A 288,358-nucleotide genomic window follows, 5' to 3' on the forward strand; every position below is an offset into this window, starting at 1 on the left:
AGCAAGAGAACTGAAAAAAACCAATGCTGTGTCAGGTTTCAGAGTAACAGCTGTGTTAGTCTGTATCCACAAAAAGAACAGGAGTACTTGTGGCACCTTAGAGACTAACAAATTTATTAGAGCATAAGCTTTCGTGGGCTACAGCCCACTTCATCGGATGCATAGAACGGAACATATAGTGAGAAGATGTATATATATATATACATGCAGAGAAGGTGGAAGTTGCCATACAAACTGTAAGAGGCTAATTAATTAAGATGAGCTATTATCAGCAGGAGAAAAGGACTTTTGTAGTGATAATCAAGATGGCCCATTTAGACAGTTGACAAGACGGTGTGAGGATACTTAACATGGGGAAATAGATTCAATATGGGTAATGACCCAGCCACTCCCAGTCTCTATTCAAACCCAAGTTAATGGTATCTAGTTTGCATATTAATTCAAGCTCAGCAGTTTCCCTTTGGAGTCTGTTTTTGAAGCTTTTCTGTTGCACAATTGCCACCCTTAAGTCTTTTACTGACTGGCCAGAGAGGTTGAAGTGTTCTCCTACCAGTTTTTGAATGTTATGATTCCTGATGTCAGGATAATCAAATCATAACATTCAAAAACCGGTAGGAGAACACTTCAACCTCTCTGGCCACTCAGTAAAAGACTTAAGGGTGGCAATAGTGCAACAGAAAAGCTTGAAAAACAGACTCCAGCGAGAAACTGCTGAGCTTGAATTAATATGCAAACTAGATACCATTAACTTGGGTTTGAATAGAGACTGGGCGTGGCTGGGTCATTACCCATATTGAATCTATTTCTCCATGTTAAGTATCCTCACACCTTCTTGTCAACTGTCTAAATGGGTCATCTTGATTATCGCTACAAAAGTTTTTTTTCTCCTGTTGATAATAGCTCATCTTAATTAATTAGCCTCTTACAGTTTGTATGGCAACTTCCACCTTCTCTGTACGTATACATATATCTTCTTACTATATGTTCCATTCTACACATCCGATGAAGTGGGCTGTAGCCCATGAACGCTTATGCTCTAATATAGTTGTTAGTATCTAAGGTGCCACAAGTAATGCTGTATCAGCCCATCTTGAACTGGAATTACAGAACAATGAGTTTGAAGTTTCATAACATAAGTTATAACCTTCCAGCCCAACTAAACTGTTTTCACACTTTAGAAATAAATATTACTTTTGTCTCACTGGAAAAAATATGCCCCCCCACACACACAAACCCCAGAGATTAATGTAAAATTAAAGGCGTGAGTGGATATAAAGTCCTCGTACAATTTTGTGATGTTGGCTTTTTTAACTTTAAATATATCTATTGCTTGTGAAAAGTGCTTAACCAACAGCTCTGAGATTCTCTGTTTATACACAGAACAGGTAGAGTGGGGCTGAATGTTTTCAGCAAACAATTCACCAATTCTGCTAACCTGACCCACCTTACATCTCACAGAGGTAGATGAATTTAGACTCTGTTTCTCCTCATTGAGCTTCACAAGCAGATTGCAGACGTCTTAGACATATTTTTTGTTCCATTATGTAATTATGCAAAGGAGGGGTTGCAAATTTTTGTTTTTGTTTGTTTTACTCTAAAGATAGATCACAGACTGTTCACTTGGGGAGTCGAGCTGTGTAGTGGTTGGTCACATGGTATAATGATTTCTGGTGTTTACCTTTCATGCTTCTTCCTTTAAAATCTACAATCACACATGGTAGCTTAAAAATTCCTTTCCAAAGAGTATTAACGCTGGTAAAACTCAATCACATGAATATTTGCAATAAGTGAACAAAAAGGGATCTAGAGTTCTTGTGGAAACAGAACCACAGGAATTTAATTTTTAAATATGTGTGAATATTCATAACACAATTTTAGTACCGTTCATCTAGCACTGACTTAAAGTATTGACGCTGCAATGGAGCAAAGAGAAGAGATACCTGCTACTAATACAGTGTCCCATTAATGCAACTCAGTCCTAACATGGAGAGTCCTACCAGCATAATTCATTCTCCATGCCCAGTGTGAAGGAACGGCTGAGGCTGGTGACATCACCAGCTGTGATATCACCAGAGGGGACAGAGCCGAGGGGGAGGGGGAGGATTAAGGAGATGGTTGGAGATTGGATCTTGAGAGAAGATGATCTGGGAATTGTGACAGGGCAGTGATGGGGAATTGGAAGTCAGAGGGTCAGGCAGAAGGTCTAACTAGACTTGCCTAGAGAAGAAGGCTAACTGAGGCAGGGTTAGTAGAGCTCTGAGGAGGAAACTTGAAGAGGCTGAAGAGAGCTCAGCTTGGTGTTCCACACCCTGGAAGCTTCACACAGAAATACATTTGTTATTTAAATAACAAATCCAGGCTTTGGAGGGGAGAGATTCCTCAGAAAAAATGAGGGACTCCCACAGCCATCCTGGTAAATCAGCATCAAGGGTTTGTGACATCAGACGCAGGTCATGACATGATAATAAAATCGTAGTACTGGAAGGGACCTCATGAGGTCGTCTAGTCCAGTCCCCTGCACTCGTGGCAGGACTAAGTATTATCTGGACCATCCCTGGCAGGTGATAAGTATGTATATGTAATATATGTGTCTGTAAAGTATGTTTTCATAAATAATTCAGAAGCTCAAGGCTGACTTATATAGGGTAAGAGGAACCGTTTGTGTGTGTATAAAACTTACTTAGGGGGAAGATCCAGGGCTCGGAACACCAAGCTGAGATCTCTTCAGCCTGTTCATGTTTTCTCCTCATAGTTCTACTAACCCTGCCTAAGTTAGCCCTCTTCTGCAGGCAAGTCTAGTCTGACCATCTGATTTCTGGTTCCATCACAATTCCCAGATCTTCCTCTCTCAAGATCCACTCTCCAACCCCTCCCAGAGGCTCCATCCCCTCTGGTGGTACCACAGCTGGTGATGTCATCACTCTCATGATTTCTTTAATGCTTCCAGTTCCACGTTAGATCATATACTATATGTTCTTTGCATCATAAATAAGATACTTTATTTTCACTGCCTCTAAGACTAAGCCTGATATGTGCTACTAAGTTATTTAGACATTTGATTGCTGCTTCCTGAAGTGATGCTACATAATGGTTACCACATCCTAGATTGTAGCACCAGGCTTCCAGTTCCTGGGGACAAAAGACTAAAAGCTTTTAACTCTATATCTCAGAGAGACAAGGAGTGCATATTGGATGGTGGCCACAAAGGTACCAGATAAAGAGTTACCAAATATGTATGTGTATATATGTCAGCTGTTCACTGGGGAGAGCAGGCCATCACACCCAGGAAATCATTAACCTTTCTTCTGAGAATGCCAGAAAAGGTGTCACCATTAAAGTTGGTTGGAAAGCGGAGAAAAATGTTCACAAAAATGTTGTTGAATATTTTTGTGAAAATATTTTGATGAGCTTTTGTCACGATAATTATGATGTCTTTTGTGATCTCCAGGGGGGGATGTGTTCACAGAGATCGCTTCTCCAAAAAGACCACCAATTCATTTCGGATAAGATACAAAATGGCTATCAGAGTATAACAACTTCTGGTCATTCCACCAGATTTCTAGTGTAACATTAATTCAAAGGCTCTGTTATTTCCCTTAACCAGCAGTCCTGAGCTTTTGATTGATAACTGTGTAATACATTGACTTTTATCCTACTCTTCTTCTAATGGAGTAGTCTAAAGTTTCTGAATTTTCTGAAAGGTTTGGAAATTGCAGTAAAAAGCATCTCTCTTTCTCTCTCTTCTTTTGTGTTTCTGATTGAAGTGAATGCAGTAGATTTGATATGATTCTATAGCTTTATAGGAACAAATACATTTTAAAAATGGGAGTGGTTTTTATATTGGGAGCACTTTGCATTGCTTGATTCTAGCCCACTGTGCTGCTTTCAGGAAGTACCATTTTATTATGATTGTTCTTCGTCTTTTTCTCTACAGTCTATGCTATCACTTGAAAGAGTGCACTTCCCCCCAATTCTGCTTTGCTTTGCAAGCTTTTTATCTTTTCTACCTTGCTGGAGGCATTATTAGGGCAGTTCACCTTTGACCAGATGGGCAGACAAACATCTATCCTCTGGAGCCAGTACTAGCGCTGTTCAGTAGATCAGCTCTCAAATGGTACTGAACTGTGACCTCTTCTTCTGTTCAAAGACTAAATATATAAACTCGCATTTCCACTGGTGCCAAGCCTGGGAACCTGAGTTACTCCCTAATCCCAGGTCTCCCAGTCAGCAACACAATGGGTAGCTCTCCATGCCAGCCGGCTAGCTACAAAGAATGTCTTTATTGTCTCTTCCTCAACAAATTGCTTATTGTTCAGCCCACAGGCTGCTAGACCTTGTGAACTGTCCAAAATATTGCTTTGCTGCTAACTTCCTTTTTCTCCCTTGATTTTGTTTATAAATAAGATGTATTGGGGTTATTTATAAATAATAAATTTTAAAGGGTAACGGTCTCTTTTGTTGTTCTTTTGCAATATGTCTGTCTACCAGAAGCCAATAGCAATTGGTGGATATATACATGTCATGCATGTTTGAATTCTTCAGAGTGAAGGTGCTATAGAAATGCAACGTATTATTCTAATACAGTGCAGAACACTGCATTGGTTAAATTACTCTGGTTAAGAAAAATCAGGATGAATGTTTCTGAGTATTCCAGAGCAACAAAAAACACATGCACTTGCTTTCCATCAATTTTGTGCCACATCTGATATGGCTGGGCTGTTCGTGGCATAGAAACAGAGAGAGTAAAGCAAAGGTGGTTTTACACCACCTTTGGGAGAGAGATTCTGCACTCTGGGGCTGTCCCTGGAGTAAATTAAAACAGGCTGCTCTAGCTTCATTGCCCACAACCACCAGGAGAATTTCTGGTAGCAGCCAATAGCCAGAACCCACAATGTCAGAATCTGACCGTGTGTCTTTAGCAGGAGCTTCTGGAGGCATTGTTCCTGGAACAGACACAATCGGAGTGGAAGCACCAATGGAGTACAGCCACTTGTACATTCTTCAAACAGGTTTGTCATAGGCACCTCCACCCTGAGCCAGCTCTGCCGGTTGCTGTGGAAGTTTCTAGTGCTTCTGGTGGAACCTACCAGTTAGGGAGCAGAGTGAGCAGAATTGTTTCTTATCTTTGTGAAAGGGCACAGAAGCTTGATGGAAATACTCATGAAAGGTGGGGGCTTTGTGTCAGCTCAGCAGTGCTAATGGGTCACTTTAATGGCTTGTGTATTTCTACAACTGATCTTACTTTTTACACACTTTCATTACGATCTAAGAAAAAAAGTATCATGGTTTCTGGAGGAACGTGTCATCTAAGAAGCACACAAACCTGTTAAACACCAAAATCTTTGTTAACAGACTATTAAGTTTGAGAATGCAAGCACAAGAGTCAAGGCTTTCAAAAGCTAAAGTTTCCACATTAACTTGACACATTGCACATACAGCATGATATATGTATTGCATTATTTTTCAGTTATTATTTAGGCTGCTACATGCATGATTTAATATATATGTGGAGTCCATGGGTCAAATGCTGTCAGTTACACTAGTGTAAATCAAGAGTGACTGCATCAAAGTGGGTGAAGTGATAGTACTGTGGATTTACACCAGTGTAGCTCACAGCAGAATTTAATTCAATATGTGCAATGCCACTGAGGGAATTTCCTGACATTTGTGTGCTTAAATTCTTCACGTTTTTTCTTGCAATACTATCGTATCTTTCATTTAGTTTCTTTGTTGTTGTTTTCAAAGGAAAAAAGTGCCCACACTGACACCCAAGTGAAAGGCCATCGCCACTCAGATACCAAACCTTCCAGCCCTCAGTCCCAATGACACAAACAGCATTTCCTTATAGGTACAGAAAACCTCTTTCCCTCAACTACATTTAAGGCTGAGTGTTCTAAGATACAACAATATGTAATACTGAAACTCCAGCTGCATGTTGGCAAGTTGGCACTCCAACTACATGTTGAAGTGCACAAAGGTTGGGTAGATTAGTAGTTGAAAGGGCATCTCTGGCTTTGGCAATGAGCGTGTGGGTTTCTAAAGTTGGGCTTGTCGTAAGTGAAATGCTTGGGGATTTGGGGCTGCAGTGGGATGGGCAAGTTTAGCTGATAGGAAGGGATTTATGCACAGAGTTGCAATGTAGGACAAAAAACTTGAATATGTAGACACTGGGGACCACTACAGAGGCTGGTCAGATATAATGGGCTCCTTCAATTTTTGTGATAAATGGGAAAGAAGTAGTGCTTATCTAGATTGAGATAAAATCCCCAAAGTCTTACGTGTTAAGTTAATGATATCAGAATACCTTACTCAATATGGAAAATCATGTCCTTCACTTGCAGAGCTGGTATATTAATATGATGTTCTGTCACTTAAAATAATGTCATTATATCTTAACATACTTTTAAATTTAAAGTGACTTCTCTTCATGGATAACTTTGAAAAAAATAAACAAAACATTTTAAATATTTAAAAAACAAACACATATTTTTAGAAAGCTCATAAGAAGGATTTTGCCCCTCTCACTCCACCTGCACCTTCCAAAATATTCTCCAATCAAAATGTCTTGTTGGATTTTGTTCAAACATTTCAAAAAAAAAATCAGTCTAAGGTTGAGATGATCAGTCATGGGAAATTATAGCCTCAACGAAAATAAAGCAAATAATTACTGAAAAATGGGGAGTTGTATCGAATGCCCATCTCAGCCATGCTGGTAACTAATTCTGGGGGAAGAAACTATAATTATTTATGATTTGCTAAAGGGATCTTTGAAGATTATGAAAAATTTGAATATGATACATTATAGAGAGTTGTACACAGATAAATGGATAGAGATCTAGAGATAAATGTATTAAATATAGATGCTCACTAGCATGCACACCTAGCTAGCTAGATATACTTATAGATATAGATTTGCCAGGGTTGTTTGATCCGATAACGACTTTTATACAAGAAACTTCTCTTTTATATTCTGAAATGATCTCTCTAGAGACTGGTAGTGGTGATACAATAGGCTGGAGTTGCTGTTATTAAAAAGAAATTACTACTTTTTTGACTATGTTGCTTTTTTTTCCCAGTGGGATTCTGATTCCAGACATTCTACAGCCTGACATCCACTGGGAAAGTGATGACACCATTAATTATTTAAAGGTTTGAAAACCACACGAACTACTGTATATAACTAGATTGGATTGACTTTTTAACTCTTTTGATTAATAATGGATAGAGCCTTGAATATGTGAATTGGTCGAGTGCTAACCTGTTAACAAAAAAAGTATAAGGGATGAATGCTAACACTTCTCATAAGTTATTCTACTTAAGGCATTGGCCAAAGAAAACAAACAAATGGAACACTCTACCTCAGTTTTATACTTTCAATGCACCATCAATAATTGATGACTACCTAATGTCTCTATATATCTAGATACAGATATATATTTTGCTCATATGTCTTCCCAATATTCCCCATTTTCTACCCCTTCCTCAAAAAACAATGGGAACATAAATTCAATATCCTGTTTTGTTTTTTGACTTTCATTTTAATTTCACTAACTGTTTAGAAGTGAAAGTGATATTTGAGACTTCAGCAACAACGTACAAAGGGTTAGAACTTCCCCACTTTATAACATTTGTACTTTTTAGCTGGACAGGAGCAGCTATTTGTGGAGATTTAAAGAGATATAGCGCTTCATCCTTCCACCACTGTCTGATTTAACCATCAGACTGAAAAATACCTCCACCCCTTCTGAGCATTTTTCAAGACCAGGATAGGCATGGATTTTCTTAGCATAAGGATAGAGTGAACATCTGAATCAATGCCTCATTATTAAATAATGTTCTGCTGCACTCCAGCTACCTGATTCTGGTCAGTAATATTGGTGTAGATCCCGAGTAACTCCACTGACTTTGTTGGAACTCCTCTGGATTTACTGGTGACCGGGATGAGGATCAAGTCCTGGCTGTGCAAATGAAAGTGGGTTCATTTATTTGCAAAAATAAAATATTCAGTGAACTGTAATAATGAACACACACACCACACCTGATGCCAGTCTCATTAGTACCAGTGTAAGTCACTTCACTTACACTAGTGTAAAACAGGTGTACACAAATTCAGATCAGTCCCACTGCATGCCTTTTCTTCATACAAATGTTATATGAAATTCACAGACACATGGCCAGATTCTGTTCCCCTTACTCACCATGAGTAGCACTTTATTCCATTTGTGGTCCCAATGAAGAAAGTAGGACCAATCATGAAATAAATTGCTACTTAGAGTGAGTAAGAGGATCAGAATCTGGCCCATAATTGCAATACATATCCCTTTTTCAAAGCCAGATCCATAGTATAAATCAATGTAGCTCTATTGACTTCATTGCCACTATACTGATTTACACCAGATGAGCATCTGGCCCTGAGTGCTAAGTAAGATTTGAATCACAGCTTCACTTTTTTGGACTTTTTTCGAATACACCCTAATATCTAACCAGGGGCTTGAGATCAACATCTGATTTAGCTGGAATAGCAACTGTCTCAAGAATTGGTCTTTTCTACACCATCTTTCAGCAAAAAAAAAATCAGCATTTGTTTTCTTTTCCATCTGGGATTATGTGACAAAATGATCTCCTGCCTCTAATCAATTATTTTCCTACTATATCTTTTGCATTTTCCTGCAGAACCATTTGCAAGTACAACAGAAAGATCCTTTAGAGATAATCTGGTGATTATTACAAATTCAACCTCAGACGCTGCAGGCATTAAAAGATGAAAATTGCCTAAAGTCCACTGTTGTACAACAAATCTGTACCTCTGGACTCCTGTCCTGAGGTGAAAATGCAAACCGGAGAGATGTTTAGAATCATTTTGACAGTTCATAAAATTAAGCAGGGATTAGGGATTCTCTTTTAAAAAAAAAATGCCATGGGGCCCACGCAATGTTAACCACATCTCCCTGCAACAGGTATTACTGTAACACGCTAGTTGGAAGACAAGGAAAAAGGAATATCATGTAATTAAACCTGCCATGTATGGAATAGCTATGAAGCCAAATTAAAACTCTAAGTAGTATTCAGTACTTATATATATATATATGTAGGTTCTTATAGCCCTATCACCTTGGCCTTGTTGGACCTCTTGTATATTTTACTATGCTTCATATTATGCTTCCCGATCTTTTAAACACCTATGCGTATGCTTAGTTTTACATACTCTGTACTCCCCTTGACTTCAGCATGATTATTCGCACACATAACATGAGCATAATCATTTGCAGCATTGGGGTCATAATCAGTAATAACCGTATATTAAGGTATTCACTTAACAAGAAAAGCAAGAATAGGATATAATACAGTAGATATGTACAAATGCTCGTGGCAAGTAACAGTTATGAGCATGGCTGTAGTGAATTCATACTGAGATTCACGCAACTAATCATGGAAATATCTTGGTGGTGTGCAAACAGCTGTAGTAGTGTCAGCAGCCTTCTGAAATTACCCACCCATCAAAGAGTCCTTTCAATACAATACAGTGTGTTTTCACATCCTGTCATAAAATCATGTGTAATGGTTCTCTTGCATATTAAACAAGATCCCATTCCACCCCAGAAGTAGCTGCATTTTAATTACTGTGCGATCTAGTCTTAATATACTGCAGGTAGTTTAAAGAGTTAGGTTTCTACTATGCAAGATCATTAACACTGAGAAATTTCCATGTTTTATTAACATGTTTCAAAAAAAAAGAAAGAAAGTTTTCAAACAAAAAGTTTGGGGTTTTTTGGTTAAAAATGGCCTTTTTTAAGTGAAAACATTTTCATTTTTTTTCATTTTGAGCACTTATTTGTGACTTTTGAATCAATGTTATCAACATTTTATCAGTTTATTACTTTTTCGTTTGTTTGCTGGACACTGGGTTTTGGTAATGGCATTGATGATGATTAAGAAATGTCCTGAACATTTAAAAAAAATAAAATACGGCTCAATTTTGAATCTTCTGATATGAAAACAACTTCAGTATTTCAAATTTTTTCACAACATTTATTTTTCATTCCACTCTAACTCAGAGGACAGACGGAATGAACCTGGGGTGAAAGAGCAAAATCTTTCCTACCAAATGTTGATTTAAATAATTAAACAAATTTGCTTAGCTTTGGTTCGCACCCCATTTGTTGCCTACTTTCCATGAATACTATGGTAAATCAGTTTGCTGGCAGGCGTGCCTGCAGAAAGGACAAATTATGAAACAATACTGATGAATACATGTGGGATATGAATTTTGAATTCCTAATTGCCATTTGTTGCCCTGGAAACTATACCTGACCAGAAGACAACAATTCCATTATGCAGCAACTTCAAGTTTCAAAATCTGTTTTTGTTCCAGATTGGAACAAAAAAATCATTTTGTTCCATTTCAAACATTTTAACAAAAAAACATGTTATTGTGTCATAATGTCCATTTTTGGACCAAAACCTGAGGTTTTTTATTCAGGAAGGTCTGTGTCTGTCCTGATGGGTAGGGCATGGGCCTGGGATATGGGAGAACAAGTCCCTGCTCTGCCTGATTCACAGAAGAGCTCTTCATTCCAGATCACTCCGAATCAGCCAGAATAAGGGCATGAACCTAGGGTATGTCTACACTGCAGTAAAAGACCATGGCATGGTAGTAGCTGGCCAGAGTCAGCAGACTCGGGCCCACAGGCTAAAAATTGCAGTGTAGACATTCGGGCTTGGGCTCTGAAACCCCATGAAAGGGGGTGGGTCTCAGTGCCTGGGCTCCAGCCCAAGCCCAAATATCTACACAGCAATTTTTAGCCCCACAAGTCAATTGACCCAGGTGCTGAGACTTGGTGCCATGTTTTTTTATTTCAGTGTAGACGTAGTCTAATTCTCCCACATTCCAGGCTGGTGCCCCAGCCACCAGGTTCTAGATCATAAGGGTGTCAGTCTCTCTCTCTCCCTTTCATTTCACCCAAAATGTTCTGTCCAGCTCTACTGGAAACCTGATTCCGAGAATTATATACATCCTATCTGGACACAGAAACACACCCTGTGACCTATGTGTCTGATCTAAATGGCAGGTATTTCAAATGTTGAAATAATTGCAATGAACTGCTCATGCACAGGCCAAGAAGAACTAAAAGAAATTATATTTAAAAGAATTGTGAATACATGGCAGATATGGCTGGAGACATGGATCTCACCGTAAAGAAAGAAGGCTGGGAAGCTATGTAGGAACTACATGGCTAACCTTACAGGGAACGCTCCCTCGCTCAGAATTTAATTTCTGTTCTGCAGCCACCTGTCCTACGAGAGCCCAGTGGTTTCACATTAGAGTCTCAGGATGAAGTTGTTGTGGGTAGAAGAGGACAGGCTGTCTGGAGAGAGGAAGTAGGTGGACTTTTCCTCCCCTCCTTACCTTTTCCATCTTTGGGTTGGACTCCTGGAGCATAAAGCCCCTGATGTGTCATGCAATGTGTCATGTTGCAATGAGATAACACAATGCAAATAATATCACATTCTGCCACAACCTGATGACATCGCATATTCAGCTCAGTGCAGATCAAATCCATGAAGTTCAGGTTTAATCCAGTTGATATGAACTTGCTCAGTTTGGAGAGGTTTGTGTCTTTTGCAGAACAGTATACACATCACTAATTCTAATGTTTCATACAAGATCACATTCTGTATAGTAAGTTGGTTGTGTTATGCCAGGCTTTTTATAAAAAGCTATTGTGGGCTATTGTGTGTGTAATTTCTTATGGTCTCCCTATGTGTATAAAAAAGGTTTGAGCTATGTATTCTCCTGTTGGATTTTATTGTTGAGTTGGCAAATAAGGAGGAACAGCACCTTCTGTAAGTAGAATCATACTTCTGGCAAAGCAGTTGGCACATCAAGGCATCTTTAGCCAGGAATTACACTTATGTCAGGTTTATCTTCTAGTGCATGACTGAAAAGTTAACTATGAGGGTGACTGTGTGTGTGTATGTGAGTGTGTGGTCAGTAATGTATCAAACATTAATCCAGTTATCAAATCCTTCAGAGTGAGTATATTTGATTACATTTCCACAAACCATGCCTGCTTTGGAGGAATGATACTCTCTCATTTATTTTCAAATTAACATCTCTATTGGTTGTCCAGGCATGTTAATTTGCAAATCAGCATTTTGTTTGAAGCTTTTAAGCCAGTCCAGCTAAGCAGTGACTGCTATTACTGTGCAATTAGTGTCTAAAACATTTAAAATTAAATTTAAAAAAATCCAAAATATATGAAGAGTTTGTTCAGTAACATGGTCAAAAAATATTTTGCTGACTGTGTAGAAGACCTGGATTTAGGAAATTGCTAGTAGACTTCAGTCTGACTTGAGAGGGACAAAGGAGGTGTATATTGTGGGATTTTCAAACTTGAGGGAGAAGTTCTAAGTTGCACTGCTCTTCAGAAAATCCCTGCCCATTAATTCACAAAGTATATTACTTAGATGCTACAATACAATAGCATGTGACAGTTAGAGATGGGGCAAGGAAGTAGTGTATGGATTCAGGATTTGCATTAATTTAAACCAAGATTTATGAACAGGGATTTAAGGCTAAAATGGGGCTAGGTTTCAGGTTTGGAATCAATGGTGCCAAAGGCTTACAATCTTTTTTTGTGTGATTTCGGCCCAAAATTGAGGAAATGTCACAAGAAGTGAGGGATTTCGACCATTACTGAAAGTGTCTTAAAACTTCAGTGTTCTTATGGTATTTCCTCCATCGTGGGCTACATTTGTATAAACAAGGAATGTTCTCATGGGATTTAATCCTCCTGTGCAACAGAAAAATTTTTTTTTCAGCTTTTAGATCTGCTTTGGAAACAAAACTGAAAAGGAAAAAACTTTCGGAACTTGAAACTAACTCCCCACACTCACCTAGCAATTCTCTGGGTTTGGTCTATTTTACAGAAGATGCCAGTGAGAAAAGGTGGATTAGGGAAAGAAGACAAAAAGGGGAACAATCTGGAAGATTGATGTTAGATTGGAAACCCACTTAAAAGGGAAAGAACCAAATAAATACAAACACTGTTAAATTTTTAATAGGCTACTTACAATAGATCTCCTTACATTGGCTCTCTTATTTCAATCTTCCCACCCTGTCATATGTTCTGTTCTTTCAGTGGCACAGAAATGGTTTTATACTGATCTGCTGCTGTTGCTGAATGTCTGTCAAAGTCTGTCATTGGAGAGACAGTTTGGGGGAAGTAATAACTATATTGTAAACCTGAGGGTGAATGTAAAGGCCATGACCCTTCTGCATTCTCAGGACTTACAAGGGACCTTAACTAGAAGCCAGAGTCCCAATCCCTCAGCCCTCCTCCATGCAGGAGGAAGAAGAAGTTAGTTGATAGGGAAGCCACAAGCTGTGGCAGATGTATAGGTTTAGCCCCTCTCCATGCCACTGGGAATACTCCAGACTAATGTCCAGGCAGCCTCAACTGGATCAGTCTAAGCCCACTAACCATACTGGAACCTGCCAAAGTTTCAACCATTACAATTTAACATACACCAGCATGGGAAAAATCCTTTCCAGACTCCAAAACCATTATCATAGGAGATATACCATTCTAGTTTAAGGGAGGTTCTGAAACAGGGAGCCTATAATGGCCATCCTGACTGGGAAGCTAACTGTATCACCTCCACCCCAGATGGGAACCAATCATCTGGTCCTGCATCACCTACACCACTCAATGGCAGACCAGTTGGCAGGACAAGCCCTAGAGTCCATACCTAGATGCAGCATGTGATCCCCTCAACACCCCTTCCTCTCCATGCCATGAAGCATGAGAAAGGGGTAGTGGGGGAGAAGAGTGAAACCACCAGCCAGATGTAAAAGGGGTGGGGAAAAGAAAGGGCACATAGAACACTGCTGCTCTCAGCCAAGAATTATCCCTGCCTGGCCTCTACCTGAGGGTGTCTCTGACCCAAGTCCATGAAAGTCCCACTTGGCTACTGAGGTGAGCAATTACTCAAGTGGAACAGTAGCATTAGGAAAGTACTTAGGTGGTTTTTTTTAAAGTGCTCAGACTTAGCCTAATTCTGCTTCCTCTGAAGTCAATGGTAAACCTCACATTGACGCAGCTAGGAGCTGAGTTAGTCTGAACACTGTTGAGAATCCCATCCTCAATGTATTTCCATCTGTGCATTTTGTGCAGTTTCATAGCTGGAAACAAGGAGAGGTAGCACTATGTGATCAACTAGCTCTGCACAGACCACCATCCGTACTGCCAACGATAATTTGAGAACGGCTGCCCTATAGCTAGTGTAGGGAACACTGCAGGCAACACTGTGACCCCATCTATTGATCTAAGGCAAAACTAGTAAGTGATCACTGTATTATTATAAGCTCTTCATACTGAAATCCTGGATCCAAACCCATACCCTGCCCATCCCAGACATCTGCACTCTAGCTAATGCTTGCTGAGTGCAATGTGATGCATTTTTAGCAAAACAGCTATAAGTAGTGTACAATTAATTTCTTTAGGAGAGGGAAATGGTTCGTGCTGTGTCAGGGCTATAGTATACTGGTAATCACAGGCATGAAAGAAACCCATAGGACACCTGGCCTTTGTAGAAAAGAGGGCAATTATCAATCATTATTACTCAAACATTTGTCTCTTTAAATGCTGGTCACTTCCTTCTTTCCTCCATCACTATGAGTCTATGTTTTTTAGTGTCTCATATTCCCATTCACCATGTCATCTTCTCCCAAGTTATTTTGTGTTTGTTTTTCCCACTGTTCCCAATTTCCCATGCTCTGCTGGCTTGGGTTTGAGTGGCAGCTAGAAGTCTGTAAGCAGGTGTTGTGGAAGTGAAGCGTGCCATTCAGCCAGTACATTAGGTAAAGTAACGTTCCCTTGGGGACTGTAATGTTTGTAACTGCATCAGTCCCAACTGTTCCTCAGAGAAGAGGAAGGGGCCAGTCATGACCCGCTCTGACCAGATGTTTTGGAAACGTGCCCATTTTTAGCAGATATAATTGCTGTTAATTTATCAAAACTGTAATAGGTACTAATGAAGCGGACTCTTCGGTCACAACCTAGCAACAAAATATAAGAAAGGAAATTAGGGATATACTGTGTAGACTGTATTTAGATGCATTTAACTGTATGTTTAATACTAGTTTAAGACTATTTCCGGGATACCTTGCTCCATGTGAGTGATATGATCTGACTGATTTAGACATGAGCTTGGGGAAAAAATCATATTTCATGTACCCTATGCAAACAATGTTCAGTAACGTCTTTAGAGAAAGACTAAAGTAAAGGGGAGCGATACCTAAGGTGAAAGCCGAAGCTCCAGTGAAAACAACTCCAAGTCACAACTTCTGGGTCTTATTTAAAAACTCAGTAGTTCAGTATTAAAGTCTCAGGCTACATCTACACTATGAGAGAGGGGGTCTGATTCCCCTCTCCGTGTACAAATACTTGTGCTCTCTCTCATCACGCTGGCGTGAGTATAAATAGCAGTGTAGCCACAGTAGCACCAGTAGCAGCAGCAGAGACTGAGTCATGCCAAGTACAAACCTGTGTGAAATCAGTCAGTGTGTACTCGGCACGACTCACCCATGCCTCCACGGCTGCTACGTATGCTCCTGCGTCTATACTGCTGTTTATACTGGTGCTAGCTCAATGTATGGGCACAGGACCAAGAGAATCAAACCCCTGGCTCATAGTGCAGACATAACCTGCAAGGAGTGACTCCATGTTCAGCAAGCCAGAGGAAGCTGCATTCATATCCTTCTATTATTTTCTTTTCAAATTGCCTGAAACAGTAGTCAGGGGTGTCATTTCAGGGCAAAATTGTATCAGGATCCCCACTTCTTCCTCTCTGGTGAGGCCACAGCTGCTCATGGGGGGTGAGCTGACCAGTTTCCTACTGAAGGGGAGCAGGGAGGTAGTGGGCCAGTCCTATCCTGAGAAGTAGGGTGTGGCGGCAGGCCGGGTGTTTGTCTCTCACTAAAGGCTGTCTCGGGGCAGGGATCAGGACCTGGCTTGTTCTGAGCTCAGCTCTGGCACAGACTGCTGGTACTGCTTCCAGTCCTGTCAGAGAGGAAAGGGGATGTGGCAATTTGGACTCCTGGCCCAGCCCACCCCACAGTGGACCCCAGAGGCCCAGGGCAGACACCCACAGCACTGGCTGGCAAGGAGCTATTAAAAGTCTGGGGTGGGTTTTGGGAGCACAACAGCTTCCCCTGTCCCATAACTCACTTAAAGTGATGGGGGAAGGCTGCTAATATTTTATACATACACATATACACCTGAGATGCGTTCATTCCGCAAGTGCTCATTTTCATTATTCTTTTAAAGCATTGGGACCGGATTCTGCTGCTTAACTCCCCAACACTGTAAACCCAGAGGACGTCTACTGAGATTAACAGTGTGCCTGTGGATTCACACCCCTGGAACTGAGAGCAGAAACTGGTGATTGGGATTTGTATAGGCCGGGCAATCTGTATTTCTGAAGCATCTACTCAAGCTTTTCATTCATGGTTTGAGAATCAGTTTGCCCATCACCAAGAAACAAACACGAGGAGGCTGCATTTAAAATCAAAATGCTTTCTTTGTACCAACTTCGCCTGGCTGCCCTCATCACCCAACACGGATTTTTCTGCAGAAGAAAGATGCATCAATAAATAATAATAATGTAATGGTGTCTTTTAACAGCAATCTTCATTCAGCTGTGTGGTTTTAAGTTTGCTCTTTTTGACCAAATTAGGAAGAGGGTAAAGTTAGTTATTCCTATTTTTAAAATCCATTATTTGAAAGGGATGTTTCTTCTCTAACCATAGATTTTGGTATATACAGTGCCTAGCTGTGCATACAAGGCATCCCATATGGTTGAAGTAGGCTGGAGGGGTTGCTACTAACCATATTTAAAAAAGCAGATGTTACTAATCTTCTAAATATTACACAAAAATGATGTCATTTATGATTGACAACAGTTGTGGCTCATCAATCCCTTTCAATATTTTTTTCTCACAAAAGACAATGCAACACAAATGTCGAAGCAAATTTCTTTGAAAGAGAGCTTGCCTCTAAGAGCAGACCAGTTTGTGTTAGCATTGAATTGTTTAGCTGAAAGTCAGTCCCTGCAGGGGGACACATACATATGTTATATGTGAGAAACTAGCGAAGCTTTTCTATGAATAGTACAGTCAGAGAGACTTTTCAGGCTACATTTTGAGAGCCAGTTTTCAATCTGGCAAGCTGAATTTTGTGCCCAAAATTGATTACTACCCCAACAATACTGCAACCTCACACCTATTTTCTTTGCATGTACATTCAGGATATTGTGACACCAAACTGCCTGATTTGTGTATGGAAATTGATTTTTATGTACACAAAACTGATGTGCACCCAATCATAAGCTTACAACCGATTATGCTTGCAAAAGTAAGCAAATAAAGTATCCCGGGGCTGAAAATTTGGCCCTAAGTGAGCTACATATGACACACAGTGAAGTATCTGTCTTTAACAGATTCGTTTGACAACAATGTACTAGTTTGGTTTTATGTTTACAGCAATTGCACATTAGTAAGATTTTTTCATTGTCCTTACAGAGTGTATGCATCAGCTATAGTTCTCTGGTGTGTATGTACTGGGTTTCCTTGCTGGAGATCAATAAAATATACAGAAGAAACTGTGTGAACTATGGGTGATGTATGCCAATGACACTTCCTTTATTATTAAGTCTCAAGTTAACTCATCTTCCTTTCCTGCCACCTCAGCCATATTGTGTCCTTCACCCTGTCCCTTTACAAGTTCCTTCCACATCAGCTTTAAACTCCTTATCTTGACTTTCAAGGCTCTTCACAGCTCCGTCCCTCCCTACATCACAGCACTGGCATGCCCACTACTATCTTGTTCAGACACTGCTCTCTTCCAGTTCTGCCTCCACTTTACTAAGTTGTTTGAATTAATAACATTCTGCAGCACTTATCCCCATTGATTAATTTTCTTTGATCAGTTTTGAATATGTAGTCATTTCCATTATTTATGTCCCTGGTGTTTTTACATTTGGGGAAAAGGGTAAATAGGATCACAGAACACACCTCAGCTCTGTTCTTCATCATTCATCTTTCCACTCTACATTCCCCAATTATTTTTATGGAAGATCTTTCCCTCAACTCTCACTGGAGTTCTAACAATTTTTATTGGCCTCTCTAGATCTTTGTCTTCTGGAAGATACTAGGCCTGATCTAACTTCTATTAAAGTCAATGGGGGTTTGATCTTGAGGAGATCGAAATAAAATAGAAGACTTGTTTCTAATCTCACTTACACAAGAGTAACTTCATTAATTCCAGTGTAGTTATTCCTGATTTACACTATTTTGAGATCAGAATGAACCCCACTCAGTATTCAAGGGGAGAGCGTAACATTACTTTATGTATGCCATTCTATTTTCTGCATTATTCCTTAATATCTTCTTAATAGCAGCTAACATCTCACACCAATGTACAAGATAAAATGCTACTCTGACCTGTGGTTGCATTGCTAATCAGCATTTCTCTCTTGTACTTCACACACATTCTGTATTTATACACTGTTCACTACACGCCAAGTGCCAGTGTGGACTAAAGCCTTGAAAAGCAGGATAAGAATTGGAAGTGGGGGAAACTTGAATGATTGGCAGCAGGCACACATGGTTAAATGTCAACATTTTGGTATGTTGTTGAATGGTCAGACACGTCTATGAATTGCCATCCAACAAACCTATGAGACATACTATTGTGGAATATATGCCAACTCTGTTTCCGGAAAACTGCTTCTGTGCTTGATGCCAAGTACTGGTGGGTGTATACCTTTTTGTGCTGTCACTGCATTCAGCCTCCAGGGTGTTGCGTGAAAGGATCATTGGATGTTAATGAATAACAAAATGTGTCATTTCCCTTTAGAATTTGTCTATCTATCATATACAGTGAAAAAGACAGGTTTGTTTTTCTTTGCCCATATTTACATGTGTGTCAAAATGTGTACTGTTAAACCTGGCCACATGCTTATACAGTATGTTGTCTGATTAGTCTTTTTTAATTGTTATTGCACATGATCATACATCTAGCCTTATAAAGAAAAAATAAGATCCATAGAAAAATAATATAGCCCATGTAGGTATGTTTTTCATTAAGAACAATAATATTTAGCACTTAGAGCTTTCCATGGTCAATGGAGTCCTCAAACATGTTCTAATTAATTCATTTTCACAATATCGCTGTGAAGAAGGTAAATATTATTATCCCCATTTTACAGATGGGGAAACAGACTATTAGTTAAATGAGTTTCATGAGGCTGCCAATGAAGTGAGAGCCAGCATTAGAACTCAAGACTGCACCTGAGAGAGGAGGGTGAAATTTTTTGAATATATTGGCTTCTTTAAATATAGTTTAACTTTTACCATCGTCTCACCATTTTTTGTACACATTCATGCAAACCCAGTTGCCAGACCACCTGAAGCACCTAGCCAGAGCTCGATCTGGATGGTGCTCAATCTGCAAGGAGGCCATGCCTTTGGGATTTGCCATGATGATAATGATGATGCAAACCCAGTTTTGCCAGTTTTGTTCACAGAAAGAATTTGGGCCTGTAGCCGAGATTCACTGAATTCTGAAACAACATTCATTCTGGACAGAGTCAGAAGTAACTCAAAGTGTAGTTCATCAAATTAAAAAACAGAATCTATATCTTCGACAGAGATGACCAATTTCACAGTGCAACTATTCAGTACTCACAATTTCATGGGCTGAAATTTGGTCGCACAAAACTACTGCAGAACAGTTTCAAATAAACTAACAAATGGATGAAAAAGGCACCGTTCCTTGGGCAATTTGTGAACAGAATGAAGGGATATGCAATCTAGCTCTACGTGGGACCTTCCTGACTTGCAGTTCTGTGCTTTAGCCGCGGGTCCACAGTTCTCTCTCACTTCTAAATCAAGTGGAACTGGTCAGTGTACAGTATAGCAGTCTAAGTAAGGTCCCTAATGCTAGTGACAATGAAGTTTTTCAGCTGCATATAAAAATCCGTTCAATTTCTATATTTAGTAACAGCATTACAAATATAATACAGATGTACTGACTTGTAAAGAATCCCAAATACTGAATTAGCAGGTACAGCAGTTAGAAAATACACACTGAAAGTTAGTAATTTTTCTTGCTAACAACTTCCAAATTCTGAAGTACCGTGTGTGATCTAAATCTTATTACAGGTAAAGTGGTGTATGTTTATATATATATATATATATACACATACACACACACACTCACTCACTCAATGAAAACCCAAGCCACTGCAGATTCTTTAATTGTGTTTTTCAGCAAACTGATTTAAAGTTCCCTGGGGCACACTGCAGGATTGTGACATATCAGACCAGGTTAAGTCAAACTCAAAATGTTATGTGATATGACAAGATGTAAAGCGCATGATTAACGCATCCAGTGGGAAACTTGGCTTTATGAAAAACTGCATAACAGGGAAACTCTGGACTTTCTGAAATAAACATTGCGTTTAAAAGTTAAGAGAGAGTAAAGGTTACTTGACTAAACAGTTCAGGTTCAGTTTGACACCCAAATATTTCTGCTTTGAGTTGAAATGTCACAGTTCAAAGTGGAATAAATATTTGTTGCCAGTGTAACTATTAAAAAATCTCACTTCTGTTGCAATGGAGCAGAAATGGCTTGTGGCCTATTCAGACAGTAGTAATTGGGACAGAGAACTCAACGGTGCAAACACAGATCCAATATAAGGACAGTGTGTGTGTGTGTGTGTGTGTGTGTGTGCGCGCGCACACGCCCATGTGTATGTGTGTGCATTTTCTCTTTTCCTGAGAAATACAGAAAAACAATGGATTTTAAACTGACTTGCTGAAACTAAGCATAATTGGCAGACATAGATATGAGTTTTGTTCATGCAGTAACACTAAAAGAAAAGTGTACACTGTGTCCAAAACTTCACAATGAGAAGAAAGAAATTGTGATTACGATTTTAATTTGAGAATGGTAAATTATTTCCAGTCTTCACATATTTGGAAAGTTCATAAATTTTAATGCCAGAAGATTTTAAGTCTGCGAGGCTCCAATCTGACTTCCTCCATAAACAAAGGCCATTAAACTTCACTCAGTAATTCCTTTTATCGTGGGAATGTTTTCTCTCTGCTAGATAGGGGTGCAATTGTGAGCCACTTTACACACCTATAAATAACTCCTTTCCCTCCTGTGCAGGCTTCCCACATTGCTGATAGATGTGTGGTGGGGAGAACAGGTGGGGTGGGGAATGGAATGGTGAGAGGAATAGGCGGAGCCAAGACATTGGCCAACACAGCGGAGCTGGTGTGGAGTAGGAACATAAGACGTAGCAGGTATAATGCTAGCACAGTTTACTCCCCTCTTGGAGCAGTGTGGGAGCAGTGAGTGAGTGTGGGAGCAGTGAGCGAGTGAGTCACATTTTTGCCCCTTGTCCACTTCTGGGGCAGCCTAAATACACTCTATTCTTTATTCAGTGCTTGTGGTAACTCTACAATCTAGTCCAAAGTGGAGAGTATTAAGTGCACGGTCTCTAATCTTTCCTTTCTAAAAGTTGCACCTGCAGCTTTTATCCCAAGCTTCCAAAATCATGTTGATGTTTTGGGAGCTATTTTAATTTTTGCAAAGTAGATGAGAATACTTGTTTGCTTAAGTACAATAGAAAACATGAATACAGCAAGTAAGAAATATAAACAGAGATCAAAAATCCAGCAGATGATGTTGGATGCCACACATCATTTACTTCTGCACATTATTGATGACCTCATAAGTGGTAGAGCAAAGCCAAGCCACAAGTGAATTATGAAAGGTCATCTATAATGAGTGGAAACAAATGACGTGTTCAGAGATAGCCCATTGTATGCTCCGTTTATGCAACATCAGTTTTAGTTTTAATGGGTATTGATAGAAATATATTTTTAAGACAACACAAGTCTCCATCATGGCCCCAGGGATTCTGCCAGCTGGTGAAGGAAAGACAGAGATAGTGAAAAGAAAATCTGTTTCGCTACAACACAACCTTCCAACAATGAAGTGCTGATAGCAGGGGAAGAGGTACACATACGGAGAACCGAGGTTGAGATACTAAAAATGTCTAGTGATTTTGAACACCCAAGCTGAGGCATCTTCCAGGGGCCTGATTTCCACAAGGGGATGATCAACACTTTCTGAAATTGAGCTTCTTTTATCGTGTCTTTACTGGAGTGGGTGGGTAAGGTTTCATGGCCTGAGATCTGCAGGAGGTCAACTAGATGATCACGATTGTCCCTTCTGACTTTAAAGTCTATCAGTCTTCAATTGAGGCACCCAAAATCCATAGTCACTTTTTAATATCTTTACAGACATTTTAGAAGCAGAGTTGTTAAGACCTTTTAAAGAATCTGGTGTATTGAGTGCTAAGGCTCAGTTGTGCCATCTAGATTTAAGCATAATCCATGTGATCCAAAGCCCACTAATAAGAGTGTTTCATTCACTTCAGTGGGATTTGGCTCAATCCCATAAAGGGCAGAATCTGTGCAGGCTTCCCACAATTCTGCCAAAGCACTTAAATTCTGACCTGCAGCATCCTTACAATTTTTGGATAGAGACTGCCAATCACTGCATTATATAGCAGTGAAGTGTTTAGAAGTGAAAAAAGAAGATTTCTTCCTCCCCCCCCCCCGCCCCCATCCCATCAAAAATAAAATAAATCCAAATGTTGGCGCTACGGGGAACTTGTAGAAGAATCAAGAGCTTTTGAATGTTCAGACTGAACTACACTGCTGATTTGGAAAGTGCTGATTTGACAAGTTCTTTATGTGGATAGCACCATATCAATGTTAACACACAGAACTTATCACACGGAATATATCCACAGTGCTCTTGAATAAGAAATTTGTAAGCTATTAAAGATATGTATATAGAGAGAGAATTGAACTAATCTGCTTTAAGAGATTTGTATAGTTTGTTTTAAAGCACTGCAGAAAGGTACGTTGCATGACTGTGCTTTAGGGCCACCTAGCCAAAACAAAATAAATGTGCTTAGGCCCTCTGCAGACATGTACCATATATAACTAGACGGTCTTTCGATTCTAGAGGGGTAAGTTAAATATTTCCAAGTTTCTCTCAGAGACTGATCAGATGTAGAGGAAATAAAATCACTTTAAGAAAAACCCAGATAGAAGGAGACTTTGCTGCTCCCACTCAGGAACCTTGGTAGACTGCTGCCCAGTGGAGCAGCAGTCAGCAGCCAGAACGCATTGTGCTATGAGCTAAGAGACTGGGTTGGCAGTGGACTCAGGTTCCTAGCCCTGAGCTAGAGAAGCAGGGTGCATCACAGAGGTCACACATTCTGCCTTAGAAATGGAAAGCGGGGGGATGGGAGCTGGCTATTCCCCTGTGTTTGTCTGCCTTTTAGTGGCCTGCTAAGCAGGAGCGTTAAATCGAGTTTAGGAGGCAGGCATTTAGCAATAATCTGGAAGTGAGGCTATTCCCCTTTTGGCAAGGTCCTATAGAATTTAACACGGGTGAAACCAATAGGATTCTATTGAAATTTAATAAAATTTAATTTCGTAGATATTACTCAGAAGAAATCACAGATAGTGATAGAGTATGATCAGCCTCCCATAACATTTCTAAACCAATTTACTGAATTTTTAATAGAGCATTTTATCTTTGTTATAGATTGCTATGGGTTGGTTTAAAAATCCTGTAGAAAAGTTATCAGTCTCTGTCCAGTGCTGTTGGATTTTTCCACAAGAGGCAGTAGAAGCGAATGAGTGGTAAAAGAAACAGACTATCTCCATGGAAGACAAACTACTAATATAGCTGGGCTGCAATACTGAAGCTTTGCTTTCCACTGGTCTGATGCCCCTATCCCACAGTTTGCGAGGAAATGCTGACACTTTTAGTCAGTGTATTATATACCCGTCTCCTTTATTTTTCTTCATTTGTTATTTGCATTACAATAGCGTGCAAGATATGCTTAGCACTGCATAGACTTATACAGGGGAAGACACAGACACAGACCCAAAGAGCTTGCTACCTTAAAGGATAAAATCATGGAGCAGGTCCTCAAAGAATCAATCCTGAAGCACTTACATGAGAGGAAAGTGATCAGGAACAGTCAGCATGGATTCACCAAGGGAAGGTCATGCCTGACTAATCTAATCGCCTTTTATGATGAGATTACTGGTTCTGTGGATGAAGGGAAAGCAGTGGATGTATTGTTTCTTGACTTTAGCAAAGCTTTTGACACGGTCTCCCACAGTATTCTTGTCAGCAAGTTAAGGAAGTATGGGCTGGATGAATGCACTATAAGGTGGGTAGAAAGCTGGCTAGATTGTCGGGCTCAACGGGTAGTGATCAATGGCTCCATGTCTAGTTGGCAGCCGGTGTCAAGTGGAGTGCCCCAGGGGTCGGTCCTGGGGCCGGTTTTGTTCAATATCTTCATAAATGATCTGGAGGATGGTGTGGATTGCACTCTCAGCAAATTTGCGGATGATACTAAACTGGGAGGAGTGGTAGATACGCTGGAGGGGAGGGATAGGATACAGAAGGACCTAGACAAATTGGAGGATTGGGCCAAAAGAAATCTGATGAGGTTCAATAAGGATAAGTGCAGGGTCCTGCACTTAGGATGGAAGAATCCAATGCACCGCTACAGACTAGGGACCGAATGGCTAGGCAGCAGTTCTGCGGAAAAGGACCTAGGGGTGACAGTGGACGAGAAGCTGGATATGAGTCAACAGTGTGCCCTTGTTGCCAAGAAGGCCAATGGCATTTTGGGATGTATAAGTAGGGGCATAGCGAGCAGATCGAGGGACGTGATCGTTCCCCTCTATTCGACACTGGTGAGGCCTCATCTGGAGTACTGTGTCCAGTTTTGGGCCCCACACTACAAGAAGGATGTGGATAAATTGGAGAGAGTCCAGCGAAGGGCAACAAAAATGATTAGGGGTCTAGAGCACATGACTTATGAGGAGAGGCTGAGGGAGCTGGGATTGTTTAGTCTGCAGAAGAGAAGAATGAGGGGGGATTTGATAGCTGCTTTCAACTACCTGAAAGGGGGTTCCAAAGAGGATGGCTCTAGACTGTTCTCAATGGTAGCAGATGACAGAACGAGGAGTAATGGTCTCAAGTTGCAATGGGGGAGGTTTAGATTGGATATTAGGAAAAACTTTTTCACTAAGAGGGTGGTGAAACACTGGAATGCGTTACCTAGGGAGGTGGTAGAATCTCCTTCCTTAGAGGTTTTTAAGGTCAGGCTTGACAAAGCCCTGGCTGGGATGATTTAACTGGGAATTGGTCCTGCTTCGAGCAGGGGGTTGGACTAGATGACCTTCTGGGGTCCCTTCCAACCCTGATATTCTATGATTCTATGATTCTATGATAATTCTCCATAATTCTCTGTAACTTAAATAAACAATGAAATGCCTTTTATTAGCATACCTAAGTTGACTCTGGTGGAACTGGCAAGACGCACGTTTGTTTCAGATAGGCTACTGCTGGCGTGAATACATCGCTGTGTTCTGCTCTGCACTAACATGCAGTGGGAAAGTTTCACCGCAGGACTTTGACATCTGACTGTGTGACAAGAGCTTGCTTTTGCCCATTGATTCTTTTAAATGAATACGTAAAATTATTCCAACTAATGTGTGGGCCAAGGTTGTGCCAGCACGTAACTGAGAGCAGAGAGCACTTCAAATGTATTCCAGTTGGGATTAAGGAATAAACTTGTTCTGGAAGCTGATGGTCTCATCTCGTCATTCCTCCAGTTTTCATGGTTTTCTCTTATCCGTGGTCAACTAACTACTGCACTGTTGGGTGCACAATATAATTTGCTATAGTTTTATTTTCTGCTAGCTTTTAAAATGCACATATGGGTTATAAGGTATGGATTCATCTTATTTCATGAATTTGCTTTATTTATGGGGTGAAAATGAGAGACTACAGGGACTATTGGATACCTGGAAAGCAAGTTAAACAAAGTTCCAATAACTCTGAGCAGTTTTATCAGAAGACCGATTTTTTAATAAAGAGCTCAGATTAGCTATTATTCTGTGTAATCCAAGATAGAGGACTCAGGAATCCAGGCCACTCAGGTGAGCTAAAATCTACTTTTATTATTACTCCTTAAAAACAAGAAAGCAAAAAAGCAAAAAGCAGGTGAATTACAATTTAAAAAAATATTGACTAATATAGTAAAACATTTTTTAACACAACTGATGGTATGAGAAAATCAAAGTAAGCAGGATTTAGCATTTAAATTACCAGGGGCTGAAAAAAATTAACTGATTTGTTAATGTGTAAATGATTTCAAACTAAAGCTCTAGAGTCTAGACCTAAACACTGCCAACATTAGCCTCTCAGATATGACAGTGATGGGAGCCATATAGATAAGAAATATAAGACAGATAGAAATCCAAACTCAGATCTGGATTCAAAGGTTGCAAAATCTCCCTTCTTTATAGTTATTAAATCAAGACCAGACAGCCAAACCATCTCAAACTCCTAGTGTTTGAATTCCAAATCTGGATCTGAACTATTTAGCTTGAACCCATCATTGCTGAAGCTCAGACTTGCTCCCCTAAAGTCAATAGCCATATTTTACTTTCACATTTTGTGAGAGGTTCAAGATGCTTTAACGTGTGTCGGGCTTCCCAGTGCAACCAGCATTCAGTGAGATCTACTGTACTTTATAACACTATCTCAAAAAGGAAACAATGCTGAAATGTGTCTGGAAAAAAATAAATGAAACATACTAACTTTTTAAACTATCTATATTTAAAACCAGACATCTCCTACAGAGGGTTTTGACTGCTTGACATATCCTACTCTTTGTAATATATTTTCAGCTGAAAGGAAGATGGAAAAAAAATATTGATTTGTAGGTCCAAGTGTCTTCACTTATGCAAAGTGTGCTCCCTCTTGCACCTGTAGGAGAGGCCCTTGGGAAAGGACAACTATGTTACAACTTAAGTCAAACATGAATGTCCATAGCAAGATTATAGTAGTGACCTGAAACAATAGTGCCCTTGGCAAGTCAATTTTGAAATGATTTAGTTTTAAGTTTGGACTTAAACTTCTCTCAAGATATTAGCATGAATTAAACTCTGCCTATATTTAGAAAAACTTCTACATGTTTGCAACTTTAATATGTGATTCTTAAGGTCAACCATAACCTCTTCGGGACAGTACCTAGCAAACTGTAGGTGCTGACACAGTACAAATTGATTATATTAATCTTGAGCTATAAGCATAATCATTCTCAAGAGCTAACCAGCCCATTGTTAGGCCTACTCATTACTGGGATGGGAGACCTCAAGGCAACAACAACAACAATAACAAAACGATGCTGCAGGAAGTGATATTGTGGAATAGATGCCACTCTACTACCTGAATCAGTTTTGTACCAGCGTGGTGCGAGAAAGCCATGCACTGCTGCAGATGCTTTCTTTTGGGTTGGATGTAAAATTGAGGTCCTATGCACTTATTGGAAGAGTAGAAGTGGTAGACTCAGTGTCCTGGCTAAATTATGAGTTCAATTAAACATAGGTCAAAACAAACAAAAGCAACCCCTCCAAGCCTGTAGTGCTGCACAAAATACTCTTTATTATTGTGTGTGGAACTGTGGTGCAATATGGCTGTTCACTGTTTAAATATGCCTCCATTTCACTGGCGGCTGAACTGGTCCCTTGGACCGATTCTGCTTTATGCTACACCCTGCCATTCCAACTGAGTCAGCTTGCAGACTGAAGGCTTTCTTAGACTATGTATACACTATAGCATAATTTATGTCACTCAGGAAGGAGAATAAACCCACCACCCCCGAGCAACATAAGTGCCAGTACGGACAGAGCTATGTTGGCGGGAGAGCTTCTCCCACCGACATAGCTACTGCCTCTCATTGGGGCTGGAGTGGTTAAGCTGCTTAGAGGAGCTTAGAGGAGCTACACTAGAGAGTTTACAGTGGTGCAGCTGCCATTGTAATCTCTCTAGTGTATGCATGCCCTTAGTTGAGCAGCTTGAGTATGGGACTAAAATTGAGGAAGTCCTGCACTGTAACCCAGAGCTTGTTCATTGAATTAAACATCTAAGGCTACGTTAGACCTATGTAGCGTAGAACCAGCCTACCTGAGAAACTATCGCTGTTTTCATGGTACACTGCCACAGCTACAAGGAATAGAGATGCTGATGCTAGAGCACCATATAACAAAGAGGGAGTGGCTGTCAGGGCATTCTCCATAAGGGCCTTAGTGCTCTGGAATTACTTCCTTCTCAATCCAAAATAGCTTGGATTTATTGACTCTGAGGACAAGCTTCAGGGTTCTTTGTTTCACCTGGCCTTTGAAGAACAATAGAAGGATTTAAAGATGAATGGGGTATATTAGTATTTAATAATGAGCAGCCATTTGATAGGTGAGCTGATTAAACTGTATTTGGTTTGTAATTTTAAACAATTGGCAAGGTAATCAGAGCCTCTAAATGGGAAATTTGTATTGTTTATACATGGAAAATAAATACATATTTATTATAACTGTTATTTATTTGTATTGCAGTAATGCCTAGGAGCCCTGGACATGGACCAGGACCCCATTGTGCTAGGCGCTGTACAAAAACAGAACAAAAAGATGGTCTCTGCCAATGTTCTGTCTAATTTTTGACAGGCGGTGTGGGCAAAAAAATTCTTCTGTGCAAATTTTTGACAGGCCATGTGCACAAAAAAAATTTTCTGTGCAAATTGTTGTGCTTCTGTGCAAATTTTTGTGCACACGGTGTTTCGCCATGTGCGCAGGGTTTAGGATCTGTGTGCGCATGCACATGCGCACAATTTAGAGGGAACAGTGGTCTCTGCTCCAAAGAGCTTACAATCTAACTTTAAAAGAAGAGATAACAAGTGGATACAAACAGACAGTGAGCGGAGCACAGGGAAACAATGAGATACTAGTCAACATTACAAGCAGTGGCCTCAGGCCGTCAGCTGCCTAATCCAAATAGGTCAATCTGAGAATTATAGAAATATAAGGTTGCAAGGGACTTCAAGAAGCCATCAAGTCCAGCCCCCTGCACTGAAACAATTGGATATTAGGAAAAACTTTTTCACTAGGAGGGTGGTGAAGCACTGGAATACGTTACCTAGGGAGGCAGTGGAATCTCCTTCCTTTGAAGTTTTTAAGGTCAGGCTTGACAAAGCCCTGGCTGGAATGATTTAGTTGGGGATTGGTCCTGCTTTGAAGGGGGTTGGACTAGATGACCTCCTGAGGTCCCTTCCAATCCTGATATTCTATTCTATGATTCTATGAAACAAAACCAATTAAACCTAGACCATCCCTGACAGGTGTCTGTCTAAACTGCTCATAAAAACCTCCACAGATGGGGATTCCACAACATTCCTTGGAAGCCTATTCCAGAGTTTATCTACCCTAATCTGTAGAAAGGTTTTCCCAATATCTAACCTAAAACTCCCTTGTTGCAGATTAAGCCCATTACTTTTTATCTTACCTTCAGTGGACATTGAGAACAATTGATCACAGTCCTCTGTATAACAACCCTTAACTGTTATCAGGTCCCCCCTCAGTCTTCTTTTCTCAAGACTAAAGATGTCCAGCTTTTTCTAAATCTTTTGTCATTTTTGCTGCTCTCCTGTGGACTCTTTCCACATCTTGTCCACGTCTTTCCTAAAGTGTGGTGCTCAGAACTGGACACAATAGTCAGCTGAGGCCTCACCAGTGCTGAGTAGAGTGGCACAATTATCTCCCATGTCTTAAATATGACACTCATATTAGTACACCACAGAATTAGCCTTTTTTTGCAACTGCATCACATTATTGACACATATTCAATTTGTGACCCACCATAACAATCAGATCGCTTTCAGGAGTACTAACATGCAGCCAGTTTTTTCCCATTTTGTAGTTGTACATTTGATTTTTCCCTTCCAAAGTGAAGTACTTTGCACTTGTTTTGAATTTCATCGTGTTACTTTCAGACCAATTTTCCAATTTGCCAAGGTCATTTTGAAATCTAACCCTGTTGGCCAAAGTGCTAGAACCCCTCCTAGCTTGGTGTCATCTGCAATTTTTTTGTAAGCACATTCTCCACTCCACTCCATTAGCCAAATCATTAAATGAAAGTATTGAATAATAGTAGACCTAGGACTGACCCCTGTAGCACCCCACTAGATACATCTTCCCATTTTGACAGCAAACCATTGATAACTACTTTTGAACTTACTACTTTCAAATAGCTGTGCACCCACCTTATAGTAATTTCACCAAGATCACATTTCCCTAGTTTGCTTATGAGAATGTCATAAATGCTTGAGCCAAATCATTTAAAATTCAGCCACTAAGTTTGGGTGCCTCCACTTTTGAGTGACCAACTTGAGACTTGATACAAACTGCGCGTGATTTTCAGATGTGCTGAACACCCTCAATTTTACTTGCTGTTAATGGGAACCATATTGGCTCAAAACCTCTGCAAATCAGGTCCACTAGACTCCTTGTTAAGAAGACAGCTAACATCCCAGAATCCTTTTCTAATTGAGGGCATAGAAACATAGAAGAATCATAGAAGACTAGGGTTGGAAGAGGCCTCAGGAGGTCATCTAGTCCAACCCCCTGCTCAAAGCAGGACCCACCCCAAATAAATCATCCCAGCCAAGGCTTTGTCAAGCCGGGCCTTAAAAACCTCTAATGATGGAGATTCCATCACCTCTCTAGGTAACCCATTCCAGTGCTTCACCACCCTCCTAGTAAAATACTTTTACCTAATATCCAACCTCGACCTCCCCCACTGCAACTTGAGACCATTGCTCCTTGTTCTGTCATCTGCCACCACTGAGAACAGCCTAGCTCCATCCTCTTTGGAACCCCTCTTCAGGTAGTTGAAGGCTGCTATCAAAGCCCCCGCTCACTCTTCTCTTCTGCAGACTAAATAAACCCAGTTCCCTCAGCCTCTCTTCATAAGTCATGTGCCCCAGCCCCCTAATCATTTTCGTTGCCCTCCGTTGCAATCTCCAATTTGTCCACATCCTTTCTGTAGTGGGGGGCCCAAAACTGGATGCAATACTCCAGATGTGGCCTCGCCAGTGCCGAATAGAGGGGAATAATCACTTCCCTCAATCTGCTGGCAATGCTCCTACTAATGTAGTCCAGCTTCTTGTCCACTGTAATCCCCAGGTCCTTTTCTGAAAAACTGCTGCTTAGCCAATCAGTCCCCAGCCTGTAGCAGCGAATGGGATTCTTCTGTCCTAAGTACAGGACTCTGTGCTTGTCCTTGTTGAACTCATCAGATTTCTTTTGGCCCAATTCTCCAATTTGTCTAGATCACTCAGGACCCTATCCCTACCCTCCGGCATATCTACCTCTTCCCCTATTTTAGTGTCATCTGTGAAGTTGCTGAGGATGCAATCCATCTCATCATCCAGATCATTAATGAAGATGTTGAACAAAACCGGCCCGAGGACCGACCTCTGGGGAACGCTGCTTGATACTGACTGCCAACTAGACATGGAGCCGTTCATCACTAACCATTGAACCAGACTATCTAGCCAGTTTTCTATCCACCTTATAGTCCATTCATCCAATCCATACTTTTTTAACTTGCTGGCAAGAATACTGTGGGAGACCATAACAAAATCTTTGCTAAATTCAAGGTTTATCACATCCACCGCTTTCCCCATATCCACAGAGCCAGTTATCTCATCACAGAAGGCAATCAGGTTGGTCAAGCATGACTTGTCCTTGGTGAATCCATGTTAACTGTTCCTGATCACCTTCCTCTCTTCCAAGCGCTCCTCCAAAATGGATTCCTTGAGGACCTGCTCCATGATTTTTCCAGGGACTAAGGTGAGGCTGACTGTATTTCCCTGGATTCTCCTTCTTCCCTTTTTTAAAGATGGGCACTATATTTGTGTTTTTCCAATCGTTCGGGACCTCCCGCAAGTGCCACGAATTTTCAGAGATAACAGCTAATGTCTCCGCAGTCACATCAGCCAACTCTCCCAACACCCTTGGATGCATTAGATTCAGACCCATGGACTTGTGCTTGTCCAGCTTTTCTAAATAGTCCTTAACCTGTTCTTTCACCACTAAGGGCTTCTCACCTCCTCCCCATACTGTGCTGCTGCCCAGTGCAGCAGTCTGGGAGCTGACCTTGTCTGTGAACCCAAGGGAAAAAAAGCATTGAGTACTTCAGCTTTTTCCACATCATCTGTCACTAGGTTGCCTCCCCCATTCAGTAAGGGTCCCACACTTTCACTGACCTTCTTCTTGTTGCTAACATACCTGTAGAAACCCTTCTTGTAGCCCTTAACATCCCCTGCTAGCTGCAACTCCAACTGTACTTTGGCCTTCCTGGTTACACCCCTGCATGCTCAAGAAATATTTTTATACTCCTCCCTAGTCATCTGTCCAAGTTTCCACTTCTTGTAAGCTTCTTTTTTGTGTTTAAGCTCACCGAAGATTTCCCTGTTAAGCCAAGCTGTTCGCCTGCCATATTTATTATTCTTTCTGCACATCGGGATGGTTTGTTCCTGTGCCCTCAATAAGGCTTCTTTAAAATACAGCCAGCTCTCCTGGACTCCTTTTGTACTCATGTTAGCCTCCTAGGGGATCCTGCCCATCAGTTCCCTGAGGGAGTCAAAGTCTGCTTTTCTGAATTTCAGGGTCCATATTCTGCTGCTCTCCTTTCTTCCTTTTGTCAGGATCCTGAACTGGACCATTTCATGGTCACTGCTGCCCAGGTTGCCACCCACTTCTACTTCCCCTACTAATTCTTCCCTGTTTGTGAGAAGCGGGTAAAGAGGAGCATCAATATCTCTGACTCTCAGTTTCTCTGTATTTATAGTGGTGTTACTTAGTTTCTGAGACAACGTTTCTGAAAGAATTTTGTACATGTGAAGCACTCTGTAATTGTTAAATGGTACTTCACTTGAAAGTTTGGAAAATTACAGCATTAGAGCATGATTAAAGGGTACCATGAAATATTACAATCTACTATACTAGACTTATAGCTAATTTTCTTATATATTACAGCCACATCCTATCAGATTTGCAGCTTTCCAAAATATTTATTTATAGATTCTGAACCTTATTAGTGGGCTTGCATGTGTAGTTTTATTGAATTTGATGTTTGCTAATATAATGTAAGAACTTATTATGGTATCAAATTTTTAATGAAATTTGCAATTTTAAAAACTTAATCCATGTTGCCATTTCACTAGAGTCAGTAATAAGATACAAGCATAATATTTTATTGTTGATTTTACAGTGCTATCAGATTTCCATTGTATTTATTAATTTTCATTGTCACTAATATCTCACTCAGTTATCATGGTGTTTATTCCGAAACACAGAAGGGAAAAAATCTTTTTATCAGTTTACAGGGAATTTATAAGTGTGGAAATTCTGGAGTCAGCACAGCATCTCAGGGCAAAATCCTGCTGTTATGCAATATGGTCACATAGGAGGTGGGGAATAGACGGCGGCTGGACATTCTATGACACTAGAACCAGCCTTCTAGTGCAGAGCATGATGGTTCCAGACAGCCAATGAGGGAAGATGTTGGGATGCACCTAAATGCATGCACCCTCATATGTATCACATGCTTCACATTTGTGTGTGTGTAGGTAGCAGAGGGGCTGAGTCTGGCCCATATCCTTAACCATATACCATGCTACCTTGTGTTTGCAGTGCTCTTGTGGGCATGGTGTCTCAGACCTTCTTCCTAGTGCTCTGTTGATTTCACATGATCTTTGATAGTTTCTGTATTTTATATTTGTTTCATTCTAATTCAATGTGTGGTTTCAGCAGATCATCCTGAATGAAGGTTTTAGAGCGAAGTTTAGAAACTATCTGTAAATTAAATAGGAATAATATTTATAATCAACCTTCAATGAGCATTTTGTAACAATTTTGTAACATTTACACATTTACATTTTTAACCACAATGTCCTAGTAAATATTTTTAATTGTATTTTTATTCATTTATTTTTATTTTATAAAGTGATAGTGAAGCTTTAATGTAACAATTGAAGCTTAACAAATATATATATTTGTTATATATATATTTGTTATATTTGTTATATATCTATATATAGCTATAGATATGAATATACAATACAATAAAGATCTGAGAGTGTGTTTCAGTACAGAATCTGGATAGGAATCCTACAGCTTGAAAAGTAAGAGAATGAGTAACATCTTCATGAGATGATAACACTCTACTCAGAAGTTTTTTTTTAATTACCAAATCACTTCAAACAGTTTCAAAATGTAATGGAAACAATATGGTGTGACTCTTGATGTTAGCTTCTACAATTAGTGTGTTATTAATTAAACTCTCGAGTAATATAATAACTTGACTGTTGGAACCTCTCTTTGCATTTAAAATACATGCAGACTGTGGCTCCAATTATAAATAGACTATAACTCTAAAGGCTTAAAATGGCAAATTAAATTATTCAGAGACAAATTGTTAAATTTATGTTATATTCCTGAGAAATTATTTTAGTCTGTTTTTATTTTGTTTAATAGATTGTATGCAAAGTATTATCAAGCAATACATACATGTTCCAACACTATATCAATACTGCTTTATTGGTCACATTTCTATTACTACAGACCTGTTTTATACACACACACACATACACACACATTGTCAAGTGTCATTTCTCAAGCCTCTACCTAGGTGAGTCAGAACAAGTTGGACCAAGAGGAAGTGATAAATTACTGTCTTCCTGCTGTTCCTTAGGAATACCTTTAGGAAAGGAGTGCTGAAGAACTGTGATTAGTTATGGCACATTGCAAGGGAACTTAATCAAAAGGGGACCAATCCTGCTCCTATTGAAGTCAATAGCAAAATTCCTATAGACTTCAATGGGCTTTGGATCAGGGCCATGATTTGCAGAAGATGTCTGCAGCAATCCCAGCAGCCACTTTGTTCTCTAGTATGTGATAATGACCTATATGTCTTCTATATCTTCAGAGACACAGTGAGCCATCATGCACCTTCAATTAAATCAAATGACTTGGTTAAGCAAGTGCTATTTTTCTTATTGTTCAGTAAGGGGCTGATCCAAACTCTACTGAACTCAATGGATTTCAATGGGCTTTGGATCAGTTACTGAATTCACAGACATTACAATGCTAAGTAGTTGGGCAGTGCACTGGAATCTCTGAATCAAGGATCAGCCGCAGAAGAGGGGACTAGATTTAGCCCTTCATGAATAATGTATTGCCATATATGCAGCCTGAAGCACAGCTTGATTGTAATCCCTCAGTAAAGATGTTAAGGTTTATTTACAATCTTTTCTCTGTGAATCATGAAGCCATGTTGATACATATTCAGCCAGACATCAACTAAAAGTCTTGTCCACCAGTGTTCTAGCTGTTGATAGCCTAAGCTGGTGGTTTTCAACCTGTGGTCTGCAAATCCTTGTGGGGCCGCTGAGTATGTCTAAGGGATCCGCGAAAGGTTGTTGTTACCATGGAACAGTGGTTTTCAACCTGTGGTCCATGGACCCCTGGGAGTCCAGAGACTATGTTTAAGATTTCCAAAGGCTCCGCACCTCCATTCAAAATGTTGAGGGTTCCACAAACGAAAAAAGGTTCAAAACAACTGGCCTGAGTGAATCAGCAGTGACAGCACTGAATAAGCCCATCGCAGTCAGAGTCTGGCTCTTTCTCCTACCCTCTCAAAAGAAGTGAAAGATTTAACCCAAAAGCTGCTGCAGAACCAAAAATAAGTAATCAACACTTTTGTCAAAGCAACCTCTTCTCCCCCTTGAGGAGAAGAATAAACTAACGATAACTATTTATTAAGGTGTGTAGGGCCACAAGGGCACTGGCAGTAGCTCAAGCATTAAACCTGCTGAGGAGGAGGATATTAGTGTGTGTGAGATATTTCTTTTGTCTCTCTCTCAACAACAATTTGGTTAACAAACTGGCAAATACAAAATCAAGCAGCTATAAGTCCACTGTATACAGCTGTAGATATTCCTATTGCTGAGACATCTGCTGTGTTTGTTACATGTCCAGTGCTGGCTCTAGAGGTTTTGATGCCTGGGAAACATCTGGGAAATTTCTATCCCTCCAAGCCCATGGTTACTCAGTGACTAAACATTGTTCTGTCCCTAAAATATTGCTACCCCATGTGACTGCCTGTTCTAACTGCCCTATACCCGTCAATTCCTTTACTGCAGTGGGTTGGAGAGAAGTCTCACTGTAGAAAACGTCCACAGTGCAATTAAGGAGCATATTTGTTTTGCTCCTTTTTGCTCTTTTTTTGTCATGGATATGCCCTGGTGCTATTGCTTAAGTTATAAGTGGACAAAAATGGGTCTTTCAGAATATGATTTCTGTGGCACTTGCTGCCCCACCTCTTACTGCTTGCATGGGAAGGCAAGACCCTAAAAGCAGCAACCTCTTGTGGCTTGGATGTATAGAGGGGGAACAAGCCATAAAGAGGGCAAGCAGGAGAGTTCTGCACACTGTACAGCACAGAGCTGTGCTTCATGGAAACCCTCTTCAGATAAAGAAAGTGTCTGAGGATAATCCATGGAGGGGTGGGGAAAGGACTAGTGGGTATATACAGTGGTTGTATCCACTGGCAAAAACCTTGTTATACTGGGGTGTAGCAAACCACAGCAGCTACTACATCCCAGTTACCAGAGGTTGTGGTACTGGCTATGAAGGTGCTTTCCAACTATGCTTCACCCTGGATTTGGAGTAGAATCTTGGTAAGATTCTATCCCTCAAAACTCCATTTACTCAGACTTTATGCAGGAGATAAGAATTTGGCCCTTAGACCTTAACAGCTCCACCAGAAAGACTGAAGTATCTTCATCAAAGATGGGACTTTTCATGATAGAAACCATCCAATTATCTTGATCAAGACTGCATCTGATGTCTTGCAAATTTGGCAGCCCAGGCAAAGAATTTCCTCAACTATCCTTGCCATATTAACTATGAGAATACATTAAATCGTGTGTCAAGAAGGGAAGCAATTTGTGATTTTTACTTTAGGAACCTTGAAACCCTTTTGGTTTCAGTGGAGTCTATGGTTGGTACTGTTTCCTACCTACAAGATGATATGTAATTAATAGATAAGACTGATCTTTGAGTACTTGACACAGGAGGAAAGATGTTTAGCATGTTGTATTAAACTGTCAGCCTACTCACATGGTATTATTTTCTAGCCACTAATAGGGGATTAAGTATCATTATTATATACTTTGGGGGATGTTTATATTGCAGTAAGAATGTACATCCTTTGCTCTAAATAGAGAGATCACATGCAAATTATTCTTTTACTCAATAAAAATGTGTTTGAGCAATTTATTCCCTTTATAGTTGCAAAGACTTTGGGTATTTTTAGATAATGAAGAGAGAAATGTTAACTTTCTTTTTTTCTTCTGAAATCTGATACCCAGATTTTCCAAATTTTATGCACACACTGCATGCATGGATAGCTGGTTGGATGTCTAACTGGGGTCATTTCTGAAACTTCCACCATAACATGCAATAACACTGAGCATATGTATGTATGTTTGTAAATTATGCACATAGAATAATGTTAATTTCAATGGGCACTGGATCATCAGGCCCTAGAAGAACTGCCCAAATATTCATTAATTTTTTAGCATTTTTTGAGTTTCAACATTTTTGAATGCATAGGTTCCAAATGATTTTCTGAAGAACATTTAAAAATATTCAGAATGATTAGGCCATAACTAGATGGATCAACAATTCAGCAGGGAAAAGGGTTAGATTTAGTAAAGAAACATGAAAGCCGAGTCAAGAAGGTTACAGAAAAAATAACATAATGAAGATCTAGGCTAGAAGAAGATGTTATAAGCATAAAAATCACCTAATTAAGGGATAATCTCTCTTACTTTGTAGTATTGGAGGAATAAACGATTGCTGAGGTTGAGTAATCAACTAAGCTAAAATGGGGTCTTTAGGCAATCTCCAAACTGGTTTATCATGTGACAAAGCAATGGAGATGACTACAGTTATATATAAAATATAATATTAAACAGTTAATGGGCCAAATTCGCTGATGGTGTAAATTAACAAAACTCCATCGAGATCATTGCAATTATATCCACTGACTCCAGCAGATAATTTATCTCAGTAAATTTTCCTCCTTCATGAGGGAACTTATTGGGTTTTGCAAAGGTATAGTGCAGAATACTTTGAATGGGGGCAGCTTTTTTCATATGAATAGTTATTCGAGAGACTGGCCTATATGGGAATAGAGCGCTGGGACAGGACATAGAGGGTGAAATCCTGGCTCCATGAAATCAAGGGCAAAACTCCCATTGACTTCAGTGGGTCCAGGATTGGACCCATAGGATCTAAGGAGTCTTTGTTTAGGTCAAAATGTTGGAGCTTAGGTGCCTACAGTTTGGCTCCTAAATTCATATTTAGGCTTCTAAATAAAAGTAGCCTGCGTTCTCGTGATTGTCAAGTAGTCACAAAACCCATTGCAGTCAACAATAGCTCCAGCACCTTTGAAAGTCAGGCCATTCTTATTTCGGAGCCTAACTTTAGGCAGCCAGGTTTGAAAATTGTGGCTGTAACCTACAGGACTGTGATTGGCTGATTATTTGTACACCGATATACAGAATTGTGCTCTTACCAGGAACATATTTCTTTCTGTCAGTGAAAGATAGGCTTCTCTTTTTTTACCTTATTACAGCAGTTATTAATACAGTTTCGCCTGTACTGAGACACTTGATCCCCTCAACCTGGATTCTGAATAGAAGCTTTGCAGCTTCAGCTCATTTCCAGTTATATTTCAAAATGGTACCTGCATTTTAAAAAAATAATCTAGACTCTGTAGGTAAGTTCTCTTACTCATTGAGAACCTGAGACCCCTTAGTCACAGTGAGTAGTAGCTTGCTATCAGAGCAAGTAAGAGTGGCATTGGTCTCTGACCAATTAGAGAATAATCTATTGAGCTTAAGTGTCCCATTTAGACCCGGTGTTATTTTTTAAAATCACTGCACTGTTTACTGAGTACCGTTTGAGTCACGTGGCACAAAAATAACATTTTTTTTATAAAAGTGTTTTCATAAAGAATTCATAAAGATAGAAGTTTGGAGACTAAAATTCTCGGTTCATGAACCAAACACAGAGAGGAAAGGCACGACTTGTTTTTTTCCCTCTTACTTAGTGTATATTTACCTTAAACCTAACCCCAAGGTAGAAACAAAATTTTCTTGGAAAAAGTAAAGAAAATCTCTCTGTGAACTCCATTAACATTAGGCTTCCTTTAAGCAAGCACCACTTCATGTGCCAAACTGTGTGTGTAACTGATGCTGAATAAAGTCTATGTGAGCCTGAGCTGCGATCAGCAAATTCATTTAAGCACTCAGGCTAATACTAAACCCAGGCGTTAACAGAGGAAAATGTACTCCTAGAGACTCATTCCTTTGGAAAAACGAGTTATGCAAGTAAATGGTGTTTTGGTTATAGAACTTTTACATGGAAATTGGAGTACATAAGGGGAGTTTAATTAAACACTGACAATTCCCCTATCTACATATCTGCATGCTAGTGTATGCACATGAGTGGGGAGATGAAAAGTTTTGCACGATTTATCATTCAGAACTGTTGCACTCTAGTGGCAATAAGCACTATTTTTTATGTTCTGAAGTGATCACTGATGATTACTTTGTAGCATCAGGGCATTCTATGGAGACAATGGCCACTTCATGGACTGATGCAATATTATGAACATGGAATGACAATTACAACTCCATGGTTAAAGTTGCAACTAGGTTCCATTATAAGACCTTATTTAGCCCCCCATGTTTATTCCACACACACCTTGTAACTTTGACCAGATTATTATTTTGGCCTAAAAATTTCTGGGTTCACTCAGAAAGCACTGGAGAATTTTTCAGCAAATTTTGAAGAAAATTGGTTATTACTTCATACTGTTTTTGAGTTACAGATGGAAACCCCCTAAACAAACAAACAAATACATAAACAAAATACCCAATGTGGAAAACAAAACACAATTGCATCCCCGTCACTCAAACTGGCTTCTTACAGCAACTTCAAACTTTCCCCAAAACTGCACAGGGTAGAAAAAAGACATGGGACCTGTGGAGACACTTTATTACCCAGTGGAACTGCAGATTGCCTCAGTGCAAGGTCTGCTGGTGATACCATGAAACTCTTAAGCTCTACATCGAAGAAACAGGCAAGGAAGAGTCAGGGAAACTACAGAATTCCTAAACTGATCTAAAATTGCAGGTTAGGGAGAGATAAGCAGTGGGTGTGTCAGGGATCTCAAAGCCCCTACATAAGTGCCAATTACAAAAAATTGAAATCTTTGTTACCCTTAAATTAAGGTTGCAACAGACTGGCAATGTTTGCCTGGAACACCTCATTCTGTTAGCAGGTGTTAATCCTGTTGGGAAAGGGTTAAATGGGTTTTGCTAACTCACTCTGCTCGGAATTTTGTTTCCCTATCAAGTTATAAGGAGGATGGACATGGCTCTCTACAGAGACAGGATCCAAGGTGTGAGATGAACAGTCTTGAGGTAGGAAACCTAGGAGCAGCCAAGCCTAGGGAGAAGACTTGAGCTCTATGGGTATATATACACTGCAGTTAGACACCGGCAGCTGGCCTGTGTCAGCTGACTTGGGCTTGTGGGGGTTAGGCTGAGGAGCTGTTTAATTGCAGTGTAGATGTGTGGGCTCAGGCTGAAGCCCGAGCTCTGAGACCCTCCCACCTCCCACAGGACACAGTCCCAGAGCCTGGGCTGCAGCCCAAGCCCAAATGTCTATACTGGCCGGGGTGCTCGAGACCTTAGCCCGAGGCCTAGGAGCCCAAGTCAGCTGCAGTTTTTAATTGCAGTGTAGACATACCTTATGCCATCTTATTGTTAATGCCTTTGTTATTAAAGTCAATACTCAGGAAAGAAGTAAGTGTTGACTTACACAACGGGTAGGCTTTGTTTTAAACAGGTTGAGAAGGCACCTGCTCACAGTACATATAACAAGGAACAATGCAAATAAAAGGAAAATCTTCAAGCATTTTTAAATATGGAAACAAACTTTTTTAGAGAGTAACAATTGCCAGGGAAGTGGGGGGCGGGGAAGCAGCAAAGGATTTGGCAGTGAATCTAAAAAGTATTTCCAGCAGCCATAAAAATGTGCCTTTTTTTCATGCTATGTTACTTTAAATGATGTCACAAGCATAGGAGTCGAACACAGTGTACATGGTTATGGATATTGATCTGTGTGTGAGAATATGATTGAATCATTGAACTAAAGCCAATCCGTAGCCAACATGCTTTCACCATCTTGTATGAGTTCTTCCTGCTAAACTGTCCCTTGGGTTCCAGAGAAGTTAAGTTCCATATTTTCCAAAGTGGTCTTTCATTTTGGGTGCCAAATTTCAGACACCAACACAGGCACCCAAAATGAGAAGCCATTTTGGAAAATTTTAGACCTAAGTGATTTGCCGGAAGCTACACAGTATATGAATGTGGGATCAAGAATTGTAACTCGGGCATTCCTGGACCCCAGTTCTATGTTCAATCTGCTAGGCTATACTTTGGGTTAAATCCTGACTTTATTGAAGTCAATGACATCATTCCCATTGATGGCAAAGGAAACAAGATTTCACCCCATATCTGTAAGACAGATTCTTTGGTGGCTTGTTGAAATTGAATTTACACCTTACGCCTGTATTAACAGTATAACTTTATTACTAGAGTCACTGACAAAACCCTGGGCATGGAACCTTCAGTGATTAAGAAACTCCAACTCGTAGAGAATGCTGCAGCATATATCTTCAGCAACACAGGCTAATGCAAGCACATCAGACCTGTCCTCCACTCCCTACAATGACTTCTCATAGAGTATCAAGTCAAATTCAAGATGCTCCATGGTCTGGGCACAGGGTAGCTGAAAGGTTGACTAAAGAACCAAGATGAAGACTGTGGGTGACAGCTTTTCTCCTCTGGCACAATGGAACATTCTATAATCCGAGTAAAGCTTGTTTGTGCAGGAGACAGAGTTTTCTTGGGGGCTGGTCTTAGACTCTGGAATGAACTCCCACAAGAGCTAAGGACCATCACAAACCTCATCACCTTCCACTTTGAGTGCAAAGGCCATTTAGCCTTGTCTTTTCCAATTATAAACATACAACAACGTGTGTATATATATATGAAAAGTTGATTCAAAACAAAACTCTCCAATGCACACACTTCTCAATGGGGAGAGGATGAGAGTAGAAACATGTGACAGGTGTTAGTTAGATAGCTTAATGCACTCCTGGAAGGTGCTCGGATACTATGGTGATAGTGATGAGAGTGGTATAAGAACCTGCCATAGATTAGACCAGAGCAGAATATCCAAATGTGGATCCATGTATATGTGTGGAGTTAGGGCCCAATCTTGATCCCAGTGAGGTCAATTAAATTTTGAAATTTGATTAAACTGGCATCACAATTTGTCCCTTACCAAATAAAATTTTTCAGAGAAAATTCCCCTCTACAGAGTCTTGCCCAAAAGAATCTGTAAGAGCTGGATACAGCAGTCACACCCAGATGATTATCCAGGTATTGAATAGAGTAAGCATTCTCCTTTGTCTTGATGGAGAATTGCCAGGAAGCCAACTCTGTTGAACATCAGTTATAGTTGAATTTGTCTCGGTAGTTCCCTTTTTGTTGCAGAACAACTCGACAAATAAAGGGTTTAATACTCAAGGCCCTTTTGAACTAACCCATGCTCAGTGTTGAGGACAATGATTTCCATGCCATTGTGCTGTATGACTTTGGGGGCAGGGAGGACACAGGATCAAAGTGTGTGCTGAAAGCAAGAGACAAAGACCAAGAGTCAGAAAGGGAGCTGTTTTTATGGCTACAGGACTGAAATCTCTTAGCTGAGGATTCTATGTGTAGCCTTGCTGGTTTTGCCATAAATGTTCAAGATAAAAAGGATTTGTGTAGATACTGTGTATATAATACTACTTCCTTTCTCCCACGTTTTGTCTGCTTTGCCTAGATAGATCGCAACTCTGCAGGATTGTGCATGTGCTTAACCTGGCATACTGTAAGTCACCCCATTGAATTCAATGGGATGACTGACTCACAATGTCTGTAGTTAACCAGGTGCATGTGTCTTTGCAGGATTGTGGCCTTAGACCAGTGGTTCTTAACTTTTACTGCAGCCTGCACCCCCGCTTTGGTTCTCAAAATATGTTTTCACACTCCTTATCAAAAATCATTGAAGTAGGTCAGTTCTTTAAACCTAGATATATTTTTGTTTGTATATTACAGTAATCGTTAAAAAATGTATAATGTTAATAAATACATAGGTATGATGAAACAAAGTAGTTGTACTTACATGCCTGTGCTTAATTTGTGGTTTTGATGATTTACCTTCTAAAAAAATCTGGCATGTCTCACACCCCCAGAAAGGGCATCTCGGATGCTCAGGGTGTGTGTGCACCCCAGATTAAGAACCACTGCCTTAGACTATAAGCTCTTCAAGCAGGGACTGTCTCTTCTTACTATATATTTGAACAGTGCCTAGCACAGTGGGGTCCCTCTCTCAAGTGGGGTTTTTAGTTACTATTATAATAAACTTTATAATAGTAAAAAAGATTCTGAATCCAAGATGGCTATCCCAGCACACATGCGATTTGAACCAGTGACCCTTGCATTAGTATTATAATAAACTTTATAATAATAAGTAATAATAAAGATTCCGAATACAAGATAGTTAATAAAATAATAATAATAATAATAATAATTAAGCAATTAGACAAGGAAATAGCCTGAGTTTGTATCACTAACTTCCCTTCCAGTAGCTGACTTAATTTAAAGTACGCAACACTATCATTCAGCAATGAAGTGACTTCAGTATTTCTTCTACCTTATTCATGCTATTTTGGTAGTGCCTAAAAGCCTCCATCAGGATCAGGGGAGCCATGGTTCTAGGTGATGCAAGTTATACAGTTCTTAAAAGAACTAATTAACACTGCTGGTGGCAGAGGCACTAACCCCCGCAGTCAGCTGAAAAATTACTTTGTGAAAGAAAATATTACTTTTATTGGGAGTTTAAGGATAAATAAAAACAGCTGGAAGGAAAATATCTTTAAATATTGTGACAAGCTCCATGATGTTTCACTTAAAGTAAACATTGCTCTTGTTTCTTTTTAAGGACTCCAGTCTGTTGGGTTAAAGTCACCCTTTCTTTCATGTGGGACAAGTGAAGTTGAAAAGAGACTTTACTTAACACTGTGTATTGAAACTTCAGCTAACATGAGCTTAGATTCAGTATAGTTCCCAGAATCCTTCATGCTCTCTATGATAATTGGTCCCTTAACTTGTGCTTCCTTTCTCACTTTTATGTAGCCTTCTAATTAGCTCTCTTTTTGAACTATGAAAAAGCATTTGCTTTCTGTGGATGCAGAGTTTAGCAAATGCTCACAATAGCTCATTGTTGAATGAGATGCGTCTTCTTTATGGGGACTGGGTTTAGATTATTAACAGAAGATATTATAAACTTATCTGTGAATAGGGCTAGACTGTGCCTAGACCTTGTGTGGGTGGACAAGAAAAGAGGTCACAAGAAGCTTATTCCCCCCCTCACCTGCACCCCCACCCCCACACCTGACAACTCCTAACCAGGCAAGGACCAAGTTATAATTTAACTTCTTGGACTCTTCTGAGTGCAGGAACAGCTGTCTCCTAGCATCTAGGAACCACCTGAAAGAGGACAAAAGTGGAAGTAGCCATGACTCTGGCTCGTCTCTACATTGGTCATCAGAAATGAACAGGCAGGAGGAAGGGAAGCATGCCACAGCATAGACCTTCAGCCTGTACTGACCAGAGCTTTGGGAGAGATTGCTCCAGGGAGGAAGAGTGGTTCAATGTAGCTCTGAATTACCCCCCACTCCTAACACTGGTAAGATTTCATTGGGCTAAAATGATAGATTCCTGAGGTAGTTCAATGGAAATTTGCAATTATTGGCTGGTTTTTCTGGTCTTCAATGAACTACTCTCTTCAGCTTCCCCTTTTTGGACACACCAGGTTTGCTGAAGACCACCTGATGGTCTTGGAGCATGTTTATTGTTATGCCATTATGGAACGATACTGCTGGATCTTTAGCAAAGAAATCCTTTATCCAAAATGTTAATTAGTCATTGAAGTTAAACTATTCTTTAAAATGAGAAACAAAATACAAAGCATTTTAAACAATCTGATTTAGAATCCCTTCTAACCTCAATTTTTCAAGTTTCACTTTCTAGGGAATTGTGATGCCATCATTTCAACAATTCTTCAGTCACCAAAGTTTTTAGTATAAGAAGCAAATAGAAAATAAACCTTTCAGGTCTTGGTCATACATGTGGAAAAAAAGGCAAAATTTCTCCTCCCTCCCCCTCATTACAGTCATCCATTTTTACATGAAATCCTTTCAGAACACATACACTTTTCTTATAAAGTAAATACTTCTATTTAAATTTGCTGTAAAATCTCTGTAGAAAATAAAACCTTTTGTTTCTTTTAACAATCTCCAGTTACATTTTCAAAACCTTGCATTTCTATAGGTATTTTTATAGGATCTTGTAGGCATTTTTGAGGCCTGTAAAACTTGATCAGAGTGCCTTTCCTATTTTTAAATAGTATGGGTTTCTTACTGCTCAGAAAGTTTTTTTAAAGGGGTAACAACAACAATTTAAACACAGTTTTAGAGGGTCTAGCTTTCAAGTCCATTGAAGACAGGAAGAGATGTTAATAAATGTGATCTCCTCACTATCAAGTTGCTAAGGATCTATGATGAAAGATCGAGACAGAAATTCTGGCCCCACTGAACTCAATGTGATTGACTTCCTTGGAACCAGGATCTCATCCCCAATTTTTACTACAGTATCTGGATGCCTCATCAAGTGCTAGGTAAGAACCCAGTTTAATTCTATGGTTAGCTCACTAATTGATACATAAGCGTGTATTTAAAGCCTAATGTATACCCCGATTATTTGCACATGCAAATGAAAAGGGTGTGTCCAAGTTGTCCTCCCCTCCCTTTGCACAGCAGAGGGGAACAATTTCACTGCCCACAAGAAGCCCCAAAGAGGATTGGGAGGGATGGGGAAAGGGTAGTACCATGGCCCTGCTACCCACCCTCAATGGCCAGCTGAGCTGCAAGGGAGGTGAGGGGGAAGTAGGCTGCATCCCTGAAGGAGTATAGTGGATGCACTCCCTCTGCACATTGGGAAGCTCAGGGTGAATCAGTTTCCCCAGTCTTCAGCAAGAGTTTAGCCTGAAATGGGAGCTAAAAATGGGGCCTTTGTCATTTAAAATAGGGATGCAGCATATTTTATGAACCCACTATAGAGAGGAGTTAGAGTTATATAACACTTAGTAGCATGCTCGCCTCCTCTCTCAGCTGTCTAATCGGAGAGGTCAGAGCTTCCCCTTCACTCTGAACAATGCCTTGGAGCAGCAGTTAGGAATCTGTCACTCCACGGCCACATGCTGCTCTTTGGGAAAAAAAATTCTTCCAGGCTCTGGCATCAGAGCACTTGGGAGAAACGAGCAGGGGAGAAGGTAACCCAACCACCATCATTTTTGATAGGAATTGACTCATCAGATTTGTTCATCTGCCTGAAATGCCCATGTTTTCACTTCATTTGGTAGCCCTGATGCTAACCAAAGATACATGTTCAGAACACTATCCCTAAAATAATTTGGCAGCAAAATATAGTTTCATAATTGATTCTTCCGTGAGGATCAGGTAAATGGGTGTCTGTCTCTGCCACAATTGGTTTACGACTAGTGAGGCACTTTTAGAAGTTGGGTGAAGAAAAAAGAAAAAGAAAAAAAAAAGAAACAGGCCAAATCTAAATTAGTTTTAGGGCCACTGGATTCTTTTCAGAGAATTCCTTAAGACTGCAGTGGAGAAGTAAAATCTTGCTACGAAGTCCTGGATACAAAAGGCTTGGTTCTGCTCTTGGTTATAGTAAAAATGCTGCTCAGTGGAGTTATGCAAGTGTAAAAAAGATGGGAATTTGGGCCAGACAGGTCTGAACTGTGGACCGACCTGTCTTGTTATGTCAGTGACTGGCTGTAGAGAGGGGGACCAACTATAAAATTTGGATCCAGGTTGGGATTCCAACATTCATCCCATTCAAAACTTGGATCCTGAGTTTTGGTTCAGGCCTAAGTCTGATTTCAAAGAAATACTCAAAATGGTTGGACACACAATTTGCAGTAACAGTTAACATTAGAATCCCTTAGATTGCTACATCTGGTTTGTTTGCCTGCCAAAAATAAAGTGCACCAGGAACCCTCCTTATAAATTAACTGAATACGAGTCAAAATAGTCTCACTGGATTTATCACCGTCATCCCTGCAAGAAACCAAGAGAGAAGGGAAAACACTTTCTAATGGTCCAGTTGTGCCTTTAAGGCCCAGAGAATGGGGAACTGCCCAGTCAGAGGAGAAGCTTCAGTAGGAATTCCCCCCTAGGTTTCCTAGAATGCAGGGAGAATGGGCACACTGCTATTCCCTCCATGGGCTGCCGTTATTTCTGCCTCTGCAGGTCTGGCCAGCTCTGTCGGCTGGTTTGGGAGCCATGGTCCCACCTCTTCCTTCTTGCCCCCTTTGGAGTGGCCTGTATTCCAGGGGCACATAGATGCAGTAGTTCCTGTGCTGCAGGGAGTGCTGGGACTGCAGCCGTGCCCTATTACTCAGGTTGCTTCTTTTGATATCCTCTCCCCTCCACATCCCAGCAAGGCAGCTGGACACAATATGGCCCTAAATTAAGGGAAAGTGCCACTAGTACAACACATGTGAGGACAAGAAAGAGAAAATGTGATTCATAGTTACTGAACACTGTCAGGAAAGGGAGCATTGCAAAGCTCCCAGTCTGAAGCGCAGTGGGATCTATATACAACAAATAAGGCCAAATTTGTCTGAAGGTTGTCCTTAATTTGCCAACCCTTTCTGGAGCACTTGGTTCTAGTTAAGAAGACCATAACTCACTGTTAAAAATGATTTGCTATTGAAATATGATAAAATGGCTTGTTAATGCCAGGCGGAGCGGTCTGCTAATGTTAGTTAGTTATTTTATTTCAAGTCTGAAGTTTCTCACGGAAAAAAAGAGAGAGAAAGAGAGAGAGTGAGAGGGAGAGAGAGAAAAGGGGGGGGGGGGCTTTTTATGTGTTTGCCTTCACGGCTTTGGAGTGCTCACTAATTCCATCTGTCCACAACAGAGCCATCGGAACGGCGAGAAAAAGCATTTCCATATGTGCAAATTAGCATCCAGCCTCTCTTAATCTGTGCAGTGCTCCTCTGAAGTAGATGGCACGGATCGCTGCCAAACCCACTAATGGCATTCAAATAAAGGACTTTATTGGCTTTAACTGCCACTTTTTCTTTTTTTTTTTTAAATTTAGAATATGTCACCTTTTATTTTTTGTTCTGCTATTGTTAATTTGTATTTCTGCCAGTAAACAAAAGGAATCCACAGTGCAGCTTTCTAATGTGAACAGGTTCCCCTTAAGATCCACTATTTTACTTTCTCCAAAAAGATCTCCTTTAGATAATACACTGTAATCAACACCTAAAATGTGTAATTTCTACTGCAGCCAGATTGTCTTTCCCTAGAAACTTCTTCCCAATTCCTTTACCACTTGGATGGCACAGACAGGGCTGAGATGTGAGATATCTTGTTTGGGATCCTGCCCGCAGAGTGAGTTCACCATAAAAGGAATCTGTGTGTGAGAGAGAGACAGACAGAGAGAGTTTTGCTTCTCCATTTTTTCAAGCTCTGGCCATTAACAGCTGCAACTCTGAAGAGCTGGAATGCAATCCTGGTCACAGATCACTGTCCTACCTGACCACTGTGCTTCTAGCAAAGGGCATTTGGCATACATTTTGAATATTGAGCAGTTTTATTATTTTAAGAGGAAAATAAAAGAGGGAATTTAATACAGAGATATAGGGTGCACCATAATGAAGAGCCTTATAATGAAAGTATCCCTCATATTAGTACCAGATCAGGCTATATTTTCACTCTTCAGTGTTTCTTCTACTGCTGGCAAGGATTAGGTAACCACACCTGGTGCCTTGTGAGTTCAGATCTTGCTGTGAATACCACAGTTGCTAATCCTGACTTGACTGGTGGTGCCAGCAATAAAACCACAGTCTCTTGTGTGTAGCAGACTCCATATGTTAGCCCCCTAGTCTGCTAAGTCACCACGCCAGCCTAAATTTGAAACATTTCTAAAGTGTTATACAATGTTGTAATAATGTTTTTACAAAACAAAGGCTGAGTTACTGGAAGCCATATTCAACCAGTCAACATCTTATTGAAAGAAGAATCCTGATGGTTGCACTGGTGACACAGACACTATATATATGTATATGTGGCCACATTTGTGCCCTTTTTGCCTTCTGGGAACATCTATTAGATTAACCAGAAAGATTGCTCATATACATGTTCTGATTTTCAAGAGGCATGCTCAAAGACTGTTGGCAATGGATTTTTAAAGCTGTTTTCTTTGGAATATTTGCACTGTCAACCTGATGATTATTATTTATTAATAATAGCACCTTGACATGCCCAGTAAGGATGAGGGCACCAGTGTGCTAGGCACTGTACAAACATTGAATGGAAGAAACTAGAGAATAGAGGGCAGTCCCTGATACAAAGAGATTACAATAGAGATTACAAAGATAGATAAAGAACTAATAGGCAAAGTGTAAATTATGCTCAGATAATCAGGGAAAAGAAACAATTAATCTAATTTAAGAGATCAAACACTATAGAGCAGTTCAGCCAAAATTGGACTATTGAGTGTCAGCTACAGTAAATGATACTCAGATGCAGAAAACAAAGTAAAATTTGTCAAATTAAGTTGCTTGTTATAAATTGTCCATTCATTTCTCTTTGCATTTCTTATGGCAAAGACTCTTAACTACCTGATCTCCATGTGCAAATAATAATCATTATTAAATAATGCAAGCAGTGTAATTATTAAATAATTCACCAATATTAATCATTACCCCTATTGAGAATACATTATAAGAAGACTCTTAGAACTAGACCTGGTCTCGGATGGCAACATTCAAATACAGATCAGAAACATCTATTTGGAGTCAAGATTTTGGTTTTGGCCATTGTAGCCATAGAGATTCCAAACCTCCCTGTGATCCCCACCACACATACAGTTCAGGGATGCATGGATGAGGCTCCATGGTGCTTTAAAGTTATATAGATTTAAAAAAATCATAGATACTGTGACATTCCCCTCTGATGTTATCTGGACTGGTGATCTGCTAGGTCACTCAAATCCTTGACTCTGGGAGCCAGCCTTACTCTGCTCTGCTGTGAGAACCCCCACTCCTGGGCTGTTCACGCACAGCCTCTAGCATGTAAGCTGCTCCTTGGATTGTGCAACCGAATGACACTAGCCAATATCTCCAGTCCCAGACACAACCCTGGGAACCTCCATCTTGCAGTGCCTAGTTATGCCCACTGGACTCTGCAAGCTTATATGAGTTGGTCAATTTAACAAAGAAATTGATATCTACCAGGCTTGTTATCCCAACGGGAGTCTCTGACATGCTTCAAACCAAACACACTGCTTCAGGTAGAATAAACAAACAGATTTATTAACTACAAAGATAGATTTTAAGTGATTATAAGTCAAAGCACAACAAGTCAGATTTGGTCAAATGAAATAAAAGCAAAGCGCATTTTAAGCTGATCTTAACACTTTCAATGCCCTTACGAACTTAGATGCTTCTCACCACAGGCTGGCTGGTTGCTCTTCAGCCAGGCTTTCCCCTTTGATCAGTGCTTCAGTCACTTGCTGTGGTATCTGTAGATGTAGGTGGAAGAGAGAAGAAGAGCATGGCAAATGTCTCTACCTTTTATCATGTTCTTTCTTCCCTCTTGGCTTTGTCCCCCCCACCTTCAGAGTCAGGTGAGCATTACCTCTTCACAGTCCCAAACTGACCAAAGGAAGGGGGTGACTCACTCGAGAGTCCAACAGATCCTTTTGTTGCTTTGTTCCTGTGAGGCTGGGCTGGGTTTGTCCCATACTTGCTCTCATGAGGTGTGAACTGCCCCTCTGATCTTGGAGAGTTTTTGCCTGGGCTTATTTTAAGCCATGAGGATACATTTTCAGCCTCATAACTATATACATGAAATTATAACCCATAACATTACTATAGCATCACTATAACAACAATGCTCAGTGCATCATGAGCCTTTCAAAGACACCCAACATGACAAACTTTGCATTGGATACCACACAATCATAATACAAGGATGAACATGGGGGTATGCTGGGTGTTCCCCCCAGGTACAGAGCGTCACACATACATTAACTAAAGTATCCCCTGTGATGCAGGTGTTATGATTCCCATTTTACAGATGTTGAAAAGGTAGGCCAATACATAATAGTGTTTCTCACATTACATGCATTAAAATGAATGGGTTTGGGTTAAAATGCACAGGTCACTCCCCATGTCAATGGAATAACAAATTCAGATTTATTTTATCACTCATACTTAATTATTTATTTTCATTCATAAGGATCCCAAAGAGATATACAAGTTTAAAAGGTGCGTGTATTATACTAATGCGCCATATTATTGTACAATATATTTCTTTTAAAAATGTGAGTTAGAAATTATCTAAAGGCAGCAAACATTCTTTCTGAGAAATTTTCAAAAATTTTCATTACACAAATGTCAAATAAATTCAAAATATTTCAACCAGCTCTGATATGAAACCAATTTCCATGTTTATCATTTGCATTTGATGGTTAGGTGGCTGTGTTAACCTCACCAGGCAAGAGTCAGTGAAAGCGGACAGCATTGTAGTACCTGTATGACTCTCACATTTTCACATACAACTTTTTCTACAGGTTCTCTTCCCCAGCTTTATGAAAGCCTTCCCTCCTCACAAAGCACCCACAAAGCCTGATGGAAACAATTCCAAAGCCTCACTTTTGCTCTGATAGCAGAATTGCTTTGCACTGATAGAATCCTGCCCTAAATAAATCCTAATTACTGTGGTGTTGGCCTTTCTGCCAAATGAAGTTGATAGAAGTTTTCCAGAGCACAGACAGTTCTATAAAACACAACTGTGCATGCACTGGTAAAAGGAAAAGAAAGGACACTATGAACAGCATTTTAAATACACCTCTCTTTGATTTCAATGGAGTGTGGCTGATTTACCCCAGCTGAGGATTTGCAGTTGTTTTTAGTTTAGAAAAGATGCAATTTTATTCTAACAAGCAGTTTGTGAGGCCTACTTGATTGATTTAGGTAACTCCAGCTTTATCACAACTTAATGTGTTCACATCACTATTGTTAAAGTTGTTTTAGCACTTCTATTATTACCTTCTAGTTCTGACGTTTAGCAGTTTATAATAATAATATTGTTTTGTACTTTTAAAGCATCTTTTTTTTTCCTGAGGAACTCAATTATTGTGCTCACCTCAGAATAGAAGACGATATTATACTGAAAACGTTTTACCAATGGTCAGATTCTGATCTCAATTTAACACCAGGGCACATGCAGAGCAACTCCACTGACTACAAATTTACTCCAGATTTAAACTGATGTAAACCAAAACCCAAATCTGGCTAATGGACCCATAGTAGCACAAAGGTCATTGGGGCTGTGCCATGTTTCGGTGTCCCTGGAACAAGGAGGCCCCCTCGAGGGACAGACCCCTGGGCCCCATCAAGGGACAGAACCTCTGCCTCCCTGCACATCTTGAATGGCTGCCCCACCAAGACTCCAGGTCCCAAAGGGGCCTTCGTCGCCCATTAAAGAGGACTTGATTATCAGTTATCACTGTAGGCAGTCAGCACATATGCCGCAAGAGTGCCCTATGATGGAGTGTCACTTTGGCCAACAAGGTAAGACTTCAAACCTGCTAAAGAGGGAGGACACAGAAACCTTCCTGGTTCCCACCAGAATAGGACCACACCAGGTAGGAAGGTTAATGGACTTTGGCTGTGGCCAAATGATCCTATGCCAAGACTTGCTCCCATCAAAAGCCCTCAATCCCAAATGGATGGTCCAAATCTCCTGCATATGTGGGGAAAGATGTACTTACCTGACTGCATCTATTATTTTCCAAGTAGCTGACCAGGTGGGGAATCTCAGGGTGGGATTAGTGGAGCCCCTTCCCTGGTCTGAAATCCTGGGACATGACTGGAGTACCTCCCCATGCTCTTGAATACAAACTCTGTGCCCCATGCTCCTGATTCTCAAGGGCCAAGTCAGTCCTGGGCCTCTGCTATGGGTGCACCAACAGGGCCTGGAAAGAGTCTGTCCCAAGAGAGGACCCCCTGGAAGGGACATTCTGGAAGGGTCCCTATCAACCTCCTCCCATGAGTGAGACAGAGACTTTACCCGCCCTGGACTTCCATCCTCTAAATGATACCTTTGATCTCATTACTGGGACTTCAAGCGGCCAGGATTAGATTGGACTTTTGACTTGGTTGGATCACAGGTTTTATATCAATACGGTGGATCACTAGGGAGGTTTGTCCTAGAAATGAGAAAAATACATCCTGGTACACACACACTAGGGTCTCTAACTTCCCTCTTTGGCCAATGGACAATCCATTCCCAAGTGGGACCCCTTTAACTCCTACCTCAACTAGGTCTGGGAGCTGGGATCCTAAATCTTTTTCTCCTTCTTCTAGATGGATGAAGAAATCTTCCAGGGCTTTAGCAGATTTACCTGGTAGATGTGTTTTGGTCATCGCCGGTCTGGGCAGTAAACCTTGTAATCGATTTGCCCTCCCCTCTGAAGGACCTCAGACGGTCCCTGACATTTGACTAGGAGTTTGCTCTCTGAATTAGGGAGTGATAGGAGGAATCTGTTGCCTGGGTGGAATAACCTCATCCTAGCTAGCTCCCTTATTATACCTACAAGCCTTGCCTGGAATAAGTTGGCCTAGAATAGGTTGATCCAGGTGAAGCAAATGAAGAGCTCCAGCCTCTCCCTCATTTGCAGGGCATAGTGGAGGACATTTGATGAGTGGGTAGGCAGTGCAGAGGCACTGCCAAGCTGCCCAGCTCAATTACAGGTGGCTTAAACAGCCAGCTGAGGGTTCCCTTCCACAAGGGAATCTCAGGGTGTATCTTCATTGCAGTTCCTATCTTTCTGTTGTGGTCTGTGTGTCAGGGAAAGAAAATAGTATGGCCAGAGGCACTGTTTCTAGCAATTGTAGGTTAGCAGTATAGCCTATAGGGGGCTGTTATTGTCAGGACCAATTAGAGAAGCCCTGAGGTCACTCTGTCTTACACAAGGGGCTGAGTTGGCCCTTAACTGCACACAGGATTGGGAGATGGACAGGTGGCAGATGGCCATGCAAGTTCTTCTACTCAGGCATGCTGAAAATTCCAGGATCTGTAAGAATCTGGCCCATTGCTTCTACTTTATAATTTGGCAAAAGCTTTGATTTGAATTAAATCTTGGGTATTCTAATAGTTAATCTGGGAATATATTATTTCACCAAACTAATATGAAAAAAGAAAAGAACCCTGCATGTAAAGTTGTCTGAGTGCAAAAGAAGCTTACTAGCAATCCATTTTTTAGTACTTATCTATGTAAAAACAAATTAGAAAATAAAATTGTGAAAGTATATGTAAGCATCTATGATATGGGCTCATCCCTTTAATCATTATATTAAAAATACATACAGAAGCCAAGATGAATGCCACATTTTTTTCATTTCCTTGTAATGAAAGGATTTACAGAAAAGAAAGAGGTGATGCATTTGATAACTGGCCTCTGAGTGCAGGTCTGACCTACTACACATTGGCTGTGTCGCATTATTCACTGTGAGCTCTTCTGCTATTAAAATTGAAATCAGAGCAGAACTGAACTTCAAGTGCATCATTGCTTTACAATGACAAGAAAGAAAAAGATGCAAATAATCTCATTTTCTTTTGTGGCAAGTTGATAGCAGGTGATAATTCAATTAACTCCTTTTTTTTTTTTGGCAAGTCTTTGTAGGCTTGGTAAAATAGCTCAGTTATGACAGTCTCATTTCAGGCACAAGATAAAGCTTCAATCCAACCCACTGAAGTCAGTGGGAGCTTTGCCATTGATCTCAAGAGATTCAGGATCAGGGTGAAATCCTATCACTATACAAGTCTATGGCAAAACCCCCGTTGACTTTCATGGGGCCAGAATTTCAGGGCCAGATCCTGGAAACAGATAACCATGCAAATAATTCTACTAAATTCAGTAAGACTACTTATCTGAATAAAGTTATTCAAAATAAAATGTTTGCACGATTAGTAAACACTGTGTACCAAATCCTGGGTAGTATTGGGCCATACTGAAAGACTTAAATCAAACTAAGGGGGGGGTTGCTTAACAATTGATGGCATGAAGTGACCTAAATGCTGTTGCCTACCTGAAATCCTAATTGCTTTCAATTTGGCCAAACTAAACCACTCAGGATTTGGCCCCAAGAAAATCTGAAATAAAAATTTAACTGTTCTATAAGCAAGGCATTGGTGGTCAATTGTTTTCAGAATTAAACACAATGATTAACTATTAGAGGGGTAGCCGTGTTAGTCTGGATCTGTAAAAGTGGCAAAGAGTCCTGTGGCACCTTATAGACTAACAGATGTATTGGAGCATAAGCTTTCGTGGGTGAATACCCACTTCGTCAGATGCATGTTGTGGAAATTCCCAGAGGCAGGTATAAATATGTAAGCAAGAATCAGGCTAGGGATAACGAGGTTAGTTCAATCAGGGAGGATGAGGCCCTCTTCTAGCAGTTGAGGTGTGAACACCAAGGGAGGAGAAACTGCTTTTGTAGTTGGCTAGCCATTCATAGTCTTTGTTTAATCCTGAGCAGATGGTGTCAAATTTGCAAATGAACTGAAGCTCAGCAGTTTCTTTTTGAAGTTTGGTCCTGCAGTTTTTTTGCTGCAGGATGGTTACCTTTAAATCTGCTATTGTGTGCCCAGGGAGGTTGAAGTGTTCTCCTACAGGTTTTTGTATATTGCCATTCCTAATATCTGATTTGTGTCCATTTATCCTTTTATGTAGGGACTGTCCAGTTTGGCCGATGTATATAGCAAAGGGGCATTGCTGGCACATGATGGCGTATATTACATTGGTGGACATGCAGGTGAATGAACCGGTGATGGTGCGGCTGATCTGGTTAGGTCCTGTGATGGTGTCGCTGGTGTAGATATGTGGGCAGAGTTGGCATCGAGGTTTGTTGCATGGATTGGTTCCTGAGTTACAGTTACTATGGTGCGGTGTGTAGTTGCTGGTGAGAATATGCTTCAGGTTGGTAGGTTGTCTGTGGGCGAGGACTGGCCTGACTCTCAACGCCTGTGAAAGTGAGGGATCATTGTCCAGGATGGGTTGTAGATCACTGATGATGCGTTGGAGAGGTTTTAGCTGAGGACTGTATGTGATGGCCAGTGGAGTTCTGTTGGTTTCTTTCTTGGGCTTGTCTTGCAGCAGGAGGCTTCTGGGTACACGCCAATTACAAAAGCAGTTTCTCCTCCCTTGGTGTTCACACCTCAACTGCTAGAAGAGGGCCTCATCCTCCCTGATTGAACTAACCTCATTATCCCTAACCTGATTCTTGCTTGCATATTTATACCTGACTCTATAAATTTCCACTACATGCATCCGATGAAGTGGGTATTCACCTACGTAAGCTTATGCTCCAATATGTCTGTTAGTCTATAAGGTGCCACAGGACTCTTTGCCAATGATTAACTAGCTATGTTCAAAAAAATCTTTTGGATTAAATCTTTTGGATTATTCTGTTTCCTAATCCACACTCTGATTTAAATGTTAATATTAACATAGTCTAGGACAAAATAACATAATTGAGGTCTCTAACTGTGTTTACATTTTTTAAGACGGACGCAGTTGATTCTACTCAGGAGAAAAAGCAGAGTAATCTTAACTCTATCACTTCTGACTAGAGTGTAAGAATAAAATCAATTACTCATAAACACTTGTGATAAGATTAATTTAATTTTTTTCCTTAAACAAAGAGGGTAAATTAAAAGAATCAGCTTATTCGTTCCTACTCTGTAGTGACAAGATTAAAAATTAAATTTATACATATTTCATTTCTACATAATAAAGCCTTTTTGCAAAAAGAAAAAAAATACCACAGTTCATCTAATTAAATCAAAGAAAATTGCCTGCGGCAATGCTACAGTATTACAATTAGATGTCTGCCAAAAACCAGCCATTTGAATTCTTAAACACCACTCCAATCTTAAATACAAAACATGGTTTTCATCATTTTGTGTGATATCATTGAAATGTCAATTTCTCTCTCTCACTATTACGTTGATCTGGGATGCCTTACAGATTCATTACTTAATCTGTTCCATTTTATGGGGAAAGTAAACGCAGGACAGTTTTGTTTTATTCCCTGCAAACGCACACATGAATGTGAGAGTCCAACGCCATGGAAACGCAAATCAATTTATTAGGGATATTATTCTTCCCATGTCAAGAAATCAGGTTTCCATGTAATGCTCAAATAGCCCTTAGAATTAGACATGGTAAAGTACAGAGACTGAGGCACATGCAGTACTAATCATTGAAATCAGTGGAGCTACACTGATTTACAACAGCTGAGGATGTCAATATTTGCCAGTCATAGAAGACCTGCCTACGAAAGATCACCTGATGGATAGGGCACTGCAGTAGGATCCAGAGGCCCTGACTTCAGTACTCAACTCACCCACGCTCTGGGAGACTCTGGGCAAGTCAATGCACCTACCCTATGCCTCAGCTTCCCATCTGTTAAAGGAGAGAATAATCCTTCCCTGCCTCATAGGGGGATTGTGAGGCACGGAGGTATTAGTGTAGTGGAAGCTACATGAACAAATAGGCTGAAATACAGCTAAGACTGGTTAAATATGGTACTATATTGCAATACAGGTAATTCATTTAAGCAGCCTTAGCGGTAGCAGTGTTGAGTTACAAATCAGTACGGACTGGTAAATACAGAATGTACACTGAAAGAACTATGGTGGACTCATCCTATAGACTTTTAATTTCAAAAATACTAAAATTCCTAACACTTTGGAGAACAGAAATAGTGAAAAAATAGTTATATTTAAAGATAACACATAAGTGATGACAAATATTCTGTGCCAGGACATTCATAAATATGCATGATATTTTGGCTGTAGTTTTCACAACTGCACATATCTCCACATTAATCAACCTGTCTTTCCTCTCTTTCAAGTCATTATGCACTCCAGAACAAGTAGCTCTGCAGTTTTGATTGAGAAATCTCTGCTCAGCTTCCCCAGATCTCATGCATTTAAACCTTTAGAAGCTTTCAGTGACTCCTGGTCAAAGGTAAAAAATTATATCTAAATCTCCAGGGAAATTTTTCAACGACCATCTGATGATGTCACTTCAGCTGATCAGACTTAGAAGAAAATGCTCAAGTTCCAGTTTTATGCTTGCCCACACAAAAATCAGTGCCTTGCACAGGCTCAGCATCATGAGAGTTTTGCAATCCTCTTTGTACAAACACATATGTTTCCAAAGCTTTCACTAGATATGAGACAGATGTTCTGTGTTTTGTGCATTTATCTTCCACTCTCCCTCATACAATCAAAGTTGCTTTGCAGGAGGATGCTATGGAGAAATTAACATATCAGACCATCCAGCAAACTGATTTGGGTTGTTCTGGATTAGGAGCCATAGGCAGGTTGCCCACTACTCTGGTCAATTGAACAACTTGTTTGAAGGGCTCTGTCAGATACAATCCTCTTTGCTTCACTTTGTCCCCTGCTGCTTCTGTCTCACATGGGATTGCCTGCACAAAGAATGCCTGGGGGATCTATACTCATGTTTCAAAAGCAAACAGAACAGAATTGCTCTTTATGGGATACATACTCAACTATTGCAGTACAAAATATGTGTAGGAGCTGCTCTTAATGATATCCAAAGCCTGGCCTTTGTTCTCCAAAGTCAAATGTCTCTCCCACTGGAAAAGGGAGAGGAAACTCTCAAACAAAAAATAAATAGTTATTTCACAGCAAACTGGAACATTTCTGCACATTTCCCAATTGTATTATTGTGATCCCAAAGAGCAAATCAATTGAATTCAGTAAACTTAAATAACCAATGCCATTGAAAGAAAAGGTGGGTTGTAAATAGGGAATCTGTGCATATTCATCATTTGCTACTGCATATAATATAACAGGGAAAAGAATTTAAATGATATAGAAGAGGGCAAACACCACAAAAGCCATGACAATTAATGAACGTGAGCTAGGATCAAGCAAATTCATCAGAATAATTTATTTGTAATAGCTCATCATCAGTGCCTCAGTGTGGGTATGAGGGATTGCCAGCATTTTGGCCCCCTTATTATCAGTATCATTAAGATTTCAGGTTTCAGTCTCTAATAAGTATGTGTTTTATTTGAGAAGATGTGATCATGTCATCTTGTAGCACGCAAAATTTTGTACTGCATTTTGTTCCCATTCCCATTAGGACATGAATAGTTTGGTGGTAATAGAAATCAAAGGCTTTAATCCTTCAATGTGATGAGCTCTACTCTGGTACAGGATTCTGCTTGCATGGAGTTCACTGAAGAACTGGGGCCTAAAATTGTAAGTACACATGCAATAAATGGGGCTGTAAAGATGCCACAGTGAAATGTTACTTACAACTCATTGTGATGTCCTCAATAAAATATGTGTGAGGCAACTATATGGACCCACATTATCCTAGGAAGCTAGGACCCAGCTCTTCCTTTTGAACCTCTATCTTAAGCATTTATATGGGTCCTATTACCATCATATCCGAGCACCTTACAATCTTTCATGTATTTATGTTCACATCAGCCCTGTGAGGTAGGGAGGTGATATTATCCCCATTTTCAAGATGGGGAATCGAAGCACAGAGAGACTACGTGACTTGCCCAAGGTCACACAGCAAGTCCATGACAAAGCAGGGAATTGAACATTAGTGTCCAAAGACTGCAGCTACTGACCCAACCACTGAATCATTTGTCTGCATGCAGGCACTGGAATAGAGACAAATGGGGATGGAAAGGAAGGACTGAGCACTATTAACTTAAACAAAGGAAGCTGAAGTTTAAACTTGGGTCCTCAGTAAGGTTAATGAACAAGGGGTAAAATCCTGGCTCGGCAATGGTAGTTTTGCTATTGACTTCAGTGGGGCCAGGATTTCATTCAAGGATTTGTATTGTTCGAGATACAAAATGTGTTTTATTTGGAGCAGGATGAAGTTAGATAAGACCCCCACTGACATGTTAGATTTTGGCAAAATTCAAAAAACAAGAGTGGGCTGGAGTGAGTGAAAAAAAATGTTTTCTCCTGGTTACAATATAATAACACGGGCACATTTTATGGATTCATGTCAACTCACCCCCATGGCACTGATTCTGCTTAGTGCAAGGTTTCCTTCCAGAATCCAACAGCCAGACAGATCAGGTGAGCATGTTAACACAGACAGAAGGAACATATCTGGTTTCACATGCTGTTATATTCCTTACCCCCCTCTTCTTCTTCAGGCTCAGTGGCTTGCTAATAAACTTCTCTCTTGATCCAGAAACAAGATGCCTATTCTGGCAGTCAATTCAGCAAATAACTAGCATAATACTCCACCAACATCTCTTTACCTTGTCATACCAAACTCTGTCATCCTTTTGGGGCTGCCAAGAGACATGAAAAATCTACAGCAGTAGCCTATGAATAGAGAACAGCTAGTTTCTCTTAAGAAACGTACAACAGATTCTGGAATGGCCCATGGTAATATTATACACTTTCCCTATTTTTTGTCGATGTAGGTTTATATTATTATCGCAGGAGTCACCGGATGGTGCTGATACACGTAAGCTTATCAGTACTTGTTTTTTCAGGTGTGCAATCAAACTTTTAGTCTTTGAAGAAATGCACTGTTCTTAGTCTTTCTGTGCTGTGGTCCTTTGAGAGAACCCGCTGCAGATTGCAGAGTTTGCTCTGTGCCTTATTGTCTATATTTGGAGGCAATTGTTGAGACAGATTAACACTGGTGTGCAAGCTGATATTTTTCAAAGACGGGATTGCCTGGGTGCTCGTGTGTGTGTGTGTGTGTGTGTGTGTGTGTGTGTGTGTGTGTGTGTGTGTGTGTGTGTGTGTAAAGAAAGCAAGTTACATTTAAAATATATCCAGACTCTTATGTCAGAGACTTCTCCTCCTCTGGGCAGCTGACCTCCAAGGCCCTAGATTTTTGCTACCACTCAGAAGAGGGGCAAAACTATTGTCAGAAGAAAAGGCAACAATATAAAGCCAAAACTTTGAATACAGATACAGTCACATACCTGCTATTATCTTGGCTGTACTTACTGGTACACCAAAGACCTGAAATGTACCGAAGATCTTGTGCAGAATTCAAAATTAGGATATTCTATATCAGCATGTTATTCAAGTAGAAGATCACCAATGACCCTCTTCTCTGCACTCTGGATGAAATAATAACATATGCTGTAATTACTCTCAGCGACTAGAATGGCATCAAGGATAATTTGCCTTAGTTCAAAATCTGATGTATTATATTGCACTCAAATTACTATATGTTCTAGTCTGAAAATTATCCTCTCGTTTGTTGGGGTTACATATCTTCATGCAGCAGTGTTTGTGGAGTGAGGAAGTCATATCTGGTCTGCTAGAGCCTTTCAGGTAGAATTAACACACATCTCATTTGGCTTCCTTAATGCATACCCCAAACAAGTTAATGGAGACCTGTAACGTATGATACTGAAGACAGTGTCATGAAAAAGGTGTCTTTTTTTCTCCTCTCACATTCTGTCTCCTCAAGTCAATTTTTATTTGGGATACAAGGGCACCTACCATCTGCTATGATCCACAGGGCGTTATCATTCGGCAACTGTCCCCTTTGCCAGCTGCTGAAAGCACTGCTGAAGGATAGTTTTGGATCAGGATCGAACACACCTACCGAATCTGGAAACACTGCAAGTGACAAAGGCCTCTAGAATATTCTGGAGTTAGAATGGCACTTGGAAAGACTGGAAAGCAATAAAGTAAAAGTGAACCATAAAACTTAGCATGTAAATAGCACTTCTCATGTTCAGAACACCATGAATATTAACTAATTACTTCTCACATATGCCTTGTGAATGTGGGATTTTTATTTCCATTTTACAAATGGAGAAGACCACAGAGACTATGAAAGCTGTGATTAAATCTCAGAAGATCCTGATTCCCAGACCTGTTCTCTAACCTCTAAACCACATCTTTCTTGTTTAGGCCCTGCTTGAAGTCATTGGAACTACTCATTGCTTCACTTTAAGTGTCTGTTTGAGTACTTTTACTGAATAAGAGCCTAGCTACTGTGGGATTAGAGCCTAGCTACTGTAGGCTAAATCCCACAGTCCTTACTCAGGCTTCACATCATTTGTAATCAAATAGTAGGACTGCTGGATTTGGCCTTAATAAAATATGTCTTTTTTCTGCTCTCGGAAAATATTGAGTCAAAGAGCCCTTTACAGTTTATGAGTCTGATGGGCTAGCATATTATTCCAACCTTATGCTAGAGTAACTCCCCTGAAGTCAGATGAAATACACTTGCTTAAAAGGGGAGTAATGTTGCAGTGAATCAGACCTGTTGTTTCCCAGTCAAACCTCCAGGCACTCTTGCCTTTGAAAATATGCCCTCTCATGTTCTGATCAACTCTTCCACAGTCCTGAAAATGATGCTGATCTCCTTTTGCTAAGCAAACTATACCCTGATAAGTTTAAGAATCGGAGAGAGCCTGGTTGAGAAACATCAGAGGAAATCTTGATGGCTTCAGAACTCCTTGTTGGCTTTCCATCACTTCTTTTCCATTTGATCCTATTTGATTTGTAAGAAATAATATATTAACCTGTGTTAAATCATTATCCACAAGCTGAAATCTGGTCCTGAGACTCTGATATATAAGAATTTCTGATGTATGCGTAGTTGCCCATAATTTTTCATCTAGAGAGTACCTCCGCTAGACATGATTGCACGCTAAATGAACAGGGTTATTATTAGTTAGGTCTCCTGTGACTATCAAGCACAGGCTTTGAAGAAAAACATGTAATGGGGGGAAAAACCCAGAACAAAACAGTGTAGCCTCTGTCTTCCCACATCTCCGTTTTTACTCAACAGCCATCTGAAGTTTTCTTTGTCTCTGCACAGATAACTGGCCAGCTGGCTCTTATGCATAATGTATGCATTGCGGCAGGATCAGGGGTATTTGGTAAGCACATGTGTGATGACTTGTCTGTGATCAGGTCTCCTGCATGTTCATGCTACATTAGTTTGTGATCCCTCTGTATCTCAGTTGCCTCCTGGGTATTTCCCACAATACATAACACTTTGAGGAGGCCAGAGTTGTCAAAAAGACAATTTTGACATCTTCCATCTGGGTGGAAGTGTGATGACAAAAGTATATAAACTCTGTGTTATTTTGTGGCCTCTTAGAATGGACCTGAGACAAATTTGAACTAATACAGAAGGTTTCAAAGACAGGGACTTTGCCATACTAGCACTAAATTTGTTTAGCATATTATTCTGTCACTCAGGGCCCTACAGTGGTTGCCAATTAAACCTCACATCACATATAAAATTGCAGTGTTGACCTATAAGGCAATGCGTCATATAAGACTTGTCTATATTAAAGATCTTCCAGTTAATTACCTTGCTAGTTGCACCCTGAGGTCCTGTTCAGCCTGATCTCTGTTAACCCATTTTGATTTGAAAGCATTTGGAAATTGTGTGTTCAGTTGCAGTTCACTGATCATCTGGAACTTTATGCCTCCAAGTGCTTGCTAAGAGGACTATGCTCTTCTCTGCTGCAGGGTCCAATGAAAAGGGATGGAAAAGCCCTACATATAGCTGAAGTAGATGGGGAAAGGAGTAAATGGAGCATGTTTCCTCAGTATCCTTCAAGCCTAGAGGAGCCCCTTCCAGGTTAACTCCATTCTATATGGAATGAGGTGAGGGTGTGCGTCAGGGACAAGAGGTAGGTAGATCTGAAAGCAGTTACATGCTCTTCTCAGGCTGATCACAGATGCCATGGTTCTCTAGTGTGTGGAGCCTAGGCCCTCTGCCTATTCCACACACCAGAAATTCTATCAGGTAAACCACTTCTGCATGTATGATATGGCCCTAAATCTGTTCCCTCTCTTAATACTCATTTATTTTTTCTGACTTAACACCTACGGGTCTCATCATATCCAATTGCACAGAAGGCCCAGCAAAATCCATCAAGTTCACCTCACAGAGGCAGGACCTCTTCCCCAAGCATGCTTTTATGACTACCGTGGCAACCAGGGGTGATACTCATCACCATGGCAGTCCTCAAGTCACATGACACCAGCCATAAGCCTGCCCTTTCCTTGGGAAGATTTTGCTCCCCACACCAAAATTGGTGGGAGGCAGGGAATTCCATCTTTCCATCAGCCTCCCTCTAGCCCCAGGCAAATAATGTCCAGTTTAAAGTACCAGGCTGAATGACTGTTTATTATTTTTAAATCCCTCTTTATGTTATTAAACAATAACGTTAATAACAGAGAGCCCTCTTCCGAAAAGCTTACAATCTCAATGCTATTTTGTATTTATCAATATTTGTCTGGGACAACTGGCATCAGAGAACAAAAGATCAAAGTCTGTTAAAGTGAGCTGAGGAGGAACTCTCTGTCCCATTTTCCTGTGAATGCTCAAGACCCGGAGTTCACAAAAGCATTCTCATTAACTTCAGTGTGCCTACAGGACATACATACTGTGCATCCCTAGAGGCAAACAAGTGCTCTTCCACCTGTGTATATTTAGGCACTGAAGAAGAAAAACAACACAGGAGGAGAAGTGGACCTCTGAGTTTGTGGTCTGTCTCACTAAATAAAGAGAGGCAGCAGATGAACTCTTGTCAGATTATAAACAGGGCACCATATCCTTTCCTAAATACACAGCAGAGTTCCCCCTCCCACCCCCCCAGCACATGGGCGCGCACACACACACACACGATCTGAGAGCATTTTTGAAAATTTGGCCGGTATAAATGCTTGTCACACCCACAAGCTATAACTGAAAGGGGTGAAATGGAGAAAAAAATATCCATTTTGGCGTCATGATAAATTATCAGTTTCTTGGCTTCATGCCAGTGCAGCCAGCTTATAATAATAACTGGCTTTGGGCCAAAGCTTTCTAAAATGAGGGTGAGAGGGAAAGAGAGTTGCTTTTTCTTTCTCCAAAAATATTTGTTAATCATTTTGATATTAATCATAATCTATAGAGCCTAATTAAATAAAAGTGACTATTATAACTTTCCTCTTTACTGAAAACTAGAGATGGGAGTACATGGCAGCGTGTGGATTCAGAAACTGGATTTCAAACATCCTGAATCCTAGGAGGTGTTTAGATGTAGACTTTTGGTTAGGACCCAACCCTACTGAAAACTGAACATAAAGAAAGTTTGATGGTGGATGGCATGAAAATAAAACAGTGTGTGTTGGGCTCATAACCTGCTGCTGTGCTGAAAGGTGGAATTTCTCAAACTCAGACAGAGTTGTGGCCTAATACCGCTGAAATTGTTTAGCACAGAAAAATATACCACCTGTTCTGTAGACCCAATATTCTAAACTTTTAGAGGACTGGAATATTATAAAACAGGAACAACTAATATGAAGCTTGGTTATAGTTCATCTTGCTAATTTTATTTTGGATGTAGCCAAACTAGATTCTTCATGTCAAAGGTTGAAAGAGAAGTAAATTCCAGTAAACATAATAGGCATATAATAAGACCCCACTTTTGTTTCACTTCCCCTAACCTCTTCCTATTTGTCTGTCTTTTTCTAGAGTAAGTTCTTTGCAGCAAGGTGCATCTTTCTTGATTTTTTGGAAAGCCCATAGTGGGCACTACCATAAATGATAACAACGTTAACTGAAGTGGCATTCATATTCCATACCTTTGAATATTAGATGGAGCATAAATTAAAAAGAAGATTTATTGAATGGGCTACCATCATGTTGTGGGGAAATGCCAATTCTTCATCTTTCTCATAGCATGATGGATAATAATTGTTAGGAATGGGATGTGGGCAGTTGTGCCTCGTGGTTGGATCTGGAGTCAGTAGCCAGGAATAGGAGCCTAGTGACAGAACCCGAGTTAGCGGCCAGATGCCAGAGCCAGAAACCATGAATCAGACCCGAGGGTCAGTTTAATCACGGGATGATTTTGTCCCATTATGATTGCTAAGTAGCTAATTGGGACTTAAGGGACATATTGTGGAGACTTTATTCACCCCAGAGAATAACCCCTAGAGAGGTTCAGTTCAGTCTGAACAAGTGTCCAACGGTTTGGATGTTTATGTACTTGTGCCTAATCAACTTCTACCTTCCTTATTCTTGTCCAAAACCATATGCAATGTACCTGAACTTCTTTGGCCTGCAAAGCTGGGATGAAAATCTCTGAAGAACAGGCTTTCTTTTGAAATTTCTGGCACCTCTTGCTTTCAGGAATAGCCTCTCTCACAGTATTTTTGGCAATTCTGCTTTTGAGGCCGTGGTCTGTGAAGTCCTAAGCTGAGGATGATCTCACAGAAAGCACTCAGCATTTCACAGGTTTAGGCCTCTGGTCCTGGCCAAAGATCAGAAAGTGCAGACAGCTAAGAAAAGGAAAATGAACAATTCCTTTTCTGAAATTAGGTCGGTATGTAGTCAGCTGAGGGCATGTGTACAGTACAAACTTCTGATGATGCAAGTTACGTCAGCATAAAGCCGTTACAGTTAGTATATCTCTTTGCATGTGCATACTTGGCCCCTTGTGTCAGCGCAGCATGTACTCACCAGGAGCGCTTGTGTTGATGCACAGTGAGGTGCACCAGGGGAGGGTATCCCACTGTGCAACTCGCCACTATCCAGTGCATTGTCTTTTGGGATGTTTTGGTAAAGCATTGTGGGGAAAAAATGAGTCACGCAGGGGTGAATGGGAGCAAGGGGTCAAGTTCCCAGCATGCAATTTTCTCCACCCTATAATGCCATCCTTATCCCATATTTTTCACCCCTATTTTGAAAATCCCACAAACCCGCGCAAGAGTTTTCACTCTCAGAAGCATGGAGCCTGCACAGCTCTTCACTATTGTCATGAGAGGTACAAGCACAGTATTTGAAGAGCTGCAAGAAGAGCCTATTGATTTCCTGGAGGACAGATTGCTGAGTGACATAGAGAGAGCCAATTCAAGATTGGTGGCATTCACAGAACAGCTGTAAATGGTGGAGCACCTCTCCGGGCCCAAGCAATGAGCACTGACTGATGGAATCCTATTGTAGTGCAGGTTTGGGATGATGAACAGTGGCTGCAGAATTTTCAGATGCTCAAGGCCACATTCCTGGATCTGCGTGCTGAACTCACCCCAGCCCTCCTGTATAGGGACACCAGAACGAGAGCTGCACTGGCAGCGGAAAAGCAAAGGGCAATTGCACTGTGGAAACTTGCAATGCTGGATTGCTACCAGTCAGTGGGAAACCATTTTGGAGTTGGAAAATCCACTGTGGAGGCTATTGTCATGCAAGTGACGATTAGTCACCTCCTGCTACAGGACTGGGACTCTCAGCAATGTGCAGGTCACAATGGATGGATTTGCAGCATTGGAACTTGTTGTACATTTATGATTATTACAACGTTTGTCAATGGCCATATGAGCTGTGTCAAAGTGTACAATAACAAGTAAGTGGGTGTTTTCAGTACCGCCAGGCACACTGCATGATATGCTGGGAATTAATAGAGATGAATTATTTTCCAAACAATAGACTTTTACTGAGTAACAAAAACACTTAAAAATTCTGTGCAAGTTAAAAGCATACACATTAACCCTTAACAAATTTATGGAACAAAGCTTAAAGAAAGGGAAGGAACATTCATGTCTATTTTAGCTACACATACATCAACCACGGCTCTCACAGTGTATGTGAAACTGTGGTTGTCCTTGATGTCTCCTGGTATGGAGACATAGGTGAAGAAATGCAGTCCCTGATGCCACATGCAATGTTGGGGAGGAGGGGTGTGGAGGGAGTTGCTATACTGGAGTTCTCCGTGAATGGCAAAGGGAGGTGAGCCTGGGACTGTGGAACCTGTAGGTCCACAAGAGTTTGCAACATCTCTATTTGCTTGCAGAGAAGCCCTATTATGTCCTAATGCAGTGGTTCTCAAACTTTTGTACTGGTGACCCCTTTCACATAGCAAGCCTCTGAGTGTGACCCCCCCTTATAAATTAAAAACACTTTTTATATATTTAACACCATTATAAATGATGGAGGCAATGTGGGATTTAGGTGGAGGCTGACAGCTCGTGACCCCCCCATGTAATAACCTCGTGACCCCTGAGGGGTTCCGACCCCCAGTTTGAGAACCCCTGTCCTAATGCATCTCCATCTCCGACTCCTGGGCCTCTCTCTTGTCTGCTTTTTCCTTCTCCATACTATAAGCAGTATTCATCCTCCAGGCCCTCTGTTCATAGTCTGATGCAGCAAAGGCTTGAAGGATTTCATGGAACATGTCATCCTGAGTCGTCTACTTTCTCCTCTTTATCTGGCTCAGGCATTCCGTGGGGATGGAGGGGGAGACCCTACCGTGGCAACAGAAACAACACACAGAGGTACCATTGTCAGTATAATCACAATGGAAAGTGACTGTCAAGATTCAGAACTCCCTTCCCTTGCTTCCTTAAAGTTCTAAACAAGATCTGGTTATTGACACTTCTACTTGGGATTGCTTCTGCATGGTGACACTCACAGCATCAGCCACAGTGAGTATGGCCTGCCGGGGTGAAGGAAATGAGGAAGGAAGGTCGCATGAAACTATAAGCAGAAGGCAATGGCACTGAATACTGGCACCATTTTCCACAGGTGGTGGTGATTTTAGCTGATATCTCACTCCTGAAATTAACAAAGGCACAGAAAGTGCAGATGCGGCTGGCGTCCCAAAACTACCCAGGCCCATATGCTGCTAGTCTGTTTACTACAATGGTGCCTGCCAAAGTTATTGTCGACTTGTGTGAAAGTGACCTACCACAGTGGAAGAAATAAGGCTGCCATCCCTAGAAACCTTCAGGAGAGGATTGCAGAGTACCTCCATGAACATTTCATCAAGCTCTCACAGAAGAACTCAAGGAACATCCCTGTGTACATAAACAAATGGCTCTGCATGGGCCCCCTTGCCTGACTCCACATGGGAATGAAAAGCAGAGAACAATTCCACCTCTCTTTGTTGTACCGCTACCTCTTCTAGTATGACTCTGCTATAGACCACCAGACCAGGGGGATGAGGTGGATGAGGCTTTCTTCCGGCAACTAACAGAAGTTATTAGATCGCAGGCCCTGGTTCTCATGGGAGACTTTAATCACCCTGATATCTGCTGGGAGAGCAGTACAGCGGTGCACAGACAATCCAGGAAGTTTTTGGAAAGTGTAGGGGACAATTTCCTGGTGCAAGTGCTGGAGGAACCAACTAGGGGCAGAGCTCTTCTTGACCTGCTGCTCACAAACCAGGAAAAATTAGTAGGGGAAGCAAAAGCGGATGGGAACCTGGGAGGCAGTGACCATGAGATGGTTGAGTTCAGGATCCTGACACAAGGAAGGAAGGAGAGCAGCAGAATACGGACCCTGGACTTCAGAAAAGCAGACTTTGACTCCCTCAGGGAACTGATGGGCAGGATCCCCTGGGAGAATAACATGAGGGGGAAAGGAGTCCAGGATAGCTGGCTGTATTTTAAAGAATCCTTACTGATGTTACAGGAACAAACCATCCAGATCTGTAGAAAGAACAGTGAATATGGCAGGCGACCAGCTTCATTTAACAGTGAAACCCTTGCTGATCTTAAACACAAAAAGGAAGCTCACAAGAAGTGGAAGATTGGACAAATGGCCAGGGAGAAGTATAAAAATATTGCTCAGGCATGCAAGAGTGAAATCAGGAAGGCCAAATCACAGTTGGAGTTGCAGCTAGCAAGAGATGTTAAGAGTAACATAAGGGTTTCTTCAGGTATGTTAGCAACAAGAGGAAAATCAAGGAAAGTCTCCCACAGTATTCTTGCCAGCAAGTTAAAGAAGTATGGACTGGATGAATGGACTATAAGGTGGATAGAAAGCTGGCTAGATCGTCGGGCTCAACGGGTAGTCATCAATGGCTCCATCTCTAGTTGGCAGCTGGTATCAAGCGGAGTGCCCCAGGGGTCGGTCCCGGGGCTGGTTTTGTTCAATATCTTCATTAATGATCTGGAGGATGGCGTGGACTGCACCCTCAACAAGTATGCAGATGACACTAAACTGGGAGGAGTGGTAGATACGCTGGAGGGTAGGGATAGGATACAGAGGGACCTAGACAAATTAGAGGATTGGGCCAAAAAAATCTGATGAGGTTCAACAAGGACAACTGCAGAGTCCTGCACTTAGGACGGAAGAATCCCATGCACCGCTACAGACTAGGGACCGAATGGCTAGGCAGCAGTTCTGCAGAAAAGCCTAGAGACTACAGTGGACGAGAAGCTTGATATGAGTCAACAGTGTGCCCTTGTTGCCAAGAAGGCTAACGGCATTTTGGGCTGTATAAGTAGGGGCATTGGCAGCAGATCGAGGGACGTGATCATTCCCCTCTATTCGAGATTGGTGAGGCCTCATCTGGAGTACTGTGTCCAGTTTTGGTCCCCACACTACAAGCAGGATGTGGAAAAATTGGAAAGAGTCCGGCGGAGGGCAACGGAAAGGATTAAGGGGCTGGAGCACATGACTTCTGAGGAGAGGCTGAGGGAACTGGGATTGTTTAGGCTGTGAAAGAGAAGAATGAGGGGGGATTTGATAGCTGTTTTCAACTACCTGAAAGGGGTTCCAAAGAGGATGGATCTAGACTGTTCTCAGTGTTAGCAGATGACAGAACAAGGAGACATGGTCTCAAGTTGCAGTGTGGGAGGTTTAGGTTGGGATATTAGGAAAAACTTTTTCACTAGGAGGGTGGTGAAGCACTGGAATGCAATACCTAGGGAGGTGGTGGAATCTCCTTCCTTTGAAGTTTTTAAGGAATGATTTAGTTGGGGATTGGTCCTGCTTTGAGCAGGGGATTGGACTAGATGACCTCCTGAGGTCCCTTCCAACCCTGATATTCTATGATTCTATGAGTAAATTCATGAAAATTCAAAAGCTGTGTCCTGCTAAGTTGCGGGCATCATCACAGTAATGAGAAATAAATGTACACACTTACCAAGGTTCCTTCCCCTGTATCAGGCTCACCCATGCTTGACTGCTGGGACTGACTGGATTGTGTCTCAAACTGGTCCTGGTTCACAGCATAGCTGGATCCCCCCAATCACATGTCCCTCCTTCTCCTTCTTTTGCTTGCTCTTCATGCCAGGCCTGTGACTCAGCGCCTTGGCAGTATCCACAGTGGTGTGCGGGGTGGGGATGGTGTTGCCACAACGTATAGCATGCAGATCTGTGTAAAAGGAGCAGGTCTATGGCTTGGCTTGGATCTACTGTTGCCTCCCTGTCCTTCTGATATGCCTGCCGCAGTTCCTTTGCTTTCATGTGACATTACTGTAGATCTCTGTCATACCCCTTCTCCTGCATCCCCATACAATTTACTCATGTATATCCATGTTTCTATGGCTGGTCAGTAGCTGTGCGTGCACAACTTCTTCACCCCACAGGCCCAGGAGATCCAATATCTCCTGTCTACTCCAGGCAAGAGTGTGTCTGGAGCAGGTAGCCAACGTGGTCTGCTGGGCAGTTGAAGAGGGCAGTGGAAAGCTGCTAAGTGTGGTGTGCTTGCCAAACTGGACAATCAGGAAAAAGCATTTCAAAAATGTATGGGGCTTTAAGCAGGGAAGGGGGCTTCCAGTTTCTGTGACCCCTGGGCAGTGGAGTTCATAACTGTGATCAGAGCAGTCAGTGTTGGGCATTGTGGGACAGCAGCTATAGGACTGTTACAGTCAACACAGGCAATGTAGTATCTACATTTGGGCTGCATCAACCTGAATTCATCGATCATGGCTCAGCATCACTCAGCATAATGGAAAGTTTACATCAGTGGGAGACAAATTTAAGTGTAGACACATGCACAACTAGGTTGATGCAAAGCCACTTACATTAACCTAACTTTGTAGTGTAGACCAAGCCTGAGACTTCTGCTTTAATACTAAACTCTGCTTATCGTATTGTTACTTCATTTACCCAATCCCATTCTCCCCATTTGTCTGTTTCTTTCACCTCTTGGGTCCTGTAATCTCACTAAGGCAGACACTGTCTTCTTTATTTTTTGTTTGTTCAGTGCCTTGTTCAATGGAGCCCTGATTCTTTACTGGGTTCATAAAGCCACTGTACCTAATCATCATCCTCTACATTTTTTCACACTTTCCAAAAACATTTAGTTCCATTTTTGGCCAAATTTTGTGTTCATCCATCTCTACTATAAAAGAAAGAAAGTTTGTATTCCTCAGGCGTAAAGACAAAGAACCATGCAGTATCTCCATCAGCTGATAAACGGTGATCTTTAAAATGTGACCAAGTGCAAGTTTCACGCCAGATAGAATCTGAAATAATTTCCCTTGAAATCTCATTATTTCTGGAGAAGAATTTCTTTTATGTGAAAACTGTAAAAGGAAGTTAACATATTGGGGGTTTTTTGGTGGAGCCCACCCAGACAGTTTGGATTGATAGCTGAATTTCCATGCAATTTGGGATGTTCAGATCTGGATTTCCTGGACTTGACCATTCTACATTGGAGTTAATGGTAGCTGTGCCATTTATTTAAAATGAGCAGGATCAGGGCTTTAGTTTGGTCTATTATAAATATAAAAGCAAGCTGAAAAGTTTGGGTCGTTATCCAAACTTCTCCAAAATTTGGAGGTGTTCAGAGGTGGTAGGCTTGGTATAGCTTGTCTCCTTTTTGAGTAATAAAGATTTTTCATCATGAAGTGGGACTCCAGCAGCATACAGAATACTGGTATTGTATATGGAATATCTGAAGTTAAATGCAAATATATTCAATCCAATTCAATATCTTAAATATTAGATATGGGCATGGATCTGGTGAAAGTTCATTACAAAAATCCTCCCCATTATGTAGACCAATGGTTAGATTGTGGCGCAGTTTGCAGAGAAGTACAAGAGAGTAGGAGACATAAGTTGCCCCTTACTCACTTCTGCTGGCTACCTGGATCTGTACTGTGGGTAGCAGTTCAGGGAGGACAGATATCTCTCCTCCCAAACAAAAGTGGATGGGATTGTACCTTGGTTCCATCCCCTCCAAGGCACCAGCTAGCACAGCTTCTCTGGAGCACTGGACGAAGTACACTGACATAGGCCTCATGCAGTGTGCTTCTCCCACAGAGCAGGAGGAAACCTTGGGGTGCTTTGTGACTGACAGAGTCAGAGTATGCTTCCTGTATTGGTCTTGGGGCTGCACAAAAATGAGGTGTCCCTTCCTCCAGGTTTATGGCAAAGTCATGATTGAGCCCTAAGTTAAGAAAATAAATTTCTGAAGGAAAGCAACTGCTCAGCCTAGATGAGCGAGCTCTCCATGTAAAAATTGTGATTCCAGTGGTGCCTTGTGCTCATTATATAGTGTGAGATCACAAATAGCAGTTTTCACACTTGCCCATCTGCTGCCAACTGAATCTAAAGAGCTGGTGAATCATACACTTACAAGAAGGTGGGTCCCCCCCCCCACACCATTGGAATGTGTTTTGAAATTAAATCTGCACGGTACAAATAACAAGGTGGTGCCAGACAATGTGTATAATGCTACAGACACGAGGGTCAAGGGTCCTGGTCAGGGAGCATGGGCCTTAGTCACTGCATCAATGAAAGCTGATTCCTCCCTCCTCTTTATGGTGTTGCTTTCAATGTCTGGAGAGAACAATCAGAGAAGGATTTTTTAAGTTGGGGGCAGGGAGGTAAGTAATACAAATATGGTGAAAAATATTATTTTAGTGCTTACATATGGTACATTTCTCGCTCTCCAGCTACATACATATATTTTCCATTTGCTATTTGTAATTATGGCTTTGGCTTTACAATGTGTTCATCAGTGACATTGAGATCCTTTTGTTCTGCTGCATATTAAAATGGATCAGAAGAGAGATTCAAAAGGTCTTAGGTTCCCAAGAAGAAACATAATAGGGGTAATGCATGGCAAGAACAGTTTCTGCTTTCTTCAAAATAGGCATAAATAAGGGAGCCATGGCATTACATGTTGTATACAGTACGATACAAAGCGTAAGACTTCCTTATCCACTGCACATACTAGCTCTCAGCTCAGTTTGTGTTTTGAAAAATTCCCTGGATTTCAGATGTAAAATAGTTAGTGCTTGCAGAATCCTTTTGTGTACATTCTTTTTGCTGGGGGCTGTCTTAGTACAATCCATTGTGGTCATTTGAAAATATTTTTGTTTGTTTTTCATTTCCACTTTAAAAGTACATTTTCTGTGTCCATGGAACTAATCTACATGAAGCATAACTAACCCTGTTAGGCCTGTACAACGTATGATGGCTGTTTGACGCTGTCACTGTAGTACTGTTACTGTAGAAAAGAGACAGGACTATGCTGCAATGAATAGAAAGGGGATTCTTTATTTTGGCTGCTGGACACACACAGACCTTTCAGTTCTTCCTGGTTCTCTAGCTGTCAGGCTGATTAGAAGAGCCAATGCTCCCAAGTGTCACCATATAGGGTGTCCCTAATTCCTGGTCTGGACTATGCAGTTATGGAATTAACTTCTGCATACACTACAGTCAACTGACTTCAGCCATCCCATGGCTCAATCATCGCTTTGATGTACCGCCTCGCTCCCATAACTAACTCCTTCTGCTAATGGCAGGATGGCTCAGTGCTCACCTGGGATTTGGTTGAGTTCCCTGCTCCTCCATGGATTTCTTGTGTGACCTTGGGCAAAGCATTCACTGTCTCTGTGCCTCATATCCACATCTGTAAAATGGTGATAAACAGCACTTCCATATGTGCCAGGGGTGTGGTGAGGACAAAATACATTACAGACGGTGAGGTGCTCAGATCCTATGGTGAGGGAAGCCATATAACTCCCTGTGACAGATAGATAAAGGATCTTGCTGTGGGCTGACTTCTTTTCAGAGGGTTTTTTTAATTGGCATGACATAGTGGCAGACAATTCTCCCTTCCCTCTCTCTATTTGCTAATTTTGATGTGAGATTGGGAGAGATTTTGAAATAGTTAAAAAGAACAAAAAAGGGGAACCAAAGAGAGTAAGGGAAAGTTGGGATCAACTGATACTAGTTTGTCTACAGTCTGCTGCTCCTAAAAGTCCAGAACCAGCAAAGTACTTAAGCATGTGTCTATCATTGAACATGTGAGGCATCCCATTAAAGTCAGTAGGTCTCCTCAAATGCTTAAAGGTATGTGTGTGCTTAAGTGCTTTGCTGGATCAGGGCCATAGTTATCAGGAATGTTAGCAGTCTGCCTGCCAGTCATCAAAAGAGCAAGCATTCAGATACTGGACAGTGAAAAGTAAGGGCAAAGACACAGTTATTTCATTCCTCGCATTTGTGTCTTTTTGAATTATACTTACTTTGGGTATTTATGTTAAATTAATGTTGCTGGCTGTATACTGTGGACATTGTGGTTAAATAATTAGTGTTGTCTCAGTTGTTAGCTACTTGTTGCTATTCGCTCTCGTTTCGTAGTCTTTGTCATCTCCCCGGGAAATGCTGACATCTCTCTGCAGTGGGCATTATGGACCTTTTTATTTTAAAGGAGTCCCTCGCATGTAGTGTAGGCTGGTAGGCTAAATGGAAAGAAAACACAGCAACAGGCACTAAGACCTGCTCAGCCGGAGACAAACTTTAGCAATGCAAATCAAAACAAGGGGACATATGCAAAGACTCCCCTAGCCTGGGGACCAGCTCAGCCCAAAGAGCTAGGTTGGTTTGAAGCCAGCCAACCAGCCGGCCTGCCCACCCACCTACCAACCTACCTATCTTCTCCCTCACCTCTTTCCTTTGTCACTAGCATTCTCTCTTATAGCCCTTTCCAGAAACACCTGGGCAAGGGAAGGGATAGAAAAGTTGGAGTTTAACCGGGTACTAGGAATGAAGTAGTGCCTTTGAAGCATGCATGCACTTACACTTAAGTCATTGCATGTACACAAATGTGTAATTGATGTTTATACTGTTATACATATGTCTTCTGCTTTTATATAGAAAAAAATACCCATTGTGACTCTTTTGGTACAGGCACATTCACTCTCTTTCTTCTACAGAGACACTTTCTCTGCTGACTTATCTCTGGATCATTTGCCATTCTTGTGGTTCGGTTACATCACTCTGAGTCACACAGCCAACACCCTTTGTGTCGGGAGCACTGGCTACAACTTCCTTGAATGCTTATCTTTCATCATTCTGTGTACAGTATGTTTTTCTGAGCTCTTTTACGTACTTTTTAAAATAGAATTTCCCATTTGAGGAGCTGCAGAATCAGACTCATGGTTTGCAATCTTGGTAGATATGGTTGCTGTGCTGGTTGCAACCCCTTCAGTTTCAGGCAGCAATCTCCATTTTGGGCCTGATTTTCAGAAGAGCTCTGGCCAGAATGTTAAGTGCTCAGCACTCAAAGCAGCGGCCAGCTCTTTAAAAGAGCACAATGCCCAAAATGCAAAGCAAGTCTGAACATCTGGTCACTTATTTTTGTGAGTAAATGGGATCTGAGCTCTTCTAAAAATATGACCCCTTTTATAAGAGCTGAGCACTTCCGATAACCTTTCCCCTCATGCCAACTCTTGCTATGTAGGTTGTTTTGGTTTAAAACTGAAATATGGACCAAAGCCATACAAGATGGGCTACCTGGGGGGTCTCAACCGTCTTAGTGGCATGATACCAAAGAGGCACCTAAAGAAAGGTCATAGAAACAATGTAAGCTGAAAGAGACATTTCAGTGTTTGTTTAACCCTTTAACTGATGTGGATTTGCACAATACTCAGGATCTACTGTAGCAAAAAATTCATGTGGTTCAGTGGAGCTGAACTAAATGTGAAAGTGATTCACTGATTTTTAATGGGCAAAGTCAGAGTTCGAGAAGAGAAGGTAAATTCAGAAATGCAACATGCAGATTAACATATTAGCCTGGAATAAAAGAACTGACACTCTTACGGGACCTTTTTATTTACAGCTGGAAGCTGGTTATCTCTGTTTTGTTTTGTACAGTGCTTTGACAAAGTACAGTGTTATAAAACTGTGAAGTATTCTTATTATAATCACACATGCTTCCCAGAGAAAATGTTGCGAGGAATTTCTCCGTAATGACATTTTGGGAGATTAGTGACAGGGGATGAGTAGCGAGTGAAATCTTTACTAAGGGAAGGACTTGATTCAAACCAATATGGATTGCCCATTATAAGACCTGATTTTTCTCTAATTTACACTGGAACAAATCAGATGAAGTCTATAGAGTCACACCAGTATTAAACTAGCATAAGTGAAAGGAGAATCAGATCCATTATATTCATTTTGTAGATAGGCTATATTTCAGGGAGGAAATATGATCTTGCAGCTTAGCCCCCGGATTGAGGTTTTGGCTTTGTGTTCAGTTCCCAACTTTGCCTCCAGTCACTGAATCTCTTTGTGTCTTATACTCAGGGTTTGTTTGTATGTTCAACTGCTTTCTCTTACCCTTTGTCTGACTTGTCTATGCAGTCTGTAAACTCTTCAGGGCAAGGACTGTCTCTTACTAAGTGTTTTGACCCTGATGTTAGATAAGGCCTCTAGATGCTACTGGAATAAATAATAATGGGAATGAATTAAAGTTGGTGAAGAAGGTGGTTAGGGGAAAGATGGGGTGGGAGGAAGAATTTTTACTGGGGGGGGGGGACAGCACTTCTTGAACATAACCTTAGGGATCAGCTTTGCGTGGGTATCTTCATTCAGACCCAACCTCGTTTTATTTGCTTGTGCTTTTGCTATTTCACTTTGCAGAAAGAGATCTTTGTTTCCCTTGACTCTCTGACACTGCAGTGCCTTGCAACTGAAAGGAGCGTGAAGGGATAAACAAGTATGTCATGTTAGCAGCCGCTATTGGAACAAGCTTAAATGGAAAAAAGATTGAAACCTTTAAAAAAAAAAAAAAAAGAAGAGAACCATCAAAACTTTCATCACCACTTTAAACAGGCAATTTTAAAAGTGTTTGAATTTATCTTTATTTGGTTGAACATATGCTATTTGCTGCAGAAAAGAAAGTCCTTTTCATGTATCTTAAAAGCCTTTTCCCCCCTGAATATTATCTCTCTTACTTTTGTGAAACAATTACAATTTTTAAAGTGCAGTTTGCCTGTGGTTTTTTTTTTATGTCAGAAAACAATTATGCCTTGATGCTTCAGTCTGATGAATTCCCATGGTAAGTCTGTTTGAAAAGATTCCTTTCCCCCTTTCCTTCGAAAATATTGTAACAGAATTTTTAACAAATATCACCCTGAAACTGAATGTAGCCCATTGTAACACACAGGGAGAAAGTGAAACGCAGAAGCAAGCTAATATTCTCTGTCTTAAAACATTGTTTTGTTTGATGGAAAAACCCAAACAAATGGGCTTTAATCTTTTATTATTGTTATATTTAAATAAGACCTGTCAGAGTTCCCATAGACTTTTTTATATGACTGCTAATTATTATACTAAAAAGCCTTATTTCAGTGGCCATATAGACTCTATCAGGAATTACCTGAAGCACACAGTACCAGCTATGTCACTGCCAAAGCCAATATTAATTAACGGTGAAAATTTGGTGCTGACAGCTGAGACCTCAGGCCTAGGGCCTGCCCAAGCTCTGATCAATGCAGGACCCAAGAGATTGTGGCAAAGTTAGTTTTACACCACCATTATGTCCTTCTGATCCTGGGGCCAGCTGGAAGAGAGTTCAGCCTCTGATGCAAATTAAAGCAGCTTTGGTATATTATTTACACAGTGAAATGAAATTGCAGTTATTTATACCATACAATGAAACAAATATCTGTCATGGTGCAGTGCTATTTCCTGCTCTTCGTTTACAATTTTCAGGGCTTGTCTATGCACAAGTTGGCACTATTTTAACTTAAATCGGTTAAGTTAAACCAATGTAACTTTTGTGTGTGGATCTTCTGAAACTATGCATAGATATAAAACTGTCTATATTGGTTTAGCTTGTACCTGTAAATTTACCAACACTAGTTGGACTGATATATACCAGGTTTAAACTGGTACAAGAGTGTTTTCACATGAAGTTGCCCCAGTTTAACTAAATTGGTACTAAATCACACCATCAGTTAAGCCAGTACAGTTTTGTCTGTAGACGAGGTTTATCACCTCACCCCTCCATGGCTGCTCAGAAGGAAAGGAGGTGTATAAGATTGCTGCCTTTTCCGCCTGGCTGCTTAAAGGGAGGTCTGTATGTCCCCTCCTTACCCAAAACTTGGAAGGACGGGGAGGGATCACAGTATCTCTTTCCACTGGGCTGCTGCTCCCTTATGTGTACGCTAGAATCATAGCCATGAACTCCTCAAAGCTTCATATCGGACCAGTGCAGTTGCCTCTGGTTCTTAATATACAGGCTACGCATCACTGACCCAACATAAAACTCTTCTACTGTAAACAGCACTTAGATTGTTGAGTGAAAGATGATATAGAAAACTCACGAGAGAAAGGTTTCAGAGTGGTTGCCGTGTTAGTCTGTATCAGCAACAAAAAAACCTGAGGAGTACTTGTGATACCTTAGAGACTAACAAATTCCGAGACTCACTTCAACCTCCCTGGCCACTCAATTTCAGACCTAAAAGTCGCAATTCTCCAACAAAAAAACTTCGAAAACAGACTCCAGCGAGAAACTGCAGAATTTAAATTAATTTGCAAACTGTACACCATTAAATTAGGCTTGACTAAAGACTGGGAGTAGATGGGTCATTACGCAAAGTAAAAACTATTTCTCCATGCTAATTTTTTTCCTCCTACTGTTACTCACACCTTCTTGTCAACTGTTTGAAATGGGCCATCCTGATTGTCACTATAAAAGGTTTTTTTTCTTCTGCTGATAATAGCCCACCTTAATTAATTGGTCTGGTTACAGTTGGTATGGCAATACCCATTTTTTCATGTTCTCTGTGTATATCTATCTTCATACTGTATTTTCCACTGCATGCATCTGATGAAGTGGGTTTTAGCCCACGAAAGCTGATGCTCAAATAAATTTGTTAGTCTCTAAGGTGCCACAAGTACTCCTAATTTTTTCACAAGAGAAAGGTGATGCTGTAGAAGGTACATTTCTGCTACTACAGCATTCAGATTTTTAATGAAAGATATGACTCCAGATTCATAAGAAATTCAAAGAGAGTTTATGACAGGAAGCTTTTAGGAAGATAAAGGCCATTAATATAGATACACACTTAAAAATATAGTTAAATAAATCACAAATGTGAGATGTCAAATAACGATTATTTGAGCTACAATAGCTGATCACATGTATTCATTCTCCAGAATTGAAATATCAAAATAAGGCAGTGTGACTTTAAAAAGAGAAAGACATTAACACATTGCAGTTCCGATGAAACAGAGTAGAACAAATCTGATTGGATGCTGGTCAGTTTGTGCCTGATGCCTAATCGAGAGATTATTTTTTACCACAGTCCCCAGGGCACTGCTTTATCTTCAAAGCTTGAGCCAAGAAAATTCACATCTTTAACTTGTCTGCAGGCTGTTTTTTCTTTTTCTTTTTTCCTCTCCACTTCTCCATCCTGGCTCATTTGAACAATCCTATTTATCCCCAGTCAAGTGCATACATGCAAACCCCCGATGAAAGAAAGCAAATATGAAATAAAGAAATGGATCTCTTTAGATCTATACTAACATACTATTCTCAGTCTGGTTTCTTCTGCATCTTTGTCAATGTTTAGTGCATCCACCAGGTTTTAATAAACGTAGTTTTGATAAAGTTGGTTCATAAACAGGCTTGAGCCAGCAGGAATTTACGTAAGTGGCCACTAAATTGCACATAAAACGGCTTTTAGAGTTTCTGGGGGGGCTTTTCAAAGGCACAAAGAAGAATGAGGCACCCAATTACTACTGAAGGGTTGTAGAAGTTGGGCACTTAAGTCCCATTTGTGTCTTTGAAAATCTCCCCTTTCATAGATGATCAAATTTTCAAAAATGGAAAGTGGAGGCATTGATACAAAACTGTGCTCCCAAACATGCGTCTTCAGAGTGCACATAAGCAGCTAACGGAATGTGTAAAATCAACAGTAAGGCAGCTACCTACCCACTGAATGCGCAACTGCTGTCTGGTGGATGAAATGCATCCCTGTACAGAGGCATAGCACAAATCCTATGCACCACTTAAGTCCCATTTAAGCCATTTTCACAAGGTTGGCTTTCACCCTAATGTATGCAGACATAGATGCACTTTGGCACACATTGCATTTCTTGAAAATTTGGCACATTATGTGTTTGAAATTGTTTATGACCCTTTTTATCTCCCATAATTATTTTATTCCTCTGGAATGCGACTTGGCATGGAGTTTTGAATCGCCTCATTTTAGGGCATGCAGTGTTGGTTTACCTATAGCTTGTATGTGACTGTATCTTAATGGGAACAAGAAGAAGAGGTCAAAGTTGTTTAGTTTCCATGCTTCTTCATTTTTGAGAGGGTTTAAATAAAGACTGGCAGGTGTACTAATGTTGATAATTACCACCGTCAGCTTGGGAGAGAATCAATGAGCACCTAATGCCTAAACTGGTTCTAAAAACAGATCCTGCGAATTAAAAAGTCAAAGTCATTAATCAACCTATAGTATGATCTACATAAGACAAACTACATCCTCTCAGGAAGGAAAGCATGTTGTCTCTTGTTCATGTGTGTTATCTCTCAATTTATATCTCATGCAGATTTGTCTGGATCTCGGAAGCCCAGTCCAGTCTGTGGCTTGAAAATACATTTGAAGCTGTGAGCATACACTTGCTCAGACATACTGGTTTGCAGCTATGCTAAAAATTGTTGCCAGTGGTGTTGCAACTATGGGCTTTAATATATTGGGGTGGGGGGAATCCCTATCTGTATGGTACAAGGGAACCATATGTTATCAACCATTGGATAGGAAGTTACTGTTAGCAAGAGTTGTCATAGCAGAACTGTGCTGGGTTACTGTGTTGGCTTGTAGTGTGTTGACAGGTAACAAAAAAATAATAATAACCCTTTAGTTATGCAGCATTTTCTATCCAAGGATGTCAATATAATTTGCAATCATTAATTACACCTCAGGCTCCAAACATACCTTAATTAGGGGCAAATTTTTACACAGAGTCAATCAGAAGACTTCTGGAGTAAAGTACTGTCCAGTATGAGTAATGGTGGCAGAATCTGGCCCTTAATAAATAACAGAAGAGGCTAAGAATCTCCCCATGGTTTAGTTTAATAGATTCTAAGGCCAAAAAGGACCACTATGATCATCTATCCTAACCTCCTGTATTACACAGTCAATATCAGTTTGATGAAAATGTATGGGAAGCAGACTTGTCCGAAATCCTGAAGTCTTCCTTTATGAAACTAAAGTGTTCCCTAAATGCATTCCCTTGTAATTATTTTTTAATTTTACATTTATTGTTAATCATATTAGGCCAACATTTGCAAATATGTTTCTGATATTGTACTCAGCTTTGAGTTTTTCAAAGCTGGGCAAGGGATTTAAAATAGAAGAGAATTGAAAATCTGAAGCTTCTACCCATTCAACCATCAATCCAGGTGCTTATATGGCCCTCATCACCACAGGGCCTCCCCTCAACATTTTTTCCCTCCCCCGGCACCCATTTGACCTGGACTAGGTCATGGGGCAAGGCCATAGCAAAAATGCAGCACTTTATTCCAGGATCCAATGCTCTTTCAAAGATGATGGCTGCTGATCATTTCCAATCATCACTTTTTCAAAATACCACACAATGTTTTTCATTGATCACAATAAAAGGTGCTTCCTGGAAATAGACTTTGTTCTTTTGTCAGCATGTAGAATTTACAAGGTAATTACAATTTGCAAGTATTTTGAGTAGCTACAGAACTCATCCTTCAAAAACAGACTGGTAGCCCATCAGCCCTGAGCTGTCCTTTTGTTCTGTGTTTGTACAGTGCCCAGTACAATGGAGGCCTGGTCCATGACTAGGGCTTTTCGGCACTACAGTATTACTGTATTACTACCATAATCAGAATCATTTTGCCAAATTAGCCTCTAAATTGGAGCTGGTCAAATAAGGGATGGACTTTTTTACAAAAACAAACAAATATTGACTCTTTTACATTTTTAAAAAAAATTCAAAAAAATTTAAGCCTCTCCCACTGCAATCTGACGGTTAGTCTTCTATCTCACCAGTGCACATTATGATCTCTTGAAGATGCTAATTCCACCGTTGGAAGACAGGATTCTGGGCTAGATGGACCATTCGTCTGACCCAGTATGGTCGTACTTATGTTCTTATGCTCTTATATTTTCAAAAATAGAAAAACTGGCAATTATTGTTCCAAAAATCTAATCCCTTTCTCCAGTGAAATAATGGTATAAGCACTAAAATAAATAAAAATCTAACCATGTAGCCAATAACAAAGCCATGATTATAAAGCAGCACAGGTATACTAAGAATAATGGGTACAATTTCAGTGGCTTCCCTTTTGTAAACTCAATTTATGTCAACATTTTTACATTGCAGCTCAACTGTAAGCACAAAACCAAGTAGTTACAACTTTAGTTATCTCACTGACAAGCCAAACCAAGTAGTTATAGGTATAAATTGGAGCTAGATTAAATTTTTCTAGCTAAACTTTTTTTCAGAGAAAAATGCAGATTCAGTGATACTGAAACATTTTTCAAATACGTGTTGATTTTGCTGAATTGTTTCAGTCAATAGATAACCAAAAAATATGGAAAAAATAATTTCTTTATTTTTTTTTATTATTTTGATAACTCCCCCCCCCAATTTTTTGGAATGGCTGGCTAAGTAAAATCTGTTATTTGCACATCTCTAATATAAGTACACGCATTTTGACCCACAATTCATTATGGCTGTGTGCCTGCAACATTTTTGCACAAGGAATTGACTTGCAGATAGTAATCTGGGCATTTGCCCTTTAACTACAGGAAGCTAGTTCAGATTAGGTGGCTAGAGAGGCAACTATTAGATTTTCCCTTGCAATTCATTTTGTGGGTGCAAAAATATTGATTCAGATTTTATACTTGCAAATTGCACGTTCAAGCAGGGCACGAGTCCCTTTGGAAAAAAACTCCCCCTTAATCCTATTAGACAAGCTTGATTGCTTATTTGGACAAAGTAGCAAAATTACTGGATGAAGGGAAAGTGGCAGATGTAATATACTTGCATTTTAGTAAAGCATTTGATACTGAGTCTGACACAACCTTACTTGAAAACTTAATTGAAACTGGCATGGATAGGAACAGTGTTATGTGAATAGAAAACAAACATTAATGGGTAAATGGGTAAACAAGACAGCAAGCAAAGGGCAATGATAAACCACAAAATGTACTGATTTCGGGGTGGTGCCTACTGGGGCCCAGAGCGATCATGTTGGGTCTTATTCAACGTTTTCATTAGTGATCTGGAACAAGGAGTAAACAACATATTGACCAAATTAGTAGTTGATTCCAAATTGGGAGACAATGCAAATGACAGGACAGAGGAATCCAATGAGTAGATTATAAAGCATGAGCAGAAAGTAACAAAATAAATTTCCACTCACATTCCTTGTGCTCAACCATAGTAACTTGCATTTTTACAATACACAGATATTTTATAGGACTGGAAAACCGGGACCAGCAGTAATCCTGAGGAAGACCTTGGAGCAACAGTGGAATATTACAAATAGACATGAGCTTTATATCTAATATAGTGGTAGCAGCCAATATGAAGGGGCATCATGCCATGTCTCTGCAATCTTGACCAAAGTGGAACATTGTATTCAGTTTAGGATACATGATTTCCAGAAACAATGGAGAGAGTTTGGAACAACACACAAACAATAAAGGTCTGGGGCTATAGAGCAAGATTATGTTAAATATAGTTATTGGTAAACATTAAGAGCAAAGTAAGTACAAATCTGGATAATTAAGAACTAAGGGGAGGGATGCGATAACTGCACAAATATTTTAAAGCTGAAAACAAAATCGAAAAAGAAAATATTTATGGTGGGAAAAGGGGGATATAACTGAAAGCAACAGGCAGGAACTGAATAAGGAGAAGTTTAGGGTGAATATGTAGGAAAATATTCCTTGCATTGAGGAATAGAATGCTATGGAATAGTTGTCTTTAAAAAGCAGTAGAAGCTCTCTATGTAGGGACATTTAAATCTGGACTCAACCGAAACTAGGGCTCAGACCCTGAGCTGGTGTAAACTGGCATAGTTCAAGTGTCTACAGTGGCACTACGACAATTTAGGATCTGTGGAGACAGAAGACCTGGATGAACAAATATATTATCTTTTATACAGTGGACAAACTTGTATATCAGCAGGATAAACCTGAGACAGGGCAGAAGCGGCTGCAAAGCATGGCCATCCACTAGGGGCATTTTATTGCCGCAGAAGGGCCCAGGCTTCGTGGAGGTACCATTTACATCTCCTTGTACCAGCTTTCATGAATCTGGTGTAATATTACATTGCAAGGCGTGTCCAGGAAGTGTCCATACCATCTAGACTGTCAACAGACATGTTAGAAAAATTGTTATCCATAGGTGCTCTGTAAAGTCTAGTATTACTATGGTGATCAGGTATATTCAAGCAATGAATTACTCAAAGTATTGGAACACGAGAGAGTTACACAACAAGAGGGGTGTGTGTAGGGGGGGGGCGAGGGGGGGGAGCGGTTATCCTAAGACATTGATAACCTCTCAGTGGAGTAAAATGCTGAGGAAATTATTTTTTTAAGTATGTGATGGCCTTTTAAATGAATAAGAAGACTTTTTCAGTATTTGTTTTAGAGTGAATTGTGGTATGAAGCCAGAACCAGCAAAATAGAGCTAATTTAGCCACAGAGCTTCTGCAGGAGGTCCAAAAGGCCTGGTGCATCGATAGCCACAGTGACTCCTGGAACAGAGGAGTATAGCCACTGTAACACACACAGTGAATGGGTGCAGTGCACAATCCCACTTGCTTGCCAACAGTAGTGATAAATTTCAGTAACAAAGATTATTGTTATAGCAGGTGTTATGAAGCGGTACCGCCACACATACTCTTCTATGTTCTTTTTCTTAGCATGTGAGCAAATGTTCAGTCCTGTGAGGACATACTGTATGTTGCTAGTTTTGTTATGCTTCTAGGTAGAAAGATCCATGTGAGCAGCAGGAGAGTTTGTGTTATACTTTGGTCACTGATTGGAGTCAGTTCCTGGGGCAAAGTTTCTCTTTGGGAACTGGGCACTGATGTTGGGTTGAGGTTTCTAAGGGGGCATAGACTTGTATATTGTTTCTGACCTTTGGAAATTCATCAAGTTGGGTGGGCTCCTCATGCCACCTAAAGGGGTCAAACACAGTCAGGCCTTTAGTTTCAAAAGCATCCTTAACTGTATAGAACAATGTCAATATAATTCCTAGAAATAATACATTGCATTTATAGAGTTCTCCTTTCATCCTGAAGCGTCCTTGAGCGCTTTATGCACTCATCTGCCACTGAAATGGGGTGCCACCTCTGGGGTGGAAGCCAGCAGCCATTCGGCATCAGTGATACTACAGAATTTAAACAAGATAAATGCAGACAAGAGAGTCCATCTGTTAATTTGCCAGTCAATTTGTAGATACAAGTAGATCAACAGCAAGTTATGATACTCATGTATGCCAGATCCTCTCCAATGTTTCTAACAGAGCACAGGCAAGCATAAGGAAGTCATTTGTGTCAGCATTAGTTGTGTTGTCAGCCTGCCTCTGAGATCTCTTTGCATTTCTAGAGACCGGAATTCTCTCTGGGTATGATCAAATGCGTCGATCTGATGTTATCAATATATGCCTCCATCTATATAAGGACACGCAGGTAGGTGCTACAACCTTTTGCTCAGCTCCAGTCCGTGGCTTTTGCCAAAGATTTCAGCCAAAGCTCCTCACAAGAGGAGTGCCCAGAAACTTTTGGCACCAAAATAAAGATTAGGATCCATGACAGCCAAATTGTAGAAGCCTCCTGGAGTCTCTGTGGCCAAAACCATGGAAAATGAAATTTGCTCTGAATAGAGCCCTATAGATCAAACATTCGGAGTAGACTAAACATCTTTGACAATGAGTCTAAGATTTCATAGCAAAGCAATTTTGCTCAGTAATTTGTCCAGATCTAAATGCCCTTAGTTCTTCTAAGTTCATTTCTCATTAATTATTTTCTCTGGACAGTTCATTTGAACATAATAAGGCAACCAAGCTCCTGCTATAACAGGACCTTTGCAGTACAAGTGTATGTGTTATAATATCTTATTTTCCATCATGGAGATTTAATTAAATGCACTAAAATGATAGACTGTAACAGAGATTTTTCAATAATGTACATTAAAAGGGTCCTTATGTAATGACTTAGAACTATGGAGTCAAAAGATGATAGTGTGTTTCAGCATACACTATTCTGTGAAGGATTAGCCAGCCTTCTGGGAAGCCTACATAGTTCTCTGCTACCCCAAGTGCTTGTGAGTCATTATGGCCTTGTTTGGTTGTCTGATAAATTCTGTAAACTGGAGTACTGTATATCATACAGCAACACTGTATATCATTCCATTCTCTAATAGAAACATAAAACAATCATTGATTGCAAACAGGCTCTTTTAAAGATTCACTATGCTGTTTGGCATTTCCAAATGTTTTTTATGTTGGCAGGCTATTATAATAACTCATACAGGATCAAAATACATGTAACTTATTCCGAAGTATTCCACATGCTAATTAAATAAACAGAAGTGCACTTGTCCCTACTTCCCCCATCAAAAAAGAATATACTTATCCTCCAGAAGGGTATTTCTCCTCAGCTTCTCTTTTTTATGCATCATACCAAACCTTCCCTCCCAGCCCTCAACATTCATATTCCTGTTCACTGACTCTCATGTTACTGTCTCTGTCTCTTCATATATCTAAAATATTAAAGTGAAGCAAGGTAATGAGTCACTTTTTATCTCTCCAAGGAGGAGAGAGGAAGATGACACACACTCTACTGATCTTACGAAGAAAAGGAGATGGCTTTTTTTGGTTTTTATTTAATCTTTATCAAAACTGCATAGCCAGAGTCATTTCACAATGAAGAAAAAAGGCAGGTATAAGCCACAATAGCAGTACTACCAATGACAACACCTTTGTGGTTCAGTTCAGGGCACTTTTGTGCAGCCAAAAGATATTCGTGTCTCCAATATGTTCAATGTGTATTAATTTCAAGCAAAATACACTTTCACTTGATGACCATGTGTGTAAGTCCCATTAGCATCACTTATCCAGGGGAGAATAACCTGCTAAAGTTAATTGTGTCCTCACGTTTGAAGCCATAAGAACTATATGCCAATAGAATGTTTATGACCAGACTTATGTCTTGCTGTGGGCAGCAGACATTGCTAAAGAGTGAAATGCACAAAATGCAAATGAGGTTTGAGTCCTGATTGGACATTTAAGAAACGTGTTCTGTCTAGGTCTCTCTCTCGCTAGGCCCCCATCACTGTAGTATCTGTATGCCTTTTCAGACAGCTAAAGGAGGCGGCTCCCTCATTAGCAACAGGTGCCTGTGGTGTGTGCTCCCACAGTGCATTTACGAAGGAAAGTGCAAAGGGTGGAAGCAGAATGCAAGTGTAAGATGAGTTTGGCAGAAGAGACGGGGTAGGGCCATGGCCAAGAGAATGTTTCTGCTATGGAATTTTCAAAGAAGTTCAACTGGGTGCAAATGGTCTTTGAAGTGCAAGCAGTTTGCGCCCAAAATTGTGTCCATAACTGCTTGTGCCAGAGGAACAGCCAAAACCAGCTGCTCTGCATTGTCTCATTAAATCTGCCATTTTACACACAGCAGCCAGAGACAAATAGGCAGTCGCTTGGCAGCAGCTTGTGGCTGCTTGGCACCGCCGTAGAAGCATGCTCGTCGCTCAAACTGTGGCCAACCTGAGGCATGCAGAAAAGGAGAAAGGGAGGAGGAGAAGTTTCCCAGGCAGTGCAGAGCCATATCATTGCAACAGGATTTACAAGTTGCAGGTTAGCTTTCTCAGTATGCCATAAGAATAACTCCCTGCAAAGACAGAGGAGAGGCACACAAATTATCCTGAATCTGTGAGGAGTTACAAGGGGAATCGGAGAGTTCCATGCAAGAGAACTACACGATAGCGTGGGTGATTTAAGTCACCACTGGTTGGCAGTTTGGCAACAGGCACTTGTCACAGAACCATCCAGGGATGCTAGAGGGATTCCAGCCAGTCTGCCCCTGCTCAAGGATGTTGAGTGGCATTGTCAAAGGCATTATCATCAAGATCCCCAAACACAGGCAGCACCAAGTCTGGAGTAAGTTTGATAACAATTACACATTTCACATCTGTCCTGGGTCTGGGAAGCAGTGTGGCCTAGTGGATTAGGACTCAGGGGACATGAGTTCTATTTCCAGCTCTGACAACTGGCCTGCTGGGTGACCATGGGCAAGTCATTTCATCTCTCTGTGCCTCAGTTTACCCCACTTTAAAATGGGGATAATGATACTGACCTCTGTAAGGTGCTGGGCAACCTAAGGATGAAAAGTGCTATTTAAGAGCTAGGTGTTAGTATTATTTTTTACTGTACTTATGTTCCTCTTAGAGAGCCCTCCTGAGGGAATGAGGGAGCTTACTGTTCCCAGTAAGCGGTTCCATTCTATCAGTGGACAGGCTGTCTCATCTTAAACTCTGCATCACAGAGGCAGTGGCAGAGAATGCAGGGGCATGTTTTGATTCCTATATTATAAGGTGATCTGGCTTTTCAGTGCAAAGGACGGAGCTAGAGGGTGGCTGGCTACTGGATAATTGTGGGGTGCTCTTATAGCATTATTATTGGAATCTTCTTCCCTAATAGAAATATTTTTCTATGTTTAAGAAGACTGTCCTAATCCATTAACACCTCAGCTCATGACTCCTCCTCCAAATCCCCATGGTCCCATACAGGAAGTTATAATGAGGCAGACCATGTATTTCTCCTCCAAATAGATAGTGGGCTTTTTACTGCCCTGACATCTTCTCCCTTTTCCTGAGGACATTGTTAGTGATCGTAAGACTACTCAGCTTCTGTAGATCCTGGCCAGCATCCAGCTGCACAAGGTTGAGGATTGTGGGACATTTGCATGTGGACACCTCACACACATTTTCTTTCCCTGAGGCTTTCGCCTGGTCACCAGGTGTCATTATGACAAATGTTGCAGCCTCCAACACAACCACATGTGCCTCCTGTTGTGCAGTGATGCTGGTACAATAGGAATGGCAGTGCCTGGAAGTTAGCCAATGACGCTGTGAGTGATACACTCTGTGCTCTCTCCCTCACTGCACAGAGAAGCCGTATAGAACTATTTTCCCAAATCCATCCATTGGTCCCAAATAGCCTGGTCGGTTGACTTTCTCAGGGGAACCATCCTCTCACTGTGGTGGGAAAGGTGCACTGAAACTTGCTGTATGCTCAACCCTCTTTAGGTCCTTGTCAGGGTCCCTTCCCCACTCTGAACTCTGGGGTACAGATGTGGGGACCCGCATGCAAGACCCCCTAAGCTTATTTTTACCAGCTTAGGTTAAAAACTTTCCCAAGGCACAAATTCCACCTTGTCCTTGAACAGTATGCTGCCACCACCAAGTGATTTAGACAAAGACTCAGGGAAAGGACCACTTGGAGTTCCTGTTGCCCCAAAATATCCCCCCAAGCCCTTACAACCCCTTTCTTGGGAGGCTTGAGAATAATATCCTAACCAATTGATTACAACGTGGACACAGACCCAAATCCCTGGATCTTTGGACACTGAAAAAAAAAATCAATCAGTTCCTAAAAGAAGAATTTTATTAACAAAAAGAGAAAAGGTAAAAATCCCCTCTGTAAAATCAGGTTGGAAGATAACTTTACAGGGGAACAAAAGATGCACAAAACACAGAGGAACCCCCTCTAGCCTTAGTTTCAAAGTTACAACAAAACAGAGATAAACCTCCCTCCAGCAAAGGGAAAATTCACAAGTTGAGAAAACAAAGATAAACTAATATGCCTTGCCTGGCTGTACTTACAATTTCTGTAATACGAGAGACTGGTTCAGAATGGTTTGGAGGACATGGATTGATGTCCGGTCCCTCTTAGTCCCAAGAGCGAACGAACACAGAAACAAAGAACCCCAAAAAAAAGCCTCCTCCGGATTTGAAAGTATCTTTTGTCTCCTTTGGTCAGGTGCCAGCCAGGTTATTTGAGCTTCTTAACCCCTTACAGGTAAGGAGGAATTTTAGGCTACCCTTATGGTTATGACAGTCCTCTAGAACAAATCTCAGCATTATTTACCATTTCAGCTAATTATGAGCACTGAAGAGCCAAAACCTGCTGCTGGCTTCAGGAGAACGTAGTATTTTTTCTGAATTGAACAAAAAGAAAGGTAAAATGAGTCAGTTAACTCTCAGCTCTGCTTAAGGAAAACCCTTAAAAAATCTGCACCAGAATTAACAGGGCCTCACTGTGTAGAAGACCCATCTTGTATCCTAAAAACCATGGGAAGAAAATACTGTAGAAATCACTAGTGGCTCTGCTTATGTAGGACATGTTTATACAAGAAATTATGAAAAGTGCACAATACTGTCTGCATTCCAGAGCAGAGTAGCACATTGTACAATTAATGGGGAAAAAATAAACCCTCAAGGATGTAACTCTTGTTACTTGAGAGAAGCTAAAAAAGAATGGTTGGTTTAGTAAATGCCCTTAATTTTGTGCCATACCTTTGAATAAGATGAGGTTTTAGAACTTTTTCTTATTAGAAAGTATATTCAAAACATATTTTTCTTTAGATATTTATTTGTCTTTTCAGAGCTACACAAAGAGAAAGAACATGAAATACATTCAAGTCCAAACTGGAATCCACACTGTTAAGGAAAACTGGGGACACTCCAAGCTATTATGTGTTAAGAAGCAAAGTTTACTTTTTCCTATTGTTGTTATTTTTTAAAAGTTTATTGAAATTTTTTTAAAAAAAAATACAGAATAAATTCGTAGAACCAAACCCGTGGAATTTCAGAATATATTTCAGAATATATGCAGAAGCAATATATACTGAGCCTACCTCACAGCACTGGTCTGAAAACCATAATACTTTTACAAGTACAAAAAGTAAAAATGGCCACTTTTCAAACAGATGCCTCTCAGACAGTGTGTACGCCATACAATTGGTGGCTAGATTCCGAGTCACTCATGGAAAGGTATGTGTTTCCTACATTATACACAATGTGGTATAGGTAGAGAATTTGTGTTCAGGGTACTGTAACACAAACCTCTTCTCTGCTATTCCCTTCTCCTGGCATCAGGGTGGATGTAATTCTTCTCATGCATTATTGATAGGCCCCAAAGCCTGCCAAAATAGCCTGCTTTTTTTTGTGACAGACAAAGGAGGGTACACGGATGGCACCTCTCACTGCTCGGGGCTCTGCTTTCATTAAGAACATTTGCTGCCTGTTCTCCAAGGGCACCCTCTGTCAGAGACTGCCAGGCAATAAAAAAAAATATGGCTTTGAAGTCCAGTGAATAGAAACAAAATGAATTAGCGTTCAGGTGTTCGTGCAACCTGATTACGAAGGCCCAATTCAGTGGCGTCCTTCACACCTTTTCACTAGTCCCTGTATAATCTCGACACATCTTTTAGGCTCTCTGCCTTTCCAGCCCCCCTCCTCCTTTCCCATCCCTTTATTTCCTAATGCTTGCAGGTCCTCCAGGAAGACACAAGCACTTACAGTTGTTGGAGTGATTAAATATTTATAATCAGGGCAATGAGTGAGGTGTTGAATAATAAATGCTAAGGTTGAGGCGGCCTTAGATAATTTCTGCAGATTTCTTCATCCACAGCCTCTTTGATTCTAAGGCAAAATCCTTTTAATTAACAAAAACTTTTTTTTGTATAGCTGTGACAGTTGATAGTCCTTTATCACTGTTTTGTTTGTGAACCTTAACCTTGCCACCGTGCTAGACCTTTCATTAAAATCTTAGATAGACATGCATACAATTTACATTGGTTGTTGCTTCCTAGCATGTTGTTCATTCGTTTTGTTTTTGCCCACGTTACCTCAGACTCCCATACATCAGTCGTGTATTTAGTTGTGAAATTGAAGTCTGTATAATAAATGGTCAGTCTAGTTATTCAGAGACAGAGCTGTAATATATTGTACTGGGAATTGAGAGTGATCATTATATAAAGTTTCTTTATTGGGCTGTAACTGTAGAGAGTACGGTACTTCACAAAACAGATGGAGGACAGGATTCTCTGCAGGAGTAAATCTATTGACTTCAACAGAGTTTCACCAGCAGAGAAATCAGCCTTAAGTGTCAATCCCTCAGCTGAAGAGCTCACACAGTTCTACATTGAGATTTTATTATGAATCTTGCAATATTTCTTGTTTTTTCTTAAAACCCAAGCTATTGGAGTCATATGATTACTTGAGACTCACACCTTTCACATGTTTTAAAAAGCAAGTCTCTAGCCTTCACAGTGGTGGAGAAAATGTGACCCTCTAAAGGTTCAAAAGCTATAGGGCAAATAAAAGGATCCTCAAAGTTATTACTCTTTAAAAATCTCATGATTATTATGATTATTATTATTATTTGGCTTGGGCCTGATTGATGATTGTTGAATGCTTAATGTTGGCCCTACTGCTTGCAGTTTAACACAGATAGGGTAGGCCAAGGCTTAGGGAGACCATTGCTGAAGAAAAGGAGGACTTGTGGCACCTTATAGACTAACAAATTTATTGGAGCATAAGCTTTCGTGGGCTACAGCCCACTTCATCGATGAAGTGGGCTGTAGCACACAAAAGCTTATGCTCCAATAAATTTGTTGGACTCTAAAGTGCCACAAGTCCTCCTCTTCTTTTTGCGGATACAGACTAACACGGCTGCTACTCTGAAACCTGTCATTGGATGGGTTCAAGGAAGAAATATGTTGTACAGCAAGAGTTGCAAAAGGGAGAAAGAACATCTGGTGGCTAAGCCACGTGAAACATTCCAAGTGCAGAGGGCAGCGTAAAAGGAGGCACAAAGCCCACAGTGAGAGACAGTTCAGGATTCTTGAGTTCTATTCCAAGCTCTGCCACTCACTGGGCAAACCACTTAACCCCTCTGTAAAATTGGCACCCTAATATTTCCCCATAATTTAAGACTGTTTGGGGGCTTGATAAATTGTTGGTAATATATTTTGTGGTCCTCAGATGAAAAGGAATATGAAATTGAAATACATTATTATTTTAACTGGCACAGGAAAGCTCAGAAAGAAATGACATATTGGGACTATAGTGTTCTAACATAGTCTAGCTATGAGCTGATGAGGAATACCCTCACTGATGTATTTCATTATTTAACTTCTCAAATATAAATAAGGATCAAGGTAAATTAAGTTGTCCACTGCAGCTCAGCTCTTGAAATGCAAAAGGGAATAGGGGTTGACTTTATGTCAAAACAGCATCATGGTAGTGGAAAAATCATTTTCTCTTTAATTCATCCTGCTGTTCTAGTCATATTATCATTTGGCTCGGGTAACTTGTAATATCATGATGTCCAAAAGAGAGAGTGGAAGTTGGAATTGGAATGTATGAAGATGGAAAATGGTGGTGTCCCTGCAGACTGGAATGGTCAGTGAGCATCAGAATATTTACCCTGCATATCTTTGCAACTATGAACACCAGGACAGTGTACCTATAGCACATGGCAAGCTGAGACTTCTGATTTCCTGCTAAATTTTGTTTTATAGGAACCTTATCCTCCCACTTTGCTTGTCTGTTTTGTCCACCTGTTGTGACCTGTCTGACTCCAAAGCCTGAATACTGCAAACACTCAGACTGTAAACTCTCTGGGGCCTGCAATGTCTTGTTTGTTATCTCTACAGTGCCTATCCCAATAAGGCCCTGATCCTTCACTGCTATTCCTAACCACTACTGTATCTTTATTTATTATTGTTGTTGTTTGTTGTAGTACTATCTAAACTTCTCTGGTATTTGAGAAAATCACCTCAAAATCATTTATTTTAAAATCACTTAAACCCATAACTGTGTTTCCTTGTTATCTTCCACTCTCATCTCATAACTTTCTTCTCTGCCAAATCTGGTTACTTAACTCATGTCTGTGGGTTCAATTCTGGTTTGACAGTGGTGTAAATCCGTTGCTATGTCTTACTCCTGATATACACTGATTATGTGAGATCAAAATCAGGCACTGTATATGTAGACGAAGGACTTGATTCTCATTTACACTACTCATTTACACTTTCTCCTACTTTAGCAATATGAAGGGATCTTATAGTGGGTATAGTGTAATTATTCTACACTTTAATGCTCCTTTACATTGCTAGGATGATGTAAAAATCCCAAGTGTAAATGAGAATAAGGCCCAAATGGTGAAAGACACTGTGTTCATCCTCCCAGAATCACCTATTACTTCCACAAATCATTTCTGTTTCAGGGTAAATCAGATGCCTGTATTGAAAGTTCTCTCTGAAGTTTAGTTTACACTTAAAAGGTTTGCCAGCATAGTTATGTCTGATCCCCTAATTGGCAAAAACCCCAATGTAAAAACATGCTTTTGCTGGTATGGAGTATTTGGTTCAGGAAACTGGTATACATTATATCAGCAAAAAAACTTTTGTTCCAACATAAACTGTCTCTCCACTTATGGGGTTTGTGGACACAGTGATGTCAGCAACCCATTTCTAGTGCAGACAAGCTTAAAACATGGTCAACTGAAGCAAAGAAAATGCCATTGCTTGAGATTTCAAATCTCAATACAGGCACGTGGATTCTGTTATCTAGGCATATGAAGAAACTGAAAGCCTTAGAACAGAGGTAATGCACTGTTCCACCATATTGATAGACTAGCCTCCCTTGTCAGTTTCTTTACACATTTCCAGTGATGTTATACACTAGAAACCAGGACCTATGCCATATGCTGGGTGGCATCCTTGGTATTTTAAGAATGCAAAATATTTTAATGAGAAATGTAAGCTGGAGAGACAGTGTTGTGCAGCTGGCATCGCAATCCACTGGGACACCGAAGACCTCAGGTCTATTCCCACCTCAGCCACTGACTCACTGTATAACACCGGACAAGTAATGACACCTCTCCTTCCCTTTGTCTGTCTGTTTAAACTTGTCACAGTCTGGGGACAGGGACTGTCTCTTATTATGGGTTTGTACAGTGCCTAGCACAATGAAGTTCTGACATGAGATGGGGCTAATATAATACACAATTATAGATAACAATAATAATCATTCGGCAAACTGCCCAAAAAAGTCATTTGCCACCCTCCTGAAAGCATCTCTAATTCAATACTAATCGTTTGATTAATTAACAAATCATATTTTAAGAACAGAAAAATAACCCACTTGTATAAAAATCTTTGTTGGGGGAGTGCATGCAAAAACTACATAGCTTAACTATATACTTGCTTTTCGTACCTTTGCCCTAATAATATTAAATCACACTTTTTTTATCCTTGTTTTCCCTTTGTCCCACTTGTCTTTATATAAGCTTTCATGCACCCAGAAGACCGTAGCAATAGTCTATCCAGTACAACTATAGCAATGTATACAGCTCAGTGGTAAAAGGTTACTTAGAATTGCCTCCTAATTTTGTTTTCTCTCCCCACCAAGGGGGTAATTGCTAAACCACCAACAGCTAAACAGATTGATCACCAGTTGCCAAGCCTGCTGATAAGTTCCAGGCATGTCTTTCCCAGTAGGGGCCAGTACAGAGCATTGAATAGGGAATCTGGAAAGAGAAAATGAGTATAGTAAAACAGAAGAAACCAGGTAAATATGAAAAATGCTTCAGTGGAAGATTAATCCTTCCTGTAGTCCGCCGTTAAAGTAATAAAAGGTTTATGATTCATTTCTTACATTATAATGGAGGAGGCAATTAGTAATTACTGGATTTATAGTATTTGTTGTGTTAACTCAGCCAATAAAATATGCAGCAAAACTGATTTTTTTTTAGCACTACACTGCAAACTAATGTTCGTGAAGCATTAAAAATGCAATCTAGTGCACTGCACTCCTTGTGTTATTACAGAAAGAAAGATGGTCCTCCAGTGTACACGGACATTCAATATTAAGAACTCAAATATTTTCTTTGTTTTTTTTTCCATGCCATCTTTTTCCTGAGGAAAGGTTAAACAATCTAACTCTAGTAATAAGATTTAGCACAAAACCCACAGCTGCCTAATGTCTATTGTTAGAAGACTAAGTAAATTTCCCAATCAAACTTATGCCATCTAATCCCTGAATGCACAATCAAGTTTGGATATTTTCTCAGGGTGGGGGAATGGTTACATTCAAATAATCTTCACTGGCTAATGCCACTCACTTAGAATTATTTTTGTCTCTGAATTTTGTTCCACTAAAGTATTTAATTGAAGAATATTATTTACTTCATAACTGTTTTTTCTGCAATGGATCAGAACCCCATTATGGCATATTGTTTGAAGGCTACTAAAGGTTTACATTCCGGCAATGTTTCAAATTAAGTTCTGTGCTAAAATCTCTATTCACACAGAGTGAAAGTTTTGGCCTGAACTGGGTGCCACATTTCAGGAAAGATGAGGACAAATTGGAGAAAGTCCAGAGGAGAGCAACAAAAATGATTAAAGGTCTAGAAAACATGACCTACGAGGAAAGATTGGAAAAAAATGGATTTGCTTAGTTTGGAGAGGAGAAGGCCGAGGGGACATGAAAACAGTTTTCAAGTACATAAAAGGTTGTTAGAAGGAGGAAAAAATGTTCTCATTAACCTCTAAGGATAGAACAAGAAGCAATGGGCTTAAATTGAAGCAAGGGATGGTTAGGTTGGACATTAGGAAAAACTTCCTAACTGTCAGGGTAGTTAAGCTGAATATAAAGTCTAAGGGGTAGAGATCATCTCTTTATTGGTTTTTTTTTCACAGCACCTAGAATAATGGGGCCAAGGCCCCTCGTTGCTGCCATAATACAAATAGGTTTCAGAGTAGCAGCCGTGTTAGTCTGTATTCGCAAAAAGAAAAGGTGTACTTGTGGCACCTTAGAGACTAACAAATTTATTTGAGCATAAGCTTTCAGCTACAGCTCACTTCATTGGATGCATTCAGTGGAAAATACAGTGGGGAGATTCAGCAGTCTCTCGTTGGAGACAGGCCCAACAAAGAAAATAACAGAACGCCACTAGCCATCACCTTCAGCCCCCAACTAAAACCTCTCCAACGCATCATCAAGGATCTACAACCTATCCTGAAGGACGACCCATCACTCTCACAGATCTTGGGAGACAGGCCAGTCCTTGCTTACAGACAGCCCCCCAACCTGAAGCAAATACTCACCAGCAACCACACACCACACAACAGAACCACTAACCCAGGAACCTATCCTTGCAACAAAGCCCGTTGCCAACTGTGCCCACATATCTATTCAGGGGACACCATCATAGGGCCTAATCACATCAGCCACACTATCAGAGGCTCGTTCACCTGCGCATCTACCAATGTGATATATGCCATCATCTGCCAGCAATGTCCCTCTGCCATGTACATTGGTCAAACTGGACAGTCTCTAAGTAAAAGAATAAATGGACACAAATCAGACTTCAAGAATTATAACATTCAAAAACCAGTCGGAGAACACTTCAATTTCTCTGGTCACTCAATTAGAGACCTAAAAGTGACAATTCTTCAACAAAAAAACTTCAAAAACAGACTCCAACGAGAGACTGCTGAATTGGAATTAATTTGCAAACTGGATACAATTAACTGAGGCTTGAATAGAGATTGGGAGTGGGTGGGTCATTACACAAAGTAGAACTATTTCCCCATGTTTATTCCCCCTCCCACCCCCCACTGTTCCTCAGACATTCTTGTCAACTGGTGGAAGTGGCCCACCTTGATTATCACTACAAAAGGTTTTCTCCCCCCCCCCACCCCTGCTCTCCTGCTGGTATTAGCTCATCTTAAGTGATCACTCTCCTTCCAGTGTGTATGGTAACACCTATTGTTTCATGTTCTCTGTGTATATAAATCTCCCCACTGTATTTTCCACTGAATGCATCCGATGGAGTGAGCTGTAGCTCACGAAAGCTTATGCTCAGATAAATTTGTTAGTCTCTAAGGTGCCACAAGTACTCCTTTTCTTTTTGATAATACAAATAATAAATCATAAAAGCCCCATACAGAAGTTAGTACCATAAAAGATCTGTGCTGTATTGTAATAAGTATAGCTCGTCAGGAATCATTCAATAAAATGTTTTTTTTTTAGAGCTGTCGATTAATCGCAGTTAATCACAGTTTTAATTGCACTGTTAAACAATAGAATGCCAATTGAAATGTATTAAATATTTTGGATGTTTTTCTACATTTTCAAATATATTGATTTCAATTATTATACAGAATGCAAAGTGTACAGTAATCACTTTATTATTTTTATTACAAATATTTGCACTGTAAAATGATAAAAGAAATAATATTTTAAATTAACTTCATACAAGTACTGTAGTGCAATCTCTTTATGGTGAAAGTGCACTCAAAAATAAAACAATGTAAAACTTTAGAGCAGGGGTCGGCAACCCTCAGCACACGGCCATCAGGGTAATCCGCTGGCGGACCGCAAGACATTTTGTTTACATTGACCATCTGCAGACACGGCTCCTCACAGCTCCCCGTGGCTGTGGTTCACCGTTCCCAACCAATGGGAGCTGTGGGGGGGCCATGCCTGCGGACGGTCAACATAAACCAACTGTCTCTCAGCCTGCCAGCAGATTACCCTGGTGGGCCATATGTCGAAGGTTGCCAACCCCTGCTTGAGAGCCTACAAGTCCACTCAGTTCTACTTCTTGTTTAGCCAATCACTAAGACAAACACATTTGTTTACATTTACAGGAGATGATGCTGACCGGTTATTTACAATGTCACCTGACAGTGAGAACAGATGTTTGCATGGCACTTTTGTAGCCAACATTGCAAAGTATTTACGTGCCAGATATGCTAAACATTCATATGCCTGTTCATGCTTTGGCCACCATTCCAGAGGACATGCTTCTATGCTGATGACACTTGTTAAAAAAATAATGCGTTAATTAAATTTGTGGCTGAACTCCTTTGGGGGAGAATTGTAGGTGTCCTGGTCTGTGCTTTACCCACATTCTGCCATATATTTCATGTTATAGCAGTCTCGGATGGTGACCCAGCATGTTGTTCATTTTAAGAACCCTTTCACTGCAGATCTGACAAAACTCAAAGAAGGTAGTAATGTGAGATTTCTAAAGATAGCTACAGCACTTGACCCAAAGTTTAAGAATCTGAAGTGCCTTCCAAAAATCTGATGGGGACGGGGTGTGGAGCATGCTTTCAGAAGTCTTAAAAGAGCAACACTCAGATGCGGAAACTACAGAACCCGAACCACCAAAAAAGATAATCAACCTTCTGCTGGTGGCATCTGACTCAGATGATGAAACTGAACATGCAACGGTCTGCACTGCTTTGGATCATTATCAAGCAGAACCCATCATTAGCATGGACACATGTCCTCTGGAATGGTGATTTAAGCATGAAGGGATATATGAATCTTTAGTGCATCTGGCATGTAAATATCTTGCAACATTGGCTATAACAGTGTCATGTGAATGCCTGTTCTCACTTTCAGGTGACATTGTAAACAAGAAGTGGGCAGCATTATCTCCTGCAACTGTAAATAAACTTGTTTGTCTGAACGATTGGCTGAACAAGAAGTAGGATTGAGTGGACTTGTAGGTGCTAAAGTTTTACATTGCTTTATTTTTGAATGCAGTTATTTTTTATACATAATTCTACATTTGTACATTCAACTTTTCACAATAAAGAGATTGCACTCCAGTACTTGTATTAAGAGAATTGAAAAATACTATTTCCTTTATTTTTACAGTGCAAATATTTATAATAAAAAGAAGTATAAAGTGAGCACTGTACACTTTGTATTCTGTGTTGTAATTGAAATCAATAATTTTGAAAATGTGGAAAACATCCAGAATATTTATATAAATAGTATTCTATTACTGTTTAACAGTGCGATTAATTGTGATTGATTTTTTAATTGCTTGACAGCCCTAGTTTTTTTTTCCATCAGAAAAAGCCAGTTTATTGAAACTGAAACTTTGCTTGCAGAAGAGTCAATTTCCACATTGTTTATTTGATTTTTTTTAAAAAATTTGTCCTGATTCAAGATGAGAAACTTTTTGCAGGATAGGAAAACTGTTTCCTTCCCAGCTCTAGTAAAAAGAATACTTACGAAAGGCTTTGTATTAGTCTTATTCCTAAATATGTCTAGTTCATGATAGTTTATAAAAATAGAAGTGAATAAATAATATTGTATTCTCAACATAACATCTTGCACCCACATGTTAATGGGAATGATAGCTATAGGAAGAAATAAATCACTCTCTCCACATTTGCAAAGTTTGATGGAAAAGACTGAGATGGTATGGTCTGAAGTGTATAGTACACAAAATGTGTAATAAACAGTATTGGGAAAACTAGATGCTTGTGCAGCAGCTACTTTTCTAACTTCAATAACTTGGCCATTTAATTGCTTTTCTTGTTTTGTTTTGTTTACTGAATGTGGCAAAATGGTCCACTCAGTATTATGTACTTGCCATCTTCAGCGTTTCATTTTGAAGAAGTAAGCTGTTTTTTCCCCCACATGTTGAGATAGGATCAGTTTAATATCTTGATTGTTGGCACTGTTCTTGAATGCTGGTGAGTCAGGTAGATGGGAATGTTCCCTCTGAGTCAGTACTGAGCCAGCACACTGTTTGAGGACACGCTTTTGCTTCAGATGGAATCTTTTAGATCAGACAACACCCAGCACCCTGAAAACTTGTGGTCACTAGAGATCTTATTGAAAGAGTGGAGATATTACGGTAGGTATCCTCAGCAAATTCCAATGACAATAATAATTGTCTTAGGTCAGATGTGCCTAAACCCTCCAAATAATTCAATTAGAAAAATATTCTTTATTTCCTGTTATTAAAATATCATTACTAATTGTTTATTGGTATAAGCTGTACAATAGCTGCTATAATGCACATCAGAGGTGACTGTATTTCAGTGGTGTGTGAAGTGATTCCTGATCCTGCCATGATCACTTAAATCAAGGATTTCACATGACAGTAATTATATAGTCATGACAGTGCCTTTCCATTGACTTCAACAGGCTTTGGACCAACCCATGATTGGTAAAACATTTGTGGATCTATCATATAAATATAAGTTTATTATTATTAAATGTAGTCTCCTGTCATTAGGCTAATGAATGAATGGTTTGTTGTGGTGGTGGTGGGCTTTTTTTGCTAATTGATAAACAATTCCTAAAAGTGTATGTACATTGAGGTAGGGACCAACTTATTATGTGTTTGTTCAATGCATGGCACAATGGGGTTCTCTCCTGGCCCATAACTCGGGCTATGAGGTATGACTGCAATACAAATATAATAAATAATAATTATTCTCCACTATCATACATGAAAATAAGATTTGTAGTTTTCAATAAAACAATTCTTATACTGGCTAAGAGTACATGGTTGTTGCATTACATATGGTAGATTGATATATATGTATTCGGAATTACTTTAATACATTCCATGCTTGTGTGCTTTAACTCTAGGTATAACAACCCTCATATATGTCTTTTCCCCCTGATTTGCATATTTATTTGATAGTTTACGATGAACTCATGGCTATTGGAAAGCAAATAACAGAAACAAAATCAGTGCAATGAAGGGGACAGTGTCACTATTTTGAATGATACAGAAATCTCAAACAGATTCAAGGCAGCATGTCAGAAAGCAATGATAATATTAGGTCAAGCAAACATTCATTTTAGTACTGAATCTAAAATCTAAATATGTGGTCCCTGTTACATGAAGTTTGAATGTAACTTTGCATGAAAAATACACTCGGCATCTGAACTGAGAACTTGTGTATCAGGATAGACCTCAGTGCAAAACTGAGGGTTAGGGAGTTTTCTACCCACTAACTTTAGCAGTGTGGCCAGGTAATGTAATAATTAATTGAGCCTGGATATTTCATCAGTCTTTGATTACAGAGTGGTGCTGAGTGGAACATTTCACACAGAAAGTGAGCAAAACAATGTTGCAAGCTAGGGAGGGGAGGCTGGAATCATTTTTCACCTAGTGTAATTTTTGTGAACTTTGCAATAAGAAAAAAAACAAGGTTTTTTGTTTGTTTGTTTTTGTTTCTTTTGTTTGCTTTTTACTAAACAATGAAAATTGCATTGCAGAAGAGAAGGGGCGTATAGTACATTGAAGTGGGGAGAACAGACAGCATATCTGACTTCTGAATGTTTCCTATATTAAGTATTTAATGTTTGAAGATGTGGGCCCAGTTGCACTGCTCCATGAAGTAGAGAGGTACAGGAGAACTCTCAGGGAACCAGTTTTCAGGGCAGATTTGTGGCATCCTGAGCCTTAGGTTAGAGAAGCCTGGAGACTGCTCCAAATTTTGCCAAATGACTATGGTCCCTAAAGACTGGAGGCCAGCTGAGCATATCTGGAGCACATTATAATATGGCCCTGTGCCAGGGCCAACTGTGTGGGGGAGCGTGTGTTGTGCAGGAGCCACCAATACCAGTTCTTCACCAGATGGAAATTTCCCTATGCTATAGAGATTCTTAGAAGGACAGATCCAGCTCATAAAATGGCCCAGCTGAGATCTGGTCAAGAGAGTGTGGTAGACAGTAAGTATTAGTGCTATTTCTATGGCAATATTCAATCTGGGTGAAATTCACCTCAAAGAACCCCAACATCTTTTGATCTTCTAAGGACGATCTGTTGGAAGGGAGTTTTGCCACTGATTTCAATGGGACCAGGAGCTGGTCTTTAATGCAGACCTTAAGGAGCCTGGAGAGCCTTAGATAGACACGCCATCCAGGGGTGCATTTCCTCATTGCTGAATAAGACAACCTTGGCAAGGGGAGTAAAGGTGTGGAAATATCAAGAAAAAATGGCAAACATCATTTATCGGATACGTTAGATTGTACAAACTATGTGCGTATATAGCATACACATGTGGTGAAATGTGTGCATGCCCATATATATATATATATATATATAAAGATTTCTATTTAACAGGATATAAACAGCTAAGTTTCTCCTTTTAATCAGGAGTGCCCTGAATGTGTGAAATGTGGGGAGGAAATATAAGATGAAAGGAACCCGAACATGACAAAGGATAAGGCTACAGAAAGAGCAGCAGATAAAAAAGATAAGTGTTAAAGACGAAATTAAAAGACAACATGAGATCCACTTGGAATTCCAAGAAACAAGAAGCAAGAAACATGATCATATATGTCTGTAGTAACATCTTCATCTCCCATTGGCACTTTTTCTGAGAACCAGGGTGTTCCCTGTGTCCTGGCCAAAATCCAGCTTGGGTAATTATATTCTACCTATATAAAATTCCCACTGTGGTTTCAACTGGACAACATTCTCTACTTTAGTTTGCATCCTAACCTGCTCTGTAGTATTGCTATGCATGCTGCATTTCCACAGGGGGTCATGAATTGTTTGTATGTTATGTTATAAAGCACCTGGGACCCTTCTGCCCCAAATGTACAATCTACTTTATGTTATTATCAGTATTATCAAGTTATCAAGGGTCGAGTTACAATGTTTTAAATAGGATCTCAGGCAAATCACAGTGCAATAGTAGTACTCAGATGGAACTGAATGCTTAAACAAGCAATTGAGCAAGCTAGTGTGGCTACAGCTGGGAAAAGGAAAGCAAAGGGCCAGATCCTCAGCTGATGTAAATTGGTATAGCTCTCATGGCCACTTGCTTTGTTTTCCCCAACTGTACCCATACTTGCTGGCAGATAGTGTAGCATGTAAGATGGCACAGCTCAAGTGACTTCAATGGAGGCTTGCCAATTTACACAGCTGAAAATCTAGCTCAAAATGCAGAAATTATGGAGAGAGGCAAGCAGAGAATGCCACTCATCTCAATGCTCAAAGTTTTCCCCACCCAGACATGAATAACAACAACAACAAAGAGGAGCAGGTAGGAGGGGGCAGATGTGGTGTGTTTTGACAGCAGTTTCAGACTTGAAGGAGGCTGAGAGGCCAGAGACTAAGAGAAAACAAAGTCAAAGGGAAGAATAGTGTCAGCAAAAAAAAGAAAATAAAGATTAAAAATGCAACCAGGCTTACAGAAAAGATCCACAGCAGTCAGTTGCTACTGGCGAGGGAGACAGGAAGTAGGGAACTGTACTATCACCAAGTAGTTTGAAAAGAAAAAACCTGCATTAATAGGGTGGGATTTTATTTTTAAAAAATGGTATAGCTTAAAAGGGCATTGGATAATGCAATCCAAGTCTTAGAAGGATGTAGGCTGCACACATAGAAATGTCTCCTAAATGAAACCACACCAAAAAGAACCTTTCAGCACTGTCACAAAAGCATTTGTATAGAATGCAGTTGACCACCAGGTAATTCAGGAAAAGGGAGAGAGGAAGAGGATGCAACTGAACCCAACAGTGAGTAAGAAAACCCCTTGGGTCTCTTCTTATCTCCACTACTGACTTGCTATATAGCCCTAGGCAATTCACTTAACCACTCTGTGCCTCACTTACCCCATATTCCCTAACTTAGAGCGCTGCTGTGAGGCTTAAATTATACATTGTAAAGAGGTTTGAGTTCCTGAGAAAGACTTGACTTGAGTAGAAGGTGTTGGGATTATAGGAGTGATCAAGCTCTGACATATCTGAGGGTGGGTGGTCTGAGGTGTCATTATGCCACCCTTCCTGGTTAGCATGATACATGCCTTTTGGACAGATCTAAAAGCTAGTGTATTATTTCTATTGTTGGCAATACAACGGGCAGGTCACAGTGTCACTGATATCAGATGGGGCATCACTCTGATCAGGCCCTGCCCTGCCAGATGTAGAGGGTCTCCTGAGAGGTGCTGAGATCTTTCAAATCAAACCAATATCAATAGGACTTAGTCCCTGTCAGAATTAGGCCAATTGTCTAGTAGAACAAAAAGAGAACAAAAAGTTCTGCATTAGTGGGCTTTCTGGAAAATCGCACTGGAATATATTGTAGGTTTGGGACTCAGTGTTTTCCCTTGATCCTGTGTTCAGTTTGCATATATAGCCCTGCAAAACTGATTTTTTTGTTTTATGTACAATTTTCTCATTTTTCATTGTGTACACAGCATATGGTATTATTTCTTCCCACAGTCTACAATGCTACAGTTACACAATATTACGGTTAATTAGAAGTCTGACTCTGCTCCTATTGCAACCAATGACAAAACTCTGGGCAGAATGGGCACTAAAATCCATTAACAAACTATTGTATGTATTCCCTAGCAAGTCCACAAACTAAAGGCTCTAAACTACCATAGGGTTTTTAATGTGGGATACTCAGAAGTAGTCCACCATCTCATTTGTAGTTATATGGCTCGGATTCCTAACAGGATCGATTGTTGGGACTATGGAGAGCTGGAGGTTGTAGACAACATTGTAAAAAGGGTCTGAAGAGGAAGAAAGGGTAATGGAAGGGGTGAAAAGCTAATTGCTGCTGTTTTTCATTGATTGACCATCCATTGCTGGTGCAACCTTCAGGAGTTATCTAGGAAAGAAACGTGCCAGAATTTGAAAGACAGAATTTCTATTTGTAACTGAAACAGATTAAAGTAACTAATATCAGAGAAAGAGGAAGCCACTGGATCTCTTCAAAGGGTAACACATGTTTAAAATGGGAAATATGTCTGGAAAGCATAACATCTTTCAAAATGGAAGGAACCTTTTAAGTGTGACCACTGCAGACATTCCATAGTTGGAAAACCATCTTTCTCAGAAAGAATCAAAGATAACAAAGAATAAACCTTTCAAAGATTGGGCAGGCAGGAAAGTCTTATTTTACATACTATACAGTATTTGGTTGAATTACAAAATTACATTACCTGAAAAATCTTACAGAAGCACTAGAGACAAGGCTTAATTTTTTTTATTGTGGGTCTGCTAATTCTCTTTAGAGTTAAGCTAAATTACTCTGTCTTTGAAGACTCATATTTTTGACAAATGTATAAGGCTTTTTGATCTTTTCCATGTATTTCATGCTGGTCCACAAATGAACTTTGCAAAAACTTAGCTTTTGATTTTGTGCCTTGCATTTTGTCAAGTGGATTCTTGTAAGATCAGGTTCAGCAATTTTAAGACTCTGCTTCACAAAGGCTAATTAAATTAAATCAACTGAATGAAAAGGCAGCCACTCAAGTCTTAAGTGGCACAAGAGCCAATCCCTGAGGGAAACCCCTTTCCCCTAACTTCTTTGTATAACATGTCCTAAACTCTGTCCATGAAGCTGTTAGCTCAAGTTGGCATTTTCCTTCAAATAACACTGGGCGGAAGAAAATTAGCTGAAAGGCAACAGAAGGAAAATGGAGGTGCCAACATCCTCAATAGTTTGGTGCTCACAGGAAATAAATTCTCCTTTATCTACCTTATGAAGTTATTTGATTAAGAGGTGCAGGTTTACTGATTCTGTTTTTCCCTATACACTTGTGATTGGTGAGAAAACTGCTGGAATATGACTTTGAAATCAGATATATTGCTTACCACAGCTTGCAGATTGCAGGCAGAAAGTACAGTGTGGAATCTGGCCATTATTTGCTGATCAGTAGAAGAGCCTCAATATAGAAAGGTCTGTAAACCTGGTTACAGTTAGGGTAATTTCCAGGAATTTAGTGATAGGGCTTGCAATTAGTGAACATAATTTGAGGTAATGGCAGTTATGACATCATGTGGAAACCTCCTTCTCTCAAATGTAGAGGGTGTTATTTTCTGTTAGAAAAGTCTTCCTATTGGTGTAGACAGCTGTAGTACCCAAGATAATATTTGTAATTAGTACTTGGTCTTCTATCCTTACATTACATACATAAAGCGGCAACCTCTTCTTTCCAACTTTGGTGTGGTATTGGACTAAACTGGGCAAAATCCTGTCCCCATGGAAGTTTTGCTATTGACCTCTGTGGAGCTAGGTTTTCACCCTTTATATTTAAACTGTGAATAGGAAGGATACTGACCCCATTCACCCATAAGAAGGTGTAGTGTTCCAAGGTGACAAGTCACTTAACCTTTTTTGTGAATCAGTTTGCTCACTTGTTAAACAGGTCTAACAGTAAAGCACAGGAATACTGTGTGTATTAATTTATGTCTATAAAGTGATTTGAGATGTCTGATTAGAAATACATTGCAATATAAAGTATTATTATTATTTTTATCGTTTTGATTATCCATCATCCTCTGGCACCACAGAGACAGGAGTTGCTGTCTGGTTCAGTATACAAACAGCAGCAAAGGCCTCTGAGACTTCCTTTGTAGTCACCTGTCAAATATGTTTTTTACTGTGATTTGATTATTGGGCTTTATTGGGAGTGAGTTCTGATTCTGAGTGGTTTTATGGGCCTTCAGATGACTGTGTTTCACCCAGGGAAGTGATAAAAAGTAGGTCATATACCACAAATTTAACCAGACAAGTCACTCAGGGGAAGATCAGCTGTTCCAAACAATTCAGGTCAGAGACTACTGGCTACAAGGAAGTTATTAGGGCTTAGCTACAGTGTAATAGACCTTGATCACTCTCACAATCAGCTGAATTCGTCTTAATATTGATCTCCAGGTATTATACTATATTGGAAACTTAGGCCCCCATTCAGCCTTCCTTACCCACACTGAGCTCTATGCCTTATTCTGAAAATAGTCCTATTTAGTTGTATTTGCATATTGCATTTGGACAAAGCAGCAGAATTTGGCCCCGATTAAATAAAGATCCATGAAATCCTTGATTAGTACTGTTGTATAAGCTCTGCTTAAGCATCGGAAAAAATTGAATATTTATCCAAATTGAGACCAAATTTTGAGACTTTTGAGGTTCTTATGGGTATGGAGCTTAAAAACTTGCATTCTGCCTTCAGTAACTAATAAGCATTCACAGTTAGATATCCCCTGTATTTGTTATATTCAAGGTATTTCCTCTAGCAGATAAGGGGAAGGGGAAATCTGTAGTGATACTGAGGTATCAATTTATCTTTGCTAAAACTGGAAGGCTTTTAAGGGCCACCCCTCCACATTCCCCATTCACACCTCCTCTGTCTGATCTCACTCTTGACAGTAATAAGGCCTTCCCAATCTACGCTCTTCAGTGGTGTAATATTTTTTCTTTTTGGAGCCATGCATTTCCTTAAGAGCTTTGCAGAAGTGTTTCGTATCATTCTAGTCTGAAGAGAACTGAATTTCATCAGCTTCCTTGCCCCACCACTGATCTCATGCCTGCTGTAAGCTTTAACACTAATGTTTTTATAATGTGTTTTCTTTGCACTGGAGTGGGGAATCCGAGAACAGGCTGACTCTCTCTCTTTCTTGAAGTAAGGTTTTGATTAAGTCATCAAACCGGTCCCGATGCTGACATTTGACAAAGTCAATTCTGTCAGCAGTGGATAGGTATACAGCAGAACCATGCAACGCCTTCTGCTTGCCATCCTTTGTAGTTGTGTGTTTTGAGTGCAGACAAGGTTTGTACTAGTGATGTTACACAGCTCTTATTTAATGTTTAGCTTTTCAAAGTGTTTTGTGTCTAAGCGCCTTGTAGGCGCTGGGCCAGTTCTCCAACAATGTAGTTGAATCAGTAACTTGGAGCCTCTTCTATGATAGTGGGTCCTGCCGTCTGCTCTGAGTACGGATCTTGTGATTCCTGCAGACTGCAGCCCTCTTTGCCAGACAATGATATAATCAAGACGCTGCCAGCTCTTGGATCAAGGATTTATCCAGGCTATTTTAGGCTTATCCAATTACTGATAATTGTGTTCGCAACACCCAGCTTGTGTTCAGCACATTGGGTTGTGAGAAAAAAGACCATTGTGTTGACACTCCCAATGCCATTATGGCCAGCAACATGCCACTATACCGCAATGGTGCCACTGTACTTGCATTGAACATACCCATGATTATCAATGTCTCTATTAATGGTGCTGCTAGAATGACATCAGCCAACTAATGATATTGGCAGAACTTCTCCTCCAACCCTCTGCCTGGTGGTTGCCAGGCAGTTATCGAGCACTCACTAATAGCCCAGAGCTTATTGCCGACCTTTGAAGCAACTCTCCAGTGTCACTGTTCAGGACTGCCAGAATCTCTGGGCACTCTTCATCTTTGGTGCTGCCTAGGAGATTGCTGCACCCCTGGAAAACCACATCCCTAGAAGTGCTGGAGCCTTCTACATGCAGGGATTTCTGATAGGAACTCTGTTTTTCAGTGCAATATACTCTGAGGAGCAGTAAACATCCTGCAAGGAAGGTGAAATTTGAAGGGCCTAAAAACTGTGCCCTGGATCTACAAAGGGACTTAGGTGTTGCAATGCTGAGTCGTCCTCCTCCTCCTCTTCCCTCCTGCCGCCCCGGGGCCATTTTGTCTGGAGTTAGGCACCAGATCAGGCCCTGCAGGCAAGATAGGCAGAGAAACACCTATCTTCCCCTGGGTTTAAGTATCACACTTGTGCTTAGGCATGAGATAGGCATTGGGATGTCTGCCTGAGGCAGCAGTGCACATGTGCAGAGGTAGAAACTTAGGCACTTTAGAGGTCTTTTGCAGTAGAAATTTAGGGCCAAGTGAATTTAGGCATCTACAGGGTTGGGGGCAGCCGAGTGGGAACTTTGTGGATCTCGGTGGTACCTAAATCTGGTCTTTGGGCACCTAAGTCCCTGTGTGGTTTTGGCCCTGTAGCTCTGTTTGAACTCTCCTGCTACAGGCATTTCTTCTGGTATAAGCAAAATCACAGTTCAAACCGTATATCCATTTTAATATTTGACACATTCATTCTATAATAAATGTTGCATGTAATAGCATTGTAATTGCAGCTCCTATATAGAGACTGGGCCCCACATGTGCTGGCATTGTCAAAAGAGTCTAAGTTATGTAAACCCCCAAATGCAATAGGATTTGGGCACTAACTCCTTCAGGCTCCTGCCAGCCTAAGTCTGCTTCAAGGAGTTTTGTTTAAAACTGTTTTAAATAGTTTGCATTCCACTTGTGCTTTTCTGTAAGTAACTATAATTTATTGGGCACAAAGGTGCCTGCTACAATCCATTTCTTAATGTTTTCAGGATCTTTGCTTCACAGAAAGGATTTTAATCTTACCACCTGAGGTAAAATATGAGGTGCTGAAGAAAAGCAAGTGGTCCATAGAGCACTTGTATTTGTATATTGCAGAGTAATACTTGTTCTAGATGTAAGGGTGATGAGTGCATAGGCAGAAATCCTGGGATCACCAACAAACATATTTCACTCTATATCCAGAGTTATGTTAATAAGAAAAGGTTCTTTTCTATAGCAAAGACTCAAGATACCAGGCTGCCAGAGGGTGAGCACTGAACATAGAACAGCTGTGATGCATTCCAGTGGCATTGGTTGTGGTTCAAAGAGGACCTATGTGCCTGGCAGTGAATTGCCAAAAGGAACTGTCTACCCCACTTTCCTGGAAGGAGATAAGGTGCTATGATGGTAGCAGTTTAGAGCAAAAACAAATCAAGTGAGGGATAAAAACAGTCCAAAACAAGTGGTAACATTTTTTTTTTAACTGACAGCTTTAAAAATCACTTAGAATCCACATAAAAGTACAGTATGTGGGATTCAAATAAACAGAAATGGCCAACTAATGCACTAGCATGTGTGTAATTATTTTAAAATCTGGTTGCACAACAATGAACTCTGCTTTTCATCTTAATCTCAAGTAGGAGAAGAGATTTCTGTGGTCTTGGTAAAATGCAATCCGCACCAGGCTTGGACTAGTCTGGCCACCCAGGTTTCCCTTTTCATATATCTGATATATGTGTTTTGACAAGTTATATTAAGTACAAAGCAGGCCACCAGAGCAGCATGTGGAGTTGATATAGACAGAGACAGAAAGGCAAATAACAGTATGAGGCACACTTATGTAGGCAATATTTGCCATAACTAAATGAGCCCCGTCTCTCCCCCCCCCGCAACATCATATTACCACATTTCAGCAAAACGTACTATGAAATCAGTACTGACAGCTTTTGAAAGGGTATATTTTATCCAGGATTTACAGCTTCTGCATCCTAGTCCCCAAAATCAAGGTGGTTTAGACCTGTAATTGTTTATCTTGCTGTACCTTTTGTTTTAAAAGGCTCTGGTTAAAGTGAACTTTGGAGTCCCACCCCCCCATTAATATCAACTCATATTTTGCTCATTCACTCTTTTGAAAGCTGAAACGGAAACTTCATAGGAGGGGGGAAAATCTGGCATGCACACCTGAGCTGATTGCCCTTTTCTTTCACAACCATCTTGAGTACATCATTGTCATCCTCCAGAGCACTCCTAAACAAGTTTTGGCAAAGGCAAAAACAAACAGTATTTTACAACATCTTTGGATGCACTTCCAAAACGCAAAACCAATTAATCAGTAGTCTCCAAGAGACTCAGCTAAATGTGGCTGCCTCTCTGACACTGATCTGTGCTTTGATGTGAGAAGAGAAAGCATGTGCGCAAGCCCCCTAAAAGAGGTAATGAGTTTCAATTATTTATTTGTATGGAAGATGGGGGAGTAGAAGGTTAGCAGTAAGTACATAGCTAATCCTTCTCAGGCTCTCCCAAAAGCAAGGGTGTTTAAGTCCCTGCTTTCCTGTGCTGTTTCTGTACAAGAGCCAATAGGCTGCTTTTTAAGCTGTCATTGGGCCAAGTTCTTTACAAAATAGAATATACTTAAAGGACATGTATACTGTCAAACCTCAAATAAAGACTGTTATTTTTAATTATTCATTATCAACACTGGAGAGCTACTAGCTCAACATATAGGCTTTCCTCCCTTCTGCATTTAACTGTCATTGGTTTTCAAGTCAAGAGTGTATATTCTGAGCGTTTAGCTAGTCATTAGCATCATATTCTCCAGACACAATATAATCATCCTAATAATTGATTGTAGTGAAGGTAGTCACTTGTAGCCCACACAATTCTCAGCCATGAACTTTGTCCTTTGTAGTTTATTATGCACGGGAAACATCTTGATGGTATAATCTATCTTCCTTGTAAATTTACATCAAAGGGCAACAAGCTACATATTGCTACTTCAAAATATACCACTTCTATGATGCTTTGTCTGAAAAGCATATTATTAAATGTGAAATTAGAATGCCTCCCTTGTGTACACACACATATATCTCTATATATATAGATATAGATATATATACTGTGACAAAGTTCCTCCTCTACCTTGGTGGGTCTTGCGCATATTGGCAGATTTGCTCGCCTTGGAGCTTCACGGCAGCCCTCAGCTTGGCCGTTTTTCTGAGCCCACAGTCCAGGTCGACTCCTCCTGTGTCTGAGCAGGAGTTGGGAGGATTTGGGGGGAACCCGGGCCTGTCCTCTACTCCGGGTTCCAGCCCAGGGCCCTGTGGAATGCAGCTGTCTAGAGTGCCTCCTGGAACAGCTGTGCGACAGCTACAACTCCCTGGGCTACTTCCCCATGGCCTCCTCCCAACACCTTCTTTATCCTCACCAGAGGACCTTCCTCCTGGTGTCTGATAATGCTTGTACACCTCAGTCCTCCAACAGTCCACATTCTCACTCCCAGCTCCTCACACGCACACCACAAACTGAAGTGAGCTCCTTTTTAAAACCCACGTGCCCTGATTAGCCTGTCTTAATTGATTCTAGCAGCTTCTTGATTGGCTGCAGTGTTCTAATCAGCCTGTCTGTCTTAATTGTCTCCAGAAGGTTCCTGATTGTTCTGGAACTTTCCCTGTTACCTTACCCAGGGAAAAGGGACCTACTTAGCCTGCTCTCCTGCTGCTGCCCTCTGGCCTGGGCTTTCCTTGCTTTTTGCCCCTGCTTTTGCTTCCCCCCCCAGGCGGGCCAGACGCTCTCCCCCTTTTCTTTTTGTTGGTTTTTTTTCCCCTTTCTCTGCTGTTGCTAGAGTGCTGGCCGGCTGCCGGCCGGTTGTTAGCCCCCGCCCGCCCTCGGACGCTGCTGCCACTCCAGCTGAACCCCCCGCCCCCGAGAGAGAGGGGGCCTGCCGGCCCGCTTCCCCAGAAGGGGGGGAATGGAAGGACCCAGCCCCCGGACCCAGCCACTTGCTGTTTGTCTGCGGACCAGTCTCCGGTTGAGAGGACTCTTATCACTTGCTCCGGCAAAAAAGAAAGCCCGGAACAGACAGAGAAAAAGCCATCCACTGGAGGAACACCGCCCGGGGAATCTACAAATCGCCGTGGAGGGGGCCTAAGACTGAGTCATTTTGAACTGTGCTCTCGTGTGGGGGAGGCCTTGATTGTGTCTTACTGTGTTTGTAGGGACACAGGGGGTGTGGCACGGAGCTGCCCCCCGATCCATCTGTGTCCTCCCAACCCCCACACCACGATCTTCACCCCCCCACTCCACCATCTTTGCTGGCTGTCTAACATCTGCCTCTGGACTCAGCTGCTCACCCTGATTCCACCGCGTGGGCCAGAAGCACCAGCCAACCAAACAGGACTCTCTGGACAAGCGTACGGTGGTTCATGTGCCCCCCCCCCCCCCGGAATTGTCCACCCCACAGCTTGTCCCTTTCTACCTGACCCCAACTCCTGTTAATCACCTGCCACCACCCCCGCTGGGGCATCGGCAATGGAGGGCACCGGGGTGACCTCTGCCGCTGCCATGCCCATCGTCTCCCCAGACTCTAGGGAAGCCCCCCCAGCCGGTGGGAAAGGCCAGGGCAAGAAGAAGGGGAAGGGCCCCGCTAAAACCACCGGGCCCTCCATGGCAGGGGCCACCCCCACTGCTGCGGCCCTGCCACCGACCACGGCATCCTCCCCCGCTGCCCCCTCCACCAGCTCTGTGGATGTCCCTCCCTCAGCCCCCAGGACGTATGCCCGGGAGGCGGGAGCCCCCCCACCTGCCGCTCGTCATCTCTCCCGCCCACCGCCTCTGCCACCATCAATAGCGGCCAGGGCCCCTTTCCCACCATGACAAGGAAGCACGGTGTCCGATGCCACCTGGTGCCCGCCTCGCCCCATGTGGAGATCTACGTGCAGGCATTGGCGAGGGTGGTGGGGGCCCTCAGCCATTGTGGCGGCCTCCAAAATGTATGGGAAGGTCGTTTTCTTCTTAGCATCGGAGGCTGCCGCCCAGGAAGAGGTGGAGAGGGGCCTGGCAGGGTAGGGGGTGTTTGTCCCCCTAGAGCTGCTAGAGGACCTGAGCGTCCACCTGGTCCTGACCTCTGTCCCTCCTTTTCTCCCCAGTGCTGCCCTGCTACCCGCCCTTTCCACCCTGGGGAAACCTGTTTCTGTTATCAGCCCTCTCCCATTGGGTTGCAAGGACCCCACCCTCCGTCACATTTTTTCCTTCTGCCGGCAAGTGCAACTTTTACTGCCGTCAGCGGTGCGTGACGGAGTGGTGCTCGAAGGGTCCTTCCTAGTCCCCCACCAGGGGGCCTGTTACCGGGTGTGCTTTTCATGGGGGAAGCCCGGTGCTACCTCTGCTGGGCGTCGGGGCATATCCGGAGGGACTGCCCCTTAGCCCAGCAAGGAGGGGCACCTGGGATCCCCGAGACCCGGCAGGACATCGGCCCCATCATTGCCAATGCCTCTGGCCACCTGGTACCCGAACCCGCCCCCCCTCCTCTTCGGACCACCGCTACTCCCGCTCAGGCCCAAGGGGCACCTCCCCTACAATGCCCAGATGATCAGGAGAGCCCCACCCTCGCTGCTGACAATCTAGCGGGGCCTGTGGAGGAGGGCGTGGCAGAGATACCACCAGGCATGGGAAAGAGCCTGCCCTAGGGAGAATCCTCCCTCCCTTATGCTGCCCCACCGTTCCCCCCCCAAGTCCCTGAGCCATCGCCTTTACCCCCTGACACGACCCCTGCTAACCAGCCCCCAGATGATGCCATGGAGGGCTGGGCCCTAGTCCAGGGGAAGCGAGGCAAGCGGAAGGCTCGAGCTCCGCCTCATCTACCCAAGGCGGAGGCCCCCCGGAAGACCAGGAAGGGGGGCACCGATGCCGAACCTTCCGCTTTGCCCACGAGTGCATCCCATCCACCGGTGTCAGCCGGGAAAGATGTGGCAGCACCGGAGGGTAGTGTCTCCTCTCCACGGGAGACCGTCCCCTCCGAGACCCTCGAGGAAGCCCCTTCTGTCCTGATGCTACCCGAAGCCCCCGTGAACCCCGAGGCAACCGTCGTGGCGGGTGCCGGCGGGGAGAACCCCGGGGCAGCGGAAAGTGTCCTCTCCTCCATGTTCAAGGAGATCGAGGCCTTAGATCTGACCCCAGTCGCCCAGGGGGAGGACGACCTTTTGCCAGCAAATCTCGATCTGGGCGACCTCACTCCACCCCTCTTTTCCCCATGCTCCCTCCCCCTAACTGCTGCTTCTGCTCCCACCTCCGAGGAGCCCCTGGACTCCTCCACCGACCCAGCCACTGATGGCACCCCACTGATGACCACCGAGCCTGCTCAGGTGACAGCCGGCACCACGCAGCCGGGACACGAGTCGCCAGGGGCACCCCCCGTTGGTGCGGAGCAATTGACTTCCTTCCGGGGCGGGGGCCCTACAGAAGATAATCCACCTCCTGATGCGGTGGCCGCTAAATCCACCACAGAGCGCGTGCCCAGTGTCACTGAGAGCTCCCTCCCCACCCCCTTAACCTTTGAGCCTGATCGGGAGGCGCCACCATCCAGCTGCTTGCCTGCCGAAACCCAGAACCTCGCCTCTGCCTCTGCCCCTGCCCCTGCCCCTGCCCCTACCCCTATCCAATTTACCTCCTGCAATGTCATTGCCACCCCCGGGGCTGTCTCCTTCCCTTTCCCAACTGATGACTCCCAGGGAGCGGCCTTTGTGTTCTCCTGCCCCGACCCATTAGGAGCTGCTATTTTCCCTCCACTGCCCCCTATCGCCCCAGAGCTTGAGGCGGGTCTAGAAGCTCCAGCCCATCAGGCACCCTGTCGGGGGTCCGCACCCTGCTTGTCCGATTTAGTGGACCACAGGGCTGCACCAAGGGCCCTGCTGGGGAACAACCGGGAAACCGTAACCCCACCCCCCCATGAGCTGCGAGGAGAGCTGCGGGAGTTTTTAGAGGATGTCCGTGGCTCCCGCAACAAGGTACGACTTGCTCTCCAGCGATGGGGGGAGTTTCATCAAATCCTCCGAGCCGCAAGGGTCCTCATGGGGGAGGGTAAAAGGACCGGGAAGCAGGCCGCCGCAGCCTACCAGCGGGTCCGCCTCTTTTGTGACTCCTTACTTACCTATGGGGTAGGTCACAGACTGTTGCGCGGCCCGTCGGGAGCCGCAAGCGTCCCTGCCAGTGAGGATCCCCCCAGCCCTCCTCATGGCACCTCTTACCATCGCAACGTTGAACACCCGGGGCTGTAGGATGGGTCTCCGCAGGTCCCAGGTGCTCTCCTTCCTTCGGGAGGGGGGTACTCTGTGGTTTTCCTGCAGCAGACCCATACGGATCTGACCGCTGAAGACAGCTGGCGGATGAACTGGGGGGACAGGGTCTACTTTAGCCATCTCACAGTTCGTACGGCTGGAGTGGCGACCCTGTTCTCCCCCGACCTACAGCCCGAGGTGCTGGGGGTCGCCGAGGCTGTGCTGAGTCGTCTGCTGCACCTCTGGGCCCGTATGGAGGGGCTCGTGGTCAACCTCGTTAATGTCTATGCCCCGACATCGAGCCAAGAGCGGCTGCCATTCTATCAGCAGGCATCCGCCTTCCTTGGCACCTTGGATCCTCATGAGTGCCTGGTCCTGGGAGGGGACTTTAACATCACCCTTGAGGAGCGGGACTGCTCAGGGACCGAGCAGAGCCCGGCCGCCGCAGATGTCCTCCGGGAGATAGTTGAACACCACTCCCTGGTGGACGTCTGGTGTGACCACCACCCGGCTGACATTTCCACATTCACCTTTGTCCAGGTGGAGGCCCATCAGTTGTGCCACTCCCGGTTGGACCATATTTATTTATCACGCTCCCATCTTTCACGAGCCCACTCCTCCAGCATCTGGCTGGCCCCTTTTTCTGACCATCATTTAGCCACCGTGACGGCCTCCCTCTGCGTGGAGAGGCTGGGGCCGGCCTATTGGCATTTCAACAGCAGCTTGTTGGAGGATGTGGGCTTCATGACATCCTTCCGGGAGTTCTGGCTGGCCTGGCGAGGGCAGCGGCGTGCCTTTCCCTCGGCGTAGCAGTGGTGGGACCTGGGGAAGGTGCGCGCCCACCTCTTCTGCCGTGACTACACCTGGGGCGCCAGCCGATGGAGGGATGCGGCGATAGAGCAGTTGGAATGGGAGGTCTTAGAGCTGAAGAGGCATTTGGCCGCCAGCCCCGAGGATCCGCCCCTCTGCGGAGCGTGCTGGGAGAAGCGGGAGGAGCTCCGGGCCCTCAAGGACCATTGGGCCCGGGGTGCCTTTGTTCGATCTCGCATCTGTCTCCTTTGGGAGATGGATCGCGGCTCCCGCTTCTTCTACGCCCTGGAGAAAAGGAGGGGGGCCAACAAACACGTCACCTGCCTTCTGGCAGAAGACCGCACCCCCCTCACGGATCCGGTGGAGATGTGCAGGAGGGCGAGAGCCTTCTACGCAAGCCTTTTCTCCCCAGATCCGACTGATCCTAAAGCTTGCAGAGTGCTCTGGGAGGAGCTCCCTACAGTCAGCGCGGGCGACCGAGACCTGCTAGAACTGCCTCTCACTCTGGCCAAGTTCTCGGAAGCCCTCCGCCGCATGCCCACCAATAAATCTCCGGGCATGGACGGGCTGACCGTGGAGTTTTACCGCGCGTTCTGGGACATCCTCGGCCCAGACCTAGTCACTGTCTGGGCTGAGTCCTTGCAGGGCGGGGTCCTCCCTCTGTCGTGCAGGCAAGCGGTGCTCGCCTTGCTGCCGAAGAAGGGGGACCTCCGCGATTTACGAAACTGGCGTCCCGTCTCACTCCTTAGCACGGATTACAAAATCGTAGCGAAAGCAATTTCGCTGCGGCTTGGGTCCGTGGTGGCGGACGTGATCCACCCAGACCAGACCTATACTGTCCCAGGTCGCAGCATTTTTGACAACCTATTTCTAGTCCGAGACCTTTTGGAACTCGGGCGGAGAGATGGTCTGTCGTTCGCCCTCCTGTCCTTGGATCAGGAGAAGGCGTTTGACAGGGTGGATCACGGATACCTCCTGAACACTCTGCAAGCATTTGGCTTCGGACCCCAGTTTGTGGGTTTTCTCCAGGCACTGTATGCCTCCGCAGAGTGTCTGGTCAGGCTCAACTGGACCCTGACCGAACCGGTCAGCTTCGGGCGAGGAGTACGGCAGGAGTGCCCCCTCTCGGGCCAGCTGTATGCTCTGGCGATTGAGCCCTTCCTCCGTCTCCTCTGAAGGAGGTTGACAGGGTTGGTGCTGTGGGAGCCGGAGCTGCGGCTGGTCCTGTCGGCGTACGCTGATGACGTGCTCCTCGTGGTCCAGGACCCGGGCGACTTGGCGCAGGTGGAGGCTTGCCAGGCCATCTATTCGGCAGCCTCCTCCGCCCTGGTTAACTGGGTCAAGAGCTCTGGCCTGGTGGTCGGGGATGGCTGCCAGGTGAGCTCCCTCCCACCCGCGCTTCAGGCCATCTGGTAGAGCCCGGGCCCACTGCTCTATCTCAGCATTTACCTTTCTGCCACTCATCCCTCTCCGCCGGAGAACTGGCAAAATTTAGAGGATGGGGTGATAGAGCGGCTCCAGAAATGGACAAGACTACTCCGGTGCCTCTCCCTTCGAGGGAGAGCGCTGGTGCTTAATCAACTAGTCCTGTCCATGCTCTGGTACCAGCTCAACACCCTGGTCCCGGCCCCGGGTTTCCTGGCCAACCTCCGGACATCGATTCTGGAGTTCTTTTGGTCAGGACTGCACTGGGTCCCTGCAGGGGTTCTCCATCTACCCCTGGAGGAGGGAGGGCAGGGCCTGCAATGTCTGCACACTCAGGTCCATGTCTTCCGCCTCCAGGCCCTACAGAGGCTCCTTTATGGTGCAGGTAGTCCGGCGTGAAGCATACTGGTGCACGCCTTCCTGCACCGCTTCCGAGGGCTCCGATACGACCGACAGCTCCTTTATCTCCATCCGAGAGGTCTTCCGCGAGATCCCTCCGGGCTGCCAGTCTTCTACCAGGACCTCCTCCGGACCTGGAAACTGTTTTCAACGACCAGGTCCGTGGCGGCCACCGAGGGGGCAGATCTCCTCGCGGAGCCCCTGCTACACAACCCCCAGCTCCGCGTGCAGGTGGCGGAGTCCCGCTCGGTGTGCCAGAGGTTGGTCCTGGCAGAAGTCACGAGAGTCGGAGACCTCCTGGACTACGACCGGGGAGACTGGCTGGATCCCCTGATGCTCGCTCAGCGCATGGGGCTCTTCAGACCTCATACTCCCCAGCGCGTACTTCAGGAGGCGAAGGCCGCTTTGCCGTCTGCGGCTCAGGTTTATCTCGACTGGGTCCTGCACGAGGGCGCACCCCGCCCACCCTCTACCTCAGGCCCGCTGGACCTTTTAATTGGGCCCCTGCCCTGTGGACCCAACCGACCCTCTCACCTCTTCACTGTGAGCCGGCTGCACGAGATGCAGCTGGTCTGCTTCCAAACCGCGCCAAGGAAACATCTATACATGTGTGACTTTAAAGTTTTCAAGATGTGTAGCTCTAAAAGTTTTAAAGCCTGTTTGTGCTATCACAATTTTCACTAGTCTTAAATGTAGACATCCAAAATCGCAAATACAAAGTACAAAAAAATCCAATGAAATATTTATAAATCAAGGAGAAGTTGTCAGTGGCAACTGGCAGATAATTATAACCCTCTCCCTTCTCTCCAGCCCTAGACCACATTTAGAGGACTTAGATGTGGACATCTTCTGTGCCAGTCAAGTTTTTATTTAATAGTTTATTTAATTTATTCACCTACTTATTTATTTATATGTAGATCTATCACCACAGCAACTATTCACTTATTTGCATACATATATGTGTGCATGTGTGTAATAAACATATATATTACACAAACTCCACTCTACTCTCAATTAGGAGCATTTAAAACCACCAGGGCTTCATCCTTATTTACAGTAAGATCCATTTATACTGTTAAGGTATCTTTTGCATCCCGAGTGGTGTAAAGGGGGCTTAGTGTAACTGACAATCAGTCCCATTGCCTTTTTGTCCAGAAATAAGAACCAAGAAGCAGAAAAGGCAACCATCAATCAAAAGCTAAGGGAAATAAGAATATATTACCTTAAGGTCTGACGATACCTGGACTCAGGATTTGGGAGAGCATCAAGAAGCAGAGGACTCAATAGATTCATAGATTTTCAGGCCAGAAGGGACCATTATGATCATCTACTATGATCACAGGCCATAGGACTTCCCTGAATTAATTCCTGTTTCAAGTCTAATAGCTGTGGTTGAATAAGCATATATTATAGAAAAACATCTAATCTTGCTTAAAATAATTTCCAGTGATGGGGAATTCACTACAACCCCTGATATATTGCCCCAATGATGAATTACTCTCACAGTTAAAATTTTGAACCTTATTTCCAGTCTGAATTTATCTAAGCTTCAGCTTCCAAATTGGATCTTGTTATACCTTTGTCTGTTAGATTAAAGAGCCCTCCATAATCAAATTTCTGTTCCCCATACATGTATTTATAGACTGATCAAATCACCCTTAACTTTCTCTTTGATAAGTTAAATAGATTGATCTCCATAAGTCTATCCCTATAAGGCACGTTTTCCACTCCTTTAATCCTTCTCATGGCTCTTTTCTGAACCCTGTCCAATTTTTCAATATCCTTCTTGAACTGTGGACACAGTATTCCAACAGCCAACCAGTGCCAAATACAGAGGTAATATAACCTCACTACTCCTATTCCCCAGTTTATGCATTCAAAGATCACATTAATCCTTTTGACCACAATGTCACACTGGAAGCTCATGCTTAGCTGATTATCCACCATGGCTCCCCTTCCTTCTTAGAGTCACTACTTCCCAAGATAAAGTCCCCCATCCTGTAAGTATGGCCTACATTCTTTGTTCCTAGATGTATTCTTACATTTGGTTGTATTGAAACACATATTGTTTCCTGCACCCAGTTTCTCAAGTGATTCTGATTGCTCTATAGCAGTGACCATTCCTCTTTATTATTTACCACTCCCCCAATCTTTGTTGCTCTTGCAACTTTTATCAGTAATGAGTAATTCTATGGTTTTTTCCATGTCATTAATAAAAATGTTAAACAGGGGGTCAAGAACTAACCCCTGTGGGACCCCATGAGAAAAAGTAGCCTCTTCACAATGATTCCCCATTTATAGTTACATTTTAAGACCTATCACTGAACAAATTTTTAATCCACTGAGTGTGTACTATCTTGATTTTGTATGGTTCTAGTTTATTAATCAAGATGTTGTATGGTACCAAGTTAAATGTCTGATAGAGGACTAAGTATATTATACAAACAGTATTCCTTTTATCAACTGAACTTGTAATCTCATCAAAAAATGATATCATGTTAGCTTGATAAGACCTATTTTCCCTAAACCCATTTGATTGGCATTAATTACCCTCCTTTAATTCTTTATTAATTGAATCCCCATATCAGCCGTTCCATTATTTTCCCTAGGATCAATGTCAGGATGACGGGCTCATAGTTACCTGGACCAACCCATTTACCCTTTTAAAATATTGATACAACATTAACTTTTTTCAAGTCCTATGCAACTTCCCCAGAGATCCAAAACTTTCTGAAAATCAGCATTAATGGTCCAGAGAGCATTTTGGAAAATGGGATGATTGAAAAAAGGCAATAGGGTGCCCATCTTTAAAAAAAGGGAAGAAGGGGAGTCCAGGGAACTACAGACTGGTCAGCCTCACCTCTGTCCCTGGAAAAATCATGGAGCAGGTCGTCAAGGAATCCATTCTGGAGGAGCACTTGGAGGAGAGGAAGGTGATCAGGAACAGTCAACATGGATTCACCAAGAGTAAGTCATGCCTGACCAACCTGATTGCCTTCTATGATGAGATAACTGGCTCTCTGGATAAGGGGAAAGTGGTGGACATGATATACCTTGACTTTAGCAAAGCTTTTGATACGGTCTCCCACAGTATTCTTGCCAGCAAGTTAAAAAAGTATGGACTGGATGAATAGACTATCAGGTGGATAGAAAGCTGGCTAGATCATCAGGCTTAATGGGCAGTGATCAACAGCTCGATGTCTAGTTGGCAGCCGGTATCAAGCGCAGTGTCCCAGGGGTCGGTCCTGGGTCTGGTTTTGTTCAACAACTTCATTAATGATCTTGATGGGGTGGATTGCACCCTCAGCAAGTTCATGGATGACACTAAACTGGGGGGCAGGAAGTAGATATGCTGGATGGTAGGGATAGGGTCCAGAGAGACCTAGACAAATTGGAGAATTGGGCCAAAAGAAATCTGATGAGGTTCAACAAGGACAAATTCAGAGTCCTGCACTTAGGACGGAAGAACCCCATTCACTGCTACAGGCTGGGGACCAACTGACTAAGCAGCAGTTCTGCAGAAAAGGACCTGAGGAGTAAAGTGGACAAGAAGCTGGATATAAGTCAACAGTGCACCCTTGTTGCCAAGAAGGCCAATGGCATATTGGGCTGCATTAGTAGGAGCATTGCCAGCAGATCAAGGGAAGTGATTATTCCCCCCTATTCGGCACTGGTTAGGCCACACCTGGAAAATTGTGTCTAGTTTTGGGCCCTGTGGCAGGGCAGGGGTAAACCCATTTAAGGCCCTGCCGAAATGCTGGCTGCAGCCTGCTCTCTGGCCAGGAGGCCAGGGGTAGAGACACAGGTATTCAGCAGGGAGCCCAGCCGCAAGCCCTAATGAGGGCTGGCTCAGAGGAACATGCTGAGCTAAGCGCTGACAGCTGGGCTGAGGCAAGAGAGGGCCATAAAAGCCCTGGGCAAACCTCAGTGGAGAGGCTGGCCTGGGAGGAGACAGGAGGGTGGTATTGCTGTCTCCTTACCAAAGAACGAGGCCTCAAAAGCCCGGAGACCCTGGGGAGGGTCTGTGGGGCATTAGCTGTTAGGGGATCTGGGAACTGTATGAACACTGTAAATAAAGACACTTGGGTGATCCAGCAAAAGGTGTGGAAGATTCTTTATTATACCAGCCTAAAGACAGGACGTAGGCTCAAGAGGGAGGAAGCCTGCAGGGACCCTGTGACAGGCCCCCACTACAGAAAGGATGTGGACAAATTGAGAGAGTCCAGCGGAGAGCAACAAAAATTATTAGGGGGCTAAGGCACATGACTTATGAGGAGAGGCTGAGAGAACTGGGCTTATTTAGTCTGAAGAAGAGAAGAGTGAGCGGGGATTTGATAGCAGCCTTCAACTACCTGAAGGAGGGTTCCAAAGAGCATGGAGCTAGGCTGTTCTCAGTGGTGGCAGATGACAGAACAAGGAGCAATGGTCTCAAGTTGCAGTGGGGAAGGTCTAGATTGGATATTAGGGAAAACTATTTCACTAGGAGGGTGGTGAACAATGGAATGGGTTACCTACGGAGGTTGTGGAATCTCCATCCTTAGAGGTTTTTAAGGCCCAGCTTGACAAAGCCCTGGCTATGATGATTTAGTTGGTGTCGGTCCTGGTTTGAGCAGGGGCTCCTGAGGTCTCTTCCTGACCCTAATCTTCTATGATTTTGGTTAGCTATTTAAAAACTCTTAGATGCAGATATATCTGACTTTAGTAGCTGCTGTTTAACATCATCCATAGTTACTGTTGGAGCGAAAATATTACATCATCATTATATAATATGAATATGTCTTTTTTCTGAAATACAGAACGGATTATATTTATAGAATTCTGCCCTATAAATACCATTGCTAGGATTGCTTTTATTTTTCATGCACTTAAATTCCTTTTCATTGTCTTTAATTCTTCTAGCCATAGATTTCTCCGTGTCAATTTGCTTCCCTTAAAATTTTTTTGACACTTCCTATCTTCTGATTTATAATCATTACTATCAACTTTCCTTTTTCCCCCCCATATCCATCTATCTAGATATATGAGAAAAAAAGGGATGTTGATAGTAATGAATATAAATCAGAAGCTTAGAAGTATAGAAAAATTTAGATAGATAGATAATCAGCTTTCAGTTCCATTCAAAGGCTGGTTTTTTAACCCATGTAGCCTTCTTTCTTGACAGTAGGATTGTAGGTTTTGAGGTATCTAGTAAAATGTTCTTAAGCAGTTTACAATTATCATTCATATTTTTCTATTTAAATTCTTTCTCCCAGCTGATTCTGTTCATTGTTGTTTTCAACTTTGTGAAATTAATTTTTAAAATCACCATGTATCGATATTACTGAAAAATATTATTATTGAGAATATTATTGGTCTTCCTGGACTGTTTCCATCAGACACCAATAGCAAATTTATCCTAATGAGTTTTAACTGCCATGGTGGCACATTGCTTTATCAGATAGCTGCATCATAGAGCAGTCACAGCTTTAAAGACGATCACCAAGGCCTTGAATTGTACCCGTAATGATAGTCAACCACTGAAGGTGTTATGTGATCACAGCAGCTTTGCTTCACACAGGAGATGAGAAACTACCTTCTGCACTCATTGGAGACTCTGGAGGGATGTCAAGGCAGAACTATGAGAAGAGCACTTTGCAGTAACCAAGCCAGAAGATGACAAAGACCTCTATGACCATTACAAGTTTCCCTAGGGGAGAGGTTGCAGACTTCTGACTAGTCATAAAAGATGAAAGGCCACTAGTCCCACTCTTACTTCCTGACAATCCAAGACCAAAACTTGATCCATTAGGAACCTGAGGCTGCAAAACTGCTTGGGGTAAGGGGGCATGCATCTACCACTGATCTGAAGACAATGCTTTCATCCTTCCCTCTAAATAATTACTCTGCCAGTTAGCACAATTTTATGTTATTTAGGTGAAATCACAGCCACATCACTTTTATCCAAATACCCATCTTGGTCAAGCAAATGGAGAACAATGAGACTAGAATTTAGGTTCAATGAAAAAGTGAATGAAATCGGGTGCATGGCAATGATAGTCCCACATCCAAAATGCCTCCCAGTTCCCTTAGTGGCTTTACAAACACATTCAATAAGAGAGATGACTAAATGGGACTCTGCATGGAAAGGCCCTTGGAGAGTATGATGGGGCGTCTGCCCCACACTGGCCCATAAGATGTTAAAAGAAGCCCTAGGGAAGCTGTGCTGGAGGCATCCAGTTGGAAAGGGGCTGAGAGAAGCAGCCAATCGTGGCCCAGTAGGCTCATATAAAAAGGGCTGACTGGAGCTTGAGGGGAGATGACCAGGCTCCTAGCAGTAGGAAGGAGCACCAAGACCTGGGACAGAGCAGTGCTGCAAGCAGGGACCAGGGGAGCTAGAGAGAGCTCCAGGCTGGCTGCTAGGGCCTGCAGGCTGGCATCCTGAGGTAAGGGCAGAAGAGGGTGCTGAAGCCGCATGGGAAATCGCCCCAGGGCAATGAACTGCAATCTCCACTGAGGGAGTGGCAGGACAGAGATTGCAGGTCCCCCAGGAGGGGGGAAACACAGAGCGTGGCACAGGAGGAGGGCAGTGTCACTGAAGAGGACGCTGCAGTCCTGGGAGTGGTGTGGGTCTTGAACAAAGGTGACGGTGGCGACGCACCACCAGAGGAGGGCGCCCTGGTGAGCAGAACTAATTTCCATGACAGCCAGCAGGAGGCGCCTCAGTGGTGAGTGCCACCTCATCACAGAGAGGAAGAAGAGCTACCTAGAAATAATGCCAATTTTAATCTGAGAATAAGGAACAAATTAGCTGAAAATCTACTTCATTCTCCTTCGCAGGATCCCACCGTGGATCCTGTCAGCAACACCTTGTGTTCCGTGTTATCAAACACTAATGACAGATGGAAGAGTGTCATTATGCACTCTTGGTTCAACCTTAGAAGGAGACAATCAAGCACTGAACCACTGATGCCAGTGGAGTCTAGGTTGCTATACTCGGGTCTGAACAAAGAAAACTGTGGAAGCCAACATAGCTTGGGTTGGCCCTTACCCACAACCTGCACACTTTTAATAAAAACCTCCCTCTCTATGAAAGTGACTGTGGCAACTATCACACATTGCACTTACACATTAGGCACTTAACACACAGAGATATGGCGATAGTGTGTTCAGAATTATTAGCCTCCTATTAATAAATCTCACGTGATCTGTAAACCATGCAAATCAAACATGCCTGTATCTTCTGAGTACGTATAGCTTTGCTAAACTGATGGATGTATTACTTCTACCCCCAAAAGTAAGTATGAAAGATTCTGAAACTTGTGCTCTTTCTTGAGGATACACTGCCACATCAATTATTTTTGCATAGTATAATTCTTACAAGATGGTCAGAGGACCATTCACAGCTGTTTAAAATCTATTTTCCAGTAGCAGCTTCTGGGTTTCTTATTATTTCTTTCTTAATTATTATATCATTATTATTATTACTTTCTTATTCCAGGAGGAGAAACTCTGGTGAATCTTGGGCATTACACTGAATGGTGAGATTTTAAAAAAGAGAGTAGGAAGCCTGGAGGGCTAGAGGAGTTGCATTGTTCATCTTGTACTTGGAAAAAGATATGTCTGGAAATGACAGAGCTCTGCATAAGGGAATTTTACAGGTAGGTTAGTAGTTTACGGATTCCATAACACTATTCCGGTGGGGACGAAGGATGTGGTATTATATATCTCTTACTTCATTACGGTTTAAAATTCTACCCAAGGCACCCTAAAGCATGGTGTATTTTGCCACTAGTGGTAAAGTTGGTTTGAGAAATATGGTCACCTAATGTAGTGCAAGATCCCTGTACCCATCTCTCTTTTATTAGCTCTTAACACGCTAGCTGGAATCTTTGACAGCTCTTTAGTCCTTGGTCACTGAAGACACCTGAAAGACAGAGTCAATTCTCTAGGACTGGCAGTGAAACTAACTTCTAAATGTTCCTCTAGACCTTTAGATTCTTTTTTCTCCTTTGGGAGTCTTCTATAAAAAAAAGTACATTTTCAAATTCCATTTCATGGAGCTGTTTCAGTCTTTTTTCAGTGGATTCCTTGTCAATTTAATCAATTCACTCCTCCACCCTTCTCAAGCAAACAGATAGAATGTATGCTGTACATTAGATATTTCCCTGATGTGATACCAATAGTGTTTTGTTAACTGATAAACAAGTTAAAAGTTGGATCTGATCAACAATTAAGTACTTTAAAATGACAGACAGAAAACTGGTCTGTATACATTATCGGATATCTGAATTCTTTTGCATTCACATTCATGAATGATACAGTTCAATAATTTATAGTTTTAAGCACAGAATTTACAAATATTCAGGAATTGTAAATATTTTCTTGTGTAAAGAATAAGAAAAAGGTCAGGTAGGACTAAATTTGTCAATTTCACCATTTTCTTCATTAAAAATTTATTAAAAACTCACTTTTTTATAGAAGTAGTATTCATTTATCCCCAATAAATATATTTAAGTGACTGTCTAGCACAATAATCCTCTAGCTTTTTACTTTTGTCACAGTGTATAGTGTTTCACAGTGTGAACAGTAGTAATGATCACGTGTTCGTATGAGTAGATTCATTTTGGCAAGCCTTGTTAGTTGACAGGTATGTAATACACTTGCCTTGCCTTGCGGCTTTGGGACCAGGTTTCAAATACAGACTTCACTGAAGTGACTGAAAATCATTCAGCTTTCATAACTGTATCAAGTGACAAGTAATGTGAATTCAGTCAGTATGTGTGTGGGACCTGATGTGCACTAGCCAGTCAAAAATACTTCCCTTATTCAGTCGCACTGCTATCTCTGACCATCAGAAAGAAGACACTTAGGGCAAGGGATTAAGGCCAGCAACACAAATCTATCGTTCTAAATATATTCATATCTTTCCAACAAGACATGTATGTGCCCAGCAGCTTTTTCCTTGGCTTTTGTAGTCTGTGTCCACTAAAGGAACTCAAGTTCCACCAATGTACAATACGGGCCCTGTACTAATTTGTCAACATAACTGCCAAAAGCAGCATTTCTATCAAATTGATGTTGACTCAGACATGAACTTGTCCTGATCCAGTTACTCTGTAATGCTCCTGGACACCTCTAGCTGATAATGTTATTTTCATTGCTCTGCAAAGAGTGCCAAATGTTGGCATCTCATTCCTGCTTGTCATTATCATGATATCACACATTACAGTCAGAAAAGAAACAAGAAGATTTCACTATAATCCTTACTATATCACACACAAAGATCATGTCAGTCACTCGTGTTCTAGTGACTAGAGCAGGGGAATGGAAGTTAGGATTTGGGGCCGGGGGGAGGAGGGTGGGTGGATATCTCCAAGTCTGTCAGTGACTCCCTGAATAATGCCGGGCAAGTTATTTAGCAGATCTTCGTGTACCAGTTAATCCAGGGGCAAATCATGATAATAATCCTTCTTACCAACCTCCTGGGGACCTTGTGAAGCACATCTGATTACAATTTGTGACAAAAGGTACACATTCAAAATATTAATTACTAAATAATAAAATAATTCTAAGAAATTTAAGAGTGGTTGTCCTTTTCTCAAAGTATTGTCCTGCAGATAAAAGAGTCTCTTATGGAAGGAATATCTTCCAGCTTTGATATATTTAAAAAAAGAAAAATCACAGTTTATTCGCTAACACAATCAGAAAAAAAGCCAGGCCAGATTGCTGCTAGCTCTAATATGGCCACACAGAGGCAATGACTACCGAAGACTGAAACACACAGAGAGGGGGAGCCCTGATCACACCAGCCAATGAGGAGAGGAGTTGTGGGCAAGGCTGCTTACCCAGTCCAAAGGGAGGTGGTGGACCTCCACTCTGGCTTAAGCAGAGAGTGAGCTGTGCTCCTGCTACCCCCTGACCCCTTACTTTTACAGTTACACACGGTGGGGAGTAAAGACTCCCCTTGATCACAGCTGTGACCCTTTAAGCTGCACTTGCCTCTCTGAGCCCTACTTCTTCCCCTCTTTTCCCCACCTCTCGTCACATATAGGTGCTTCAAGTTATTTTTCCCAGATGCATTTTTCTCCATTTGCATGTTCACAAGTTGAATCCTACATTGTTTGTGGGTTTTTTAATCCTGCCCATGACTCTAATTTCTCTAAATCAGATTGTATTATTTCATTGTCCTCTGTGTTTTTTGCAACTCCTGCCAATTTACCACTTGTGTATGGGGGGCTTAAACCAGAGTAAGTTTAGTTAACCAGGTTTGAAAATATTTGCATTCACATGATGCAATTCATGATAGCACACTAACTCTGTATGTATTGCAAACTCTGGAATCCTCTTTCAAAGGGAACTAAGTTTAATGTGAACTGGGTTAGTTTGGTCTATTGTTCGTGTGCCCACAAAGCTAATGCATGGTACTTTGGTGCAGCTGCTATTCCATACTGCTTTGTAGGTGACAAGAAAAGGAGGACTTGTGGCACCTTAGAGACTGACACATTTATTTGAGCATAAGCTTTCGTGAGCTACAGCTCACTTCGTCGTACTGACCTATCTGTTTACCTGTCTGCCCTCCACTGCTCTGGTATCAAGTTGACCAGATGTCCCTTCCCTGTTTAAAGACTGGCACAGGGCCAGAATTTGCCCATTTGCTCCTGGGTTCAGATACATCAGCATTGCTGCAACATTACTCCAGAAGTCTCAAGCAGCTGCTCAGAGCTGTGCTAAGATCCTGAATCTCATCACCATCTGGGGAAAAGAGTCAGTGCTTCTCTTGTGGCCAGCCACTGGATAAAAAAAAGTTATTCAGAGATGCTGCTAAAGTAGATGACTGTGAGGGACCACAAACAGGAGGCCAAACAGTGCAGGATAAAGAACAAACAGCTCAAGAGGACTTACATTCAAATCAGGGTGCCAGGAAAAAGTCTGGAGAGTGGAAATGTGACTTGTCCATTTTCTGAGGAGCTGGACAGGATTTTGATCAATGACACCACCCAGCTCACGAAGGTTATGCACCCTACTACCTGCTGTGTTTCCCCTCCTCTCCCATTAGAGATGACCAGCAAGACCCATCAGAGGATGAGCACAAGGAGGCAAGTGAAAAGATGTCCCCAGAATGCTAGGCTCTTCTTGGGACTCAGGACAATGACATCAGCCTCGTAGAAGGTGAGCCCTGCTTTGCAGCAACCGAGCCTACTTCCCAGTCAGAAATCCAAACTGGGACTAAGGAGGCAGATCCTCTTGAGGGAACCTCAGCATATAAGAATCTATCTTAGCATTTTATTACTATTATTGTGCTATAGTGCCTTGCTAGCTTCTCTTCTGTGTGCCCCATGGCTGCAACCATTTTAGAAGGATGTGAGCTAGGAGCCCTTCTAAGTTTCCAGCCCTCATCTCCTTCCTCCCTCAGGCCACATTGTCCATCCTCTCCCTGCACATGTTTCCAAATGGCAAGATGCTCCAGCTAGGCAATCAATCAGTATCTCATGCTGAAGCTCTGAGCATCTATAGTTTTCAAGCCCTGCCATGAAGGGTACATGTCTATCTCCCATGTGTTAGCACCTGAACATTTTCAGGCCTGAGATTTAAAGGAAGAGGCATCCCTGACAGGATTGTTCTGAGAGACAGGGTGGGTGAAGTAATATATTTTATTGGACCAACTTCTGTCGGTAAGAGAGAGAGATACTTTGAGCTACACAGAGCTTTTCTTCAGGTCTGGGAAACATACTCAGAGTGTCACAGCTAAATACAAGATCAAATAAATAGTTTAGTATAAGTAGTTACCACATACTCGAAGGGACCAGTCAAGGTGAAGTGGCCCGTTAATACCCTTGTAATCATAGGACGAAAAGGGGGATTAGTGGGTTACAGATTGTTGTAATAAGCCATAAACCCAGGGTCTTTATTAAGGCCATGATTTTTAGTGTCTAGCAAAGTTATGAGTTTAAGCTCCCAGGCTCATCTTTTGACAGTGTTGTGGGGGTTTCCTTTGAGGATGAGGACTGATAGGTCAGATATAGATTGATCACTTTGTGAAAAGTGCTCACCCACAAGGGATAGGGTGTCTTTGTCTTTTATCATTTTCCTGTGTGAGTTCATTTGAGAGAAGTAGTGATTTTCTAGTTTCATCCATGTAGTTGTTGTTGGGGCATTCAGTGCACTGGATGAGGTACACCACATGTTGTAATAGGCATGTGTAGGACGCATGGACCTGGAAAGGTATGTTGTGGGGGGGTGTTGATCATTCTAGCAGTGGAGATATGTCTGCAGGTTTTGCATCTGTTGTTCTGGCAGCGCCTGGTGCTGCTTTGAGTCAGTATATCCTAGCTTGTGGGCAGCTTACTTCTGAAGATGAGCTTGGAGCAGCTGGGGAGTGGTTTGAAGATCAGAAGAGGGGGTTCAGGAAAGATTTTTTTCAGGATGGTGTCCCCATTGAGTATGGATTGTAGCAGGGGCATGCACAGAGGAGCAGGGCCATGGGTCCTCCCAATAATTGGCAGGGCCCAGAATTCCTCCAGCCCCAGGGCCACAGTGGGAGGAGGAGGAGCTCTTTGCTCCTGCTATAGCCCCAGGGTCAGAGGAGCTGTCCCCCACTTCTTTGCCTATAACAAACCCTGACTATAATGGCCAAGTGGCTTGGATCCTAAGGGGTTCATTATAGCAAGGGTGTAATGTATTTCCTCATAACCTCATCAGTTAAATTTCAATTCCTACACACACCTCCAGTTTGTAGTTGTTCGATCATAACCATATGAGTTTCAGTGTGGGGTGGTAAGTGATAAGTTGGGGTGTGTGGCCGGAGCTGGTTTTATTTCTGTATTGAAACTGGTTCTCCCAACGTATTTGGGTGGCCCATTCCATGATTTGATCCATTTCTCTAGTGGAGTGTCCTTTTTTGGTGAAGGCGGTTTTGAGTGTGTTAATGTGTATATCTCAGACTTTCTCCTTGGAGCATAGTCTGTGGTATCTGAGTGCCTGGCTGGCTGTAGATAACAGATTTCTTGGTGTGTTTGGGATGGTTATTGGCTCCATGAAGGTAGGTGTGGTGATCCATGAGTTTCTTGTATATGGTTGTTTCTAGGGTTCAATTGCTGGAGCCGATTGTGGTGTCCAGAAAGTTGATGCTTGTGTGGGAGTGTTCCAGAGAGAGTTTAATTATCACCAACAGAAGCTGGCCCAATAAAAGATATTACCTCACCCACCTTGTCTCTCATAGACTCATAGACTTTAAGGCCAGAAGAGACCATCATGATCATCTAGTCTCACCTCCTGCACATTGCAGACCATAGAACCTCACCCACCCACTCTTGTAATAGCTTCATAATCTCTGGCTGAGTTACTGAAGTCCTCAAACCGTGATTTAGGTACACAAGAACAGCCATACTGGGTCAGATCAATGGTCCATCTAGCCCAGGACCCTGTCTTCCAACAAAAAGAACGAGTACTTGTGGCACCTGAGAGACTAACAGATTTATTTGGGCATAAGCGTACTCCTCGTTCTTTTTGCTCATACAGACTAACACGGCTACCACTCTGAAACCTGTCTTCCAACAGTGGCCAATGCCAGGTGCTTCAGAGGGAATGAACAGAATAGGCAATCATCATATGATCCATTCCCTGTCATCATTCCCAGTTTCTGACAAACAGAGGCTAGGGACCCTCAGAGCATGGTGTTGCATCTCTGCCCATTCTGTCTAGTAGCCATTGATGGACCTATCCTCCATGAACTTATCTAGTTCTTTTTTTAACCCTATTATAGTCTTGGCCTTCACAAAGAGTTGCACAGATTGACTGTGTGTTGTGTTAAATACTTCCTTTTGTTTGTCTTAAACCTGTTGCCTATTAATTTGATTGGGTGACCTCTAGTTCTTGTGTTATGTGAAGGAGTAAATAACATTTCCTCATTCCTTTCTCCACACCAGTCAAAATTTTATTCACCTCTATCATTATCTCCCCCTTAGTCATCTCTTTTCCGAACTAAAATGTCCCAGTCTTTTTAATCTCTCCTCAAATGGACACTGTTCCATACCCCTAATAATTTTTGTTGCCCTTCTCTGTACCTTTTTCAATTCCAATATATCTTTTTTTGAGATGAACAACCAGATCTCCATGCAGTATTCAGGATATGAGCATACCATGGATTCATATAGAGACATTATGATATTTTCTGTCTTATTTCTATCCCTTTCCTAATGGTTCCTAACATTCTGTTTGCTGCTGCACATTGAGCAGCTGTTGAAAATGTTGGAAACCTTCACCTAATTTCAAGCCTAAACTTGTTGATGGCCAATTTTATATCTATTTGTTCTTCTGTACACGTTAATGCTTAATGTAAAGACTTCAGTTGCAGAGAATCCACCTTTTACACTAGTTTAAACCTGCAAGTGACCAAGCCCCATGCTGCAGAGGAAGGTGAAAAAAAAACCCAGGATCTCTGCAAATCTAAGCCAGGGGTAAATTCCTTCCTGAACTCAAATATTGGAATCAGTTAGACCCTGAGCATGTGGCAAGACCCTCCACCCACACACCTGGGAAATAATTTTCTGTACTAACTCAGAGGCCTCCTGTGACAAAGCTCTGTCCTTGCCTCTATGGGTCCTGCATTTCCTGGCAGATTTCACTAGCCTCAGAGGTTCACTGTGACCCTCCACGTAACCCTTCTCTCTCTAGAGACAAGGGTCACAGTCTACTGAGCCATTTTCATTATAAGCCAGCAAGGGAGGTGAGGAGAAGCTATCCTTCCTTGCACAGTCTCTGTTGTCTCCCAGTCTCAGTGATTAATCAGGGGGCAATGGGGGGAGAGCCCGGGCCCACCCTCTACTCTGGGCTCCAGCCCAGGGACCCTAATAGTATCAGCTACGGTAGCTGACCTTTTAGAAACATGACATGTACAATTCCCTGGGCTACTTCCCCCATAGCAGCCCTCACTTCCTCAAGCTCCACTTCACCCTTATCTCAGGGCCTCCTTCCTTGTGCCTGATATGGTGTGTACTACTCAGTCTCTCCAACAGCACAACTTCCTCCCACAGCTCCTGACATACACACCCACCTGACTAACTGGGAGGCTTTTAACTAGTTTCAGCCAGCCCCTGATTGGCTTCAGGTGTCCCAATCAACCTAGCCTTCTCCCTGCCTTCTGGAAAGTTCTTAATTGGCCCCAGGTATCTTAATTGACCTGGAGCAGCTGCCATTTCACTTATCCTGGTACCAGGGATTTGTTTAGCCTGGAGCTAATATATCTATCTCCCACTACTTTTCTATAGCCATCTGGCCTTGCCCCGTCACACTCCCTATCTAGTGTCCCATCACTGGCCATTGGAGATATTTGCTGCTAGTAGTCACAGATCAGTTACATGCTGTTGTAGGCAGTCTCATTGTAGGCACACCACCCACTCCACAAATTTATCAAGCTCAGTCTTGAAGCCAGTTAGGGTTTTCCCCCCACTGCTCCACTTGAAAGGCTATTAGGAACTTCACTCCTCTGTTGATTAGAAACCAGCATAACAGTACAGAGCCTTGTTGGGCCTGTGCTGGCCGGCTGGTCCAATTAGAAAATGATGCTAGCCTGCCAGGAAAGGAAGTATGGGGCGGAGACAGTGGAAACATGAGATTTTTAAAAATTTGAACCCACCTGGCTTCCACTATGCATCACATAATGCATTTCGAGAAAAATCCCAGAATGCACATTGCTCAGCAGTGAAGCAAAGGACCCTGGGGTATCCTCTGAGAATGCCACATGCATAGCATGCAGCAAGCTCCTGCTGTGTGTACACAATGAAGTGAAGTGAAAGAGGCACAGCTGTCCTGTGTACACGCTGCTAGTACAGTTTATGTAGTGCAAATTGAATAATGCCAATAATGTCAAATCTATCTGGTTTAACCTTTCCATCTAGACCACCCTGTGTCTTATATGTTGTTTAGTTTTATTAGTTTTCTGCTTATTCAATCTTCCAAGTCATTAACGATGATGTTAAATAAGACGAGTACTGAACAGAACCTCTCTGATAGTTCATTAGATACCTGCCCAACTTATTACACTGATGTTTGTTATCCATTGTCTTTTAGACAGTCTTCCATCCACATTACAATGTTATGGTCAAGTCATTTTGATACAATATCAAATGCTTTTCTATAACATGAGAATAATCTGGATATAAAATAAGTTTCACGTAATAAACTTAATTTACATAGTCTTTGTGTTTTGTTTCTCCTGTACCTGTTTGCTAGGTGCTAAGAGCCAAATTTTATATGGAAAGTAAAGTAAAGTAAATGTGAGTTAAATGCCTAAGTCACTTAGGTGCCTAGTGGGATTTTCAAAAGCACCTATCTACAACTTTTGGTACCTAAATATCTTTGTGATCAGGGCCTATGTGTATTTATTGTTTCACATGCAGCACCATATAGTACTAGAAAATCTAGAATGACTGTGGATCTTCGTTTTACTGACTTTTCTTATGGTGCTTTCTTGGCTTATTTATCATTAGATAAACAGAGTTAAATTGATGACATGTAAATTATTATTAGTGGCACTACTGGCAAAGCTTCTGAACTAATTCTAGATAATGCAGATTTGTTCAGAGATGTATTTTTGATCAAATTACACTTGGAAAAATAAAAGAACACCGTACCATATGAAAAAACATTTCAAGTGTCTGTAGGATAGTCAACAGCCATTTGCATGACTTTGCAACAGCCATTTGCATGACTAGTCCAGGCCATGACTTTCGGAAACATTAGGCAACACAGGCCTTCTTTGGGTAGGATGGAAGCTAGAAAACTAGGAAGAGCAGCAGAGACCTGTGTGTGTTCATCAGCCTTAGTATATCATCCCTTTTTATGTTAATTACAATAGTCCTGACTCTTCTCCACTGTGAAATCATTACAGAATGTTCTTGTGCTTCCATGAGAACCAGTAGTGCTACTGAACCCCTGCTTAAACATGACACTTCAGTCCAAAACCTCAGCTGGTATAAATCAGTGGAACTCCCTTAAACTCAGTGGAATAATGCTAATTAACACCAGCTGAAGATTTGGATCTTCATCCCAGTACAACTGTTCTGTTCTTGCCAGCCAATAATCTTGTATTTCATATTGGGACTGAGCAAATGTTAGGACCCTGAGAGTTTAGTAGCCCTATACTAGAGTAGGCTAACGTGAAATATTAAATAGTCATAGGCCTCAACTATGCCACCCCTCTGATATGCCACCCCTCTGATATCTGGATCCAGAGTGTGTGGTTTGGGTCAATCCCCAAGTTTTAAAAAAGTTTAGAACTACAGCTCTGTATTCATTCCACTAGAACTGTGGTTTTCATCAAATGCTCTTTACAAGATGCACCAAATACAACAGCTCTTTGTTTGGGTTCATATATACATTTCATGTCTGTCAGCAGATTGCTTTCTGTCAGTGTAGAGGAGGAAATCGAAGAGAAAGAAAGGGACAATCCAGAATGAGGCAGTATGGACAGAGGACCAAATTCATCCCTAGTGTAACTCTGCTGAAGGAAATACAAATATACAAGAGATATATCTGACCCAGAATAAACACCTCTGTGTCTGAGTCCTCCAGACCATATAGTTTAAACTAGAGCCAAGGCCTAAATGATCTAATCTATTTAACCATTTCCTCTGTGACCATCACTATGACTATTAAGCACCAAATACAAAAATTAAGAGAATTGTTGCAATGGTCTCAAGTTGCAGTGGGGGGAGTCTAGGTTTGGAGAAGCACTGGAATGAGTTACCTACGGAGGTGGTGGAATCTCCATTCTTAGAGGTTTCTAAGGCCCGGCTTGACAAAGCCCTGGCTGGGATGATTTAGTTGGTTGGTCCTGCTTTGAGCAGGGGGTTGGACTAGATGATCTCCTAAGGTCCCTTCCAACTCTGATATTCTATGATTCTCCGTCAGAATACTATATCCTCCATTTTTCTCCAGGCTAGGCTGTATATTTATGAATTACTCCGATGAAGTGAGCTGTAGCTCACAAAAGCTTATGTTCAAATAAATTGGTTAGTCTCTAAGGTGCTACAAGTACTCCTTTTCTTCTTGTGGAAACTATATTTAACAGTTGCAAGTGCTGATTTGGGGGGTGGGGCGAAAGCAATGTGCACTCAAGTTTTTGAGACAGTGGGTGGACAAGAGATAATAAACTGTCAGAATTCATCTAAGCTTCCATTAGCAGTTGCACATTAATACCAATGAAGGAAACTCACCTGTTTTTTGAAGTTTCCTTAAATATTTACTGACCCATAGTGTCCCTTTTTCATTCTGTTGTTGTGATGCACCATGACACAAGCCAAAATAACTAACTTTTCCTGTCTTTTCATTATCTCACTATTAATATGTAATCACAAAGTCAGTAGTGACGTTCATAACAGTAAGTCTTTGTAGGATCAGGGCCTTGATTTTTACTCAGAGTTCCAGAATTCCCTACTCAGTGCTCCTTGCCACTTATCCTTATGTCCCTGGACCAATCAGAGAAGGCAAAAAGGGAAGCACTGATTCACAGGTATGCTCTCCTCTTTGTTGACAGCATGTACACCAGCATTGTAGGCTGCATGAGGCTGATATCCTCATCTGCTTCCAATCCCCTACTGATCTGAGCCTTATCTCTACTTCCTAATTCTGGACTTTTTTGTGCATCTCAGTTTAATTTCACTAAAACATTTTTAAGCACTTTTTCTTGTTTTAAAGATCATTCTAGGTACAGACCTGACAACACATAAGGTAAGGTCAATTCAGTTCCTCATGGTGCCCATGTCAATAAACAAGGTAATGGACTGGTAACCTTAAAGTCTGGTGGAGTGAGGAGTCTAGGCCACAGTGCAGACAATATGTAGTTGAAGGCATTTTCTTTGTTCTTTATATTTTGCAGGGTTTTGTTAAACAGTACTGATCTGATTAAATCAATAATTTGAATAATTTTGCAGAACCAATGCAGATTTATACAGGAAGTATCCCAAAGATTTAATATAGGCTCTTTATTACCAGCAGTCCATTTCAGAAACAGGACATTTAAAAAAATAGCTATCACTTAAATCAAGAATCAATTAGAAACATTAGTAAAAAGAACCCTGTCAACTTCCATTAGACCTAAAATGAGCAGTTTAATCTCCATTAAGCATGCAATTGTTAATCACTGTTTTTATCAAGATCATAAAAAACGGGGTCTTTAATTTCCTTCAAATATATTAAAAACTCTCATTGTTAACAAACTACAAGTGGCACTGCCCTTACCAAATGAAGAAAGGAAAAGGAATTAATTGCTCAGTCACCTCTGGTTCACAAACTGAGGAGAACCACTGGTGGAGACTGGAGTAAGCTAATTGTAATTATTGTAACTTTGTCCTGGGTAACAGAGCCTGGCCCCACTAAAGCTTGCATTGATCTAAATTCAGGATTGAGGCCTAAGGAATGTGTAATACTGTCAGGAACATTCTGAAATCATTCTTCATAACAGAGAAATATAAAGTAAAACTGGCACCAAAGCAATTACTGCTGAAGAATTAATACGGGCAGCACAAACTTCCCACTCCCTAAAAAGATCCTCACTGAAATACTGGAGTGACCGACCAACCAGCTAACCTAGCTAGGAGCAGGTAGCATGCTAGCAGAGGTGCTGGAACAATTTTTATAGCAGGGGTGCTCAGAACCATTGAACCAAACTGTAAACCCTATATATAACGGAAACCATAGGAGGGGAGGAATCCCATAGCATTTTAAGTTTTCTGCATAATATTTTGTGTGTGTGTGTTTTCTCCTTGTTCTCAGTCTTTAGCACACACTGTATCTCACATTTTGCATTAATAGGCTGAGAAGTGTGTAGGGCAGGGGTTCTCAAACTGGGGGTTGGGACCCCTCAGGGGCTCGTGAGGTTATTACCTGGGAGGTCATGAGCTGTCAGCCTCCACCCCAAACCCCGCTTTGCTGCCAGCATTTATAATGGTGTTAAATATACAAAAATGTGTTTTTAATTTGTAGAGGGGGTGTCACACTCAGAGGCTTGCTATGTGAAAGGGGTCACCAGTACAAAAGTTTGAGAACCACTGGGGTAGGGGGAGTCAAAGCTTTTGGGGAGAAATGTGGGTGTGTGCAGAGGGAAGGACACAGTGCCTTTTTGGGTTAGGATGCTATATGTTGGGGCCTCTCACACAGTTCAGATATTTTAGATTAATGGCCAGACTTTTTCACTTTTCACCTAGACCTAAACTTTTACAATTCACCCACCCCTAATTACTGCCTAGAGCAGATTCACAAAACCAACCAAACAAACAAACAAACAAAAAAACAAACAACAACCCCCCACTATTTTGCCCAGAGGTGAAAGGTTCTATTATGAAATGCAGAGACATAAAGCGTGAACCTCCTCCTGGATCAAACTTGCAAATGCTCATATGCTCATGAAAATATTAGTGACGTTGGGGGGTGGGTTTCTCCTTGTGGCATGGAAACACTCATAAATATTAGTGACGTTGGGGGGTGGGTTTCTCCTTGTGGCATGGAAACACTCATAAAGCAAAGAAATGCTGGTTGTGCTTAACTCTACATTGGAAGGAGTGTGGGGGCAGCAGGACTATATTCAAAAATTACCTTTGGGCTTCAAGGTAGGCTATTGGAAGCTGAGTTGACACAATGAATCTTGAAAAAGGAGAATAGCACTGGTTGAATTGATTCTTACACATCCCCTGTATTTTATAATACCCACAAATTGGCATTGATGTGAGTTCTAGAGACAGAGGATTGGGATGCCGTATGGTATTCATAATGAAAGGGGTATAAGTGAAATGGGAACAATACAATATTAGATAGGGTTAAAATGTTTTAGATGCCAAATTATTTGTAGAACTCTACTTTAAAGCCTGCCACTTCATAGGTTGGCCTGTTCTGGTAATGACTGGGCCTTTCATAAAGACAGTGCTGTCTAAGATGACCAGGCAGCAGAATAGATTACAGTTTGAACTGAGGGGAAGGGCAGATAAAAGGAGCAGGTGCTATGCAAGCTTCTGCTAATTGTACCAATTTCTGATCTGCAGCAGCCCTCCTCTACTAGTCCTGGACCTTTCTTGAGTAGAGACTTGTATTTGTTCCCAATTCTAGGGTGATTTGGAGTGTGCCCTCCTGGGGACTGTAGGATCAAGCGACCAAGTCAATTCATACTTTTATCTTTAGCCAGAATTTGAACCTAAGCCTCCAGAAGTGGAAGTTTGTAGCAGAAACCCACTGGGGCACCTTGACTCCTGATACTAGAACGTACTCATTTTTCCTTCTGTTATGCCCACCATAAAACATTCAGTGGAAACCAGAGCCTAAACTTTTTGCTACAGTGAAGGCTGTTGTATGCTGCACAATAAGTCTGGTTTTACCTACCACAAGGAAGGCAGGAAATATTGAATGTAGGCACAGGGTTCCATGTCTTCTGCATGCTACAGAGCACAGATAGCTTTTAGAGGAGGAGAAAGTTTGTGGATTCGTCACTACACAAATCCACTAACTCAACCCCTCAATGCAACAAGGGAAGCATTAGCTGCAAGACCACTACAGCACTGAGGCAACGGGGTGACTTCCTCATACTCTCCAAAGCACAGCACATTTACTTAGGATGTATGCTACAGGAAGGATTTGCTTCTTGTTGTGGGAGCTCTCCCATTACATTGGCTTATTTAGAATAAATTTATTTTAATCTCAAAGACTTTCCTAACTCCTACCTAGTCTCTCAATAGAGCAGACCTTACTAATACAAATTATCTCAAGCCTGTTCAGGCTGATGCTCTCCCTCCCCAGCCTACCCCTGTTATAACCTTTCACTAAGAGTAAATTGTCTCAGGTGTGTTCTGGGTGAAACAATACAGATAGCTCTCCCTCAGTCATTTCTTGTGCAAATGGAGTTTTAAGCAGCAGCTGCTCCTCAAGGTAGGGAGAAAGCTAATACCTATCCCCCCCCCCAACATTGTCCTATCTTCTGCTAGATGCAGGCAGATCCATTAGCTTCCTTCTCTAAGGAAAATTAACTGAGTTCTGTACTTCAGTAGCTCCTACCAGCTAGTACTGCTTGTTAATTCACTCCTTGGTCATGCATTCATCTATAGTTCAGATGGTCTAAGACCTGGGGCAAGAATTAACAAGGGACAACCCCCAGCAATCCAGAAGGAGGAGTGGGGAAAAGGACACCCAGCTTTTTTGTAATCATATGTTTCCATTTTGGTGTGATTTGTCATGCTCGCCTGATATTTGTACTCTGATCAGTTGGCTCAGATCTACAAAGGCACTTGAGGTGGTGTGCATAAAGGGACTTAAGCACCTAACTCAGGCTTTTTGAATTACAGTGTTGTTCCTGTGATTTTTCTAAGTGCTAAAAGTTATGTTGCAATGTCTACTTTCCATGTACAATGAATGGGGGAGAGAGAGGCTCCAGAGAGTGATATACACAAAAGCCAACCTACTAGGTAGAGAGCTGCTTAGGTTAGCCAATGGGAGGTGCCAACAACAGGGGTGTGTGCTGTGCCTTCCCCTCTCTCAGAAATAGGTGCCTAAGTCTGTTCTGGATCATTGCTGCTTAGTGATCCATGAACCAGAGCCCGCTGCATGGAGTCAGATGTTTTAGGTGGCTCTTTGAGGGGTTGAGTTTAGGGCCTGCCTTACTCCACACAAAATGGGCCAAGGAAGAAATGGTAGTGGTGCCTACCTTATAATTTTTAGCCCAGTTGTTAGTGCATTTCTGGGATGTGGGAGATGCAACTTCAATTCCCCCCTCTCTGCGAGAGGGTAAAGAAAGAGGGTGGGTGTTATAACCACTGAGCTATGGGATTCTGATGCTGGGAAGCCCTCAAGCTCTCCTGTTGAAGCTGTTCTATTGTGATTCAATGATGGACACATGGTTGGAACCCGGGGACTGGACTCAGGGTCTCCCACAGGCTGTCCTAACCACTGGGCTGCAGAGCCCCACCAGAGTCATGGGGTTCTCACACTCTCCAGCCCAATGACTGGTCCACTGTGGATAAATACTTTTTCAGTCAAAAATTTCAATCTTTTCCCTCCTTTGTGTCCCATTTTCTCTCTTCCCCTGCAAGCTATTTTCAGTGGCAAAATGGAAAAAGGCAAATGGGGGGAAGAAAGGGAGATAAGGAGGCATTTAAAATTGAATAAATTGAATAAATCAGTTTTGAAACTGAAAAGTTTTCAGTTTGGGGAGGGTTTTATTTCTTTATTCTTTTTGTCATCAAATCAGAAAATTTCAAACTTTTTTAGTGGAAAATATTGAGAAAACAATTTGACTTTTTCATGAAACATACTTACCATTTTTCAACCAGCTTTAGATCCAAGGCAGGACTGGATCATAATAGCACAATATAGCCCTCAGTAAAATAATAGCCTCTGCAATTTAATATATCTTTTCTTTGCTCTGACGGATATTTTCTATCTCATTCATAAATTGTTTCCTATTTTTCTGTAGACAAAAATAAAATCTAATACATTTAAAAAACATACACACAGATATCTTGCTTAAGTTGATCTTGGCCAAGCAATAGGTTTGTGCTGGGTTTTTGTCAAGGCAAATTAAAGAGAAGTGGGCTTATGTATATACCTGGTGAAGACAAACAGCAGCACAATGGCACTCTTCCATGTGCTGGGCCTCTGCTGTTCTGCAAAATAAAAAAACATACAATGAAAATCAGACTTAATCAATCTTAATATACAAGAATCTTTCCATGCTTGAGATTTAGTGGAATGATAAGAAAGACACCTCCAGCACCTTCCCTACCTCCCCTTTCAAAACAGCATCAGCTGAAACAGTGGGTTCTATATCGCTTAAGGTGCAATCTGACTGGCAGAAGTACGTCTCACAAAATTATAATCAGACTGGATCTCACCAATCTGGGTTATAGCTCAACTGTGAAGGCTCTTTTGAGTAAAATTTCTTTATTAATGAGATTCAATCCAGTCTCACTGATAAAAACTGCTTTAAAGGATGTCCCTTTGCTGCTATTCAAATGAATGGGAGAAAGCAGTGCGTGTTTTAAGAGCTGTCTTCCTGTCATATCACGATGGATCTCATTAGTGAGGGGAATGATTTTACCGGGAAAAAGCTTCTACAATAAGAAAACATAACGTACTGTAGATGAGCAAAATCCGAGTCAATTAGGCTAAAAAAATGTTTAAAAATACTGCTCTTGTTCAGCTTAATAACAAAAAGGACTTTCCTTTATTTAATAAAAATCATTCCCTTTTTAAGTTGAATTGGACTGGATCGCCACTGTAGTAATAGTTTTGCTTAAAAGAGCTTCCAATGTTAATCTACTGTTCAACCTAGATTAACCAAATCAAGCATGATTTGAGTGAAAAAAAAATAATAAAAAGCCTAAAAGTATGATATCTTTTTCTAAAGCATTAAAAAAGTACACATGAGGGTTTTATAATCCACTGCTTCTTTTAAAGTAGCTGGGATACATTTGCCTAGGTAAACCGATAAACCGGTGCTTGGAAATTCAATGAGATGTGGTCAACCACAAGTGACTGAAGTGAAGTCAATTCAAATAATTTATATGCACGCATTTAAAGAAAACCAACAACATGCAGAGCCAAATCCTACAATGAGCTCAGTCTGGGTGAACCCCTCTGCTCTTGGTAAGTTCAGTGGAGGAACAGGACCATAGACTGTAGAGAAATATTTGTTTCAGACTGCGTATCAAAGGAAGGCTAGTTTAGCAGCTAGGGCTCCAATTCTGTTCTTGGCTCTGCCATCTGATCTGTGTATCTTTGGGCAAATCACTTCACTTCTCTGTGCTTGTGTTTAGCTTTTCACCCTTGTCCTGTCCGTTTACTACATTAGATGGCATCTAGCTGTATTACAATATAAACAATAATAATAGTAACAGCAAAATCCAGACTATGGACTCTACAGCCATTCTGGTTTCATACTATGCTTATTTTCTCATATTGAGACATCTTTGATCTTTTAAAAAAAATAACAAAAAAACGGAGAACACCCATTAAGCGCTACAGCCAGCTGTAGCTACTTATCCACATTGCAAACGCAAACCTGGACTGAAATCAGATATTTATTTAAATGGCCCTAAATTAATTTAAATTTCAGTAAGACTACACACACCTGTGCCTGCAGATTCCTCATGCTTAGCTCTAGCCCTGTAACTTTTGCAGTGATTTGTCCGCTACTTCAGAACAGCGGCAGCTGCAAATGGTGATCTACTGAGCTTTGCATAAATGTGTGTTCACTGCAGTCAGTTTTGTGGAGATTTAAAGTTCATTAAGCACATTTGCACCTAATAGCAACTATTTAATGTAAACACTTGGGTCATTTTCAATATGCTTAAAATAACTGCTGATCAGCAAATTATTGAATGTAATTTAAATTTAGTGGGAGCTCATTGCATAGGAAGTAAAAAAAAAATCCACAAGGTATTTTTTTCTCACTCTCATAGAAGCATGTTGTCAGATTCTCTGGCAAAGTCACAGCCTGGCATTCCAGCTCTGTGAGTATGCATATACACTGCTAATGCACTTACAATTGAAAATCATTTCTGTAACATGCCTTGCAATATTTAAAATTCTATTTATTACATCTACCTCAGACACAAATATATACACACATGCATGATAATTTTCTCTCTCTTACAATGGTTAGAGATAGGGCAGTTTCCTATTATTCCCATTGGGGTTACACGCTTGACATGTAGGAGGATATCTGCCTATGTCAAACTTACAGTTCACACCAGTGGGGCTGTGCCTTTTTAGCAGGGGAAAGCTGCTCTAGGGACTGATTACAGCCTTTCCAGATGCAAATACTGTAGGTGTATCCCACTTTAAATATTCAGCTTGCAGCTAGCAGTTAAGCATGTCAGATTAGTCTATGTAGAACAATATGATGAGCTGAAATGACAAAATGCCAGTTTACCACCAAAATTCAAAGCAACAGACACTATTTTCATCTGGGGAGAGTAGCTATCAGTTCATATAGTGTCTTTTCCAAATGAAATAATGTGGCAGACTGGCAAAATGGCACACAGCTAAAATATCTGGAATGTCTACTAGTTAGCGAATGGCACAGGTTTTCTATTATGCTGAACTGCTACCAAAGCAAATGGTCCATCTTGAATTGGAGGTCATAATTGAGGAACAGATTCTGCTACCCTTTTACCTGGGGAATAAGGTATTAATCAATGCAAGGATGGTAGGATTGATGATATAAACATATAGGGCTAGCTCTGTTCATTGACATTTTTGGAATGACACCCATGATGAATTTGGCTCTTCATCTTTACTGAAAGACCACTAGAGATGTTTGATGCTGAAGAAAATGACAATTTTTGAAATCTCAGCTTCCATCCTTCTACAAAGGAGAACTATTTTGGGTCTTTTTTGCACTTACGTGTAAGACCTCACACGGTTCATCAAGGCAGAAAAGATACTCTTTAATTAGGTTAATATTTTATTTATGTTACAATCTCCCCCTGGTCATGTCTAACAGAGGTTCTATTTACAATCTTGCCAAATACCAAAGAACCAATCAACAGAACATAAATTTACTTTTCAGAAAGATGTTACTTGGATGAAATTTACACTTGAAAGTCTAAATTTGCATTTCATTCTATCCCCCCAAAATATCTGCTTATTTTAAAAAAATAGTTTCCAGGAGATTTTTGGAAGCAAAGTAAAACTTTTTTTTCCTTTTCAGAATGCTTTCAATAATTTTCTTGTTCTACACCTTTTTTATAGTCTAACTACAGCATGTCCTAGTTTTAGTTTTCATGGTGTTGCAAAGGATTAGGTTTTCCTCCTTTGAGATATCAAGGGGTCATTCTGCTTAAATAAGAAATCCTTTAAATTGTCCCTCAACAAAAGCACACTTATTAAAAGCTGAAAACAGCCAGATTTTATACTGAAGATTAATCAGACAAGCAGGCTTTTACCTGCCATATGGAAATGATGAGAGGAAGGGGTGGGCAGAGAATTTCAGCTCTTTTTTGGGCACCTCTTCACAACAACAGCACAGAATATTGTGATTCGGTCTGACCTGGCCATCAGAGTGACTGTCAGAGATAGTGTGTTCCATCATGTTGACCATTGCACCTTACCTTCTGGATGCTGGTGGTGGTGTTTATAGAAAAAGAGCTGCTTCCCAGAGCAATATAGAGAGCTGCTTTCCAGAGCCTATTTTTAGATTCACAAGAGGGAAGAGGTCAAGATGTTCCAATATGTCTGTGAAACTATTTGTGACCAAACTCCTAGGACTTGGCTATACATAGTTATTCCAGAATAGCTATTTAACGATCAGAGAGTTCACATGTGGAATTATTCCAGAATAGGTATTCCATTTTAAATTCACACTGTAAATTAATCCAAATTAACTTTCAAGTGTAGACAAGCCTATAAAGGCGTCTCCCCATTGTCTGAGTGTGTTCATCACTAATTCTAGGGCAAGCAATCAGGTGCCTATTTATATAAAATAACTCAGATTATGGGGTGTGTTGCTTTTTGGAAGAGTGGAAATAGCAGGAAACAGAAATAAGAGAGTCCCTGTATTTATTTTATTAGTACTTTATTTTATCTATAATCAATTCAGAAAAATAAGCAACCATCTAAAACAATCTGGGTGCATTTGCAATAATTTAAATACACAATAATACAGAATTCAGTTTTAAAAAAATGAGGTCAAGTAGACTACCCACACACCAAAAGCATTCTATAACCTTCAGCAAGCTCCCCATAACTATGCTAAACTCCCACTCTCTCCTGAGACCATCATCTCACTCGCTCCTCAGACATCTGTGGAAAAAGATGGGATTTGCAGCATGTCTCCAAGGTTGATAAATTTGGGTTCTGTCAGACCAAAGAGAGGAGCAAGTTCCAATGTCAGGTGTCTTCTTGGAGAGTGCTTTGCCAGTTGCTCTTCTCTTTAACAATGAGACAGCTACAATGCCAGAACTCTTGCTGATTTCAGCTGTGGCAACACAACACATGCAGAGAGGTGTTGTCTTATGCAGCAAGGTCCCAAACTATTCAGGATTTTACAAGCAGCTACAAGCAGTCAACAAGCAGCTAGTGCTGATTACAGAGCAGCGGTGTTTCTTAGTCTCAGTTTGAAACTTTGTTCTACAACTGGGCAGCCACATTTTGCTCCAACTTTAAGCTTTCAGGAGGTCTCAAGAGAGAGCCTCACACCGAGCACATGAGGTAGTCTAAACCCAACATGATTAGACTAAGGATAAGTATGACTAGGCTCACATCTAACAGAAATGGTCATACCTATTCTAGCCAAACGCAGATGAAAAAGTATGCACTTTCCTATGACCGCTATCAGAGACCTCCAGGAGCAGCCCACACTCAGGCAAGACTCCTAAATCGAGAACACTTTCTATGCCTTTAGCCCAGCTGTATCTCAAGACTTGAAATAGCCTGAATCATCTAGATACAGACTAAGTTTAAGACTTCTGCCAGTGCTGGTTCAGCTCTCTTCCCTCCTACTTCATCTGATGCAGGTGTTCATTAAATCATAGTTACCTGGGAGAATAAAGCCAGGGACGACACATGGTAACCCCTTCTTTCTGTTTGACTTGCTGTAAATGAGCAGGGACCTATGTTTTATTCCTCCTATTCATGGGGCTGATACCTGGGACCTCCATTAAAGATCATATCACTTGCATGTGGACAATGTTATGTGGGCAGACTTGAATGTACCATTCTGTCTAAAAGGAAAGCAAAGTTGTGAAAAAAGCAGAGCTCAGGGGCTCTGAAATGGGGAGATCTCTGATCTCAAATATACTGATAAAAGGTATCTTCTTTTCTTTTTCACCCTGAAGATGAAAACACTATTTCCATTCAAGGACATGGCTCACAAGGCAAACCTATGTGTCTGGGCCCATAACAGGGGGTCTGAATGAGCAGTCAATGCCAGGGTCAGAGTCAGGAGCCACTCCAAGGGTAAATGTCTGGGTTAAACACTGGAATTAGGGCAAGGAAGCAGGGACAAGGAGCAGTAATAGGAGCAAGAAATGGAAACCAGGCAAGGAGGCAGTAACTAGGAGGAAGGATCAAGGTGCGGTAAGAGGAGCAAGGAGTAGGAACAACGGAAGAACTTGGCCTCAGGGGGTCTGGTCATCAACAGGCTAGCAACGAATTGCTCAGAGAAGGGGTGGGACAGGAACAGAAAGCGTTATGCCCAGTGGTGTTCAGTCAGCAGTCTGTTGCTAGTCACCTGACCCAGCTTAGTCAGTGGGTATGGCCTCTGGGAGAGGGGTGTTAGCTGCAGTAGCCTTGTCTGACCTTGCAACATAGTGGTGCAGGGAGTAAGGTTCTTGCTCAGCAGCCCTGCGGGTCTTGGATTCAAGACCTGTAGCACCTGACACTGTGACAAATCAAATGCTGAAGATAATCAGGCAAATACTGTCTCTGGTGTAAATCTGGAGCAACTCTAAAAAATTCAAAGGAAAGGAATTACTATGGATTTATACTTGGGAAGCTGAGAATGAAATTCAAACCAATGTCATAGGACACAATAGGGAAGAGTATGGCACAGTACAAAAATTAAGAGCTCATTTATTGTCTTAATTGTGATGTACAACACCCTCGCTCAGCTGGAAGGTCACTGTCATTTCTGGTCTTGAAGACACATGTCACTCATTTCCAGCCTCTTCTGATGTTTGACAATATGGACCTGCCTGGAGCTGAGGAAGACTAACAAATAACACAGCTCACTGAGCAAATTTTCATTAACAGTTTTCCTCCTACTCCAATAAGAGGTCACCCCTGGCCCTGAAATGTAGGTTCAGCTACAGAAGAGACACTTACAGGGACTCAAGTTAATGTAATCCACAAGACTCCTCACAGTCAGTTTTCTGTATTGGAAGAATGCTTGAATTGTTGACAATCTTTGATATGACACTGTATAATCCATAATAGGAAAGTGGACAGTGTATCTGAAAGTTTATGGATTGTAAGATTTAGCAGAAGAGAGAATGTTATTCATGCTGTAGTCTGGTTTGAATTTATCACACGAAGTGGAGCTAAGACATTAATATTTGGTGAAAACTCTTCTCCTTGCCTTTTATTTTGATCGGCTATTATTTTTGTTCATATTTATGCTGTAATTAATAGAATCTAATTTAAAAATTTCAAGTAAGCGATCACTTTTTCTTTCCACGCAGTATGAAAACCCATGAACAGTTTAATTACTAGGTTGCTCTGGAGGTTCTGTGCTGCAGTGAAACATCAATGGTGTACCTTTGAAGGCAACATTACCACTTCAAAGTAACATATTTGGTACCTGATGTGAATTTTGCCCCCCACACAGGAATGTTATTCTGGTCAAGTGTTTAATGGAGTCCCCAAGATATTTTCTGTTTTAAGAATAATTACAAAGCACTGTATATATAGCCTTATGCAGCGTGAGTTAGCATAATATATGAGATTATAATTGTATTCTTATTAAAGGCAGAATATGAGATTTCAAGCAGGTTATATTAGCCCTCTCACATATTAAGTAGAGATGAACATCAAACAAATCTCTCGATCTGAACATCCCTGAATTTAGGAAAAATTTGGATGTGAATTTTGTGGTTTAAGCCAAGCTCTGGCTAATTGCACCATTAATGTCTTCAACACAACCTGTGCAGACAGAGATTAAACTGAATTTTAAAGAATGATGTGGCAAAGAATGCTACCTCAGCAGACCCTGTTCTTCTGCGAAGTAAGGCATGGCCAAGAGAGAGAGCCCAGTCATAATATTGTCAGCCTTTTCACTCTGTTTTGTATAAAACAGCTCCAGTTCAATTTTCCTCTAACAGGTCCTGAAGAAAACCCTGAGGAACATGAAATGGTCATACTCCAGTAGCCAAATTTGGGGAAAAGACTGGGGGAGTCTGCCCATTCTAAGAAGACACTATATACGTCATTCACGTTTACAATGCTCCTTGCTATGAGGAGGAGAGAGTCACAACATAATAAGAAGGTTTCAGAGTAGCAGCCGTGTTAGTCTGTATTCACAAAAAGAAAAGGAGGACTTGTGGCACCTTAGAGACTAACCAATTTATTTGAGCATAAGCTTTTGTGAGCTACAGCTCACTTCATATCCATCTTGCCATATGGTGGGGCCCAATGGTGAGGTAAAAGAAACATAAGAATGAATGGAGATTGTTCAGTCAGCCATGAGAAGGAGAGATTATTAATATTTTTAGGGCCAGATTTTCATATGTTTTTTTCATCCTCATGTTGAGTAGCATCTTAGTCAATAGGACAATTCAAGCAGTCAGGTATCCCAGTCTGGCCCCTAATCCATAAATGAATTTATTGCTGCTAACCATGAGAAACTTAGGCCCTAAACTGTCAAAATGTGTGCTTAATTTTAACTTCATATGCATAAGGTGAAGCCCATGTTCAAGTGTTTTGTTGGGTCAGAGCCTAAAAGCACTGGTTAGAGTCAGACCTAGTGGAGGAAGGACCTGTACAGACCCCGTAACTACATCCATGAGAGTACATTTCTCTCCTGACCCATAACACCTCTGCAGTTCATGCTGGAGTCCTTTCTTCTACAGAGGATATTGATTCTGTTTAATTGTGTGATAGCTTTGTAAGCTTCACATTGGTGCCCTAAAACCAGAATGATAAACCAGTGTCTATTTGCACCTCACCATCTAGACCCCTTTCAGATTGTTTAGCTCTTGTATTCTAAGTTAGTGTTATAAGCATGACAAGCTGATGTAAAACTGTATGCTGCAACACAGTGTGAACTATAGGATTTGCACTAAATAAAGAAGGTATCATATGTTTTGAGCTCTATAGAGACTGATTAACAATGGAAAGGCATGCACAATTTATACTGTTAAAACCAGGACTCTGAAGGATTAAAAAATTGCTACCTATAGAGTACCTCAGTAGCAGGAGCTACTGAGCTGCGAAGGTAGAGAAGGGACTTTCTAATGGTATTTTTCATTATCTAAATTAAGGGCCAAATCCTGGAGCTGTTATTCAGACAAAACTTGCAACGACTTCTAAGAGATGCATAATGCGGCTCTGTGAGTACTCACTTACCTGGTTGGCTGTTCCTTTTCTTCTTGTCTGGTTATTATGTTAGTGATCAAGTTTTCAGAGAATGTCTCCATTTTCTAAAGAAGATGTTGGGCCACTCATATTAAAGAGCTTGTAAAAGATTTAGTCAGACCAGAATTAGGTCCAATGTGCTCAATATTTCATGAGACTGATATTGATGCTTGAAGTGATACAAAAAACAACCCACACATTCCTGCTAGTCTAGAGACAATTGATTTGTCACACCCCATGGGCTTTTAAAAAAAATGCAGAGGTTGTACCTTGAAACTAAAGAAGTAGAAAATAATAGATCAAGGACCCTAGATAGAGATCAGCTGACATACCAAAGGCAAGGGCATTGTCTTGATTTTGGATCAGGGCATTATCTCGATCCAGTGAATGGCTATTCATCAGACTGGTAATTAAAAAAACACATATGTATCACAATGAATTTGGATCCAGATCAAGCCTATAACTTGGGCTTGTCTACACTTACTGGACGATTAATGCTGTGGTGATCGATGCAGCAGCGGTCTATTTAGCGGGCCTAGTGAAGGCCACCGATGCTCTCCCGTCGACATCACATAGTGTGGACCCCACGGTAAGTAGATCTAAGCTACATCGATTTGAGTTACACTATTCACATAACTCAAATTGCGTAGCTTAGATTGACTTTTCCCTTTAGTGTAGACAAGGCCTTACTGGATATTGAGTCCTCCATACCAATTTTTCGTAGGACTGGAAGGGACCTTCGAGAAGTCTTCTAGTCCAGTCCTCTGCACTCAAGGCAGGACTAAGTATTATTTAGACCATCCCTGACAGGTGTTTGTCTTACCTGCTTTTAGTAATCTCCAGTGACAGATTCCACAACCTCCCTAGACAATTTATTCCAGTGCTTAACTACCCTTATAGTTAGGATTTTTTTTCCTAATGTCCAACCTAAACCTCCCTTGCTGCAATTTAATTTTTAAAAATTCTCTGTCATGTGATGGGCTCCTTGGCAACCTTACCCATTACTCTGGGAGGAGCTTGCCAACCAGGCTCAAGCCATGTTTGCAGCGAAATCCAAATCACCAAGAATGAGGATCACCCCCCAAAAAAGGGCTCCAAATAAGGTATTGTCCACAGAACATCATTCACTGAATATTTGGAGAGTGCCCAGTCTGGCTGGGTATGTGTATTCCTTCTCTTCCACTGTCATTTATGTCACTCTTGAATTGATTCTGTTTCACGATGCAATGGATTACACACTGAGCTTATGGATATGAAAATGGGTTGCTTGCTTTGCTCTCTGTGATCATGCTCCAGTGGTATTAACACTAAGGGTCAATCTGGATTATCCCATATTTAAAAGATGGTGATTAAACACTTCTATTCTTGGTCTGAAGAATTTTCCCTCCATTACAGGAGGAGCTGAACCATTTACTCACATAGAATTGCATTGCTGACATTACTTTGCAGGTGGTCTGGGTGGCTGACAAAAAAACCCAAAAAACTTGAGTGCAGAGCGAGCACTGTCCTTTAATGAGGACACTGATACAAACAGGATGCAGGAACTAGTAGGGGAAATTGTGGACTTTAATTGTCACAGAAGTTTTCTCTTTTTATTTTAAATAATTTTGCTAAGACCCAGTAACCAAGACAAGTTAAGACCGACTCACAGGTCAAAGCTTGAGTTCTGTGTCTTTCCCAGTGTGTGTTCAGAGTAGAATTGGGGTTCACATAAGGGGCACCCATGACAGAAAGGAGGCTGTATTTTGGGGTACAATGGGAAGCCATTTGGGAAAGCCACAGACATAGCAGAAATTAGAGAAAAAAACACAGATGGGAGAAAAACCGCAGGTGAAACAGGAAGTTATTACATGTCAAGGAGCTTTTGGGAAAAGGGCTGGAATGTCCTGAAGATAAAAATGATGATCCTTTTTTAAAAAGAGCATAATTTCTGTGATCTTAAAGAAGCTTCTATAATAACATGCTTGCGTGCACACAGTCCACGCTTCTAGCTCTGGAGGTCCTCGGTTCAATCCCCAGTATGTAGGCCAAGAAGGTGGCTGTCACCTGTCAATGAAGTGAAAACATTCTGAGAAAGAAGTAAATTTCAAGTTAGTTTATGAACTGCCGTGAGAAAGAAATTGTTTAAAATACCTCAATAATGTCTTGTCCTCACAAATAGGCTTCAGCTCAGCCGGGAGAGCCAGCCGGGACTAGATTGGAAGTAGAGTTGCAAGTACACTGGTAGAGCTCTCCAAGGAAGTTTTCATGTCGCCTACTGTACCAGCACTAGGTACAGCTCAAGCCAGAGTTATATGTTAATCATATTCAGGAGCACTGCATTCACTTACAGCAATTCTGTGTTTGATAGTTTTGGTTTGTGCTATGGATTGCACGTTTGGCCCACAATTACCCTTCTACCTGTTCAAAGGTGGACAACACTCACTGTTCCTTGAGCTTTTAGAAAGGTTTTAAGATTATGCCTGCAGGGTGGGTGGGTGGATCATAAACCCCCCACCCCCTTTGATAGTTGCATAAATCACTGAATTGTATGTTTTAAAATTGCATTATGGTTGCGTATGGGGGTGAAAACTTGTGATCACATGACTAGAGAGCCACTAGACTTTAGTAGCAATGATAAATTTTGGTTGTGCCAAAAATCTCTCTCTCTATTATTTTCCTATGGTATGCAGGAAACATACAGCTACTGAGGTTTAAAATAACCTCCCTAAGCATAAGATTCCAATAGCCCAGGGTTGTTGCACCTTCCTTAGCAGTGAAGGTGTTAATCAGTGTATACTGGCTCATCTGCATCTAAGAAGCCCTGCAATTAAAATTAGCACTTTTATGCCTGGTCCCCAGCTTGCTGCTATTCAAAGCCCCTATCTGCCATACACAGGGGATGTAAAAGGCCTTTTGAAAGTAAATAATTGAAAAAATTAGAGGGATTTTTGAAGATTGCAGCTCTTCCCTTTAGGACCCGTGCAGGAGCCCTCTCCTTCTGTCCAAGTACAAATTACCCCCATATGGTGGTGTCCATTGTCTCAATGTAATTTATTCATTATGCAGGGCACCGAATCCCACATGGTGAAAGTACAACCGCAGAACAATGAAACAGGCTTCAGAAGCTAGTAAGTGTCCGATCCAGGAGAACCTAATGAACTATATAACATGTATTACTTTATAAGGCATTTGAATTAAAGGGGGAAAAACCCTCTAATATCAATTTACTTATTCTAATTCTAATAAAATGAAAACAGGCATTAGCCTCCTAAAATATAGCAATAGAAGACAGCGGGGGGGAGAAGACGGTCATGCCAAAATTCCTTTAAGAGTGTATTTGCACACTGACTACCTGTCCATATTTAAGACAGGCTTTCCTGTCTGTAGGCTCTTTGCTCTTTTGCTCAAAGGGTTCTTCCTTCCCATATCACTGCTTCTGGGGCAGAATCAAGCTTTAGAATATGTGAGAGCAAATGCAGTTGAGTGTGAGAGCAAAAGTTCAGTTCTTTACAAGCAATTTGTTGATTAATCTGGCCAAATTCAACGTCCTGCCCTTTCAAGACCAAGGCAAACCCCTACCTAGTATCCACTCTCCCAATTCCCGTTCCCCATGGGTCTTATTTTACTCTGACTCCTTCCCATCTGCTTGTCAGAAACTCCTGGATCCAATTCTGCCACAATAAAGAAAACCCCACACAGGATAATCTTGGGAAGTCCCTACCCTTCCCCTGTCGCCTATATACAGATCATCTTCTGGATGGAGCTGATTTTAATGAAGAGTTGGCAAGGATATCATTACCCCCTCCTCAAAAATGAGGGCAGGGATCCAGGAATTTTGAAAACTGGGAGTCCTGTTTGACAGAATACTGTGTAGGTTTTCTTGTCTACTGGGATACAGAGTAAGGCATATTTCCTCTCCCCCTCCCTCACGGAGACATCCTTACTTAAAATGGCATAAATTTCACTCAATGCTTCTCTGAATTAATTGTTTAATTTTTTTTTAAAACAGCTTGTTTTACTATTTTTGTACTTTAAATCCTCTTAATCCATTTTATATTGGCTTGTATTGCCTTTCCTGACAGAAAAGATGCCAACAAGATGGCTCATTCTTGTCTCAGCCAGCCACACATATTAGCAATTCTCACAGCAGTTGCCAAGTCTAGCTCCATGTCCTCCTCTTCCTAGAGTGGTTGTAGTTTTCTTTTTCTACAGTAGTTGACAAAAGTGTCTTCTGCATTTTCTACTGCTCCTGTTCTCTGGTGATAGCAGTTAATGTCAACTTTGCAATCTCCTCATTTCTTCTTCTTCTATACTTGGCTCTGTCCCTTCAGAGCTTTCTGCATTAAAAAGCAGGAAAAAAAATTCCCCTATTTTTGTTTGCAATTCCATGCTGTTTTCTTCCTCTTCACCAATGGTTAGACCAGGAGAATGGGAGTCTGGATTCCTGGATTCTGTGACCAACTCTGCCACTTTGCGGCCTTGTGCAAAGTTCTTAATATCTTTGTGTCACAGGTCACCTATCTGTGAAATGGGGATAGTAATACTTCGCTTACTCTGGATTGAGTTATCTCAGGGTTGTGGCAAGTATGAATGAATGCTTGAAAAATACTTTGAGATTCTTGCATGAAAGGCCCACATATGTGCAAAGAATTATTATGGTGAACAATAATTTATTTATCAACACTTCATTCTGCTCTCCTACAGAACAGATTATCTGTTCTCTGATGGAGTCTCTGTAACTTCAAGTCTTTAAACTGTTATTTGAGGACTTCAGTAACTCAGCCAGAGGTTAGGGGTCTATTACAGGAGTGGGTGGGTGAGTAATATGGTCTGTAATATGCAGGAGGTCAGACTAGATGATCATGATTGTCCCTTTTGGCCTTAATGTCAATGAGACTGAGTCTAAATGATGAAAGCAGAGAAGCGGCACACTGCAGTATGTCATTGTGCTCTCTTACAGTTTATTCAATGTGCAGACACAAAAGCAAGGATGGTTTTGTGCTTAAGATGTAGAACTGGGAGTCAAGAGACCTGAATTCTATTCCTCCCTCTGCCACAAACACTCTCCTTTGTGACTTTGGGCATATCTTGCTTTTCCCACCTGTAAAATGGAGCTAATGCTTCCTTAGCTCACAGGAGAGCTGTGTGTATTCATTAATATTAGTATAAAGTGTTTTCCAGACCTCGGATGGGCACTCAACATTTTCTGGGTCCTCAACATTTTCTTAAAACAGGCCCCTGTAACATGGCCCCAAAAGCTATGGGTCAAGAACTTGGGCAAAACTCCCCTTTAAGTCAAGGGGACTTCTGCCAGAGCAAGGACTGAGCGCAGGAGGACCAGACACCCTGATATTATTGGGACCATCTGGATTAGGGGCTTTGTCTTATACAGGCAACTATTAGCGCCTCCCCCCCGATCCTATTGCCCCCACCACATCCTGATTTTTCACACTTGCTCTCTGGTGACCCTGAGTAAAAACCTCCAAATTTGTTCCATGTTTGCATGATGAAAAAGGCAAAACTACATTGAATCATATCTCCCGGTCTGAACCCTAAGAAGTGATAATTGTAGATCCTTTTCCCATTCGATGTTATCCATTTCCTCATAGAGATTTTTTCTTATTTTGCATTCCTATATTTTGCCATTATAACCTGAAAGCAACCATAATCATGGCCACATTAATAAAAGTCACTGTACCGGACACGTATATTTTTTTTAAAAAGTGCCCAGAAACATATTTTGCTTCCCAAATCACGATCACGCTATTCAGATTTCTAAAGAAGCAGTGAAGAAGTATAAGAGTGTGGATAATTTAGAAAAGCTGTTTTCAGAGTTGATAGCTCATCCCCTGAGTATATGACTTTGTTTCTATCAATGAGAATTTATGCTAGTTACATCATTTTTCAGACTGTGTACTTCATTGGTGGACTTGGCTGGAGCCTTTTGGAGGTGGAGTCCTTTGCAAAAGGCCAGAAAAATCCAGTTCATACAGCTTAGAGAACCTGTTATTGTACCAAATTGTTATTTTTAACTTAACTTCAGGCTAAGGTCCAACCCTGCTCCCACTAAAATCAATGGGAATTTTGCCATTGATGTTAAAGAGAGCAGAATCAGGCCTTTACTTTGTATTGCTTTATTCAACACATTATTTTAATACAAACCACAACACATAGGGTTGAAAATTTAAAATCTTACTTTGGTGCACTGATACAGATTGTGAAAAACTGTGCCCCATTACTTGAGGGAGTGGCAGCATTGGGATTTCCAGACACACAATAAATAACTACGTTCTGGTCCTAGTCTACATAGCAAGAAATATAGACCACATGTGAAGCAATCCTCACATCCGTTATGTGAACTTGAGGATTTGCACTGAAACAAGGAACCTCGCTCTCGACCCCCTAAGCCCTCCAAACTCATAAGGTTCATAGAAATGCCCTTTTCTTAGTAGACACAGGGTTATCTTTAAAAACATTTAATTGTGGGAAAATATTCCTTGCAAAGAATATTCATGATTAAATCTATCTGGGGAAAAATAAAGAGCCCAATTCTGTAAGCATCACTCACAGTAAGTACAGGTTTCAGAGTAGCAGCCATGTTAGTCTGTATCCGCAAAAAGAAAAGGAGGACTTGTGGCACCTTAGAGACTAACAAATTTATTTGAGCATAAGCTTTTGTGAGCTACAGCTTACTTCATCGGATGCATGTTCACGAAAGCTTATGCGCAAATAAATTTGTTAGTCTCTAAGGTGCCACAAGTACTCCTTTTCTTTTCACAGTAAGTAGTATCTACTTATGCCAAGTAGCGCTTACAAGAAGATGTAACAAATGGGTGTAACAAACAATTAGAAAGAACGGGAGAAGAAGGATGAAGAGAGAGAGTATATTTACATAGGCCAAAAAATTAAGAAATATTAGGGGTGAAATTCTATTGCCATTAAAATGAGTGGCCAGTTAACGTCATTTGGATCAGGATTTCACCCCAGAAGACCCTACTGGCCAGATATCTACATGGTATCAGCTGATATTTTCTCAAACATCCTGGTAGAGTGGGTCTTGAGGAGGGACTTGGAGAAAGACAGAATAGTATCTTTCTGGACCAGTTCATGGAGGATAGTCCATATATATATATATATATATATTATATATGTATATATATATATATATATATATAGTCCATATATATATATATGGACTAGCACTGAAGGAAGTGTGAAGATGTTTGCAAAAGAAAGAGGCAATTGGGATGTTTGGTGAATTGAGGTGAAGGGCACAAAGTATGTAAGGTCCTGATATTGCAAGTATTTATGGATATGAGTAGCCCTATTGACTTTAAGCATGATTTCTTCCGTGTATAAAGTTCAACACATGCTCAGTTCTTTGTAGGATCAGGGACTGAGGTGCGGCAGGTCATGAAGTTAAGGACAAGTACCTTGTATTTGATTCAATGGGGAAAAAAATGTAATTGGAGGGATTCAAAGGAGGAGGTGACCCAATGTTCACAGCAGGAGCCTTTTGAATGGACCATATAGAGAAGTCTTATAGAATGTAATAAGAATAAAAACAATAAGATTTACTACAGAAATATAATAAGGTTATAGAGCAGTTATTCTGTGTAAACCTATTGACTACAACAGAGGATGATCTCCTTCCTGATTTTTGAATCATCCTATGAAATGTTATAACAGGGATATAATTTATTAAATAAAAATATGATTAAAACCCTATAGGAAGATTAGCATCTTATATTAAATTCTGCAGGACTTTTCCATAAAGGTTCTGTTTGGAGATATATACTGAGGTTATAAAGTGCTCTAGTGCTTAAGGCCTGATTCAGCAAGATCTGTAAGCATGTGTTACATCTCTAGATGAGCACCTCCTGGTGGACAGTCACAAGACTGCTGTACAGGACCACGTGCTCTTGGCTTGTTGGGACTGAGCAGTGCTTAGGCACTGCCTCTTTGGCTCTGGGTCTCTAGGTATGCACTCCAGCTGCAGACCCCATGTCTGATACCGTCTTGGCAGTGAAGACCCTATCATCCAATTGTTTCGGCCCTGAAACTCCTACCAACTCTCCTAAGACTCCCCAGGAGCTGTGGCACACTCTCAGAGTTCCACTCTGTGGACCCTCTGCTTTACTGTTTCCCTCTTTGAGGACTACATGACAGCGTAAGCAAGTAACACAGAGACTCTGCAAATAAATTTCTATACCAAACACACTTTACTTTTAGACAGCACAAGAGATACACAGATCATGGGGAAAACAAAACACACAAACAAATCCCTGCCTCAGTTTCCTCGCCAATCCAAGAGCCCTTTGGCATTTGTCAGAGTCTTTTCGGGATGTCTAGGATCCACTTCTCATTCTATTGCACAGCCTTGCCTGTTTCTGGTCCTAGACTGCCTCTCTCTCTGAAATGGCCACTGAGAAAACTCCCCTTTTATAAAGTTGTAGTCCCTTTTGTCAGTTGGCCATCCTCAGTGACTTCAAATCCCTCATCAATGATCTACTGCTTGTTTACCAGCTCACCTAGAAGAACTGGTTCCTCTGGAGATTAGCCATCTAACCAGAACAAGATTATTCAAATGCTGATGCAAAAAGAAAAGGAGGACTTGTGGCACCTTAAAGACTAACAAATTTATTTGAGCATAAGCTTTCGTGAGCTACAGCTCACTTCATCCTTAATGACTGTCCCATTCAGGGTGGAAAGGCAGGTGCCAGTCTCCCTCCCTTTAAGATAAGAGGTATGATGCAAGAATACAGTGAATGACAGCCATAAGTGTAGAAACATATTAAGGCCTGGTCTACACTACAGAGTTAGGTTGATATAAGGCAGTTTACATCGACCTAACTCTCTAAGTCTCTACATTAAAGTGTAGCTCCCACCGATGTCAGTCACCCACTACACCAACTTAATAACGCCACCGCCACGAGAGGTGCACTGCTTAGGTCAATATAGTTAGGTCCACACAGTGTCAGTTTAGACACTGCATTGCTTACGTCGACTGATGCTGCCATTTAGAAGCCATCCCACAATGACCCAAACTGACCATTAAATTGGTGCAAGTGCTCCTGGTGAGGACATGCACCGCTGACACAAGGCATGTAGCGTGGACATGCAAAAGCAATTTAATTACTGCCTGTACATGGGTTCATGTAACTTAGGTCAACTTAATTTTGTAGTGTAGACTTGCCCTGAGTTCATAAAATTAAACTGTAATTCATAAGTTCACATAGGCAAATTTCCCATTGTCTAACTTGAAGCATGTAATTAGTCAAATGGAAATTAATGACTTAAAGTTACACATGTGCCTAAGGACTTTGCTGAATCAGGGCCTAATTGAGGTCTTCAAAATGTTTCTTTTTTACTTAAAAAAAAAATCAAGTTAAGGAGTGAAAGCTAAAATCAACCAATTTACAAAACCCCCAAACCTTTAAAACACTGTGAAATAGTCTTCTAAATAGTCTTTTTAATCAGTTTGTAGATTCAGATACCAGTAAAATATTTGCTTTGGAATAAACGTCTCTTACTAATGTCCTGCTCAATATCATGCTGTTCCTGTGGACTCAGAACAAAAAGCCTAAGGGCTCTTATTCAGGGATACTGCAATGGCTGTGTTTGTAATTTATAACTCTAGACAGGGCAACAAATTCTATTATATAAATATTTGAAGCTAACACGAGGAGAGGAATACTTTAAAACAATCCTTTGCTCAGAAGCTGCACTTCTAGCACTTTTCACTTAGTTTTCATTATTTCACCACAGGGGAACAGTTTCAAGGAATTATTATGTTAAATAATATATTAAAAAATGAGCCTTGGAATCTTCCCCCACCCCAATAAATAACATTTAACATTTGTCTTTGTGGTGGAAATATGTAGCAGACAACTTGAGGATTTCTTTTCTTTTCTTTTCTTTCAAGAAAGTATGAAAATATTAGCAAAAGTTCAAATCTCCACCACTCAAAATATTATGGGTCAGGTCCTAGCACAGTAGATAGGTCATTGCTCCATCATGACTGCTTTGTATCATTGTGCGCTTTAGGACATAACAGCCAGTGAGCAATCAGGGAAGCCTGGTTAAAAGACAGGAGAGAAACCTGAAAAAGTGTAATTATGGAACACACAACCTTTGACGCTTTTCTTTCAATCTGATTCAACTTAGTTTTGAATGGCACCATGTCACCAACACAGCGATCCCACTCCCTTCTGTTGTATGTCCTGTCACATTGATGACCTCAGTGATCTTCACCCACTAGAACAGAACCCAACCAACTTGCACTCTGATTTCCAAAGGGTGCACCTGTTTCACTGTGGATCTGATGCTGGGAACTCACTGCTTGTAGCCTTAATACCCAAAAACTTGTTTTCACAGTTGGTTATGTTCTTTAGGGAGTCTGGGGACTTAATCTTTCTTGTGAGAAAAAAAAGAAAACGTAAGCCTATGACTAATTGGCTGAAAGTATGTGAGTAATTCAACTCCATTAAATTGAATATGGTCTCAAATTAAAAAAGAGTAAATAATTATCCCACAACCTTTGTACTGAAGTTCACTGGCCTCATCTGTATATTAAAGGAAAGCCCTGGAACGCATATGTCATGAGTCTTGCTGTCATAAACCCAACTACTTTGTAACAGAAATTACATCTACATGCAGAGAACATTGACATTGAAGAGGTTAACTTACTATTATTATTTTATTTACAGATGGTCAGTGAACAGGATACATTGTTTGCAAAAACATCATGAAAAATGTGTCCCATTTTTGGGAGGAAATTTCAAAATTAGAATAATTTCCCAACCAGCTCTATTGTTTGTTTATTTACAGAAGTGTCCTCAAAGTGCTGTGTGCTTTCCAAATATTCCCTGCTCAAAGAAGCTTAAAAATTAAACTCATTTTTTGTTCCTTTATCTATGCAAAATAAATAATTTTCCATTAGGAGCCAATTCCTGAGTTCTTAATTAGACGTGCCACTGATTTCAATAGAAGTTTTACCTGAGTAAAACATGAGTAACAAATGATTAAGGATTACAGGAGCTGACCCAACAGAGCACTAATCAAGAACAATAATGGACAATATTTGTTAATAAAATGACTAATTAAAATGATTTTATCTTTGTTGACATTATAATTTGTATTGCATTAGTGTCTATGCTCCCAGTATCATTGTGCTAGGCACTGTCCAAACTCCTAATAAACAGACATTCCCTGTCCCAAGGCATGTAGTAATAACCAAAGGCCGTATTTGTCATTTTCCTGTGCCAGCTGTATGGATCTCAACCTCAAACACGGATTCTGAGAATCAACCATTGCCATCCACTCCAGCTCTCTCACACACACACACACTCTCTTTTAATATTCCTATGTTATAGAAAAGGGAATCCCAGAGAAAACGCTGGAGCAGAAAAAAAGTATTACATGATATTAATAACTAATGGGGCAAACAGTATATTGTACTCACAAAGGTTACACATTTATGGTGTCAGAAGCCAAGGACACTTCTAAAACGTAAAGATTCTTCAAATAAACATATTGGTTTAAATACAAGGAAATATTCCTAGCTCAGCAGGTAGTTGGTAAATAAATCACACTCAGGCTTCACATAAATACACATGTCAAAGCATTTATCTGGTAATAAAAAAAAACGATTCTTAAGGAATGCAGTTCAGATAGGGAAGTGTCAGTAATTTTGCACATTTCCCATTTTCAGCCCATTAATTTCAGCTTTTGACAGAGGTGGAGCTGGGGGGGGGGCAGAAACCCAGTGTACATTTTTTCTCTTCTCCCAATTTCATGTGAATAGACAAAGGAAGGGAGTCCCTGCCTGTCTGCCAGACATGTAGATGCTAGATACTAGTAGATATTAGATACTAAATGCCTGTTGGTATTTGATGCTTTGCCAGGTACTGGGAAATCCAGGAGTGGAGTGCTGGAGATCCTGGCCCATTCCAAAATTGACTTTGGGCTTAGGGCTAGGGTTGGAAAAGCTTGACAAATGCTTATGTAAAGCTTGCAGAATCATCTTCCTCTTACACTCCTACCAGCACTTCATTTTTCTCTCAATCCATCCATCCATCCTCTTTCAATCCTCCTCTTAACCAGGAGACCCACGTCCAGTTCCTCCTCTTTGTCTGCATCCCCAGGTTTCTCTAACTTCCACTGACTAACATGCTTCTTTGTAAAGTGGGGAGTTGGATTTAGCCTAGTCTCTCCTTCGTTCTGATTAGATCTTCCCTGTGTCAGAAGCATTAAATGAAATGCCATTGGGAAGCCTGTGGTGTTTAGATGTTGCTTGTAATTATTAGAATTGGGAGCACTGGATGTTGGGAGTCTGAAAGGACAGGAAACAGGAAGGAGGGGAGAGGAGTTGAAAGGCTGGGAGAAAGCTACAGAGGGTGCAGCTGCAGCTTGGTAAAGAGGTTTCCACTTTGAAAATAAAGTCCTGTTGAAGCTTGTTAGTACCTTGCCTGGTTGATACAAAATTTTGGTGATGAGCATGGATCTTCTGCTTCTGAACCCACCTGCACCCTTTCTGCAAAGCCTAGGCGAGCCTCCAATTGCTTTTATTACCTGGATCCATATGTTTGAGACTTATCTGCTTGCAATCAGTGCTACAGAGATTTCTGAAGTAAGAAAGTGTGCTCTGCTAATCCACTGCCTTGGAGCAGAAGGGCAGCATATATTTTACACTTTTCCCCTTGCAGATGATAAATGTGAGACTGCACTCACTGCATTAAAGAATTTTTTGTGCCAAAAGTGAATGTAGTAGCTAATCGCCATAGATTTCACCAACGTGAGCAGAAACCAGGGAAAACTATAATGCAGTATATTGCTTCCCTTAGGAGTCTGATTGTAATTTGTGACTTTGGGAATATGGCAGATGAGATGATTAGAGACCAGCTTATTGAGAAAACAACCATGCTTCATGTAAGAGAACGCTTAATTCTAGAACCACAATTTACACTAGAAAAAGCAATAATCATTGCTACTCAGATTGAGTCAGCTACAGCTGAAGCCAAAATAATAAGCATGGATACAGAAGGCATAGTCCAGGCTGTGACTCCTTTGCAGAAGAGTTCACTACCACTGCAGACACACAATTGCAAGAGGAAAACTAATGGAAAACCATCGAATCAGCAAATTCTAAATACAGTAAAAGCATGTTTTCGCTGTGGATCCCCACAACACCTTGCAAGCTACACAGTATGTCCAGCAAAAGTAGCTCAGTGCAATCATTGCAAAAAGATTGGACATTTTGCTAAAGTATGTCGTAGCAGCCAGTTCAATCAACAGGTGCATGCAGTTACAATACCAGATGTTACTGTGCTGAGCGTGGACAAAATCACTATTGCACATATTCCAGAACAGATAAAGTGCAGTGTAAATGTTTCCGCCATACCCTCAGGCAAACCACACTCTACTCAGCTAATGTTGGACACTGGCTCAGCGGTATCTATACTACCTGATTCCATCTATCTGCATTACTTTAAAGAAGTGCCTCTTACTGAACCCAAACTCCACTTGGTGTACTATTTGAAAAACCATATTCCAGTACATGGCTGCCTGCCAGTAATTAGTTACTTTTTGTGATTGCTGTGTAACTGCAGAGTTCTACATTGTCCACAAAGGCATTCCTATCCTTGGCAGAGATTTATTGGCTGCTTTAAATCTCAGGGTAGTTAATGGACAAATTGATCTTCCTCAGCAAATCACTCTTGCGGTACACACACCAGTTTCAGCTGGGACCCAACACCAGGTTGAGGAGAAACTCGGCTGTGCTTATGGGTTTCTACATAAAGTTAAAACGCAGAATAATGTGATGCCTGTAAGACAGAAGTTACAGTGCTTACCATTTTCAGTCAGGGAAGCTGTTTCAGAGGAACTTAGAAAACTTGTTCAAAAGGATATTATTGAAGAGGTCGACTCCTCAGAATGGGTTTCACCTATAGTAGTGATGCAGAAGAAGGGTGGAGGCATTCGCCTTTGTGTGGACTTTTTAAGGGAGCCAAATAAAGCTATTGTGATTGACAGCCATCCTCTTCCTCACATAGAAGAAGTATTTGCAGAACTCCGTGGAGCAAAGATGTTTTCTACTCTTGATTTGCAGAGCGCATACCACCAGGTTATGTTGCATGAAGATAGCAGAGACCTCACAGCATTTATTATACATGAGGGACTATTTCATTTTAAACGTGTTCCATATGCTCTCGCATCTGCCCCAAGTGTCTTTCAAAAATGATGTAATTTATTCTGAAGAATCAACATAGTTCAGTGCTATCTGGATGATATTATCGTGTTTGGAAATACTTCTGAGGAGTATGACAATAACCTGCAGTCTGTACTAAACTGCATCAGCACAGCAGGCCACCAGCTCAATAGGTCCAAATGCAAATTTAGACAAACTGAACTCTCCTTTCTGGGGCACACAATTTCACAGGCTGGACTAAAACCTGATCCAGATCATATCCTGGCAATTTCAAATGCTCCTCCTCCAACAGATTTGCAAACCTTACGTTCCTTCTTGGGTCTTACCTCTTGGTATGCAAAATTCATTCCCAATTATGCTTCTGTCATTGAACCGTTATGAGAATTACTACAGAGAAGTTCAGCCTTAGTGTGGACAATGGATGCACAAGCTAGTTTTGAAACAGTGAAAGACTTGATTGTACATAGTCCAGTACTTGCACTATTCAGTCCTGCATTGCCCACAATTGTAACTACTGATGCTTCTGATTATGGACTTGGGGCTGTTCTCACACAACTTCATGAGGACAACACAGAGAGGACTGTTGCATTTGCTTCAAGGACACTAAGTAAAGCTGAGAGAAAATATTCTACAGTTGAAAAAGAAGCACTTGCTTGTGTCTGGGCTACTGAAAAATGGAGAACTTACCTGTGGGGCCGCACGTTCAAGTTGCGCACAGACCACAGCCCTTTGACAATGTTGCTCACCACAAAAGGACTGGGAAGAGCAGGGTACCGTATTGCTCGATGGTCTGCAAGACTACTCTCTTTCAATTATGAACTGGAATATAAGCCTGGAAACCAAAATGTGGTCACTGATTGCCTTTCTCGCCTGCCTTTGCCTTCACCAGATGGTCCACTGGAGGATGAGGATGTAGTGGTTGCGCTTATTACAAGCACTCTCACTGCAACTCAAGAGAACAATTTCAAGCTGCTTGTTCAGCGTGTCCAATTCAACAAAAACTACGGGAATTTCTGAGAAAGAGATGGCCCAGTCACCCTAAAAACCTTGACCCAGTTTTGCTGCCTTATTTTAGAGTTCGGGATGAACTTTCTTTGTTTGATGGCTGTGTGCTACGAGGTACACACCGGCTCCTTGTGCCGGAAGAATTGCAGTCAAAACTCATACACCTGGCACACGATATGAATCAAGGAATTGTCAGAACCAAACAATGACTACAGGATCTGTATTGGTGGCCAGGGATGGACTCTCAAACTGAAGCACTCATAAAATCCTGTCACCTGCCAAATGCATGATAAGACAGCAGTGACATGTACCCTTCCATTACAGCCTGTTCTTATTCCTGAATCTGCATGGGAAAAAGTGACGATTGACATTGTGGGACCCTTTGATACTACTCCAACTGACTGCCGTTATGCCATCACTTTAATAGACTATTTCAGTAAATGGCCTGTCAGACCCAGATGACCACCTGTCTGGACTAGAGACTATGTTATGTAGTATCTACAGTGTTTTCAGTGTAATATTTCTGCCAACAGTATAGTGTCTTGTTCTAACCACAGGAACAAATAGGAAACAATAATGCTTATTTTAATTGGGAGAGTTTCTTAAGAGAGGAGGGAATGTGGTGTTTAGATGTTGCTTGTAATTATTAGAATTGAGAGCACTGGCTGTTGGGAGTCTGAAAGGACAGGAAACAGGAAGGAGGGAGGAGGAGTTGAGAGGCTGGGAGAAAGCTACAGAGGGTGCAGCAACAGCTTGGTAAAGAGGTTTCTACTTTGAAAATAAAGTCCTGTTGAAGTTTGTTAATACCTTGCCTGGTTGATACAACAAAGCCCCAGAACTCATGAGATTTAAAGATAGAAGTTGACCCTGCAGAGATAACCAGACCTATTGATCCTCCAAGTCAGAAGGCATTGCGCGGGAGGTTATTGGAAGACAGAAGATTCTATTGCATTCTATTCAATCTATTCCTTATACCACCCTCATCACCATAGTGTCTGAGCACCTTACAGTAGTTCATTAAGTGACACAACTAACATCCGTTGCATGTGGTTTGTTCTTTCGCTCATCCTCTCCCCATGGGAGAAATTTTGTGTCTAATGCAGTGTTTGTTTTGGTAGGGATTGTAGCCAATCAGTTAATTTTATCATCCATTTATTGTTATGTGCAATTCATATGCTGTTTCATATATAATCAATGTATGCTAAATAGATGTAAGTTGTAGGATTATAGAAGTACAGGATTGGTAAGTATTTAGGAGCGATGAGTGTGTATTAAGTATGTAAGTAAAGCATGGCTGAAACACAAGGTCTATAGGCTGAGACCTGTGAGATTTTAGCTTAGCCAAACTTGGCCACATGATTAAGAACCCTCGACATGAATGGGTGACCTACGAATAACCCTATGCCAGCAAGGTCACAAGGTTACTACATAAGATGTTCCAATAGGTGATGTTACAGAAAAATGGATTGCAATATACCACAATATATTGTCCAAGACCACAAGACACCTAACTGTAACATCTTTGAATGTCTGTCTTGACTGCAGGGTACGTGTTATTGCGTACATCCTAATGAGAATAAGAAGATCTACGAACAATCTATGAAAAATAGGGCACCCCAATCTTCATGGGGTGTGGAAGTACAGATAAGGAAAAAAGGGCTGGCATCTTCATATATATTCATAAGGTGTTAAGTGTAGTCAACATTATAATATAAAAGAGGGTTCCCTGGTTGGGTAAAAGTGGGAAGACCCAAGGGATGACCCCACAGGAAACTGCAGCAGGAACCATTCCTCTAGCAATGATTATCTATTGAGAGGTCCATCGGACCCTAAAATATCTTTGAGGATGTGAGTATGACTACAGTTATAATTATTGCATAGACTTTTGTAGGATTTCTATATGCCTGGGGAATCGTACCTTTATTTATTGCTTTAATAATACTTGTTGTACAGATAAGACTTTGTACTTGTGATTGTGTCTATGGGCATTATCCTTGGACTGTCTGTATTCCTACAGCCTCCAAACCTGAGAAAAGCACCAGAGGCAAATTCTCTCTGTTGAGCTTGAAACTGTAGCAACCAGAGCTGAACTCATGGTGATGTAATACAACATCACTAAATTCACTTTAAACAAAATAAAACATGACAGGATTTTTTTTATTAAATATATACATGCTGCTTTCATGTGGACACCATTGCAAAATGCGGACAGATACATGAAATTAAGTGGCAGGCTGCAACTTTTATTAAACTTTGACACTGGATGGGGGCGCTGCCCACGCATCACCCACACTCTCGTATACCAGGCATGTAATTGGTTCCAGTGTGGGGGTTACAGGGCTCCTTATATATAACTCGTAACTAGCACCATTTTTACAGGACTCCTTCCCATATAACTCATAACTGGTGCTTGGGCTACAGGACTCCTTCCCATAAAACACATCATGCCGGGTGGCTCTCCTCAACCTATCTCCCAGGAATCAGGGTTCCCCTGAGAGGGGATAGAGGGTGCAGCAGGATGGGGACCTTGGCCTGTGAGGGTCACAAGGTCTGACCTCAGCCTGCGAAGGCCACAAGGTCTGACCCTATCACCAAAATCCCAGGTCTTTTACCTCTAGGAACCATTCATGTTATTTTCTTAACTGCATAGGAAACTGACTGCACGTTGCAACAAATAAACACCACCACCCCAGTGCCTCAATTAGGTACTAAGCCTGTTCCTGCTTAACCCAGTGCAGCTTGAAGGTGCTGTGAGGAAGGCAAACTCACTCCCTGGTCCTCTGCCAATTAGCCCATTGGAGAAAAACATTCCTTCCTGACCCCCTAAACAGGCAATGCGCTAGGTGCGCAGCACCTGTGAGGCCAGGTTCCCATTCCTAGTTTGAGTGAATTGTGTGGGCTGCTGGAACAGAGCAGAAAGAGACTCCACATGGCCCCTGTGCTGGGCTAAATCGTAGGAGCTGGGGAATGCTGGCCAATCAGCACTCCTGTTCCCCAGCTAGCCGATGGGTGCCAGAGACACCTACGGGGAGTAGCTACCTTTTGTCCCTTGACAAATGTCTCCCTTCCTTGCTAATGGGACTTTCCCCCTTTCACCGTTGGCTCCATCAATCCCCCCACACACACACACACACAAACACAAACACACACTCATTGATGTGGGTGGGTGGCATTTGTGTTTGAATTAAAGAAGTCAAGGGCAAAGAAGATTGCATTTGGAGTGAAAGGTAGTGAGGTTTGTGATGGTCCTTAGCGCCTGTGGGCGTTCCTTCTGAAGTTTGGGATCAACCCTGAAGAAAACTCTGTCTCCTCACAGATAAAGTACTCTTTGTCAAATAGGAATCCCATTGAAAAGAAAAATAATTGGCTTTGGTGTTCGAGTTGAGGATCAGTTTAGTTCTTATAGTTTCACAACTGACTCACATGTCCCTATAAACTCCATATGCGTGTCATCTTTAGGGTTTTTTATGAAAAGGAGTATTAAAATAAAAACAAGTGGCTGATGACATTTATTGATAATCAGGATGACAGGGTTTAGGGCAACATATAGATTAAGTTGTAAAATAGATTTAATCACAAAAGTCATAACTTGTATCATTTTTATTTTGGACTCAGATCCTAAGCTTGGTATCTGAGATATGATGCTGGAGAAATAATTATGGTGATGCTCAGTCTTCCAGGAGTATGAAGCAAATAGTCAGTACAATTTCTGCAGAAGCTAAGTCTATCTTTTTAATGACATCATCAGCATACCTACCATCTATGCTACAGGACCTTATTAATTTCCAGGTCCATTATGTTGCCTGATTCTTCTGTCCACTTACATGGGTGTAAATCAAGAATCAATCCACTGTGTTCAATGGAGCTATACTGGTGTAGCTGAGAGAAAAATCCGACCCAAAGACGGATTAGGTTTTAGGAAGGAAAGACTTTGATGGAATAAGTTTCTTTTCCTCTGAAAGTAAATAATAGATACAGCCAGTTATTAGATGCATAAGCTCAGCACCAGAAGAAGTGGGCAAAAATAAATCCCTGATAGATTAAGAAATAAATAATAATCCAAAATCATATGCAAAAGAGATATGCTTCCTTGGTCTGAGTATACTTTGTCATTTTGTGCTCATATTATGAAACTATATTAAGAGGGAAAATGAGCCAGCCATGAGTAATATTTAGTATAGAGCACATCAGATGTCAGAGAGGCATGTGACAGAGATGTTACAGAGACAGAGTTCAGCATTCAGTGGAGAAGATGCTGACCCAACACTGAAAGAGCTACAGATCCCATTGCTGTTGATCATTTTTCACAAATCCCCAGTTGTTCAATTTGATGTGCTGCTCTAAAATGTTAGTGGGTTTTGTTTGTTTGTCTGTTCGTTTTTCCAATCTTTTTCTTTGCTACCAACGAATAAAATAAAACTATAATATCACAGTGTTGTTTGAAAACATATTTATATTTGTTTACCCTATAAAAAGAGATAATAATGTTATGTTCCAATAATATTAAGTTGCAATGTTATTTGCAAGATTGCAGAGCTTTTAATTTTCTGATTATTTCCACAGTGGGAGTTGCAGCTCAATTTCTACCAAGACACTTCTATCTGTTTCGGTTATTTTTTTATTACAGCTCGAAGCAACAATAATTGCCTTTAGTATATGAAAACAGGACTGAAGAGACAATTGTCATCCCTAAAGACTAAAATCATCAGCATGCATTTTTGATGTAAAATTTTTGTAAATTAATTGCAGGGTCCTATAAATATTATATTTACTAAAATAGTGTTGTCTGCCACCTTCAAAGAAACAATCTTTAAAAAAAAAAAAAACAGGCTTCAGACACAGTATATTTCCTGAGGCTCATGGTGAAAACAGGAAACCAAGTATTCGCAATCTACTTCTCTAATTTTGCATTCAACAACTTTTTTCTTCCAAACTTTTTACTTTTATATAAACAATACACAAAAAAAGTCAATACAAAGCTCAGCAATCAGGATCCTTTTATTAAAGTGCTTTTCCAGTCCTTCACTAGTTAGGAAGGACCAGGGCTGAACAAAAAATGGATTTTCAATCCCACATAAGATTTCAATATTTTGACATTTGTTTGCATTCCAAATCAAAATGAAAAAATCAAACTATCAAAACATTTTTCATTTGGAAGTGTCAGCATTAAATGTTTTGTTGTTCCCAAATTGAAATGTCTTGCTTTTTTTATCCGAAATGTTCCTGTTCTACACCAACGTGGCTCAGTCAGAGGGAGAGAATAGAATGGAAGATGTACTTCAGATGGGAAGCAGGGTCCCACAGAGAGCGTGAGGGAAAAGGGCCCTGGAACTACAACTCCCATGAGGCACTGCAGCAGCTCAGGTGGACACAGAGATTACTGAACTCAATGCAAAATGGAACATTTTGTTTCAATTTTCTGATGGAAAATTCTGACAAACGCAATCTGCTTCTGCAGAAAATTTTGATTGTGACAAAACTCCATTTTCTGACTGGATAGTGTTTCATTCAAAAAAAAGATGTAGACCAGCCCTAATTAGGACCCAATCTTGTAAATGCTGGGTATTCTCAACTCACACTGACTTGCACAGGATTTGAGAGTATGCAGCAGTGCTGAGGAGAGGCATGAATCATGCCCTTAGTCCCCAAAGCTGGACTTGCCTATACTACTAAAACACTTTGGATAAACAAATTAACCATTCAGAGGCATGTTTGGTGGAGATGGGTGCTGCCAGAGTTCTGCATTGAGAGTGGGTACTTATTTCCAACGCGTTTCTTTCCCTTTTAAGCTCTTTTGCTATCTTGCATCAGGTCTTTTCAACTGCATTTGAAGGTGCTACAGTAAAAGAGCTACTCAGCAGGTGTCTGCGGTAAGTTGGATATGTCTGATAGTCACTGAGTGGAGTTCGTCTTGGCATCTAAATCACTCAACAAATAGAAGGAAAACTGAAAGTACTCCACGCTTCCAGCTCCTCCTCCTCATGTATGTATTCTGTATTTGACATTCAGCCAGCTCTGCTTAGGGATCATGTCAGCCTGTCCAAACCCAGTGCTAATAATTTTCATTGGCTACTCCCTACCAGGACATGAAAGGAACAAGAAGAAGGAAAGGAGGGACAGGAGAATTGACAGGGGAAAACAGAGGAAGCAGGAAGAGGCCATGACAGCTCTGGGAGGAGGGAATATTCAGCTCTGAAAAGGAATGCTCACCTATCAAAGAAGGAAGGGGGGGGGAATAATGCACATTACCTATCCTTTGTTACTGATGTGTGGGGGGCAGGGAATCTAGCTGTACATTTCTTGCAATAAGGACAAGCCACAGTGTCCTAGTTTCAATTATATCGGCGTATGATGGCAAACGATGGTATCCATGGCAAATCAACATTTAAATAAACAAAGACTGCTGGGAATTTTGCCCCAGCACAAAGTGTTTGTTCCCTCACAGCAGCTTCTTGCTGCCTCTTTGAGGTACTGAAGTCATCTGACCAGGGGTGCCACCTGTGATCTCACATCTTGCACATTCCCAGTATTGCTGTTCTCAAAGGTTCACCAATTATTAGACAAGCTCCCCAAACTCATGAGACTGACTTAAAAAGTCATGAGATTTTGTAGAAAAGTCATAAATATTAGGTTCATTTGAATTACCTACTGGTTTTCAAGCCTTTAAGGTGCACTCAGATCACATTTGCAAGCTTTTACTCTCTGGCCAGAAGGGCTAGAAAATTATTTTTTATTTTACATGAAAGCTGAGATTCTTCTCTCGTCCCAAGTATCCGAGGGATGGCCATGTTAGTCTGTATCCACAAAAACAATGAGGAGTCTGTTGGCACCTTAAAGACTAACAGATTTATTTGGGCATAAGCTTTTGTGGGGGAAAAACACTTCTTCAGATGCAACAGAACCAGAAGTGGTTTTTTACTCATGAAAGCTTATGCCCAAATAAATCTGTTCGTTTTTAAGGTGCCACTGGACTCCTCGTTGTTGTTTTTTCTCTAGTCCCCTGATTCCAGGAGCTAGGGATTCAATTAAAGCAGCTATCACAAGGCTCATAATACATTTGTAAGTTAAGTAAACCTGCATTCCCTAGGAATGACTCTGGGACTTTTGTAGATCCCATGCCCTCCAAGATGCTGCAGGAAAAACATCAGTACAAGCACTGTTTTATCTCCAGATTGTGTGAACACCATCTGGGGTCCTGTTGGCCTTCTAGAACAGTGGGAATAAATTGAGCTCTTGAGGCTAGCTCTTCAGGTAGGGTAAATAGGCACAGTTCCACGGAAATCAATGGACCTATACCAATTTATTCCAACTGAGGTTCTGGCCCTTAGTTTTATGAGGCAGCAAAGTGAATTGATACCAACTGGCTTCCAAACAAGATTTGTTGCCAGAAACAGATGTTTTGCCAGGAAAATCTGACTCCTTGTTTGAAAGGATTAAGGGTCTGATCCCGCAATCATCCATGCTTAGAACTGGAACTATGAAAACCCTACTCAGCAAATTATTGAATCAAGTGCTTAACTTTTGTTATCAGCAAAGTTTTAAGCACATGTTTAAATCCTATTGACTTCAGTGGGACTTAAGCAGGTATTTCACTGCATTGCTGAATAGGGATGGATTTAAGCAGGTGAATTCAGGATAAAGTGCTAGTCTCTGCATTGTCATTGTTTCTATCCATGTTTCAGACTTTAAAGAAAAGTTTTGGTATTTGGTTTTGTTTAGTTTTGAAATAATCTGCAAGTTACACAAATGAATATATAATCCCTTGCACTCCTACATACTTGCTAGATGAAGATCTCAAAGTGGTTTATAAATATTAATGGTTTAACCTTCACAACAATCCTTGGAGTTCTGAAGCATTACTTTGTAACAGGGGGATCAGGTGACGCAGCTCTGAAAAGCATCCGTCTTTGGAGTTGAACAAAGCAGCTGTATACCAGTGCACAGAAACACAGCACAATAATTTAGGACAAATGGTAAAAAATAATAATAAACAGGAACATGATGAATCATTGAACTAAAGATTATTGTGCATTTTTTTTCTGCACTCATGTTTCAGTATTTAAAATACCTGGAAATGAAGAAACAAGCAATGATGGGAAAATATCCTTTCATAAAGTAAATAAAAGAAAACATTTGTGTTTTATTTAGAACAACAGGAGCTGCTGTACAATTGGAATCTTTGTTGGTTGATCTTCACAAGAAAGTTATGGGAGAGACAGCCTTTGCCATAATTCTTCCTAATTATTCTAATGCATTTCATTTTATTTTAGTGTTTTCAGCTTACAGAAACAATTAGCATCAGTTTGTTCCCAGTTTTAATGGAGATAAACTCCCTCTTTCCCCCCGAAAAACTTCACAAAATGGCTGGAAATGTCAGCAGTATTTAGACAAAATGCTTGTGAAAACATAAAATGGAAACAATACATCTTTCTATAATGGAAACGGTTTGTCTGATTATCTCAAACAATGTGCGTTTCCAACTGCCCAGGAGGATCATCAGAGCTTATGAAAATCAAACTCTGTTTTTTCTGCTTCACACAATCTTGGACAACAATATTGTCTCTAGATTCATTTTATATTATCTGGTTTTATAAATATATGTTAGAGTGTATTGTGCTACACTGAACTTGGAGTATGGAATGCATTTAAAAATAAAAACAACAAAAGAAAAAAAGTATTATGCACTAATCATAGTTGGAAGGATAGCTTCTCTAGTGGATAGAGCACTGGACTGGGACTCTAGAGACCCTAGGATTAACTCCTGCTTTGGTCACAGATTTTCTGTGTGACCTTAGGAAAGTCACTTCTACCCTGTGTGTTACCAGGTCTATTTCATTCCTTAAATAGATGGTGGTCACATCACAATAGTCCAGGTGTGAGCTATAACTCAAAAGTTCTTTCTGCTCCTTCATGAAGCATCACTTCTACCTTCTTCCCCATCTGTAAAATGGGGATACTACTCCTTTAACTTCACAGGAGTGTTGTAAGGATAAAATCCATTAATGATTTTGAAGTGCTCAGATACTACAGTGAAGAGGGCTATACAGTGGAGAGATTTCTAGACAGAATAGTAGGAAATTAAATTACTGATATTTTACAGTAGTTAAAAAAATGTTTGTTGCAGAAAGGCAAACACAAAGGAAGATTAATAAGTATTGTGTGCTTGAATGTTATAGTGTTACTGTTCTGCTCATTATGAAGCTGAGAAGCCATTTCAGCTTCTTTTTTTTTTTAGTTTATTTGCATATAGGCACTACAAGAATGTTCACGCTCCACAATGGCTTAAACAGTTTGCTTTCATTCACTACTCACAGCTTGTTCAGTCTTTTCTCCTGTGTCTTTCAGATTCGGTGTTAGCGTCTCCTAGAAGGATGTGAAGTTAGGGGAACCATTTCTGCTTTGTGGACAGAGTTCTGCCATATTGACCATCAACTGCTGAAGAAGTTAGTGCAAGTGTCAACTGTAGAACCCCAAGCTTCTAGGTAAAGGATGATAACATGCAATGATTTCAGTTTATTTAAAGGAATGTCTAAAGCTTTTACGAATATAAAAAAACTACTGAAGATACTAAATCACGAATGGAATATGGACTTAAAAAATTGCATATGTTAAAAGATTTTTTTTAAGCTGTTGCTATCAGTTTGCAACCTATGTCTCTTTGGTCTACGATTTTCTGTTAGTACATGTGTCCCTCATTAATAAAAAACAAATGCTCTTCAGTAATGAACATTAACAATTGGAAAAGAGCTAAAAATAATGACACATAGTGCTCCAGATCAAAGTGGGCCTAAAAATTGTAAAAGCGGGGGGTTTAAAAAGTTTGAAGAAATACATAAAAGAAATGAGTAAACAAAAATCCATGCTGTGTTACTCCAATTTCACAGTAATGCAACTGCCCTGATTTCAGCTGAGTCATGCCAGCATAAAACTGGAGAAATGCAGTGGTGAATTAGGCAGTACATTTTAGAGTGCACCAGGTCTTGTGTCCTGGTTGACACAAATGGGTGAAGGTACCAAGAAGTCCAGTATGACTCTCAGATAAGGACCAACTGTTAATTATCTGAAGCTATATCAAGAGACAACACAGCCAAAGTTTTCAACCTGTTTTGTACGCAAATGGTGGTGGAAATCTGGTGGATCTTCCCAGTTGAGGATTCCTCTTATTTGCATGTATTCCCAGGATTCACAGACCTGGTGTAGCTGGCACTACATCACCCCTCCTTCCACTCCCGTGGTAGAGAGAATTCCCAGGAAAGAAGAGGATATGGTTAGTACTCCCTTTTACTCTGGAGATGCCTCATCTGTTGGAATAGCCCCTTGGGGGTCACAGGGAAAACTTTATTCTACCTACATACTTAAATTGTTGTCATCACCAGAGTATCCAAGTACCTCACAATCACAAATGGATTCTATCTTCACAACATCCCTATGAGGTATGGAAGTATTATCCCAATTTTACAAATATGAAACTGACATAGGGCAGATGAAGTGACCCAACCAAGGTCATACAGGAAACCCACGGCTGAACTAGGAGTTGAATCCTGGTCTCCTGAGTCTCCATCTAGTGCCCTATCTGCTAAGCTACTGCTCCCACAGCAGCTTGCTGTAAGCTATAAAAATCTCTGCTATGTCTATATGCATGTGCTTTTTCTCCTTTAACGCTCTGTTTCTCAGACATCCAAGTTTACCTGTCATGTACTTGGTAGTGATGTTTTCCTACTTGTGTTATTTGCTTTCTGAAGCCGCTCCATTCATGGAGTTCAATAAATGGTGTGTTTGCCATCAGAACAAATTTGAGTCTAGTTTTAATTATAGCAACAAGCTGCTTTCTTCAAGCATGTTATGGGTGTTTCATTATTTTAAATTGTTATCGTCCATATTAATTACAGAAACAGTTGATCTTTTCGGTGAAGCTAGCAGCTGCAAATCCCCCCATTTTTTAAACTTCTCCTTTTAATAGGTAAAACATCAGGTAAAAATTAAATCAAATTGTGATATCTTTCAGCAGAAAAAATATGTAGATTACCAAAGCATTGCATCCAGATTTTATAGGGTTACACTGCTTAGATTTACTCAACCATATCCCATAGTATATGATCACAGGCAGCTGCACACTGCATAGCTCAATCACGAACAAAAAAAGCCCTACATAAATCATGCAGCAATGGCAATGTTACTAATGGGACCTTCAAAATAAAAGGATGCTGGAAAGTGCATTTGAACAGGACCTACCTCCTGCCCTGTAGGATCTATGCATAGTATTGTTGGTGAGACATTCATTTTCTTGCAAATCCTCTAGATTTAAAGTGAGGGGCAAAATCACACTGCATGCATTATGCATAAATTAACAATATATTCAGAGTCATAATAATGAGGACAGGTGATTTAGTATTTATTGCATGATATTTTAACACTCAAGCCAGCAAACACATAAACAATCACCTTTTCTCCTTGTCAAAGTCAACATCTGAAATTCATGCAGATTTAGACTGCTGAATATTAGTAGCCACTACTTTCTGCAACTTCTGCATGAAAATAAAAAGCACAGATGAACAGTTAACGACACATTCCATTCTTCTCACACTTTTACCAAATTTCTATCCTTTTTCATTCAATGAGCTGTACCTTTAAGTGACAATAGGAATTCACTCCTGCTTATGAAATATAAGGTAGTGAGACGTCTCAACTAGAAGATGGACTTTACCTTCCTGTTGTCATTGGGACCCTGTGACTGATAAGATGTTAAAAACCAGACAGGACAAACTTAAACTAAATATTGGTTGAGTGTTAAGAAAAATGCTCTAAGAGAGAAGTCAACTCCAAAAGGAAGTGACATTGAATGACACATTTAAAGCTTGACTGGAGAAAATACTAGACATTTTACTCTAAAAAATAATCCAGTATTGGGTGGGAGATAAGTTGTATAGGTCTCTTCTGTCTGAATCATCTACGACCTTGTGCTTGGTACTGTTTTCAATCTTGGTCACATTACGGTCTATGGAAGTTTTGCCAATAGATCACAGTTACACTGGAAATCTGGAAATCAGAATCTGGCCTACAATGACAGTGCTCTAAGAACAGAAGTTCTCAACATTTAGTACTGGCTGAAGATTAAATAATTTTTTCTCTTTACATGACAAGAATAAAGATTGGGAAATTTTACAATGCTTCGACTAAAGGACTTTCAAATGTTTCTTCATTGATCTAGCTCATTCACATCAGGCATACAAGTAAAAAGAAAAAGAAAGGAAAAGAGAAATAAAAAACAAAAGACCTGGAGCTCAACCAATCAATGAAACATTTTCCCATAGGATCCAATGAATGTAGGCTAGTATAAATCAAGAGTTTATAATAAAAGATCAATGATCCTTTTCCCTAAAAGGATCAATAAACACTCCCAAACATGTTTTATCCAATCAAGAAAGACTTTTGCAATGACTAATACTCCAAAATTAATGCTCAGAGCAGCTAGTTGGATACTACTGCTAGTTCTCTACATTTCATGCTTTCTTATCCACGTGTCCCTCCCAGTTTGCATCAGACCAATTCATATCTTTCCTTCCCTAACAGGTCTCTAGATAATACACAGCAGCATTTGTCTGTGTGGCCTAGCATTAAACAGGGACCATTAAACAGTCAACTCCTATCTCTTCTATAGAATTAATGTCATTTGAACTCTTAAGTGCCTTTCTGCACTATACTGTGTAAGCAAGATATTTTTAAGAAGTCACCAGAGAGTCCTCTTTCTTGCCTGGCCTATTCTTCACATTTAAACCAGGGTATGGTAAATGTAATTTAGGTCCTATATCTGGGAACTATCCCTTTAAGAGCTAATTTTATTTTTCCATTTTCAGATAGAAACACACAAGGAGGATTGACTCCCCCTTTGTAACAACAAATGCAACCAATTGAACTTTTGTTGGTGTTCACAAGCTGTGCATTTTACTACTTATATGATAGTTAAAGATATAAACAAGGCATTTATCAAGATTTTTAAAGCCATTTTATTTATCCTCCTGATGTTTATAATAAGCTCTTTCGAAGCTTGAAACAGAAATTCTGATTTGCTTGCCAAAAATTGTTTTTGCCACCCTGTGTATTTATATTACACTTGGTTATTATTGTAGGGTTGCGAATGAGAGCTGAGTTGTTAGTATTGCTGGGAGCACAGGATTTTCTGGTTTGAGGATTTCTTTTTAAAATTATTATTACATCATCATTAAATTATTATATATCATATTTTATATAATATATGCATCATATTATATTATTGATATTAAATTATCAATAATTATTTATTGAATTATTATTTTTGAAATTATAATTTTAGACATTATTATTATCTGTTTATATATTTTTAAATGATGCCATTTCTTTTTTAAAAAGCACAAGAAAATGACATTAATTTCACAGATAAATATGGTCAGGAGCATCTACTTGGGGGCATAGGCTGTACCCATTGTATTCTTCCCTTTCTGCTACCCAAAGCCTTTTGGTGAGGTAAAGGGGAGATGTTGGCAGAACAATGAGTTCTAGAGTTGACGCCACAGTGAGATAGTTCATATCCCTGAGCTATTGTTGCAGGCTATTTGCAGACTCAGACAGATACAGTTGCTTTGATTACATTCAGTTCATGATTTCAAGCTTTTCCTTTCAACCATGAGAGCTAGACTTTCTTATTTTTAAGAAAACTGAGATCTGATGTTACCCATCTGATTCCAGGAGCTGGGACCCAGATCCTCAAAGATCTTTAAGCACTTCCTAGGGCCCTATGTACAGGCTTTTAGTGTGTATGCCTTAATCCAGCCCTGTATTCATAGTTTCTATTTTTTATCTTTTGAATGCTCCAGGATTTGCTCTTATCAATCTTCTTGCTTGCTGCAGGCTCACTTACTAGCTTGCTGCACACATGAGAGAATGCAGCTCTCTTCATGTGACAGAGGTTTTGGTTGGGCCTGCAAAACCATTTCCCCCACCCTCTCCCTCAGATATAACCAACAGCTTTTCATCTTGATCACAGCTCTGTGGAGTCTGAGGATGGTTAATGAGATGACACTTTGGGACTTACTAGGCTCATTTAAAAGGTGTGTGAAACAGGATCTTCAGGTCATTGCCAGCCTGCTGCTGCAGGAGAAGCTGAGTCTGTGATGTTTGTGCTGAGTCTATGAATAGTTCCCTACACCTCAAAGAAATGTTTCAAGGGACAATAGTCTGAATAAGCTGCTGATCCAGGGACCACGGGGCCTCTGGCAAGGGTTTGGTGAATGTTAGCACTTGACAAACATTAAATAGGTATTCATTACAACCTCCCTTGTGAAGCAGGCGACCATTGATGTCCTTGTTGTACAGATGGTGAAACTAAGCCATAATGGTAAAACAGCTTGACTCAGACCAAAAAAGAAAGTCCGTATCAAAGCCAGAACTAGTACGCAGGAATCCCTTGCTTTTACCTGAAGTTACCCCACTACTCCTTGCTGATATGTTCACTGTTAATGTGGCCCCTTTTTGTGACCAGAGATCACACTGGTCACTCAGCTGCAGGCAATCAGCCTGGAGGAAGCTTGCAGAAGCAATAGCATGATCTGCAGCATTGCCTCCCACAGCCATGAATCAGGCTGAGATCCTCCCCACAGTCAAGGTGATCCAGAGATAAAATCTCTAGACACCATTAATAACTGCCTTCTGGAGCAGCTAGTCCTGGAACCCACAAAAGGAGAGGCAATTCTTGGTTTAGTCCTAAGTGGAGCACAGGATCTAGTGCAAGAGGTGAATATAGCTGAATATAGCTTATGTGTGTATAACTCACATTCCCTCTGAAGCACGTGGCATTAGCTATCTAAAGACAGGATACTGAGCTAAATGGACCATTGGTCTGACTCAATATGGCCATTCTTATGTTCTGAGGTTATCTATGGCTGTAGGTTTCAGTATCCCAAAGGCCAGCCCTGGATAGCAGTAGATGGGACCATGTATAAGGCACTGGGCCAAACTCATCCTTGGTGTAAAAAAGTACAACTCCTTTGATACACACCAGGGCTACATTTGGCCTGTTTGCATTTGTTATAAATGAGCAAAAGCAGTAATACATAATGTGTCTCTTTTAAATGATGGCTATAATAGTCTATAATATATATAAAATTATACTCAGCATGTGTGTTTATATTAGGAATTAAACAACTATATTGTTTTTATAACAGAAAAGATCTCTGGAAACAATAGCAGCAAAATGACTTTTATTTGCTAAGAACAACAATTCAAGACTGCTAATCCCAAAAATTTTACTACAGGATCAGCTAACAAGAAACACATGACTCTTTAATGACACATATCTTATAAAGTAATAGGATGCACGTTGCTACTGTTTTGTTTTGTTTGTGAGTTAAGATGGAGAAAAGCAATTTGCCATTCACATTTTAACTCATTATTGTACATTTCCATATGCTATCCATGTTTCTTTCCTTGCTCTTTTATTAGGACAACTACAAAAAGCCACATCATTGATAAGTAGCTTCACAATCATAGCCAGCTAGGATAGCTACTGGTCACTAGTTCAATGAAATCACAACCGGAGAAGGGGGAAAGTTTTGTTTCTTTTGCCAGGGAGGGGAAAGGAGGAGAAATAGCCCTGTGACCAGAAACAGAAAGGCTGCCCAAAAAGTTTTGAGACAACGCAGCTAGAAGTAATCCAAGAGAGCAGGGCCCAAATAGCATTGTGAACAATCCTATTAAAACTATTTCAAATCAAGAATCTTGGTAGGGGATGCAACCAGGCTGCATATTCAAGACTTGCTTCTATAGTTATAGTGATGGTAGGTCCAATCAATGCACAGATACAGAATCTGAAATTGTGAAACAGAAAAGGAGTGAGGAGAATTGCCATTTCTAGACAGTTTAAAACAAACAATGCCTTAGAATCTTCACTGCAGCTGAAAGGTTAGGGAAACTCCATAGATGTGCAGAAAACAGTAACAGATTTTGCATATAGATTGTAATTTCTATCATTGGCACTGAAATGTTAAGCATGCAAAAAAATAAGCTTTTATATACAAAAAAATTCTATTGTGCCTTGTTGTCCTTACCTTTGAACTGCAGGTGACTATGCAGTGATGTTACAGGACAAAGATACACTTGTGAAATATTCACGAGCTGATGTCTTTGCAGCCCTGTGGGACCTGTGAAGAGCTCTTTTTTCCCCCACATCTCTCTCTCTCAGACTTTAAATAATGAGCAGCAGAAAAGGTATGAGACAACATGTCTGTGTGTCTCCTTTGAAATCTTTTCTTACATTACCTTGTTATCTGTTCTCAAGAGCAGCAGGTATTCCAGGAGTTCAGAGTGTATCCATAGCAAAAACACCCAGCAAAACAGAGTGCCAGAAGATATAGCTTCTGGAACCAGATTCAGTAGGTAAAATACAATACTAGTATGCAGGGAGGGGGGCTTGGTTGTTGGGGTGCAGTGTGGTGATGAAGAGAGAATTTTTGCCGAGCAAAGTTTGGGGAGAATAAATGTTATTGTTTGATCTGGGAAACTGATCGCGTACCCTCAATCTTGTCTCTTCACATAAAATGTCTTTGAATGAAAGCTACAAAACTTTATTAATGTTAAAGATGGCCCAAGCTGAAAACTTCAAATCCAGATTGGAATTTCAAGCTCTCCAGTGTTCAGGAACATTCAGATAAGTGGTTTCAGTTTAGCCCTTTGTCACAATCACAGGATGAAAATAGATTTGGAGCTACCCCTGAGTTATTGTCTATGCTTTGTGCTGCATGGGGCACACTGAAGGCAAAATTCCAATCTGCTATGAGGTCTGACTTCAGCAGAACTGCATCTGCTTGCACCAGGTCTGATTTGGCCTGAGTGTGCATAATAGCAAAGTGAAACATGGAAAAGATCTAAAGGGACAATCCATCCCCATGCCAGGACAGGATGTAGTCCCCTGACAGAGGGCACATCATATATTACATTCCCAGAACTCTAACCCTGCTAACCGTTTTTTATTCCCCATACATTTGAAAGTTGCTTATATAACAGGTACTTTCCCACAGTGGCTTTAAAAGCCTTTATTTTCTTTCTTTTATTATTTCAACAGACTAACAGTCATTGCAACACAGATGGCTGTAAATCAAATCAAGTTGAAATGTAGGTCTGACTCATCTCTGTACAATATATGATTTGTTAGCATTACATTATCTTGGAAACCTATAACCAGTATGGACTAACTACATGTTCACACATGGCAAAAAAGATAAAAGTTCTCTGATAGTAACATAAAAGCTAAATAAAATTACAGATAAGTTTCAGTGTGAGACTTGCTTTGTAATACCCTTGAAGAACTATTGGTGTCAGGTATTATTAATTACTATTATCATTATTACAGTAGCGTTCTGACACTCCAATCAGGACCATTGTGCTAGGTCCTGTAAAACTTACAGTGAGACAGTCCGGGCCACAAAAGCTTACAATCTAAATAGATAATATAGACAAAGCATCGGCGAAATGAAGGATTATATCCCCATTTTACACATGGGGAACTGAGACACAGGGAGACCTAGTGACTTGTCCAAGGTTACACAGAAGGTCTGTGGCAGAGTTGGGAATTGAACATGGATTGCCCAAGTCCAGTTCAGTGTTTTACCCACAAGATCATATTTTCTCTCTAAAATGTAACACTTTGCTGTAAAAACCAGCATGGTCTTTAAAGCAGTAGAGGACAATCTTTGTCTCACTGAGGGCAGTATAAGTTTGCCAAAAAAGCAACATGGTCCAATGTACCTTCCATATAAATTTAGAACAAATGCACAAACAACCATTGTGATTATAGGGAGGAACAAGGTTTGTTGCAGAGTTTACCAACACTGAGAACAAAAAGCCAAGGTGATAAATAAAGTCATAAGAGCTGGAGAGCAAACATGAGCACTTGTCTGTTAGACGAGTTAGTGGCCTATTTTGGCCACACTTCTGCATCTGAGACATAGCAAACCAAATTGAAGAGTCCTAGGGGCTTGTATTTAGGGTTCTGCAGACCGTACTGTGAATAAACAGTAAAGGGGAGATTTTCAAAGACAAAAGTTTTGGCTTTCCATAGCAGTTGGGCACTTACATTTTGTGTCTTTGAAGGTCATCCCGGTAGCTATAAAAGATTCCATTTAATCTCTTATGATGTTGCTCCCAATGGGTAATCCCACCTACTCACACGAGTAATCCCATTTAGGTCAGCGGGACTATTTGCATAACCAAAGGTTTCATGATTGGGCCCAATATAAAAAAATACACCATTCCAGTATTACAGCCTGATTTCCTTTTGTTTAAATTCCTTTTGTTAAAATGCAGATTTTTGTTTAGCATGATGGGAGCTTTAGTCATTACTTTTCAATGTTAATGTTATTGCTTTCCTATAGTTGCTGTTGTTTGGTAGTTCTAGGGGGCCTTGTCTAATCCCATATGTAACATGTTTATTAGATGTAGTATTTTATCTCTTGGATTCTGTACCTGACACTATCATTTCATTCTTATTTCAATAAAAATGATCTCCCTCCTCCTGGCCCTGACAGAAGCAAATGGTTTTCTTTATCACAAGAGAAAGTTAGGAAGGTGGCCTTCAAAAAGACAAAATGAACTGTATCTATGTGTGCCTTAATTCAATTTGTAGCATAAACTCCAATCCTAATAAAGTAACTTCATAACATTAGTTAGAACCGGAATGGAGCTGGGGGGGAGGGTTGGTTTGTTTTTTCGTTGTTTGTTTTTAATATGCAGGCAGCCAATCCTAGTGTGTCTGCCACTTCTTGGTTTCATAACCTATATCCTTGTGAAACTAGAACAAAATATCACAAATGCTCACATGGTTTCTGATTTTCATCGGGAATTCTCTATCTGTGTGCTTTAATCAAGTGATAATAGGTAGGAACCATTCCAACTTTCAACTGACAAAAGCACAATACAAGTTGTTTGATGAGAACTCCACCTTGGATACAAATTCCAGGTAGATTTTCCCAGGCTTTGTAAATCTATTAAAAATAATATATTCTCTACATAATTAGATCCTGAAAGCAAAAGCAGTGAGTAGAGTAATTTATTTGGAATGCAAAACCATCTAAAAAATAAAGACATAATTTTAGCTATTAGGTGTAAGACTCATAAATGAGTTTCCAAAATCTTTAGCTGCTAAGAGCTTGAAATGATTCCCATAAGAAACACATAACCTACTCTGGAAGAAAGGACCTCCGCATCCACTAAAGTGTAGCTATGTAAATATACTACATATATGTTTGTCAGAGGCCATTCTTGCATACAAGTTCTCTTTTTGTATTAATTTTCAATAACTGGTCAACATCTGTGTATGCAGCCAGCGAAGTTGCATATAATGCAATGGACCCAAAGGTTGTTAGCGCCCAGTGATTGCAAAGTGCAAATTTCCATTGCATGCTTGCAAGTGAGATTACATACATTGTTGAGGTGACAGGTATAGTATGCAATGATGAACCTTCTGTCAGTCAGGCAGAGGTCACATTAGAATTAGTTGCTCAAGAAGCCAATCAGCTTCTCTCACAGTCTTAAAAAAAATCTGTTTAATATCTTTCTCCCCTGGAAAATGGGGAACAGAGTTGATGTTGTTTGCTGGTGTCTAGTGGTCAGAGATTTAGAGTGCTGAAGCTCAGGAGGTCTCCTTTAACTGTGCTAGCTGCATTCTTTGTGCCAACATAAATTGCTGCCTTAGCTGAGCCCCTCAGCTTTCCCAAAAGGAAATATGGCAAAAAGCAGTAACATGAACAGTACTGGGAAGCAATGAGTTTGATCCCAGTGTTGGCGAAGCCAAAATAAAATCACTTTGGTCGCCCATTACTAGGAACATCATTGATTTTTCCATGCTTAGTGGCTTATACAAAACCTATAAAACAGGGTTAGTTTAAAATGGACACCTTAGCAGGCTGACCTGCTGCTTTTTAGGAATATAAAGAGATGTCCAAATCTTACATGGAAGTATACATAGTAAAGTGAATAAAAGGGACAGCATAACTGTCTTTTGATTGATAGTCACTAGCAATTATCCAGTATCATGCACAGATAAGAGTATCAAACCTAGATAATACCCAGGACTCTGTTAATCACATTGCTAATGATAATAGCTTAGTCTTCTTTATATCATGTAGGTACAATGTTACTGATAGCTACAGCATGTAAGAGATAGTACAGGTAAAAGGGCAATGCTATTTTAAGTTAACACAAGGTATTCTGAGCAAATCGTCAGACTAAAAGTGTGGAACAAATGTAAGATCCTGATCCAAAGTCATTAGAAGTTAATGAAATTGGGCCCAACGTGGGCCTTTATTTTCTTTTACATCCTTTAATCCGTCATTTGCACATGCTAAGCTGGTGGTTAAGCACCTGGCTAACTGGTCTATGAATGCGAACATTGGCCTTTAACATGCTGTGTGGCTGACTCACATTTTTGTGTACTTAAAAATTAAAGGGGCCCTTTCAAAGAGTATCTCTCTGGACCAGGGATTGGCAATGTTTGGCACGTGGCCCACCAGGGTAAGCCCCCTGGTGGGCCGGGCTGGTTTGTTTACCTGCCGCGTCTCCAGGTTCAGCCGATCGCAGCTCCCACTGGCAACGGTTTGCTGCTCCAGGCCAATGGGGGCTGCGGGAAGCGGCGGCCAGCACATCCCTCATCCCACGCCACTTCCCGCAGCCCCCATTGGCCTGGAGCGGCGAACCGCGGCCAGTGGGAGCTGTGATCGGCCGAACCTGTGGACGCAGCAGGTAAACAAACCGGCCTGGCCTGCCAGGGGGCTTACCCTGGCGGGCCACGTGCCACACATTGCCGATCCCTGCTCTGGACAAAAGTCAGCCCTGGCACAGAGCAGTTCAATGCACATTGAAGTAACTGTTTTAGCCAAGGGTAAATTTGTTTTGTTGGGCCTACTCTTGAATTGATTAGACAACTTTTTGCCCATTTTAGCAACTTTCTAATCTTGCCAACACTTACATAAGAGCTTAACTTTATTCATGTGAGTAGTCTGATTATGTAAGTATTTTCAGGATCAGGCCTTGAATTTGTTTCTACCATACTTGGTCTGTACACAGGAAGGGGGTGGTTTAACATAACACCTCTAAGGAGTCTGTAAGCAATCATTGCATTTTTCTAACCAGAGGAATCCGTTACGAGTGTAGTGTTGGTGTATATAGAGGAGCCTTTTGTAGAGGCCATCCCATGCATCTGTGGTATGTAATGAAGGAACTTTTTTTGGCTGCAAAGTTTTTTGGGATCATTGTTTGTATGATAAGTTTATTTTGTCTTGAAAATTGTGCTTTTAGAAATTAGATATGCTTAAAGCTTGTGATAAATGCAATAAAAATTCCAGTAAGTGAATAAATCAGGTCAAGTGTTCAGCTGCAAAGGATACTGACTTAGTAGAGGGGCCTGCTTTTTCAGACCACTCTCCTGGAACATACTTAGTACCTCTCCCACCCAAGAACCCCCTATTGCCTCCACCCCTTGGAAGGCAAACTGTGGGGATCCAGAACTCTTCCTGGCTCATGAACCCTTTCTGTATGACCCTTCTCGTACATTAAAAATAAGCACCCAGATTACACACCCAGTTCCTATATCTCTCTAATGACATTTGCAGTGGTCACCATCTTGGCCAGCATACCAAGGATTGAACTGGGAACTTCCAGAGCCGACAGCATGAATCTCTGTAATTTGGGTGATGTAACGTAGATTGGGCTCAAAGGGAGACATGTAACACACACTGAGACATGCATCCCTGATCTATTCAGCTGCCAAGCTCTCCCATCCCAAGATACACTTCGTAGGTTATGGAATACTGTGTCCAGTTCTGGAGTCTACAATTCAAGAAGCATTTTGAAAAATTGGACAGAAATGAAGAGCCATGAAAATGATTAAAGGATTAGAAAACCTTCCTTACGGTGATAGACGTAAGGAGGACAATCTATTTAGCTTTAACAAAGAGAAGGTTAAGGAATGACTTGATTACACTTTAAGTACCTACATGGGGAACAAATATTTAAGAACAGACTCTTCAATCTAGCAGAGAAAGTTATAACACAATCCAATAACTGAAAGTTGATGCTAGACAAATTCAGACAGGAAATGAGGGGTACATTTTTAACAGTGAACGTGATTAATCATTGGAACAATTTACGAAGGATTGTGGTGGATTCTCCATCACTGGCAATTTTAAAATCACTCTAGAATATGCTCTACGAATTACTTTGGGGAAATTCTATGGCCTGTGTTATACTGGATGTCAGGTTAGATGATCACAATGGTCCCTTCCAGTCTTGGAATCCATAAAGTCTGCTTGAAACTTTACACTTCACTTTTAGTTTGCGATGGATCCTGCAAAATCTAGGAGTTGTCTTGAATATAAACAAACACACACACAGAGAGTTGAATCCAGGGCAAAATGCTTGGTTTTAAATTCAAGTGATCCCACTACGTTGTCTTATCTTGCCCCAAAAGCCCCTTCCGTGGCTTGAAGGGGCCCCTAGTGCCAGCCCAGGTCAGTGGAAGTTCCTCATAGAATGGCTGCATTGGAACTACACTGCCTGGGAGTGGGGGACTCCAGAAGTGAAATCATGGCCTCATTGAAATCAATGGGAGTGTTACCAGTGACTTCAGTGATGCCAAAATTTCACCTCCAGAGCTTCAAAGGAGATGAGGAGCCATCTTTGTGGATAGCCTCAGTCTCCCAAGATGCACACAGGCCTCACAGTTTTGCCTTTCTTTTAGCTTCTTCCCTTAATTTTGTGGAGAGGAAGGGGTGAAACATCCAGTGGTTATCAGAACTGGCACAGCAGTCTGATCCTGATCTTAATTACACCTGATCTTAATTTACACCACTGTAACTCCTTGTAAAAAAGGAGTTACAGTGGTGTAAAACCCGTGGGAGTCAGGTTGGAATCGGGCCCACAGTAGTCGGGGTGAGTAGCAATAAACCAAACCAGCCAATAGCTTAGTTTCAGGTAGTCCAATTCAACTATCGTGTACTGTGTTCACACACAATCAAAAGTATGTTCTTAGAAATATTATCTCTCTTTTCTCCATTCATGAGATATTTTGGCTATACTGAAACATATGCTTAGAGCTGAGCGTCCAATCCTATTCCATCGTGCAGATTTATCTCTAATAAAATGTAAAAATGATAGAGTTCATCATAACACTAGAATTTAGTTTTATTAAACTAACTTCTACCCCCCCACACACACACATCCATTACATTAACTCACTTTCTATCCCCTCCCCAAAGATGCTATTCATTAAAACATAGAAAAGAAAATATCTATATGTGCATTTCTGCTTATTAGCTGTGCTTGCTGCCTCATCATTTGCCAAATTCTTATTTGTTGAACAAGAAGGGCAGAAGCAATGTGAAATCAATCTTTTTTGCTTGGCCAGATAAACATAAGACACAATGAGAGAAAGAAATCTGGGGAGAGAGAGAGATAGGAAGAAAGAAAATAAAGCAGGAAAACACCATCCCAATGGTGATGGATAACTGAAGTGAATGTGTCAGGACGGTATTATGTAAATTACCAAGGCAGCCAAGCAGTGCACTGGTGATTACAGAGGATGTGAACAATGTTGTGGTCCCCAGATGCCATCGTGCCGTGTTATTTTTCTTCCCTCCAACTACCCTTGGGGTGGATTCTTCCTGACCCTGGTCTTTGAAAAAAATCCTCCAAGAATTTTTTTTTTTTAAATAAAAGGTTAGAGGACATCTTGTGACATTTCTCCAAATCAATCCCTCCCTCCCTCTCTCTTGCCAGTCTAACATCCTAAAACCATCCTTTGTGTAGATCACTGAAGGATTTGACTTATCAAGCACTGTGATTACCACATGGTCTCAAGGTCAACAACACTTAAAAGAAAAGAGGGAAACAGAAAGGGGCTTTGATATTGGTAGGCATTGAACTGTACAGATACTGGTCCTTGAGTTACTCTATACTTCACTTTTTTCCTTCCTTTGTTTTCTGTGGTTGTTTCCTTAATTGTTTATGATATTTGCAAACTGGTGCTTTTCTTATTTGTCCTTATATGAACTGGACATGGGCCCAAACCCAAATATATATAGTCAATAGAAATGCTTATAAATAAACAACAAAAATATCCAGCTCCTCCATAGGTCTCCCAAGATTGGGGCTCAGAAAATAATGAACCTCCAGTTGGCTTAGGTTATGCAAAACAGAACTCACAAGTCACAACTCACCCTGAGTTTTGCTAAGACTATTTGAAATGGAGATGGGCCAAGATCAGACCCATTTTTCTAAATCCCTTCCACCACCATATTTCAGTGTTGTATATCGTTAGAGCCCAGATCCAAACCACCTCTGACTGTGATTTTGCAGAGGGTTGCCTGCATGGAGCAGATTGTATGCGTAGAGCTCTAATTTAAATTTACTGCTGTTGGTAAATACTGACACTTCGGTAGCAACCCCTGCAGTTAAACACTCCCAAAGAGCGAGAGGAATGAGTGTGTATATTAATAGGTGGGGAATAGGGTAAATGAGTACAACTGGGCCACATGAGGAAAACGGGAAATCCTGGCCCTTTTGAAGTCATTGGGAATTTTGCCAGGATCAGGGTTTCACTCAACATCTACATTATTGCACAAGATGTCTGGCACAACACAAACGGTTGGAAGATGGGAGGGGAAGTGCTACAATATTTTAAACTAATATTCTTATGATTTTTTAAACAAAATCACTTGGGCCCCATTCACACCCCATCTGTGTGGTCACATGTGGCTAGCAAGGATGCTCACAGCTTTAAGCCACCTTTGCTCTCTACTGATCCTAGGCTGGCTGAGCACAGTGTAAATCTCAGGGATTGATATAGCAGGCAAAGGTCAGGGAGACATAGGGAAGCCCTGGTCACACCTCCTATGCTGGCCACGGGGAGGAGTACAGTAGGGTCCTCTTAAGCAAGAGGTCAGATTATATAATCATAAGAGACCTGCCTGGCTTTAAAAATCTATCATCCAGGATTTGAGGACCAGGTCTTCCTGTATGTGCATACAGCGCCTGTTGCAATGGGGCCCTGACCCAAGTCTACAGGGTGCTACCACAATGTAAATAATAAATAAAAATCATTAACGGTTATTGCTATTTTTATTTTAATAGCAGTTTCTTTGACTAAGTACTGTACACTGTGTACAGTAATACATTTCCCAGCCGTGCTATGGGACTATCCGGGAGAACTTGATAACTGACACTTGTGCAGGTTTAAATTTGAAATTGCATGTCATTATACAGTTGAGAACATGGACCTTTAAGGCAAATGTAGCAGGAAATGGGCAACTTGCTAAAAGTTACTTGAAATGCAATAATTTAGTTTAATGGAATTTGTATCTCTGGAGACTGTCATGGGGCTTCTCATAAGAGGAATTGTTTATTTTCTTTATGCGTGTGCATGCACTAGTCAAAGATGTTAGATTCATAGCCTCGAAGACCGAAGTCCTCTCCCCATAGAACATGTACAGTTACTCTATCCTGACTGTGCACTTCAACTTGATTTGTCAGGTTATTTATCTGTGTGTTTTAAAAGATTATTAAGGGTGCCCAGAGCACTGGATGGGCGATCTTTTATTGTAACTTATAAAAATCCAAACAAACACAGAAGTGGAAGGAAAATGTGGGTATATCCTTGACATCTTTAGTTATTAATCAGGCAAAATCTCGTTGTCAAACAGCGGACCCATTACTTAGTTACTGTTGTGCTAAAACGTATTTTTTAAAATTTATTATGCGATATTATATGTATCATAGTAGCAACTAGAGACCTTACACAAAATCAAGGCTCCATTGTATTAGCCACTGTACTTACAAATGGTAAGAGACAGTCCATGCTCCAAAGAGTTTATAGTCTATATACAGACAAAGGAAGGATTATTCCCATTTTAAAGATGGGGAACTGAACACAAAGATTCAGGTTCTGATCCTGTTAACATGAATTTCTGATCTTCAGTTTACACATATAAATAATCCTATTGGCGATAAGGCTTCCCAGGATCTAGCATTAAGTGACTTTCCAAAGGTCACACAAACAAGCTGTAGCAGAGCTAGTAATTGAACTCACATCTTCTGATTTTCAGTTCAACACCTTAACCACAAGAACCTCCATCCTCATATAGTAGCATATTGAGCAGATTAGCATATTCAGCACATTTAGCATATTAATTAGCAGCAAAAGTTATTCATTTTGTTCCGATAATTGTGAGCTCAATCCTGTAGCTCTTGCATGTGTGTATTTTTCAGTAAGATCACCGTGATTTTGTTTGCATATCGGGTACAGGATAGAGCCTTCTGAAATAAACAAAATCTGTATTATTTCATTAAAGGTCATGAAAACAGAATAGCCTTGAAAAACAATGTCAGAGACATTGTATTCAGAAAAAATATGCTATAAAATAATACACATTTCAGGGGAGGGGGAAGTTAAACTTCTGTTAATTTTGTTAGTGCGAATTAAGACATATTGACATTAGGATAAAATGAATATTAATGTTTAATAATTGCTATTCCAAAGTAGTTGATGCTTATGCATCATTAAAAAGTCTATTTTTCAAGGACTGCACTGGCTATCAATATATCATGATGTGGTATGGTAGCATAAAAACTAAACAACAGAACAACAGGAATAACAGCAGTCAAATTGAGAAATGTATTGCTGAAATTCATTGCTGTTGTTGGCTTTATTCTCAGTATACAGTGGCTCAGTTTCTCAAGACATCAAAAAATGCCAGTGAGTCAGGAATACATTTTTAATGAAAGAAATTGCTTGTGTAACTTCTAATCAGTTTGGATTCTGTCAGATTGCCTGACCTGCTTACTGGATAGACTTATTCGAAACTAAAGTCAGTGATCAAAAGCAACATGAAATATGACACAGCAATTGATCCTTACTTGGCTTTTCCAATATAGTTAGTTCTTAATTTTTCATATGGCTTTAAATATCTCGAGTATTGGGGGCAGTAAACCCAGTTCTAGAGCTGAGCGAATAATGGATTTGTCAATTTGTTGGCAATTTTGAAAAGTAAAGAAAAACAAACAAAAAGTTTGTTTCCGGTCAGACCAAAAACAAAGATTGCCAAAATTTTCAGTGAATCAAAAAAATTAATGTTGAGTCAAACAAAATCTTTTGTTTTGACAAAATCAAAACTTAACATTTCAATTTTGAACTTTTTTGGTTCTGATTTAAAAAGTCAAATTAAAGAAAATTTTGAAATGAAAAGTCATTTCGAACTGAAAAATCGAAATATTTCCTTTAATAAATATGTAAACAAAATGTTGGATTTTTTTTATTTTTGGGGTGTGTGGAATGTGGGGGTCAAAATTCACAGTTTGGCAAAAACAAAGGGAATTTGTGAAAGATTTTGGTGTCTCTAAATCAGCAGTTTTCATCAAAAAAAAGTTTCAGCTGAAAAATCTCTACTTAGTAGTTCTTGTGGCTTTCTCATTCCTGCATTAGAGATTTTGTGTGAGACTTTCAAAAACACCTGAGTGACTTAGAAACACAAGTCCTATTGACTGTCAATCAGGTTTTCAATGGGACTTGTGCTCTCACTTCACTTAGCTGCTTTGAACATCCAACACTTTGGTCCTTACTCCTCCAGAGGGTAGCTAATATTTGTGAGCTAAGTTTCATCTTGTATTCTGGGCTAAGTCTGGCAAGACGATGACTACTTCTTGTAAATTGCGGAAGGCCTCGATTGCTCAGCATCTTACAAGACTGATCTATCTATTTCTGGGCTCTTTTAGTTCCAGGTATGTGGATGGCTTCTCTTTTTTAAATATGAGTTTTATAAAGAACTGTAACATTCTGTTTCTTTTATTTTAAGGTATTTATTTGAATGACATTTTTCACTGAAGAAACTTAGTACTTATGGCACTATAATAATTCTTGCTTTTGTAGTGTGACTTTCATTTCATGTGATCCCAAAGCACTTTATTAACTTAACAAACTGAAACACTCTATATTAAATATTAAACATAGTGATCATTTCACCCACCACTGAAATGCAGCCACTTATGTGGTGAAATGAGGCATCTGTTTAAGGACTCAGACTTTCAAGGTGCTGATCACTATGAGCCTGTTATAACACCCAGTCAATTTAAAGATTCCTAGTGTTTTCAGTGGGCTCTGGAACTGGCTTCATGGGCCTGATACAGCAAAGTGCTTAAGAATGTGCTTAATTTTGCATACTTGAATAATCCCATTGACATCAATAGAACTACTCAAGCTTAAAGTTAAGCATGTGCTTATATGTTTTTCTGAACCAAGGCCAGATTTTTTAGCACCTGGCAGGAGTGAGCTCTACGAATGCCCTGCAACAATACACAATATTGTAGGATAAGAAATGAAGAAGAGCACTGTGTCCAGCTGGAGCTGCTGGAGGAATTTAGGTAGCCAAAATGTAAATACCTTCACCTGGCATCTGGCCAAGACAACACCACAAAGAACAATACTAGTCCAGTACTTGAAATGTTTATGTATTCATTGCATGCCAGTAAGTTTATGTTACTACCTGTGTGCTTTCTTGCTGTGGCTTTATTATTTGCAGAATGTAAAATGATGAATCTTCTTGAGTTTGCAAATCTTAAGCCCTCTTATTGTAATCCAGCAGTTCTTTAAATTTCCTCCTGCATTGGTAGTTGGTTTAATAGCTAGCATTCAAATTAATTTATCAGGTTTTTTGTTTGTTTATAAAGAAAATAAGTGATAGGAAAGAAAAAACCAGCCAACTAAAGCAAAGCAACTGAAAAAAGTTCCTGCTTGTCTGTTTAACATTAGTCAGCTATAAGGATACTACTTCTCAGTCCTCCAGACAGCAAGGTTTTGTGATACTAGAAAAGATAGTAAGTCCAGGTCAGAGCTGGGACAGTAATAACCCTTCTTCATAACCCAACTGCACCCTTCCATGTTAACATACTGTGAACCGAGCACAAGTGACAAAACCAATCCATCACTGCACCGCCAACACAAAGAAGAATAGAGAGGTTAACAGAAATTGATGACATCCCCACTCGAATTTTACACTGATTCGGCCAGCTCTACGATTGAAACAGACAAAGATTTATAGTCCGAGCTAGGACGCTGGCTCTCCTTGATTGCCTTGAATTTTTTTTTATGCGCTTCTGCATATTTATTTCCAAGCTCATCACGGGCTTGTAGCATTAGAATGCTGATTTGATTTTACATTCCAAGAGGAGTAGACATTATGCAGCCATTTGCATGATGTGAGAGAAATCACCATAACGGTTTGTGGTATCGGCAACCAAAATGAGCGTTAATGTTCACCTGCATAAGCAGGATATAGCGTTTGTGTGTGCGTGTGTGTGTATATATATATATATATATTCAAATTTTTTCCTTTTGCATCTCTCTATGTGAAAAAAATAAAAAAGAGGGAATTATTCCATATCCTGTGGATGAGAAATTGTGTTTTGTCATGCCTCCGAGGGCTACCATTGTATTGAGCTTTTATGAATTCGTTTGATATCAGGGCTGAACATTACGAGTTCCAACACAAATTTTTTTTCCCCCATGACATTATTACTGAAAGCTTTTATCAGTTCATTGTGACAAAAAATTGATTATTATCCTTGACGTTTGATGGATAGCTTTCATAAAAGTACATTTTTTTAGCATAAGTCTATAAAGTTTTCTTAAGAAGGCTTTACTTTCTTGTGAAAAAAATGTACTAAGTTTAATGGAGCATTCTTGCTGCCTTTTACACTGTATAGCACCTTTAAAAAAGTTTATTGGAAGTGAAATTATGATCCTGTTTCTTTACTGCCTCCTCCACTTCAACTGTAGTAAGTTGCATATTCACACAGTTCACAGGTAAATTTGGATTAGTATTAGCACTAATTCATAGATACCTCAAAAAAGGTCTTTAAAGTAGTTATTATAGAGGCACTGATAGCAGCACTATAGTTAAGGTTAATTCAGCCTTTTTGTCTTTGGCAAGACCTCCAAAACCTCTTTGGAATTACTCTGTGTTAAACACATGTACAGCAGGTGTCTGACAGATGAACAAAACTGCCTTTAAATAGTTTAACTGTTGTTTATTGCATTCTAACAACAAAAGGCAATAGTTCTTTACTCATTATAAATAATGCCAGCATCTGAAGCTAATGGTGATTCAATTACAATCCCTCATAAAGGGGAATATTCATCTCTGTAGTATTGATGGGAACTATGTGCATGCCTCAAAAGGAAAGTATACTTTAACCATAGGTGGCAGAACAATTTATTTTTTAAAGAGCTGGAAATGACTGGCTTTCCCATGTTACATCTTGACTGATGGGTTCATAGGCATCTACCCTGGGAACATTACTGAAACACAAGGTAGTGGTGAAACAAAAGGAAGGGTAGTGAATTTTGGTAAACTTTAGAACAGGTAGAAAGTCAGCCAGACACCAGGCATGTAGTAGGTGCAAGTGCTCCAAGGAGATCAGATCATTTGTTGGAATCCCACAGACTTCCCAGTTCTGAAACAAAAACTGTTCAAGTATCAGATCGATTCAGGAATAAAAATAAATGAGTCTTCTGAACTGGGCATCAATTACATCAGACATTTGGGGGTTATCAAGACAAGACAGATCCACTGTGGATGGAAGGGAAGGGAATTCAGCAGACAGGCCAACTCTCCTGAATTGATCACAAGAGTCATGATTTTTGAGTAAAATTAAGCCTCACTCATGATCTCGCGATAGAACTCTCAGATGTCAGGATTTTTATTTTCAGCCATGGCATATTCTTAAGATGTGTTTCCAGTCAAACAGGCATTACTTCACCCTAAACAAAGGAATGTGGTTTCTCCAAGGGGGCAGTTACTTTCAAAGTTCATTTACATATCAGATAAACAAAGCTATATGATAACAAGTAGGGGGAAGAGACAGTATGGCTACACCCCAGCAGGGAAGAGGAACTTCATCTGAGATATAAAGAAGAGTGGAGGGCCAAACTTCAAATAAGCAATTGAATCAATTGATTGAATACACTAATATTGCATCATGTAAGGTCTCTGGTGATTAATATTAAAATTGGTCTAAACTCAAGCTATAAATCAACCTAAGTTGGGCTATTTCAGTTACTTAACTTACATAACTGAAGTTGATGTAACTTAGGTCGACTTACAGCAGTGTCTATATCGTACTGTGTCAAACGGAGATGCTCTCTGGCCAGCTTACCTTCTGCCTCTGAGGGAGGTGGAGTACAGACATCAATGGGAGACCGCTCTGCCATTGACTTAGCTTGTCTTCACCAGACCCGCTAAATCGACACCACATCATCCATCACTAGGGTGACCAGACAACAAGTGTGAAAAATTGGGATGGGGGTGTGGGGTAATAGGTGCCTATAGAAAAAAATGCCCCAAATATCAGGACTGTCCCTGTAAAATAGGGACATCTGGTCACCCTATTGATCACAGCAGTGCCTATTTAGCCATAAGTATAGTATGAATAGTGTACAGTGAAATGTCTATATTAAACACTATAGGGGAGGAATTATGAATACTCACTGATACGTTTTAAAGTGTGTGGCCAAGCAAAAGAAGGCACAAGCAAGGCAAAAGAAGGCACAGTATGCTAAGCACACAGGAGGACTTCCTGTCTCCTGAAGCAAGGTCATTAGACTTTGGGAGATACAAGCAAGGCCAGAAAACCATTTTAGGCATCCATCACTAGACAGACACAAGAGAACAAAGCTCTTGCAGACATGTCCGCTCTCGCGAATTGATTGCGAGAGTCATGGTTTCTGAGTAAAATTAAAGCCTGACTCATGAATATAGAATATCAGGGTTGGAAGGGACCTCAGGAGGTCATCTAGTCCAACCCCCTGCTCAAAGCAGGACCAATCCCCAATTTTTACCCCAGATCCCTAAATGGCCCCCTCAAGGATTGAACTCACAACCCTGGGTTTAGCAGGCCAATGCTCAAACCACTGAGCTATCCCTCCCCCCAAAACCCTTGGTTTAGCAGGCCAATGCTCAACCCACTAAGCTATCCCTCCCTCTCGCGATAAAACTCTGAAATGTCAGGATTTTAGCCACAGCTGAAAAAAATTTCCTGACATTTGAGAATTCTAAAAGTGAGACTTAATTTTACTTTGAAATCCTGTCAGCTGCCCCGGATTCAGTGGGGGCTTCTGCTGTCAGCTGCCCCCAGCACGGTGGGAGCTCCCAGGCAGCTGCTTCCCTGCCATCCGGGAAGTGGGAGAGAGGACCCCACTGCAGTCCCCCTAGGCCTGGGGAGGGTGAAGAACCCTAAGAGAAGCAAGGGTGAGGCTGGGAAGGCTGAACTATGGCCTGCAGGCCTGAAGTGGGGAGGGAGGGCTGATGGGGTGGAGTGGATGTATTGATGGTGGGTTTTGAGCAGATGGGGTGAGTGCTGAGAGGGTGAACTCAGGTAGTGGGGGTCAATAGGGTAGGGAGGGCTGAACTGATGGGGTGGTGATGATGGGGGCTGGGGGACTGAACTGAGGGAGGGCTCAATTGAAGGTTTGGGTGGGGACAGATCTGATGGGAGACTGGGGGACAGGATTAATTGCTGGGCAGGAGACAGGCAGATGTAGGGGTGAGAGCTCCTGCAGCAGGGCCCAAAAATCACTTTATCCAGTACATGTGGGAGAGTGGGCAAAACAAATTGTCACATGCACACACCCTGGGATGGGCAAGGGGAGTTCAAAAATTAAGACACTCTGACCTAAAAACACAGTATAATCTTTTTTTAAAAAAAAGTCATGATTTTGGGGCCAATTTCATAATTTTTGAGGGTCTTGAAGTTGGCAATACTGATTCAGCCTTCCCGGTGCTATTGCTTAGATGCCTAAAGAAATCCTACTAATGGCATAGCTCTGCTACTATATAGGGATGGTGATATTGTCAATAACGAAGCAGAAAAGGAAGAAGTGTTTAAAAAATATTTCCCTTCTGAGTTTGGAGAGAAGCTGGACGATACAGTCACTGTTTCCAGTGATGATAAAGTATGTTCTATTCCAACAGTAACTAGGGAAGATGTTAAATGGCAGCTGCAAAAGTTAAACATTTTTAAGTCTTCAGGACCGGACCACTTATATCCAAAAGTTTTTAGAAGAACTGGCAGAGGAGCTCTCTGAGCCACTGCTATTGATATTTAACAAATCTTAATATACTGGGGAAGTACTGAAGGACTGGAAAAAAGCTCATGTTGGGTCAATCTTTGAAAAAGGTAAACAAGATGACCACGGTGTGATGCTGCTAAACCAAGTGCCAGCTCTGGCCAAGGCCAAAGAAGTTAGCTAAGAACTGACAAACTCATAGCTGGAAACCAACCCAGCTCACCTGTATGTTAGTTTTTTCAAAATAGATATTAGTCTGATAAGAATATATTTAGTGTTTAGATTGACCCAACATGAGCTTTTTTCCAGTCCTCCAGTACTTCCCCAGTATATTAAGATTTGTTAAATATCAATAGCAGTGGCTCAGACAGCTCCTCTGCCAGTTCTTCTAAAAACTTTTGGATACAAGTGGTCCGGTCCTGAAGACTTAAAAACGTTTAACTTTTGCAGCTGCCATTTAACGTCTTCCCTAGTTACTGTCCAAAGTTAATGTATTATGTGTGCAGCCACATACTGATGTCAGATAAGCCAGGAAGCCATAGGAATATATTTGTATATAAAACTTTATGTAAAGGTTTTAATATGAATGAATTAGATCGCTTCAGTTCAGAAGGAAAGGACACAATCCTGCTGCTACTGAAATGAATAGCAAATTGGCTTCAGTTGAAGACGGATTGGCCCCAGTGTGGCCAATGCAGATGACTGAGCACGGCGCTAAGGAGGGAACCTCAAATGACACAACAGTGGAAACCATTAGCAGCAGTGTCCATTTCCAGTAACACAAATGTGGTGAGTGACTAAGTAAGAATGAAACCAGGCGAGCAAATACAGAAAATGCAGATGGTACAAAGTCTAAACCTGGGCCCAGATTCTTCTTTCAATTATTCCATGGTAAACAGGATTAATTCCACTGAAATCAACTGAGATAAACCAGAATGCAAAAGATGTAATGTAAATGTTAGGTAATTAGACTCCTGGATTCTTGCTTGTAAATTTTTCACTGAAAGGCTTTCCCCCATCCTCCTCCAGTAGACAATTGGAAAAATGTTATTTTTCTCTGATACAGTGATTTAAAATTAAAGGCATTGTATGGACTTTCTTCAATGGACTCACAATATATATACATATATAAAATTATATCTGATAATTATTAATTAATTGTATGGGAGGGCCCCAAGTCACGAAGCAATTGTTATCGGCACTACACAAACAAATAACAAAAAAGGGATGAGCCCTGCCTCAATCTAAATATTTGTAGGGAGTTGTTTGATCTTGAACATAGTTGCTGTGAACTCCAACAGACCTTAACCAATTATTCCCCTGTCATTCTATATGTTTTGCAAATAAAGCCACACAAAACTTCAATCAAGCTGCAAAAACAAAACCCAGAGTCGTTTGAATTCAGGTACCATTTTATCCAAACTTCCAAAGTTCATGAAGGTTCAGATAAATTATCCCACCTTTGGTTGGTCTCTTTTTGCCCTCCCAAAACTGATCAGTGCATGTATTTTATATCCCACATCTGTGGATTTTAAGTGCCAGAATCTTAGCTGGTATAAATCAGCTACACTGGCCCTAAGACTTGACTACTCTGTACATGGCACTGATGAATGAGGAACCTGCTTAACTGTATTTGCAGACTAAGGTCTTAATTAGAGCTGTGCAGAAGTTCCATTTCACCAAAGATTTTGAGATTTCACTCCAATTCTGAATGAAGCCAATCTCAAAGTTTCAAAATTCTACACCAAGGAAAAATAATCATTTAAGGTCATTCTAAATACTTCATTTCAATTTTTACTTTTTCAAATTTAGTTTGATATTAAAAACATAATTTACATACAAGAATTATATTAAAAATTAAAAACAAAAAGTGGTTTCAAAAGGAAAAAAATAAAAAAAAATTCAGACTAAAATCACTGAAAAGGATGTTTTGACACTGTCAGAACTCTATTCCCATTTTTTCCTAAATGAAATTCCAGTGAAATCAACCTGATTTTGTGAAGAACATGGTTCCATCAGGATTTCTCTGATCAGCGCGAGTCCTGGTGCTGCAAACTGCTCCACATGCATGGATTTCAATGCAGTACTGGACACAGGCATCTAAGCCTGGAAAGCAGGTTCCAGGAATCGGACCTAAAAACGGAAGCAGCTGAACTAAGACTGCATTCATTATTCCCAAACTAAAGTGGCCTTTGTGGCTTGGATGGCATTAATAATAATAATAATAATAATAATACACAAAACTTTTCATCAGTAGATCACAAAGTGCTTTACAAAGGATCTCAGGATAAATTAGGTAACTGCATGAATTTAAGGAAGGCACCCTAGGCAAAAATTTCATTTCCTTATAGTTAATTTGATACTTGTATAACCAAGTACAGATACAGGTAGGCAGATATGGACAAAAGATATTTTTAGTGCTTTACAGTTAGAGAAATAATGAATTTATTCTTACAAATAAAAATAAATCAGCTTTAAATCATGAAGTATTGGGCCATCTTGAGTGAGAGGATAATAATAAACTAAAAATAAAAAAGATTGCTCTCCATTGTTTGGAGTGAAGTTATTTTATTCACTTCACTCTGAACATATTTTGTCTAGGTAATTTATACTTAATCTACATGTTTTGTGTTTGAATGCCAAAATTTTATGTATCATATGTATAAGGATGGATAAAAGATTATTTCAGGGATATAAATATGCATATGCAAAATCAAATACAGTAAGACTGAATCATCTCTGTATATTCTGGAACAGGCATATAAAAAGATGACACTGAGCATCAAATTAACTTATTTTACTAGCTTCTCTCTCAAACACATTTTAAAATGTGCAAAACAATGTAACTTGTTGTGGCATGCTACTCCCTGTGTTGCTATTAAGCTATCCAGATGATGCTCTGTTGGGAATCCACTTTGAACAGAGGCCTAATTCAAGACTGGATCACAACATCTGCACCAGATAGAATTTGTCATCATCTGTCTTCAAACCCATTGGCTGTTGCTTAGCAACTGGTCAATCTCACAGAGTATTTGCCGTGACAAATTAGTAGCGTTGTTACCATGACAACCAGCTTTGTTACTTAATTAAATTGATTTGAATCAGAATTGGCTTTTGGGGAAACAAGTGTGCTGAGTGTAGTAGTAAACATGAGCTTGCAACTAGCCATTCATGCTTCGATGTAGTATTCTCTAAAATCAACGCATCAGGATGAAATCCACAACCAAGTTCACAGACAACATATTTCTGTGAAAAATGAACTGGTTTATCCAGTGGCTTGATTAATGGTTTGAGGCTGTAGATATGGTAGGCATTACTCTTTAGCAACTGATTGTGGAGCAGGTTCACTGGAGATGCAAAGACCAAGTTCCAGAGAGCAAGGAAAGAGGTATAGGATTATGTGGGATAAAAATGTAGGGACAGAAAATCCTTGCAATTCTTCCTAGTCTGGTTCAGTCAACACTTTAGCTACTGCCTTGGGATTCTCAACATTGGCCACCTAATATAAGGCTTTACTTAAGTTAAGGAAGTCGGGGAAATCCCATGCTTTGATACTTAGGGCCCATCCATCACTATTACTATAAAGCAATCTCGATTTTACAGTATTGGTAAATTTCTCTTACAGAAACATCTACACACATTTTATTTGTTTTCTATACTTTTTATTCTTTTACTGCATGACAGAGAAAAGAGATTAACATACCTATACAGTACATATTTTTAATGAATGACATCTACACATTAAGTCTGAGTACAGCTGTTTGGAGCCTTTAGTTATGCAATCTCACAGTTTCCCAGTTTATCTCTATTTTATCTGCTGGTAATATATGGGCTGCTGCTGCTGTCCTTCCTGATCTTCTTGCAAATGTAGCTGTAAAACTCAAGTTGTATTTCCCTTATAAAATATTAAATGAATTGCTTAAACTAATTTGAGATTTCTCATCATGTGTGATTTATTTAAAGCCCAAATGTGGTGCTGTGCATGAATGTTTCTGAAACCTAAGTAAGCCTTTCTAAACAATAAATAGCAAGCATCAGCCTCAAGATGACTACGATGGGAAATTAGAAACATACTAAATGTTGATAAATTCTAAATTATAAGGTGTTGTGTGGTATAGCTACATTGTTTGTGTGCTACTCTGTAATTTACACTGGTATCACTAGAGTTCTCAAACTTCCCACTTAAATTCCATTAAACTATTGTATATCTGAAACAAATTTTGATTTGTGTAGACTTTATAAGCAGGCTTTCACTTTTTCTTTTGCAAAAGTGTGTCTTTGATTAGAAGCATCTAGAAAGAGAAATCATTTAAACGAAAGAAGAGAAGAAAAAATATATTGTAACAGAAAAGCCCAAGATGAGCCTGAACTCAACTGAGTAAATTAATACAAAGCAATTCACCCAGTTGAAAACACTTACAGGAAACTTGGAGAAAGTGAAACTTGATTTATAGTGATGCAAAATGGAATTCTAAAATAGTTTTGATGTGCTTTCTTTTGCATATATTATATACTTATAATAATACATAACCCTTATACAGTGATTTCCTCTTCCAAATACTTTACAAATATTAACCTTGGCCCTCACAGAGCCCCTGTAGTATTGGTAATTGAGACTTGTCAGCCCCAGTAACACAGATGGGATAAATGAGACAGAAAAGTTAAATCAGTGTTAAAGCTGGGATTGGAACCCAGGTGTTCCTGCCTTCCAGTTCTCTACTCAGGTGACTAGACCTCAGCTCAGTATTAGGCTTGCCATCTGTTCTATTAAAAATTATCTTTATAAGAAGACATTTATTAGAATGGGTCAAAAATCTTATGTCAAAACAGCCTTTCACAAGAAAAGAAAATAAATAAACGTAAATTTTCATTAAAAATTGGGTTTTAATCAAAAACGATTTTTGAAGGAAAAAATATTTCCTGACTAGCTCTAGTATTTCCTTCTCATTTTATGTAACTTTTATTTTTCTAAGATGGATTGCATTGCTGAAATAAAATATGATTGGACATAAATTGGTCTGGAGTATAGAGATCAGACAAGGATCCTTAGACAAAATTAATAACAGACGCCTAAGAGAACAAAAACAAAGAAGTGTGGAGCAGAGAGAGATTCAAGGGATACATGTTAGACACACATAGAGGTCTGATGCAGTGAGAGGTGTGGGTAAATCTGGGGTACATAGAGCTCACAAACATCATGGGCAAGTGAGAGGACGGGGACAGGAAACCTGACGCTGACTCCCAATTTTTGCCATTCTGGAGAAAAGGAAAATCAGTCCACCTTCTTTCACACAGCAGTGCAGTAAGGAAGGAGCTGCTGGCTCAGCTGGTGAATGGTTCACCACTTGCATTTCAGTCAAATAATAATCAGAATTGTCCAGTGGAAAGTATATTGCATGAAAAGAGAACAGAAACTGCTCTCAAACGGAAAAGACTAGGCATTTCAGCAAACTATTAACCACTCAAGGAGGAAAACATGGAAAAACTTTAATAATCTTTATTTAAAAGTATATTTGGCCTTCAGCTATCATCAAAAAGAGCTGAAGGGGGGTGATTATTAAACCCAATGACAAGTGTGATGGTGTCCACTCACCACAGTGGCACCTCCTGCCAGCCATCTTGGGGATTAGCTCTGTCAGCCAGTGCACCCTCTCCTAGTGGCACCTTTTCCATCACCTTCTCTGCCTGCAGATCTGCCTCACTCCAGGAATCGCAGCATCCTCTTCATGACTTGGCCCTCCGACCATGTTAACATCTGCATTTCCCCCTTCTGGGGGTGGGGGGGGAGAGGGGAAGGATCTCCCTGTTCTATAGTCCAGCCACTCCCCCAGTGGGGAGTGGGGAGGGCCCAGACCCACCCAGTACTCTGGTTCCCAGCCCAGGGTCCCTGTAGATAGCAGACTCCTGCTGCCTCTCCTTAACTGTTCTGCCATTTCTGCTTCAATTCCCTGGGCCACTTCCCAGCGACCCCTGAATCTTCTTTACCCTCTTCTCAGGGCCTCCAGTCAGCACATCCCAGCAGCCAACCAGGAGCTCCCTCTTGCCCGCCCCTCAGTCACTGCCAGCCACTGCTCTGTGCAAGGTGCTGTCTCCGGGGGGGAGGGATAGCTCAGTGGTTTGAGCATTGCCCTGCTAAACCCAGGGTTGTGAGTTCAATCCTTGAGGGGGGCCATTTAGGGATCTGGGGCAAAAACTGAGGATTGGTCCTGCTTTGAGCAGGGGGTTGGACTAGATGACCTCCTGAGATCCCTTCCAACTCTGATATTCTATGATTCCTGCAGCCTGCTAGGAACACAGTCCTCACTCCTTGGGCTCCCTACAGCAACTGGCCCTGCAGCTCCCTTTTATGTGAGCCTACTGGGCCCTGACTGGCTGCTCCATGCAGCATCTCTCTGATTGGCTACTCTCTATGCAGCCCTCCCAGGCTGCTTTTACCCCCTTCCTTTTCGGGGTGGAGTGAACACCCCATTCCACAAGCATATAGATAAGTTCAACAAGCCAGCCTCCTCCCCACATGATAGAAGAAGCTGCATACATACACTGAGGAGGCCACTGAGCTAGAGTAAAGGTTTGGCATCAGGGATGGAATCAGGTCTAGTGGGTGACTGCATCTCTTCCTAGTGCATAAGCAGAGTAGTATTAGCACCTAATCCAAAGCCCATTCAAGTCAGTGAGGGGTATTCCTTCTGTGGTCTTTGGATCAGGCTCTTCGAGTGCAGAAACTGCTTCTGTATAAGGTGGTGGCAGCCAGCTATGTGACTGAAGCAGAGTCAGATTGTATAAAGGCTAGTTTACAATGAAAATTACTCTTAGCCAGGGGTTAGGTCAAGTCAAGGGTGATTTATGTAGTCAAACCATCTGACCACTAGGATTGTTGAATTGTGTTACCTGCCCTTCGGCAATGGGGACAGACATTTAATGGGCATTGGCCATTGCTCGTTTAATGGGTTTGTTAAATAGCTAATAAAATTGCTTTGAAATTCATTCATTGTTGTAAAGTCGAGTTAAAGTTTTACATTCTTCTAGTTCAAATTTTGTAGGGCTGAATTAAGGCAGGAACTTGTGACATGCTCTTTGCAGCAGTTTGTCATCACTTGTTAACCTTCCCAATTCCACCAAAGGAGTAAATAGATGGGGGCATATTTTCTCTTCAAGGTTAATGAGCAGTATTCCACTGAAGATAAATGCTTTAAGTGCCTTCCATAATGATTAGTTTCATACCCGAGCCAGGAAACTTTTCTTTATTGAAAATATTTTAAACTTTGTATTCTTCTGCAACTGGCAGTTTACTGTTACATCTGTATAAATAATGGCTTTTTTAGTTCACTGGTAATTCTGAAAAAAAAATAAAAAAATCATTTTGGGTCAAATGAAAAATGTAATTCAACCTCAAAACAAAATATTGATTTTGAGCTATTTTTAATTTTTTAATTTTTTAAAAAATAAATTTGAAGATTTCAAAACAAAAAGTCATTCTGAACAGAAAAATAAAACATTTTATTTAAAAAATGTCAAATATTTCAGCTATTTCAGAATTTGTTTTTTCTTTTCTTTTTCTTTTTTTTTTTTTGACATGAACAATTCAGTGAAACTGACATAAATTCACACAGCTTTCAGTGTAATTGAATCTGCATTCTTCTCTTTAAAAGGTTTTGACTGAAAAATTTTGTCCAGCTCTCCTTACTATCTTCCTCTTTTTCATTTTTGGATATGATGGGGTGCTGAGATTTTCAGACTTTTACATGCTGCATGGATAACAGCATAATTCAGCGACCTTTAGTCAAGTTCAGAATACACTGAGAAGGTCCACAAGCAGCTGTGTGCATTAACATCTATCATAACCTTCTCCAGACCAGATGAATACACACACAAACAGCCTAATTCTGATGTCTCTTACATCAAGATAAATCAGGAATAATTCCACAGAAGTCAATGGACTCAAATCCATCTAAAATCAGAATGTAACAGGAAGGTTATTGCCTGATATGGACCTTTCTAGAAGACATTCAGTGGCTTTAGGTGTTTTTTCCTATAGAGATGGAGTCTGATGACCTCTTCACACACAAGAGAAGACACACACAATAAACTAGTATATAAATAGAAGGTGATTTCCATTTCATACACACCTGGGGGTCTAAGGCCCATGAGAAGCTTGCAAAGGATTTTTTTTTTTACATACCTCACAGTAACAGAAGTCAGGTTTCAGAGTAACAGCCGTGTTAGTCTGTATTCGCAAAAAGAAAAGGAGTACTTGTGGCACCTTAGAAACTAACCAATTTATTTGAGCATGAGCTTTCGTGAGCTACAGCTCACTTCATCGGATGCATACTGTGGAAATTGCAGAAGACATTATTATATACACAGACACCATGAAACAATACCTCCTCCCACCCCACTCTCCTGCCGGTAATAGCTTATCTAAAGTGATCATCAAGATGGGCCATTTCCAGCACAAATCCAGGTTTTCTCACCCTCCGCCCCCCCACAGACAAACTCACTCTCTTGCTGGTAATAGCCCATCCAAAGTGACCACTCTCTTCACAATGTGTATGATAATCAAGGAGGGCCATTTCCTGCAGAAATCCAAGTTCTCTCACCCCCTCACCCCCCTCCAAAAGCCACACACACAAACTCACTCTCCTGCTGGTAATAGCCTATCCAAAGTGACCACTCTCCTTACAACGTGCATGAAAATCAAGGTGGGTCATTTCCAGCACAAATACAGGTTTTCTCACCCCCCCCACCCCCATACACACACAAACTCACTCTCCTGCTGCTAATAGCCTATCCAAAGTGACCACTCTCTCCTTACAACGTGCATGAAAATCAAGGTGGGCCATTTCCAGCACAAATCCAGGTTTTCTCGCCCCCCCCACAAAACACACACACACAAACTCACTCTCCTGCTGGTAATAGCCTATCCAAAGTGACCACTCTCCTTACAACGTGCATGAAAATCAAGGTGGGCCATTTCCAGCACAAATCCAGGTTTTCTCACCCCCCCCCCACACACACACAAACTCACTCTCCTGCTGGCAATAGCTCATCCAAACTGACCACTCTCCCCACAATGTGCATGACAATCAAGGTGGGCCACTTCCAGCATAAATCCAAGTTTAACCAGAAGGCCGGGGGGGGAGGGTAGGAAAAAACAAGGGGAAATAGGCTACCTTGCATAATGACTTAGCCACTCCCAGTCTCTATTTAAGCCTAAATTAATAGTATCCAATTTGCAAATGAATTCCAATTCAGCAGTTTCTCTCTGGACTCTGGATTTGAAGTTTTTTTGTTGTAAGATAGCGACCTTCATGTCTCTGATTGCGTGACCAGAGAGATTGAAGTGTTCTCCGACTGGCTTATGAATGTTATAATTCTTGACATCTGATTTGTGTCCATTTATTCTTTTATGTAGAGACTGTCCAGTTTGACCAATGTACATGGCAGAGGGGCATTGCTGGCACATGATGGCATAGATCACATTGGTGGATGTGCAGGTGAACGAGCCTCTGATAGTGTGGCTGATGGAGAGTGAGTTTGTGTGTGTGTGTGTTTTGTGGGGGGGGGGCGAGAAAACCTGGATTTGTGCTGGAAATGGCCCACCTTGATTTTCATGCACGTTGTAAGGAGAGAGTGGTCACTTTGGATAGGCTATTACCAGCAGGAGAGTGAGTTTGTGTATGTATGGGGGTGGGGGGTGAGAAAACCTGTATTTGTGCTGGAAATGGCCCACCTTGATTTTCATGCACGTTGTAAGGAGAGTGGTCACTTTGGATAGGCTATTACCAGCAGGAGAGTGAGTTTGTGTGTGTGGCTTTTGGAGGGGGGTGAGGGGGTGAGAGAACCTGGATTTCTGCAGGAAATGGCCCTCCTTGATTATCATACACATTGTGAAGAGAGTGGTCACTTTGGATGGGCTATTACCAGCAAGAGAGTGAGTTTGTCTGTGGGGGGGCGGAGGGTGAGAAAACCTGGATTTGTGCTGGAAATGGCCCATCTTGATGATCACTTTAGATAAGCTATTACCAGCAGGAGAGTGGGGTGGGAGGAGGTATTGTTTCATGGTGTCTGTGTATATAATAATGTCTTCTGCAATTTCCACAGTATGCATCCGATGAAGTGAGCTATAGCTCACGAAAGCTCATGCTCAGATAAATTGGTTAGTCTCTAAGGTGCCACAAGTACTCCTTTTCTTTTTGAGTAACAGAAGTGATTAATTAAGGGGTCATTAGAACGGTGATATAAAGAAGAGTGGACAGTGTAAGAGAGCCCTCTTCCACTCCAGTCAGGCCTAGATGCAGAATAGGGAGGCAAAAAGGAACTGGGATAATGACCAGGCTCTTTATGAACAACTTTTTAAATTAAGGATTGTTTGTATTTTTCCACCTGATCTTCACTATTTCCTCTAAAATATGTCAAAGTCCCCTCTGAGCCAATAGCTCATTGGACTGATGTGGTTCAGGCCTATCAGTTTCATGGCCAAAAATATGACAAGGGAGTGATGTGGCCAGCATCACATCTGACTGCCTTAACTCGATGGATCAAGTACCTATTTTGCAGCTATGTGAACTGGAGGTAGCCTTTCAGTGTGAGATCAAGCAAGACTCAAATCCATGACCTTCAGGATTGTAGTCAAGTGCCTGAACCACTTAGCCAGCACACCTTGTACAAATATGTGCAAAAGTCAAAATGCCACATTACTAGGAAATTCTAACATCCCATTTCCTTTTCAAGGTTTCCACTAGCCGCACATTGTAACACTAACATACACTGCAACATTATTCACTCCAAAAAGCTACCTCTGTTATACTCACACCACCACATAGTCAACTTATTTAATAAAACCAAGCAGATCAGTTGTTTTATTTGTATTCATAACAAATATACTTCTGCTCCACTACACCATGAGACCTATTAGAACTCTGCTGTTTTTCAGTGGATTCTGGGACTATATGTCTTTCGAAATCTTTACTAAGCATTTAATAAATATTACATTAAATCAACAGTATATATCCAATGGCATATTCCCTTTACAGAACAAAACAGATGGCAAAGGTTTGGTGGAATGCATGGCACAAACTGAGAGGAAATGGTATGGAGTGATGAAGGATCATACAGTAGTGAGAACTGGGTGGTTCCCTTAATTGCTCATTTCCAGACTTTTTAGCCTATTGCTTTTTTCATAAGGAGTAACATTTTAGGAAAGGCAGTATAAACGAGAGGGGATTTTTAGAGGAGATATTGGGGCAGTTGGGGAGCAGGGTGTTGTTGATCCCATTACCCATTAAAGCACACTTTACCTTAACAGTTTTTAATTACTTTCTGGGGTTGGGGAGAAGAGGTCGGGACTGGATTGTAATTTAGTTTAATAACACCCAGGAGTTTTCTCTTTGTTCATTAGTAAATAAACTTCTGATCAGTTGGGTGAGCTCAGTTAACGTAGAGGCAAAGTGGAATGAAGAGAATGAAATTTTTAATATGAAATGTAACATTTCAAGATGTCAGAGATGAGGTTTTTGTTTTATACTATGATCTGTATAACCATAATGATGATATCCTAATTACTCAGAAGATCAGCATGCAGAAAGAGCCAAAATTATGTATCTTTTTTTTTTTCTGAAGTGTAACAGAAATCATAGCTATGGAACATGAACAGATCTTCACATGGTTGTTGAGAAAGGTATAAGAATAGTTTGCCAAGGTGGAATCTCACAGATTACTCTATCAATTTGAGAAGATATAGTCTATAATACAGCTCTTTAATCTATGATCATCTAAAAATAATAATCCAAAAGGTATAAATATTTTGGTTTTAGGCAACTAATAAGTAAAAAAAATTGGGGTTTCTCAAGTTTTTCAGAAAAAAATCAAAATGAAATTTTTACAAAAACAATTAGGAAAAATCATTCCCCAATCAGCTCTAACTAAAATATTATCAGAGAGCCTATTGTTCTTACTACATCCAACCCATCTTGAACCAGGAAACACTGGAAAAATCCGTCCACATGTGATTTGAAAGCCAGTTTTCAGTGCCACAGAATTTTCAGCTAGGCATTGACAAAATGTTTGAATACTTATTATCACTAACCCTCCAAACCTGCAGAAGTTCGGCCATCCCTAGGTGGAAATGGTTATACATTCAAAGTAGTTAATGGTTTGGCATCACTCACCAAGGAGGAGGTAGGGTGTTTTTTTCTCAGATGAACATTTTTCTTTTAGATTATTCACTTGAGTTTACTTTGTATGCTAAATTCTGCTGGTGTAGATGACAATACAGTATGTATAGTGAGACACTGTGAAAATCCTGTACAATTAATTTAAACCAAGTTACGCCCTTTTTTTGATGAGCCAATAGTTACAAATTTAGAGGTCAGATTGTGACAGCTCTGTATAAATGGAGAACAGGTGCAAGGAACAACACCTATTTACATCATGATGCAAGAAGGCATTGCAGTGTGTCTGGAAAGTGCAGTATTTTGTCTAGGTCTTGTATCAGTAATAGCATTCCCAAAAGAAATATGGGGGTGTGGATTGAGCTGAGGCAGGGAATAGAGGAAAGTGCTCCCCAGAAGTTCCAGGAGGAATTCTGGCACCCCTCTACGCAAGCTGTGGTTGTATCACAATCTAGCCCTTATGTAGCTTATAGGCCTCCCACTGTGGATACATTTTAAATAATCATTTAGTAGCCTTTAAAGTAAATATTGTTTCTACCAACCAGTCTCTGTGTTCTGTTTTGTTTTCTGTATGTCCCATTTTCCCTTTCCCTTTAGTATGCTGACAACATCACTTTGTTAAGGCTGGTTGGTTCCATTTGCACTGGACACCTCTTCTGCATATAGATTGATGAGTTTAATCAACGAATCAGGAGAAAGACTTGGACATCAATCAGTGTCAGCTTTCTTTCTTTTTAATTTTTGATTTGCTGCTTCTTGTTGTCAGTGCAATAAAATGATGCCCATTTAATGTAAAGCTTAAGTATAATGCAAAGTTAGTTGGAAATTTACACTAGCCCAAGGAGTTGTGCCAAACTCTGGTTATCAGTACATTGAAAAAAAGGTCTTTCTTGTGGTGCATAATATTTAATTGGCATGACCAAGAACTCCCTTACTCGGTGATCAATGAAGAAAAGCCAAATTAGAAATTTATTGATAATATTGTATTTCCTTTTGTCATCTTGATAAAACCAAATATTCAGCCATTTCCTGTAAATATCCATAGACACTAAAGAAACAGAGAAGACTAGGGCCCAGTCCCTTCTGCCTATGTGTCTAAGGTACTTATCTGCCCTCATTGCTGTAGTATCTGAACCGCTCACAATCTTTTCTAAGGTAGGTTTCAGAGTAGCAGCCGTGTTAGTCTGTATCCGTAAAAAGAAAAGGAGTACTTGTGGCACCTTAGAGACTAATAAATTTGTTAGTCTCTAAGGTGCCACAAGTACTCCTTTTCTTTTTTCTATGGTATTTATCCTCACAACATCCTGGGAGGATGAGAAGTACTGTAATCCCCATTTTACAAGTGAACTAAGGCACAGATACACAAAGGCCCATATCCTCAAATGGAGTGAGATGACTAAATCAGTGGGAGTTAGGTACCTAAATATCTTTAAGGGTCTGGGTCTAAGTAACTTCCACATGTCACACAAGAAATCCATGGCAGAACAGAGAACTGAATCTGAGTCTTAGGCTTAACACCTTAATCACTGCACCATCCTTCCTCTTCCTTGTAAGGTACCTTCAAGAGGTAGTTATCTGCTACTGGCTCTTCTATTAGCAGATTATGTTCCCAGCAGCACCCCACCGGGGTGGAGCTAAGGATCTGACAATTCTTCACCCTTCCCCTCTCCACCCACCTGCATCGAGAGGAACAGGGAGCACCTGGCGGTGCTTCTACTTCCCTTGGTCTCCTGAACCTGTAGCTTACATATGGGGAGGCTGCACAATGGAGTAGGGGGAGTTCTCACTCTTCTTTATGCCTTTCCGTGACCATCTAAGACTGGTCCACTGCATGAACCTAATTAAGCGATTATAGTAGTATCCTTTTATTTTAAAGGGCTATTGATTGAATAACAGTGCAGTTATACCAATTATCCTTATGCCTCAAAGTATGTTAAAAAGCATGAGCTCAAAGGCCAGCCACCCAAGAAGATAAAATGTCTGGTATAATTACACTTCTTGAAGTATATTGCTACTTGTATAAATGCTATTTCATACTAATGGGGATTCTTTAGTTTACTTACTAGACTCCTGTGGGTCTGGAGCAGAAAGTCATAAGTTCCATCTCCAGTGCTGGATAAATGTGATTTAGTTGATGACCGTGTCATTTTCACTATAAACAGCAATTGTTAACATAGTTTTAAAATCTTATTTTGAATATTGATTTTGAATCAGAGTTTAATTTTATTTTGTTATTTGGTGGTCAGTCTGGGACACCAGAAATATCTCACCAAATAACTTGTTTATTTGTATAGGCAACTCTATGGTGAAATGGGTTTTAAATGGTCTTGGTTATTCTCTCAGTTTGAAACGTTATATAACAGTCCCTAGTGAAATGGACTTAAAATACAGCCCACCCGTTTGCATCATACTTTGGAGAATAACTTTTCATGATCAGAATATACAACTGCTATATTCACTAAAGATTATATATCCACATGTAAAGGGAGAGATACAAGAAATACATAATACTAAAGTATATGATGTGATATAAATATTCACATAAAATCAGACTTACCATTGTAGATAGATAGATTCATTTGTGTCTTATTCATGAGTTACATAACCAGCCCCTAGTTTAGGAAACTGTGTCTTGACTATATAACCACATGAGACAATCACAGATTAACGAAGGGTGGCCTGTCTCAACTGACGGAAGCCCAGATGTTTACCCTCAGTTTTATTTGCTCATGATGTACTCTTGCCCAACCAAAACAACAGGATTCTTGTGGACTGAAAAGGTGTGGCTAGGCTGTGGATCAGAAGAGGTTCCCAATCCATATAGATCCTCTGAAAAAACAGCTGCCTTCCTATATCCCCAATAGTGGTCTGAATATTTCCTATAATATGTACAGAACCAAAGCCATTTTCCCCAATAACAAGATCTATAACAATATCTACAATATTCCATACTGATTTATTTACCATCTCTGTATCAAGAAGGAAAAAACCCCATTTGTACAGATGTAATATGATTCTAACTGTAGTTTTAAAGTGCATTCAACAAGTTGACGTGACATGACATCACATTACTCACCCTTTAGACATTCGTCCCTTATGTTTCTCAACTCTCTCCATAGGAGAAAGAACTATAGTTCTCTAAATGCTCTAATTTTAACCTGTAGCAGGAACATATTTGGTGGCCTTCAGGCCACTAGGTGATATTTTGCTGCCCTTTTTGTGTGCAGAGCTCTATTTTGAGAGCTGAAGTTTGCCTGCCCATCATCTTTTTTTCCTGTACTCATAAGAACCAGGAATTAGATAATTAATCACAGAAGCATATACCTACAGCTAGTGCAACGTCCATCTCCACAGAGCTCCCTCTGGCAGCAGAACCATAGCAGTTCCATTTCACTGCTATGAGGGGAGGGGGCAGGATTTGGGTGGCAGCTGCATGGGGGATGAATGGATCTGTGTGGTTTGGGGGCCCTCTGCAGCAGTGCATAATGGTTGGGTGGAGATAGGGCAGGAGTTGAGCCAGAGGATATTCCAGTGGCACGCTGAGACCTCAGAGAGCTACTCCAATCACTGGGCTGAATCAGCCTCTTGGGAGTGTCTCTGCAACCACTCCACTGTTTGAGAGAAGGATTCTACCTCCCTGTAGCCCCCTGTGGAGATACTCATCACCCAGGCTATTCAGCAATCCTAATGAATAAGAACAATCAACTGAATAGCATAGTGGACTGGACATGTAACCATGTATAAGCACATATTAAAAATGAAATTCACAGTTGAGGCTGAATTTCTCTCTTGCTTTAGCTCAAGTTCATACTGGGCTGAACTGATCTGGACTCCAAGCTCCTATTTACAAAGCAGACAGTTGTCCTTGAATTTGACTATGCAGGCACACCTGATCACACTAATGCAGAAGCCGAGGAAATCTCTAAGGACATGCATGCTGTTTTCACACCTCCCCGATTAGTGACTGAAGCCAGGCCCTTTCACTTGTGATAGATTAATCAAACCATCTCTCAGCCTCTAATTGGATGGCAATCAGTTTCTCAGGGTGTGCTGAAGGGGGAAAAAAATCTCCTTCCCTTATATTTAACATGTGTCTTTCATTTCTGGCCTACCTATCTCTTTAAACCTTTTTCATGAAATGGTTTCTCTTCCTTTAAGTGAGCTGTATATTTTCACCCGGCATTACTAACTTCCATCAGTTTTCCACCCAAGACACAACCTTTTCTTCTTATTGTAGCAGCACAGCTTGCAAATTAATAGAAGAAATTTTCTTTCCTTCGATGCAGCTGAAGAAAGAACTATTTGGCCATGTTTAAGCTCCACGAGTACACAAAAACCAGTACAGGAAAAAACATGTGACAGATTTATGAGTCCAAAATTATTTTGGTTTTTATCTGGAATAAACATTTCTACCACTTTTCTTGCTACTATTATAGGCCCCACCCTACTCCATAGTGAACATACAACTTAAGGTCAGGATGCTTATCCAAACTACCTGAACCCCTCCCCATTTTGCTTTTCCTTCTTCCTCACCAGCATGAGCTGAGGATGAAGTAGTATCTTAACTTTCCATTTCCTAGGTTTTCTTTTGTCTGTGTATGTCTCAAACTTAACGCTGCCTAAACAAAAACATATGTACCTGATTCAAAGCCCACTGCAGACCATGGGAATATTTCCATTGACTTCCAAAGACTTTGGATCAAGCCCTCTTTCAGGGATCGGCGACCTTTGGCACGTGGCCCACCAGGGTAAGCCCCCTAGTGGGCTGGGCCGGTTTGTTTACCTGCCACATCTGCAGGTTTGGCCGATTGCAGCTCCCAATGGCCGCGGTTCACTGCTCCAGGCCAGTTGGTGCTGCGGGAAGCGGCTTGGGCTGAGGGATGTAATACAAAGTAAAGTTATAAATATAGGATCCACCATCTTCAATGTGATTTACCAACATCAGTCCCCATGAATCAAGATGAAATGTAATGAAGAAATACCCAGAACTATTTTTACTATTTGTGAACCAGTAGGAACTGCGCTAAAATCCAACATCGTAATGAACTGACTGAATTACCTCTAATTTTACAATCACACAAACCCATCCTAGACACTTTTCACCAGCATACTACAAGTTCAGCCAACACCAATCTTTTTGAAAAATTGACTATTTGTTTGTGTGCCACCTATTTTGTCCCACTTTTTCCCAATGGGTTTGCTGTTTGTAAATTGTATCATCTGCATGGACAGCTGGTAAAATCTATAGTTTATAATGTAAGAAGTCCTGTCATCTGCTGAAGACCTGCAACTCCCTTTTTGCCAAATCTTGACTTCTTCATTCTCGACAAATCCACATTGACTGAAATCAATAGATGTCATGTGTGCCCAGCACTATGGAAAATCAAGCCTTGTGGTGCCTCAATATGCATTGAGATGCTTATCCTCAAATCATCTTCCTCAGCTGTCAGTCTGACTGTATCACCCCATCTCCCAATCCCTCCCTTGGCTCTGCTGCATCATATTCAAATGTCTTGTCCTTGCTATCGAGGCCTTGCCTAACTATCCTTCACTACTTCTCCACCCTTCTTTTAGTGTCACTTATCTGTTCCCTCTGCTCCACCAACAGTACCACCCTTGTCACCTCATTCATAACTGCTCCTCTTCCACACTGCCCTCCTATGAATGGAACACTCTTCCGGAGATGGTCTGCAAAGCCACTTATACTCTCTGAATTCAAATTCCTCCTCAACACCCACTTCTACTGTGATGCCTGTAAGAGACAACTAGCTGATTATGGCTACACTGGAGATAATCCATTGTATTACTGTAGCCTATTACCTAATGTGGCCAATTATCATCTTGACCACTTTACCTATCTGTTGCACCCATTTATCTTTGGTTCAAGGAGCTCACAATCTAAAAACCAAAGAGACAATGACCATACTTTCTAATATGTTTGGAAAGCACCTAACAAATTATAGGTGTTACTATACAAAATAACCCAAACCATAATTAATTATAAACACGTGGAGATAGACCTGTATTAAAAATTGCAGTTCTCTACACTCCAGAACTTTGGAGAAACCTAGGTCTGAATTTTGCATCTCAGGCCCTTCTCTGGTGTCATAGCTAAGAGCTGTCTGTGTAGCTTTCTCTTCTAAAACTGACCAGAGAAAGTCACCTTCTGTTTTCCATTTTCCATTATTTAAGTTTATCTTTTAAAAGTCTTAAATGTAATGTGGACTTCTGATCTCACCCTCTTTTCTAAATGCATCATATTATTATTATTATTATAATACCCTATACTGTTAATTCAAGGATATCTTTTCAGTGTTTGTTGTTTTGTTTTCAGTGGTCCTGATTTGTATTTATACCTGCAACAAGACCTTAGTGTAAATGTGAATCAGGCCCAGTGTCTATATGTGGAGGGAATCTTTCTTTAGAGTAATATGCAATGGGACCATTTGTGCAATAAGTTGCTACACAACATGAACAACAAGGAGTCTGGTGGCACCTTAAAGACTAACAGATTTATTTGGGCATAAGCTTTTGTGGGTAAAACACCACTTCTTCAGATGCACAAAATGAGTAACAGTATCAGAATCTGGCCATTAGTATTTTGATAACAAAGCAATGTTTTCTAAATTTGCCCCTGGATTTGAGATCTAATATTCTAACTGACTGGCTAAGTCTCCTCTCTGAATACTACTCGGCAGTAGGCATAACACACAGCTGTGTTAGTACTAGCTCTTCCTCTTTCAACAAATGCTTCTCACTTGGCTAGTGACCCACTTCACTAATTGGATCACTACAAACCAGGCAGTTTTCAGTGCAGCTTTTCTTTTCTTCTTTCTCACACTGGAGAAGTGTAACTGCTCCAAGGACAGAGAAGGGATTCTGTAAAAGTAATTTCTCTGAAGTTTTAAATCTACAAGGCCTGTACTTTCAAGCCAGATCAACTTCAGATGTTCTCACTCCTACAATCCCTCACCTATACCAGGGCCCAAAACGGCAAATTTGAGTGACAGAATGATAACACCTCAATTCAATACAGGCCCCTAAATACACTAACAATTCCCACTGAAACCAGTGGAGTTGCTCTGGCTTTACATCAGTGTAAGCGAAAGCAAAAATAAGTTCCTGGGGCAACTTTGTATGTTGTATGCAAAGGTAATTTGGCTCGCACAATTCCTTATTAAATTTGTTTGATAAGACTTGACAAGATGAGCAATGCTGGTCAGTTATTATGCATTTCTGGTAGAGTTACAGGGCATGAAGCCTAATAATCACAGTGCTGAAGTTTCCAATAGTTTTCTTTTAAATGGACATTGGTAACTGGGTGGAACATTTGGCAGCTTTCTGGCAAGGAAGAGATTACCACTGATGTGCACACAGCCAGGGATGTACTCATTAGAGTGGTCACACCAATCTTTTCCACATCAGATGGTATTAGTGGAGAATATATCACCTGTTTCTAGCAATCTGAGATGCCAAGGATCACCTTTCTCTGCTTTTATATTTGCAAAACATCTTCTTTGATTCATATGTATCTACAGGTGTAACTAGAGTTCAGACGCCTAGATTCCCAGATCTAACCCTCAGGGTATTGACACAGGTTACCTTCATGTTATACTGCTATGCTAGGGGCTTCTGAAGTTGACCTTTTACTTGATCTTTAGTTTGTCTTCCTTAGTGACATTGCACTTCTATAACATCTTTCCTTCAAAGATCTCAGAGAGCATTACAGCTGTCAGTGAATGAAGGTCGAGATTTTCAAAGGCACAAAGGGCAGCTGGGTGCCCAGCTCCACTTGACTTTTAAGGAGAGTTGAGCATCTATCTGTCCTATGAGCCTTTAAAAATCTGTCTCCCCACAAGACGCTCAACATCCTTGTGAGGGATTTAAGTACTCTTCATCCCATTTTACATGTGAGGAAACTGAGGCATGAGACACATTAATTAGCTAGCTCAAGGTTACATCTGGGAACAGAACCCAGGAATTCAAACTCCCACTCTGTGGCTTTAGCCATTAAAACACTCCATACACACAACAATCTTCCAATTCCCTAGCACCTCTATCACTTCTCTCCACATTTGCTCCCCTAACCAAAGAGAAAAGATGTTTGTTTAATGAAGGGGCTTCTCCATGTTCTTTTAGTCCATTCTAAGTACTTAGACATGTTTTTAAAGCAAACACTGCAGAATTTACCCCCAGAGCCTGGAGCAGTTTTTTCAGCTGTTCTGGTCTACTGGGTTCATATGTATTCAGGGCTTCAGGCATTTTATGTAGCCAGTTGATTAAATATATATTTAGAAATTGTTAATATGCATATTAATTACCCAATAGACTGGAATGACTCTTTAGAAGCATTTTAGTCTATTGTGTAAAAGCATTATAAAAATCCTTATGAAAAATAGTTACTGCAGATGCTTAAATAGTTTCTTTACTCTACTTCCCCCCTCTTCTCCCCACCCCCCAATACTCCAGAAACAAATTGTATCATATCCTGGATTAAGCACTGATTGACTTTCCATTTTTGTGTTACATGGATACAAAAACTCATCCTCAACTGGATGTATTCCCCCTCGGCTCTGAATCAGGGCCTTATACTGTAGTTAAAATAATACTTATTTAATAACACTTTATTATTGATATAATATTGGTATTATAGTTAATTTTTACATGAGATTTTCTTTGGCCTGGGGGCTCTTAAACTGCATTTTAGCCCCCCAGCAGATTTTTTGCATTCAAGTTTATAATATCATAGAAATAGAGGGTTGGAACAGAAACAGTTGCTTCCTTCGCTATAGCTGCCTGAACACTCAACTGCACTACTACCTCTCCTGGCAGCTTGGGGGGCCTTTTGATAAATATTCTGCTTGCCTCTAGATTTCAGTCACGCTGTTTAGCAATGGGTGAGTGTCACAGGTTTGCTCTGTCTACAGATGACAGTTAGGAGGTAGAATGTTATACGGTCAGATAACCAGAAAACTATAAAATCTTGGAACCAATGATGAGTGCAGGGTGCACAGAGAAAATCAGTGTGGAAGTGCATAAGGTATTGCAAAGGAAACACACTATTATTCTTGTTTGAAATGACTGAGCATCCAAAGATATAGAAGATTATCTGATCCAGATCAGAACATGGAGGTGGATCTCTCTGAGCCCTTGCAGAAAGTAGGAGGAAAGCTGAATGGTGACCAAGAGGCAGCATGGAGATGCAGGTTGTCCACATGGATGTCTCCGGCCTTAGACAGATACCCTGAGATCCAGTTTTAGGAAGAGAAGCTCCTGCCTGTTTCACACAAGTGTAGACCTACCACACAATGGAATGATCTGCAGGGAAACTCTGCAAAGTGAAACCTTGCATTGTTCTGCTGCTCTTCTGTGGACTTTTCATCAGAGGGGGCAATCCAGCTCCATATAATTATTACAGCATTGCACCTAAGCAAGCCTAGCAATAACGAAGATAACTGCTGTAGCTCACGAAAGCTTATGCTCAAATAAATTGGTTAGTCTCTAAGGTGCCACAAGTACTCCTTTTCTTTTTGCAAATACAGACTAACACGGCTGCTACTCTGATAACTGCTCTGTTAATCTACTCTTCTGTTTGCTAAAGGAATGCAGTTGAAATCTGCATGGATGTATCGTGAAGTCTGAGGAGAGCCACAAGCCACTCAAGATGAGAAGTACACATTAAGCAGATCACATTGCATGTTTGGTTTGGTGCTTCTGAGAAATTATCACACCATAAACTGACTAAGCCCAGAGTATTAGATTTTGACCTTTTAAGTAAATTATATCACTTTTTTATCTTGAAAGATCTTTCATTTACAACTTGGTCATGTATCAGAAAGTTTAACGTCCTTTTAGTGGTGAAAAACAGGTGCAAGCAACCCTCTGGGAATGGGTGAGCGATGAAAGCCTTTTGTAACCTTGTACAGTTGCCTCACTTTAAATGTGGTATGTATGTGTTAAGTAAAGGTATAAATAATACTACTCACATATCTGCCTTTAAAACTCAGAGGAGCTAATATGCTCTGTGTTTTTCACAGTTATGATAACGTCTGAAGCGCAAACTGAAGCCCTCAGTGAAATGGGTTGGGTGTTTCAGCAGAATCCTCAATAAATCATTGCCAACAAATCACTCCCAATTTTACATACTATACAAACTGCAGCTAAATTATATATATAAACAGATGTGAAGTCACCAGGAATTATCTTTGACTTCCCTATATTCTAGCTGCAGTTACCAACAGAAAACAATTTGAAACTCTAATTAACTCTCAGGTTTTTTTCTAGAAATAAACAGCAGACTTCAAATCATCTACTCCACTATCCTTAAGGGAAAATAAATAAAACTAACTTAAGAATGATTCATTCAAATTTGATCGTGCTTCTGTCTCTCACTCCCTTCACACATACACACACACACATCACAAAAGTGGGGAATTAGCTCACCTATATTGCCAAAAAGCAACAAATCTACCAAACCAGCCCAACAATCAGTACAGGTCAGTTACTATGAGAATCACACAGTTCCTTATGTCAAAAAGCATTTGTCCCACACCCAAAGCTGAGCCCCTAGTTTACTGAGTATGTCACAATGTGATGATTCAATGCCAGGATTTGAAGCACAAGTCCCATGTTTTATGAGTTTCACCTTCATTTTAGAGACAATTTAACCTCTATAAGGGTGATGGCTGGTTATCTGGCCCCAGTGACTTGCTGTACACATGTGGGAGAGAGGGGATAAAACTTGGAACCAGAATTTCCACTTCTTGTGAAATTCTGTGATCTTGAATTTTATTTTCACTCTGAATCAGAATGAAATGTTGAGTTTTGAAACTTCCAACTGAATTATTTTTTTTAAAACTAATTTCATGTCTATTTAAATATTTAATTTTGATAAAATCTAAATGTTTTGTTTAAATTGTGTCCTTTTTATATTATAATTTACAATATAAATTAAAATACATTTCAGAACAGGAAGTTGTTTTAAAATGAAAAATCAAAACATTCTGTACCAATAAGATCAAAATGGAAGGTTCCAACTTTATCAAAGAGCTCAACAAACTTTTATTGAAATTGACACATTCCCAAGAAACATTTCAATTTCAAAAAACCAACATTTTCCAATGAGAAAACATTCAGTTGGAAATTTTTGATGAGCTTTACCAAAAATACTCAGAAGATTGGGCTTTTGACATTTACTTGTTGAAAAATATCCATTACAGTTTTCAGTGACTCCATGAAGAGGAAAAATGACTCACTTTAATCTATATGTCTCTTTATCTAGATGTAATGTGTCCATTACGATGGTACCTGAGTACCACAACATACAATATTTATTGGGTATATAATAAGATGCATCTACTTGTCATATTGTATCATGTAGACATGTTTATTAATATCTAGGGATCCTATTGCATTGCTGAAAACCAATCAGTCCGGGGTCCAGAGTATCTGAACAACACCAAGAAGGCCTATTTATCACCATCATCATGGCAAATCTGAAAGGGACATGGTCTTCTTGCAAATCAAGCACCACATAGATCAATCTCTGGCAAGGTGCTTAAGGTGGTCTGATTTTATATTCAGTTTATGTCCATTACTGGCAATTTTGTGATGTCTGTCCACACAGTCTGCCTGTTGCCATGATCCCAGCAGGAGATGCTTCTTAAAGAGGAGAGAAGACTATAAAAAGAAATGGGAAACACCACAAGGGACCCCCCTGCTCCTCTCTCTCTCCCCCTATCCATTGATTCACTACACCAGAAGGAACAAAGGAAGTAGACACCGAACTGGAGAAAGGGTCTTGGCCTAAGAAGGTTGACCAGTAAAATGGTTGACAGCATGTGGTGAGAAAAATTGCTTTGAATTTAACATAGTTTGTTAAATTAGGCATTAGTTGTGTTCTATCTTTATGCCTCCTTACGTGTGTCCACTTAAAATCTCTCTTTGTAGTTAATAAACTAGTTTTAATGTTTTATCTAATCCAGAATGTTTAAATTGAAGTGTTTGGGGAAACTCAATTTGAGGTAACAAAATCTGTGCACATCATTTTCATTGATTAAATAACGGACCTATATAAATTTGTATTGCCCAGGAGAGGGCTGGGCAGTACAGGAAATATGTTCTGGGGGGAAATCTGGGACCTGGAGTGAGTTGGGGTCACCCTGCAGTATAATAAGGCTGGTAAAAGCCCAAGTGTATCTGGCTGCTGCATACACACACAGGTGTAGCTGGGTGTGATTCGCATGTGAGTAGCCCAGGTGGGAGCTCCTTCAGCAAAGCAGTGTAGGTACCCAGGTTAAAGGGCAGGGGGACACAGCTACTTGATATGGAGCAGCTGATGGAGACAATGGGAATCAAAAACCTCTATCCAGTACTTCAGCCTTCCTCAAAGCTCCCATACACCACAGCTGGTGTAACTGTAAATCCACAGATGCCACTGAAGGGCCCAAAAATTGACAGCAGCTGCTGCTATAAAAGCATCCACATCTTTTGAGTAATGTCCAGCACTGGCTATGACCATGCCCAAATATTTGACAGCTGCCGTCTCCTTAATGTCCCATCCAGACAGGTTAATATTGAGCTGGTTGTAATCTGGAGATAGAGGCTGTTTGACGGTAATGGCCAGGAACTTGGTTTTATCTGGATTAATAACCAGGCCAATGGGTGCTGCTTTTTACCCAACCAGATCGGCCACCAGCTGCATTGATTCACCAAGCTGAGCCAACAGAACAATGTCACTGGCACATTTGAGACCTCAAAGCATAATGGTGTTCAACTCCATGCTACCAACAGCTGCCTCTGCAAGCTTATCCATAAACCACTCAGTGCTGATTGAGCCCTTTTAGGGTCAGTTTGTTCATGTTGTAAGGTTCTTTGTACTGAGGCTGACCACTTATGAACACCTGGTCTGTTATCCTTGCAGCTGAAAGGACTTAGGGCTTTCCCTACTATTGAGGCAAAAGTACCGTTCCAGGAGCCTGCATGTTAGTGACAAATGTAAAACTGGTGCCTGGAATGTTCAAACATTGTCTAAAACCGCTAAAGCTGTTCTCCTCATCAAGCAGTGGAAAATTGTGAACACTGACATCTGTGATTTGTCTGAAGTGCACTGGCAAAGAAGCAGCGAAAAGAAAGTTGAGGACTATATGGTTTTGTTCTCAGTGAGCTCAGATAGGATGCTCCAACAACAGGTGGCCATTGCATTTCCACCCAATGCCCACTGGGCATTGCAGTGTTGGCAGGTGATTAATAAGTGACTTATCAATGTCCAATTCCGTACCAGCTGTGGGCATCTCACCATAATCGTGATGTATGATTCCACAAACACAAAGGCCAACAATGTGGCTGCAGATAATTGTTACCCACAACTCCTGTCAGTCTTTAATGAAACTTGGAGAAGAAGTGTCTTCATGATCCTGAGTGACTTTAATTTCTAGGTAGGAAAGGATAATGACACCGGGGAAAATACGCTCAGGAAGTTTGTTATCAGGCAGAACAATAGAAATGGTCAGTGACTGCTGGAGTTTGCAGCTGCCAAAGACATGGTGATTGCTGACTCACTCTTCAGTCATCCAAAGATTCACAAGCAGACCTGGTGCAGCCTAAATGGTCTCACCAGGACTGTTATTGATCATGTCCTCATTAATAGTAATTGGCAGTCAATGGTCATAGACATAGGAGTTCGCAGCAATGATGAACTTGACACTCACCATTGGCTTCTGCTGACAAAAGTACCCCTCCAACTTTGCAGACAGACAATGGTCAAAATGAGCCTGATTCAACTAAAAGCTCTTATTACAACTAATCTATCAGGTGGCTTTCTGTTCTGACCAGCATAAAGCCATGAAATCATTAAAGACTGAAGTGTCACTCACTCTGTCATCTGATAAGGAATGGCGTTGTGTCAGATCATCTGTGCTGATGGCTGCCAGCTCAGTGCTGGGGCCTCGGCCCTTCAGACACCACATATGGATCAGTGAGATTGTTCTCATAGCAGCTAGAGCTAAGAAGAAAGGAGGCTACTATTTGGTCTTCAAAGAAAGGTTGGCAAGAGCAAAAGCAAAGGCTGAATGGGTTCGACTTTGGGACGTTGTCAACTCATTATGTAAGAAAGATAAGGAATCCCCGGTGGTTGACCAGTCAGCCGGTTCAGAACAGGCTGCCACTGGGCACGATCTGTATACCCTCTATTCAACTTTGTAGTATTTGCAGAAGACTATGGCACCAGTTTTTCCAGTAACGATTTGGGATGGCAGTGTCAGCCAGAGTCTGCAGGGTCAGTTGCGTCTGTGGAAAGATCAATTCAAAACACTCCTTAATTGTCTGTTATCTATAGTCCCTCTTCCACCTGAAGTGCAGGAAGTTCCAGTAGAGCCACCTTCCTTCAACCAAGAAGAGATCTGGATTGTAGACCATAAGGTGAAGTCTGGGAAGTCACCAGGGGTTTGTAAAATTACTCCTGAGTTGCTGAAAATAGGCGAGAGTATTTATTGTTGTACCATGGCTGCATAGGCTCTTCCAGACCATTTAGCATACCAATATTGTCCCTGAATACTTCTTCCCCCTGGTCAAAAAGGGCAATAAACCTGAATGTAGCAACTCTAGAGGTATTATGCTATTGTCAGTCCCAGGGAAAGTCTTCTCTTCCGTGTTAATGTCTCAAATCAATGATGCACTTTGTGACAAAGCTGCATTCAAGTCAATGGCAGGTGCATGGCATGGTTTCCAATCTTCACAGGAATGTGGCACGGCTGTGTTCTGTCACCAATGTTGTTCAACATCAGAGGTTCTGTTTAGCTTTGGGGTAGCTGTGTTGCAGGCTGAGTAAACACATTAGCTAATGAGTTGGTTCCTTGATTTTTCAGATGTGTTTGAATGAGCAGTCTTTGATCATTGAAGCTTTCCCATTTTCCTCATTCTCCCTTCCTTTTCTCCAGTGTGAACCCACACACACCTCCAAGAACCCTATTTAGTTAAAATATCTGTTTCTTTTAGATAACATAGCAAAGGCCTACGTGTGTGGGCCTTTCCCCCCTAGTTTGAATTTACCTGCTTTGGTTTAACATTAAATGCTTTCTCTCCCTCATGTATGATTCATAGCTTCCAACAGAACAGTCCTGGGTTTTCCCAATGCATGCTGGGTGATTGCCGGCATCCTGAGTCTGTCTGACAGCAAGAGGCATCTTCTTTAAACTGAGTTGTTCCTTAAGCAACAGGTCAGCAGCTCCTCCTCATGTCTGCTTCTCTCAGCAGCAGCAGCAGTCCCACTGTTCACAGCAAGGGGTGGGGCAGAGTAGAGCTGGAGATAGCTGCTGCTGGGAGAGAGGAAGCTGGCAGTGAGTGGAGGAGGGACCAATAAGCTGCCAGGTGAAGCACCTGCATGGGACATAGAGGCAGTGTTAGGAGCAGCCATGTGGAGAAAGGAGGACTAGAGGGGGGAAACATGGAAGCAGACACGGGGGTGGGGAGGAGGGTGAGCTGGGGTGGGACAGTGAGAGCAAAAGTGGGAAGGGAAACAACCATCAGTGAAAAAGTGGGAGAAGGAGAGGAGGAGCAGATGGAGGCCATCAGTCCTCAGCCCCTGATTTATGCCATGGTGATTAGAATGGTATAAATTTAAAGAGACAGGAAGATAAGAAGACTTTTAAAAAGTGACTGATTTCAGTTCCTTAAATTTTGGGAGCCTAAGATACCATAAGGGAGCTTAACTTTCAGAAAGTGCTAAACACACATCCTCAGAATCAGGTCTCTTTAAGGTACCCCAGAATTACAACACTCCAAATCACTAGTTGTTTTTGAAAATCTTGGCTAGACAGCAATAGCTTTGCCATCCGGTGGCTAACAGCTATGCAAGGGTGCCAGGGAGGGAACAGCTGCTACACTTTCTCCCTGACTTGTGTATGCATGCAAGGTCAGCCATAATGTAGCCCAGAATGCAATGCATGCCATGGTGACCACAGGGGTGCTGGATATTCTTTCTGTGTGAAAAATGTCAGAAGAAAGTAATTTTTTTCACTTTCAGATGGGAACTTTCATTTCAGCACAGTTGTTTTTAGGGAAAACCAGATTTAACAACCCAAGATTATTGATACAGAGATCATCATTTAAAAAAAACTAAAATCAATCCTAACAATTCCTACATTCAGAGTAGCAGCCGTGTTAGTCTGTATTCGCAAAAAGAAAAGGAGTACTTGTGGCACCTTAGAGACTAACAAATTTATTTGAGCATAAGCTTTTGTGAGCTACAGCTCACTTGCATCTGATGAAGTGAGCTGTAGCTCACGAAAGCTTATGCTCAAATAAATTTGTTAGTCTCTAAGGTGCCACAAGTAGTCCTTTTCTTTTTGCCAATTCCTACATTGGTATCGGCTTTAACTCCGGTTCCCCCTATATTTAACATAGCAAAATCTATGGGTAATATCTGATGGGGGAATCCTGCCATTTCAATGGTGACCACTGTACTTGGTTTAGGATAATGTAAACTCCTTTGACTTCAGGTGCCAGCAAGTTTTGGCCCTATTTTGCTTTTTTGTTGTTTTTGTGTGTGTGTGTGTGTGTGTGTGTGTGTGTGTGTGTGTTTTGAAAAAATAAAGGGATCTTAGGTGCTACAGACATAGATACTAGGAAATAAAGCTAGTGATGAAGAAACCTTAAAGCCCATCTGTCACATACAGATGTCACATATTGTGCAGAGAAGAGAGGCTTTGCAGGGTGTATGTTGTTCCTTTAAACTAGAGGGAGGAGTTTTGTGTAATTGAGAACAGATGGGAAAAGGAAGGGGAAAGCACCCAAATCTTCCTCCTCACTGTCATACTTGGAGAAGCATGTTTTGGTGTTTGCATGTTATTTATCTGTAAGGTTCCACACCTGATATTGTTTTGTATGGTGCTTTATAACATTAGATTTCCACAACAGCAATAAAACCCCTACTTTAACAGTATTCATAAGTTAGAAATACTGTGAATAAGATATCTAAGTCAAGGTAGGTACAGGGAAGTGAGCTATAACAGAAACTAGAAATGACTTGATCCATCCTCAAAAGAAAAATATCCTAATTCATTACTTTATTTTCTTAAGCTAAGCTACATAAAACCTTGTTCTGTCTCTTTCCAGTAGTCTTGGTTTAGTGCGGGGGCTCAGTCAGAATGGAATCTCATGTAAGTAACGAGAGAAATGAGAATAGTGGTCTCAGGCTAGTTCCCAGTGGACATTTGTCCTCATTATAAAACCACCAAAGCCACCACATAATTTAGCAGAGCTGTGTGAAGGAGCATTCATAACACCTGTGCCTTGCTTTCTCACAGAATAGTGCAGATGCAGTATACTTGCTTCCGACCAGGGTTTGGCCACAGAAGTCTTTTCCGTTCAAACATTTGGGTCTCAGCAAAGCTACTCCAATCTGCTAAATACCACATGAGAGTCAAAAGTTGTCCCACTCGACTTCAGGATTAGCTATTGTGTTGATATTCAGTTCATCCAGCGCAAGGCTGGGTTAATGGATTTATAAACCTGTTATTATTCAGGGGTGTTAGCAGAAGAAATCTACAAGCTTCAAAGAGTTTTCTTTCTTTCTTTACATAATTTCCCGCCCTCTAATTTACATACTAGATGAGGCATAACCAAACCAAAGTGAGCACAAACCCATGTTCTGCAGGCAAAACCTATATGTGAAAATTGGGCAGTTAGACAGCTTCCCAATTTGTATGCACAAAACTGGTGCATACCCACATGAGAGCAGGCAAAAAGGTGCATGAACCAAAGTGGGTGTGCAAAATCAAAGACCAGGGCTTAAAATGTATCCTTAAGTACAACTTTTAAGTCTGCCTGGTGATCGGACACTAGAGTAAATCAGCAGTCTCCTCCCTCTGGTGTCTTGGCACACCTGCAGCTGAGACTCAAATTGGGACCTTTGTGGTCCAAGCCCACGAGCCTTGCCAGCTGAACCACAGAAAGGACCCTATTTTAGCCATGCCACAAGGAGCCGTGCTAGACTTGCTGCTGGAAGTTTCCCTGTGCATATCTTACATCAGCTGAAAATAATCATATTTAATCCAAACAGGAAATGGTTTGCTCACACCACCACAGCCAGCACACAGGGCGTTGCTGTTATCACTGTGCTGAACAACAAGGTTCAAAATACAGATACAGGAAAAGATACAGTGCATCACCTACGGTGCAGATGTATGTGTCAAATGAAGGCAAAGTATCATAATGGTTATGTTCATTTTAATCATCTGCCTTTTAGAAACATGCTGCTCACGCAAGCCTAGCCCAGCTAACACCAGGTTCTGTTTGCTCATGTTTTTGAAACCAGCTTTGTGGTTTCCCATCCCAGTTTGTCTGCTTCTGCAGCAACAGTCTAACCTACTATCATGGACATGCTGGGGAACGGATTTTGAATTAAATGGCATCAGACTATAAACCTGTGTAATTTCCCATTATTAAACGAATCAGACAAAGGTAACTTGATTACTGAGAAGTGAGCTTTCAAAAGTGTGCCCGGGTTTGCATAAGCATCAAAAAGTTTATAAAGTTTATCTATACTGCCCGTTATTGTACAGTAGAGATTGACTCCATCCATTCTCCAGGATCCTTTCTTCCCAGCCTACACCCTTGAACTCTCACCCCTCTCTCTCGTGATACACACTCCCCTCATGAAACACACACACAGTCAACATCAATAGGCCAAGCAACTCTGGCAACTTCTCATTTGAGGTCTGCACACCACTGAATTCAAATTTAATGTGACCTATGGCTATCTGTTCGAGGGACAGTTTTCCAAACTATAGTTCATGGAGGACTCCTTGGTGGTCTGCAGGATGCTGGCTGGTCACATGGTGCTGGTTCTCTCTCAGAAGAACATAGGATCCAGTCCTAGATAGACTGCTTGTCTGCTCATGGAAATTCCTGTCTCTGGCAGCAACTAGTGCCAGATGGTAAAACTAAAGGTGCAAAAACAACCCATGATGGACAATTATTAAATAACCTACCCCAGAAGATATTTCTCCCAATCAGTTAGTTAAGCATGAGAGTTTATATAACTTCTAAAAAATACCCTAGCTAAAATTGAAAGGACACTAAAGGCCTGTTGCAGTGTTGTTGTAGCCATGTTCATCCCAAGATGTGAGAGAGTTAGGTGAGGTAATATCTTTTATTGAACTAACTACTGTTACCTCACCTTCTTTGTCTCTCTCCTAAGTGCCTGTGTCACTTCTGAAAAAGGGACTTGCATGTTCTTGAAATGTTACTCTCTAACTAATGTATGTAGGCTTGGAAGGATTAGATTTTTATTGGTAAATGTTGTTAAACCTCAATTTCACCATACACATACAAACTGACAAAAAAGATTGCCATAGATAATAATCAAAATGTACAGATAGGCAAAGGGGAGTGGGATAGCTCAGTGGTTTGAGCATTGGCCTGCTAAACCCAGAGTTGTGAGTTCAACCCTTGAGGGGGCCATTTAGGGATCTGGGGCAAAAATTGGGGATTGGTCCTGCTTTGAGCAGGGGGTTGGACTAGATGACCTCCTGAGGTCCCTTCCAACCCTGAGATTCTATGAAAGTGAGAAAAATGCTGCTGGAGAACTTGAGCATTTCATTTAAGGATATTTACATTATATTTTGAGATGCTGACAATTTGTGTTGCATTAGTCATAAAGCTTCAGCTTTTTTAATCTTAGTTACTGATATTAAATCATTATTGTTTGACACCCCATTATGTGACTGCCCCGCATATTTTACCACAATAAAATTTTCCCACAATTTTACATCAATAAAAATCGAAAAAATGCTTAGAAATGAACATCAATCTTATCCATTGAAATTATTTTCAAAAAATTTAATTCTGCCAAGCCTAGATATAATTGTGGCTGCTCTGATTACCCATAGCTGAGGCTACAGTCTCTGCTGCACCCAATTTCCACTGCGCACAGAAGAAGAAAGAGCCACAAGGGAGGTGGATGCAACTCCCTAATCCTGGAGCCAATTCTGCATTGGCCCCCATTGTAGATAAGAGCAGCCTCAAAGCGTCTCTAAACTATGCCAGCTGGCTATGGTCCCTAGAGGGCTAAAATAGCAGAAGAAAGTGTATGCCAACTTTAAACTTAGGAAGAGAGCACAAAGTCACAAGTAAGGCAACTTTTTATTATTATTATTATTTATTATTTGTATCACCATGGTGAGTCCTAGTCATGGACCAGGACACATTGTAATAGATGCTGTACAAACACAAACCAAAAAGATTCAGCAATCCATCAAAATATCGAGGTCCTACACAAATTTCTGAAGGCAAACAACATTATATATTCTTGGACTTCTTGCATCCATATACTGAACTAATTTCAGTACCACTGTCTCGTATTTTTTAATTCCACATCTACTGACTCTATAAAAGATGTTTACATGTTTCCTGATTCCTAAGAAAATTCCAGCATCCATATTTTTATTGAATTTTAAACCTTTGAATCAAATTCTTATTGTAATCTTTGAGTCTCCTTTAGATCAAGAAAGACTGATGACAAAGGTCTGGAGTTAAATTGTAATAGTAAATAAATTGTATCTTCCCAGCTGTACCTAAATGTTTATATCCCCCCAGAAAGGTTAGAAGGAAACATTTCTTTCCTTTCCTTTCCACGTTTTCTCTTTGCTGAGATTTACTGTTTCATTTCTTTTTCTTGCTACATTTTGCCTTGTCAGAGATGTCTTAAAGTATTTGCTTCATGAATGGAATAGCGTTGTGAAATTTCTGAACTGAGGATAAAGTGAGTAAAAATGAGTTTAGTGAAGAAAAGTCCAATTATGCAAATTAGTTTCCCTTGATTGATTCAATTTAATCAGAATTTGAATGAAATAGTTTTTACTTCAGTTTTACATTCTGTTTTCAAACTCTGTGATCGAGGAAGCAACATGTGTATATTTTTTAAATTTCTTACCAATACTCCAGGGGACGTTGATAGCTTGATTCTGGAAAGAGTTACTCCCATATGACTCTAATAACTATGTCTCCAATCCATCTTTCCATGCTCAGTGCTATTTAAGTCAAAGGGTCTCTGAACAGACACAAGATTCCACCTGCACAGACCAAGCTGCAGGATCAGGATTTATATTGATGATTGTAACTCTTTCCAGGCTTGGGCCTTTAATTGTTAGGCTCTTACCAGGTTGAATAATCTGGTCTAATTTAACTGAGATAAAAGTAGTTTTGATTTAGCTTTCTAAATTTGGAACATTTCAACCAGCTCTACTTATTAGTTATAAAATTATAAGTTACAAATTAGCAATACTAATTACATATTATCATAGTATACAATCTGAGATAAAAGGGCTTGATTTTCTGAGGGTGGATGCTCAGTGTTTTCTGAAAACCAGGCCCTTTAAAGATGTGTGTTATGTCCAAAAGCTTGGCCATCCAACATCAGTAGTTGATTTTGAAAATCTAGACCATAACAGTTAGTTCTATTAAACTCTTATCATCCAAAATAAAATCCTTTAGTTATACGAGTGATACTCAAACTGAGGCTCCTAAGCCACAAGTGGCTCTATAATGTATCTCCTGCAGCTCTTTGCAGCACATAATATTCAGATACTGTGTGATTAAATACATAGTACTATAATAAATGAAACAATGCATTCACATGACTGTGGCTCTTTTGGGTAATGTTGATCGCTAATTTGGCTCGTGAGCCACTGAGGTCTGAGTATCGCGGAGTTATACCATTCCTTAAGTTGGCTTGGGTGATTAACTTTTACTTGTTTTACTGTCTGTTATTGCCTCAGCAATTTATAGAACATCCTTATGCACACAATTATTAAAAATTTACTAGTAAAGATATGACGCCAGATGCAACAGAGTCCCAGAATGCCAATGGGTAGAACATGCCTGAGCCTTCATTGATGCACTCAGGAAGAGTGCCAGTAAAATCCCTCCTTCACAGCCTGTTCTCTCATCATATCCCCAAAAGTACAAAGCCTGCAAAACAGGGCAGGGAACAGTTAAGGAGGAGGAGGCAGTGTTAGCTAAATCAGGAGAGGGGAGGCAGCTGCACCCCTCCACGGATTTATGCTACGTGCACGCTCGTCCTTTGCTCTCTGGAGCTCTGGGAGGGATTGTACTTCTCTTGAGGCACACACTCACCTAACTTCCCTGGGGAGGAGCAGTAATCCAAGAGGGGCACTGCCCAGTGGAGGCACTTACTGGGGCATCAATAAACTGTGCCATCTAGCCCTATGGATGTACTGAATATGAACTGCACATGTCCCTCATGGGTTTAAGGAAATGATAGTTTGTTGACCAAAAAGGGATTCGTTCTAATTTGACAACAGCCTCAGTAGTGGTCTTGGACACCCATCATATAACATTGTGCTCCTTTAAGAATGAGACAGTGAAGAAGTAAATGGGAAAATTACACAATTAGAAAGGTCCAGATAGGGTTGAGAATATGGCACTAGGAGAAATGGGAGGACAGTAATTTGAGATTCCTGTTTCCCATCTGCTCATACCAGAAGGATAAAAAAGTGAGGTAGGGATTATGTGAACTAAAAGGCCAAGCAAAGGTTCAATTTACTTATATTAAAGCATCTGTGATTTAAAAAAAAAAGGCTATGTAGTAGTTTGCTGCATGGTAATTATATTAAATTCAGTACTGGTTTCTTTCTTTGTGTCTATAACTCCTTCCCCCTTTTTCCCCCAACCCCCCAGCAAAAAAATGTACTGTACATTCAGGGAATAAAAGTACAAACCCAACTTTGACATGGCTTTTAACTGTTTTTTGCAAATGCATATACGGTAACAATTAAAACAATGAGGAAGAATTTTTTAAACGTGCACATATTTAATAATTTGAGCATAACACAAATACTTTGCACTTCTACAGAATCTTTCATTTAGGTTATCAAAGTACCTTGCAAGCATTAATTAAACAAACACACTCAGTTGAAAATCAAACGTTTCTGTAGATTATTAAAAGGGAAATAATGCAAAAAAATCAAGTGTAACACTAATCATGAATGGAGTTTTATTTGGATTTTGCATCATACTCAGCTGGAACAAGGAAAGCAGAAGAAGCAGTTTCATTTCTGGATCTCGGACACTAGCACAATTACTGATGATGATGATGATAATGATTACTACGCACCTTTTTCATTCTGGTAAAAATTACACACAGTCCAGACATACAAATGGGCTTCTCTAGCAAACAAACAATCCAGGAGCTCAGCCTAGAGCCAGCTGGAATAATCATTGAGTTACCATCAGTTGGGCTCAAAGATTCAAAATGAGACAGGAAAACATGTGATAGGAAGTGATTTCCCCCACTTCTCCCCTCCACAATAGCTTAATGCAAAGTATAACCCTTTGTCAGCTGGGCATAATTTACTATTCTTCAATAAAACATGGACAAGGGAAACACATGAACTTTTTCTGTTAGCATGATGCATTTTGGTATAGACCTCAAATATGGAATGTCTATTTGCACTGATTTACCCTTCACTGTGATAGACCAGCCATGAAATGGATAAAATCCCACATTTTCTTTTCACCACATCTACTATTATTAATTCTACTATAAATTCTCAAAAGAACAGTGAAAAATGAGCAAAACTAAATAATACAAAAGTTTTCAGTGCTTTGAGTTCAAGTTTCCTTGCTGAGTTTAGCAAATGGTGGTGTGGGGGAAGAAGGGCACAGGAAGATGAGCAAGGCAAGTCAATAAAAAATGGGAAAGTGCCTTGACTTCTAACTCTCTTGTAAACAGCTGTCACCAGAAATTTGCCCACCTCTGCAGTAATTATAAGAGTTACCAAAGATCGGATCAACATCCTAATAGTCGATATTTCATTTCACCTTCAACTGGGAGTTTCTGGAACACATATTGTTAACTCTTTTCTCATCCTCTTTTCCCTCATCTGTCTCCTTACATCATTTGCATCCTATATATATGTTTGTAGGAAAGTCTTAGCTTCATCCGGATACCAAATGATAGAGTCAATGTTTCCTTTTTTTTTTAATTAACCTCAATCCAGACAGATTTCAAAACTACTGTCTGACACCAACCGCTGGTAAAGTATCTTACAGCACAGACCACTTACTGGAGATTTGTGTTCCCTACGGCTTGTGCAGGAACATACAACACATCATCTTCTTGTGAACATAAATGTCTTCTTTTAGTTCTCTTTATATCATTGAGTACTTTGTTGCTTGTGCAGGAACATACAACACATCATCTTCTTGTGAACATAAATGTCTTCTTTTAGTTCTCTTTATATCATTGAGTACTTTGTTGCTTCCAAGAATACTGCAAAACGTGATCATATATGTAGGGCTGACAGAAACTCCGTCACTTTCTCCTCGATCTCAGGTGCATGGAAGCAATTTGGACTGTTTACTGAATACACTATCAACAATTATAGGAACATCTGCATTCTTAAGGACATCCCTAGTACAAGTTGGAAGGCACTGAAAATGGGCCATCTCTCCCTCTACTCAAGAATCTCAGGACATCTTTTTTTAAAAAAATGTGGATTGGATTCTCCATATAGTCCAGCAAAGTCATACTGAAGAGTATTTATGAATTTAAGCCCAAAGCCCCCTCCAGGCTAACAAGATATTTTTCTCTAGAATTACCAAAGTTTCCTTTAGCACTTGTTGATTCCACCTTAATAAAGAACCTTTTAGTTAAAAACCAACACATTCTGTCTTGGTGTATTTTTAGCATCTAGACATAATTGCATCCAGTTCTGGTTGCCTAAAATATTCCTAAATAAATTATTATTTCTTATATAAAGTAAATTTTAAATGGGTCTGCTGGATGACATGGTTAAGTTGGTTGCTTTAGACGTTAAATTAGGAGTTGGGTATTTATTCCTATGTGAAACCAGGCATTTAGGGGTTATAATGGTTCACCGGGGTTTGCAAGCCATTCAGCAAAAGTAAGGTGTTGTGAACTGAAATTAAAAATGGATTGGATATGCCCCTCAGGTCTACAACCTGCTGCTGAGACCCAGAGAGCTCTAAGATGCACACAGAAGCATTTAGCAGAAATGTTGCTGGTATTAATTACTACAAGAAAACGAACTTGCATTTTTTAGGTTAGATCATAAACCCTCCAGCTGCTGAGAACATCTATAGGTATCTTCCTGCTACATTTATTTGCTGGGTAAAATAGCACAATGCTGGGGAAATGGGAAGAATTAAAATTAACTGAAGCAATTTCTTGCATCTGTATGCCAACAGAGAGTCCAGATAAACAAAGTTATGAGGATTTTTTCTAAAGAATTTAGCTCCTGTGGTTGTTTATTCAGCAGCCGTTTAGGCACCAGGCAAACTAATTGTTTCTCTCTAATGTCTTAAATTAAACTACAGACATCACTGACCTCAGGATAAGGCACAAACATTTACCAAACTTATAGAGTCCAGAAGCAGAAAGGATTCCTGTCTGCTGCTGAGAAGAAAGTTTTAAGCCAAAGTGACAGCTCTCAACAGTAGATTCATAAGCAATAAAGTGCACATGGGGAAAAAAAGATCAAACTAATTGTTTCTAATTAGGGATGAAATCTGGTTTATTAGAGAAAGGCCAAAACCAAAGCCCCGCAAACTTCTCAGGGATGCTGGCCTGAACTATGTAGTTTGAACTCTTCTGTGCCATTTAATTCCGTCCCAGAAGGCATTTATGTTGGCCTAAAAATACAAATTATTAATCAATTTGAGATGAGAGAAAATTAGTTGTCTCCTGACATTCCTCAGCTACTTCCAACTGCCTTACTGCTCCACACTTCTGGAACCTTCTCTCCTGGACTCTATGACATCTCTTTCTCATTCTGAATTCTAAGATGCTCCTAATATCAGGTGAACTTGCTATATGCACAAATTGTGGAAGTGCACTGAAATTCTTTGACATCATGTAGTGTTTTTTGTTTGCTGCATGAGATATATTCAATAGGCAGCAGCTCTTCACCTAAAGATGATTTAATGGAGATAGACTCAGACAATGAACTAATTTCACGTGCAAATGTAACAACTTCCCAAAGGAACTGCACTGCAACTAACAACATATTATTTCTTTCAAGATCTAACTGCATCTACATTCAGATAACAGGATGTGTAAGGCTTTCCTATGGTAGCACCATCTGGTGATATCCAATAATATGACATTTTTTGCACTGTTTCTCTTCCTTTGCCTTCCCACTTTTCAGGAGTTTCTAGCCACGAAATCCCTGATCCATCTCTGGAATTGCAGCCTCTCTTCCTTTTCAGTGCCTTTTGTTGTTCCCTACCTCGGATGTCAATCAGCACAAAGCAGCAAAAAGAAGGCACCATAAAGGGGACAAAATATTTATGGCCACATCATGGTTAAAAGAGCAGAGAGAAAAGCAAGTCTCCTGAAATACTGACTGTGGAAAGGCTGCTCATTCACTTCATGGGATTGGCCGACACATGGAGCAGGAAAGGCAATGAACAGAATTTCTGGTGTAAGCTTGAAAGTAACAGGAAGACAGTTAAGAATCAGTGGCACTCAGGCTTATACACAGGGTCCTCTTTTGGGGGGCCTGTCAACTCTATGCACCACCCTCCTCTAGAGCCTCTGACAGTTGTAGAGAAGAAGTGACTCTACTTACAGCAGTAGTAATTCATGGTGTAAATTACATCATAGGCCCTGCTACTCTGAGAGGGGAACGTGTGGCATGCAATGGCTGTTCTTCTGATACCTCACCCATCTCACCCCTCATCCCCTGGTGGAAGAAGCATTGGTGGTTGAGTGGACTATAATGCATAGTTGCCTTTGTATAAATAGAGTGTATCACATGGCTTATACCATGCAATTTAACATACAGTCCTGTGAGTATAATGTAAAAAATGCCTTTGGAAACTACTTAGCCCAAATTCTGTATTCATATAGCTGTGGGGTAAATCTATTAAAGTAAACATTTCCTTTAATGGATTTACACTGGTACAACCGAGATCAGAATGTGACCTGCTGATTTCTACTACACACTTGGTGATCTTACCTAAGGCTGATCCTCTCACTTAACAATGATGAAACTTCATCAACAAAATTTCCATTTGTGCTGCCAAGTCAATGCCAGCCTCAATTAGAGCTGAACTAGAAAGGCATTTGGGTGATTACATCAGTCCGACCGGATGTCCTCTTCTAGCTGTGATGCCTCTTTCTGTGCCATTCTCTGCGTATTTGAACTTCACATCAATCTAGATCAGAACTGGGGGCGAGTAAGAGAGTGGGGGATTAAACAGCAACTAAAACACTTCCGAAGAATTTACACAAAATTAATATTTTCAGTCTCCATTCATTTTCACAGCTCTAAGTAAAACATGCTCTAAAAGCAACAACAGTCAACTATAGCTTCGTAAGATTTCTAGATCTAGGCTGATAATTCTGATGATCACAACAAAGAAACTGCATTATAAAAAGAATACCTGCCTCAAGAATGTTTGTGTTAACATTCAGATAGTTTTATTCTTCTTTTTCTAAAACTTTACTAACAAAGATGCTTCCCATTGTTCAGATTTATGCTTGGATAGTTTATCTGAGGAGATTCCTTGCGTAAAGAATTTGACAATACGCACTTTTTATCAACTGTTTATCCTAGTGTCTAGTGAAGAACTGACGCACTGGAGAAAGGGTAGCCTAAGGACTAGACACATTTACCTTTCTTTCTATCCTACATTCCACTTTCAGGCAAGATAGTGAAATAATGTGCTCTTGTCCTGGAAAACAGTGTGAAGCACAATCTAGTCACCATTTAACATACGCAAAACTTAATTTTATATGGATCTTAAAAACCATGTGACTTTGTCAAAACTGAGTGTTTTCCTGCAAACTTGATGCAGGAGAAAAGAGAGAATGAATGGTAAAAAAAAAAAGAAAAAGGTGAATTGAATTTATTTCAATTATAACATATGGGTTTTTTTCTCAATTTCTTCTTTGAAATTAGTTATCTGTTTTACTTGTAGCAAATGTGTGGATTCCTATACAGATGCTCCCCGACTTACGCAATCATTCCATTCCGTAACATCTTGCGTAACTCGAATTTTGCGTAAGTTGGAAATGTATACCCGTCCATTACGCAGGAAGAAAAAAAAAACCCTCCTATTTCTAGCTTACGGAACTTTTTCTGTAAGTGCAGATTTGCATAAGTCGGGTCTTGTATAACCCGGGGAGTGTCTGTAACTGTTCTGACTATGGAAAACTGATACTTGTATCTGTACGTATGTACTATATAAGTGTATACTCTAGTTACAACTCCATGATAGCTAGAGAGTGTGATAGACCCAGGCCAGGTGGGTCCAGCGGAGTAGTAGAAGGCAGATATGCTGGCCACTGGAAAAGCAGTTTTCTGTTCCCTGACTGACCAGAGCAGGCGCTGCTCCAGGCTAGGGTGGACACATGACTCCAATTAGCCTGCAAAGAGTCAGGTGAGGCTGTTTAGCTAATGTGAACACCTGACGCTAATTAAGGCCCCTCTGATACTATAAAAGGGCTCACTCCAGTCAGTCTGAGGAAAGCCAGGGAGCCAGAGGAGAGGAAGTGTGGCTGAATAGCTGGGTAATGAAGACATCCTCAGACCACTGGAAAGGGAGCCATAAGGTAAGGGTGAAGAAGGCGCTGAGAGAGAGAAGCAGGAGAGCTGTGGGGAAGTGGTCCAGGGAAATGTAGCAACTCTGGCAGTGAAAGGTTGGCTGCCAACAGCTGCTGCCATTAAGGTCCCTGGGCCAGAACCCGGAGTAGAGGGCGGGCCCGGGTTCCCCACAACCCGCCACTACCGAAACACCTCCTGGGAGAGGAAGACAGGCCCCTGCCAGGACAGGAGGCTAAACTGTTCTGGAATAAGCCCTTAGGGACAACAGAGACTGTGGGAATTCTCTCACCAACCTCCTTGTTGGTTTATGATGAAAATGGCTTCTAGAGAGAGAAGGGCTACATAGAGAGTCACAGTGAGCCTCTGAGGCTAGTGTAATCCGCCAGGAAGCATGGGACACACTGAGACAAGGTTGGAGCTCTGCCACAACTGATAGATAGATAGATATGGAGCTGTAAATAATAATACAAGTGATTATATGTGAAAGCACACAGAGATGCAAAGAAAGATAGAGACATTGTTCTAGGATATGTTACAAGGTATAATTAGACTAAAATAATTGTTATATTTTAGCAGCATCTGAAACAAACATAACATACTAAGTCTAAACTGAATCTACTGTATTCATATACTTCCATACAAAAATTGACATTAAATATTACAGCTGAGGTCCAGCTGCAACATTTAGATCCAGATCTACATTTCAGTTGTCCAATGTATAGGTTTTGGTATGGACCACTATAAAGACTGGGAACATTTTCAGACTTCAGATCTGGATATGGGCTTTCAACATCCTAAAATATGAGGATGTTCAGTTTCTGGATTTGGCCCATTGTTAGTACATAGTCATGTTAGTAATTGCAGTATTTTGCAAGCCACTTGCCTATGTGGAAATCAGATGAGGAAAAACAAAACAAAAACACATGTTTTTCTATGAACAGATTTCCACAAAACCGGCTATCTCATAGTCCCCGCAGTGGCACAAATAACCCCAAATCAGGTAGGGAGGTGTCTGCACAGACTCATGGAGCTGGCGGTGCACACCAGGGTAAATAAGCTGCACCAGCCAAAGGGATGGTGCACCATGCACACTTCCCATCCCTATGTGACCTTTAATACATAGCTCTCACCAGGGACCAGGTTCTGATACCCTTCCACACACATACCTTATCCTATAAGTAGTCCCATTGAATTTGTGGCATAAGGGCATAAAAATCCATCCCAGAATTAGTAAAAAACCTGAATTTAAACACTTATAGTGCCACCCCCTCTCCACTCTGCTCACAGGATCCTTCTATTTATGCTGCCTTTGGAAGCAATCATTGTGTAAGGCACATAACTGATCAACTGCAAGTTTTCTCCCTGCTAGCTTTAGTCAAGCAGATAATCACCAATTTCTTCCATGTCTGCTGTTTGGCTTGTGGGATCCCCACCAGTCATTTCTCTGCCTCTCCATTCCAGAGTGAATGTAAAAGCGTCACCGCAGACTGGGAACTTTCTACTCACCCACATGCTCTCTAGCTGAACCATTGCTACTAGAATTCAGTTTCATGTCTTCAGAAACTACGGAGATAATAGACCATTGAACATTAGTCTGCTGAGACAGTAAAACCCCAGAGGTGCGTCCACCTCATAAAACAACTCTCTTTTTTTTTTCAAGCACAACAAAGACCCCAGGTCACACAGCAGAAAAAAATCTAGTCTTCCATTGCCTCTGTGAATTCACCTCTATCAGGCAAAATGAGAATATAGAATAAATATGTTACACACCTCTGGATTTATGCAATGGAAAGGCCCTGGAGTTGTTTCCCATCCCTTTGAGACTGGTATAAATGTCACCTCTGTTCTGATCTGCAAGAGATTTTGTTATTTAGGGATAAATTCTGACTGGTTGTGCATGGGTGCACTGGGGAAAGAGAAGGGGAAAAGGTACAAGAAACTCACATCACACCCACACAGGACGGAGGCAAAAATACTGTAGCTAGGAATCCCTGACGGCAGTGGGGGAGGTAATATCTAGTTTGACTGGTGGCCTCTCACAGCCACAAAGAGGCAGCAAGTGGCCCGAGTCTCTGGCCATAGAAACAGTCCCAGGTACTCTAGGGCACAATGAAACTGAATTCCACAGCAGCAACTCCTACATTCTGAGCCAACATTAAATCATTCTATTTGCTATGAAACAATCCCTCATTCTCAGTCTTGCCCTCTCTGCTCTTTTGCTTGCACCCATGGACAGTGTGCGAAGAACATTTCTGCAGCAGGTGTAAGTAGTACAGCTCTGTGTTCTCCCTTGCACACCTGAGGCATAGAACCTTCATTGACCAGTCCACACAAGAGATCCACTTCCTGGACACTACAGTGCTAACAAGCAATGGTCACATAAACACCACCCTATACCGGAAACCTACTGACCGCTATTCCTACCTACATGCCTCCAGCTTTCACCCAGATCACACCACACGATCCATTGTCTACAGCCAAGCTCTACGATACAACCGCATTTGCTCCAACCCCTCAGACAGAGACAAACACCTACAAGATCTCTATCAAGCATTCTTACAACGACAATACCCACCTGCTGAAGTGAAGAAACAGATTGACAGAGCCAGAAGAGTACCCAGAAGTCACCTACTACAGGACAGGCCCAACAAAGAAAATAACAGAACGCCACTAGCCGTCACCTTCAGCCCCCAACTAAAACCTCTCCAATGCATTATCAAGGATCTACAACCTATCCTGAAGGACGACCCATCACTCTCACAGATCTTGGGAGACAGGCCAGTTCTTGCTTACAGACAGCCCCCCAACCTGAAGCAAATACTCGCCAGCAACCACATACCACACAACAGAACCACTAACCCAGGAACCTATCCTTGCAACAAAGCCCGTTGCCAACTCTGTCCACGTATCTATTCAAGGGACACAATCATAGGGCCTAATCACATCAGCCACACTATCAGAGGCTCGTTCACCTGCACATCTACCAATGTGATATATACCATCATGTGCCAGCAATGCTCCTCTGCCATGTACATTGGTCAAACCGGACAGTCTCTACGTAAAAGAATAAATGGACACAAATCAGATGTCAAGAATTATAACATTCATAAACCAGTAGGAGAACACTTCAATCTCTCTGGTCACTCGATTACAGACCTAAAAGTCGCAATATGACAACAAAAAGACTTCAAAAACAGTCTCCAATGAGAGACTGCTGAATTGGAATTAATTTGCAAACTGGATACAATTAACTGAGGCTTGAATAGAGACTGGGAGTGGATGGGTCATTACACAAAGTAAAACTATTTCCCCATGTTTATCCCCCCCCCCCCCCACTGTTCCTCAGACGTTCTTGTCAACTGCTGGAAATGGCCCACCTTGATTATCACTACAAAAGGTTTTCTCCCCCGGCCCCTGCTCTCCTGCTGGTATTAGCTCATCTTAAGCGATCACTCTCCTTACAGTGTGTATGATAACACCCATTGTTTCATGTTCTCTCCCCACTGTATTTTCCACTGAATGCATCTGATGAAGCGAGCTGTAGCTCACGAAAGCTTATGCTCAAATAAATTTGTTAGTCTCTAAGGTGCCACAAGTACTCCTTTTCTTTCATTGACTCAGAGCACCATTGCTCAGACACTATAGCTCTGCATCTGACCCAAGCAGCAGTAGGTAACATAAGAAGATAAGAATGGCCATGCTGGGTCAGAAGAAAGGTCCATCTAGCCCAGTATCCTGGCCTCTGACAGTGGCCAATGCCAGGTGCCCTAGAAGGAATGAACAGAACAGGTAATCATCAAGTGATCCCATCCCTTGTCGCCCATTCCCAGCTTCCGGCAAACAGAAGCTAGGGACACCACACCTTCCCATCCTGGCTAGTAGCCATTGATGGACCTATCCTCCATTAATTTATCTAGTTTTTTTTTAACCCTTTTATAGTCTTGGCCTTCACAAGATCCTCTGGCAAGGAGGTTGACTGTGCGTTGTGTGAAAAAATACTTCCTTTTGTTTGTTTTAAACCTGCTGTCTATTAATTTAATTTGGTGGCCCCTAGTTCTTGTGTTATGAGAAGGAGTAAATAACACTTCCTTATTTACTTTCTCCACATGAAGCATGATTTTATAGACCTCTAGCATATCCCCATTTAGTCATCTCTTTTCCAAGTTGAAAAGTCCCAGGCTGATTTATCTCTCCTCATCCTGAAGCCATTCCACACCCCTAATCATGTTTGGTTGCCCTTTTCTGAACTTTTTCCAATTCCAATATATCTCTTTTGAGATGGGGCGACCACATCTGCATGCAGTATTCAAGATGTGGGCATCCTATGGATTTATATAGTGGGAATATGATATTTTCTGTCTTATTATCTATCCCTTTCATAATGATTCCCAACATTCTGTTCGCTTTTTTTGACTGCCGCTGCATATTGAATGGATGTTTTCAGAGAACTATCCACAATGACTCCAAGATCTCTCTCTTGAGTGATAACAGCTAATTTAGACCCCATCATTTTATATGTATAGTTGGGATTATGTTTTCCAATGTGCGTTACTTTGCATTTGTCAACAATGAATTTCATCTGCTATTTTGTTGCCCAGTCACCCAGTTTTGAGAGATCCTTTTGTAGCTCTTTGCAGTCTACCTGGGATTTAACTATCTTGAGTAGTTTTGTATCATCTGCAAATTTTGCCACCTCGCTGTTTACCTCTTTTTCCAGATCATTTATAAATATGTTAAATAGGACTGGGCCCAGTACAGACCCCCATGGGACACCACTATTTTTGTCCCTCCATTCTGAAAACTGACCATTTATTCCTACCCTTTGTTTCCTTTCTTTTAACCAGTTACCAAGCCCTGTGAGAACCTTCCCTCTTACCCCACAACTGCTTACTTTGTTTAAGAGCCTTTGGTGAGAGACCTTCTCTAAGGCTTTCTGAAAATCTAAATATACTGTATCCATTGGATCCCCCTTCTCCACATGCTTGTTGACCCCCTCCCCTCAAAAAATTCTAGTAGATAGGTGAGGCATGATTTCCCTTTACAAAAAACATGTTGACTATTCCCCAACAAATTATGTTAATCTATATGTCTGACAATTTTGTTCTTTACTATAGTTTCAACCAGTTTGCCCAGAACTGAAGTCTGTCTTACCAGAGTATAATTGCCAGGATCACCTCTGGAGTCCTTTTTAAAAATTGGTGTCACGTTAGCTATCCTCCAGTCGTTTGGTACAGAAGCTGATTTAAATGACAGGTTACAGACTACAGTTAGTAGTCCTTCAATTTCACATTTGAGTTCCTTCAGAACTCTTAGGTCAATACCATCTGGTCCTGGTGACTTATTACAGTTTAATTTATCAATTTGTTCCAAAACCTCTTCTAATGACATCTCAATCTGGGACAGTTCCTCAGATTTATCACCTAAAAAGACAGGTTTGGGAATCTCCCTCACATCCTCAACTGTGAAGACCATTGCAAAGAATTCATTTAGTTTCTCTGCAAATGGTCTTATTGTCCTTATGTGCTCCTTTAGCATCTCAATCGTCCAGTGGCCCCACTGGTTGTTTAGCATGCTTCCTGCTTCTGACGTAATTAAAAAAAAATTTGCTATTACTTTTTGAGTCTTTGGCTAGCTGTTCTTCAAATTCTTTTTTGGCCTTCCTAATTCTATTTTTATGCTTTATTTGCCAGAGTTTATGCTCCTTTCTATTTTCTTCCCTGGGATTTAACTTCTGCTTTTTAGAGGATGCCTTTTTGCCTATCACTGTTTCTTTTACTGTGTTGTTTAGCCATAGTGGTATGGGTAGTATTTTCTCCTATATGGTTGATTTATCTTTTCTTCTCACCAGCTCACTTACCTCTAGATATGTAGAGGCAGCAGCATCCCTTTGCAATGCAATTCTCGCTTTCCTGAAGTACAGAGGCACTGGCAAAAGAGGAAAATAAGAGCACTGTCATAAGCTTAATAGTACAAAGCATGAATGTCTTTCTTCTCTCTGTCATCACCCATAAATACTATCGCCCCTCAGCAGCTATCTACTAATACACTTTGTGCTATGTTTTTATTAAACATATGCTTGCTGACAGCACCATGTTTGCAGCACATGATTTGAAATTTACTTGAAATGGATGGGGAAAAGGGCGAGAGAGGGGCCAGAACCAGAAACCTTCACTCAACAACCCATTCACCTTCCCCGTGAGTTCCGATGAGGCTCAATAAATTGGGGTCTGGATACAGAATCACACTCCTTTTGAAAAGCAACATAGTCCTAGATTTTAAGGCCAGAAGCAAAACCAAGACAGCCATTTTGCCCATCTCTGTAAAGTAGGAACATTTCACTGATTTAAGCATTTGCGTTGTTCATTATTAATCACTGCTATTGCTGTTATTGTTTACACATCCAAGGTGCCCATGACCATAGTATCTGGACATCCTATTATAGTTATATAACAGTTCCTCAGAAAGAGACCTGAAGGTCCTCATTTACTAAGCCATCCTCTTCCTATGGCAAAAACCAACCAACCTACCTCCCAGTTCCTCCCCAGTAATGAGCTCTGACCCAAACTCCTTCACAAATGCCAAACCCTCTCACTGCTCCCAGTTACAAGAAATCCAGTTTGTACCTGCAAATCTGCTAAATCCTGCCCTTCCTGACAAGAGCCTTGAACCAGCTGCTTGCCAGATGCCAAACCCCTTCCTTGGTGGAAAGAGCCCTGATGTATTCCTCCTCCACTTTCCTACAGTAACAAGCAACTCCAGAGACATGTCCAGGTTTACGCATTGAAAGCGTAGGCCCCTTAAAGACAGAGTGTACATAGGAAAGTAAAGAAGTCTAGCTGAAGTGAATCAACTGGGAGCTCATCTACACTGCTCAAGCAGGAAGAGATCAGTCTCCCAAGATCAAGAGCTATGAACAAAGAACTGGCCATGTGGAAGAACATCCTCATTCTGTAGTACCGCAGAATGTGATTGGGCAACATACCAGAAACTTGGAGCTCCCAACTTGTGGGGAATAGAAGAGGGGCAGATGCTCATTATTGCATCCATACAACCTCTAGTCATTTTTATTGTAATAAGAGGTAGGCCTGAGGTGCAAAGTTTAGATCTGGAATTTTCCAAAGTTCAGGGGTACTTGGGTCCTGGACTTTGGACCCATCTCTAATTTTAAGGGAGGGATAGTAGTGTCCTGTTGATGTTTCTGAGTGGAAATACTGTAGAATGGAAAGGAAACTAGTTGTGGAGCTGTAAATCATGGGCTGTAGCAGGCACCAGAAGAATAGTTTGTCCATTTGTTGTTTTCTCCCTGATTTAAAGTGATTACCCTAAATAAATTCATCGCTGGTGTAAGCTCATTGACGGGCACAGGCAATCTGGGTTCCATTGCTGACTCTACCACAAACTTCCTGTGTGGCCCTTGGGGACATCATAGGGGCCCTAATCCCACAAGTAGAATGTGACTAGTCGCACTGAAGTCACTGTAACGTCACTAGTGACTTCTTGGGACTACTTACATGCTTAAAGTAAAGCATCTGCATCCATATTAGCAGGACTGGGGCCTTGCATGGTGTGGTACAGTATGGACCTCAGTTCCCTATCAAATAGGGCTATCTGTATTGTCTTTTTAAAACTGTGAGCTCTTTGGGTAAGAGACTGTTTCTTACTATTTGTTTGTTCAGTGCCTAGCACAAAGAGCCCTTGATCACAGCTGGGCCATTCTGTTCTTCCATAATATAAATAGATAATGATAACCATAACATCAGACTACCCCAAATCTCACATCAGTGACATTTTAATATCATATTTTTACATTAGGTAAGTCTTTCAAATTAATTATTTGTTAGAGATAGTGAATTTTACAACCTGCCCACCACAAAACATTGATTAGGCTCAGAAATCCACAAGACATGATGTGGAGGATTATTTTGATTCTATATATGTTATAACTGCTGAAAGAAAGAAGGGCCCGTGAGTTTTAAAATCATTAGAAGGAGGATTTCAGATTGGATTAATAAAGTCATTTCAAGAGCACTCATTTGATGAAGAAGGTCCCATTTAAAAAAACATGTTAACACGACATTAGTGTGCACAGTATGAAGAAGGATTTTATATTTTCAGTACCCTTGCAAATGTAAGTAATGCACCAATTTAAAGCTTAGAACACTGTTCATATAGTGTCATGGATTTACTACTCTCTGCTTACAATCTAGTTTCAGCCACGTACCCTTCTTCAAGGTCTTCATTCTATGCATGTTAGCACAAAGAGCAGACATGCTCTGTTCAACTAAAGCAGAGGATTTATTTATTTTTTGAGATAAAACTACTATTAGACCTCTTAATACACATAGTTTAAATCACAAAACCAAAAAACACAAGTCAGCACAATTGAGTAAACTGATGTCCTTTATTAAAATACAGACCCAGGAGGACAAACTCTAGAATGGCCAAAAACTAAATTATTCTTCTAGCCAGATCCTTTCAAGTCCAGGTTTAAGTTCACCAGCACAACGATGGGATTGAGCTATCCCTGTACAGTACCTCATCTAAAGACAGATAAATCTTCAGAGCTCTGCAGGGAGCCCAGGTGCCATGGTGTATTTTATCATCACTCTGTAAACCATGCTCTGCATCCATGCCTTTATAATGAGCACAAAGACATGAAGACAAAGAGGCTTGCTGCATATGCATCATGTGAATCTATCAGTTTCATTACTAAATTTGAAGAATTCTGCAAAGGTCAGTTTGTGTAACAGAAGTGCATCCCTCCCCTTCACTGTGTTTACATACACTGAGAATTACCTTTTTGTTGTTTGTATGAGATCCAATATATATTTAAATGGGATTTTACTGTGTATTATATACTATATTAAATAGGCTGCACTTGACTGTGAAAGGCTTATCTGATGTTTTTTCTAAGCTTAGTAAAACAAGATGCTGCATTCTATGGATGTGGGGTTAAAATGTTTGAATGTCTCTTAAACCTTGTCTCTTGCTCATCTGGCTTCATCCTAATGCATGTTCCCTGATCAGGAGAGTGAGCAGTAGCCCAAAAAACTGAGGCATTTGCCAGGAGATCCCAAAGGGCTATAGTTATCAAGTTATCCTCATCATGGGAAAAATAATAATAACAGGGTGCTATGACTCTTTAAAAAGATGTGCCAGAAGGGAACCCTGCATTATCTTAAAAATCCTACAACATTCCATAGGGTGAACATTGCAAATACCTGTAGCTGATCAAAATAAACAGTAAACTATTAAAATAAAAACAATTTTTCAAAAATGTATATGACTTTTTTGATGCCCAAATGTTGTTCCTTTGCTTTATAATTCATTATTGTGATTATTATTTATTTATGTTACAGGAGGTCCCAATCAGGACTGAGGGTCCATTGTGCTACACTCTGAACAAAGAGCTTAAAACAAGAAATCCACCCAGTGATGACTATTAAGGAATAGCTGAGGCAAGGAGGAACAGAAATTGAAATCCTGGTTCTGCTCTCACTTAGTCCATTGTGAATCAGGATTAATTTCACTGAAGTAAGTAGGGATATACAAGTGCCAAACGGGCATAAGTGAGGTCTGAATCAGTCCTAAGTATCCTCACTTGTCTTTACAGCTATTCCTGGGAGCCAAAGTTAAGAGTTTGTGCTCTGATCATGGTAACATTTTCAAGAGTGCCTTAGTGATTTAGGAGCTTTCCCAATTTAAAACAGTGCAATGTTCTGGTGCAGACAAGGCCTTAGGTACTTAGGATCCTTATTAAAGTCAATGGGTCTTAAGCTCTTAAACCATTTAAGTTCTTTTAAAATGTACCTATGTTTTTAAAAGGCTTTTTTCCCTATAGTAACTTTCAATTAAACTGGGAGGCTGAATACAGAGGCCACACATAGTCTCATTAGGCAGCAAAGAGGCTTATGTTGAAGTTATGCTGTAGCAACACACTGGATTTTAATTTATTTGACTTTTGCCTTAAGTCAGAGGTGGGCAAACTATGTGGCCCGCAGGACCATCCTGCCCAGCTCTTGCGCTCCTGGCCAGGGAAGCTAGCCCCCGGCCCCTCCCCTGCTGTCCCCCTCCCCAACAGCAATGCCGCTGCACGGCTGGCTACGGCTGGGCAGAGGGGCTGTTAGCTCCTGCTGCTCTGAGCGGCATGGTAAGGGGGCAGCAGCAGGGGGTTGCATAAGGGGCAAAGGATCCTGGGGGGGGCTGTCAGGGGACGGGGAGCAGGGGGCAGTTGGATGGGGCAGAGGTTTGCGGGAGGGGCGATCAGGGGATGGGGAGCAGGGGGGTTGGATAAAGGGGCAGGGGGACCCAGGGGGCCTGGGAGTGGACAGGGGTTGGGGCAGTCAGAGGACAGGGAACAGGGAGAGTTGGATAGGGGGTGGGGTCTTGGGGGGGCCTGTCAGGGGGCGGGGTTGTGGATAGGGGTGGGGGGTTGGGTGGGGTCCAAGGGGGGCAGTTAGGGGCGGGGGGTCCCAGGAGAGGGCGATCAGAGGTCAGGGAGCAGGTGGCATTTGGATAGTGGGTGAGGTCCCAGGGTGGTTAGGGGAGGGGGCTCCCAGGAGGGGGCAGTCAGAGAAGGAGCAGGGGGGGTTGGATGGGTTAGGGGGCAGGAAGTGGGAGGGGGTGGATAGGGGGCGGGGGCCAGGCTCTTTGGGGAGCCACAGCCTTCCCTACCTGGCCTTCCATACCATTTCGCACCCCAATGTGGCCCTTGGGCCAAAAAGTTTGCCCACCCCGCCTTAAGTGCTCAGTGTCCTATTCTCAAAGAACTTGCTAATTTACTGTAGGCAAGGACAACTGAATTCTTTGGTGATATCTGCCAACACTGACCCAGTATGGGCCTGTGCCTGGAACTCACAATTACCTCAAGGTGTTTGTTTTTCTTTGTGTGCTTGTGTACCAGCTGGATACTTTTCCTTTTCCATCATCTCGAGCCTGTTTGTCTAAACCCCTATTGACTGGCTACATCTGAGGAAAGATTTCTCCACCTATGTGTGGAATCCAGGGCATTGAGTGGTTGAAGAGCTGTGCATGTGGTCAGACAGGAATCATATTTCTCTGCCCAGGTAGACCTTCTGATAAGAGGTGGGACAAGGAAGCATGGTGATTCTAAGGACATTAACAGAATAGCACTCAGTTGTTATCTGAGAGCCAAGTGATGCCAAGGCACATGACTGGACTACTGCCATGTTAGCTGAAGTGGCAAGATGAGACAGGCCTTGAAAATAAGGAAGAGCTTTGAGTAGATGACAGTCTGACTTAAGATCCATTTACTGGTTATAATGAGGCCATGAAGTACACCTAGCAGAGCCTTGAGTGTGCTCCATAGTTCTATTGTCCATCTGCTGTGATTATCTGGTTTTTATCATCTGTGTCTATTTTGGAAAATTTTATTTTAGTTACTGTGAGTTAGTCAGCAGCTTCCACAATAAACATCTAGTCATAATGAAAGTGCCAGACTCCTATTGTGTCCAGCCACTAGACTGTCTTCACCAATGACATTTACTAATGCAGTGTACAGAAAAGGCTTTTTTTTAATGTCTTGCTGCAGAAAAGCTGCTCAGCAACAAATCTTCATGAAAGCAGGACTGATCGTTATGAGCAAGGACGAAGTGTGGACAGAGAATTAAGGAGGCACTAACTGAACTTGAGCCTGCTGAACATACCTTCAGCTTTGTAAGTTTGGTGCTAGATGGTAAAAGAAAGCTATGAGTCCAGAAACGGTGGGAAAGGTGCAGAGCATCAGTCCTCAAAAATCAAGAGGAGGCAAGGAATACCTCACGTTACTGATAACTGGAAGATGGTGACTGTTATCCAGGACTTTTAATCTAGCCTCATTTCCAAATTGCAGGGACCATCTTTTTGTTCTATATTTGTACAGACTCTAGCATGTTGGCATCCTGGACCATGACTAAGGACTCCTAGGCACTACTGCATTACAAATAGTAATAATGTCACAAAAAACATATGAACTAAATATCAATATTATTACATTTAAACACTAGGCTTATTTCTTTGTCTTATAATACATAGGAATTACCATCCCAGAACTGATCCATCCACTCTAAGAGTAATGAGTGCCACTTACTGTTGAGAAGAGATGGGGCCCACCTAACCAAGAAGGGGAAGAGCATCTTCATGCACCCACTTGCCAACCTCAGTGAGGAAGGCTTTAAAGTAGGTTCAAAGGGGGCAGGTGACAAAACCCCACAGGTAAGCATAAAGAGGCAACCTTAACAGAAGGCTATATGCTGGAGGGCACATGGGAAATTGCAATAAGGTCATCAGAGCAACAAGAGGGAAATCAGTGGGGGAATCTGCTCAATATCTTAAATGTCTATACACAAATGTAAGGAATATGGGGAATAAACAGGAAGACCTGGCAGTATTAGTACATAAGCTAAATTATTACTCTACTGATTTCACAGAAAGTTGTTTGGATAAGTCTCATGACTGGAATATTGGTATAGAAGTGTGTGAAGAGGTTTTGTCGGTCTTTGCAGCTCTCTGCACCCCAACCTCAGAAGCCAAAACTGAAAGGAACAGAGCAGCAAAGGTGGGCCCTCCAGGCTTGCCTAGAGATGATTCTCTGGTGCGGCCATTTTGGAAACCAGAGACCTGGTCCTCCAAAGGCTAGAGGAGCCAACAACAGCCAATCAGGGCCTCAGGTAAAAGGAGCTGCAGGGGCTTAGCAAGTCAGTTCCTGGCTGGGACCAGAGGGGTGAAAAAGGAATCTCCTTTCTGCCCAGATTTTGCTTGTGGCATAACCAATGTTGACTTTCTGGCTGCATTTTGCATATTTGTTTTTTCAGGGAGAGGGAGGACCTAAGAACCTTAACCCTGTGGTAAAAGTGAAGTTAAAGGGGCCAGGAAGGAAGATGCCCAGGGAAGCAGCAGCAACAAATTGAATCAAGCAGTATGTGGCCACAGTTCATAGGGTTCCTGGGTTGGAAACTGGAGTAGTAGGTAGGCCAGGGTTCTTCTACCAGCCCTGGGTAAAGTGGTATAAACCTCAAAGAAGAGAACAAGGCTTATTTGTGATCCCAGCTGAATTTAAAGGGCCCAGAGCCAGGGCTGAAGACTCTAGTGAGGGCGATTGGACTCTTTAATACCCAGGAAGGGGTTAATTTGACCTTTGCTATCAGGTCTCCCCTCAGTCTTCTTTTCTCAGGACTAAACTTTCCCACCCAAATCACAATCTTAAGATATGTTAATTGCTGTTATAAAAAGGACTGTAATCAATTGTTCTCCAGGTTCACTGGAGATAGGACAAGAAATAATGGGCTTAATCTGCAGCAAGGGAGATTTAGGTTAGATATAGTTAAAATGTTTTTCCTAATAAGTGTCATTAAGCTCTGGAATCGACTTCCAAGGGAGGTTGTGGAATCCCCATCATGGGAGGTTTTTAAGAACACCTATCAAGGATCTCTAGGTATACTTGGTCCTGTCTCAGTGCAGGAGGTTGGATTCAATGGATTCTCAAGGTCCCTTCCAGCCCTACATTTCTATGATTGTATTATTATATTTCAGAACAAGGTGGGGAAAAAATTGTGTAAAAGACCTGGCCTATTGGGGCAATGATATACCATAGAATAAGCGTGTGGAGAATGAAATATTTTCAGATAGCTGTTTTGTTATTTAATATCCCTTAAAAGTGTTAGGTCTTTTCTATGGATTTCATCTGTTCCATATCCAGTTAATAACACTATCTCATTATCACATTGGTAACAGTTACTAATGGTCATTTAACAGAAACCTTTCAAAACAACAGTATTAGATTTTCATAGTTGACTGTATGATATAGGTTAACAGCTTCTTCAGCTTTATTAACATATATTTACATTATTTAAAATAAGTTATGTTGACCTTCAAATAGAATCAAACATTCCATTTTGATAGCAGTTTTGTCAGCAGTGAATACTGTGCAGCTAAGAATATTTCCACAATCAGTTGATCATGTTTTGTGGAACATTTAACAGACAAGTAACAGAGTAACATGTACAGTAGTGATTCTTCTCTGATGGCGTTTCAACCTTCAGAAGTCCAAGTACTGGATTTTGCTCATTCTGCTGTATATGCTATTTTCTTACTTCCATCATAGAACTAAAAGTTATTCACAAAAATAATTAATAGTATCATGTAACATTTAACTGGTGTAAATTTCGTCCTGCTTTGCCCCAATGCAGCTGCGGGTTATATGTGTGGAGCATAGTAAAATTGGTCCTGTTTTATAGGGCCTTTAATCTTGAAGCGTCCCATAAACAGGAATCACTTTGCCCAACAGTTAAATGCATCCACATCTGGAATGGAATTCAGTAGCCGTTATATTCTTCATTCAGTTACTCTGGATCTTCCCTCATGGAAATCAAAAGGGTCTGTAGCTCTAACTATGCCAATCCTCAGGATGCAAAACATGCACACCTTAATTTGAGGGGGGAAAAAAGGAAGAGGAAAGATAAGTCAATGCCTTTTTGTATACTGCAATAGGTCCCTAACTAATACTGCCTCTTCTCAGATGAAGTATATTAGTATTAATTCTTTTAAATTAAATTCACATTTTATTTTCTGGAGTGGTTTGATTGATATTTATGGGCAGTCCTTTCTATTGTGTTGGGTTTGTGAGCATTCAGATCATCAGTGGGCATCTATAATGTCTTAATATACAGTAGAACCATAGAGTTACAAACACCTCAGGAATGGAGGTTGTTTGTAACTCTGAAATGTTTGTAACTCTGAGCAAAATGTTATGGTTGTTCTTTCAAAAGTTTACAACTGAACATTGACTTAATACAGCTTTGAAACTTTACTATGCAGAAGAAAAAAGATGCTTTTAACCATCTTAATTTAAATGAAACAAGCACACAAACAGTTTCCGCACCTTGTCAAATCATTTTTTTTAAACTTTCCCTTTATTTTTTTTAGATTTCAGAGTAGCAGCCGTGTTAGTCTGTATCTGCAAAAAGAAAGGGAGGACTTGTGGCACCTTAGAGACTAACAAATTTATTTGAGCATAAGCTTTCGTGAGCTACAGCTCACTTCATCGGATGCATGCAGTGGAAAATACAGTGGAGAGATTTTATATACACAGAGAACATGAAACAATGGGTGTTACCATACACACTGTAATGAGAGTGATCAGGTAAGGTAATAGCTCACTGTATTTTCCACTGCATGCATCTGATGAAGTGAGCTGTAGCTCATGAAAGCTTATGCTCAGATAAATTTGTTAGTCTCTAAGGTGCCACAAGTCCTCCTTTTTCTTTTTTTAGTAGTTTACATTTAATACGGCACTGTACTATGTTTGCTTTGGTTTTTTGTGTGTGTGTCTCTGCAGCTGCCTGATTGCATACTTCTGGTTCCAAATGAGATGTGTGGTTGACTGGTCAGTTCGTGACTGTGGTGTTCGTAACCCTTCTACTGTAATATGAATATGTACATATAACTATATACACCCATACAATTGTGTAAGCATTATCTGACAATGAACAGACTTAGAGACTGTTGCTAAACTTACTGTGGCAGGAAACTGTGCAGCACATTCATCCTCCAAGTGTGCAATAATGTGATTTGGTCTTCCCTGCGTGAATAGGACCAAATTGTGTTATAACTTTGTCTTCTCCATGTAAAGCTGCTTGTGATGGCAACTGTCTTTATGTTTGTTTTGTCCAGACACAGATAACTAGAATGGGTTGCAAGATTTTTAAATATTTTTTTCCATTAAAAATGGTCTTTTTCTGAAAATATCTTTTGTGAATCATGGTCAGCATTCATTTTTGTTTTTCATTCCAAATATGCCTTCTTGCAGTTTATTTCAACTTTTTTATTGGAAAAGATATCAATGGTTTGCAAATTCTTTTGTTGACCAGAAACCATTAAACAAATGTATATTTTTTTTCTTTTCATTTTGAGAAATATCAATAATATTTTGAGTTTTTTTAATAAAGGGGGGAAAAGAAAAAAATGAACAATTCTGGAAAAAAGGGTTCATTGCAAACCAAAAACAACTTTTTTTGTAAAAAACAAGTTTGTCGTTTTTCTACCATGTCAAGTTATAGTAACACAACTGCAAAGCTACCATTTTATAATATGTTGCCTCAGCCTGCTACACTTTTTTTTTTTAAATTCTTTTGGTTTCTGATTTTACACCCCTCTATCTTATCAAATGAAACCTCATATCCCTGCAGAAATAACCATTCTCAAGTATTCAGAACTGTCTCACATTTCCTCTTTGTAGATATAATAAAATTGTTTCAATTAGTTAATAATTAGGTCTAGAAAAGAACATTGAGCAGCAATTTCATAAGCAGAGGAACTGTAGCTTTCCTGACAATGAGTCAGTGTTATGTGGAAAGCTTAACCAGGGTTAAGATCTATTATTCTGTGGCCAGCAGATCATACTGATCCCCATCATTTGTGGCTGAGTTTAAAAGGGACTCTATGAGAGGTCTGGCTTAACCCTTATCATTGTGGTTTGTGGTCGGATGGGCCAGCTAAGGCCCCAACCAGAATTTATTTACATGCTCTAGGCAATTTCTGATGAGCTTTCTTCAAAAACAGTAAACCCAGCTGCTAAAAAAGGGAATGACTCCTAAATCTAGGTCAAAAATACTTGAGAGTGAAATTCTCTCCTTGCCTGGAGATCACAAATAGGCTGGATGAAAATAACACCTATTCCTCTTGTTGTTTATTTTTTTAAAAACACACCAACAATTATCGGTAAAAAGAGAATAAAAATAAAAATCTGCTGCCAGCCTAATATAGACTGCCCTTCTTGAGTGAAATCTAGGCCCACCTGAAGTCAATGGCAAAACCCCCATTGACTTCAATAGGACCCGGATTTCACTCCATGTGCAAGTGGTGTTTATGCTCTTCTTGAATACTGCCCTGTACATACCTACTTCAGCAAAAATGCCTAGGAGATGTTTCTAACCATGAGTATCCAGAACACCAGAGTACATCCCACTGTATTCAGTGACTGTTAATTATATTACACTGCACTGGGTACTTTAACACCTCAAAAACTGTATACACTTTTAAATACCTATTTTTCATGGCCATGTGCATTAAAGAATGGTATTAGAGGAAGAGCGTTCCAAAGAATGAGTACTGTGAACCAAACTTATCCCTGGGGTAAAGCAGCTGACTTTGATAGCTTTAGACTTGGGATAAATTTGCTTAAGATAAAGCAATATGTGATCAATTCAAACAAAGATGTGTTTTCCCTATTTAAAAGGTACCTTTTCCTCCTTTTTAAAAGGTAGTGTTGGTGAAGTTTTCATACTGAAACCAGCTGGCTCCCTAGTTTGTCCGTCATCAGAATTGAAATCAAGGAGAGTATACACCTCTGAATTTAGAAATACAGTCTTTATTGCTGTCAAACTAGTCATTTTAAGAAACCTATCCCCATCTTTAAGAGGGTCTGGCTTTCTCACTGTGAAAGCAATCAAGCTTACATGTCAGTGCCTGCAGTCCAGGAATCCTAAAAAAGTACTTGTCACGTTTGATATCACTCATCAGGCTGTATGTTTTAATTCAGATTGATATCTGAAATTTGGATGTCTCGGATGTGGGTGAATACCTGTTATAAAATATTTTGCCAGCCTGACTTAGTGCAGCTTTTCTTTAACTCATCATTGGAGCCCTCCTTTTTTGGAAACTGGAGACTCAGGGTTTAGAGATTTAGTGGTACAGTAATATCGTGCATAAGTAATTAGTGTATTAGTTGTGCGTACCTACTGAGGTTCACTGGATCTGATTTTTGATGGCAATCAATGGCCTCTCTAAGTCCATCAAAACAAATAAAACAAAACACCTAGAATGAACATTGAAGTAGTCCAGATGGAATAACTCTGCTCACCACTGTGGGCAGTCAAAGTGGTTTCAGGCAGCAGCATACTCCCAACGGCCAGACTAGTTAAAAGAAACCAAGCCTTGCAATGAGCATGCCCCAGTTGGCTGATTAGTAATCACATGAACTGCTTTTGTAGGTCTATCATTTAGACTTGCAATATGTTTTTGAGTGTAGTGGACAGTGCTGCTGCACAGTGCTATAATTTAGAGGCATTTATTTTGCAGCGAGTTAATTGGCTATAAATCCTAAGTAGGCAAAATTATTTTCATTAATTATTTTATGGATCAAATTTAAAAGTTGAGAGGGTGGCATCAGTTTCTACCTATTTCTGTTTCACGTAGCCAGTTGCAACTGGGGATAATCATGCACTGTTGAGGATGTCACAGTACTTCACAAACATGACTACAGCATGGCAAATTTAGATTAAAACTCAGGACAAACTTCCTAATTGTAAGAACAGCAGGACAATGGAACAGACTGCCTAGGGAAATTGTGGAAGCTCCTTCACTGGAGGTTTTCAAAAGGCGGCTGGATAGCCATCTGTCTTGGATGGTTTAGACACAACAAATCCTGCAGCTTGGCAGGGGGTTAGACTAGATGACCCTGGTAGTCCCCTCTAACCCTATGATGCTATGAGCTCAATATTATGTTGTAAGTATTATTAGTTACAGAGCACCATGCTGTAGATGCAAATTGTAGTTTACAGACACATAAGAATGCAAAGTCTATGCCCCATGGAAATTACAACCTGAGAGTTAGACAGAATTTTTCATCTCAGCCCTGTGTAGTGGGTGGTGTGTAGTAGCAGCACCCCAGGAGAAGCCCTGGGGCAATTGCGACTCAAAGAATTCCCAGCTCCTGTTTTGTTCCCCACGGGAGTAATTTAGTGCAGTGTTTAACTGGGTGCCATTAACTTTATCTCATCCACTACTCCCTGTCTACTTGCTCAGGGGCGGTATGGGAATAATGAGCTCACAATCCTTGACTTCCACATCCTGTGGTGGTGTAGTCTTACTCTCCTGCACAGCAGGATCAGGATGGGTTGCATTCTCACCCTAAGTTTGATTGTGGATCATGACATCAGACCAGGAGGTATGGATTTGCTATGGGAGGAGTGAGATGAAGAACTAAAGGAAGAGGAAGTTATTAGAACTGGTCAAGAGAAGAGACATGTTTTTCACAAAAATAGCATTGTTTTCTTTGTAAAAAATAAATAAATAAAAATTCAGAATCTGAATTGTTTCAGCCAGCTCTAGAAGTAATACTCTTGGGAGGGCATTCTTTCTCTGGATGAGACTGCTCCTTATCATATAGGTAGTATATACCCATTTTACAGGTGCTCACATTTTTAGGAAGCCAGGAATCACACATAAAAATGTGCATGTAACAGCACATCTAACAATGTGCTTTACTCACCATTTCGATATGCAAATGTCCAATTTGTACATGCAGTTGCAGTAAATTAGACATATGATTACACATACATTTTCTTACATGGCTGTAGGTGGCTTATATTTTGAAAATCTGCCAAAGGACGTGCAAATCAAGTCAGTGGCAGAATAGGTCAAAGAATAGGAATAGGTCAAAGAATCCCTAACCCTAACATTAACCACTAGCTAATATTCCCTCTTGCATTCATTAGTGTGTTGCTCATTGTTATCTATTGTGCATTCTAATAGGATCACAAGAAGTCACTCAGTTGCTAGATTGAATAAAATGACACCCCCCCCCAATTCTTTCAATAATTTGGTTAAAGTTAGAATGAGGAGAAAGTCAGTACAAGAGCTATCTCCATGCTCATGGGTTCAACTTAATAGGCAAATTGTATGTAATAATAACTCTAGGATGAAGATTTCAAGGACTACATCCAAAAATTGGAGCTTCATGAATGACAGAACAGGAAGAGAATACTGTTTGCTGGGCTAACTTTTATTCTCTAAATTAGCACAGTAAAGGCTATAGAAAGGAAAGAGAATCCAGTATTTTAGGAAATTATTTACGAAATGTAGATGGGCCTTCAGTTGGGAATAGGGCTGGGCAAAATGTTAGTAGTTCTTTGTTCTTGCAGCTGGCCTGTCGAATTACATAGAGCCAGCACAGTAAATAATACTACTATTGTCTGCCTGTGTCAGAGACAGACAGAAGGTACATTTGGACTTGGTCCAAACACCACAAGGGCCACTCATAGCCACAGTGTCCAATTACTGCTTGCTTGCCTATAAAATGCACGTTTCTGCTGAGCTTATTTAAGAATGGCAGCTTTTAATGGGGACTGTATTAAAAGGGGGCTGTGCTGCTTCTTTCGGCGGCAAAAAAGTTCTGTACTGTACGGGAATCATCAAACACATTCATGCTGAAAATGATTGGGGGTGATAACATTAGCACAGGAATAACAACAGTAGCATCAAAGTCAGTGCCTCGAAAAGAAAATTGAGACTCAACTTAAATAATTGGGACAGTGGATAGCTATATGACCCATGGAGCTTTTGCTATTGGCTGAAATCCACTTGCTTTGGAAGTAATGTTTAGCATGTGTACATGCTTGTAGAAGATTATTTCTAGAAGAGGTAGATGCTGGTCTTGGGGGGGATGGGACTCCAAGGGGAATTCTTCCTTGTATAGCAAACATGCTTTAGGGCTTTGCTCTGGATAGGCTGTCTGTTCGCTCTAGATGAAGTTGGGTCTTTGGTCTAGAGCAATCTGCCTACATTGGACAAGAGTTCTATAGTAGTCAACAATTTATGAACTCTTACTCTGTTTTTCTCCTCTGAGAGGCAGGTGTTAATTTCCTTCTTGGAATTGCAAGCAAAAAACACCAACAAAGTGACACATTTAAGAGAATCTCAGGCAAAGACCAAATTGCTTTTTAAGGCTACTCCCTGTCACTGTTCCGTAATGGAAGTCTTGCATAATCAACAGTAGGATATGGCTATTCTCCAGTGTAAAAATCTCATTCCTTTCTCCAGCTTTAGAAAAAATACCATGTGTATCCCTAAAATATATTCACCCAACTGCAGAAGGGTTTTAATATATATGCCATGGGTACAGGAGCATTATCAATCAAAATGTTAAAGCCTTGATAAGCTCTGTGTAGCAGAGTTCATTCTCCATCTCTTTCATCTCTTGATGTCTTGCAGAGTGCTTCATTTGGAGAAAGACCTAAAAGCCATATTGGGTAACAAGAAGGGATAAAAGGGTGAACCTGTCTGTTCATATTTGCCAGTCTTCAACATGGAGAACACAGCAAGCATTCTGTCAAGGAAAATGAGGATATTCTTTTTTCTGTCTTTGAATCCTCAAAAGATGCATCTTCTTTGTAATAGAAAAGAAGTATCTCAATACTTAAGTCAAAATAGCAAACTTTTCAAAGGCTGGAAACTTGGAGCTGGTCATGCGACATGTGAATTGCGTACTGCTGGATTGTTTGATATGGCATAAAACAGAGAGAACCTGAAAAAATTCATCTTCAAAATGATAGATATGGACAGTGCTTTCTCCACAAAGCAACCTTCAATTATTAACAGCAGGACTTGTGCTCAGCACAGTAAAAAAATCTTCCTCAGTATCTAGAGTGAAGCTCCCTCTAAGAGTCATTGTCGATTCTCTTTCTCTTATCTTATACGGAGACATTAATTCTTCTCCAGTACACACAGAACTATTCACATGCAGGGAACTGTGCACATCCAGAGAAATAGTCATACACAGAGACAGATCACTGTAAAAGTCAGGTTAAGGATGTCACTTAAATAGACAAACGCAAGAAGATTTCGAGTTAAAGCAGCTGCTCCTTCCTTAAGCCACACTGTGGTCATAAAATATGTTGGGCTGTAGGTTACACAAGCTAACAAGCAGCACGGAGACCTTAGCGATCCTGGTACAAGTTCAATTAAAGGCTAAAGGTCAGATCCCCAGCTGGTGAAGTGCATGGAACTATTCCTATGTAAACCAGCTAAGGATCCAGCCATCAGGCAATGTCAGACTTAATTTGCCCTTAAATTTCACGCCTCTGTTGGTTTAAGATAAGAAAAATATTTTTGTTTTGCTAACTTCCTTAATGAAAACTAAAAGACAACTCTTTTGTTTTTTAAAAGATCATATTGGACAACTCCAGTGCATGACCTGTTTTAACACTAATGCCAACTAAGTCCATATTCTAGCATGTCCAGGACTGTAGTACAGCTCAGACTCCTTAGTGCACAACTTATTGACACAGGAGACCACAGCAACTCCTTTTGAGTCATTTTGTCAAGGTCTCATTGAGGACTCTTTTATCCGAGGATTCTTGAGATGATACAATCTAACAGCTCTTTTGAAGCCATAAAGGTCTGGTATGTCACAGGCGATTTGGACACTCCTTAGTACAGTGCAGGATTATTAATGACTCTGCAACTCCTTTGTGGTCTGTTGTGCCTATCTAGGCTTTTATAAGATTGGCAATCACTGTGGTGTCTGAGCATCTTCCATGAAAAGTAAGCATATTTTTTCTTTCTCTCTGCCAGCCTATCTGGCAGGAACAATCTTAAAGTGGTTGGCTGGCATTTTTTAAAAATATATTGCAAGTGTGAAAATGCTCATGTGTATGAGAGTTTACAGGAAAGTGAAGTCAGAGAGATTGGTTTTGCATTTAGTTATAAGTGCAGCAAACATTGTGGTCAAACATATTTCATCTGGCAGTGCCAATGGGAGCTCAGGTAGTCCTCAGTATATCACTCTGCCCATACACTCAAACTTTGCTCGCTCAATTTTTATGATAAAGAGTTGCAATACTATCAGTGTGTCTGTGTTTGTGTGAGCATTACAGCCAGTAGCCGTAACTTCCCTCCAGAGAAGATATTATAAATAATAAAAATTTTAGACTCAAATGCACTGATGATCTGCCACAAAACTAGACATTTTGAGCTCTGTGCCATCCCACCGGCTGTATTTCTTGCTGCTCCTGCACTCCCCCTATAAAAGGAACTTGGAACCTTGGATCTGTATCATTGTGGACTAGCCAGGCTGCCACCAGAAACTTTGGATTGCCCCTTCTCCCCATGTGAGCACTTAGAAAGCTGACAGAGAGTGATGATCCAGCGTACATACATTTGAGGAGACTTCATGCCATGTAACAATGGTGCTTCTGACACTTTTCAGACCTTATGTACCCATGCAAGTGTGGGGTGGGATTTCTCCATTAGTCAATAAACCTAACTAGATGTCTTCAAAGCTTTTGTTTGCTCATTATTGAAAACAGCCTCTTATTTTTAATAGCTTGGAACATTTGGTCTGTAGGAATTAGCCCTTGCTCAGATTCATTAGTTTGCTCCATACCCTACCTGTATAAAAAAAATCCCAAAGGCCATGTAACAACATATAGTGGGAAGAAGGAGATGTTTAGTTTCCACAGACCAGAGAAGGGTGCTAAACCTAGCATTCTTCAGGTAGCCTGCAGAGCCATCAGTTTAAAACTGCTGAATCCCTCCTATGTGTAGTTTCCAGAGTCCCCTGGGACCACTATAGATTTTTCGGTAGAAGTGCTATACACAGATGCTTTACGGTAGAGCATTGTGGATTCCCATGGTGACTGCAAAAGTAACCTTCTTTTTAGTTAATAGAGTACACAAGCAGTCTAGCTCCCAACCCTACCAGGAGATACACACAGTGAAAGATTTGGATGTACGTCCTAAAATAGGATCTGACCCACAGTCACTTATATATGAACCATAAAGGCCCCATCTGTCGCACATTGTTGTTGTCTCTAGAAATGAACTTAAAAATATTAAACAGTGATTCGTTTTAAATTTTATTAGAAAAAATATTTGAGAGATTGTAAGGTATAGTAATTGGAAAGTATCTCTTTAAGCAGATTGTGAACCTGTGAAGCTGTGCTCATTCAGTTTAGATACCTGCCAGAGCAGCGGAGTGAATATACAACTAGGCCTTGCATTCTGTGTATAGATAGTAAACCACCATTATCTGGACCCCACTGTGTTTGTGTATTTCATTCATATTATGCTTGACATGTAAAGAGTCAAAGACACAACATATTTTCCTCACATAAAAACGTATATTCTTTGCATATCCTATGTTTTAAGTCCTATGTTTTTTCATTTTTAAATGTTGCCAAATATGTTTTAACAGTGAGTTGAATTATATCAGTTTTATCCACCATCCTTTTTCAAAACTGATTGCCTGTGAGATCAGTCCTGCATTAGTTTGGATTCCATCTGCTCGAACATAAAGCATATGAGCCAAAATCAGACCTGGGACACACACTTGAATTTGGCCCTCTCTCTCTAGAAATGCAGCCCAGTATCCTGTCAAACCTCTTCATTTTGGGGAAATCTGTGTTTACATGTTAGAATGTGCAGCGTATTTCCAGCCATGCAGATACAATCAGCAGCTATTCTGTCTTTTATTTCATTATTAGAAAAAAAATTCTTTACACTTATCTGTATGATCTACACTTGCCTTCTGTCGGCTCATACCTACTAGGGTAAAAGACACTTTTCATGGAAAGGCATAGAACCAAGACTAAGCCTACATCCCCTCACAATTTAGGTGTTGAAAAACTAAATGACATATCCAGCTGTTTCAGATAAAGCTTGCAAAGGGACTCAAATAAGCAGGAGATTCTTTCCTTAGCTTTTGTTTTGTGAATCACGCTACCCCAGTTCTTTTATCTGACCACAGATGTCGGCATATAACTATAGGGGTTGCCTCCATCCAGATCAGTGATTTAAGATTAGGAATGGGTGAACCAATTAAACCCTAAACAAACCAGAGGTTTGAGTGATTTATTTTTCAATGTTCAGGTACATATGAGCACCCCAGTTTCTACCAGTTGAAAAGTGGAAATACAAAAAATACTGTTGAAATAATGACAGTCACAGTTCAAAAGATATTTCCATCCTAACCAGATTCAGGAGGGACCGGAACTTTTGTGTGAGAGAGAGTTCTTATCAGATTTTCTGCTCAATTTCTAGACCCAAATGCACTATCCCAAAATACTTAAACACATGCTTAGCTTTAAGCACATGCTTGTTTATGTCCCACCAAAGCCAATGAGGCTTAAAGTTCACCATGTACAGTACTTCAGTGCTTTGCTGAATCAGTATTTCAGGCTGCTACTGTAAACAGTCCTTCACATCCTGTCCAGTAGTGGACTTGAAATTTCACAAGCTGAATAGAAAAATTATATAAAAACTCAAATTAAAACCGATAACAAAGACACACCAGCAACATTTGAAATCTACAGAAACATTAAAGGATACTCCCATTAAAATGGTCTAGCTACCTTAAGACTCAACCCAACTCCCGTTAAAAAAACTCCCAATAACTTTGATAGAGCTACAGATCAGGACCTTGATTAGTAAGGTCTTAAGTCAGTAAAAAAGAATTTTACCAAACCATATCACTGACCCACAGAGAGCTGATAAAAAAAATGAAAAATATATAATAAATTCATAAATAATGTATCAGAAAAATGCTACAATTTCCAGATAAATTACTCATCTTGAATAATCTGAACTCTAAACCATGAGACTCGTATGCCACAGGAGTTGTTTCAAAGCATATCCAAAACACATCACCAAGAAAACTACATCTTCAGAATGACAACATACTGTGCAGTATAGTAAGTGGGACAACTAATTATATGAATATTGCAAAATCAATTTAACTGAAAACAATCACTTCCATGGTAAAATGAATCTGAAATTCTCACACAGTAATATTTCTTAGCCCTTGATTAGACTAAGTCCTTTTTTACAAAGTAAATTGATTCATTATGAAAACTGAAAAATAAACAAAACCTCATAATCCAAACAATGGAAGATTTTAGGGAGCAAATTCAAAAACTGTCAGCCTCTCTAAATTAAAACATATAATATTCAAAAGAAAAAAGAGCACTAAATGATTCCCCATATAGTAGGACATTCAACATATCATCAGTCTTATGAACGCATGCTGCTTCAATTCTTTGTTCCTGATAGTTTGCTGAGTCATAGCATGCCTTTCTTCTGAAGTCTGTGAAGACCCATTACTGCCAGTGTCAGCTGCTGACTCCGTTTCATTTGTAGTGCACTTTAATCCTTACAGTTCTTTGTTTGGGATCTTCAGATTTATTTTTTTAAAGTTAATAATTCTTTGCTTTTTACATACAGTGGCCCCTCTTCCCTGCCCACCTCAAGGACTTACAAGTGCAATAGAGGCATTCAGGAACTTTTTGAGTGAAAACAGGGTAAAGATATACAGTCGAAAAATTTTCATTAAATTTTCAACAAAAAATGAAAAGTGTTAATGACCAGACCTACTTTAGAAATGTGAATTAAGCCTCCTAACACTGACATAATATGGATAAATAGTGTTAGAGCCATTTTAATAGATGGAAAAATTTTTACTCTTAAATCCTTGCATAAATAGCTAGACAATATTCCCTCCTAATACCTAATACCCGGAATGCATCCTTTGTATTGACTACTTATGTGACATGATGACAAGCCCTCCATCCTTCATAGAACTAATGACATGACATGCAAAGATATGACCAAAAAGCCCCTCTAACAAGGCGTAAAGACTTCAGAGAAGAAGGGGTGTAATACATCTATTTGTTCAGCCTCATGGAGAAAATAGATGGCCTTTCCTTTGCCAGTTGTGAACATAGTTATTGTTCTTATTTTTATTTCAGTATGGGCTCGAGGCACCAAGTGAGATCAGGGACCATTTGTTCTACATATGTACTAACAGTCAGAGAGAGTTCCTGCCCTGAAGAGCTTACAGTCTTAATAGACAAGACAGACAAAGGGTGGAGCAGAAAACGGAGGCAGTAACTTGCCCACAGTATGTCATTAGCAGAGCTGTGAGCAGAACCGAGGACTTTTGTCTCCCATTCTAGTGCCCTATTCACTAGACCAGGTTGCCTCATAATATGTGCTCCCACACTGAACTGTGTAAGTACTTGGCATTTTAACAACGAGATTTAGTATGAACCATGCCGCTGTTCACTCTTGTAATTGAAGGTCCTCCATTGAAAGCATGGATCATATTTGCACCACATGGTAATAGATTTTCTCGATATTGAAAAGTGTTACAGACTTTCATCCATTAAGCAGTCAGTCCTTATAGCTTATTTGTAAATGATTGTGGAAACTCATAAATATACTTCTAGCTCAGCGTACCAGTGGCAAGCAACAGCTCCTCGCCTTCAGTGGTTCTCGTGTGAATAAAACAAATTGATTCCTAGGGGTTCTGTTTCAGTGCTGTATCATTCAGTCTAGCTGCTGGTTAAAAAAAAAAAAAAGAAGAAACAATCTTATATCTCTACTCACAAATGGCTAACTCAATAATTCTGCACTTGATTAGAATGCAGTTGCAATAGATCATACATTTTTCTACTCATCATAGTAGCCCTCTAAAAAGGGGACAGGCATGTCATGGGACTTTTTGTTCTTCACAAAATGTAAGACAATAGGAAATAAATTATGACAGATTTTGTATGAAATTGTTTCATTGTATGAAAATGTACTGAGGCCAGAATGTGCTACTTTTACACACATAGTACCTTCCTCCACAAATCCTCCATTTGAGCTCAGTAGGATCACTTATAGTGTATGGCATTATTCAAATTAAGTGTATTTGGCCCTAAATTTGCACCTGTATCTTATAGTTGAAGTCATCCTTCCTCTTTTGGAGAAGGGTAGGATTTTTTTCTGCTTAACTCTACATATCTGAACAGTTTCATATGTTGAGGCTTTAGGATCCAGTTCTGCAAAATGCTGGTGGTGCATGGACTGCGCAGTTAAGAACTGTGCCTTTAAGGTCTAAAATATTTCATGTGGCAGACTTCAAAAAGAACTGGTCAGTTTGATGTCAATTTTAGCTGTCTGTGGGTTGAAGCCTGAAAACATGAACCAAGTGAGATGGACATAGGACCCTCTCACCTGATTACCTTTGTTATTACATTATTTGTATTGTTGTCCTTCTGGTCCAGCAAAAGTCACTGTAGTTCATCAGAGAAGCTTATTGGACATATTGGATTTCAGAAGCCAAAACCAAGATGAGCACCTCCTCTCTGATCCAGTGCACCCTCAACTCCCATTGCCATCAGGGAGAGTTCAGAGCACGGAGTACCAGGCATAAAATAATCACCACCTCACAGGATTGGGTCCTTGGTCACTGAAATGCTGAGGCTGTCTTTCAAGGAGTCAGACTCTCCACCCAGGTTACTCCCTGAATTTAGCCTACAGCTTAATCTAAAACTGGTTATTCCAAACTCAACACTGGAGGAAGCCTCCTCGCTTTCTCTTATTTCCCCTGTAAGGACGCCTGTGTACTTTTCCCAGACTAAACAAGCAACCCTGACCTGCAGCCATTTACTCTCACAACCAATTCAAACTTAGAGCATGTGTCCTAACATGAATCCTGGCTCCACAACAATCTAGCATTCCTATGGGAAACAGCCCAAATTAATTACAGCCTTCCTTCTACAATACCTGAAGTGCCCTGTCATAAAGGAGAGAGATAAGAGCACTCATTTTTCATGGACTAAAACATTTGGTTTTAGACCTACGATGGACGCCTGCAGGACACTTGTGTTACACTAATGAATACAGTCAACGTCCATGGTGTGTGCAGTACAGCACTGTATTCACTTGGTAGCAAACCCTATAGATAAGGAGGAAACAGTTCCTGTTCTATTCCCATTTTCACATTCTCATACAGTTTGGGATGAAACTGTTTTGTTTTTTTTTTTGGTCTCTGTGCAAAACAGATTTCTTTCTTTTTCCTTTTAAAACTGGAATCACAGTTAGATCCCTTTTGCCATTTTGAGTTAGGCTGGGGTGGGAAACAATATTCCCGCCCCAATTTTAAAAAGACAGGATGCTAATCGACTCAATAGCTCCTCAAAGCCCAGGTGAGAGAGGCTGCTGAGACTGCTCTGCCGTGGACCTCATTAGTGTATGTTCTTGTTAAGACTGGTCTTCTGTGCCTGTGCACACCTTGAAATGCACATGTATTATTGGTTCAGTGAAAGGATTGCAATGGCAGTGGTTCGGCACTGATAAGAAAAACACTTCTAACTCCAGGACATGTGTATTCATATTCTCTCCCTCCCACCACCTACCGCCATACCTCATTAAAAACACATTTGGAAACTAGCTGTGTGATGGAGCCTTCTTTCAGCTTCTTTAGCCATTGTGTGCCCACTATGGCATCAGCAGGTCCTTCTCTGGCATTAATTCAGAGAAAGGACTGCAGCCTTACCCATGCCCCCAACCAATACCCAGGCTGCCACCTTTCACTTGCCTCTGTTAAGAAAACAGATATACAGCTGAGGTTAGGGCAATATACAAAGTGCCTCCTTTCACGGGACATGTGGAGCCAAGTCTTCATGCTGTTTTTACTTAGTCCTTACCCAGTAAGACTCCCACTGGTTTCAGTTTGGCTGAGTAAGAACTGGTTGAAAGCAGAGGCCCTGATTCTGTTAACATTGGGTAGTTCCTCCTTACCCTGTGAGTAGCTCCACTGAAAAAGAAACTTGTTGTCTGGCCCTCGAACCCCTTGGATCTTTCTTCACATCAGGTCTAGAGTCCCCTGACAACTGCACTTCCAGAGTTTCTTATGCCAGCAATTTCTGCCAGGATCCCCCCGTGAAAAGTGCTCCAATTGCAAAGCAGGAGCACAGAGCTCAGAAAAGGTAACAGCCTGGTCCCTGCTGGATGTTGAGGAATGTCCCTTCTGGTCCTCTCCTTCCTACACATGGAACACCATCTGCAGCATCCATTTCGGGAGTAGACAATGTCATCATAGAATCACAGAATCATAGAATATCAGGGTTGGAAGGGACCTCAGGAGGTCATCTAGTGCAACCCCCTGCTCAAAGCAGGACCAATCTCCTCTTTCCATGCAGAAGGAATAAGATCTAGGCACGGAGGGTTACTGTCTCTGCATATAGCCTGAAGGAATGATCCCTCAAGGTACATGTGTGCCATAGATACCTTAGGGTAAGGAGTCAATGAAAATATCAAATGAAAACCGAAATGTATATCAAAAAGGTTCAAAATGGGATGGGTTGGCTTAAATCATTCACAAAATGGACAAAAACAGACCAAATTTTGAATTCCTTACTCAGATTTACTCAGTCTTTACTCAGGTAAACCCCCACTGAAATCAAAGATCTTAAGCAAGTGAAAACTTTCTAGTATGGCATTATTTTATTGCAATGCTACAGTTGCAGAGTTACTATTCAAAAATGCAAAAGTTAAAGTTCCCGTGGCAAAACTAATTCAGCCTCAATGCACCTTTGTAGCATTTCCCCCTATTTTTAAATACACTATTGTTCTCAAATATGCACCCCAAATATACAGAATCATTTTCTCTACAGCAAACTGTAGCAATCCTTCACCTTTGTGATTCCTCTCACCTCTATTTTCCCTGGCAACCTTAACGTTGCATAAATATTATATTAATGCAACATATTAAAATCCTGCTCCAGGCTTCTTCTGGGATCAACCTCCCATTTATCTTGAGGCAGCAATAAAAAATGTAAATATTAAGCCACAAAATTGTATTAAGGTAATGTTAAGGATGTGACTAATGCCCACCAAAGCCATACGTTTCAAAGCTGTGGCTGGTGCTCAACATAGAATCATAGAATATCAGGGTTGGAAGAGACCTCAGGAGGACATCTAGTCCAACCCCCTGCTCAAACCAGGACCAATCCCCAACTAAATCATCCCAGCCATGGCTTTGTCAAGCCTGACCTTAAAAACTTCTAAGGAAGGAGGTTCCACCACCTCCCTAGGTAACGCATTCCAGTGTTTCACCACCCTCCTAGTGAAAAAGTTTTTCCTAATATCCAAGCTAAACCTCCCCCACTGCAACTTGAGACCGTTATTCCTTGTTCTGTCACCAGCTACCACTGAGAACAGTCTAGATCCATCCTCTTTGGAACCCCCTTTCAGGTAGTTGAAAGCAGCTATCAAATCCCCCCTCATTCTTCTCTTCCTCAGACTAAACAATCCCAGTTCCCTCAGCCTCTCCTCATAAGTCATGTGTTCCAGTCCCCTAATCATTTTTGTTGCCCTCCGCTGGACTCTTTCCAATTTTTCCACATCCTTCTTGTAGTGTGGGGCCCAAAACTGGACACAGTACTCTACATGGGGCCTCACCAATGTCGAATAGAGGGGAACAATCACGTCCCTCGATCTGCTGGCAATGCCCCTACATATACATCCCAAAATGCCATTGGCCTTCTTGGCAACAAGGGCACACCATTGACTCATATCCAGTTTCTTGTCCACTGTAACCCCTAGGTCCTTTTCTGCAGAACTGCTGCCGAGCCATTCGGTCCCTAGTCTGTAGCGGTGCATGGGATTCTTCCGTCCTAAGTGCAGGACTCTGCACTTGTCCTTGTTGAACCGCATCAGATTTCTTTTGGCCCAATCCTCTAATTTGTCTAGGACCCTCTGTATCCTATCCCTACCCTCCCGCGTATCTACCTCTCCTCCCAGTTTAGTGTCATCTGCAAACTTGCTGAGGGTGCAATCCACACCATCCTCCAGATCATTTATGAAGATAATGAACAAAACTGGACCCAGCACCGACCCTTGGGGCACTGCACTTGATACCGGCTGCCAACTAGACATGGAGCCATTGATCACTACCCGTTGAGCCTGACAATCTAGCCAGCTTTCTATCCACCTTATCGTCCATTCATCCAGCCCATACTTCTTTAACTTGCTGGCAAGAATACTGTGGGAGACTGTGTCAAAAGCTTTGCTAAAGTCAAGGAACAACACATCCACTGCTTTCTCCTCATCCACAGAGCCAGTTATCTCATCATAGAAGGCAATTAGATTAGTCAGGCATGACTTGCCCTTGGTGACTCCATGCTGACTGTTCCTGATCACTTTCCTCTCCTCTAAGTGCTTCAGAATTGATTCCTTGAGGACCTGCTCCATGATTTTTCCAGGGACTGAGGTGAAGCTGACTGGCCTGTAGTTCCCAGGATCCTCCTTCTTCCCTTTTTTAAAGATGGGCACTACATTAGCCTTTTTCTAGTCGTCCGGGACTTCCCCCGATCGCCATGAGTTTTCAAAGATAATGGCCAATGGCTCTGCAATCACATCTGCCAACTCCTTTAGCAATCTCGGATGCAGCGCATCTGGCCCCATGGACTTGTGCTCGTCCAGCTTTTCTAAATAGTCCTGAACCACTTCTTTCTCCACAGAGGGCTGGTCACCTCCTCCCCATGTCTGGGAGCTGACCTTGTTCGTGAAGACAGAGGCAAAAAAAGCATTGAGTACATTAACTTTTTCCACATCCTCTGTCACTAGGTTGCCTCCCTCATTCAGTAAGGGGTCCACACTTTCCTTGACTTTCTTCTTGTTGCTAACATACCTGAAGAAACCCTTCTTGTTACTCTTAACATCTCTTGCTAGCTGCAACTCCAGGTGTGATTTGGCCTTTCTGATTTCACTCCTGCATGCCCGAGCAATATCTTTATACTCTTCCCTGGTCATTTGTCCAATCTTCCACTTCTTGTAAGCTTCTTTTTTGTGTTTAAGATCAGCAAGGATTTCACTGTTAAGCAAAGCTGGTTGCCTGCCATATTTACTATTCTTTCTATATATCGGGATGGTTTGTCCCTGTAACCTCAATAAGGATTCTTTAAAATACAGCCAGCTCTCCTGGACTCCTTTCCCCCTCATGTTATTTTCCCAGGGGATCCTGCCCATCAGTTCCCTGAGGGAGTCAAAGTCTGCTTTTCTGAAGTCCAGGGTCCATATTCTGCTGCTCTCTTTTCTTCCCTGTGTCAGGATCCTGAACTTGACCATATCATGGTCACTGCCTCCCAGGTTCCCATCCACTTTAGCTTCCCCTACTAATTCTTCCCGGTTTGTGAGCAGCAGGTCAAGAAGAGCTCTGCCCCTAGTTGGTTCCTCCAGCACTTGCACCAGGAAATTGTCCCCTACACTTTCCAAAAACTTCCTGGATTGTCTGTGCACCGCTCTCCCAGCAGATATCAGGGTGATTGAAGTCTCCCATGAGAACCAGGGCCTGCGATCTAATAACTTCCGTTAGCTGCCGGAAGAAAGCCTCGTCCACCTCATCCCCCTGGTCCGGTGGTCTAGAGCAGACTCCCACCACGACATCACCCTTGTTGCTCACACTTCTAAACTTAATCCAGAGACGCTCAGGTTTTTCTGCAGTTTCATACTTCAGCTCTGAGCAGTCATACTGCTGCTCCCTTACATACAGTGCAACTCCCCCACATTTTCTGCCCTGCCTGTCCTTCCTGAACCGTTTATATCCATCCATGACAGTACTCCAGTCATGTGAATTATCCCACCAAGTCTCTATTATTCCAATCACATCATAATTCCTTGACTGTGCCAGGACTTCCAGTTCTCCCTGCTTGTTTCCCAGGCTTCTTGCATTTGTGTATAGGCACTTGAAATAACTCGCTGATCGTCCCTCTTTCTCAGTATGGGGCAGGAGCCCTGCCCTCTCGAACATGAACATGAACATGTTGAGCTCTGGCTCCTTCAACACTCATGTTAAGTAAAATTCAATTAAAAGAAACTATGACAAGGCTAAGATAAAATTATTTTACCACCACTATGACTGGTAACACAATTACATTAGCACTCACAATGTTAACACTGTCCACACATCATAGAGCTCGATCTCTGGTTCCAGCTGAAATGCCCACCGCTTAGGTTGTATGGGAGGCTGCAAAAATCATGAGCCTGAGGCTGCTCTAACTCACACCAGCTGCTAATGGTCCCAAAAGGCTAAAGCAGAAGCCCAGGGTCAGTGCAGTCTAGAGGGACCCCAGTAATACCTTCTCTCCTTCAGTAGGAGTCCCTATACTGTCTCTGTGCCAGTGAAAGATTCTCTCTAGTGCTGGAAAGACCCTCTTTGAGGTAGATAGGCCAGTTTTATGAGCCAACTCCACCTGCAGCTTATATACTACAAGAATGCTACATGTGAACAATGATGGTCAATTGTAAGTGCGCTGGGAACCTTACATTAATTGTCTGGCTTCTCTGTGTGTAAAATCTTAGGGTTTGATATTACAGAGCATCGCCCCTTTGAGCAGCCATTTTCACCTGTGCAAAAAGGGCCCCAAAATACTATCAAATACTATCCAATAGTGGAGTTTTATACTCTTTGTACAATGGGAAATGAGCAGAGGAGGTGCAAGGTAGTGGAGAATCAGGCCCTCAGTCTTCATCTGCTTTTGACATTCTGCGATTTTTGCATTGTTTTAAAATTCTACTTCTAAAAATAATAGCAATAAATATATGCCTTTTTTCACCAGAGATCTCAAAGTACCTTACAAATGTTAATTAATTGTGCCTCCCAGAAAACCTCTGCAAGATCGGTAGTAAATATTGTTTTCCTTACCTTATATATTGGCAGGGGCAAGGCTAAATCCAGAATCCAGATCTCCATATACCATGTGTGCTGCTCTAGTACACCACATTCCTTGATACGTGAAATCAATAGTGAGATTGCTGTGATACTACATGAGGCCACTTTTATTCGTACTAAATGCTATCTTACTCCACAAATAGAAATCAATCACACTACTTGATCAAAGGGATGCAACTCAAGCCATATGCACAAAGGCTGAAGGAACTGGGTACGTTTAGTTTGGAAAACAGGAGATTAAGGGGGGGATATGATAGCAGTCTTCAGATACCTGAAAGGCTGCCATAAAAAGATGAAGAAAAGTTGTTCTCTCTTTCCACAGAGGGCAGGACAAGAGGCAATGGGTTCAAACTACAGCACAGTAGATTTAGATTAAATTTCAGGAAAAACTTTCTAACTGTAAGAACAGCAGGACAATGGAACAGGCTGCCTCAGGAGGTCATGGAAGCTTCTTCACTGGAGGTTTTCAAAAAGAGGCTGGATAGCCATCTGTCTTGGATAGTTTAGACACAACAAATCCTGCATTTTGGCAGCAGGCTAGACTAATGACCCTTTTCATCTCTCCTAGATTCTCTGATTCTACTTGAGGAGTGAAGTACTACTGAACCTGAATAAAAGGTCAAAGTTTGGGCCAGAACTAACAGCAGAATCTGATGCATAGTGAATTATACATGAGGCCAGGTTGAGGCCAAGCAAAAGTCTTAAGCCTCTTTGACATTTAAGGCCTGATACTGCAAGATGCCAAACGCTTTGCTCCTCATCCAGCACAGCACTTAAGCACGTGAGTAGTCCTATTGAAATTCAACTGAGTTATGCTGGTTTACGCCATCTAAGGATTGGTCCCTTAGTTTTCCAAAGTCTTTTGTATAGAGATTGGAAGATGCATTTACCAGTTCCTTCAAAAGCAGCTGCAATCCAAATGGAAAGATTCTTATAAACACTTGTGGATTGGGAAATACATCTAGTGAAGCTGCATAGTTTAGTTTTTTCAGAAATTAGCACTATAGAAGGTTAGGTATCTGCTGTTTTCAATTTACTACAAACTGCCCTCTTCATTGGAGGGAACACTTCACAGAATCAGGTTGAAGATAACAATGTATTTCTTTTTATCAGCCACCTTTGAAAATCAGGACCCAAAGTCCTACTTAACTAACATTAGTAGTTTAGTACCTCTTGGAGAAAACCAAGTATTACAAATGGGTATATCTCTGCCCCAAACCTGTGTTCAATCTCTGATAAAGAGTAATAGTTTGTAAGAACATTAATTAATTAAAGTGAGGTGTTTTCTTGTAAAGCACCCCGTCCCATGAGTGTTTAGTAAGAATAAGATTTACTTTTCTACAAAGGGACCATATATAAGAATTAACAAAAGCAAGGGAGGGCAGTTTGCAAGGTAAGAATAGTTTATCCATCAATATTTTATGTCTTACATTTGATATTTAGCTATACTGGTACCTCGAGCACAAAGGAAAGCCGAACAATGCTGCAGAAAAACAAATGACTGAGTTAAAGCAAAACCCTTTGCTATATATTGCAGAGAGCAGCAAAATACCCCAGAAAACCCTTACAACCCACAGGAGAGAGAATAGCAACACAGCTTAGTCCCTAGACACTTCAGAACTCCCTCCAATCTACACTGGTTCTGCAGCTCTTGGAGAATGCCCCACTAGCCAGAATCACTGGCTTTGCAGAACAGAGCACAGGTCATAACACAAGGGCCTGTTGTATAGTTTTTTGCACTCCACACATTTTGGACAGTGAAACTAGCCTGAGTTTTTCACTTTCTGTTTAGAATTAGCAGTTTAACCATGGAGATTCTAACTTTGGCAGCTTCCAGGACTGGATCAGTCCCTGAAGAATTAGCCCGTCTCGACTAAGAATATTATAAGAGATTGATACTTAATGGCTCACACTATAGGTGCTTAGATATCATGGTATTGATAGTTGAAAAGAACAGTATGTGTTACACTATTTACAATATTTAGCATACAGTATACCTTCACCTTGGAATATAAATTGAATGCATAAGAGGGAAGAGTCAATTTGTAATTCCCTTCCCATCAGTCCAACACAATGTACGATTGATATGTCTTAATGGTTTAATTTTTTAATTGTTCCAAGATCACACTAAATATCTTGGCCATACCCTTAGTAAAGAATATAGGCCTGAAATTTTACACTGGCTTTTACACCAACTTAGAATTACTCCTGATTTAATCTACTGTATAGGGAGAGCAGAATCAGACACATATCCATCTCTGCTATAAATCTCTCTGGGTGTATTTCAGTGCAATACCAAGACACACAGGTTGATTTTTTCCTCTCTCTGGCAACTGTTGTAGTCTCCTTCTATAGAAGGTTGCGAGAGGACAGAGATTCAGACATGCTGGAATGTGGTCTAATCTCCTCATTTTGCCTTTATTTACTTTACTTTTTTATGTACATTGTCTTTCAGAATATAAATACTCTAAAAGAAGCAGAGTGAGGTTGGAAATCAACAAAAAAAAAGAGGACATTGTTTTAGTTGTCTAATCAGCTCAACCTTTGGGAGAACAACCGTAACCTTTGGACAGATGCCAACAACTGCCATTTAGGTATTTACATCTGTTTATCCTCTCAGTCAAATGTCTTTTGTCTTAGGTTTGACATAGTAGTACAAATGTTCTGACCCCTACAAGCGGTTCTCAAACACTGGATAAAAGATGTCTTTTCCCCTTTTCTAAAAGGATGAACACATACTTTTACCTCTCCCCTCCCCGCTTATTCCTCTTTACCAGTTATACCCTTTTGAGGCAGCTGTTGACAAGACCTGCATAATTCAGTTTGTGTGTGTGACTAGAATTTTGTGAAGGCATAAGCTGGACGTTGCAGATGAGCTCTCAAGAGTTAACCCTCTCGAATAATTTTAACATTAAAATATGTTCTCTTACTTTCCACACTTCCATAACCAGTTTAGCGTTCCCAGTTATAAGTGATCCTAATCCAAAGGGTGGTTTTTTTCCTAGAACTGGGGGATTTAACAAGAGCTCAAAATATGTTATTAGAGTGAAACTGTTTAAAACACACATTTGTTTTCCTTGGCATTATATAAAAATCATTCTTATTGTACCTAAATGACTTTTTATAGTGTGCACAGCTAATTAGTGCAGTCAGACAGACTTAGCCGAAAAGAATGGCTGGTAATGGCAAACTTTGTGACCACCATTTTCACAGGACTTGCAACTGAGCTTGTCTCAAGTATGAGCTGTGACACCTCAGCACCGAGAGATCCATCATTTGTGTAAGGAGGGGCGGAGCCTCAGCCAGTATAAATGGTCACAACTCCATTGTGGAGCTATGATCATTTACATCAGCTGAAAATGTGCTCCATAGCCTTTAAAGCTGCTGATAAATGTCACGCTGCAGCCATCACTGGAAAACAGGAGGAAAGTTTTCTTGAGGTTCAATTGAAAACAACAGGTGAAATTGTCTCTGGTAGCGTAATAAAAATCTGAACGTGCAACTTAAACTAATTGATGGTGTCCCTTTAGGTGAAATGGAAAATCAAAGTCTGATGAGGAAGTTCAGATGAAACTTCCAGCTAGAGCTATAAAACAAATTTAAGCTCCATACTTTACTGTCCTGGTAATTCTGACAAACTCCAGGCAGAGAAATGTGCCTCTAAGCTTGGTTAGTGTGTATTCCCAGGCCATTGGATGGGGCAATGTGTAGTCCCAAATCCAGCTCGGGTCTGCTTTGATGATTGGTATGGTGGGAGGTAGAGCCATGAGGTCCACCCATAACCTGCCCACCTGCATGTAGCTTAGCAGAGGCAGCTCTCCTTCTGTGCTCCAATGCACTGGGCAGATAGCCCAGGCAGAGGAGAAAGGGGAGACAACTTACTCATCTGCATGAGCACACATGGCAAGAAAGAAGCTTATTCAATAGCAGTTCTGGGTACAGTTGGTCAACCCTTTCCAAAATGTGAGAAAACTTTCACCCAAAATATTTTTTTAAATGTCACAATTTTTCACCCAACTCAAGTGGTGGGGCATACCCCGATAAGTGACCTCAATAGCAAGCTTCAGAACCTAAACATGACTCTTGAAGCTAGATTTTTAAAGCAGCAGACATTGCAGAATACAATTCACCATACACCAAAACCCTGCTCTTTTGGGGTAAGTGACAGAACTGAGCAAATAGTCTGTAGCAATATTAAACTCATGAAATTTGCTTTTTCCTGTTCACTGTTCCTGTTCACTGGTTTATGTTTTACTTGGATTTATGTGATATTGGAAAACATTTACTGAATTATTTCCACACATAACCCTCAGTCTGTAGATTGCTCATGAGCACTTCACTGTGAGTGTTCAATATTCACATTTCAAGTTTTGATTGGAGACATAGGTCAGATGGTGAATTTCTTAGAATCAAGTTTGGAGTGCAAGTAGTCTTTCAAATTGTAAGCTCTACAGAGCAGGGACTGTGTCTTTTGGTGTCTCTGAAATATGCCTAGCGTATTACCACAATAGAAATAAGTGACACATTGCAGCAGTTGCAATCAGTTGCACTGATGCTAGATCCCCTTAGATATAAGAGAAAGGAGTGGCTGATGAGGCGTTCTTCATAAGGGACCCAGGGCTCTGGACTGCCTGCCTGTCCTGGTCCAAAATTGTTTGGATTTCTCAATTTTCAAGGCATGCTACAGGGCTTTTTCATTTTGCCTGGCCTTTGAGAAAAAACAGAGTTTACTGAAATACAGGCAAATGTGCTGGAGTGTTGTTATTTGTATTGGAAGCTGCTGCCTGATAGAAAGGATGAGGTGATTGAAATGTGGATGTGATTCTGTAATTTTAAATAATTAGCAGGCACTCAGAGAGTATATTGTTCTAAATAAAAATGCATAAATAATTAAGAAAAAATAATTACAACAATTTACAAATCAAGTTTTACTCTTTGTAAACACTATTTAGCATTCACTTAAAACCCACCATTTTGCCATATATTCCAGTCTATAAACTCGTTTGCTAGAACATCCACTGAAAGCGAATGCAGGCAAAGAGAATTCAACATTCTTTCAGAGTATACATTTATGGAAAAATAATTTGAGGTATTTTTGCCCAGCTCTAGCAAATTTGCCCTTTCTAAAGCAAAGCCAGTCTCAAATGCTCTCATTTCTGCAACCAGAACGAGTCTGAAAGTGTTGTTGTTGTTTTTTTACTTGTAGAATCATAGAATATTAGGGTTGGAGGAGACCTCAGGAGGTCATCTAGTCCAATTCCCTGCTTAAAGTAGGACCAACACCAACTAAATCATCCCAGCCAAGGCTTTATCAAGCCGGGCCTTAAAAACCTTTAGGGATGGAGACTTCACCAACTCCTTAGGTAACCCATTCCAGTGCTTCACCACCCTCCTAGTGAAATAGTGTTTCCTAATATCCAACCTAGACCTTCCCCACTGCAACTTGAGACCATTGCTCCTTGTTCTGTCATCTGCCACCACTGAGAACAGCCTAGCTCCATCCTCTTTGGAACCCTCCTTCAGGTAGTTGAAGGCTGCTATCAAATCCCCCCTCACTCTTCTCTTCTTCAGACTAAATAAGCCCAGTTCCCTCAGCCTCTCCTCAGTGTGCCCCAGCCCCCTAATCATTTTCATTGCCCTCCGATTGACTCTCTCCATTTGTCCACATCCCTTCTGTAGTGAGGGGACTAAAACTGGACGCAGTACTCCAGTGCCGAATAGAGGGGAATAATCACTTCCCTCAATCTGCTGGCAATGCCCCTACTAATACAGCCCAATATGTCATTGGCCTTCTTGGCAACAAGGGCACACTGCTGACTCATATCCAGCTTCTCATCCACTGTAATCCCCAGGTCCTTTTCTGCAGAACTGCTGCTTAGCCAGTTGGTCCTCAGCCTGTAGTGGTGCATGGGATTCTACCTTCCTAAGTGCAGATCTCTGCACTTGTCCTTGTTGAACCTCATCAGATTTCTTTTGGCCCAATCATCCAATTTGTCTAGGTCAGTCTGGACCCTATCTCTACCCTCCAGCATATTTACCTCTCCCCCCAGTTTAGTGTCATCTGCAAACTTGCTGAGGGTGCAATTAATCCCATCATCCAGATAATTAATAAAGATGTTAAACAAAACCGGCCACAGGACTGACCCCTGGGGCACTCCGCTTGATACCGGCTGCCAACTAGACATCGAGCCGCTGATCACTACCCGTTGAGCCTGACAATCTAGCCAGCTTTCTATCCACCTTATAGTCCATTCATCCAATCCATGCTTTTTAAACTTGCTGGCAAGAATACTGTGGGAGACCATATCAAAAGCTTTGCTAAAGTCAATACATATCACATCCACCGCTTTCCCCATATCCACAGAGCCAGTTATCTCATCCATGTAAAAACACATAAGTATCAAACCTCTGCAATTCCTGGATCTCAATCAAGTAAAGGTAATGGGTTAATTCTAAAAGTGACAGGATTAAACTTCAGTTAAAGAGTGTCTAGATTGGTTTTTTTGATAATAAACATTATAAGAAGATAGAGAGAGGCAGCATTCCAGGGAAAGCAAGTTCTCTTAGTTTATGATCTAAGGGCCCATTCCTGCAGACAGTTATTACAGGGTGTAATCCCTAGGGGTTTTATTCTCTTCTCATTTGTGCCTAAGTGATGCCACTGGGCCTGATTCTCATTTACAGTCAGGCCCCTCTGCACTGCCCTGGCAGGGTAAATATTATTTGCTTTAGAGCAGTGTAAAGGGGCCTTAGTGTATGTGAGAATCAGGCCCATTGTCTTTAATGTATTTTCTCTTGGTTTACACTGGTTTAAATGCAAGGACTATCAGGCCTAGTACCTTTTCTGGGACTACTTTTGGTAGTAAACCCTTATGGATCAATTTGCATTTACACTCTGACTCTATAAGGAGAACTTAGAGTGGGTGTAAATGTAATTTACTGTAAGCCCCTTTACACTAGCAGAGCGGTATAGAAGTGCATTAGTGTAAATGAGAAGTAACCGGTGATTGCAGGAACAAGCCCTACATCACTATATCATGAGTTATTAATAAAATAATCATCTCAATTTTTCCTTATATTAAAATTACTTTTCATATCAAAACACTTTTAAGACAACCTGCCTAGATTGGAGGGATGCAGGGACAGCGGCAGGCAGAAACACGGGCTTAACCAGGTCTGAAGTCTGAAGAAAGGGAACAGTGGTGGGAATTAATTGAGAATGCCCGCAAATTGATATGATAATAAGTGTGGGATTACAGGTGAAAATACTGTTTCCTTCCTTTGAGAAGTGGGATGGTTTGGAAAACTGGTGAAAACACACCCAGGTGGAACAGTGAGCTTCAAGGTTAGGAAGAACCAAAACAGAGGATTGCCACAGGTCAGAGTTGCATTAACACTTCGCAGAAAACAACAGAAGGAAGCAGTGAATAAATTTGCCAGTAATTTGGCAAATTAACTGACTGATGACTGCAGTCATGGTGCAGCTCTGTCTAGCCTGACCAAATGGTTTGCTTCATTGATGCCAGCTATGATATCAGGTATATCAGTAACCATATTAGTTGTAACAAGTACAGAACTGCCGAGATCTACAAAAGCACAGTGTTTGGAAAGAATTAAAACACATGATTAGGCATGTGGCTAAAATTCAAGGGCCTTCAACCATTGTATGGGTGATGCTATCTCAGAGTATAATCGCACCCTGGGGTGCACAATGTTATTATAAACTAGCTTGTATATATCTGAGATGGGCAAGAGAGATAATTTTGTTTAGCACGCATTTAAATGCTGCCAAGTTACAGGGTAGATGAGCAGGAATCGCAACCGTGACAACACTCCCATAAAGCTTTCAGTAAAAAACATATTAATTAAAGGATGTGAAAATTTTCACATTGGAACAGACCCTCTACCACCACGGAGCCTGGAGTACAGATCAAGGGTGGGGATGTGGGAAAGGCAGACCCAGGACAGCTCTGAAAGCAGATGATGTAAAGCTCACCTTTGCACTCCCCCACTCCTAGCAATGTTCAGGGTTGGTTTCCTGGCACAAATTAAAGAAGCATAAAGGTTGCCCTAAATTACACTGGCTGCCAACAACTCCAAATGCCCAAAATAGCACTGAGGATCAGTGGGGTGAAAGCCTCGAATATCATCCCTTTGCTCTGGATGCTTCTTCTATAGTGGCAGCAAGTGTGCTGCAGGAATGGCTATGTTATTCGGAGCGACACTGGCATGAACCTCTTGTGGCCAGTTGAACTGATTTCACAGCCAAATTCTAGCAGTGATGCAGCACAGAGGAGTCACACCACACCCAGGGATCTGACCTATTAATTCTACATGTTGAAAGACTGCAACAAACATAAATAATTTAGCCTGGAAAGGAGAATAATTGGAGTGGACTTGATTGAAGAACTGCTGCTTATGAAGGGCATTAGTGAAAACTGTTCATTCCCTTTTTCTTTGTACCCTACCCCATACTAGAAGGGGGGTGGGGAAGTCTCCTTCATTAAATTAAAGGTTGTATATGTAACACCAATCAAAAGAAATTCTCATTATCATGCAAAGGTATGACATGGAATTGAGTGCCATCATACATCATTGAGTCAAATACTATGACTGGATTTTTAAAAGGGTTGGATGTTTCATGACAACTAACACCATTTGAAGGTATCTAAGCCACTATACGTGTAATCAAATCTCATGCGCAACTCTATAAAATGATCACCTACAGCAATTGGGAAGGAATTTTTCCTCCATGTCCAATTGGTAAGTGCATGGAGAGGAGGTTTCACTTTCCTCTGATTCATCAGATGTTGCCTTTTCTCGGAAGGGAATACTGAACTAAACGGATTAGGTTTGCCAAAAACGATTTAAAAACTTGGGCTCAGAAGGGAAATGCTGTATATAAGAAAGGGACAGGTAGCGGAGACATAAAACTATCTTTTACTCTTTATGGACTCAGCATTTTCACATTTATACACTGTGTTCTACTATCAAAGCACTGTAACTGCTTTTGTCGTTAATTTTAAAATTCAAACTGCAGTGTAATTTTAGAGTCGTTTTCCTCTCCCACTCTGTTTATCTCCATGTATAGAGAGATACACACAACCATGCATTTATCCAGAGAAAAACCCTAAATATTTTTATTTATTTCTCAGAACTCTATGATGAGATGATGAGTTTAATATTAAGACTTAGATGGAAATTCTTACCCTAGTGAATGCTGTGCAAGGATTGGAATTCTTCATGCACATGTCCAGAACATCTGCAACTCCACAGATAGACACAGGTAGGCTGAAAGAGCAATCAGTATGCCATCTGTGTTTGGCAAAAGATTTTCGACCACTTTGCTGCTTTCTCTTTCTCGTCTCTCTCAGTGTGAAGAGACAGGGGAACCCATAGAGATTCACTGAGAATTTAATCAGAACATACTGAAGACTCAACTGACAACTGTGGATTCGAAGCAGATGAAAAGTGAATGCTAGATAAGCAATACTGCTACAAATTAGAGAGGGATCTATTAAAAGGCTAACACAGGCGTTAGTTCAATGGGGGCTTCGAGCCTGGGCTCCCTGAAACTCTACTTTTTTATGTAGCATTTCATCTTGCATAATACTTGGTGATGTCTGATGTTAGTCTGAGTGACTCTCAATAGTATTTAACAAAAATCAGCCGCCTGGATATGTAGCATGAGTAGTTGTATAAGAATAAAGACCTCAACATCACCCGGAAAAAGAAAAATAGAAAGTCCTTCACTTCAAAGTAGCAAATAATTCTGGAAAAAACACATATTTCTAATGGCAAATTTGTCATAAGCACCTGGCTGCATTACTGTGACCTTAAGAGGTGTTTCTCTTCCTATCATCAACCATGCTGGTGTCAACTAATAGTATATATAGTGTCCATAGTAATTTCTTCATTTCATGTAACTATTCCCAGACAGTTTCTTAACATCACTAAACCTGAACTAGGTTTATTCTATTCTAATATTTATTCTGCCTGGATTAACAATAAAATCAGCTTTGGTATAAATGGTTACAACGGTACTAACTTCACTGGAATTGTGCTCTGTTATATCAAGGCTGAATATGACCCCATGCATCTATTCAAAACTTTCCACTTTGGTGGGCATCTATAATGCTGGGGCAAAGACACAGAGAACAATAGGCAGATAGGTAAGCATGTTTTCTCTGCAATTTACCTGCCCATAGTTCAGACCACATGGTTCTATGTGGCATCCCACAAGGCCAGAGTAGGAGACAGGACATAGATGATGAATGCTAAATGGAAGAGTTATGAGCATGAAATTAAAAGGAGAGAGGAAGAACCCTTCCTTGCTCTCTTCAGTTTCTCGGAAGAATTTGTCTTCTAAAATCAGTCTACAGCAAAATGCCACACCTTACACAAGGTAACATTAAGCCTCCCCTTTACTGCTTAGCAAATGTGTGCAAACACTTGTAAGTGGCTGGTCTGACATACTCTTCTGCTGAGGTTTTCAGTCCAGCAGGAGGACACATCCTTAATGTAATATGCTCCAAGTCTAATGGATCCTGATGCTTCTGCTACCCTATATGCCCCTTGAACAGTAGAATTTACCATGTGGCAGTTGGAGCCTGTTTGGATCTTTGGACAGATCTGATACAGCTTGTGAGTTTTGAAAGGATTTGGTTCTAAAACAGACAGATTTTTTTAAGTGTGATTATGGATGGAAAAGTGACTTTGTAAAAGGAGCCAAAAATAGAGAGGATCAAGCCAGATCTTGTTCTGCCTCATCAGCATCAATTCAGATCTGATTGCAACATGTTTGATGATGGCTGAGGACTTATTATTTATTTATTAAGTGGTCTAGGCGAAGTCAAGATCCACTTACAAAAAAGTAGCACAAACAATACAAAACTCACAAGAGCGTGGCCTTGCTGACCCACAGTAATAATTGCCCCCAAATAATTATTTTAACAACCCATCCTCCCACCAGCCAGTAGAAATTAGGAAGCTCATAGGAAGAGTTCATAAATACAAGCCCAGTTTAAATTCATGGGCCAAATTCCTGATTAAAGCAACCAAAGAAAGCCACAAAAATGTCACTGGGGCTGGAGAAAGACTTCTGGCCCTAAGAGAACTGGAGTGTTGGTAAAGCTTCTTGGAACAGCAGCAGTAAGTGGTCCTGATGAACCATCGGGGATATCGCGGATCATACAGACACAATCCAGAGTGACTGTGGCAGAAGTTATGTTTTTCATGCCCGGGGAAGGTACAATATGGACATATGGGTCTGTTACTGAAAACAAGCTCAAGCTTTACTCAATACTCACTCAAACCACAACCTGAGCTGCTCTGGGTTTGTCCATTGTTGGGGGGTGAGGAGGGTAGACTGGTAGATATTAAAAAGAATCTGAATGATCTCAAGCTGTGAAACATGAAGAGAGAAGTGACTGGGCTAAAGCGTTTCCAGAGGGATGCATGAACTTATTTTGCACCAACACAAAAACTGAGGGCGCAACAGAACTTGGTAAGTTGGGATTCTGATTGGCTCTGGCACTACACAAGTTCTAGGTTGCTGGCACTGCTCACTCTTCCCCATACTCCCGCATACACCTAGATACAAGGAAAATAAAAAGAAGGAGAGAGCACAGACTTCAATGCAGCTAGAAAGGACATATATTTTAAAAATAAACTCACCTTGAAAAATAATGGGTTAAAGTTAGGAGGGGGAATTGTTTCATGAAACACAAAACTATAAATATTATCAAGGTGGCATAAGTCCCCCAGACATCACTTTTGTGTTTTCCCAGATACGATGAAATCTTAGCTTTGAATCCTAACTGAGATCCTGTGCTGGCAAACATGCTGCTGGATTTTCTAGAAGTCACTGAACTCTAAATCTATAGTAATATTTAGGTATGTTGCTATTCTCATATGAAGAACTGAAAAACAATGAGACATTCTCAGTGGTGAAAAGTTAAGCTTTTAACTATAAAAATGATCTGAAAGGGCATAGAAGGGGAAAATATCAGTCTGAATATAGAGTAAAGTTGACTTAGTGAGGGAAAATAAGAGGCAAGAGAAGCAACAACATCGTGGTTAACCCACATACTAAAGAAAACTCTGAGCACTCTGGTTAATTACAGAGAAGACATTTGTTTCTGGTGAATTTAGTACAAGATAGCTCATTATTTAACTGGATGCAGAAAATGGTTAATTGATTTACTTAACCAACTGTACTTTTATGTAGTCTTATTCTTTGTCCTATGGATATCATTAAACACATTTTACTTACTCCATTCAATTTGATTCATTTTCCGTTCATTTCGTTTCACAGTATCAATGTGAATCATTTAACTAGGTCTTTCTCTTTGGGGTGAAAAATCATTAAAGGAAAGAAACCATAGTTTAATTTAGTCTCAGTAAGAGGCAAGCTGATGTTTACAATAAAATCAGCCACTATCACTGGCCTTAATAATTGTGACCCAAGCAGTTTAAACAGAAGTGGACATATCTTTTGCTTTTTATTCCTTACACTTTAGGGCCTGATTCTCACTGACATTAAGGCCCCTTTGCACATTCTTAGAGCGGGTAGATAAAGGGGCCATAGAGTAAAGGAAAATCAGGACTTTAGTCTTTTTGCATTTGTTTAAAAAAAATTCAAGTGAAGA

Source organism: Natator depressus, chromosome 6 (assembly GCF_965152275.1).
Source record: "Natator depressus isolate rNatDep1 chromosome 6, rNatDep2.hap1, whole genome shotgun sequence".
Classification (NCBI taxonomy): Eukaryota; Metazoa; Chordata; order Testudines; family Cheloniidae; genus Natator; species Natator depressus.